At 40.0% G+C, this 288358-nt stretch overlaps 1 protein-coding gene across 10 annotated transcripts; it reads right to left on the bottom strand.

The window, feature by feature from the left end:
• Positions 1 to 92041: 92041 nt before the first annotated feature.
• LOC149286017 (transducin-like enhancer protein 4) lies at positions 92042 to 262512 on the bottom strand. Of its 10 annotated transcripts, none has more exons than XM_089494563.1 (22): positions 261510 to 262510; positions 260042 to 260139; positions 258737 to 258800; positions 257329 to 257373; positions 208334 to 208396; positions 195775 to 195861; positions 188929 to 189003; positions 168408 to 168612; positions 166786 to 166802; positions 114192 to 114311; positions 112478 to 112531; positions 111860 to 112012; positions 109206 to 109338; positions 108334 to 108527; positions 107538 to 107614; positions 105063 to 105312; positions 103252 to 103499; positions 100575 to 100722; positions 99802 to 99952; positions 98294 to 98370; positions 94321 to 94764; positions 92042 to 92821 (listed from the first exon to the last, which is right to left on the bottom strand). In XM_089494563.1, exons 1-21 carry the CDS (start codon positions 261552 to 261554, stop codon positions 94657 to 94659), a joined length of 2412 nt encoding a protein of 803 aa, XP_089350689.1. In that variant the 5' UTR covers positions 261555 to 262510; the 3' UTR covers positions 92042 to 92821; positions 94321 to 94656. The 10 variants fall into 10 exon arrangements, with proteins under 10 accessions (XP_089350689.1, XP_089350691.1, XP_089350692.1 ...); XM_089494565.1 differs by having other exon boundaries at positions 168408 to 168609; positions 261510 to 262509; XM_089494566.1 differs by lacking the exon at positions 195775 to 195861 and having other exon boundaries at positions 261510 to 262508.
• Positions 262513 to 288358: the final 25846 nt, after the last annotated feature.

Raw genomic sequence — 288358 nt, 5'->3', positions numbered from 1 at the left:
ATTTTCACCCCTGGCCTGCATGGAAAGCCTTTGTATATCCTTACTTTGTATAACAGGCCATCAATGACAACAGTCCCCAGATCTCAGGGCCTGAATCCTTTCCCCCATTCCTCTGGAAAAGGAGGAAGAATCTGAGGATGAAACCACTGCCTTTAAAAGTTGTGTGCATGCATCTGTGTGTGTGTGTGTATTCTCGTTACTTAAGTGTTTTTTTTTAATTAAACAGCATATTTAATGGCATCACCAAAGTCTGCCCTTCATTGACATCACTCTTGTAACATCACTAGGGCTCACTTCTCATGACATCACTAAATCTCAGGTTTTGGCCCAGAAATCTCAGAGCGTGGGATAGTGCTGACCCTAACAATGCCTGGAAGCAGTATATTTTCCTGTCAGCATATAATTCTTCCCCTCACAACATCCATCCCTGTAAAGAGCATAACAGTCTGTTTTGTGCCTCTCTACTGATAAGAATGTTGCAACAGTTGTAGAAAACTGAAAAGAATGAGGTGATTGATGAGACTAAGTAACAACATGACTTTGAACCCACATTCCAGGGTGAACATCTTCTCACACATCAACCTGCCTGTACACTAATAATCTAGTCTAAGATCTTCCCTGAGGTCTCTCTTTAAAGTACATGCAGATTGAAAGTGAGTCAGATGACAACCGAGGACACTTGTTTTGCCTGTCCTTTGTTGTGGTGCCCCAGTGCTTAGCTCTAATGTCTTTTTGAACACCAACCAATGAACTTGTTTGTTTTTCCAGGTTTCTCATCGCTAATCTATTTTTATTTCTCTTACAACTGGTTTTAGCAGTGGCAATTTGCTGTTGCCTATTATTTTATTGATTTCTGTTGGTTCACTCTGTAGGACTCTAAACCGACTTAAAAACTTTTAACTGAAAAGCTTTTTAATAAATCATCAGTTAATCTTTTTAATGGCAATGCAAAGTTGAGAGTTGGGCTGGGAAAGATGGACATTGCAACAACTTTCACCTCTCAGCTGCCCTCCTGACAAACTAAAGGTTGATGTACCTTGATAAACAGAGTAAATGAAAAGTGAGGGAAGCATACTCCTAAAATAGTCTCTACAATCATAAATGGAAGTAATTAAACAGATTTTAGGTTATCAATACGCTATAGATTATAGTATAAATTTTAATGTACTAATATGGTGCACATGAAACTGTCTTTTAGCTTTTTTTGTGTAAAATTAGCAAAGATTTATGAGATAGTCATTTGTGGCATAGATTAATGCTCCAAACCATGAGTAGATAACATTTTCATTTTGTTTTAAATTGTGTTTTTAATTAGCTCAGATGTCCTGTAGTATATGTATTTCCTTTCTTTTCAATTTATCTTTTAATTTTTGTAACTTAACCTATTTATTTACTTTTACTATGCTGGCTACGTGTCATAATAAATCAAATCAAATCAAAGTGAGGGATGCAGGAGTCCTCCCCATTTCAAAAAAAAAAAAAAATTGGGGCAAGGCACCTTCCATGAGCAGAGCCATTCTATCCTCTTAAAATAGATCCTCAGTGTATTCTGTAACAAAGATATGCTTTTCCCAGCTAAGGGAATCAGTATACCAAAAGTACCATCAGGATCATGATACCCCAGATTACTTAGCAATATTCATACTGTTTGGAAAGAGGAGCCATACCTACTGCATACCCTCTTGCTGTCCTTTTTTGGCAGAGACAGTCCTCTGTGATCCCATTGCTTCAACTGCTTTTAAAATGTCCCAGTTTTTCTCTCTCCTCCTCCTCCTCCTCCCACTTTCCCCCTTTGCTTTGCTTTACTTGCTTCACTAGCTGCAAACAGAGTTCAAAGTGTAAAACTAGTTTGCACTCAGTTGCTCTGGGGGTGGGGAATGGAAAGGCTTTAATCTTGCACTTCCCAATAGTCCTAGGCAAAAGCAATGCTGCAGCTTGTGTGTTTTTCCTACTAAGTACGTTTTGCCATCATAATCACATGTGACCCAGTTTTCATCTGTGAAATATTGGAGAGTATGCTACTAGTTATCCTCTTCCATCTTCTGGCCACATACCATGTCAACCACAAATCTATCTTACAGAAAGCTTTGTGCATCAATCACAGCAGAAAGCAGTGGTGCTTTCCCCTATTGCCTTACACATTTTGAATGCATGAAATCTCCTGCTATGACAAAGTGAGAAGGGTGTCTAGTCCATAGAAAAAATGTGGCACACTTTTTCTGCTGTTCTTTCTGGTCAAGGATTGGAGATAAAAGATAAGAAAGCATTTAAAGACCAGGAAGTTTTTATATAGAACTCAGCTATGATTTGCAGCTTGGGAAGATATATGGGTCCAATTAAAATATGTTTTGTGACCAAGGATGCTACTGTGTGAACATAAACTGAGCCTCTCAGCCTAGGATGTTGTTAAATGCAACTAAGCTTTGGCAGCACACACACACTTTTTCTGATGCATAGATTTGTAAAATTAATGTGGAAAAGGGCAAATGGCAAAAAATTACATTTCCCTCCATCCATGTTTACCCCCAACATACCCACTGCTAAAACCAGAGCCTCCCACTGAGATCCTAATAAATTCTCAAATATGTCATTCACTTATAAGAAAGCCACAGGATCTGACTGTCTGACTCTTTGTTCCTTTTGCATTATCATTTCTCCAGGAATACCAGTAGGATGTGATTTCACATTTTGAAGGGCCTAGTAGTATGTCCCAAGCCAGGTTTAGCAAAAGTTTGACCTCCGGGTGCACAGTGCCATCTAGTCATTCCTAAGACATTTGGTGTGCTGGACTCCCATTGCAATCTTCCATCTCATGCCCCCATACTTCTCCCACTTTTTTTATTTATTTATTTACTCTCTTGCAGAGGCAGGGAGACTAAGGGCTGCTGCCCTCAAGGGATTCAAGACTCTTTTTCTCCCCTATCCTATGATTCTTACTCTTATTGCTTGGCTACTGGGATTTTTCTGCCTCTGTCCTGAGCAAGATTGGTGCTTCTTCTGAAGGCATTTCAGCAGATTGCTGGTGCTGGAATGCCTTGGCAATCTAGTTGTGCTCATACAATAAAGGGATATAACAATCCTGAGTCACTTCTGGTGCCAAAGTTATCCCAGAAAATACTCTGCCTTTTCTTTGATGACTCATGGCATGTCCGTATGAGCCATTTGCATTGGTTTTCCCCCATCCTCACATCACCTTATCCACACAGGGCAGATGCAATGGTCCAGTTGATTGCTGACTGTCTTCAAGTGGGAAGGGCATTTCCATAGTGATTCTAGGCCATCCTCCCCTTACAGTGGATTAAAATGACTCATCATTTGCTCCAAATCTTTCCAGAAAACCTGGAGCCTTCAGGAATGACATTGGCAACTGTTCATATGCACATCCCACTGTGCTGCCTGGCGCTACCAGAATTGACACAAATTGCTCCTCTGAGGCCACAACGAGGTACCCAGCTATGCAATTGAAGCTGGGGACCTTGTTTTCAACCTCAGAGGGAACAACTCACACTGGTGTTAGCACTACCAGGTGGTACAGTGGGACACAGGTATAGGTATCTACCCAATATTGCTCCAGAATGCCCAGGTAATGAGGGAAGTTCAGGGCAGCTATGGAGCCAGAATACTCTGGGATACACTATCCTATGACTGCCTGGCTCCCGTTTCAGAGGTTGCCAATGCCATGGTAGTGCTGCCTCCTGCCAGCCTCTGATCTTCAAACTCAAACAGCGTTGTCAGGTAAAATAGAAGAGAGGACAGCTGTCCCTTTCATAGTTGGATAGATAGAGAATTTCAGCAGTTTTTGCTTGTTTCAAAAGAAGCACCTGCTGATATCCCCTCTTTTACACAGCCATGAAAGCATAGGGATGTATTTATTTGCTAATTTCATTCTCAAGGGAAGCAACAACTAATTTGAGCATATTCTTCTAGGTAAAAGTAAGGGGAAAACAGATGGGCAAAATGTGGTGTGTTCCCAGCAGTTTCCAAGATTCCAAGAGAGAACATGTTAATCAAAACCACAAATAATCAAATCTACAAAAATCAAAGCCGCAAATGTGGAGGGCCAATTGTAGTTTCTGAAGACTATTTACAGTTCAGGCTCTACACAAAATTTACATGTGGTGTTTTTGCACAGAAAATAGTGAGTTTTGCCCAGGAGACAGTATTTTCTCTTCAAACAATGTTGTTTCCTGTTTTCTGCACAAAATGTGAATTTTGTGCAGAATAAGTCCCAAACTTTGAAGATTCTTCTCAGCTCAAGATTCTTCTTGTCAGCATTTCCTGAAAGTTGAGAAATACATTTTTGACCATTTTCCCCAGTATCCTGTTCATCCCTGTCCCTTATTTCACTTGGAAACCCTAGGCCGAAATAGAGCTCACCTGAAAGTGGGGGTAGATTGGTTCATACCACCATCACCCTGGGATCTTAATGGAGTTCAAGCAAACTTAGGGGCAGTACAGACTGGCACTTTATGCCAGGTTGTATGCACGGTGAAAGTGGAGTATCCACATGCTCCAAGCCCTCATCGCGCCACCTGGCTGCCATCTTGGGGCGTGCCTGTACACACAGCGCACCATGATAATGTCCTCGGGCACAGCACCCAAACGGCATAGTGCACAAGGGATGTCATCATAGTGTGTGAGTGCACCTATGGCACCCCTTCCAGGATGGAAAAAGAACCCGCCCAGAAGTGGGTTCTTTTTCATCCCTCTGGAGGCCACGGCATGTTGTTTCCACAGCCTCCTTCTGGGGCAAAAACAGGCAGCATTGAGCTGCCCATCTGTAGGGGCCCTTACTCCTACTACCAGAAGTATTGAGCTTTATAAGTCTACCTAGACATGGAGCCCTGGTGGCACAGTGGTTAAATGCCAGTACTACAGCTACTCACAGCCACAAGGTTGTGAGTTCAGTCCCAAGCAGGGCTCCAGGATCCACTCAGCCTTCTATCTTTCTGTAGGTCAGTAAAATAAGTATCCAGTTTGATAAGGGCAATTGGCTTACACATTGTAAACTGCTTAAGGAGTGCTAATTCACTGATAAGCGGTATAGAAATGCACTTGCTATTGCTACTGCTACCTGGAAATGAAGGCAAACTGGTCTTGCTCCCCATGGTGTATTGTGACCTGTCAAGCATACATCTACACTGTAGAAATAATGCAATTTGATGCCATTCTAAGTGCTGTAGCTCCATCCAATGCAATCCTGGGATTTGTAGTTTTACAAGGTCTTTAGCTTTCTCTGCCAGAGAGTGCTTCTGCTACACAAAACCACAAATCGTAGGATTCTTTAGGGTACAACCATGGCTGTTAAAGTGGTATCAAACTGCATTATTTTAACAGTGTAGAGATAAACCCTAAGTTAAACTAATGATCAGGTACAATGGTGATAATAATAATTATTAAAACGGTACAGTAAATTATATAATGTGGAAATGTAACAGAAATTAAATTTAGTGGTTTGCTCAATCATTATGAAGTAAATGGGCAATAAAATAATAGAGCACTTCTGACTCTCGAGATGTATTAAAAGTGAAACAATACGTGTGGTTTGTGGGGAAAAAATATGTGCTTGTTAGTTTACCAGAAGAATGCAGTATCACATATGTTCATGCATGAAGGCACATGCACACAAAAACACACACACAAGAGTTCTGCAAACAACTAGAGGTTTTTTTAAAAGAAAGAAAGAAAGAAAGAAAGAAATCACTGAGCCTGCTGCCACACTTTAAAATTAATGCAGTTTGACACTGCTTTACTTGTCAGGGCTCCATCTTATGGAATCCTGGGATTTGTAATTTGTTATGACACCAGAGCTCTCTGATAGAGAAATAAATCAGTAAACTTCAAATCCCATAATTCCATAGCATTGAACCATGCAAGTTAAAGCGTTGTCAAACTGCATTAACTCTGCAGTATAGATTCAGCCTGAGACAGCAAATCAGGCACTTCACAACATTTACTTCCAAGTGAGGGAGGGTGAGAGAGAAGTAGGGGGGTAGAATTTACAATCTAAAACTCACAGAGATTCTCACATAATAAATAGATTACTACTCAAATTAACAAATTAACAAAAAAAGGCAGAGAGGTGTAATGCAGGCTGATCAAATTAATGGAACAAAAGGGGGGAATAAAGAGCCAAAGACAGTTTTCAACCACTAAAGCCGCATCTCTTTCAATTATCTACTAACAGCCACATCTAGCAAATAAACAAAGAGCTGCATGAAATAATTGGCTATATTATTTCAATTCACATTGCCCTCCCTGTAAGCACTGAAATTCAAGAGTACTAGTAAGACTCTTGCCATAGATTTCACATTAAAGCTATCAGTGAATAAAGACTGGGAATCTATTCACACTACTGAATTTGTGTTGATATCCACTGTCAAGCTGACTCTGACTTACAGCAAACCCATGAATGAGAGACCTCCAAGTTACGCTATCATTAACAGCCCTGCTCAGGTCTTGCATACTTGGGGCCATGGCTTTCTTGCTTCAATCCATCCATCTGGAATGCGATCTTCCAGGGGTATTACTAGGGGGATGTGGACCACACTTGATGACAACTCAGCATGGTGACCATCTGGTGGGGCAGTTGCTTGTTGTCTATCTCAGGTTTCACCTGCTGCCAACCAGGGTGTCAGAGGGTGGACAAAACAGTGGGAGGAAAAGGAAAGCAGGACAGGCCTATGTCTCCTTCACTGGCACACACAGCCAGCTGTCTTTCTAGGTCTGGCTGGGTGGGTGGACCAGGCAGCAAGAAGGAGGGGAGAGTAAGGCAATCTGCTGGTGCCACCGCCACCTTACACTGGGTGACACAAAAACCTAGAGAGACCACTGTGGTCTTCCTCTTTTCCTACTGCCTTTTAACTTACTAAGCATTGTTGTCCTTTCTAGTGAGTCCTTTCTCCTTAGAATATGTCCAAAGTAAAACAGCCTCAGTTTGGCTTTTAGAGAGATTTCAAGCCTGATTTGTTCTAGAGTCCATTTATTTGTCTATTTAACAGATATCCACAGAATTCTTCTCCAGCACCACATCTAAAATGAGTTGATTTTCTTTCTTCTTTCTTACTGTCTACTTTTCACAACCATACATAGAAACTTGAAATATGATAAATGGATAAGCCTGACTTTAGTATTCAATGACAAAACTTTAAACTTCAGGATCTTGTCTAGCTCTGCCAAAGCGGCCCTTCCAAGTCCTAGTCTTCTTTTGGTTTCTTGACTACAGTTTCCATTCTCATTCAGCCGCTCTGATTGTCTTTGACAGAGGGGCAGGTTATAAATACAGTGGCCCCTTGGCTTATATGGGGGATCCATTCTGGACCACCTCCCCCCCCCCCCCGCGTAAGCTGAATAACGCGTAAGTCCCATTTGATTGAATGGGGCTCGTGGTGCAGGAGAGCGCATGTGCCATGGGCATGCGCACCATTTATTCTCCCATCACACGGCTTCCATATAAGCAGGAAGCCACGTATGGGGTGCCCGCCTATACCGCGGGTGCACTGTAAAAGTTTTATTTTATTAATGACTGGGACAATTTTGAACTATTTCAGTATCTTAATTGTCTGCTTAAAATGTGAATTGCCTGTGGTCATTATTTTTGTTTTCTTAATATTCAACTGTAAATCTGCCTTTGAACTTTTTTCCTTAACTTTCTTCTGTAATCATTCCAAGTCTTTGCTCTTTTCTGCTAGTAAGATGGTGCCATTTGCATATTTTAAACTGTTGATTTTCCTTCCTCCCATTTTCACACCTCCTTCATCCAAATATAATCCTTCTTTACATATACATTCATCATACAAGTTCAATAGAAGTAAAGCACTGCCTTGTCTGACCTCCTTGCCAATTGGAAACCATTCCATTTCTCCATATTCTGTCCTAACAGTAATTTCTTGCCCTGAATACAGGTCATTCCACTTTAGCTGACATGGTTCTATGCTATAAAATCCTGGGACTTGCATTTTAAGGAGGTGTATTTAGAATTCTCATATTTCAATACTGCACCTAACAACAAAGCTTATGATTCCATAAGATGGACTCTAACAATGACTCTAACATTGTCACAATTTTTCTCCTGCATGATTTTTAACATCTTCACATGGTGAGAAACCAGTGAACCACTGAAAACTTGCAGAATTGAGTTTTATACTTTGGAGTTGGCCCAATAAAGGTATAGCTGTTTGTGGATTTTGGATTTTACTGTATTTTTCTGCATGGCCAATACCAATATTGAAGTCACTCCACTGGCTTCCTATTAGTTTCCAGGCACATTACAAGGTGTTGGTTATCACTTTTAAAGCCCTACATGGCTTGGGCCCAACCTATCTAAGGGATCGCCTGCTTCCATACAATCCGCCCCATACACTCAGGCCCTCTGGGAGGAATTTACTACAGCCCTTAAAGACCAGATTGACGTCAGCCTCCCAGAGGACATTTTCTGCAACCACTCCCAACTTATGGAATGGCCTGCTGGACGAGAGCCGTCAAATTACCAATCTAGAGAGCTTCAAAAAAGCCATTAAGACTGATCTCTTCCGGCAGGCCTTCCCAGAATAAAATACTCAGCCATGAATAAGACATCCCATCTATCGAATTCTGCCCATGGTTATTATTTGGATTATTTGGATTGTAGCATGTTGGTTTTAATTTTATACTGTTTAATCTTGTTTTAAGGGGGGGTACTATGTATATATGGATGTATTTTAGTTTATTGTACGCTGCTTTGATTGCCTGGCAAAAAGCGGGATAGAAATAAAAAATATTATTATTATTATTATTATTATTATTATTATTATCTTTTCCTGGATTTCAAAATACCAAATTTAGCTGCAAAAGACAAATATTAAACTGTGGTGGAAATATTCCTTGTTGAAATAAAAAAGCTATAGAAAGATGGAGTCACCTTTGTCAGCCAGAGAGATGGTTTTTGAAATAAAGGCTTGGAGTTTAGAAAAACTAGAGCAAAGGAATAAGGAGTGCGTCTTGACCTGGATGGAAGCTGGCACCAGTAAAAAGACATAACATAAACTACTGAGATAAGGACATTCAGAAGCAAGGTTAGGAGGAAAGCCACTGAATTCCTACAGGAGGGGGTAAGGAGTGATGATGCAGTTTTAATGTATGCATGTATTTCTGTTCTGATTGTAAGAATTCTGTATGTTTAAATTGTAATTAGCCAATCAGGTGTATAGAAGAAGCTTCTTTGTCTTGAATAATATAAAAAGAGCCATTTTGTCTTGTTCGGGGTCTCAGCTTTTGGAACTTGAATTCCACTGAGTTCATTGTTTTCCTTTGTCGACAATTGGAAATAAACTTATGGATTTTCAATTACTAGGTCCTCTTGCCAATCCTATTGCTCTGCCAATCCTAGAAATTTAAGTTTCCTGAAATTTCTGTTACAAAACAAGTGGGAACCAAAAGATTGGGACTTAACTCTTTGAGCATTTCTACTTTCAACAAAGTAGAAACCCTACCCTAAACTACAATTTGGGATTACAAATTGGCATGTTTGACATAGAGAGCACCTAAAAGTTTGTTCAGATGCAGCAGTACAGACACTCCTTGAGAAGTTCGGTTTTCTCTGCCTAGAAAGGAGATGCTGACCTCATACAGACAGGAACAGTTGGATCTCAAGAGTAGCTACTTTTCTGTTGCTAATGGAGATGAAATTTTATTACCTGTCTTTTATTTCTCTTTGTCTCTAGTCCTCATGTGGCCAATTATGGGAGTGCCCTCTGCCTGTACTGAAATCCCTCAATACCATCTTAACTGACAATATCCCAGGAAGAATATAGGCCTGTGTCTCTGACATCATCACCTCTTTCTCCGACCTGATTTTTAACATCTTTACCTGATGAAGAAGCCAGTGAAACATCAAAAGCTTGCATAATTTATATTTTACTTTGGAGTTGGCCCTAGAAATGTATTGCTGCTTCCCAATTTTATTTTATTTTGCTGCATGGCCAACACAGCTACCTTGAAATATTTTGTTCAGCTTCAGTGGGCAAGAATATCGTGAAAAATAAGCCAAATTTCTTATTATCTACTCTTTCAAAATCTTGTGCAATTTTATGCACTTGTATTACATTTTCCTTTACTTGCCCCTCAAGTTAAACAGCCTCAGATGGTGTGACCCTTCTCACAGGGGAATAGTTTCAATTCTTTTATCATTCTGGTTACCCTTTCCTACACGCTTTGCAACTCTACAATATCTGTACAGGTGTGTGTATATGTGTGCAATGATCAGAAATGATGAGGTGAGTGAAGATAGCATTGGAAAAAATGCAGGTGAGTTGGGGATAACAACCAGTGTTTTAACATATGGAAACACAAAGAATAAGTTGAAATAAAAACAGAACTGTAAACAATATGTCACAGGTGGCCACACCACGTATTTATTAAAGGTATCACAGTATCACAGTGGCAGTGTTATTTTCAGTTATTTCAGTTCTTTTCAGTTCTTTTTCTAATTATTCCCTACATGCATCTCATTAGGTCAAGATTTCCACTGAACTCTCTTTCACTGTCCCGTGATCCTTTCTTGGATCAGTTCCTGACAGCTAAAATCCCATCAGCATATATGTGTGGGGATATATATATATATATATATATATATTCCAAATATGCTTTAGAAGGCCCTCATCTATTGGTCCCACAGGCTGTATGTGAAGAAATAATCCATCAAGTACTGAGTCCCTGAATCCTGAATTCCATTTTGTTGTTTTTTAAATGATGGGATATACTACCTTAAAAATAATACAGAAAGATAACAAAATCAAAAGAAAAAAACCCCAGAAGATGCACAAATGAGGATATAGTGACTGTGAAATGATCTGATGCCTGCTGTTAGAAAATTCACCCAGTTCATTGCAGCACTGGGAGAGAAATCACTCAGATGAGAAACTGAAGGACAATGCTGCCCAGGATTAAAATTAATCCAATTTTTTTCATTCTGTTAAATCAGACAGAATGTAAGATATTATTGCCAAAATATCTGGTGCTACACCATATTCATAAAAGCATCAGGAGTAATGGTTTGTTCTAATCATTGCCTAGACTGCTTTGAGAGAAACACAGAAAGAGAGGAGAAAGAGAAAGGGAAAAGACTGACTGAAGTATGAAAATATCTAGGTGAGGCCACAGGTCTCTGTCGGGAGGCTGAAAAACAAATCTTGGGTTTTCTGTTTTAAGGTTTATATTGTTCTGTGGGGTAAGAGGAATATTTGCTGCGCCTGCAGGTGTTTCTCTACCTTAGCTCTTCTCAATCCTAAATAAAATAAAATAAAAAACATCAGTTTGCTCTGGTCCTTTTTCCCTTGTAAAAGCAAAGCAAAGAAAAAGAAAATTGTGCATCTTTAACAAGTCAATCCAATGCCTGCCCCAGCCTGGGGAGGGGCAGAGAGCCAGTTTGTTCTAGGGGCGCGCCGCATATATATATATATATATATATATATATATATATATATGGCACTGTGAAAAAAATAAGGCTGATGACGGTTCCAGCATTCTCAATCTGTCAGAGGCTGGAGAGCATGAAATTCATCACCCAGATAGTTTGAAATATGATAATAAAGAAATAAGTAGAAAAGGGATAAATTCATCAAAGTGCAAGAAATATTCGAGGGGAGAAAAAGGAATTTCCTGAGGTAACTGTCCTTGACCTGGCTCTTTAATCGAGTGAAATTTCATCACTTTATCTAATATCATGCTTCATGCTTCGGGCTCCTGGCAATTCTATTTTAGTGTGGTCTAATGGGCAGCTGACACATCCACTCAGCACCAGACTGCATAATATGTGCTGACACACTCTGTGGTGAGCACCCTATTGAGAGCTGTTTATTTGTGCCTGGCAAAGAAGGAAAAAAATTCATCCAGTAAAAGTCTCTTCATAACAATTTCAGTCTCAGCTTTCATGGCCTCCCTAGGCTTCACATTTCAAGGGTTTCAGAAAGGCTTGGCATGTGGGGAGGGGAAAGGAGGGTGTTGAGGAAGTGGGTGGAAGGGAGGCCACGCTTTATTTGGGTGGCTGTTCCATTATCTGACTTCAGGTGAGAGGTTGTGAAAGCACTGGTTATGGTTGTCTGGAACCTGTATCTCGATAGGGTAATGAAGAGTGTCATCCTAACTACTTTGCAGGCAGCTCTTCTCAGAACCTCTGATTCAATTTGATATTCTGAGGTTAACGCACTGCATTGGGACTGAAAATAGGAATGCACGTGAAACACTTTTATATTTATTCAGTTCAGTAAGCATGGCAAACTCATCAGCAGCTATTTGTACACTCTAGGCATGGTGGGACTTTGATGTACTGATTTATGCTTGCTATTTTCTTTCTGCAGTATTAATTTATCATAGAAATGCCCTGTTTTTTAAGTTAAAAAACCCCCACACACATCAGTGTTCGTAAGGCGGGGGCAAGGAAGAAGGAGAGAGAAAACACGGCTCTCAGTCTAATAGAAGACATTATCATAAACAAAGCAACCCAAGAACATAAAGGCATGAGACAATAAACGATAAATGATTCTGTCCTCCCAGCTTTAGGCAACAATCAATGTTTTCCCTAAAGGGAAATAAATTCTTTCATGCACATGTTAGCCTTCGGCACTTTACTAGCATATTTACAAACACATTCAAATGAAATAAATGTGCATATGATTAATATACACAATAAGCATTACAAACTTAATCTGTTCCAAATTTTGTAAACTACACATGCAATGTCTACAAAAAGATATGTCCCTATGTGTCTACCTTGTTCCTACAGTGCTGTCTCTTAGAATGCCAGAATAGCCTTAAAAAAAATCCTAAACTGAAAATATAATAAGCACGTTGAGAATGAAACTGAAAGAATGATATTGTATTGTATTAATTAATTTAAGTTGTATTAATTGAGTCCTATTGTATTAATTTAGAAGGAATGTGACAGTGCTGGATTGCTGGAGAATATTTGGGGCAAGAAGAGCCAGAGTCAATAAAGCAGGCATAACTTTTAGTGAATAAGGGAACCCTACTGTTGTCCAGCCAAATCAGAAATCAGGAAGAACCCTGTTGGATCAAACCAAAGCCTGTATAGTCCTACATCCTGATTGTACCCAAATGGCTAGAGGAAGTCTAAAATCAGGACATGAGCATAATATTTCCTGGAATAGTGGAAATAATATTTAACCAAAATGACAATTAACTAGCTACAGTTACTTTTTGAGTCATTATGGTATAGCAGTTTCACTTTTTGACTAGTAATCTGGGAAACCAGACCACTTATCCATGGACACCTGCTGGGTGACCATGGGCAAGTCAAATTCTCTCAGCCTGAGGCTGCAGCTGCACTGTCAAAATAATGCAGTTTGACACTGCTTTAACAGCCATGCTCAGTGCTATGAAATTCTGGGTTTTAAATAGAGCTTCAGTTTTACAGGACATCATGAACACACAAAGGACATTTGAGAGGGACAATATATAGGGTTCTAATTACTACCTATAAAAGGGCAATCTCTAAGCAAAAGCTTAATGTGGCTTACTGATATATTTAAGACACTGTGGGAGCAGAGGTATTAGCTGCTTAAAATAAATAAGTAGCTAAATACTAAATTTAGTGGACCAAAATACTGTGTACCTTGCAAGAATATAGATGGAGTGGGCTATCAAAAATCCATTGGAACATAGATATTGAGTAGCACCTTTAATGTGTCAATTGTGCAAAAGAGATTCTTGTATTATGGGACACTATGTTGCTGCCCTCATAACTGGTAATTACAAAACTGCCCACTTCTACTCTTCAGTGTCCACATGGGCACCTAATTCACAACCACAAGAAAGATTTTCACGTGGACGAGGATAGATCCAAACTGTCACAAAGTTCAAATTTTAATTCCCAAAGTTTGGAAATTAATAATTGTATGTGATGATGAAAATGATAGAAAATTCTGCTCATCTCCACTGTTAATTAGCAGCAGACCATATAAGACTTTTCCTAAGAACTTTCTCTTTAAAAAAACATTTATCATAGAAACTCACAGATGCATCACATCCATTTTTCTTTTGGGTCAGGTCCATACATCTTTTAATTATGCATTATTACTGAATAATGCACCCAGGTTCTTCAGTATAGAATTAATAACTGCCTTTTGTGTCGAGCTCTAAGGGTAAGGTCTCTGATTAAATAATTGATTTAGACTTTCAAAAAGGATTTGTTGACTGAATAAATACCAAGTGAACATTAAATACTTGTATGGTATAAGAGATTAACTGTGGTGCATGGAACATCTGGCAGTTTTAATTCTCTCTGCCTAATTAGAGTTATTGAATATAACATGTAATAGTTGTTGCTGCCCTAACTATTATGATTTTGTATCTGGTAGTTTCAATTTGTTATTTATTTATTAAATGAATATGGATTAGCTTTTATTTTTAAGATCTTTCCAGCCATCTGGTATATATGCTAAAAAGACAATCAGATTTAAGTAGACCTCGCAAGATCACAGAATAACATTCAACTTGGTATCTTATCTTCAGTGTAACCACTCTGGAATTGCCCTCCATCTGCCCATTTTCAATACTTGGAAATATTTATTGGCATGACTGGCTATAGATCATAGAATCATTTAGTGCCATGCAACTAACTCAAAATGGGGTCCATGGACCAAAGGTGGCCCACAAGCTGGTGCTGGATGAATTTCCAGGAAGGATAGAAACAATAGAGCCCAGTGGGTACAAGCATAGTACATTGGATGGAAAAATTGTGAATCCTCCACATCAGATCACTTGAAATGCACTAAACTCACATTCCCCCTGCCTTACTCTAAAAGGTTTTAGGGTAGAAGTCACCAACAAGTTAAATTCTACTACAATATTGAAACAAATGGTCTAGCATGAATGACATCTTTGATCTTAGAGAGCCCAGGAGCCTCTTTTCACTCTCTCCTGGTAGTGATCTAAAGGAAACCATACGAGGAAGTCCCTTTAATTCCTAACAGAAATCTCTCCTTCCTAATATTCCTTCATATAGCACTGCCCCAAACATTAAAGTCAGTTCCCACTCAGATGTGTGGGTTTCTGTTTATGTGGCAGCTAACATGTCATTTGTTGTCACATTGTCTTCGGGATAGGATTATGATCACTTATCTGGAGACTGTTGCTTTCAAACCCATTTTAATGTTATCATTATCATATTATTATATTACAGAACTATAGTATCAAAATATGAAAATGTAGTATAGTGCTATACCATGCTAATATGATAGCAATAGCTGAGCCTGATGCCTACAGCTGGAACTGAATTATGTTTGTGGAGGTGAAAGAAATTGTACTCACAGCAATTTGGCTAAAATTTCACCATAACACCTGGAGTCTGACCTTGTATGACCTTGAAAGCTAAGTACAGTTGAGCCTGGTTATGATTTTGATGGGAAGTTACCAGGAAATACTAGAGCTCTCCAGGAAGAACTAGAAAAGAACCCACCCTGAAAGTGTAAAAAGAAATTGTCAGACAGAGCTGATAATACTGGGCTAGATGGACCAAAGATCTGACCCCAGTATAAAAATAATGTCATATGCAATTTTGAGAAGGGAGTTCTGCAGGGGTATCACTAGGGGGTGCATAGGGTGCGAAACACATGAGATGATAGCTTAAGGCAGTGATCCTGAAACTGAGCCCTTTAAGGAATTTTGGACTTCAGCTCCCAGAAGCCTCAGGCATGTTGGCCAATATCCTGGGATCTGAAGTCCAAAATCCCTTAAAGGGCACAGTTTGGGGATCACTGCCCTAAGGTGACACCACTACTCTCCAAACATCAGCTTTTTGGCAGAAATGGGCTGTGATGTTCACCTGTATCCCTTTAAAACACTGAACACATCATGTGAGTGGGGTTATGCTCAGGAGGAGCAGAAAGGGGAGGCCCCAGGTTTTTAAAAATAATAAATTATTTAAATTAAATTTTAATTTCTTTTATTCTTTTAAAAAAAAATTCTTTAAATTTTAAAAAAAAATCACGTCTTACCGAATTTTCACGTTAACCACATGAAACTATGTACATGTAAATACATTTAGGCTGTGCATATGATATTGCAATGTAAAGGTGTCATTTTTATTTTGCTAGTTGCTTATGTCATAATTATTGCCATTACATTCAGTGATATATGGATATTACAATTGATGAGTAACATTAGTAAAAAAATATTACTAAGGATTATGAATAATGTGGTGCGGAAGGAGGTCAGTGGGGAGTGACAACATGAGTTACTGCATTGGGTGATGCCAACCCTAGTGACATCACTGGAGCTCTGTACTCTTGGGAAGAGTCTGTTACCCAAAATGCTGGGGTCCCAGCAGGGAACCCACAATTGCCTTCAGTGGGGAAACTGATTTTGTTTAATAGGAAGCAGCAAGAGGGCTTGGGTAACTCTTAAACTCTGGAATTCTAGTCTAGTCTAGTCTAGTCTAGTTCTTGGTTCCAACAGACAGCAAATTCCAAATTAGTTCAGTTTTATTTATGACAGCAAAATCAACTTTCAGTCAAAGACACTCACTCACATAAGCATACAAGAACTAATGATATAGAAAGTGGTAGCTGATAGTGATTTCAGAGGGTTTTACCAGCGGGAGATACTTTACTGGATTCAGGCACAGAGTTCTGATCAGGGGAAATGCAGTGGATGAGCCTGGCTCAGCACGCAGCTGGGACCTGAGTGCCCTGCATGTGCCAAGGAGTCAAGGCAGAAACAGACAGAGTGGTTATCTGTATTCCACTGAGACTAAATTGGGACTGCTCCAATCAGGCATATTTATAAGAAATGTGGCCTGAAGCAGTTTTTCAGGAGTTTGAAAGGATTATTCCAGGAGGAAGAATGGCCAGAGTTTTGGGGAAATGGCAGAGCAATTAATTCAGATGTCTCATATAAAGGAGTATCATCTCCAGAGAGAAGTGATTCCCAACCTTTTGATTCCCAACCTTTTGTCAAATACTCGGTACATTGCCCTTTATCACATACCTGTGTGAAGGAATTATGCAGATTCCAGCCACAAAGGACCTATCCTTTCTATGTGTACTAGTGTTCTCAAGCCAAGTTTGCCAGATATCCCTTATTTGGAAAGGCTATTGCCTCACATCAGGGTGCCTCTGGTGGCTACTTATTTTAATATCAAGTTGATATCAAAGGTGGACTAGGGGTGAAGTAGGACTATTCCTCTGTGCAGTTCAACTGGTGTGATCCAGCCATGGAGAGAGAGAGAGATGCAGGCCCAGCTCTATCGTGCCTGGCCTGAACAAAAAAGCAGAGCCCTCCCTCCAGTTCATCTGGTGCCATCCAGCCATGGAGGGAGAGATGCAGGCCCAGGTTCATCGGGCCTGGTCTGAACTAAGAAGAAGAGCCCTCCCTCCAGTTCATCTTCCTTGGTCCAGGCCTCAGAGGGAGAGAAGAACTGCTGGACCTGATCCTTTTCTCCACCACCATTTCCTTCTCCTTTTGTGTCGTGTCTTTTTAGATTGTAAGCCTGAGGACAAAGAACCGTCTAATTAAAAATAATAATAATTGTAAGCCGCTCTGAGAGCCTTTAGGGCTGAAGGGCGGGGTATAAATAACATAAATAAACAAAATAAATAAACATGGTAACAAGGCATCCTAGTAAGTGGCAACCTGGGATGTAGGCTGCATGTGTAATCAGAACTTTCAGATACAATATTCCTTGTTCTTTAGATTCTGTGCAAATAACTGGCCTTATCATACATGAAAGTGAATATCATTGTCAAAAATCAATATGGAGTGGGAATGCACACATGTGCGCGCACACACACACACACACACACACACCCCAATGGCAATTATCATATTTGAGGTTCAAGAGGGTATTCAGTATCCTGCAAGATCAGTCACGGTATTTGCAAAGAACAATTTAACAAAACAGCCAGGGAATTTTATTGGTTCATCAAACATACAACAAAATGAAACAAAAAGAGGCCAGGGCAGTTGTTACTTAATGCAGGATAACACCCTTCTTTCACTTCCTGAGAAGAAGAATAAGAAGAAATCTATTTAGCAGAGTTTTTGAGTAGCAGTTAGGAATGATGACATATTAATAGAATCAGGACGATGTAACTGATTTGGCAGCTACAAGAGCTGAGCAATTTTAAAATATGGAAAGTGGATTGATGAAGCAGCCCCTGGCTTTTCAAGCAGACAGACAAGTGCTTATGCATTTCAGACAACACACAGATGAAGCTGCCGATATCCAGGGCACATTTAGCTTTTGTCCTTTGCAAAATTGATTACCAAAGACATGGAAGCAATTTGAGTTGAATGAAAGCATTTGGACATGGGTCATGGAACTGACTGTCCTAGTCAAGTAGTTATTTCTTGAGTGTCCATGATGGGATTTCTCATCCTTCCTTGTTGAAAACTGGAGATAGTGAGTTATAGGCCTCTACAGGAAACTAGAAATATTAATCTTATGTAAGGAATCTTTCCTTCTTGCATCCGTTTCCATTCAAAAGATATTTCCATGTTTCCATTCCATTCAACCACTTGGTTCATACAATAAATGGACATAGGTGCGGTCATAGTCTTAAAGTAGAAACGAACCTAAGGAGTGATGCTAGTTTTTTGAGGCTCCCTAATGATGTTTCTGATGCCATTCCGTCCATCTCTTTATTTATATCCTTACCTTTTTCGATCTGTAAAGTGGCTTACAAAATAGGGAAAACTACAATAAAAACACATATAGTTAAAACATATTAAAAATTGAGCTGAAAACAGTAATAAACTGACCACAAAACTGAAACCATTTAAAATACTGTTTTAAAACAAACAATAAAAACAGTGCAGCACCATTAAAAGCCCTTCTCTTGCAAAACAATCAGTTCCCCAAAACTTGCTGGGATAAAGAGGTCTTCATTTGCTGCCCGAAAGACAGTAAGAAATGAGCCACCTGGGAGCAGCTACAGGGAAAGCCATCTCCCATATTCCTACCAAACTTGTCAGGGAAACTGGTGGGATTAAGAGATGTGCCTTCCGCAAAGATCTTTGAGCCTGGGCACACTCACATGGCAAGATACAGCTCTTGAGACAACCTTGATTTGAGCTGCATATGACTTTATAGGTCACAATCTATTTGAACTGTGCTTGGAAACAGACTGCAGGGACGTAGCTGGGGGGGTCCAGGGGGTCCGGACCCCCCCCCTTCCATTAGAAAAATGAATGGCATGCGCTACTGCGCCTCTGCGCTCAAGCCCCATTATAATGGTGGCACTTAGTGTGGAACCCTCCCCCTTCCTAAAATCCTGGCTACGTCCGTGCAGACTGGCAGCTGTTAAAGCTGGTGCAACAAGGAAACTGTGTACATAATTTTTAATTTCTGTATATTTTATGTTAATTTTATGCTGTTTTAACTAGATGGTTTTTAATTGCTTTTAATTTTTCAGTTTAAAGTTTTAAAAATATTTTGATATTGTGAGCCACCTTGGGTCCCTTTCTGGTAAAAAAAGGTGGCATAAAATGAAATAAATAATTATAAATAAATGCATACACCCTGTAGCTAGGCCCATTTAACAATCTGACTGCAGTTCTCTGAACCAGTTGAAGTTTCTGAACGGTTTTCAGTGACAGCCCCAGAGCATGCACTATAGTAATCCAAACAAGATGTTGTTGTTGCATGCCTTAGGACATTTCCATCTTATGGCAACCATAAGGTGATCCTTTCATGAGGTTTTCTTGGCATGATTCTTTCAGAGGGGATTTGCCTTGGCACAATTTATTCAGAGGAGATTTGTTGTTGAGTGTCACTTCCCACGGTCACCCTGTGAGTCTCCCCCGCTGATCAGGGATTTGAATTCTAGTCTCCAGAGTCATAGTCAAAATGCAAACATGATGTAAGGAAGGCATGTCTCACCATGGCCGAATCTGACTTTTCAAGGAACAGGTACAGCTGGCACACTAGCCATAACTGTGCAAAGGCCCTTCTGTCTACCACAAAAACTGGAGCATCCAGGTTCAGGGCTGAATCCAGGAGTACGCTAAAACTCTGAACATGTACCTTAAAGAGAAACACAATCCATCTAGCACAGGATGAGTCCTTAGTCCCTGGTCTATCTTTTGACTGACCAGGAACACCTCTGTCCTGTCTGGATTATATGTCATTTTGTTCACCCTCATCCAGACTGTTACTGCCAACAGGTACTGGTTTGAACTGAAGTAGCTTCCTTGCATTATTTTGGAAAAGTGGAGATTGAGCTAGGTAGCATTAGCCTACTGTTGGCAACAGACCCCCACAAACTGCAGACAAGATCTCCCAGCAGATTCATGTATATGATAAATAGTACAGGGGACAAAACTGAACCCTGCAGGATCCCACAGGCCAATGGCCAAAGTGTCAAAGAAAAGTCCTCCATGCTACCTTTTGGGTTCACCCTTTTGGGAAGGAAGGAAGTCACTATAAAAAGTAGTCTACCTTGTTTACAATATTCATTCATTTATTTATTTATTTAGATATTTATATCCCGCCCTTCAGAATATATATTCTTTTTTAAAAAAAAAATCTGGTTTTTAAGTTCCAGCCTATAACGGACATGTTATATTCAATATACCATTTATTTATTTATTTATTTATTTATTTATTTATTTATTACCTATATTTTGCCCCTTCTCTGCCTCTGCACCACTCAGGATGGTTAACAATAATTAAAACTACTAAAAAGAATAAAATCACCAAGGAACAGCAGTTCGAATACAGCATAAAAGTATGAAATAAAACTCATTAAATAAATGCCTGTCTGAACAACTGGATCTCCACAATCCAAAAGGGTATCAGCCAAGCCTCCCATAGCAATGAATTCTATAGTTAAGCTGGGCATGAGCAGCCATGGCAGATGTCATTTGGGCAATATCTTGACCCTTCTGTTTGCGTTTGACTGCTTTTCTAAAGTTTGCTGAGGTTCAGAAGGGTCTCCAAGAATGCTAATTTACCATTTGTGGAAGAAAAATGGTACACAGGTTTGTGGGTCTTTTTAAAAAGAGAGGGGTTTAAAAGCATTTGAGGGATCTGGAGAAAGCTTTGGAGCCACTAAAACCTCTAAGGGCCTAAGAAGGGCTACATTGTTTCCCTAAGAATGTTCATTTAATGCCTTCTTCCAGAGATTTCCTGTATAACAATGCATGCCTTGCCTCAAAAAGTCACTTATTTACAAGATTTCTGGCATAATTCAGAGAAATGACACATACACATTATTAAAGAAAACCCGAACTATTTTTTAAAATTGTGTGGCCCAAAAAAATATTCTGCCAACCTAGCAGTTCAAAAGCATATAAAAATGCAAGTAGATAAATATGTACCACTTTGATGGGAAGATAAAAGTGTTCCATGCAGTCACACTGGCCGCATGACCACAGAATCGTCTTTGACAATGCTGGCTCCCTCAGCTTAGTAATGGAGGGTATGACTAGACGATCATGTCAAAGGGGAAACCTTTATCTTTTACACTTAGTAACAGATATACAAATAAGATTCAATTTGGAAAAAGATTTACAAAAAGATTGACATTTGTTAAAATGGGTATGGGCAGTGCATTTTTCTGTAACAAAGGGAAGGATGGGATGTAAATCCAAATAGAATTCAGAGAAAAGCAACAAAATTGGAACTAATTTACACATCAAGGGTTTTGGTCATGATGGTCAGAGCGTTGAAGAGCCTTGGGTTGAAACTCACAGAATCTCCCAGCCAATATAGCTACCAGCAACTGTAATACAAATAAAAGAAGTAACTGATTCTGATACTGCAGGCATCTCCTAGGAAATTTATGTCCCTTCCCCTCCCCCCTCATATTTTTATGCTCCCTCTTTCAAGTACTTATTTCTCCTGCTAATATCTTTGTACTGTCTGGATCCACATGTTGCAACTACTTCAAACTTCATCGTTTTCCATCAACACCAGCTCTAGTGTTTCACTTGTATTATGCTGCATTAAGTAAGAGGAAGATAGAAGACAGCGCTTTTAATAAAGATATTCTACTTAACTATTTCTATTTCTACTGGAAACAAAATGTACTCTCCCTCCCCCTGCCACCATTAATAGTGGCTCCAGCTAGATGATTTGAACTATTCCTAGACATCCATCAAATCTGAATCAACCTCAGAATACTTCTGCTGTAATGTGAATCTTCTAGTGAATAAGGAAATGGCACTTATTGTTCCCTCAATGAAGCAGTGGTAAAATTCAATGTAAAATATGCACCAAAAGAATGAGGTTTTGAAAAGCTATGAAATAATTTAATGTATCTTTGATAGAAACTACATCCAATTAGATATGCTGAAAATCCTATCCTGCATACTGTATTGCTATACTGGCCTGTTAAAAGGATTATAGTAAACTTTGTCTCTTTCCTAGGGACGTCATGACTTAATTAATGGATGCTTACAAAGCACACCAAGAACCTTTAATAAAAATGCTAGAGGAGCGCAAAGAATTATTACTTCCCATTTGTATTTTAAATGAATACAAATGCTTTTGTAGAAGCTGACATTTTCCCTGATACCTACTGAATTGCTTTAAAAGTAGTCCTTTGCTGTATTAAATATTTAGCAGAGCTGAGCATTGTCCCCCTCCCCAGCCTCCACTATGTCTGAAAATGTCAGATATTGTGCCAGGGTTTTATTCTTTTGTGTCACACCTTTATCAAATGGCAGAAACACAGCCAGCAATTTGCAGAGCTGAGGTTTGCTAACCCCCCTTTTCTTTCTGATGTTGATCCTGTGGTCTACAATCACGGACTGATTCATGGGAAGGTTTCTCTATCTCCTTTTAACATGAGTCTTAAAAAGCCACAGAAAACTGACAAGACAGAAATCTCCTGGGAGTGGATTCTGGTTCCAACCAAGGGAGAAGAGGTGTTGTGAACAACTTTTTGAAACTTACAAAATCATGCCAGTCGGGAAGACTTGAGCATAGGAAGGTATTACCATGCATTGCAGTACTAAAGCAATTAAGAGAAAGGGGAACAGCTGAGTTTCCTAACTACTTCTAAAGTGTTCTTAATGTGTCAAGCTGCTACTAAGCCTTCAGACTTGTTGCGTTATACTGAAGCACTCAGATGATGAACAGAAATCCTTTGGAGATGGGTGAAATCCAAAGCGGAAATAATTCCTTCCTTTTCAAAAAGAAAAGAGATTGCTTTTGAGGCAGTTGCCCAATGAGGAAGGCTGAGCTAATTTAATATGTAAATGCAGGACTGAAAATGTTAACCAGATTCCTACAGCCAAGCGACCACTGACAGTGCCACCTTTTGAAGCTGAATTTTTGAAAATATACCATATATAAGATGAAGGCTTTCATGGTTTTTTGTGGGTTTTTCGGGCTATGTGGCAATGTTCTAGAAGAGTTTATTCCTGACATTTCACACCTGCATCTCTGGTTGGCATCTTGGGAGAATGTATGCATTCTCTGAAGATGCCAGCCACAGATGCAGGTGAAACATCAGGAATAAACTATTTTAGAACATGGCCACATAGCCCAAAAAAACCCACAAAAAACTATACCATATATACTCAACTATAAATCAATTTCATATATAAGTCAAGGGCAAGCTTTGAGGCCACAATTCTGGATTTTGATATGACCGGTTGTGATGCACTCCACACCACAATCCACTTCTATGATGGCCACTCTAGACTCTTAGGGTTTAGTAGTGTGTTTTGTGTTTCTCAGCTCTAGATCTTAAGCTGGTTATTAACTCAGTTTCCTTTATTTTTAGATCATGCATTTCTCTATCATGAGCCATCCCATTTTCCAGTTCCTTCATTTTCATTTCATGAATTTTTCTGTTATGAGCACTCTCACTTTCTAACTTGGCCATTTCTATTCTTTCTATTATTTTCATTTCTTTTTTCAATTCTGGCCATTTCTATTCTTTTTTTTTTTTTTTTTTTTTTTTTTTTTTTTTTTTGTTTCCTTTTTAATTCTGGCCATTTCTAGCTTAATTTTCCAAATCTCCATGATCTTTTGAGATTTAGACATTGAAGTATTGAGACTAGCGACCATTTCTTCTCCAACTATCTCCTCTTTCACCAATTCTGGTATTGTTGGAAGCTGGACTTTGTTATGTTGCATGTTAGAAGTATTTCCTTACCAATACCCACCACTTTTACCTCAGGAAATATTCAAATGTGACTGTGTTTTCACTTAATAACACAGAACCACTTGGATCTTATAGTTAGATCAGTGATTCCTTACTTTACCACAAACGTTTACCTCAGGAATCATTTTTATTTAACTGTGCCTCAACTATGCACAGAGACTCCACCTGAATCTCAAATCAGATTAGTGATTCTTTACATTTACCACAGACCTTTACCTCAGGAATCACAAAGTGTGTTTTTTTCTTGTTGTACTAGTCTCCTACCAATACCCAGCATGTTTACCTAAGAAACTAGTTAATTTCTGGCATGGTCAGCTTCCAAGTAATCTCCTACAAATTACCTTTCTGCTGTTACCTCAGAGATTACTTCTCTGACTCAAACGCCTAAACTTTAGCTGTTGTTTGTTTGTTTGTTTCTCTGTCAACTAGTCTCCTACAATTACCTCAGCAATTTACCTCATCGACTAGTCTTAAAATCACACTCTACAACGGTCAGTTTCCAAGCAATCTCCTACAAATACCCTTGTATGAATACCTCAGAGATCACTTTAATGACACCAATGCCTAGAGTTTAAAATACTAAACTTCTTATTTCAAAATTTAACTACCATATTGGGTATCTGGTAATTCGCACTCAGACCCCTACAACCAAAGCACACTTCTGAGCACACTTCCAGCCACTGGATTTTACATATCCCGATGCTGCCACCAAAATATGTGACACACTCCACACTACAATCCACCTATGATGGCCACTCTAGACTCTTAGGGTTTAGTAGCATGTTTTGTGTTTTACACGCAGGCCAAGCGGTTTTTTTAAAAAAAAAACAATAATAAAAGTTTATTATAAAACAAACGGAACAATGCGTTATAGATACGATGTTGCTGTTTTAGTTTTTCTTAGTTACTTGGTTACAGATGAAACTTTGTATTCTTATTGAAAACTCCACCACACAGGCTATTTATCCCTCAGGATCATATAGAACCACAACCCTCTGTCAGAATTTGGTTCCCACTGAATCTTTCACTTTCAAGACTCCTAATATTTGGCTGCCCCTCTCTGGACCTAAGAGATCCTTCTTGGTCTATAGCCAAACCTTAACTAACAGTTCCCTCTAAAACTCCCAGAACTCCCAGAACTGTCTACTCTTGGACCCCACAGATCCCTAACTGTCCTCTCAATTGTCAAAATTCCAACTGATCAAACCAACTGTGAGTAATAGGTGAGGATGCAATTCTAGTGGCAATGAGCTGAAACAAGATGGAGAAATGCAATGCATGATGGGGAAAGCTGCCTGGCAAGCAAGGCAAAGATTCTTGAAAACTGCTGATGTGGCGATAGATGGCATGTCCAAAATCTTGAATGCAGCTGCTTATCGGTAAAGAGGATAAACATCTTGAGGGAGAGAGAGGCAGGCTAGCTCCATCAGGCCTGCCTGGGAGAAGACAAGTCCTCCCTCCGGTCCATCTGCCTTGGTCCTGGCCTCAGAGGGAGAGAAGAATGCTGGACCTGATTCCCTCCCCCCCCCCCCCACCATTCCCTTCTCCTTTTGTGTCATGTCATTTAGATTGTAAGCCTGCAGGCAGGGAACCGTCTATTATCCCCTCTGTTGTAACTGCTTGGATTCCCAGTGATTGGGCGGTATATAAATAAATCCTATTATTATTATTATTATTATTATTATTATTATTATTATTAATGTCCAGGACTGTAAGAACAGCCTGGATAGATGACAGAATGCATAGGCAAAGACTGATAAAGAAGAGAATGCAAAGAACTGTTTGATCTAAAGTGTTGGTCAGCGTCAAAAGAAGAGGTCCTAACGTAAAGATAAAAGGATGGAGTATGTGGCAAAGCCTTAAAAGAGAGACTTTTCCAATCTAAAGGTGTGTCTCCTGCTGGGGCTCCCATGGTCTTTGTGAGGACGACTGATCACTGACTTCAGCAAAGGCCACTTGTGTGTGCGTGAGTATTTGTGTGTGAGTGTGTGTGTGTGTGTGTGTGTGTGAGAGAGAGAGAGAGAGAGAGCTCTCTTGATAATGTCTGTAATGCTTAAATGTCTTAATAAATGTTACATGCATGGTGTCTAAAACCAAATTTGGTGTCTCAAATTATCTGTACCAGCCTTGCTTTGAAAGAGTCCACAGAAGGAGAAATTTTCATTACACGCTCTCAGGTTAAACAGGTTGCCCTTACCAATTTGGGCATAACACAACTGCCTCATGGAAAGTTCAAATTCTCTCAGTCAGCCCCTGATTGGCTTATGGTCTCTGGCTAGTGATTGGCTGGTTTGTAAGTCTGTTCCCCACACCAGTGAATAAGTTGAGAGTAAAACTTAGGGACATGTAATGAAGGATGTAAAAGATGAAGTAAAGGAAAATAATGCCAAAGAACTTACAAAATTCCAATAGACATAGCTATTTGTGCACATTTATTATTAATATAATTATTACTATTATGCTTTATTTATATAACACTGTAGATTTGCACAGCGCTGTACATGCAAACAATGAAATAGATACAAGTAAACCTGCCCATGAGATTCCACCTCAGCGTCAGGAGGAACTTTCTGACAGTAACGTCTGTCTGACAGTGGAACACACTCCCTCGGAGCATGGTGGGGTCTCCTTCCTTGGTGGCCTTTAAACAAAGGCTGGATGGCTATCTGTTGGGGATGCTTTGGTTGTGATTTCCTGCATGGCAGGGGGTTGGACTGGATGGCCCTTGTCTCTTCCAACTCTGTGATTCCATGTGTGTGTGTGTGTGTGTATTGGTTACTTACATCAGGGCTAATGTATAAATAAGGGGGTGGGAACTATCTAGCTATGAATTGCATGTGGCCTATCCTGGCATTTCTTGTGATCCCAGCTAAGAGATCATACACACATACCGTTTCCAAAATATTCTTCACCCAAAAATGGAAAACCATGCTCATGTAAGTCTTGTGAGGATACACTTTCCTGTTTAGTGCTCTTTCACCCTTCCCCTCTGCCCACTTTTTCAAGGCCCTAAATTAGCATTTTTTTATTTCAAAAAAGGAATATGCCGTCCCCAGGATTTGGGGAGGAAGTAACATGAGAGAGGTGTGGTTCTCAAACCTCTGTAGTTGCTTAACCCTGATATAAGAGAAAGAGCCATGTAGATGCAAGCTGCTTTTGTGAGGTTGTTCCCTAAGGATGTGTTTCCTAGCAAGAATAACATCTAATTCTGTGATTGGCCTTAACCTACCTAGTTGGGTTGGCTCAAAAATTACTTCTTGCTTGCTTGGACCATTACAAGCTAGCCATAACTGCAAATGGACACAGTTTATGTGAACACAGGGAGACAGGGTATACTATTAAACCAACATACAAAATAAACATCTATCCATTTCCGGTTGAATTTTGCAGCAGTTGGAATGGGGAGCCTGAATCACACAGTTTTTTCTTCACTTCCTAACTGTTCATAAAGCAAACTCTGCCTCTCTCACCCTAGGGAAGGAATTATTACTGTAATCTGCCATCTGAGTGAGAACATCTTTCCCAAGCCAATTAACCTCAACTCAATTTCGTTATTAATTTCCAGGCCCACATACTTTCTTTCTTGCTGCTAGATTTAGATAAGACTCATGTCCAAGTCTTTGTGATCCCATCTGGGGCAAATATTCCCTTGAGGCCTTTACTACTTCAAACTACTTATGTTTTAATATTTTTTTTTCTGATTGTCACAAAGATAATCTTAATCCTGGTCAATTCATTAAAGATAATTTTGAACCACTTTGCCTGGTTTTATAACCTAATCATAGTCAAAAAGTAGAGCTGGATTTTGAAAATTGCTATGACGTGGACTACAGATAAAACAGAGTCTTTGTCTTACTTATCAGCAAGACAAAACACATTTAACAAGAGAATGACAGATTATGTTAAAGTGAATAAACCCTTGTGAAATTGAAGGGTGACTGTAAAAATAATAGTTTGACACCATTTAATTGCCATGGCTCCATCCTACAGAATCCTGGAATTTGTAGTTTTGTGAGATACTAGCACTCTTTGGCAGAGGAGGCCAAAGACTTTACAAAACTGCAAAACCCAGAATTTCATAGGATGGAGTTACAACACTTAAAGTGGTGTCAAACTGCATTATTTCTACAATGTAGATGCACCTGAAGTCCGCATTTGTGCATCGTTTGATTAGTGTTTAAAACAGGGATGGTAATCATGCAGTCCCCCAGATGTTGGACTGCAACATCCAGCATTCTTCCCCATTCTGTATGCTGCCTAGGGCTACTGGAACTTGCAGTCTAACAAGATCTCGAGAGTCACATAATTCCCACCTGTAGTCTGAGTTCAAGCATGAATACTTCTGCTTCTCTCTTTTCTTTTTCTTGCATGACCATTCAAAATTTGAAAATCTTCTGTTTCTTATTGCTGTGAACTTAATCAGTGCTTGATAAATCATCCCAATATGTAATATTTCCCAATTTGCAGTATTTCTATTTGCATTTCCATTTGTTGTGCCATTTAGGCCCAATAAACAGTGGTTAACACTATTTTGTTTCAAATTTTGTTTTAAATTTCATTACAAAACTGTTTAAAAAAACAACAACTAAGCATACTTAACACTAACCATTATAGATCTGAGTGTGAATATAACAAGAGGTAGTCAATCGAAAGTGAACAAGAATTCTAAAGTCTGTCAGAGAAACATAACAAGCCTGAAGTAGAGCAGGCTTATTTATATACCACCAAAGCATAGTTTAATGGAGGGGTGAGAATCATGAAGTCCTCCAGATGTTGTTGGACTGTAGCTTCTAGCGTTTCTCAACACTGGCAATGCTATCAAGAGCTGGCAGTGCTGCCAAGGGCTGCTGGGAGTAAGTAAGTCTCTCCAACAACATCTAAAGAGTCATACAATTCCCATCTCTGCTTTACTGCAACAGTTGTAGTGTCATTTTGTTTTGTTTTTTAATTTAGAGTATTTATAACCCACTTTTCAGCCATAAAGGCTTTTAGAAGCCTCAAACAGATGGGGTAAAAGGAGCAAGCAGAGGGTGCTCCTGCCCCGATCGCTGTGGGACTATGACAACTGCACATGCCTGGTCCCAATCCAGGCCGCCGCTGTGGTCTTTAGCCAGCCATCAAAAAGGAGCAGTTTTTGTCCACTCCTGTTTGGCCTGGCTCTTCCAGGATGGGCTGGGCTCAGACTGGCTTCTAGCTGCATTCAGGGCTTGTGCCATGTAAACACCATACCCCCAATATGGCCTGATGGTTGCTCTTTTAGCCCATCTGTTTTGGGCCAGAGTGAGTTACAGTTAGTGAATTTAACAGTTCCCTGCCCTCAGACTTAACTTTCTGCTACATGGCTAAGGACTCTATTTTTTTGTGGGGTGTGGGGAAAAGATCCACACATAAGGAAAGCTCTCCTATGCCGACTCATTTCCCTCTACCTGAGGAGAGAAATGAACCTAGAGGCAGAGGAGGGTGGGACTAAAATAGTTCTGTCTTCATATGTTGATTCAACATGTTTAAGTAATGTGTGACGAGGGCTTATTTTTTGTAATAATTTCCTCTTGGGCTGCTTGAATGGGCAGTGTAGCCTTTCTTTAAGTGCACATATGTGAATTAGGATAAAGGCAAAATGCCCTCCTGAATCAATCAGACACATTTTTCAAAATACGATAATTTATTTCTAACCGTTTATTTGTAATCTGCAGGAGGCTATACTAGTGTGACCTCAAAAATGATGCAATGTACATTTGCCATATCCAGATGTAGATTTTGTTTTCATCCTCTCTGGCACACAACAGTTCTGTAGTCACAAATACAGTGACTAACACTTTTGATCTCACTTTATCTCTGCTGAATCAACTTAGTTCTTCACAATCATTTTCAGAAGTGCTAAACAGGTCATTTCAACAGTTTGTTGATTTTGCAAAAAATGTCATGGTTGTATAAGCTTAAGATGGTATCTTGATCATGGGGATATCCTTGTCTGATTGGGAGCTCTCATGCAATTGGTTTACATAGGACCATAAAGCAGCAGAAGGAAGGGAAGTATCCTGATGAAACAGTAAGTGGGGTAAGGAGAGGAGAACAGATTTCACATAAAGTGTTAGATCCACCCTTGATATATACCACAGACCTTTAATTATTATCAGGACTTGAGGATGTCATCTGGCATTCAGTATTGTACTTATGAATTCATAGTCTGTTTAGCTGAACATCAGAGTGCAGGTAGGATGACATTTCCAACCCCTTCCTTACAGTGAGTAAGGATGCATCAATGAATTGTGAAACAGGGGTTTGGATACATGATCTTCCTTCTGCCCCAATCACTAGCTGAACAAATCTTCACCTGAACTGACTGCTGCCTGTTAAGGTGGACTTGGGGGAATTGGGTCTGGGTATATACTCGACTATAAGTCAACCTCATGTATAAGTCGAGGGCAGGTTTTGGAGCAAAAATTATGGATTTTGATATGACCCGTGGATAAGTCAAGGGTAAAATTTAGGGCCATGTAACAAAAGATGTAAAGGATGAAGCAAAGGAAAACAATACCAAGCAACTTGTAGAATTACAGGAGGCATAACAGTTTGTGCTCATATTAAAAACTGGATTGATGAGAGAATAGAGGGAAGTCAGTGCCTCCAGTACAGATTATTCTCTTGCTATTTACCAGGGGATGGTTCCTTTTCATATAATGAGTTAAAGTACAATATTTACATTGACCAATGGATAAGTCAACTCAGATTTTTGGGGTCACTTTTCTGACTAAATTTTCTAAACTTATACATGAGTATATACAGTCAGTAATTGATGTAGAATACTGACCATCATGACTAACTTAAGTCTCATTGATATTGATGAGTCCATATATATTTCTAGAAAAAATTCTGCTCCATGAAAATCACTTGAAATGGAGCATAGACCATATTTACACACTTCTTGTCCAACACCACAAGTTTCTGAGATGTATAATATACATACATGCACAGTATTTCAGTTCTTCTGTGCCTCTACTAGGGATGTAAAACTGCACGTTCTTCATCCTCACATGAAATGACAAGTAGTCCCCCTGGTTTTTCCCCCATATGTCATGGGGAAGGAGAGAAAAATGGATTTCTATGAAGTTTATAAGAGGCATTCACACTTTGCAGAGACTATTGGGGAACTATTCTGTGCAGAAATGCATGTGTTTTTTGAATGCCAAAACACTTTTTCCTGGAGAAAACACTCTTGTTTCCTATGTAAGAAACCCTTTTCTGTGCCTAATATTTTTAATAGAAAAACTACATGTATATCTGCACAAATAATTCCCCAAGAGCTTTTGCAAAGTTCAATAAAAAAAATCTCACCACTGCACTATTCTTCTGGTGAGTCTTTCACACAAATAAGGAAAGCCATTATTTGGTAGGGAAATGAAGAGTGATGAATGCTATTTCCAAGCCTTGTCTCTGCACAAAAGTCTCTACTTTTTATGAGTTGTTTTGTATATGCTGATAGTCACATGGCTTTTTAGTGGAAGAACCCTATGATAAGAGAAAAAATGATTTTGGAAACTGTTCTCACACAATATTCCAGAAAATAGTGATCACTTCCAGCTGGTGAAAAAATATTTTGGGAAATTCCAACTATGCAGATGTTTTCCCTAACCATCATAAGCTATTAACACCCATTGGCATTTCTGTTTTCCATGAATTTAGGCTTAAGTGTGCCTAATGTTATGCAGGGATTTTGGCCTGGAAGTACAAGTAACTTGCATTTCTTGCTCTTCCTGCACCAGACAATGTCAAAGCCAACCACACTCAATATGGTTTTTCTTTGTAAAGCAATTTAGGAAATTTTCCTTTACCAGCATTGGAATGCCCATAACCCAGTTTAAGAAATCCAAAAATATACCACAGCTGTTTTGAGGAAAGGACTAGCCCAGGGATATAGCTGTGGGAGAGTGAAGCAAAATGAGCAACCTTGCCTCGACAAATAAGAATTGCCCCCCTCCCCATGAAATTTTCTTTCAGTCCCCAAATTTTCAGCACTGCAGAGAGTGGCATATTGAAAATCATTCACACTTAGTACTCTTATATTTACTGTATTTTCATTGCCTTGGTAATTTGGCTGCCTGCTTTTCTTTGAACACTTGTACTGTATTTCTAAATACACAACTGAGGTTTTAAGTGACTGCAATGCTAGAAAATTTCAAGACTTTTTCCTAATTTTCATTAGGAGGCAGAATTCCTATTTGGGATGCAATGCCCTCAACACCCCCCCCCACCCCAAATAGCTACACCCCTTATATCAGGCAAAGTATACAGAATATAGCTTAGAACTATTTTTTTAAGTAGAAAAGCACACAAAGCTTCTTTATATCATGTTAGTCTTATTTGTCCAATTCAGTACTGCCTGCTCTTGCTGGCAGTGGATCTTTTGGGATTTCTGCAAAGGTCTTTCACATCACCTGTTACTTGATCCTTTTAAGCAGAGACAGGAGGCCTTGAACTTGACACCTTGCAGGAGAACCATGTGTGCTACACTGGGCTACAGCTCTTGCCTCTATGCGTAGGTAAGGGTAGGGAGCTTTGGCAGAGGGGGATTTCTGTGCTGCTGTTTAGCAAATTTCATTTCAAAATAAAAAGAAATTAGATGGAGAAAGGTTTAACTTGAGTCCAAGTTGTTTTTTTAAAGGACAAAGAACAGAAGAACAAAAATAGTATGGGGAAACAGTCTTAAAGAATGTTGGGTTCCCCCAGCTATCCATCTAAATACAGAGATGCATACACACACTACTCTCCCTCAGAGACATCTTAATTTTTTTCTCACACAGTGTACCAATACCTACTTCTCATATGGTGTTGTCACATGGATTGGTACAAAAGTTCAAAGATCTTCCATATGGACAGCAACCAAGCTACCCACCACTGGCATCTCTTTGTCTAGCCACATTCCATAGCAGCAAGTTTCAAAAAGCAACTAGGTACTGGTGTTAAATATAATATCATAAAATTTCCTGTTAATGTTCTAAAACCAAGCAAAGATACATGTTTGGGGAGCATAAGCAGCATTAAAAGTCTAAGAGCCTTCTTACTCTGATGGATTATTCCACCCAGTGTAAACACTCCAGCCTCATTTGAACCTTTTCCATGATAATATAATAACAATAAACACAAAGTGCAATCAGCAGCAGTGGCATTTCACACTACCCATTAGTTAAGAGGCTTGAGAGAGGAAGCACCATTTTCCAAATTGCAAATGTTTGGATGGGCTGTCAAAAAGCCTCTTGGTAAATGTGCTCCCATCCAACAAAAACAAACCCTGTGCAAACAAATCAAGTGGTGCAGAAATCCTTTGCACAAGATGATAGGCGAGGCCTCCATGCTGACACTGTATGCACGCCAAGTTTTCATGTACTTGGATGGCTGACCTCCAACTCCTGACATATTCATTATATTCCAGCATGTTGGGTGCAGATTGCATTGAAGTGATGACAGCTACAAGACAGCCAACGAGGAATATGGGCAGTCTGGCAACAGGTGGCCTTTCACTTGTACTGGGAAAGTTAATCTAGTTTATCATCAAAGTATATTACATTCAAGGAGTGTCATGTTTTCAAAATTTTAGTGACAGATCAAATGGAGGGAGCACATTTTCACAGACTGTGACTCTCCCCCCTCCACACACACACACACATATTCCAAACCTTTCAAAATGCTTTTGTTTTTATGCTTGGTTTAGGTCATTTTGAATGTTGTCCTGTTGTTTCAAGTTCTACACTAAGACTTCCAGATTTCTGTTTGCCTCTTTTGTCAGAAGCTGTGAGGAGGAGGTTTACAAAAAATTCCATAATGCAGAACGTCTGTCCAGCTGTACAATCAGAAGTGGTTTCTATGAGCTACAGGAATCACATCTCTTGCTGATGGTACAACAAATGCTTTGTATGGCTGAATCTTAAAGTCTATTCCACAGCATATCATGTTTTAGAGGATCTTGGGTAAGAGAGCTGGACAATCACTCATATTTTAGATATCGTCAGTCAGCTAAGCCTGACAGTACTGTGCTTTTTAAAAAGTAATACCATTTGTCACGTTTTGTCTCTTCTGCATTGCTGTTTTTCGTTTGGCACAATTACTGCAAACACATCTATGAAAATGTCACATAGGATGGGATCATTTGGCACACATTGCTGCAGGTGAGCCAGCTACCAAGAAATCCAAGCCAAGAACATCCAAAAGACTTGTTGATGAGCATCTAAAAATATACCATTACTGCAGAAGGCATTCTGTGGATGAGCTTGTGCAAATGGAGATGAAGAAATTAAGGATATGTCTCAAATTAGACTTTAAATTCCACTACAAAATAGTGGAAATATGTGGCTTTCTGGCCCTGATGACTAGAAGAGAAGCAACCAGAAAGGCTTTCAAAGAAAATTTCCAAGAAAGACATAAATGGAGTACAAAATAAATGGATATAAGGGGCTGAAAAAAACAACAAGTGCAGAACATGCATTAAAAAAGCACCCACTTATAAATTCAAATTACACTGTGGCCTCCTGTACACCCATCTAACCCAGACAATCCTGCTGGACCTACCATAGAGATTCCTACCAGTCTTGCAACTTGTCAATGCACTGTTTGGAATGCCTAGGGGGAATGAGAGTCCCTTACAAGTCTTGCATACCATCTGGCCAACCAGGAACAAAAAAAAAAAAAATGGGTTAATGTTAATAACAGATTGCTGGCATGCTAAAGAAGCTCTGTTTGGGTGGATCCCTTAGAACTCATGGTGGCAAGGCGGTTTTGTAAATCAAACATAATCTAAGCTGAACATCTGAAAAAGAAAAGCAACCTTTCTTCTAACCACATAAAAATTATAAGTTTAGAGTGGATTAGAAAATCATGCAATTGCAACCACCAATTCAGTAAAGCTCTTATTAGATAACATAACTGTATGCATTTATGTTCTCCACCCAGTTGACTACAATGGTAATAATGTTGTGCTTAGAATTAGAGAGATGTTTAAATAGCTTGCTGAACCTGTTCTCCTTTAAATATTCAAGTGTGTGCAGTGGGAGAGTGCAACTCATTACAAAGCACACATTAATGAAGAAACAGTAGGAAGCTTTTACTTGGCTTAGTTTCGGTGGCATTAATAGCAGTGCCTGCTATTTGAAAGATGCTGATGATGAATCACCGGAAGGAAAAGAAGCATTTACCACCAAGCTCCAAGCTTTCCAAGGAACAATTTTGCTGGCATACTTTTGAAGATAAAACGTATTAAGAGGAACTAATCTCTCAACTAACAATGCCTTTAAGACATTTTCAGAGAACTTGAAAGTCTATGGGGCACCTGAAATGGCTATTTCCTATGAAGAATAGGAAATTCACATGCCTTGATTTAAGAGGGTCTTTTCTTACCTTGGACATTTTTTTCTTGTTGGCATTCAGGGTTTAGTGCTCCAGCCAGAAAATGATTTTTAAAATAGCTTTATACTTCTATTATACTTTCTATTGAAAGAAAGGAAATATATATTTCAAAACCACAAATTAAAATATTTGGGCCTAATAAACAAAAGATACATTTCAGACTTCAGAAAGCCAAACAGCAATGAATATCATCAAAAGCAAAGCCAAGATATTTGCCAACATAAAAAGAATAGAAGGGGAGGGAGTGAAGGCAAAGAGAACTGCTGGCTGAAGAAAATGTCTTATTGGAATAAAATGAAGTTGAGGGTCATCTAAATGGAAACCAAGTCTTAGCCTGACCTCTTTGAAAGAACACTCACAGTGACCTGCAGACCTGATTAATGTAAATGCACTTCTAATTTGTGCAGTGAATTACAACTGTATGTTCTGGGTACTCAGCATTCCTAACAGAGGTCACTATTATTCTTGTCCAGATGGACAAGAGTCAGAGATTTTCAGGCTACCAATGAGAACTGGGGAGAGGAAGGAAAAGAGGAGTGTTAATCAAAATAAATGTGCTTGTCTGTGTTTTAAAATGGTATACTCTAATAGGATAACAACAAAAACACATTGCTTTAAGCATTAAGGAGTGTTTATTCCATGTTAACAATATAGCATCCATAAATTCCAGACATGGTAACCTTTGCAATTTGCAATCTATATTTTTGGAACTTCTGAGATCATGGAAATACATCCCAAAGAGACAATACCTTTGATTTAAAGCTGAGACTCTGTAATCTTCAAAGGCAGATTACTCTTTGGTGCCACTTGGCCCACAAGACCCTGAATCCTCCACAAAACAAGGCCTGTGCATTATAGGCATGGGAGTTTATTAGACAAGGTAAATTGGAAGTATAATCCAATGGCAATCCAAACGCAATCATGGGGTTTAATGTTATTGCATGATAGACTACCGCACGCAATTTCGGGCAATGGCAAGCTATTTTCAGGCAATGGGGAGTCAGTTCGAATTCACGTAAATTAACTGAACTAGCGAATTCATGTGAATGCGTTCTGGCCCCCTTTCTTTTCATTTGAAATTAAGAGAAATTCCTCCCGTGTGATAAACTCCATGGTCTCCCATCAGACAGCATCATTCTTCCTTTCCTTCACTCACCCACCTACCTGAAGAGTTTGGAAAGGTTGCAGAATTATACATTACAAAGCATGACCTATAGGCCCACTGGGAAAATGAACAGTTGAGGATTATTTAAATTAAATTAAATTAATTATATTACAGCAAAAAGATTCAATACTTGTGATTCATACCAGGTTCCATGGCCATTCCTCTTCTTCCTTGCTAGATGGGGATGAAGAGCAGAGATGGTCCCTTACCCATTAAGAATTTTTAGAACACTGTTTCTTTAAAAAAAAAGATGAAGAAGAAGAAGGCATGCCCATATAGTCTCACAGCATCCAGAGCCAAAACTAAGCAAAGACACTAAACATATCTGAATGATAATTGACCACACTTCTACAGTGTTATACAGCTTCACTCCTCCTTTTTTCGCTTGCTGGCTACTACAAGGACAAGAAAGAATCCAAGTGGATGGCTAAGCAGCCTCAAAAGACACCAACTAGTAATAAGGGATATTTTCTCTATTTGGAAAGATCTTACTTCTTTGCACTACCCTGGAAGAATCAACTGGTGACAATTGGCTAATTTATTTAATATGCATTTTAAAAGATAATCTTGAGATGCACACATCCCATACACTAAGGTTCAAAACACAGTGCAGAGATAATCCAGTTTGAGACCACATTAACTGCCCTGGCTCAATGCCAAAGAATCCTGGAAACTGTAGTTTATTGTGGCACTAGAGCTCTCTAACAGCAGGCTAAATGTCTCACAAAACTACAATTCCCAAAATTCCCTAGTATTGAGCCGGAACAGTTAAAGCAGTCTCAAACTGGATTATTTCTGCAGTGTGTTTTGGACCTAACTTTCCAATGTCTGGGTTGTTGCTGCTGCTGCTGTTGCTGCTGTTGTTGTTATTACTACCCTGCTTTTCCCCCACAAACGGGACACAAAGCAGCTTACAAATTTTTAAAAAACCAATGTAATTAAAAACATACAGAATGGGCCTTAAAACAGAATTAAACTAGTATAGGCGCGTTACAGACCGCCCCTTTGGGGCGGCCTGTAGGCGCACCTTTCCCCGCCGGATCGGGGCCTCAGCGTCCAGAGCGGCAGCCGCTGAGGCCCCGATCCGCCGCTTTCTGGGCTGCAGGGAAGCGGCACAAGGCCCCTTCCCCGCAGCCTGGAAAGGGGTGTCCTTGGGGCTTCAAGCCCCAAGGACACCCCGCAGCAGCAGGGAGAAGGAGAAAGGGGCCGTTTGGCCCCTTTCTCCTTTGGTCCGCTGGGCGCAGCAGTCTGAAGGCTGTGCCCAGCGGACCAAACCAGGAAGGAGCTCCGAAACGGAGCTTCTTCTGAGGTTGCGGAAAGGGTGCCCTAGGCGCCCTGCCGCGACCCCAATACGTCACAACCGCGCCACCTCGTTTGGAGGCGGCGCGGTCGTCACGTATCGATGGCGGCGGCCGTGTGGAACGGCCGCTGCCATTTTGTGCGTGCGCAGCGCGCACTAGGGTTAGGGCGGTGCAGAAGCACTGCCCCGTCTTAACCCTAGTACGCGCTCCGCGCATACTTTTAAGCCCGTCTGTAACGGGCCAAAGTTTTAAAAACACATAATCTATTAAAAATGAAAATGTAATTTAAAAGATAAAATGCTTACAAAGAGTATATATTTAAAAAGTTAAAAATACTAAAACATTAAAACAACAAAATAAAACCATATACAGACCCTTAAACCTTAAATTCAGCACCACACAGCATCAAGGGCCCAATCTCAACTGTTTGTGAGAAAGAATCTCTTTCTCTCTGATACTCAACCAGTGAAAATAGTCAATTTCACCTGAGTTCAAAACTTCTTCATTAATTTCCAGCCACCACCATCACCACTTTTTCTTTCTTACTGATCTCGTCTTCCTCCACTTCAGTAATCGCCACCAGGGTCTGTCCTGGATGTAGCCAGGATTGTCTAAGCCGCTTTTGCAGCCATTTTTAGAAGTCGGAAGTTTCCAACTTTTAAAAATAGCCACTGAAGCAGCTTAGACAACCCTGGCTGCATCCGGGACAGACCCTGGAGGTGATTCGGTGGTGATTTATGTGTGATAGGAACCAACTGCTCCGAATTAGCACTGAGTTTGGGAAAGGTAATCCACTCTTTTAACCCCATTGGTTAAGGTCCTTATTCTGAAAGGTGCTTCAGGATCTTTGGGCTGTTCGACAGTGGAACACACTCCTTCCTCGGAGCATGGCCGGGTCTCCTTCCTTGGAGGTCTTTAAATAGATGCTGGATGGCCATCTGTTGGGGGTGCTTTGATTGAGATTTCCTTCATGGCAGGGGGTTGGACTGGATGGCCTTTGCAGTCTCAGAGCTTCAGAGCTCTGAAGATGCCAGCCACAGATGCTGGCGAAACATCAGGAAGAAACTCTTCTAGAACATGACCACATAGCCCGAAAAACCCACAAAAAACTATGGATGCCGGCCATGAAAGCCTTCAACTTCACATAAGGAAAAGTAGTTTGTATGCTCTGGAACATTTTTAAAGGAACCAAATTCTGTCTTAAATAAGGTACTTGAGGACCCTTGAGGTACATGAGGTGGAGATGGCACCCTACTTTCTAGACAAAGTTACTTTACAAAAAGCTACCATCCTATAGCACATTCTTGCGATGTTTTCGCATTCATTGTTGCAAACTGTCACTTACAAGTTTAAACCTTTAATATTAATTCCATTTGTTATGGCTGAAGACAGTCTGTGCGTGCGTGCGTGCGTGCGTGCGTGTGTGCAGTAAAGTGGTCAAGGGATTACTTTACAGCCCCCAAATGTGGTATCAATCACAGCTTGGACTTCATATTAAGTAAACACCTTTTAGCAAGTTTATTTCTTGAAAAATAATTGGGCAGAATAGTGACTTCATATTTTGTCTTATATTTCAACTTCTACAAAAAGTAACTGCATTACATGGTTATCAGCTTCCTAACACTTTGTCATTGCTCCCTTCAAAGAAATCTTGTGATTTGTAATTGGACTACATATTTTGAAATACCCTCCCCTGAACTACAGTTCTCAAGATACACTGTCAGTCTTCACAAGAGATTTAATCCTTGATTCCCCTCTTCTCAGAGTAATTCAGTATGCTCTAAGTAGCACAACAAATTGAAGTCAGTCAAAAAGCACAGCATCCATTAATCTTTTCTTTTTGCTTAGGGAACATAACATTGAGATCTGTCATTGGCTGCAGTTTTGCAGTGGCTAGTGCCACAGAATAATAAGGGCAAATTTCAAAACAATGGCATTGCCTTTTTAAAAAATGGAAAAGGATGACTATACAGGTATCAAGGCAGGGCAACTAGTGTAGTATATATGGGAAAGTTCCACGTGAACACCTGTGTAGGCAACCCTAGAAAACATATTGTTTGGAGGACGTATGTGGCCTGTCACTGTTCTCTTCCATGCTTCCAGAATGGAGCCTCTTTTCATTTCTTTGAGCAAAACCTTGCTTCAATCCTGCTAGATCATCTATCTTGTATATTTGCCAGCCTAAATGTTTCTGAAAGATAACATGTAGCTGGGAAGGCACAGGGAGGAATCTAAATGTAGAAGAGATAGCAGCTCATCTAGACGGAAACATTACATGAAGCTGGAACAGTGTAAGGAGGAATTTAAAGGCAGCAGCTTAATTAATCTTTAATTAATCTTTAAAAAATTAATCTTAATATTGAAGTGGTGTTGGGCTCATGTCTAAAACCTGTGAAAATAACCCCCTGATTGGCCTTTGAGGAATATGGTCTAGGAGTGGCACAATCTTGGACAAATCTATGAAAACACCAAAGAAATTGGCACACATTTGGAGCTTCAGCACAGACCTTCAGACCTGAGGTGCTGTGTTCTTAGGTGGCTACAAAAGGGTCTACTATGCTCCTATCTCTCTGGGGCTCCCAGCTGCTGAATGGAAGGGTTTGCTTGGTATGATTTATGCATATTCTTCTGTATAGCTTACTGAGTGTATAATAAATCACAAGGCTTTTTCAGCCACAGTGGGTGTTTTGTATTGCTTCTGGATCAGAGAAAAGAATCACTTTGCCTTTGGCAAACACCTTTTTCCAATGGGCCACTACTCACACTGCACAATTTTTACCAATGAAGTAGCAAGCAGCACCAAAGATCTAAATGACAAATTTACCTTCCTTTCCCTTCAGGGATATTATGTGGATTCTCCCTCTTTTTCAAATGGGTTCTAAATCTTTTCTGGCCTGGAAAGAGTCAAAGGCTTCATCTGCATTGTAGACATAATGCAGTTTGATACTGCTTTAACTGCCATGGCTCAACACTATGGAATTCTGAGATTTTTAGTTTTACAGGATATTTAGCTTTCCCTGTCAGAGAGCTCTGGTGTCTCGCCAAACTACAAATCCTATTATTCCCTAGGATGATGCCATGATAGTTAATGCAATGTCAAACTGCATTAAATCTGCATTATGGAAGCAGCCGAAGTCTTTTCTATGGAAACCTGCCATCTATCATAATAATATAGTAAGCGGCGCAGTAAACAGTCAACTTGAATATAACTACATGAACTCATTGTAGAAAGCAGACCAGATTTTTTCAACTAATTCACCAGATCACCAAAGGAAGAACATCCCTTCACAAAGCAGGAGATATTGCTTATGCATTTGAAGCCTATTTCTTAAAGAAGCAGATCATCCATGTTCTAAATGAATTGTGCAAAACATTTTGATGGGATAGTCAAAGTTTTCTCCCTGGAAAATACAATCCAAAAGAGAAGAATACCACAATTTTGAATCTCTAATTGGCAGTCTTCATTGCCCATTCGAAGACCTATCTAATGCACAGTTAGATAGGTCAAGCATTCAGGAGGTTGCCAGGACTGAGAGAGAAAGCTCCAGTATCACTGAATAATAACTGCATTAGTAAGGTTTCTACAGGTGAAGGGGAGCACAACATCCCCCATTTTTTAATGGGTGGGATAACATAGAAAGCTATCATCAGCTATAACTATATGGTAGCTGGTGCCTGTAAATTCCCAGCTGGCTGAAAGCAATGAGTGAACCGGCACTAAGGTTGTTATACTCCCAACAAATCTCCTGGCACTTTGACCTTAGGCCTTATAAACTTTCTAAGCTCCATATTTGCCTTGTCCACTATTCTGTTTTAGATCACCTGCAGAGCTGTCTGGTCAGGATCAGTTATCAAACAGAGAGTCTCTGTTTCTACACATACGCTCTTAGCTCAATAGTAACTACCTTTGGAGGTCTCATAGCAGGACGTAGTCAACTACAAGCAGGGCAACAAGCTGTTTGCACTTAATAGAGTAGCAAACTCACCACAATAGAAGCCAAGAGAGATTGAGGACGGATAGCAAGTATACATCAGCACTTCAGAAATTGTAAGGTATGAACAAGGTTGCTTTTCCCCTCCTTTTAAACACAATCTTGCAACTGCCCAAGGAAAATACATTGGGCTGTGCAATAGTCTTTTTAAACATGCACAAATACATATATGTACACTGTATTTGTCTATCTAGATGCCAGATTCAGGGAGAAAGGAGATATATATATAAAGAGTCTCTCCCTTCTCTCTCTCTCTCTCTGTGTGTGTGTGTGTGTGTGTGTGTGTGTGTGTGTGTGTGTGTGTGTGAATAAGAACATATAAAATGGCTATAGTGGTATATAGTGTAACTACAGCTTCCCTGACATTGACAGAGAGTTGTCACAGAACAGCTGCAGTTAAACTAATACTGTTTGATATAGAAGAAGAAAAATAATATACAACTTTTGCAGATTGATGGTGTGTATTCCTCATCATCTTTAAGATATTGAATGACAATTTGTGCCCTTCCCCATTGTTGGACTGCAACTCCTATCAATCTTTACCCTCCTAGTTAATGGTGAAGGGTTATGGGATTGATGGTCCCACAACTTTAAAGGGGCTATAAGTTGTTCATCCCTTCTGTGATTTTGGGCAATCGATGTATAGTGTGTGTGTGTGTGTGTGTGTGTGTGTGTGTTGAATTGTAGTTCAGTAATTCCAGCATTCTCATACCTATTTGTGGAAGTGTATGAACTGCAGAACTTGTGCACAATAACTTATTAGATACAAACATGTCCCTGCTTAATTTACTTCATGCTGGTAATTATGCATCTAGTGAGATTTAAATGATGCCACATTTAATCATCTCTGTTGCTGTATGTAAAGACTCATTCACATCCAGATGGAAAGATGGTAATGTTTTGGGACACAAGTCAGTCTTGTAAACTGGAGTGTGTTTCTGCAATAAAATATTTTTGTAATAAGTAATATTGGAACAATTTATGAGGCTGCTTGCTATGGAATTTCCAATGAAAAGAAATAGAGAAAACCAGGCTGGCAGAACAAGAAGATATACAGTTAAGGAATGCTAGTTCACTTGTGGAAATGAGAGGCATACACATGTACACACACAGACAGTGGAACTCTAAGGCTGGTAGGCAAGTACTTATGTATAATTACAGACATTGTATTATATCATGCATGTGCTTTAACAGCAGCTTAATTGTGCTGATTTAAGAAAAGGTCAGCAAAGAATACCTGGGGTGCATCAGCACTTGTTGATCCAGCTGTCCGCATGCTGAAAGAACCCAAGGTCACTCTGGGGAACTTATCGCATGAACTTTAAAACCAGCTCAAGCCACCCAGGCTGGAGCCGGGATGTGGGATGGAGACAGGGATTGTTGCATGCTAAATCTCTGCCTACTCGCTGCCTACCATCAGCCCAGGTTCAAGCCAGGTCCCAGCCACACTCTGCCAGCACTTTTTAGAAGTTGGAAACCTTCCAACTTCTAAAAGGTGCTGGCAGAGCGTGGCTGGGACCTGGCTTGGACCCAGGCTGATGGCAGGCAGCAATTTAGCATGCGATAATCCCCACCTTCATCCTGCATCCTGGCTCCAGCCCAGGAGACTTGAGCCGGTTTTGCAATTCATGCGATAACTTCCTGGGTTTCTGGGAAATGCTGAGGTTTTTTCCCAACATTGGTTAGTTTGGAGCAAAGTCACATTATGGGCCAGGGTATCTCCCTGAGGAAGTAGCCATACATTGTGAGGACTTCTAGCAGTGGCTTTGGAGTCAGTTTGGCATTTTTCTCCAGTGTAGGAAAGCCCCTGGTCAGCAAAGCACACATAAACAAAGCAGGAATCACAATACAAAAATTGAAGCCTCTCTATCACCCCCATTTCAATCTGACTTCCCAAATGTATGGTATTAAAAGGAGTAAAAAAAACAACCTCTAATGGTCACATACAGAGGTGACCAGTGGTTCCATTAATGTGGGTATGGTGACTCTGCTCTCAGTTTTACACTTGCTGCTGCTATAGATTGTATGGAAGCCATCTAAGTGCTGAAACTCATTCATGATAAAGTTTTACTCTAGGAGAGCTCTTGAACAACTTGGAATAGCTGAGGGAGGAGTGGCCAGAATCATAGAGTTGGAAGAGACCTCAAGTGCCATCCAGTCGAAACCCCTGCCATGCAGAAATACACAAACAGATGGTCATCCAGTCTCTTTTTAAAAACCTCCAAAAAAGGAAACTCCACCACACTATGAGGGAATATGTTCCACTGTCAAACAGTTCTTACTGTCAGGAAGTTTTTCTTAATGTTAGGATGGGATCTCTTTTCCTGTAGTTTGAATCCCTTGCTCTGGGTTCTATTCTCTGGAGCTGCAGGAAACAAACTTGCTCCATCTTCAGTAAGATATCCTTTCAAATATTTAAACAGGGCAGTCATTATGTATATGCCAATGTTCCAAAATCATGGTCCCAAGCATTTCTGATAAGGGAAACACAATTAGTGTCTTGGACATAACTTAGAAAAACTAGACATAACTAGACAATTATGATCAGTAATCTTGCTGTTGACCACTCTAATTGATGTGGTCCATATTTTCTCAATCCTACCTCTTGGGCAGATTCCAGACTGTGTTGCTTGGGGACAGTTGTTCAACCAAGAGGGAGCTCAAGTCAGTCGTCCCTCAAGGCGCGATTCTGTCCCCAATGCTGTTCAACATTTACATGAAGCTGCTGGGTGAGATCATCTGGAGACATGGGGCAAGGTGTTATCAGTACGCTGATGACACCCAAATATATTTCTCTATGTCTCAGACTGTTGCAGTGACTAAGGATGGTGTCTCTCCTCTGAATGCCTGTCTTAATTGGCTAATGGACTTGATGAGGGAAAACCAACTCAAGTTGAATCCAGGTAAGACAGAGGTACTTGCAATAGGGACCCCTAATCCAGGAATGGATGGGGTCACACTTCCCCTGAAGGACTCTTTCTGCAGCTTGGGGGTGCTCCTGGACTTGTCGCTTCAACTGACAGCTCAGGTGGATGCAGTGGTCAGGAGCACTTGCTATCAGCTGCACCCTTTTCTGGAGCCGAGAGATCTTGAAAGAATAGTACATGCGCTGGTAACCTCTCAACTCGACTTCTGCAATGCACTCTACATGGGGCTACCCTTGTGCCAAGTTCGGAAACTTCACTGTTACAAAACATGGCAGCCAGGCTGGTCACGGGCACACCCAGACCTGCCTATATTACACCAGTTCTAAAATCATTCCACTGGCTGCCAATCAGCTTCCGGGCAAGGTACAAGGTGTTAGTTCTAACCTTTAAAGCCCTACATGGCTTGGGTCCTGACTACTTGTGGGAGTGCCTCTTTCCATACAATCCACACTGCACACTTCGGTCCTCTGGAAAGAATCTGCTACAACCTAAGAAGACCAGACTTTTAGCGGTGACCCAGAGGACCTTCTTATCAGCCGCTCCCAGGCTCTGGAACGACCGGCTGGATGAGATCCGCCATATTACCACCTTGGAAGCCTTTAAAAAGGCTATTAAGACAGATCTCTTCTGGAAGGCCTTCCCAGACTAGGTTTGATCCATTAGATCCATCAGACTTGCCTACCCGCTCTATTGATACCAACACCAAATTGATTGATACCATCACTCCCATCCCCCCTCCTCTAGAAGAAGATTCATTACTTGCGCTAATCTGCCCAAAATTTTAATGTATTCCTATTGGATAGTTTTAAATTTTTTGATGTTTAATCTTTTTTTATAGGTTGATCACTGTTTTTATCACTTGGGGGAAGGTTGGGGTTTGGGGGTTTTTAAATTGTAATTTTTAATTGTTTGATGTTTTATTTACGTATACTGTTGAAATCCGCTTTGATTCCTTTGTGAAAAAATGGAATACAAATAAATATTATTAATAAATAAATATTATTCTGGTCCTTCATTAAACAGGTTTTAGCAACAAACCTTTGAGAGTAACCACCATTGTTCTACATGTAATTTGTTGTCCACAGCTTTGTTCCAAGGTTTGAAATTCAATGTTACCTACTTTAGCATCACTTTAACGGGTTTTGTCAGTATATTTCCTGCTTGGTCCTTTGCATGCATGTAATAAAAGAAAGTTCTCTTGTGTGTTAATATTCACTATCAAAATTTACTCCAGCTACAAGGAAGCCACCTATATTCTGTTTCAATATTTTACTGGACAAACTCCTTTTGACAAAGAGTGTGTGAGGAGGAATTATGCAAACTTGAAAGCTAAGATGTAAATATGTTGCCTAAAAAATTTAACACCAGCAGACAAATTAATTGGTGTCTCTAGTAGGAGAGAACTGATTTTCAAGCTAATATTTCAACATTTATCTGCCTTAAGATTCCATTTAGTTCAGTGTTGGGTAGCAGAAAGCTGTAGGGGCCTCTGAACATTGGTCCTGTCTCACAAGTAGAACATTACCATCATAGATAAGCAGCTTCAGTTCTGGCACTGTGAACCAGCTCAGCAGAACAAATTGTTGCAGATGAATCAATCAATATGTGGATTACTCAGGAACAATTACTAAAAAGAGAGAGAAAGAAGTGTCAGGGTGCTGTGCTCACACTGTCATTAGAAGAACTCATACTCTATGGTCTGTGTAGCAGGGGGTTGAACTTGATGGCCGTTGAGGTCTCTTCCAACTCTATGATTCTTTAAACTGAAAACCTTTCAAAAATTCCACATACATTTCATTTATTAAGTTTATATTCCACTTTCCCCAACTTGAGTTCACATATGGTTCCAAAGTGGCTCAGGATTCCATAAATGATCACATGGCTGGACTCCCACTCCCACAGTGGAATTTTTTTTCCTTCTTGCTTTCCTAGTACTAGAATGTGTGTCTTTCAAATCTACTTTGGAGGGTGCCCCAACACCCTAAAACACTTGGGCTGCACACAGCAAGTTGTAGAAGTGAGGGTGGGGGTTCCATTCTACTAGTGGTGTCTATGCCAGTAACAGATAGCACTGAATGCAAGTCTCGCAAGCCAAAATCAAAATGAAATGCAAAGCATTAACATTTGGTTATAAATTCAGAAAGATTGACATACAGTAAGACAGCTCATTAACAACAACATATAATTCAAAGGAAAAAAATATATAACCTAGTATGTCTGGTGTTTAGGCATGCAGTTTGGTACTGAAGTATCATCCTGATTAAGTTCACATTCATCCACATGAACAAAATTTTACTTCTTTCAATAGTCTTGGAAGAGCTTTGATGTCTTTGAAAGAAATGACAGGATTCTACCAGATTATTTATATCAAATTCAAGAATTGCTTAGGTTGTAGAATCAGAATCTTATGTGACAGGTTCATGATAAAGATAAATATTTTCCCTTTAGATCTTGCACAGTAGGAAACAACCCACCTCTCTTTCATTCCACAGGAAATATCCCACACTGTCAACAGTCTGGAAGGACTGCAGAAAACATAACTACCAGAGTACAGGGGCCTAATTGGCACAGTCAAGAATCTGATTATGGTGGTGATGGTAGCGGTGGTGTTTTTCCTTGGTGGTAATAAGCGTGTCCGTGTGAAAAAGAGAGAGGAGGGGGGAGAATAGAAGAATATTTGTCACATGGCTTGCCATGTATTGTATTTGCACTATACAGTTAAAGAAGTTTGATTCCAGTTTGATGGCCGTCGCTCCATCCTTCAAAACCCTTAGGGGTTTGAAGTATGGTCAGGTACTTAGATTTCACCAGAATCTAGCAGGCTGCTTTTTCCGGAAAGACTGCTTTTCATGTGGCATGTATATGTGAGGAGCAGAAATTTCTGTTGCACTGATTGAGTTGGAACATAAAAATGTCTTGTTGTACAGGTGGTTAGAATTGATATGAAAATATGTTAATATAGAGAAGGTATGGTAGCAAGCTTCAGCCTTGAGTAAATTAATTTTTATTATGGACTTTCCTACTGTGAAGATCAGTAGTAAATACAAAGAGAACACTGCCAAAGCCTTAACTACATTGGAGTTAACATGCCTACAATATGTGCTTAAAGACTGTAGCAATTAGCCTTAGAGCAGAAAGATTAATACCAAGGCAAAGATCTTTCCCACCTTCACTGGATGTCAATTAGTTCCCTCATTGATCTGGTATAAGCATGGTAATGTGTGAGCTGTTAAAAAAATACTGCAGGGTATAAGGAATTTATTAGAGAGTGTCGGACTCAGAAATCATACAAAGTAAAGGATGTGATTTGTGTATGTTTTTCAAGTGAAACCTGTTTACAGATAACTTGTCCTTCCAGCCATTAAAAAAGAGTGCTACTAATAAAATTCTTATGCCTAGATATTAAAGAAGCGAAACCTTGCAATGGAAGAAAAATTACTTTTTTAAAATGGGAAGCCTGCAGGGAAATTGTAATACTTAACTGCTTCCAGATATCTTGGTTTAATCTTTTAACTACGTGCTGTGAATGGGCTAATAATTGGGCTTCTAGTATCTATCTATCTATCTATCTATCTATTGACCAAGATTCAACAGTGGTCAATATAGTTGTGCCTACTCTTGTGCTGTAGCTAGTTGCTTCCCTGTACCCTCCATAGAACCTGATGTAGAGGGCTGTGAAACTCTCAAATAGTTGTGAGGGAGATGGGGAGAAATATCCATCAAGGAAATGCAATAACAGATTTAGGCCACTTGAATGTAAATTAATTATCAGAATGCAGAGCAGCTTTACTGGTCTGAAAACTAGTGCAATCCACTGATATTGTATGCAGTGGAATGCAAAACCACACTGCAAATGACATATGTTGCAGAGATGAGGAAGTAGGCTCAAATCTACAAAAGGTAGGAGATTATTGCATTTATTTTTTTTGCCCAGTCCAGGCAAGGGACAGGATTAGGATGGAACGAGGGGAAATGGGTGTTATCGCACATGAAATTGCTGCTGCACTGCCAGCTGACCAACACCCTTCCCTAAGCTGGCCAATTTTGAAGGACGGAAAGCTTCTGTACTACCAAAATCGGTGGGATAAGCACAGCGCAGGGATGGATGGTGAGCGGCAGCAATTTCGTGTGTGATAACATCTGTTTCCCCCCGTTGCAGCCCGATCCTGTCCCGTGCCCAGATCAGGCAAAAAATGTGTGTGCAATAATCTCCTTAGTCTCAAAGATAATACAAGATCCCTTTGCATATTGTTCCAGAGATGGTTCACTACAGCTTATTTCTAGATTTGCATTAAACACATTTTAAAATACAGCAATGTTTTTTACCTATGTGGAAGTCTTGCTTGGTAGATCAGCATTATCATAAACAAATCTTTTATTGTCATAGTCAAAATTGTAAGCACCAGCTTTGTTTATGTGCTCCTGCATCTGTAGTCTTCTAAAAAAAAAAAAGGCATTATGTTCCTTTTTTTTTACAGCTGAATTCTAAGAAGAACAGCTGTGGAACACACACAAAAACCAGTGTTTCCTGGAACAGCACAACAAATGTTCAGATTTCCTGCTACCTGAGACAATTGCTCACCAGTTACATTTTGCCAAAGTAATGTGTGGCTATCTATTTTCTGATTACCTTATATTTATTCTCTTTTTTCTACTGTTGCCTCATACATTGTACTGCATACCTACCAGCATACCTCTGGAAGTACTGTAATTGGAATGAATGCACTTTAATCATGTAATGAAAGTGTATTGAAGGGCAAGGCTGGAATCTATGAGAGCTTGGGAAGAATGCTCAGTCCTCCGCATAAAGACACCTGTGGATGTATCATGGCCTACTTTAGCATACTGTTCCTGAAAACAAAAGGTCAAAGAAAGGTGTGTTCACTAGTTTTGAGAAGTAGCTTAAAAGTACACAAACAGAAGTATTTCTTTCTTCCCCTTCCTTCTCCTATTTCAGATCTTGCAACACTATTATTTTCATAGACCATCACACTCTTTAAACCTGACTACCAAGCCAGCATGGTGTAGTGGTTTGAACATTGGACTATGACTCCAGGACCCAGGGTTTGAATCCCAGCTCCGCCATGTAAACACACTATGGTGACCTTGGGCAAGACACACTATCTCAGCCACAGAAGATGGCAATGGCAAATCCCATCTGAAGAAACTTGCCAAGAAAACTCCACGATAAGTTCGCCTTAGAGTCGCCATAAGTCAGAAACAACAACAAAGTACATCAGCCATTTTTTTTTCAGAGAAAAGAGTGGAGTTAGGAAATTAGACTGAAGACAATGTTTTTGGTACTCTATGTGGAAAGTATTACAGGCTGCTAGAAAAAAATGATACCTATTAACTAAATACAAAAACAACTGGACCATTTAAAAAAAATAGCAGCCTGGCCTGTGACTCTGTAGCACTATTGAGCAAGGATTGTAATATTCATACTTGCAGGATCTAATAACACTAAAAGGATTATTAGCATTAGTGCTTATTTTTCTAGGCACACTGGAATTCTGACAGTTCACACCATGAAAAGTGCTTACACATAAACTGCGGACAGTTTTTAAAAAGAAAGGCTTATGCTAATAATATTTGTGATTTTTCCCCCAGAGCCTATTGCTGGTAGCAACCATTGAAAAATGACATCATTTTTGACCCCAGCAATATGGGTGACAAATATAAGAGGATTAGTAACTGTTTTCTACTGGGCTTTCATGCAAGTTCTTAGCTTGTCAGAAATGATTGCCTTAAAAGCAAAAAATGGTAAATATTAAAAAGTCTTAGTCACTGGCAATTTTAAGCTCTGCTGCTAATGTATACAGTGGCATGAGCGGAAGCCGATGTCACAGATGAAAATCCTAGGGACCACAATATAAATGGGGAAGAATCTGTCAGTTTTGCTTTCTCCCACATTTAGTTTTTTGAAATGTAAAATTCTTCCTCAAGTATGAAAAAATGTGTGGATTTTAGTAAATTCTTATAGAAATTGTACTAAAGACACTGGCCACATTCAGATGCTACAGCCTTCCCCAGCGTAAAGAGAACCATATTGTATGCACCTTCCATTTAGCTGCTAAACATGAAATGTATATTTTAAATGTAAAAGAGAGATGATAATTCTAATTCAGCCCCAACATGGCTTAACATTCAAGAATTCAAAGACATTTTTTGAAGAACTAAACCTCAATATACTGGGCATCCCTGGATTAATCTGTCAGTTTCAGTGTCTCCTACATTTGATGCTTTTCATTCTCAAATTCTTTCTGTGCCAAATTTGATTCCCCCCCCCCCAAAAAAAAAAATTGGATCAATTCCTATCAAAACAGAACTGAAATGAAATTGTAACACATCGCTAATGTATTTTAGAATATTTTAAGAAGTTGGCTAAAAATGCTGCCTTTTTCAAGTTCTTTCTCAAGGAATAAAAACATAATTTTCTGCTGACATGTTTGCTTGTATTTAAAAAAAAACTTTACAGCAGGGCTGCTGCCAAAATGGCATCTTTATGTCATGTTCTCTCGTCTTTTTCAATAACATGTGGTTTTTTGTGATGTGACATTATACATTACCCCATCTTCTCCAGCATCAGCCAGTTATGCCAGTTGTGTGAAACTGAGCCAAGGAAATGGCATGATATGAAAACAAAATAAAGATAAATATACATGACAATAGCAGAGATGAGCATGACATTTCCTTAAATTACTTAAAACATACTCTATACCCTGAACTATTTTCCCATAGATAAGAACATTAAGCATGTACAGCAGGCTCTTCGTATCTGATGGGGTTTGGTTCCAGGTCCCCTCATAGATACCAAAATATGTGGATGCTCAAGAACCATTAAATACAATGGTGTAGTAAAAGGGTGCCCCTTATATAAAATGACTACATCAAGGTTTTCTCCTTGGAATTTATATTTTAAAAAAATATTTTAAAACCATGGATGATTCAATCTGTGGATAAATAGTCTGATGATATGGAGAGTTGACTGTAAAAATATTAAGATGACCATGCAAGAGCACTTGGCTTTTTTTCTTTTCAAAAGTTGTTTACCCCACCCCACCACCACTTACACTTTCTTTTTCTTCATTAGCTAAAAGACAAATATAAATATAAATTCATGCTTTTTAGTCATGCTCAAAATAGAGGACATTTTGAAATTCCTCCTGGACAGAAGGTTGAAATGTAGGGAAAGAAGGATGTTTGGTCACACTGACCATGATGTTTTTAGAGACAGCCAGGTCAAATGTGTGGGCTACACAGTGCTATTGTTAGGTGGATTTGTAACTGGCTGAAGGATCTAATGCAAAGTGACCGCATGTGCGTGGGCTTCACAGTGCTGTGGTGGCATGGCATTTAGATGCCATGCTACTGCAGTGCTGCAGAACCCCAGTGGTGCAGGCAAAGCTAACACATAAAAGGAGTGGCAATCTGCCACTCCTTTTTTGCAGTGGCAAAACTCGGGAGTGGAGCTCTGGCATGCAGTTGCTGTGGCGTCCACCTGGCTCTTTCAGGGGCAGCATCATGCCACCCCTTTGGGCTGGTCTGTTTCAGCACCAAGATAGTAAGAGGTCCGGAATCCATGTCCTATGAGGAACTGCATAGGGAACTCGGAATGTTTATTTGAAGAGATGCCATGGTGAAGATGGATCAAAGTTGTTTTTAGCTACTCTGGAGACCAGAACACAAACCAGTAGATTCAAGTTGCCAGAAAGGAGATGCCACCTAGACCTTAGGAAAAACCTCATGACAGTAAGAACTGTTCCACAATGGAACAAACTATATTCAAAGGTGGCCGATTCTTCTTTTTTGGAGGCCTCTACACAGCAGCTGGATGACTATCTCTCAGAGGTACAGTCAGTCCACATATTACATGAGTTTGTATTATGTGGTTTCAGTTATACACAAGTTAGTCATGTTTGCACACTGTTCCAGTCAACTTCCAGCAGAATTATACTACAGAATCATGCTGAGGACCTAGAACATGCCTTGAGAGAACATTTCTCTAGGCATTTCTAGGTCCTCTAGCATGACTCTATGGTCAACATCCAGAGGAAGCAAACCACTGAATCATGCTGGAGGACCTAGAAAATGCATAGAGAGAACACTTTGTCATTCATTTCAGGTATGAAAAAATAGGGTTCCGGCTTATATGCAAAATGTATTATTTATGAAGAGTCCTGGAACAGATTTCTCACATAATACACGAACACTTTGATGCTGTGCTCCAGCCTGGCAGAGGTTAGACTAGGTGGCCCTTGTGCTTCCTTCTATCCTTAAGCTTATATGATTCTATATTATTGGGAGGGGGTGTTAAAAGAAAAGTAACAAAATTTTAATTCATTATTTTGCTTACCTTCCATGTTTATAGAGGGTGTCCTGCTTTTATCCTCAAACAACGTTCAGAGTTCTTGAGTCAGTAAGCCATAAAAGCAAGAGGTATCTGGTGTCAAATAGTCCAAGAAAGCTGTAAATCAGAGTCAGGATTCCAGGGAGTCACAGTAGCCAGAAGCCGAGTTGCTAAATATTCCAGGGGTTATACATCTGATAGACACACTTTCATAAGCCAAGCTGTCAAGAGGAAGACTGAAGTTGTAATTCAACAAGGTAGCTGATGGTTGCAAGGAACCTCAGCAAGGTAGCATGATTATCCAAAGCCCAGATTCCAGGCAGTATTTAGGGAATATGTTCCACAGCTTTGCTCATCCTGTCACTTTGTTTGCAGCCTCTCACTTTATCTGCAGGAAAAAGTTTGAGCCACCTCTTTTCTCTGGGACCAAGGGAGCACTCCTCCAGCCCTTCCTCCTGTTCTGAACTCAGCCTAATCTGCTGCATAGGCATCTTCTGCTGTGACTCCTGCAATTATAAATCTGGTTCATCTTCCAATAAAGACAAACTCTCAAGTGGAGAGGCATGACAGAGGGGGAAAGCAGTTGAATATTAGAATAAAACATGCCTGGAGAAAACAATGAGTCTCTTGCTGTGCTCAACATCACAAAGACTGCTAAGGCCTGATTTCTTAAGATATAGAGGGGCCATGGAGTAAGCCATCATTTTAAAACTAAAGCCAAAGTGCACTATTGGAAAAGCATCAGGTTACATATGTAAACATTTTTCAATTTTAAGGCCTGCTCTGTATCAACGTTGTTGTCCTAGCATATGTGTAATTCAATCAAACAAGCAGTTATGAATTTTATAGGAAGAGGGATGATTAAGTCTAGTTCCATTGCCTAAATTGCCCAGTCACACTACTAAAGCTTCATGAAATGAACATTCCTTGTGATTGTATCAGGCCATAAATGTTTGACTGTGCCAATTTGTAGTCCAGGCTTCCTAAATCTGGCACTTTCTAGTTGTGTTGGACTCCAAAAGCTGTCATTTTTGCTTGGCTGAATTGGCTTGGGATATGTGGATTCAAACATGTGAAGTATCATGTTGGGGGATAATGGGCCTGGAACTTGGTGGGTAGGATTTTGGACCTCTTTTAGAAATCTGCTAAATAATATCTTAAAACTTTATCAGATTTGGTGATTATCCTTATTGGCAATAAATTCCTCTTGGGGCAATTTAACTGGTCACAGTACTGTGTAAAACTTATGTATTCGTGTAGCACTCTTACATTAAAATTCATTTACTCCAAAATCATCCCTCTTAATTTATTAGGAGATTTCTAAATGAGTTGTGGGGAACATTCTTAACAAAAGATTGTATGTACAGCGCTGTGTAAATTTACAGCGCTTCATAAATAAAGGTTAATAATAATAATGGACAATGATTTTCACTTTGTCTATCTTGACACTTAAAAAAATAAAAACTGGCTGAATCCCAAAACCATATTTTATCAACAAAACATGTGCATGCCATAAAAAGGGATGCAGAGGAGGTAACTCCAAAATGTAAAGAGAGTAACCTCAAAAGCTTTTTTAAAAAAGAACAACAACAAAAAAAAGCTTTCATCGAGTCTCCCTGGATCCATCTAAAGAAAAGTTGGGGTATGTAGGGACTCCTAAAAGGCTGTAAAATGGAACCCTGGTATGGCCTTGGTCCTGGAATGCCAAAGTTTACAAAGACCACCATTTGAATGATTTCAGATCTGGATCCATATGAAAATTTTATACATTATAGATGTATATAATATATAGATGTATAGGAGCCCTGGTGGCGCAGTGGTTAAATGCCTGTACTGCAGGCACTCACTCAAAACCATAAGGTTGTGAGTTCAATACCAGCAAAAGGGCTCAAGCTTGACTCAGGCTTGTATCCTTCTGAGGTCGCTAAAATGAGTACCCAGATTGTTGGGGGCAATTAGCTTACAGTTGTAAACTGCTTAGACACTGTTAGTTCAGTGTGAAGCGGTATATAAATGAAGCTGTTTGTTTTTGTTTGTGTCTCCCTAGGCATGAAAACTGGAATGTTTTAGAATGATAAAAGTGCAGGGGTTGCATGAACATCATATGCCTGAAAACTCACTAAAAAGTATGATGTTTAAGTGTACCATGGGGACCGAAGGAAGAAGCACAATTCTTCCCGAACACACAACTGTGAGAACACTGTTAAAACATGCCCTAAGATCAAAATGTGACTCAGTCTTCCTCCCCCTTTCTTACTCTTCCTGTGTATTTCTGGTGACAGAGCATCTATCTTTCCTAAGTCCAAAATCAAGAGCCTGAATGATGATTTGAAAGGATCCAGATTTGCTGTGGAGAAAAATCTTCTTAATCTTGGGGACCACCCAAACCGATCCCAAGAGGCCTGATTCTGCATGGACTTCACATTTCAGCCAAATCCAATGTACATGCCTACTTAAAAGCCAGTTTCACACATTCATGACTGGATACCCTAATTCTAATTCTATATGGTAGTGTATAATACTCCTCAGAGCCACACAGTATCTTACCTTAAGTGAAGAAGAAATAGGAATTCCCTTTATGAAAAGAAAGAAAGCAACCCATGCTTTGCATGCTCAACTTCTGAGATCAAGCAGCCTTGTGGGGCCAGAACTTACAATCTCCAGCATCTCACAGTCAACATGCCCAATGGCCAAGTGTGTGTGTGTGTGTGTATTGGACTAGTGGTCCCCAAACTGTGCTCTTTAAGAGATTTTGGACTTCAGTTCCCAGAAGTCTCAGCCATGTTGGCCAATAGTTTGTGATTCTGGGAGCTGAAGTCCAAAATTCCTTAAAGAGCACAGTTTGGGGACCACTGATTATGATCCAATGACCTGACTCAATAATGGGCCAAGTTAAATGAATTGGCCCAGGGCATTTCAAAGACAGGAGGACAAATCCTGAAACGCCAGAAGCACACTTCATCAAGTCAGTGGTGATTAAAGGCTGAGGTTACAAAAGAAAATGAATACACAGAACAAAGAATAACTTCAATGTTGGTTAATTTTAAGTTGCAAATATACCCAATTTGACGTGATGACAGTTTCAAGCTAATTTTCTTCCAATTCTTGTTTGAAAAAAGATAAATTGCTGCAGTTTTTTTCTTAGTATTATTTTAAATAATTGATTATTGTTTACCAGTGTCAGATTTCTTTTTGATGTTTGTCACAATGTTTCTTTGTTTTTGTTTTGTTGCATCAGAAAGTGTTGGCGCTTTCATGGGAGGATTGTTTTGTCTTCCATAAAGTGACAATACACAGTTGTTACTTATACAAGGCAAAGCCTAATTTAATTACAGTTGATAGGGAAACGCATAATCATAATGCCTTGTTTATTCCTAGTGTAACAGCCCACTAGGAGCTCTTAGCTTCTGATCAGAGAGCTTTATTCCTATCTCCCCACAATTATATATGCTTCTCTACCCCTGCTGGGTTTAGATCCTCACTGAAAGTTCAGCTTATTGACCTCTCAAAGCCTTTTCCAATGACAGTGCTTAGGTTGTGGAATAGCCTGCCAGAGGCAGGAATCAGTAGGTTGTAAAGTAGATGTTAGGGAACCAGGTCACATCAGGGGGGTTTACAAGATCCACCTTTACATAAATCCCTTTGGACAAGAGTGCCACAACAATCTATTGTCACAGATCATACTGAATATGTTTTGTTCCCCTCTGTTTTCAGTATCATTAACCACCTTAAGTTCGAGAGATGTAGGAGGGGGGAAATCTTATGCAAATGCCATCATCTTATATCCAGTGGTATTTAAAGACATCCTGCTAAAACAGATGCCAGCTTAGTCCCTGTTTATTAATACAGTAAAATATATACCAACATATGAGCTTTTGTCTCACTTCACAACTTGATGCAGAATCAAATGACATCAGATCTAGAACCTCATGTTTATCTAACAACATGCACTTATGTAGAAAAATCATGTTGGAGTTTATTTGTTAACACACACATACATATTCTTAAACTTTGATTTCTTAGACACAAAATTAAGTCGTCCATTGTAATTGTAATAAAATTTATTCAGTCATTGACCAGTATGTGGAACACTTAAAACCACAAAGGTTTTTCTATATATCCAATAAACGAGGATCAAAACACAGGAATGCATGCATTTAAAATGGAGAGATAATACTATAGATATGAATGCACATAGTTTTCCAGAAGCATCTCTTTTCATCGGAATAAACTATAATCTGTTTATATTTGTAGATTCTCAGTATGAAAAGATTCTTCACTGGACTTTGGACAAGAACACCTGAAATAGCCAAAATCCTTTGGCAGAATCAACTGACCCACTTCTTATACTCTGAATTTCTGCTCCTTCCTATATAAAATGTCCAAACCTGTGACTATTCAGTTTCTACAATGATGCCATGCTTCTTTGTGATGAATCAGAAATATTTTCCCATTTATAGTGAATTTTCCTTTATAAATATTTTCCTGACCCTTATTCAGACTGGGTTTCATTTGAGAGCAGTTTGAGAAGGGATGGAAACTACCTGTAGATACATCCTGTGAACCTTCTAAATGTGAACTGTAGCTCTTTATGTCAATTACTTCTTTTTTAAATTTATGATGGATATGTTGCCTCCTCACTAGAGTTAGGCCTCAGGGCAGCTAGCAGGAAAACACAGTTAAAATAAAAGGATTAATTGTGAATTCAGATGAAATAAACCCATCACCAAAACATTCAAAAAGATCAGATAAAATCAAATCAGAGCTTGGAAGTGCTGATTTTCAAGGAGTATAACCGTAAAATGACTGTGGGATTCTGGGAGTTATATTCCTTAAAACAGCCACATTTCTAAGCTTTGTGCCTCATCCCATATAAATTAAAACACCCACCAGATTAAGGGTTATTTCATCAGTTTAGGCTGCTACCACACTGCAGAAATAAAGCAATTTGACACCATTTTAACTGTCATGGTTCAATGCTATGAAATTCTGGGATTTGTAGTTTTGTGAGATATTTAACCTTCTCTGTCAGACAGCTTTAGTACCCCCACCAAACTACAAATCCCAGAATTCCATAGCATTGAGCCATGGAAGTGAAAGTGGTGTCAAAACCTGCTTTTATTCTGCAATATGGCAGCAGCTCTAGACACCAAGAAGATTCAATAAAAATGTCTTTGTTTGCCAGCAGAAGCACAACAGAGAGTGAGCTAGTCTGGTCTCCCTTCCTAGCAACAGCCGTGGGGACATGTTCTTAACTCTGTGCCTACACTTCTGGCAATGGCCTTGCTCCATGAACAAACAACAAAATATATGCAAAAGAAGACATTGGAATATGAATGGAAATATATAGGGCAGATTCACAAATAGATCATGACCAATGACCACCTGTGTTTATTCTCATGCACTCAACTATATAAATTAGCCTCTATAACCAACTATATTAGTCTCTCTGAAATAATAAGCAACTTACAAGTGATCGGCATCTGAAAGGATGAAAGGAAAGCTGCTTGTACTCAATTTGTGTTAATGTCTGCCATCCACATCTACTGTTTGGTGTCTCCATTGATTAAGTGCTGTGAAGTGGAGAACTTGCAAAGTGCTTCAGAATCAACTGGAATGAAGTACAACAGTTAATGGATCTGAAGCTTGCATATGCCACATCTGGTGAAGAGCTATAGAGGTTATAAAATATGACAGATTGCAGAAAAGAAATAAAATACAGTGCAAGGGCAAAGGGCTTGAGAGAGAACACTGACAACTCAAGGCTAAAGAAAATGTACACTGACAAGTGCAGTTTTGTACATTGCCAGAATGAAGGGAGAAACCACAAGGCAGCAAAACAAAAGTTAGGGGACAAAGACCAATTTTTTAAAAACTGTATTTCAAAACATGTGGAAGACCAGGTGCTGACAGCATTAAAATGGAAACAGTAGTGTTCCTAGAATCTTGTGGCTTTCTCAAATATCCGGGTGACATTAGGACATTATTGACAGATGTACCCTGCCACTGCTCACACAGCCTATGGAAGAAAATGCACACAACAGTAAGATACTTTTGACCTTATGCAAAGAGAAGATCATAAGTGGCACAGCATGAAAAAGACCCACTGATAACCAATCAAGCTCTAAGAAAGCACCATATAAAATTCCTCTAGCTGAAAAAGTATGTGGAGGGATGGGGGGGAGACAAGACGTATTGGTCTTTGAAAGTTGCTAAGGCTAATGATTAAAGCCACAAGGACTTCCCTACTATGCAAGAAGAAGTGTACCTGATTACACCCAGAAAGACATAAACAGTCTCAGCAGTCTCTTAACCCAAATTAAACTGAGCTGAAATGCCTGATTAGAGGAGGAAGACTAAGAGACTGTTGAAATTGTTTGTAATTAGTGTCCACAATGTGTTGGAAATTGCATATAACGCAGTCACGCCAAGTTGTCAAGGGCACACTGAAGCATCAACAGCCTTCCCTAAATACAGATGTGGTGCAAAGGGAGGTGAAAAGCTAAAAACAGTAGGGATCAGAGATTCTGAAATGTTGGTTGGGCAAGGACAGAATGTCAAGCTACCAAATGCATTCCTGGTTTGCCCAGTGCTGATGCCTAGTATTATCAGCCTATCCAAAGCAATAACATTAGGAATCCCGGCTCCATGCTGGTTCTGTGACCTGAGCTCATGGAATCTATGAAGCTAGTCCTGCCCTCACTTCATCCCTCTAAAATATGGGGATGCTAAAAGTTCATCCCAGGTGCAAACCCATTCTACTTAGCATAATAGGTTGTGGTGGACTTGGCAGGTAAATGGGTAGCGATAACAGAAAAGACTTTCTTCACCTCTGAGGCATAGGTGTTGCATGGTCTTACCTCCAACCTATAAGTCTTAATGGCTATTACAAATCCTAGTGGGTGACCTTGGGAAAGTCACATGCTCTCAGTCTCAGGGGAAGGCAATGGCAACTCTCCTCTGAACAAATCTTCCCAAGAAAACCCCATAATAGGCTTGCCATAGGGTCACTAGAAGTCGGAAATGACATGAAAGCACGCAACACTGTCAGAGACACACACTACCCATGGTCCTCCTCTGTTGGGCTCAAGCAGTGCTGTCAGTACCTATAATTGACCAAGGTGCTAAATAACAACTCAGAATGTATAAGTTCTATGTACAGAACTTTACTACAGAGTATTTACAGCACTGTCCGGGAATGCTGCCAACACACATTCAAATGGCTGATAAGAGCCTGCTGGGCAAAAGGAAACCACGCTGAGCTGCCAAGAAGCAGTTCCTCAAACAACAATGCCAAACAGCGTCCAATAGAATAAGCCACAAGCCAGTCCAAAGTTCAGGATTACAGAGAGAAATATTACCAGTCCAGTCCAAGGTCAAGAGTGCCAGAGGATTGGTCAAGGTGTCCAGTCCAAGGTCAAGTATTCAAAGGCAGTCAAAGGTCTAGGAAGCCAGGAGTCAGATCCAGCAGCATCTACTAATGAGAAGACAATAGACTCTGACAAGAGAGCTCACCATCTGCCATGTGTCTTATATCTAGCTCCATTGTCACAGCTGCTGAGTGGCTAATGAGCGTTTCTCAGCAAGCCTCTTGGAATACCGGAGGCACGCCCTTTCTAATCACCTCTGGCTGAAGGTAGGAATCTCAATGCTCTGCTGCTCTATGTCTCCCAGGTCTGGAACTTCTACTGGGGCAAGACTGGGCTGCTGAGCCCCTGGCTCCACTGGAGGAGATTCCACAGAGCTAGGGTCTGGCTGAGCCAAATCCACTGGGGCTGGGAGAGCAGAGCTGGGACTTGGCAGGGCAGAACTGGGGCCTGGCACAGCCTCAGGTTCCTCCTGTACCTGAGGAGGTAAGTCCTCCTCCGAGTCCTCCTCGTGGCTGGCCATGACAAGCACTATATACAGACCAACAACTATCCAACCAACCATCCACTAACAACAGCAACCCATGCTGAACATAGGCCACGCTCATATTTATACATTTTGTCCATGGCATGATTTTCTCACCCAGGTATTTGCAATAGTCCTCTTGCATCATGTGTGCTGTGTCATCCTGGGCATATCCTATATGGTGTGATGATGATATTCCATGTCAGTCACCATTTTGCAACCTTTCCCATGTGTTGCATTGTCCAGCATCCAACATCTATATTTAGTGCAATGAAATTCAATTCCAGTTTCACATAAACTGACACACAATGAGCAAACTACAGTAGTTCCACAATCTATGTGCATGTCGTACTTTGTCCTTGAGTTCTGGATTTTTCTTTTAGAAATACCCAGTGCAGGAGCTGAGGAGTGGGGAGAGATGATCAAAATTAGGTAACCTAGTTTTGGGGCAGGAAGGGGGTATGTTAAGGTTTTTATCCTCTGCTGTTGTCATGAATAAATCCAGCCTGTCCACACCTATCCAATAGAATGAATGGGACTCCTTACCCCATGCAAACTGAAGGCAGGTCAGGACTTCTCTGGGACTAGCTGGGGAGGGGGGAATAAAACCTCCCCTGACTTAGTGTCTCACTTGGTATTGGCTTGCCACACTGCATTTCTGGAAGAAAAATCTTTCATTTATAGATTAACCTAATTATTTTTTATTCTTTTGTTAATATAAAATTATTTATATTATAATTATTTTATAATGTGCATTCTGTGCTTCCATACTTTGCCATGTGAGTTCCCATGGCAGTGCCACTGACTTGGAGTTACATATTATTCCCAAAAGTTAAGTAATTATTAAGTACAAAGTGACAGAGTTTGGTGACTAGCTAGCTTATTGCACATGAATTTCTAGCCCAATCCAGGTACGGGACATGATCAGGCCAGAAAGGGGGAGGAATAATTTCTGTACTAACAAAATCAACCAGTAGAGCACAGCTTGGGAATGGGTGATGGTCAGGGGGCAGTACAGCAGCAATTCTGTGTGAGATAAAACCTGTTTTCCCCCATTCCAGCCCAATCCCTTCCTGTGCCCAGATCGGGCTGAAAAGTGAATGCGATAAACTCCTAGGTCTGCTGTAGCATTCTTGGTGGCTTATAGTCTATCCTGGTGTGGGATGTTGGTGCATAGGGACTTCTTATCCATAGTGACTGAGATGATGTTCTCTGGGAAGTTGTGGATAAACTGTATTTTCTTCAGGAAATCAATAGAGAGTAGATTGGGCTGTTATTGAAGAGCAGTCTCCAGTCTACTTGTTGCCAGTGGCTGGGGCACCAGAAGGGACTATCCATGTTTCAGGTTGTTCTGGTCTATCTACCTTGTTTGCAAATCCCAAAGAGATCCAAGCACCATTTGTGAATGGGTGAGGCCTCCAGGAATTTGCTGTGGTATGATGACAGTGTCCCAACCAGCCACCTTGCTACTTGTGGGTGGTGGACCAGGTCCTTTCCAGAACCTTCAGTCTCCAGGAGTCCTGGTCTACCTATGGAGAGACATGGTGGTACACTGCACACTGGAAGGGGGACAGCCGGTGCAGTCCACACACCCCCACCCCTCACCCCCACACACATCCTAGTGATGCCCCTGGGTGCAGTGACCATTGTCGCTGAGGTGATGTAGACTGAGGTGATGTTTGTATAGCTGTTTTCCTGGATTTTGTACTTTCAGATGGCTGACAGCTCAAATGGTATGGCTCTATTGAGATGCAACAACAACAACAATAAAATTTTTATTTGTATGCCGCCCCTCTGAGAACAATTGGGGCGGATAACAAAGTTAAAAATGCAAAACATATAAAATCCCTGGTACCCTCCCCTCCTTAAAAAAGTATTAAATCCAATGCAATATTAAAAAAAAAACCAGAACAAAAATCAACAACAACCAAACAAACAAACATACAAGTTAAAAACTGACCAGAAGGTCAACAACAAAAAAGGTCACAAAATACTTCTGATCCAGAGACAAACTATTAGGTCAGATGGTAAATAGAAAAATAAAAGGCACTTTCAAAATAACATTAAAAGACCCAGGCCTTTCATGCAAAGTGCTAATTTTGCTACTTCCTTTGTGTGAACTTACTACCACCACATCTGTTTTAAAACTTCCATTAAGTGACATTTCCTGGCAGGCTGCAGAAGGAAAGTGTTTGCAAAGCTGCAAGATATTACTGAGCTAGGAATACAGATTTGTCTGTTTTGCTCAAGAAAATAAAATTCTGTCATTTCTGCAAATCCATACTGAAGTGACATTTTTATTTTGATTGAGTGACAAATAACTTCTTATGACTTTAAAGGAGAAAATTATGTGTATTCTCCTGGGTTATAAAATGCTCTCTGCAAGTATTCAAGAATAACAAATGTGCTGCACAGTTTCATGTAACATCTAAATCTATAGAAAACAAAGGAAAGAGAACAAGCAGAAAAGGGAACATTTCCAACCTTTGATAATTTAAGTGAATATGGACAATCTGACGTAAAAAGGACATACTGGTTTTTTTTCAATGTCAATTTGTGGATATTTAGAAGCAGAAGTTGTAATTTAACATGAATGAGTAAATATTTACATGAAATCTTAGGGTGGAATACAACCATGATAACCTGGAATAACTTCAGCATCCTGAAGAATGTTATTTTAAATACACTCTGGAGGTGGTTAGGCATAGAGACATGAAGCATATGCAAGCTCAGCAATACCTTGATCAGACACATTAAAATAAATAGGGCTTAAGTTAATCACAACTTAAGTGGGTCTACATCTAGATGACTACACCTAGATCAACTGGGTCAGAGGGTGCACATATCCATCATACACTGCTTGTAAAATGTCCCAGGGGCCACCATTGGCATTTCTAGTTAAAAGAATACAGCAGGAGGTACTGGTACAAACCTGTGCCTTGTTGACAGACAGCATATCAAACAGAGTAATTAGTATTTGCAAGCAGAAGGTGAGAAACAACCAGTCTCACACTGCCACCATAAACACATACACTTACACACACAGAGGGTCTAGAAGGCAAATAAAGTAGGCTAAGGTAAAACATATGAAGCAGGTTTACTTAAAGGTTTTATCTTAGGCAACTAAGGGAATGTGTATGAAGCAAATACAAGAGTTTATAGGTGTGGCTGGTACTAAAGGTCCCACTCTCTACAATGCTAGAAAGGAAGATTTCATTGGAGAAACAGAATTCTTATTTGGAGGGAAGATGCCCTCATTTCCCCACCCCACCCCACCCCCACATAACAGGATAACAGGATACAGACAGAACTGCAGACCAAAAACTCAGGCTAACTACAGACTAACTGATGGGAAGGGTCTGGGACCATCAAATAAGAAATAACATGAGTTCATGCTCTGCCTAAACTCTTAGAGACACGTTTAAACTAGCAACTAATAAATATAGCATACCCTCCAACATTTACAGATGAAAACTAGAACATGTGAAGCCAACAGATATCAGAGTGTGGTCAACATGCAAAAGTTGTTAATGAGATAGAACACACAAGCTACGAGAGGATGCAGCAGTCTACCTTTGCCTGAGCCTACTGGGAAGGGCACAATTCCATCTCCTCCTCTCATCTCCACTTGCTGAACTAATTCAGTACAATCTTCTTTTGTAATTGAACTTAGTCCCTAAGGAATGGCACAATGGTGCCCCTTTCCTAGCCGGATTGGGGCCATGACAACCTCACACTGTGGCCCCAATCTGGCTTTTCCAGAGTGCAAAAAGGAACCACAAAAAGTGGCTCCTTTTTGTGCCCTGGAAAAGGCACCATAGCCATGACGGTGCGGCTATATGGTCGTATGGACGGAGCACCATGACATGTGGAGCGGCATGCGGCATCATGGTGCCCTGGAGGCAGAGGCAGGACATGCGTCATGTGGACTGGCCTTAATGGCTGATCTAAACAGGGCCTTAGTCCGCAACAAATGAAGTAAGCTGAAGGCAAAGGGGAAAAGAGAGGAGGAGAGTGAAATGGATTCATTTTTAAAGCAGCAAAAAAATTGGAATAACAGAGGATTATCTGTGTCTGCCCTTGCCAAATCAAGACATTTGGAGAGTATAGTATAGGCACACTCAGGTTGCTATGTGTAACACACCTGTTTTGGAGAGCCACTGTCAAATCATAGTATACAATGTAGATGTATATGAACAAAATGCCTGACCTGCTACGAGTCAGCTTTTGTTGATGTTTGGCATTTAATATAATTGAAAAATGCCCACACTCTAGGTCCAACACTTTGCTCATTACCACCATTCTGACTTTCTAAAAGTTTTCAGCTCACCTGTCCACAGTCCTTATATGTGGACAGGTTGCAAATGAAGTGCCTCCCCCCCTTCCTGGCAGTCAAAAGCAAGCAGTGCTTGAAGCAGTATCAGTTTTGGAAGACTCCGCCTACTTCTTTTTTTGCTAGATCGCATGTGTGCATGCGTGTGAGAGACTGATTGTTGTTCAGCTTCTGCTTTGGCAACTGGACAGTACAGCCTCTCACATTTGCCAACATGAAGTATGACCCTGTGACCCCAGTGTTGTTCTTGTAGCAAATCTAGGTCTTTGCTGTTTGAGGATGCATTCCATATTCTTTTGATTCAGCATTATTGCTCTGTCTACAGGCGAAAGGCAGAGCATGCTAGATTGCACAACAAATGTTCAGTCTGTCAGGAGAAAATAACATCTGTTTCACATCTCTATTTTTCATTCTTATTTTAACAGTCATAAACACTTGCTAAAGCTGAAAAAGAACAGGGCTGCAATTCAGACAAGGTAAGACGTCTTTCAGAGTGCAAAGATACATATTCCTAATCAAAACAAAGCACCTTTTACATTGAATGTGAGTTGAATTTCCCCCACCTTGAGAGCCAGGAAAGGTGTTGATGCATTTGCTAATTTGCTGTGCTTTGACTGTTCTTGCCTTGGGAAATCTGGTGAGAAAGTTACTTCCAGTCTCTTTCTTTCTCTCTTCTAATAAGTGTAAACTACCTACGTACTTGAAAGGGGTCATTTCAGCAGGAATGCCTTAAGACAGATAATTATAACAAACAAATTTATGAAACTTTGCAATGAGCAACAACACCTAAACAGAAAGAGAGAGAGATTAGAAGATATGCATCCCATACCTTTAAATATGGTAGCTGAAAAGTTACGTCAAACAACAGCTGAAGGCAATGTTATCTGGAAAAAACCTACATTGCTTAAATATAAGCAAGATTAAAAGTGTTATGACAGGTGGAGTCCAGCAAAAGTTATCTTTTCAGTTCATTTCTAATTGATAGATTTATAAAGAGAAATGTTCATGAAAACAAAAATTACAGATAAGTACTGTATTGGGCACTTTTGAACCTTCCTTTTTAAAGAAAGGTGGTAGGTCAGAGATGGGGACTGCAAAAAACAAAAACAAAGATGAATCAGCTAAGAACAATCCAGTTTGATGTGTGTGTTCATGTACTGGGGCCCCAGGGTTCCCAAGAGTATCAAAAGCCACATGAAATGCCCCCCTCCCCGAGCTACATATTGCCAGCAGGCTACATGATTCCATCTATGCATAAGATCAAGTTGTAGCATCATGGCTTCAGGCTTTTTTGGGTGACACTGATGATCTTAATCCATTCCAGCATTGATTCAGGCTTGTTGGGGGCCAGGAACAGCTTTGATAACCTTGATGGATGACCTAAACTGGAAACAAGGCAGTCAGAATGTATCTCTGTTGATTCTTCTGGACCTTTTGGTAGTATTTGATGATACGCTGGATCATGACTATTTGGTTGGTATGGAACTTGAGGGCATTTTTTGTGGAAATTCCCATTCTATTTGGCTGAATGTTCACAAACCTCAAGCAAGGTAAGATATTTTTGTGGTAAAGATCAGGTTCATCAAGATCCACAACTTCCCTGCATTTCTGGCAATGCATGAAGGCTCATAAACTCTCACGGTATTCATCCATACATGCTGCAAAAATCATTTTGCAAATTCCAACATGCTGCCTTTTAACATCATTCCAATTCCACAAGTTCTGAAAAATCACAGGGAAATTTAAACCAAGAGTGTGGGTGCTATATGAGCAGCAGAACATATTACATGATCAAGGGGGAAAAAATGAAAAAGACAATGGAAACAATACACAAGAGATGAAAGGATGACAGATTCATCCAAAGAAGAATCATTTTAAAATCATTTTAAAATGACCTCAGATTTTTACAAATTGATGTGGAAGCTGTACTCAGAGCACTTCAGAGAAATAAATCATCAGGAATTGATCACATACCAATAAAGCAGTTTCAATCCACACAGACAGAGTCCACTCACATTCTAACTAAAAACTCCCAACAAAATGAAGAATAATAGCCTTGTGGGGGTGCGACAGTGCAGTCTACATCAAGTGCCACCCCAGAAAAGGAGTAACACCCAATCAGGCCATCCTCCACTGAAGGTGAAGGGCAAGTGCCTCCGGCCCTGCGTCCTCATGGTGGGGTGGTTCACCACCATGGGGAATGAGAAGGCCAAGGACACTCAGGAGAAAGGGTGAGCAAAGCCACACACACTGGCAACTCCCGCCCCCTTCACTGGGCCACACCGGGGGTGGCAATGGCACATCTATGGCCAACAGACTGGAAACATTAAGTATAATAAAATATTTATTTATATCCCGCCTTTCCCTTTTGAGGATCTAGACGGATATAATATACATTTCAGTCCCCAAGAAAGGGACACCAGGAAGTTCAGTAACTATTAAGCCATTGTTTTAATCTCCAATGCAATCAAAGTGATGCAGAAGAAGAAGAAGAAGAAGAAGAAGAAATAATATAACTGAAAAATGCCAGGTTCAGGAAAGGAAGGGGTACTGTGGATCATACTGGAAACATACATTGGATGTTGGATCATATCAAATAATTTCTAAAGGAAATTAGCCTGTACTTTATAGATTATAGGAAAGCCTTTGATTGTGTAGCTCATGAAAAAACTATGGATCCCTCTTAAAGAAATGGGCATATCACAATATATTTTATTGTTCAGATGTGTAGCTTATACTCAGGACAAGAGGTCACTGTCAAGGCAGGATATAGAGAAACAGAACAGTTTGCCATTGACAAGCGTCAGGCAAGGCTGCATCTATTTCTCTATCTAATTTATACGCTAAACATATCATATAGAAAGCTTGGATTAGACTTGGAGGAAGGAGACGTGAAAACTGGAGGAAGAAACATCAAGATATGTAGATGACATACTTCTCGCAAAAAATGGGAAAAAATGCAAAGGCAGGTTTGCCATTTATTTATTTGTACTGGCATTAGTATATATACAAAGTTCAATAACAAAACATTTTAATTCTCTGCATTTCATTTTTGGCCATCATTACTATTTGTTTCATTTTATGATTATTACTAAAAATCATTATGTTGTAGAGAGGTTGGGGACGTTAAAAAAATAATCCTCTCCATTCAAAGGTATGACAGTGTAAAGGGCAAATGAAAAGAACAAACAAGCTAGGGAGGATGCAGAAGTTTGCTTTTGACTGAGCCTACTGGAAAAGGAAAAAATCTGCCCTGTCCTCTCTTCTCCCTGTTAAAAAATTACTTGACTATACTCTTCTTTTGCACTTTGCAGCAGTTGAAATAAACTGGGGGGAAATGGGGAAAGTGGGAAGAAAGAGAAATTGGGACATCTTAAAAGCAGCTAGAAAAGTGATTTGACAGAGGAGAAATCAAGACTCTTCTTGCCAAATTGAGTCAGTTGGAGAGTATGCCAGGATTCAAGTTCTGCATAGTGAACTTTTGTCATGTGTCAGGGCAGACATTCAGATGATAGGCTCTAGCAAATAAAAGATTGGAACAGGGCCTATGAGGACTCTAGTGCTGCACAGACCATCTGTGGTCAAGGCAGGGAATTACTAACTCTTCCATGCATAACATTGAAACATTCAAATCAGCTGTAGCCTAAGGCTGTACCTGCACTGCAGAAATAATCCAGTTCAACAGCACTGTAATTGCCATGGCTCAAGGCTATGGAATCCTGGGAATTGTAGTTTGTTATGGCACCAGAGCTCTCTGACAGAGAAGGCTAAATGTCTCACAAAACTGCAATTCCCAGAATAGCACTGAGCCACGGCAGTCAAACTGGATTATTTCCGCAGTGCCGTTGTAGCCCAGATCTTTGTTGAGAAGTCATGCCATGATCTTCAATCCCTGTCTCCTAGTCCAGTCCATAGTTCCATAAGACACACCAAGTGACAAAGGAAGCCAAACAATGTAGACACCAATTCACAGGCCATGTTTCTTTTTTCAAATAAAGCTATTTCTGCACTTTTCCCTTAAAAATAATTTCATCTTGTCCAAAAAAATAAAAATAAAAATGAATCTGCCTCCTTTCATGCAATACCTCCATTTGCACTAAAACGCTAATAGCTGTTTGCCATGTCATTTAGCACTACTTTGATCTGTTTTGTGTAGGAGTTACAGTCCCTTTCTGTATCATTTCCCCCCTCAATTAACAGTCCTTATTACGATTGACACAATTATTGCTAGAATGGCATTGCTGCATCTCTCTTTGACCTTTACAACAGCATTTCTCTGCTCTTTAAGTATGACTTGGTTTAACCAGAGTTCAAAGGGGTTTGTTTTAGAATCGCTTTCACCTAAATTGTATACCAAGTTCCCAGTTAGTACAGTCTGACATCTTGTTGTAACTTAATACTTCACAGTGGTGTGGAGTTGATGGCTAATGGAAGTTTAAGAGTATCATTCCAAAGCATTAGCAAACCCATGTTATTTTTAAATTGCACAGGGCATCTCACTATGCCCAGCTCCGAATGTCATGATAACCAGCAACGTTTCCAAAGAGAAGTTGTAAGACAGACATGCCAGTAGTTTCTAGCCCTATTGCTGCTAAAACTTAAACTCAATCTCCTTGATAAACAAATTAGCTCACTTCAAAATATGAATTATAATTGATTGTGTTTACCCCACATTTTAATAGTATTTCTGACTATGTGGAAACTATGTGCAGTCTTCTGTACATTCAGTTCTTCCTGGTGCCTTTCACAGTACACAGTTATAGCACTTTGACTCCACATTAACTGTTATGTCTCCTTTCTATGGAATCCTGGAATTAATAGCATAGGGAGGGGGTATTTAGAAGTCTCTGCCAGAGAGCTCTAGTGCCTCTCCAAACTACAGATCCCAGGATTCCATAGGATGTAGTAATGATTGTCAAAGTCAGATTGTTGTAATTGCAATATAAAAGGGGCCTAAATAGGAGCTTTTTGTACCAGTACAACAAAGACACAAAGACAACAAAGATTAAGTACACACAGACCCAATGCACTGATCTCATCTTTGGACAATACCTCAAGTGCATACCCTCCAAATGTCCTGAGGGAGAGTCTCAGTTAATCTTCTGTACTCTCAGTGGTGTCACGAGGAGGTGCAGACCACACCAGGTGAAGTCCTAAAATGGGGTGACACCACTGCTCCTCAAACACCTACCTTTTGGCAGAAACAGGCCGTGGCATTCATCTGCTTTCATTTAAAGTGCTTTAAGAGATGGTGGGATGGAGTAAAGCTCAGTGGGAGAAGAAAGGAGAGGCCTCAGAATTTTTAAAATTCAAATTTCAAAATTTCAAAATTTGTATTTTTTAAATGAAATTTTAATTTTTTTAAATTCTTCTAAAATTTTCTTTAAAAACATCACATTTTAACCAAATCTTCACTATGTAAATACATTTAGGCTGTGCATATGATATTGTAATTTGAAGGTTTAATTTTAATTTTGCTAGTTGTTTATGTCACAACTATTAGCAGTACATTCAGTGAAATATGGAAATATTGATTTATGAGTAACATTCGTGCAAAAAAGCATTGCTAAGGATTCTGCATGGTGGGATATGGGAGGAAGTCGGGGGGGGGGGGGTGACACCGTGAGTTCCCACCAACTCTAGGGATGCCACTGTGTTCTCCCACTTTTCCAGCTGCTTTTAAAATGTTCCTTTCCTCCTCTCACATTCCTCCTTCATCCTCAGCTTACTTCAAGTGCTGAAAACTGAGTTCAGCCTGCAAAAAGATATCAAACTCAATTAACTCAACAGAAAGAGAGAAGAGGAGGGATGGAATCTCGTACTTCCCAGTCATTTTAGGGAAAAGGAAACTGCTGCAGCTCTCATACCTCGTGAGTTCATTTCATTAACAGCTTTCTCACTAATAACTACCATCTTGTCTATATACTGATGTTGCTTGGCCCCAGGTGTCCTGGTTTCCATCTATGAAATTGGAGGGTGTGGAAGAGAGGCTTGATACTGTCAGCATTGAATAGTGAAAACAGATCCATAAATTTGCCTTCTTTCTAGCCACCCTTAGCATTACTTTGTATTATTTCCGATTAACATGTTTGACTTCTGAGTATTAACCTATTCTTGATACAATGGAGATTATCAGATAGGGGATGGGAGCGAAGCATGTTTTTATCCATCCATGACAGAGATTGCACAAAAGACATTTATACATTTGCGCTGATCCTGTCATGAAACTGTCAGTTGTTCAGTTAATCTACAATGAAGGGCAAGGGCAGGAAATTCTACCTGGTGGGACAATGACAGGGTCAGCAATATGTCATTTGCATGATCACAGTCATTTGCGCTTCCCAGACAGGGCAATGTCCAGATCAATGCAACGTCGTCTAAAAGTTCTTCCTGCGATCATGCAAGAAGGACAGGACAGGAAGGACAAGACAAAGATGGGAAAAGGACAGGACAAGGATTTCCTGTCCCCCAGCTGATAATCTCCTATGCTCAATATTCATTAGAGAGTAGCCGGGCTTTAAACTTTATCCGTCGGAAAATTTTAATCCTCCAATAATTAGCAAGAGTCTTGCCTTGTGACAAATTCCCACAAAACTAGGCCTACAAGGAAGGCCCTTTAGGACATTACCACCTGAAGCCTTTGAAATACTGTCACCAATTTTCAGCCACCTGACTTGTATTGTTTTCCCCGCTCCAACTTTTTTTTTAAGTAGCCAGAATATGAAAATGTCCAAACTAAAACAACAAAAAATATTATCTTTTCCTGTAGGATCCCAATCAAAGTAATGTATGGTAACAAAAACAAAAACAAAACAAACAAAACAACAAAAATCTCATGTCAGGTTCTGGTCCAGACATGATGCACAGAAGCTAGTGTGAGTGCTTAGATCAAAAACAGAGACCAAACAGATGGAAACTGGAGAAACTGTAACTACAAAGCCCACCATCTGCATGAACAATCTATTGTTTACTATGAATGTGGTGTCTCCTGCCTGTGAATACAAAAACGTGCAGTGTCTTTGCTGGCAGGGCAATGTTAGGATTTCATGTGAGAGGGAGACTTCATTGTAGACTAAATTCATTGCTGCCCCACCATTTGTCCAATTTCCACATTATTTTATTATCACCTAAATGGGGAAGGTCAGGAAATATAATCCACATTACTTTTGTTTCATAATGGGGTGGATGGGAAAAGTCAGTTGCTACTGATAGATGCTAGGAATGGGAAAAGTAGAACTTATTCATAGTTGTTTTGCATTTTGTGTTTTGTGTTCTGAAAATGCAATGAAACAACATTGTCATACTTCAAAGGATGCTCTGACGCACCTTTCAGGGGGACTCTGAGTGATGGCCACACATCTGATAATGAAGGCACTGTGTTACCTGATGGAAGCTGCACAGAACCTGAAGACAATCTTCTCTCTAGGGGCTTGTCAACACTGGCAGGAAACCCCACACTCTCCTTGTAGCAGCTGTGATTTGGGCACATGATGTCCCTCTGGAGCTTTTGTCTGACGATCCAGAGAACTTCCTTTTACATCATATTCATCTGGAAAATCAGGACTGGTGACAAGGACATGACTGTGTGGCTGGAAAAATCCACATGATGGGACACATGATCATTGTAGGATTGCCTTTTGCTTCTGTGCTGTTTTGATCTTACCATGGTGAGTGTAGTGTTATAGGACTGGCTACAGACCAGGAAACTACGTTATGGCTACAGGGTGAGTACAGTGTTTCCCACCGGTGTAGACAACTCCAAAGACTGTAAATTGATCCATATCTAATTTAGGAACCAATTGAGTGATCTGGATTATGTGCCAGTCTGCTGTTCATTGATTTGGATCCTGTTCAATCCAAACTCCAGATCCAGCAAAGCAATGATCCCAAATGTCCCATGATTACTGAAAACTGCATATACTATTTCTCCTTAATCAGGTTTGGGGAAAATCCCCTGTTTTCCGACACTGAACTTTACCATACACCATTCCTCCCATTTCTTTCTTTTTGAGAAACTGAAATGGCTTGCAAACTCTACTTCTAAATGAACTAGAAAAGAAACAATTGAACAAATGTGTTTTGGTGTCTCTGTGTTCTGCTTTAACAAACAAACAATGCTCTGTCTGTGTCTTTCTCCACTGATTCATTAATCCAAAAGAACTGCCAGATTATTTACTGGCTAAATTACTAAATGGACAAATAGACCACAAACGAAACAAGGATGGGAGGTGGGAATAAAGAGAATGTAGAACAACGGATGGGAGGGTTAAAAATAAGTTGTACACTTATCAGTCATAGGAAAAGTTGAGGAAATTGGTGTTTCAAAGGCCCGGAATAGGCACGCCTTTGCGGCGCCCTCCTCACGTGCCAGGGTTGCCTGGTGAGTGGAGCGCCCACATGCCCAGCAACCCTTGCATGTCATGGACGCCCCACAACTGCAGTGCACGCACCAGATGGGGTGCATAACAGTGATGTCGCAGCTGCACCACTTCCAGAAAGGGCGGCGCAGCTGTGACATCACCGTGCCAGTTCTGGCACTTTGCGGCATTGCAGTGGAACCGCAAAAAGGAGCCGCTTCTGGGTGCTCCTTTTTTGCTCCGCAGCAGCACCGCACAACTTGGTTGCTGTGGCACTCCTGTGGAGCAAAGAGACGTGCTGGGGAGGCACCTCTTTTTGGTGCTCTGTACTGCGCCCTAGTCATTTTCCATATGAACTTACATGTGCTCATCCCCTCACCCTCTCCCATGCACACATGCTACTAGAAAGGCAAAGTGAGGGCATTGCCCTTTCTAATAAGAATTCTGGCTCTCAGGACAATTTTCTTCAGTCCCCAAATTTCTAGCATTGCAAGAGATTGTAAACACAAAATATAAAAGAGTTCTTGATGTGAATTATTTCCAATTTCTCTGCAATGCTAGAAATTTGGGGACTGAAGGAAAATTTCATTGGGGGGCAGATTTCTTATTTGGGGGCAATGCCCTCATTTTTTTTAAACTCAGCTGGATCCCCACCCACTTCTCTCTCACACATGCACACACTTTCCTCCTCTCCTTAAATTGTAATCCCTCCCAGTAAACAACAGGTAGCTAGTCAAACAAAATAGATCAATATATCTAAAACTAAGAAGAATGAGAAGAGAAAAATCTCTCTGCTAATAATGCACACATTCAGCTGTCCAGAACAGTTGGATAATATAATGCTATGAAAAATGGCCATGGTCATCCAAGACTTAGAAATTGGAGGGGACCAGGGACACCCTCACCTGATCATGGCCAGGAAGGACCAAGGGGACATACTGATGTTTTGAGAGACAAAGGATCAGAGGACTTGAAGCAGATATCCACAAAGAGGTCACCATAGAGAAACCAGAGACACTACCCAAATAATGCCCAGGGTCAAAGAAAGATGCCAGCAAAGAAATGATGCTAGAAATGTTTGAACTGGTTTACACACACACACACACACACACACACACACTTGTTATCAAATAATCTGCAAAACAAACAGGAGGTATGGCATGTATTCAGGACACAGAATAGGAAGAACCCTACCAAAGTCAAAGTATGAAATCTTTTTGACATCACTGAGCAGAAGGTACAAATTGGCTTACCGGTCCTGTTGGAGGATGTATTATGGACAATATTATGCCTTGGAGGAACTGTGGCATCAATTGCAGGGAACTGCCATTTTATAACAATAGTAAGTGGGAAGAGATTTTGTGAAACACCCTCCCCCCTCCCCCGGCACTTTAGGTTAGTCAGGGAAACAGGAGCAATGGACAGAGGCGATAGTAAACTGGCTGCCATTTGGAACATGATCCACCGGGGTTTGCTTCCAGGACTCCCTGTGGATATCAAGTCCCATTAAATAAAATGGTATTGTAAAATTGTGTCCCTTATATAAAATGGCAAAATACAGCTTTGGTTTTTGGAATTTATATATTTTGTAATTATTTTCAAGCCATGAATGCTTGAATCCATGGATGAAAAAAATCCATAGATATGGAGTGCTGACTGTAGTTTTGAAGACGCTTCCTAAGTGGTACACATGTGGATCCAATCATGGATATACAACTGCTCAATTTCAAAGGTAAATATCTACTCTTTCAATAAAAGTGAGGTTAACAAGGGAAAGACAGCATCAGTGTGGTGGTACTGCAGTGCTAAGCATCATATCTTCTGAAGCGAGACATTGGCCTTGATGGGCAGCTTGGCACACCATGGGAAGTCCAGCTTGGTTACAGTGTGATGACAAAACGAGTTGAATCATATTTCCACATGAGATGAAATGTGGCAGGACCTAATGTTGACACTATTTGAAAGAATAAACCATGCTCCCCTTCCCCAGATAGGACAGTGGATAAGAGAAACAACAGATAGTGCATTGTATCTGGAACATAAGTTTTCATGGACCATCTACTCTATCCAAGCAACTTGGGGATGCTTTGCTCATCAGAGACATTTTTTTTTGGTTGGGTAGAAAATTGTCCTATGATATCATTAACACAAGGTTGTCTTGCAAATAAACAACAGCTGTTTTCCTTTAGAGTTTATTTACCCTTTTCAGATTAAAACAAAGGTATTTGTTGTTGTTTTGGAGCCAGTGTAGTGTTGTGGTTTGAGTATTGGACTAGGACACTGGGAGACCATGGTTCGAATCCCCACTAGACCATGAAACCCACTGGGTGAACTTGAGCAAATCACACTCTCTTTCTCAGTGGATGGCAATGGCAAACCCACTCTGAAGAAAATAGCCAAGAAAACTGCATGATAGCGTCTCCTTAAGTTGGGAATAACTTGAAAACAGATGACAGCAACAGTAATTTTGTTGTTTTGCATTTGAAATAGCCATGGCTTTAAAAAAATATTTTTAATTTTTTTTATATAATTTTGAGTCAAAGAAGTTAAGATCAGAAGAAGACAAGAATCTATGAAGACAACATTACGAAATATTGTTTACATACTCATACTTGTCTTTTTTAAAAATTTTACTTTCTTATATCTTTGGAATGATACATTGTGATATGATTAAAATTAATAAAAATATTTTAAAAAAAGAAATAGCCATGGTTTTCATGATACATAAATAATATTCATTGCACTCTTTGGCCCATTACAAACGGGCCTTTAAGTATGGACTCAGTCCGTACTAGGGTTAGGAAGGGGGGGTGCTTCCGCACCCCCCCTAATCCTAGTACGGACTGAGTCTGTACAAAATGGCGGCGCCCCTTCCACATGGGGGCCGCCATGACGACGTCACAACCGTGCCGCCTCTATACGGGGCGGCGCGGACGTGATGTTGTCGCTCCGCGCAAGGGCGCTCAATGTGCCCTTTGCAAGGAGCAGGAAGGAGCTCCGTTTCGGAGCTCCTTCCTGGTTTGCGTCGCTGGGCACAACTTTCAGATGGTTGCGCCCAGCAACGCAAGGGAGAAAGGGGCCAAGTGGCCCCTTTCTCCTCCTCCCCGCTGCCACGGGGTGTCCTTGGGGCTTGAAGCCCCAAGGACACCCCTTTCCAGGCTGCGGGGAAGCGCCCTTTTGCTGCTTCCCCGCGGCCCGGAAAGCGGCGGATCGGGGCCTCAGTGGCTGCCGTTCTGGCCACTGAGGCCCCAATACACCGGGGAAAGGCGCGCCTACAGGCCGCCCCAAAGGGGCGATCTGTAACATGCCTTTGACAAAACTACAACAAAAAAGAAGGGTTCACAGTTACTTAAAACAAAATTCCACTTCACATGAATACATGTTTTCTGTTCCTATGTGTTTGACTGCACCTTGAGTGCACCTAAAAGCACTCATGTGGGCGTGGGACATGTTTATATTCCTCTCTACACTGGAATTCCCAAGGGGACAAAATACCCCATAAACTATTCTGTGCCTTCCTCCCTTGCTGTCTGAATAATGGTTCATATGTTCATAGGTTTAGGAAGTATGGTCATGCAAACATGTTGGTAGTCATAAAACTTTTCGTGTATAAAACTAGAAACAGATTACTTGATAAATGGTAGAGAAGAGACTAGTATGGAAACAGTAGCAGACCTGTATCGATTTGCTAAATGAGACTACAAGCTACGTCCCATCAGTTAATTGAATAAATGGCTTTGGTGTATCTTTACTATCTGTCACAGTTGGATACAAATAACCATCTGACAAACACTCAGGTGACTCCAGAAAGTAAAAGGAAAGCAGTTGGAATAGATAGCATGAAGTTCATGCCCTCAGGCCTGCAGGTATTATATGACTATGCAATTGAAGGAGAACAGATCAAAGCAGACATGCTGCCTCCTGATCACTTCCTCTCAGCATCAGTTTCAGGACTTCATTAAGTATCTGTTTCAAGATAACTGTGTTGGTATCTCATGGTTTCTTTGCTTCAGAACATGCAATGAAACATTCACTAGAATCGGGGTGGGGGCTTATAGTCTTCTCTCCCAGTTCCTCAGTTTATGTGCTAGCTCTTTCTCTCTCTCTGACTCTAACAACTCAGATAAAATTACTTCAACATTACTTTTTTCTCAGATTTTACATGTTCATGACACCAAGCTCACCAGTTTTAGTACAGGAAACAGTTCTTCTTCTATTTCTCCTAATCCTTCTTCTGCACACATTGAACACAAAGCTATTGTTTGCTAGCACAGCTGGATTTTCTTCATATCTCTTCTTGCCTATGGCCTTTCATGCCTCCCAGAGGCCCCGTCCCTCCAAACAATATGAAAGCACATCCAGTATTGTGCAGTGGTGACGAACCTATGGTACATGTGCCAAAGATGGCATGCGAAGCCATTTTTCAAGGCACGTGGAGGGTGGGGAAGGGGAGGAACAGGCATATGACTGTTCCTTCTCCTTCCCGGACATCCCAGGCCTTCAGCTGCCTTGGGAGAGACAGCTGAAGGCCCAGGAGTGCACAGGTGGTGGAGGAGGAACAGGCGCATGCCTGTTCCCTCTCCTTCCCAGCTGTCTCAGGCCTTCAGATGCCTCTGGAGACGCAGCTGAAGGACCAGGAGGGTGCCCCCCCTGAAGCCTTCAGCTGTCTCCAGGGAGGCAGGTGTATGCCCAGGCGGGTGGTGGGAAGAGGTCCTGCCCCACAGGGTGGAAGTCTCACCCCAGAAGTCCCATTCCCCCTGGAAGTCCCACCCCTGGCACTGGGTAACACCTGGTGATGGAAGGCCTTTTAGTTTGGGCACTCGTGAACCTATCTCATCCAAAAGTAAGAAATGGATATCTCTTAATAAATAGTTGGACTGCAGTTCCCATCAGCCCCATCCAGCATGATGAATGGTGAAGAATGAGGGCTATTAGCCAATATTTCAGAGGCAGGAACTGGCAAAACCACCTCTGAGAATTCCTTGCCTAAGAAAAACCTATGAAACTCATGGAGTCATAATAAGTTGACAGGTCACTTGGAAGGCACATATACACAATTGTGTATGCACATCCCACCCTATTAGGTCCCACCCAATGAAATGTTTAATTAGCACACACTCCTAACAGTCATAGAATATTGCAGCAGAAAGAAGTCACATCCACATCACCACAGATATAAGCTTGCAGCTGATCCAAACTGTAGATTACCCAAGCTGTCTCCTTGTCATGTCACATTTTGAATGAGAGTCTATACTTGTCTCGACTCTTCTGGAAGTAAGTAGTATAAACCTTCCACATCACTCATAAATGAAGAAAATTTAGTCAATTTCCTTGTTACATATTAGTACGTAAAAATCCTTTATTAAAAAGCCAACATTTCAGAGGCCTAAGATTTGTTTTGCATAGAAAAGTTGTAAGCTTATAAACCAGAGTCATTTCAAACATTTTCTATCTGTTCTCTCTCCCTCCCTCTTCTTTCTCTTCTTCTGTCATTGTCATAATCAATCATCATAATCACCATTGTCATTTATATCCCACCTTCTTCCCAAGACTGGGAGTGCATCTACACTGTAGAAATAATATAGTGTCTTGTCCAAGGTCACCCAGTGGATTTCATGGACAAACAGTGATTCAAACTTTGGTCTCCCAATGCTCCAGCAAAATGCATCTCATGAAAGCCTTCCAGGGGGAAGAGGCAGAGAAACAAACACGGAAGATGTGGGATTTCCTTCCCTAAATATGTAGAGTTTTTTTAAAAAAAATAACTAAAAATCTAATTAGGGGTTTGTAAAAAGAAATCAGTTCAAAAATTATGGAAAATAGGCATGGGATGCACCAGTGTTCATGTCCATTTGGCTGAGTAGAGAACTGTGACTGTCAGCAGCTAAGAGTGAGGTATAAAATCTTTCTCAGTTTGACATTCTATGATCAGGGATTCAAAGGACTGGACCAAAATGAAATGCATCTTCTTTTGAATTATAACTTTTCCTACAAATCATGTGACTGAAAAAATAAAATAATGCAGCGAGCAATGCATTTGCAACAAGCATATGTACTCATTTTATTTATTTATTTATTTGTTGATTTATTTTGCCCAGCATTTCTTCAACAGTCAGAGCTTTACAGTGATCTATGATAGAAGAGGATCAGTTCACCATGGCAATTTTTTTCTTGCTCTGCTTTACACTTGTTGCTAATGTAATTAATGGAAAAGAAAAGGGAGTAGGCAGGAACAGGGGAGGGAAGCAGACGGGATCTGTGATTGTGTTTAATTGGGTTTCCATACAGCAGGATTTATATTTCCCAAGGCTAGTGTTACGTGTCTTGCGGTAACAGACTTTCCTTTGTGGATCTCTTTTTCAGAGCTGCCAAGAAACGTTTGTCCCCTGGCAAGCAGCCAGCTGAGATATTAGGCCTATTGTAAGAGGTTGCTCTCTAATGCAGTTGCTTACTTAGGTGGAGAGGAAAATTGAAAGGTGTTCTCCCAGCACAGTTGGGGCAAATATTACTGTATGCTTCCCAGACCTTATTTCAAGTTTTCATAGCATGTTTTGCTTAGGGAGATGTTGTGTCCACGGTAAGCCTGAAAGCCAAAGATCTAATGCTTGGAGAATGATGCCATCCACAGGATCCCTAAAACAAGATGGAAGAATGGTTAAGAAATCTTGTTGTTATTGTTATGTTGCTTTATGTTGTCAGGTCAATTCCAGCTTAAGACCACTTTATCCTAGGGTTTTCTTGGAAGACAAGGTTTCCCATTGTCTTATTCAGAGGAGGTTTGCCATTGCCATTCTCTTAAGATGAGAGAATGTGACTTGTTCAAGATCACCAAGTGGGTTTCCATGGCTCAGTGAAGATTTGAAAGCCGGTCTCCTAAAGTCTTACTCTGACACTCAAACCTCTACACCATGTTAGCTCTTAAAGATTTTTCAAATCCATCACTGAAAAAAAAATGTGCCAAATTCTTAAACCCATTTAAAGGAATGCAGCTTAGCAAATACAAAACAAAGATGCAAACAATATAGGACAGGAAGGGGAAAAGATAGAAAGTCACATGTGATACCAGTATACATAAACAGGTATAAAGCAGAGGTATGAAAAAAAATAGGAACATATATTTAAACCAAGAGAGGAAACTGTACAGTCCTTGTTGCTGAATTGTAGTACCTAACAGTCCGAAACACCAAAGCTGATGGATGCTAGGAATAAACAACATATGGAGAGCCACCCAATTCCCACCCCAAGAAGTGGTATGATTCTTCATGTCAGAGGAATAAATCCAATTATAATTCCAAATGGAATAGACACATTGAACAATCAGGCATGCACAACTGTTGAGTATAATGACTCATTCCTTTGAATGGGCAATTTTAATCAGGACTAAAACTGGATTCAGTTTTAGAGTTACTTGTCTCGCATAAAGTGTCTTTGGATTAATGTATCTTCATTAAAGCTTATCTGGTTTATCCATTGAAGCACAATGTTAGTAAATCAAAATCACAATTTTTGGACTGGAGAAACAAACAGAACTCTCTTCTTCCACTTACCTGAAACTTTGCAATACAAGTTTAATTCTTAAGGCATATTATTATTGTTGTTATCCTCCCACCTTTTTCCCAGTTCAGGGATATAAGGTGGCTTATAAAAGATTTTTTTTAAAAAAACAATGGCCAGGGATTGATTCTGGGATCTTTTGCATGTAATACATAAACTCTAATGTGGAGTTGTAACTCCTTTCCAACAGTTAGTAAAGCAAACCTACCTTCTTTTCATAGGATGAAAATGACATCTATATACCATCTGATATTTCATAGATGAAAACCAGGACATACATAGCCCATCAGCATCAGAATGTGGTCAAGATGGCAAAAGTTATTAATAAGGAAGAATGCACAAGCTAGGAGAAGCTGCAACAGTTTCCTTTTGCTTAAGCTTACTGGGAAGGATAAGTTTCTGCTCTCTCCTTTCCTTCTCCCCTGCTGAATTAATTGACTGCAAACTACTTTTGCACTTTGAACTCAGTTTGAAGCAATGGAAGCTAGCAGAGGAGAAAGGGGGAAAGTGCGAGTAGAGAGAAAGTGAGACATTTTAAAAGCAGTTGTGAATGTTGGTTGACAGAAGATTAATTGGGACTGTCCCTGCCAGTTTGGAACAGCTGCTGTGTTTGCACCCAGAATGTTTACAGTGAAATGTAGGTGCACAGACTCCCTCAGATATGGAGGCACTTTCCCAGCACTATGAACTCATCATTGTTTGCACCAAGCCTTTAAGCAGAGTTGGTTATCTTTTGACCCTCCCCTCACATCTAGCCAGCATAGTCAATGGAGTCTGGATTCTGCAGTCCAACGTCTGGAGGGCCACATGCTGCCCACCCCTATTTTATGACATACATCTACATCTGCTATTAAAATGAAAACAGGAAGTGAAAGTAGTGCTTGTGAACTGGACCATAGCCTTCAAACAGGAACCATATTCTCCACAGTGCCCCTCTGTTAATCTTCTGATATAAAGATAAAATGAACCAACATGGTGCAGTGGTTTGAGCACTGGACTATGATTCTGGAGACCAGTGTTCACTTCCTTGCTCAGCCATGAACATCTACTGGGTGATCTTGGGAGAGTCACACACTCTCAGCCCCAGAATATCCCAGGATAGATTTGCCTTAGCGTCAACATAAGTCGGAAATGACATGAAGGCACACAACACCACTATATATATATATGTATGTGTGTGTATATATATATATATATATATATATATATATGACTTTAAGTTGTACACAAGGCCAATTCCAGGTTTGAGCCATTCTCCAACAGCTCATCATTTAGTGTTTTTTTTCCTGACAGGGATGAACATCTTCTTGACATGAGTACCACCTTAGCTGACTGGATACAAAATGGGAATAACATTTTGAGTTCCTTTATTGGCCTGGACTACAAAAACAAAATGGCTGTCCACTCTGAACATGCAGCCACTCAACATATAGTAGCTTCCAAAGGAGTTACATGCATCCGAATGCAGCTGCTAACTTCTGAATTGCAGGGAGTTCAAAACAGACTCATCTTCAAATATGACAACTGTAGTTATATGGGATTAGGTGTAATTTATTTCATTTTTCTTTCTTATTTGAACATATTCCATTAGAACAGGAAGATTATGAATGACATCCTGTTCAGACTGTAGAATAACCAGAGTAAGTAATTAAAAACCACAATTTTTCTAGCTCAAACAAGAATATTTTACATGAAGTATTAAATGTGATTGAATTATTTTTATAAATGCATTCATTATGGTAGAAGAGCCTACACCAATTTTGCAGGGATTATAACTTACTTGTTTCTTTATTGAAAAAGGACTAGCACAAGAAGAAGGTAGTGAACAAGGAACTGTCAGGGTGACTACTAACTTATTAGTCCAGTTTGGATGACTACTAACAGATTAAGTGGAAAAACACTAGCCAAAAAATTCACCAAAGATTTATATAACATTTGAACATACTAATGTATAGGGATAGATGCACATTTAGAAACAATGTCTATAATTAAAATTGACACATAATATTGATCAGCATTATGGGGAAGACTGTGATAAGTGACTTATGTTCCCTGTGAATCTACTATCCATGTGGGCATTCCTGATGAACAACTTCATGACCTTTACTATCTCTTCTTATGATTATCTTTAAACTGGACTCATACTGGACAGTGCTTTAAACCGAGGACATCTAAGCCATTGTCACTGGACATACGGACACCCCAGGAAATCCTGACACCTTGCATCATAAATTCTTGACTGATGATTATACTCTGCATTGAGAGATGGGAGGTCTGTTCGTTGCCTAGGAGGAAAGGTTCTAAAAGTCTGTGAAGACTTGAGTTTCATTCCCAGAATCAGGACACAATCCACTGGAGAGGCAAGGGAGCAAAATTCTGACGTTTATAAATGAGCTTACAAAACAACTCCTTTCTAGTCTCATCTAAATGTAACTGAAGAAACTGGGATGGGAAACAATTTAGTCAGGTGGAGAAAGGCAACAATGCATATTGATATACCAGCTGAGCTAAAGCTATCCGGGGCAGTGTCTATATGCATGTCCCAGCACCTTGTGAATTTAAGCTAGGATGTACATGTAATAGGACTTCCTTTGTAGCAACACTCCAACTGTGGAATTCCCTAGCCAAGGAATTTAGGTTGGCTCCATCTTTCTGAACTTCCAGTGGGCAGGTAAAACAGTGCTGCTCTGCCTGGTCTTTAAAGTTTGCAATTGATTTGTTTTAACTGTTTTAAAATTGTATTTTAGAATTCCTTTTAGTTTTTTTTAAAAAAATCTAGAGTAGTTTAGTGTGTTTAACAATGATTTGTCTTTATATTGTTTCAATTGTTTTATTTCTTCATCACCTTGGGAGCCCCTGTGCCCTGGGGAAGGCAATAGAGAAATATCACAAATAAATAAATAAATAAACAGTGAGATCCATCGCTGAAGAAAAATGGAATATGCATTTAATAAATACAAAACAGGAAGGAAGAGACAAGGAAGTAAGAGAGAAAGAGAGTGACAAGAGGGAGATCTTTTGAGGTGCCTACAACTACTACAAGCTATCAGAGTCTTTTGGATGGAAAAAGCTACATAAAGGTAAACCTGTGGATGTGCAACTAAAATGATAAACTTTCCTTTTATCTTGGCAAGAGTAAGTGATTTATGGTACTCTAATGTACTGATGTGCCACACACAATTTGTCACAGATGAAGAGCTTGAACCACTTTCATGTAAACAAATCATAGCTTTTCTTCCTCAACTTGCTAAAAGGCTGTTTGACACCCTTTGTAAGTGGCAGAGAATCATAGTGGATCCCTTTTCTAGTTATTCTCACAGCAGGCTTCCCACTGACAAACCTGATCCATTATACATTGGTTTCTACTTTGAAGTCAGTTTTCTCCTGTTCCCTTAATTGACACCATCTGAGACATGGCTCCTTATGTAAACAAAACCTACAATAAATCCTAATCTATTTTAACTAGCCGCATAAAAACAGGGGCTGGAGAATGGAGGCAGCCAAGGGCAACCATAGATTACAATAAAGCAAAGGTCTTCTTGCTCCCGACAGCTTTTATATCTGAACGAAAATGCTGGTCCTACATTAATAAACTGAGCTGGAATTTTAACGGACTGCAAAAGTCACATGGCCAACAGAAATCCAGAGCTAACAAACCTATTACTTTAAGTGATAGACGCAGACTATATTGAAGCAAAGACATGATTATACATTTGCTCTACACTCACTGTCCTTGTATTTGCAGCAAGTGTGAACTTCATGAACCAGAGCAGAAATACCTAAAGAGCAAATCCTTGTAATTCACAGTTCTAATGAAATTATCCAAGTGACAGCCCATCTGTGACTAAGGCTGCAATCCTATGCACAATTGCTTGGCAGTAAATTTTGTTGAACTCACTGGGACTGACTTAATAATGCTTTGCATTTCCACAGCCCTTCTGAGTTAAAGATAGGGACATTTGAAAAGTCTGTTTCCTGCTTTCCCCATCTCTTTATCTTCTAGTCCATGCTGTTTCCACATGGAGGGTGTTTTTGGTGGAGAGGGGTGGAAGCGGAAAAACATCATTTGTAATAATTGAATATGTGCACACTGGCATTCAGGTCAGTCATATTAGTTTGGCACCTGTGTACCATAGGTACCTCCTCTCTGCTCCCAGCAGTGAAAATAAAATAATAAAACTCATCAGCTAACAATCTGCTGCCTTTTCATGACATCCAAAATCAACAAATCTATTGGATTATTTTGTCTAACAGCTTTTCCCCCTGGAAGATCCTTTGTAAACATTGCTTCTTACTGTCTTGAAGTGTCATCTCCTCTCATTTTTGAAAGAGTGGATAGTTTTTATTGTTAATCTCAGTGCTGATTAAGAGCAAGAAAAGTAAAGACCCTGATTTTTTAAATAAAGTTTGTATTTGTATAAATACATTAATTTGTTCCTTTTAAATGTCTTTAGTCTATTTCTTGAGCTGTGGCTGAAATAAACAACAGTATTTTATCTGATGGCCTTCTGAGGGAGGTGTGTTCTAGTACATTGCTACTCATAGTAGTGGTCTGTGGGCTACTGGCAGCCCATGAGCCACTGGCTGCTGGTGTTTCCAGGAAAGAAATAAACCATTGTAGATGATGGCTGATTACAAATACAAATAATATCATACCTGTCCTGGGTAGTGGTGTCACTATTGGGTTGCAGGGGTACATCTACACCAGGTGACACTCATCAGAAGGGGTGACACCTCTGAAGAGGCTGTGGGAGTAGTTTTCCCGGTGCCTCGATGAAGCCTTTTCCTAGTCATTGGGAGTGGAGGCAGGGTGGTTGGGCTGGTGGTGAGTGCTGAGGTATATCTTTGCTGGCCTCTGCCTTTTGTCTCGCCAGCTCCCACCACAGCTGCTTTTGCTCAGGAGGAGGAGGAAGAGGATCCATCATACCTGCCCTTCTTGCTGTCACCAGGCCAACAATGTGGAAGGGAGTCTTGCAGGGTGAAGGTCTTCTCTGAGGTCCAGTGTGTGTCCAGAGAAGCCAAGCATTGGCGGGACATTGCATGTGTGCCCGTGAACAACCCAGTTTCCATGATGGCTGCCCTTCCAACCTCTGGTTGGTGAAGGTTGCAGCCATGGGGGTGGCACCATGAACCACACAAGGGTGACACAACTGCTTCTGGGAATATTGGTGGTGGTGGGAATTGCCAGTCCCCCACATCAGATAGCTGCAGCCCATACACTAATAAAAGTGGGTGAGTGGGAAGGGTATGACATTATGAATAGATTTCTATTGCTTCTGTTGCAGCATGTTTTTCTCCCAAATCTTAAGTGCACATTATTTTTACATGGGACATAGTACACTGCTTCAAGAGCCAAAATGTGGTAAAGTAGGGGGCATACCTGATCTTATGCAGCCCTTGGCTGAATTTCAAAAGCCCCATACAAATTATTGGTGTGGGCCTCTGCCCCTTCCTCAGCAACCTGCTAGGTGGGGATAACATGGAGAGAATGACGGGTGGGATACAGAATAAAATGAGCCAGAGCGAGAGACTGAAACTGACAACAGAAATAACATGAGACAAAATTTAGGCCTGTGACTCTACTATCATCACTTCCATCTTCTATAAACATCTTTGCTTGATGATGCCAGTGAAGCTTTGAAAGTTTGCACAATATATTGTGTACTTTTTAGTTGGCCCAATGAAGGCATACACCATCGTTGTGTGGTTTTTGGATTTTGTTGTATTTTGCTGCATGGCCAGCATGGCTACCACTGAATATATTTCAAGCAACACAGGGCAACACAAGGTGAGAGAGAGAGAGAGAGAGAGAGAGAGAGAGAGAGAGCAAGAGCTCAAATTAGGAGCAAGGAGTCAGCAACCCAACACCTATGAACTATTTATCACATGGGAAGTCCTTCACAGAGCAATCCTGTTGCCACCTCTGGGCAGCCATCCAAAAGGGATTAGGAAGGGGCAAAGGTCCCATTCTGTCAGTGGAAAAGAGCTCTGCCATGAGGCTTCTGCAGAAAGCTCTGTGGGAACAATTCTGCCACTGGAGGTAACTCTCCAAAATAGAATAGATCTTAAAGTTCTCATTCACTAGGATCAGCCTCCTTCTATGTTAGCCAGGATGTTGTGTAAATAATTCTTCCCCCGCTGACAGCAATGGAGATAAATTTTAAAAACAAAAACAGAAAAAGAACCTATGGGGATTGGGTGGGGGACTGGTAAATATTCTCCCTTTCTTCCCATGGCCAGAAGAACTTCAGATTGCCCTGTTAGAGCTTCAGCATAGCACCAGCCATGCTAGCTAGGGGATCCTGGAGCTATAGTACAAAAAAGAACCCCCCACAGTCCTGGGTCAGCTGTGTTAAAATCACAGATCATTCCATTGTTTCAGCTCATGGAACACAAAATGCCACTTTCTTCCTCTATTCATCACATTCTTTAACACTTTCAAATTAACCTTTTAGACCTGCTAGTTAAGCTAGTGATGGCTCCAACAGACACAGAGAAAAGAAAAGGTTTTCTCTATTGTTCCCTTTACTTCATCTGTCGCTGGACAGAAAGATGCTAGGGAGATGTCACTACTTATTGTTTCCAGTCCCTTGGGAGGAAACTGCTGTCACCTAACTAGGGAGTGTTTTACTCGCTACCTATCACAATTGTCATAGTGATATGGTTAGTGACCTCTTCTCACAAGTCAGGACAGCAAAGTGAGAGAGGAAAGGAGATTGCATTCCTTGCTCTGTCCAAATCCATCATGTTGGCTTGACCCTATCAAATGTTAAAGCATTGGAAGACCATTGACATGCGGGCAAGAATGTCTTCTGGAAAATATAGTCATTGCCTAATACAAGCTTACATTGTCTGTGAGCTCTTGTTTTAAGGCATATGCCATGCATTTCATAGGCAATACATATTAAGAACTATATTCCACTGAGTATAAAAAAAGCCTCCCATCCATTTTACCTGCCTCCACTTTCCTTCCACTTGTCCATCAGCTAGGCAAAAAACTTTCCACTTCAGTTCCAATCACCTAAATGCAACAGTAGCCTGCCCAGGAAGTCTATTTAGGATGGAGAATCATATGGCATGGCTTGATTTTAATTATACAAAATCCTGCTCTCCACAGGAAGAGAAGCTTGATTCTGAAGGAGTCTCTCTCAGCGCATTACCCATTAGTAGAATGGCTCTACATACTCCTGTTCTATTGTTCAATGTATTTATGAAGTTGAAAGTGCACTACATATCTAATTTTTCAAAAGCAACCCATGATTTTGGAAGCTCAATAGGAGAGGAACATTAAAAGGCAGTTTCCTAAAAATACAGGGATCCATCCTCGGGGGGGGGGGGGGGGGAAGCAAAACAAAGAACATTTTATCTTAGTAGCAGGGTTTAGATACTACCCAACTCCCACCCGCAAAGAGGCCAATACTAGGCAATCGAGCATACTTCAGAAGATTTATATTCTGTAAATTACATAGTTACATACTGCTCTTGAGAAGCTACATAGCTCTTTCAATATGCTTTTAGCAACTACTGAGTTTTAGCAGATATATATTATGCTTATTTTCCTTCCTCTTTCCCCTTTCAAAATGTTATTTCTGTTCTATGAAGGCCTTAATTTTGTTTTATCTTTCAATAGGGATTATTTATTTCCTTGATACATTCTTTAAAACCACATTTTCAGTTTAATTTCATTGATTTCCCCCCAAAAAAACCTTTTTGAAAAAACATGCACACCCACTGCTGTGAAGAAGTATGCTAGTTGAGTGTTGTCCCCCACAGCATATATTTGAGAAATATGTAAGTATTTCTAACGTCAATGTTCTAGTTCTACAAAGTCTTTCTTGCATCTGCTTAGCAATTAACAAACAAAAAAAAAGGTTACACTTAAATTTTGCTTCAGATTCTGAATATTACAATTCCATTTTACCAAAGCTCCATACTTGACATGCCTAGCAAGATAGTTTTTTTGGCCTCTGCACAAAACATCATTATTTTATAAGAAATGGAATATATATATATATATATATATATATATAACATTTTTGAGTGGATCCATAAGAAACCAAGTGACCGATAGACATGCTTCACTGCAGTCAACAGCAGTTTTATGGACATGTTGTAAATGTCAGACTACGCCTTTTTTAATAATAAAAAAGACACTATAATACTGTTTCCTTGTAACCAGGACAGAAAATCATTTGGTAAAAGTAAAAACATTTATTGGTTTTGACATTAAAAAAAATCCACACTGTGAAGTAGAGATGCTGTACTCCAAATACCGGAAGAAATGTGAAGTCTCGAGGGTTATGTTCAGTAACTCTTGGTTCAAAAGCAGATGCAGCAGGTGCATTATTTAAGAGCTTGTCAAAGATGATCTTCTACAGCACATTTCTCAAGCTTCATCTCCCCCAGCTAATGTGAAGGGGGCACACTGTGAAAAATGTGGGACTTACAGCTTAGTAACCACTCTGTCCTCACTGTTTCATTTCATTATGGTTTGGCTACAGTCCTAAACCCTATTACATAACCTGCAATAAATGGTCAAAACCCTAGAATCTTAGTGTGCAGGACCTTCTATCTCAAAGAACTCACAACTTCAAAGTGATGACTCTCATCATATTCAGCACATAGCAATTACTTACTTAATACACACCACATTACCATACTACACTCTTACAGTGCTGCTATTCCACTTTTACTGCTCTGGTTGCCTCCTGTCGCATTTTGTGGTTTGTAGTTCAGTGAGGCCTAAGAGCTCTCTGGCTGAGAATTCTAAATGACTCTCATTAAACTGCAAATCCCAGAATGCTTCAGGACACAGCCAGAGCAGTTAAACTGGAATAGCAGCACTATAAGACTATAGTGAGGTAATATAGCTTGTGTTCAAGTCACACCAACCCAAGTCAGTTTCTGCCAGTTACTGTGCTAGCAGAACTACACTCGTCCTTCCACATTTTCTGGGGTTAGGGGCACAGGATGCCTGTGAATGTGGAAAATCTGCAAATAACAAAAACACTATGTTTTTACTGAGAGAACACCTCTCTAGGAATCTCTAGGTCCTCCAGTGCAACTCTGTGGTCAACATCTGCCATAGAATTGCACTGGAGGAGTTACAAATGCCTAATGGAGTGTTCTCTTGAGGAATCTCTAACCTCTTCAGTGCAACTTTTGGTTCAGGTTGACCATAGAATTGCACTGGAGGAGCCAGATATTCCTAGAGAACAGATTAATAAAATTCATGAATAATCAAAACCGCAAATGTGGAGGGATGAATGTATATTTTTTACTTGCCCTGTTTGTCAAAGCACACAAAACACTTGCACAGAAGATGTACAGTGCACCTAAGATGAGGAAATATATTTGAGTAAAATGAGTGATCACCATATCTGATCTTTAAGTAGAAAGAAAAGAGCTATGGGATATTTATAAGCAAAGTCCACCCAGAAGAGCAGCAGCAAAAAGGTTTAGGACAAAGCAATTTGAAGGATGGTTTTATAGTCAAGGTTTTAATTTCAGCTGTCTTCAGCTGACAGAATTATTAGGACAAGATAAGGACAAGATTTCAAACATCATCTCACTGAGGACTTGCAAGTGCAATCCTGAAGTGTGCTATAGGCTGCCTTCTCACCATTCTGATTACAAACATGGGTTCAAGTGTCCAAGTGCATAGATATCACAAAGATCATGCTGCAACTGAACGTTTCACTTTAACAGGACTGAACAGTTGAATAATTTCTTCTTAACAATCCCACCCCCCCAACCATGTTTCAGTCTAGCTAGATGTGGATAATATGAGGTCCTCAAACCCACTCATTGCCATTTTTCTTCTTCTTTAAAACAAGGAAAATTATGTTTCTTCAAGCTTCCAAAAGTAATGACAATTTTGCCTCATGACAATATTTTTACTGCACAACTGTGTCTTCTTGATACCACTTTAACTGGCATGGTTACAGCCTATGGGATTTGTAGTTTAAGGAGGGGCTGCAAATGATCTGCTAGAGAGTTTGTTCTGTTGTTCTACCAGAGAATTGCCTTCTACCATAGAATTCCAAGTACAGTCCTCCCTCCGTTCTCGTGGTCTTCGGACTTGCGTCCCTTGCTTATGAGCGAGGGCTGAACAGAGGGAGAATGAATGGGGCACGGGCCCACGGCACACCCCCTCGCACCTATATTCAAGCCAATAGGGCTTGAATATAGGCGAAATTCCATTTTTGTGAGGGGGTCCGGAACGGGTCCCCCGGGAAAAAGGAGGGATGATTGTACTCACCAAACTACAAACCCAAGGATTCTATACTATTAAACTGCTATGACTGTTTAATTTTTATACTGTATGTTTGTGGTATAGATACCCTGTAAAAAGGATATGTATATGGGTCCTGATTGCTGAAATGGAAAATTTTAACTATTGGTGATGCCCATGGAGATTACTTAATGCCACCAATGTTTCTGTTAATGAACTAGCTGAAAAAACAGATACATATACGATGGGAAGTGCCTTTCAACATAAACAATATTTGTCGTGTACTTTCAAAAAAGCTTTTACTTCCATCAGCTTGTCTCATTTTGCAATACACAAAAGCAAGGACAAAATAATAATCATAAAAACACCACTTCTTACAAGTTACTTATGTTTAATGCTTAAAAGTTTGAATGCACAAACAATAATCTACCATTATAGAAGTACTTGTGGTCAATACAATGCATTAGAACTATGTACAATGACACAGTTTAGTATCAAAATCTTTCTACACTGTAGAGTATTACGAAACTGTTAATGACATCAAACACTGAGCACTTAACACAATTCTTTTTTTCTTTTTCTTTTTTGCTACCACATTTGGAACTTCAATGAACAGTCCATTTCAACTTGCAGCATTAACCCATTTCTAGTAAGAAATTAAGTAATTTTCTACTTACACAATAAAGGTTTATCTACACAGTTCTTTTGATTTGATCCATAGCAGCAAAGGCACTGTACATCAGCAGATCCACAGACTTAAAGATTTTTTTTAAAGCATTCAAAAAAAAATATGTCACAGGTCATAGTTTAACAGCAACAACAACAACATAAAAAGATAACACAATGTTTCTGGCACAATGGCTCAGCCTGCGTCCATTTCAGGGACATTCAACTAAGACTTGGACAGAACTGGCAGTAAATAAAGCAAGTCCTTCTCCCGAGTGAAAATCCTTTCTGTTCCGCACTTCAGAATGAGTGCTCTTCTAAATCCTACCTCTGAGGTCCTCGCTTTTATGTAGTTTGTACACTTGTAGGAATCCATTCCCTTCTTAGTGCCGTTTCCAATGAATGTATCAAATATTTTTCTGTAATCTTTGTAACTGCAAAATTGCCCAAAGACGCACATCTCCCTTTTCAAAGAAACGTGGCAAAAACGTCCGGGAGGGATGAAGGTGATTCTTTGAGACATGTTATTGTACTTCTCTCTGAAAGACACAAAACAGCAGTGCTATTTTAAAAAATCTTGAGCAATGCACTGTACGTAAACGCCTTGGAAAGCATAATACCACACACAGCAATGTTTATAAAACACTGTAAAATGGCAGATTAATATAGACAGAGCAATCTTATTGTTGGAATATATTTCACAACTTCTGATGTCAAAACAAACTTGACCCCAACAAATACAGAAGGATTGAACTTGCCTCAGTAGTTTCTATCAAAAATGGATCATTGCCGCTCAACAATAACTATTCGTTATTTACAAAATATAAACACCTAATGAAACATATATTTGAAATCAGATACTGTTGATAATATTACACAATAAGCTTAACTGATCACTAGATTTATATCTCCTAAAATTTCCATCCAGCATGTCTCTTCAGTTATAGGCTATTAAGATAAACCAAGAAAATTTGTATTGGCTGTCCTTGGAGTGAATATTACCTTTTTGGTGTTATGGAAGTGAGCCATGGACTTGGGAGACTGGACATGTTCACTTTGCTTTTTAACTAAAGAGTTAGCAATTTCACTGGAATTTAGAACTATAGTTAGGGTTGAGTTATGTTTTAGAACAGCCTGATTTCCTTCAGATGTTTTGGTCTGTAGCCTCTATAATTCAGCACCACTGACCTTGCTAACTAAGGCTGGTGGGAATTCTACTCCAAAGCATGGGATAAGACTAGAGGTTAGGGAAAACTGGTTTAGAGAAACAAGCCAGGATTGTAAATCATGATACAAACCTGGCTTGTTCCTCTAAACCACAATAATCCCTAACCACAGTTGGTGGCCTTGGGCATAACTGCAGCTTCTGATCTTTTAGAAGTTACAACAAAAGAGAGAGGAATGCAAACCCTTAAGCTAATGTATGGAATGCTAAACCACAATAATATGTGGTTTATTGTACGATGTGTGCACTATGCTATAGACTAGGAAATGGGAGTTAGGCCTACCACTGTTTGGCTTTAAATAAATAGGCCTTTCAAATACTGTGACTATCCATGGCTGTATGGCAAGCCCAAAGTTGGGACAGGCAGCGTGACCACACAGGTCACATCCTGCTCATTTGTTGTGTGCCTTCAAAAAGTTTATGATTTATGGCAACCCTGAGGTGAACCTATCACAGGGTTTTCGGGGGGGGGGGGGGGGTTGGGGCGGTTGGCAAGATTTAGTCAGAAGAGGTCTGCCATTGTCTTCCTCTGTGTGTTACTTGGCGACAGTCAACCAGTGGATTTCCAAAGCCAAGCAGCTGGCTCTCATCCTGCTCCTATACCATGTTTAGCTTCTAAATACTAAGGTGTTCATATGTACTAGGTCATTGCCTCTTTAACTTTATTAAATTTGTTAAACTGCAGAATATAAAGAATAATTCATTTAAGATTAAAATTTGTACAGGAGTATGTAGCTAATAATAAAATGTAATTTCCCTTCTCATCCAATACCCCTAAACCTGCATCAGAAATACATCAAGAATTCAACCTACCTTCCAATCCAAGGTAGAAGCAAACTACTTTATTTAGTCAGTTCCTTGTTAGAAAGATTTCTTTAAACAAAATAAATACATTACACTATGATACAGAATCAAAAGAGTCAGTTCCCTGTTAAGTATGCTTATTCCATCTTCTTCCCAGTAGATAGCTGGAGATTTGGTATGATAAGTTCTTAAAGACAGCTTGCTATTAAATAGCAAATTTAGCGGGGCAAATCCACAATTGTGATGAACATTTTCAGTCCGCAGTTTGAAAAGGAAAAAATTAAAAAAAAGTAATATACAACAAAGTGCTACACGGAGGAGTACAGTTTTCATTCAGATTCGTCTCTAATAAATAACTTCATAGACTGTAGCCTTCTTGTCCCCAGAGCCAGTGACAATGTATTTGTCATCCACAGAGATATCACAGCTAAGTACAGAGGACGACTCTTTGGACTAAAGGAAACAAACAAAAAAAGACAAATAGTTAACAGTTCTTTGCACAGACCAGATGAAACTCTTCTAGCAATACTAAAGTATACACAGTTTTATCCATATATTTTTGCTTCTTACTTACTCTGCATATCTTCATACTTAATGTCAACTAACCCTGAAGACTTGATCACGATCATATTACAAACACCTTGTTACAGAGATACCATTTACTTCCTTTCAGTTTCAGATTAATTCCTTTATTTATTTGTACACTAGCCCTTCAGCCAAAAAGGATCCCAGCTTACAATATTAACATAAGGTTTCTTGTCTGAACTGCTTTAGAAGTTCAGGCCAAACAAAATATGTTATCTAAAACTTTCTCATCACATGATAATTAACTGTTGAAAAGTACCCTTAAGGTAGGCAATTTGACTTGCTCAAATCCAATTCAAAGTTTACCCTCAAAATTCAAAAATTAGTCAAAAAAACAGTGACAGCGCTCAGGGTTTGCTGAACATGTCACTCTATCTCTAGTTTGCTGCCTGGTTTTGGAAGGGTAGAGGAAGGTTTTACTGAAAAGAGAGGCATTCCATGTCAAAAATGTACAAGATATAGGATGCATCTACACTGCAGAATTAATGCAGTTGGACCCTGCTCTATTAGCCACAGTTCAATGCTGTGGAATTCTGGGACTTGTAGTTTTCTGAGATATTCACCCTTCTCAATCAGGGAGCTCTACTGCCACAACAAACTACAGAGCCCAGGATTCCATAGGATGGCACTAGGACAATTAAAGTGGTGTCAAAATGCATTATCTTCCTCATCTTGTTATTATTTTAGATGTAATAATAACAACAACAGCAACGAAAGTAATAAGAGGAAGAGGTCAAGGAAGTAGTAGTATAACTAGTATTGTGTATTATGTTACAATCTCTGAATAGAATCTGTCTGTCATTTTGTCATTATTGTAGATGGAATAACAACAACAACAACAACAACAACAACAACAACAAATAATAATAATAATAATAATAATAATAATAATAGGAAGAGGTCAAGGAAGTAATACTATAACTAATATTGTGTATTTCTCCCAATAGAGTTTTTTGTCTAACTAAATGATTCCACCTGGGTTAGATTTAGTTGAACTAGAGTGGACCCAAGAGAAAGGCATAACAACATTATTGTGCTTGATTAATAGTTTCAATTTAGGTATGGAATTCTTCATTAAGTTTTTCTCAACGGATGCAACAAATAAATTTAGCAATTTTCTTCCCTTTCTGAGAAAGTCTTTGACAACTGGAGTTTTGAAGACTTCACAATTCAAGAAGTATTCCATGCTCTTGTTTTTGTTTGTATTTGTTATTGTTTTCTGCCTCTTTTTTGGTAAGAAATATTTTTTTAAAAAGAGAAGTATTTTATGCTATTTTCTATGCTAAATTCTGCATTTTCTATGCATAAAAGAAAATTATTTTCTATGTAGAAATATTAGAAGTAAATCTAAAATATTAAATAAATAATTGAAATATTATTTTTGATGCAGAAAATGCTATTATTGTGCCACCCCCCCCCAACCCACCATGTGTAAAATTTGCACAGAACAAGCTGAATGACAGCATTTTCTGCAAAGGAAACAACACTTTCTGTGCAGAAAATAAGATTTTTGTGCAGAAATGTTATTTTGTGTGCAGAAAATGATGTTTGCTGCATAAAAAACAATGTTTGTTTCCTGCAAAAACAAACAAACAAGAGAATTTTGCACCAAGTAAGTCACTAACTACAGGTTTCTTATTGTCAGGATTTCTTGACACCTGAAAAACATGCTTTTCAACATTTAAAAAAACATATTCTTTCTACCTCATTTCAATATTGCACTGGGGAATGGATCAAGTCTTAAAGCAACAGACCTCAGAAGCTAATGAAGTTTTTAAGATGTTTAATACAGGATGTTCAAAGGATATATAATGTAGTACTGTGTAGAGTAGATTAGGCCAAATGTTACTATCACCTGTCTTTATTGCATAAATTGGAACATCTTTAAGGCAAACTGCAGGTCATCTCAAACTCCTCATAGATCTCCCATCAGATTAGATTAGTAATCTGCTTCCTTCTTTTGTCACAACTCTGACACACTCACTTTTTACAACCTCAGTTTAATTCTATACTAAGTAAGGGCAAAGCCATGAAATATACATGTTTCACAATTGTGAAAGATGTCAGATAATGGTCTCCAATATGGTTTCCAATAACATAATTGCTTTTCTCAATGTCTCCTGGAATCAGCTTTTAGAGAAAATTGATTTTAGCCAAGCTTATAAAATATGTCTAATACGTATGTGGCACTAAAATGACTAAACTATCCTTTAAAAAATTGTGAGATCCTCCTCCAATCCTCCCCCCAATATAAAACCCCCAGAAAATATGACAACAAAAGCTATTTGGAAGGGGAAAATTGCATTATGCATTTGGAAAACACAAACCCCCACCCCAGAAGGCTGAAAGTATCTGGTCTAAGAACTATTAAAATTTCAATTCACTACACATTTGTGCATACAGACACTACCACAACCGAACATGGAAAAGTATGACAAATCCAAAATTTAACACAAATCTAAGAAAGAAAATCAAGACAAAAACATATCAAAAGGACCATTCGAAATTTTGTCTTCTATTTTCTATGGATGCACACAAAACTGTTTTATATGACAAAAAAAATAGTATATGCCTGAAGTATGGGTTTCTAGCTGAATAGTTACATGTACTGGAAACCAGGGATTGATTACAGTTACCATCCCTTTGCGCTAGATAACACCTGAAAAGATCCTCCTGACATAAACTGTAAGAAAGCTAAATTCAGAATAATGTGTTATTACATTCAAATGTTTAAAATTGTGAACTACCCTTTGATTTTTATGCTGATTTAGAAGTTATTTTTAGCTCATATCATGAAATGCTAAAGTCATTTAAAATATTTAACAAACAGAACAAAAAAAAATCAAAGGGTAGTTTGCAGTTTTAAAGATATAAATGCAATTACTTGAAATTTAAGCATATCGTAGATCAGGGACTCTTTCATACTTTCTAAAGTTCTATGATTCCACTTTAACTGCCATGGTTCCATCTGAAGGATTTGCAGTTTAGGAAGTGTTCCGATGCTTCCCCATACTAAAAACTGCAGGATTCTATGATACTCACCCATCACAGCTAAAGTGGAATGAAAATGCTATAACTGTGTAGTGTGTAAGGGCACAGCAAACAGTTAACACAATTGCTGCTCAGAACAGAAACTCAGACTACACTCAGAAAAGTTACTTTTTTGGATTACTGCTCCCAGACCTGTCTACCCTTCATGATCTCACTGTCTGGAGAATTCTGAAAGTTGGAGTTTAAAAATGACTTTTTCAAACTATAGTAGCTTCAGTGAAGAAAGAAGTGTTTTCTTCACTGCAGCTGTTTTATTAAATCTTGTCCATTAAACGATGGACAAGAATTTAGGTATAAACTGAAGAAGAGGATTAAATCCCCACCACCACACTTCTATGCATTTTACCTGAAATATACTGGCTCCATAAGGTGTTCTCCATGCATTCAGAAGATTATCCTTTCCAGTGCTTACAAACCATTTGCCTGAAAACAGAGTTATTACAAGTATTTCAACTAGAAGCAGCTAAAAACAGCTTGATTTTCACAAAAGCAAAATATATACCCCTTATCCTCCTCTATCCCCACTTCATCACTTTCCAAAACCACAATCTGCATTTGTAACTTCATCAATATATTAGTTACAAAAAAGTCAGCTATACATGTAAAAACAAACATCTGCTTCTTCTTGTCCCATATTTGTTAGAAATATGTTTATAGAATTGAAGAGAATGGTAGCATAGGCGGGATACAGATGGGTAAAAAGGGGTGTATTCATGACGTCATGAAGGTAGAGCCTTCAGACGGGCCTTACCTGAATGCCGCCATGAACACGCCCCCCGCACGCCCCAAGCGGGAAGAAGCGGCATTAAAAAGGTGCTGCTTTTCTCCGCTTCTTTTCCGTTTGATGCGCAGCTGCGCAGCTCCGTCTGTAAGCTGCTGCACCGGTACGCCAGAATTGCTACGCCGCTAATTTAAGTTGCCCATTTAAAAGCTCCGTGTCTGCTGCGTCGCATAATGAGTCGGGGTCCTGGAACATGCGCAGTTTGCAGTCAGGCTTTAATTGCAGCGTCAGCTGCCATGCAGGTGTGGAAGCTGCAGCACAGCTGCAGCGCATTTTAAGACTCGTAACCCTAACCCTAACCCTAACCCTAACCCTAACCCTAGAGCAACATGTACGCATGCGCTGCTAGAACTGGGGAAAGTTTGGACTTTAAAGTGAACCCCTACACACATTCCTGTGCCATTTTCACCTAACAATAAAAAACGCTAAAACTGTAAATATTTACATATATACAAGGGAGGTGATGGGGGATGGCAGGGGGACAGCGGTGGCAGCGGAGACAGCTGTTGCTGTGCATTGCAGATTCAGCAAGAGCGCGGGGACCAAAGGAGAAGAGGCATCTATGATGCTGGTGACACTGGCAAAGTGCAAGCGGACAAGGATGCCAACACCAGCTGATCACCAGCTGGCAGGAGACCACCATTGTTCTTGGGCAGAGCGGGGGGAAAAGTTTTAAAGGGGCTTGGGCACTTTAAATGTGCCCATAGGCTTTCTGCCGCCGCTGCTTAGTGCTGCAGCTGCGCAGCTGCGCACCCGCCAGCCGGCAAAAGAAAAAAAAAGCCCCGTTTTTGGCCGCCCGTGAGGAAGCTGCCTCTCTCTTTGCAGCGTCCTCCGAGGCGGCGGTTTGGAAACTGCGGGTCAGAAACGGCCCCAGGTGAGGCGTCCTCACTGCCCCCCATGTGGAAGCCCCATCTCCTGAGCCACGCCCCTGGGGCGGGCGGTCTGGAGGCTCCGTATTCAGCAGAATACACCTCCAAGACGTCTTCCCCTGCCCGTCTGTATCCCGCCATAGACTGACCACAGTGAGCAAATTTCAAATTTCATAGACTGAACACAGTGAGCAAATTACTCACCACAGTGAGCAAATTTCAGGGATAACACACAACTCTCGTGGAGATGGAGTTGGTATTTGTCTGGTTTTGTGACATGCAATACTTCAACATTGCTGTTCTCCATGCCTACTGCCAACCATTCTCCAGTAGGGCAATATCCAAGTGAGAAAATCTAGAAATCAAACATTAACACCGGATGACAGTTAATGGAATACTTTCTTTCTTTCTTTCTTTCAAAAACACCTTTCTTTGTGACACACTTACTGATATCTGGAAGAAAAAGACTTTGGTATACTTCAGAACTTCTTTTAAAAAGATGTTTACTGAATTAGTATAGTAGATCAAGACAAAGCAGCTCATACTAATCTTTAGTTATATAGTCTACTTTTCCCCTCCAAAATCAGACTTAAGCTGGCTTGATGCACAAGAAAACAACACCAATAAAATAAAATCCACAATGTTTTCTTGGAGGAGTTGAAATATATTGATAAAGAATATCTTAGAATAAACTCTACTGAAAGGACCACTGATCATCCTTCAATATAGTAACTATCCTTTGTTAATGTGACTTGGCTGCTTCATAGGTAAAGGGAGGACTTAGGTCAATCCAAGTGTATGTTTCTAAGAAAATCTACACCACCACCCCGTCATGAGCCACCCAATTAAAAGATGCAATACAATACAATCTCTTCAGTGGCTGTTCTTCAAGACTGCTTTAAAATCTTTGGTGGTTTTTTAATTAAATGAATAAGGGCTGTCTTCTTCAACTTGTCAAGGATTTTGTAGCAGTGTACCTGTGAAGTGAAGTCATGCTGCTGTAGCTGCCTTCCTTCCCTCAAGTCCCAAGATCTCACAGTATTGTCCAAGCCTCCTGTCCAGAGCTTAGTACCATCATTCGAAATGTCAATGCAGCTGGCTCCATCTGTGTGGCCCTGGAACTGCCTGAAGAAGAGAAGGTTAACAGGTGATATGATAGCCCTGTTTAAATTCTTGAAGGGATGTCACATTGAGGAGGGAGCTAGCTTGTTTTCTGCTGCTTCAGAGACTAGGACCTGGAGCAATGGATGCAAGCTACAGGAAAAGAGATTCCACCTCAACATAAGGAGGAACCTCCTGACAGTAAGGGCTGTTCAACAGTGAAACACACTCCCTCGGAGTGTAGTGGAGTCTCCTTCCTTGGAGGTCTTTCAACAGAGGCTGTAGATGGCCATCTGTTGGGGATGCTTTGATTGAGATTTCCTGCATGGCAGGGGGTTGGACTGGATGGCCCTTGCGGTCTCTTCCAACTCTATGATTCTATGAAATGTCAAGTTGGCATTAAAAACACACCCTAAGACACAAGTACCATCACTTGGGGGGGGGGGGTATTTTGAAAGGAATTTAAAAAGGCTTCAAACCTATTGTTTAGGTGTTGAATGTGCCATGGAGTCAAAACATACAGAAAAGGCATCGGGATGCTTTTAAGAGGATCAAATGATTTCCAAAGCCATACAAGTACGTTTCTGAATTAAAATAAACTCTTCTTCATGTATGTATGTATGTATGTATAACCAAAAAGATAAAATATTATCCTAGCAAGATGCACTAACTGATAAAATCCAGAAAGAGCTATTTTATTTTATTTAATCTGTTACCTTACTTTATTTTATCACATTTTAAAGAAATTAGTCTAAACAGCTATGTTTGAAGAATCCCTCTGAGTAATTTCAAAACTCACACTTTCAACAATTTCAACAGAATGAAGTATCATGTTTACTCTGATTTCTCTTCTGATGCTACCCACACATATAATTTTGAGTACGAACAAAAAATGATATTTAACAGATCATTATAAATGCCCTAATGCCATGACATACTTCCACTCATCCATGCATTTAGGACATTGTTCTCAACCAGTATTCCCCAACGTGGTGTTTTCCAGATGTTCTAAAGTACAACTCCCATAATCTTACCCAATACAACTGATGGCCATGCTAGTTTAGGATTACAGCTTGGTGTTTTCTAACAAATCTTCATTATTTATTTATTTATTTCATTTACGCCCCGCCTTCCTCCCCTGAATGTGTTGGCCTGCTACACCTATAATCCAATCAACCTACCAACCAGAATCTAGCATACATAAAATTTATATTACATCATCACTTATGTCTTTTAATTTTGTATATACTCATCAACACATTTTTTTCTTTTCATTTTCTTATACATTCCACAGAAAATTGATCTACTAGCTAGATCCCTGAGACATATTTCAAACTAATATCTGATGGTCTAAATACCCAAAAAGTACCAGATCCTGCTTGTTTATGGAAGCTAAGGAAGATCAGCCTTGGTTAGTATTTGATGGGCGATCATGAATAAATACCAGGTGCTGTAGGTTATATTCAAGAGGAAGGAACTGGCAAAGCCATTTCTGAGTACTCCTAGCCTAAGAAAACGTTATGAAATTCATGGGGTGGCCATAAGTCGACAGGCAACTTAAAGGTACACACACACATCTGATCATAACTATAGCATTTTAACATTTACATACAGTTTGCCCTTCCTTTACGTGGGGGATCCGTTCCAGACTCCCCCACGTAAAGGGAATTGCACCTATGCTCAAGCCCCATTTAAATGAATGAGGCTCATGCACACGGCAGCGTGGTGGTGTGGTGGCGCGACAGTGCACACGCGCCATGGGCACACAGCCCATTATTCCTTATGGGACACGCCGCCCCTTCTCCCAGCACGGCTTTCAGCGTATGCATATCCACATGTCTCCCCATCAGCCGCGTATGATGCGGGTGCACTGTACCGCTTAATAGTGAACTTGGCACTCTCTAAGCGATTTACTATCTGTTGTAAGCCAATTGCCCCCAACAAGCTGGGTACACAATTTATTGACCTACAAAAGGATGGAAGGCTGAGTCAACCTTGGAGCCCTGAGATCAAACTCACAACACTGTGGCATCACCAGAGCTCCTCTGTGCCCTGCTGTGGGTATCATTTTGATGGGATATCCTCTATGCACTCTTGCTATTCTTATTCAACAAATAATCCAGTTGAGAGACATAGATTTTCTTTCATGCACATCCCACAAATTTTAGCTCTCTTCACCATGCTACAAATCCAGGTGAATACTTGGGATCAGCCTGGGACTGGGTGAGTTCATATTGCTTCTTGTTTGACAGGTAGTGACTACTTAGGAACTTGTCTCTGTCAGAAGGAAATGCTCTGGGCTTGTAACACAGCCTTGGACTCTTCTCTCTCCAAAGGATGCTATGTATTTTCCTAAAGAAAAGGCTTCAAAAAACCCAATGTGCCAAGGATCATAGGAATGTTAAACCATAGGATTTAAAAAAACAAAACAAAAACACCAAGCTTTCCAGGCTGACAAATATTTCACATAACTCTCCAGTGCACTACTTAGACAAATGCCAGGTACTGTTAACTGAGGTATTTTTGCTTGGAATTCCAGCTTGGTTGACCTACCTGACCAGTGTTTGATTGTGCAGATCCCACACTGCTATGTTTCCATCACTACAGCAGGAGAAGCAGACCTTGGAATCTGGGCTGATTGCTAGAGCATAGCATGCAGGGGCAGATGATGTCAGTTCAGCTTTAATACGGGGAGTCGGGGCTGCCAGGTCCCAAATGGATAATGTGCTGGCTTCCCCACCAACGATCAGGGTGCGGCCGTCTGGGAGCAATCTGCAGGAACGGATGTAGTTATCTCTGTTCTGTGGAGACAGAAGCCATCAAGAGATTACTCATGAGGAAAGGAAAACAGCATTAACACGAGAGCAGAAATCCATAAAAGTATTGTATTCCCTCTTGGTTTTAATGAGCCATTTATACTTATGACAATGATAAAGTGGATTAATGCCAGAAAATTACACGACATTAGGGAAGTGCTTAAACTTGATCTACAAAATTCAGCAGTGAGAGATATTTAATCTTAATTAGCATCAATACACAGACCCATGCTCAGCCCCAAACAGTTCAAAGCTTGTGAGCCACTAAGTGCTTATGTGGATGGCTAAACTTTTTTTTTTTTAAGAAGCAGTGTTTTGGTTGCTATTTTAACCCCTTGAAATTCCCAGCAGGCAGCGCTTTTGCCACTACTGCCAGGAAGTTAGAAAGACTGAACACTCAAAAGAATCAGAGAGATCTGGCAAGTATCTTCAGTTTTCTATTGTTTTTCTACTTATTGAGGGAGTGCTAGATGCTTTCATTTAGCAGCAATACATCAGGAAACAACATTGCATTATGAACGGAGAAATGACAAAGGAAGAGCAAACAATAGTGATGCTAATGGTTAGCATGGAGAAATAATGAGTGTGCGCTCCTGCATAAATACTTGCAAGGGGATTTTTACAATGTCACATTAGGAAAAGAGTGAAACAATGCATGCTGTATGGGGCTCTAGGTGGGAGCAACTCAAAATAAATAAATAAATAAATAAATAAATAAATAATCAGACCATAATTTGATTACATTAATGTTAGATTCTTCTTGACTGAGCTTCCCAGGGCATTTTGATGGGTGAGTAGGATGATTAAACACTGATGATGCTGGCTAGCTAAAAACCAAAATGGCTCTGCACTGGAAGCCACCACAACAGTGGTTCCCAACCTTCCTAATGCCATGATCCTCTAATACAGTTCCTCATGTTGTGGTGACCCAAACCCATGAAATTATTTTCATTGCTACGTCATAACTGTAATTAAATTGGTGTTTTCCAATGGTCTTAGGCGACCCCCATGAAAGGGTCATTCGAACCGCAAAGGGGTCCCGACCCACAGGCTGGGAACCACTGCACTACAACTAAGCAGATCATGACTGTAGGCTGCTAGAAATGAGCACTGAAGACTTGATAATAAGAAATCCCTACATGTCCATTGGCAAGTTCTGTATAGATAAGCTAAAGATGAACAGGACATGCAAGTACTGTATTGCTAAACAAACTGTGTTTCAGTCCATTTACTGTTTCTGTCCATTTGAACCCCTAAAGATCCCCCTCTCAACACATTTGATTAATTCAGATACACAAACTATATTGTCAACATTGAAGCCACTATGAAAATGGGTAGGTCTCTTCAAAAGGTGATGTGATTAATGAATGAAGCGACCAATAAAATTTTAGAATAACCAGGTTTTATTTCTACAGAAACCACATAAAGGAATATCAAAATGGCTCCCTAATTTACAGCTACCATAATCATCACATAATGAGTATGCGCTCTGCAATAGTTATTATCTTGATGATCATGCTCTAAGAGCATCTTGCTACTCTTACTCACCAGACAGTCCAGCTGAGAGACAGGGCTCTTGTTCCCTGGATGACTGATATCCCAAACCTTGACGCATCCTTTCCCACCGGTGTACACATGCCTTGTGGGGTTGCTAATAGTAACTGCACACACCACTTCCCCATGGTTCAAGGTGTTAATCTGTCGAGCATGACGGGGGATTCCTGGCCCAATGAGGGCATCAGGAGGAAAAGGAACAGGTTGCATTTGACCATCAGCGCTTACATGAAATGAGTATGCTCTGTGAATAGAAGAGAGGAGGACAACATGTCTTGTGAGGCACACGTGGTATATGCTTAAGTGAACGGGGAAAGACAAGAGCTGGAATGTCCACATTGGCTCTCTTTTACTTAGCAACAAGGTCCATGCTAAAAGACAATTTGTGAAATATTGTTCTGGGATGAATACATTCCAGAACAATATCTGGAATTGTCATGCCAGATACCAGGTTTTTCTTGTTTTTGACCTGCTGCTGTGCTGAGGCACCAAGAAGCTATGCAAGTTTTTTTCTTTTATAACAATTGGCAAAATAGCAGACCAATAAATGCTGAAGAGACATGGCAACAGTATGTCTCACCAGGAACAACCTGCTTTATGACTACCAGTTATGCCACCTGTGAATAACCTATCAACAACTTCATTGCAAATGCTTTGCAGTAGAGAGCACTCTAGTGCTCAAAATTGTTTTGTTCTAAGATGTGACATTTTGGAGCGCTTCTGCCACTGACCACAACTTTATCAAAGACACAGCTGGAGCACATTACATGGAAATATATGGCTAACAGGGGGAGGGGGTAGGAGGTGCAGCTAGCAGATCCATATGAAATTCTCACACATAGCCGATAAATCTCTTTCTTGATGGAAAGATTTTGCTGCTTTATTTGTTGCACTGCAGCTGACAAGCAAATAGTAGACCTTAGCAAAAATATACTGGCATTTCAGGCAACATAAACCATTATATAGTGCGCCCTTGCCTTACACGGGGGATCCGTTCTGGACCCCCCCCCCCCGAGTAAGGTAAATAGCATGTATGCTCAAGTCCCATTGGATATAATGGGTCTTGTGCATGATGTGCAGCGCGGCACATGTGCGCCATTGTTAGTCCCATAGTGCGGGTTTCAGTTTAAGCTGAAAGCTGCATAAGAGGTGCCCGTGGATGTTGCAGGTGCACTGTATATCCCTTTTTGATCAATGCTTACATATATGTATGACTTTAAACATTCTAGAGAAGATAAATTGGCAAATTTCCACTGAATTATGCCGAATTATGGCAAGGAACAGCAAGGTGAGGTTCTAAGCCACGGAGTGTATCATGCAGTGGACCTCTTGCAGACAAGCTTGATTCATTTTCCATATGCCCCTTCAGGACCAAACAAGTTGTAAAATAAGAACTGGAAGAGGAAGTACTCTAGTAACATTGCAGTGAACACTGGTATACTTAGCTTCTCCCAGTTTTTCCTACACAACAAGAGTGGCGAAAACTACACCCCTCTCTGATATTTTGACCTACAGCTGGCATAATCCCCTACTATTGCATGTGCTGGCTAAGGCTTCTGGGAATGACAGATCAAAATCTTTGGATGATCCAAGTTCTTCTTCCACTGCTATACAGAACAGAAATGATCTGTCCTTTATTAAACATTTCAATGTAAATATCTCTCATACATGGTGTCATCAAGGATAGAAAAATAAAACTACATGCATATGTTGAGAAATCTTTCTATACAGTAAAGTTAAAAATACAGAGAGAAAACAACCTGGAGAGGGATCAAGTATCCTTAACCACTCTGCTATCTTACTCGATTTTTTTCCCTTTTTTGTTTTCACAAAGGAATTGTCATGCCACAAATATACACACAAATCAATGCCCCAGATCACTGTGCAATTTTCTCTTTGCTGAAGAGGACTGAAAGTGAAGTCTCCATATTAGTTATATAATTCTTTCTGCCTAGCTCCCTGTGAGCCAAGCTTGTTAGAGTAGGTCACCTTTTCCTGTCAGTTCCATCAAGGATGCACTTGTACATTACAATATCATAATTTTCAATCAAACAGAACATTTCAGTGTTTCTTTCTCTGTGCAACACTGTTATGGAACCCAGTAAGACTGCAATTGATTACAGGGCTTTTTTTTTTGTGCACAAAGGAATTATTTCTAAAATGGAGAGGCAGAACTCTGAAGACGCACACACCAGAGAGCCTTTTGCAATTTGCATTTCTGTGCCAAGCTAGGTTACCTTAGTCCAGCACGTCCCACTGCAGATGTATAACCCCTTCCCCATGCCCTCTTTTATCCACAGCATCTGATACCCTTGGCGCATATTCACCTATGGGAAAAACTGCCAAATAGGCTTTTAAGATTAAAAGGAGGATTAACCACCCTCTGCCACACATGGCATTCAGTATCACAGAGAAAGTACAAGGAACAAAAGTCTAATAATATGATTGAGTTGGACGTTTAACACTCACGGTTTTCCTCCTGGGATGCCTGTCAGATTTGGAGGGATTCCTGGGACTCGCATATGATGATGTGGATCAAAACCAACCTGAAGTTTTCCCACAAACAGAATAAAGAAAGTTGAAAGCATTAGTGGAAAATGCTAGAATTTCTATCCTTCCATTTTAAACCAGCAGGCCCTCAAACATTACTATAGATAGTCTTCCCAAAAGCTTAAGAACATAGGAAGAACCCTGCTGGTTTGGATCAGGCTGAAAGGGCCACAGGCCTACATCCTGTTTGCCCATAAGAAGCTCTCCTATATTATATGCGCTCAACAAGTGATATTTAGAAATATATTATCTTTGAACTTGGGGGTGGAAGGAAATGTTAGATGAAATCCAGTCTTTATTTATACAAATTTCTATATCACACTATACTTATCCCTCCAGTGCCACTAGTCCAGGGCAGGTGGAGAAAGCCAGAGACAGAAAGAGTTACTTTTTTGATTACAATTCATACAATTCCCTGGAAGGATTCTGGGAGGCAGAGTGCAATCCCCCCCCCCCCCCCCGCTCTGCTGGGAACATATTCAAAAAACGAATTATTCAAGATACATTACATACAAAAGCACAATAAGGCACAGTAATGTCAGTTACTCAAAGGGTTCAGGAGAAGATCTGACTTCCCTAGGCAACTCACTATACCTCTCTAGGGCAGCCAGCTTTGTTCTCTAATGAACTACTGTCTTTAAAGAAAATGAGCCTTTTCCATTCAGAGCATCATCAACATTCACTTTGATATAAACCACAGACCCAGGGAACTTACCACAGGAGACCTTCCATAAGCTGCTGCTGCTGCTGCTGCAGCAGCAGCAGCACTCATCTGAGGAGAGATGTTATGTAGACCTGCATACGCAGCTCCAGGACTAGTCAGTTCACCATTCATTCCAGCATGGGGTACTATTCCAAATGGGGTAGGGTAAGGACATGGTACTGCCATGGGTGTTCTTAAGCCTGAAGCTACAGGGGGGAAAAAAAGGGGGGGGGGAAGAAAAATTAGAGTGTTAAAAAAGCTTTGAGGAAAAGAAGGAGGAGGCGGCAAAAACTAATGAGATGATAATAAGTAATGTGCACCCAAATTGCTTTATGTTTTTACAACTCCTCTGAAAAGTTTGAAAGGTTCTTCAATGAGTCCCTCCCCCACTCAAAATTCTTGGAAGATTCCTAAGTATCAATTTGAAATGGCAGAAATGGGATATGGAGTACTCTTTACTGGACTGTACCACTTCAGGCTGCTAGTGAGAAATTCTGTATTTGAATGCTACCCCTTCCCTCAAATAAAAATAAAAAGCAAAATAACTGCCTACATGAACCCACACTGGAAATCTTTCTTTATACAGAGCATTTCAATATTCCCCCTACAATATGAAATTGATGATCCAGAATAAAGTGTTATTTCTGTGTACTTTCACAATTTTCAAGCTCAGTTATGATGACTGCAGATATGCAAAGTGCACTCTACCTTCATCACTTCATGGTGCAATAGCACATGCTTACACCTGCCTATAGTTCTGCAAACCCAAGGCAAGGAGAGGATTCTAACACAGATCTAAACCTATGAGAGTGTATAGTAGTAGAGTAACCTTAAGAAGCAGTGCTTCACCCTGCTTGTCTCAAATGTCCCAATGGTTTACTAACCTAATGGATCAACTCCTGGTGGTTTGCCAGGAACAGGCCTCAATCCGGGGGTAGAATTACTGCCTGGAGTTGGAGCATCAGTCCGTGGAGTGGGAGTACTTGATTTAGACACAGGAGTGGTGGATTTCTCATTCTAATAGGAAAAGAAATTGATTATTTTAGTTTCCAGAAGATAACTTGAGTACTTTCGGCCAATCTGTGTGTCTTTTCTTTATATTTTCTATTTGGTTGTACATATGGTTGTGAAAGTTGGAAGTAAAGACACCTGATGGGAAGGAGAATAAACTAATTTGAAATGTGATGCTGGATGAGAGTTCTACAGATACTGTGGACTGCTAAAAAGACCAATAAATGAGTCCCAGAATAAATCACCTCTGACATTTCCCTAGAAGTCAGCATGACTAAGCGCTGTCATAATTTGGACATATCATGAGAAGACATGACTCACTAGAGAAGATGCTAAAAGTTAGTAAGGTGGAAAGGAATAGGAAAAGAGGAAGACTGCATTACAGCTAGGTAGACTCAATCAAGGAAGCCATGATTCTGAGGCTGCAAGAGCAGAGCAGGATTGTTGATGACCAGGTTGCCCTCAGAGAGTTGCCATAAATTGAAGGCAGCCTGGCAGTATTTACAACAACAAATTTGCTTTCACTGGCAACTAACGGCACAGTTCTCCAGCTACAACTTGTGTCTACCCCATGGTGAATGGAACCTGCATGAGTTCACAAGAGATTCTACATCTAATAGTTCTAATTGTATTTTCCAGTAGACCATATTACAAGAAATGCACAAATGGTCCTTTCTTGGTGTAATTAGTATTAAAAGCTTTGGACCATTAAGGTGTTTCCAGGAAAGGTAAAGTCCAGACATGATGTGGTGGTATTTTAGCCACTATCACTTTTATAGTAATTTATTTTCTTACAGCACAAATAGCTCATAACAAGAACCCAGTCATTCTCACAGAGACAGAAATAGGAAGCTGGAGAACTTTGACCTACTAAAAAGGTCCCCAGTAATGGGATCAGAAAAGATTTCAACTCAGCTATCACATTTCCAGTCACCACATTTAGACAACTGCTTTTCCCTCCACACCCAAAAATGTTCAAAGTGGTATAAGACTTCCTAAAGAGATTTGGCAGACAATGGACTGCACAGTCCATGTTCATTTAAAAAGCTCGAAAAACCCTAAATTATTTAATGGCAAGAGTACCATGCAATAGATACCTTAAAATAATCAAGCTCAATTTTATTTCCAAAGTGCTCTGACACATACTGGTGAAAGTGAACCACTGGTTGCCTGAATCTAGCCTTGCACAGGATACTGGACATATCAGTTTGCTATTGAGCTATGAATATGATGTCTGCCATCATTTCAGTTTGCTTAATGGAGACATTCATGTTTAAGTGTTTATACATCACACTTCTCTGACATGCTCAAAGCATTGACACAATAATGTTTACATCACACTTCTCTGACATGCTCAAAGCATTGACATAATAATGTTTATAAATACTTTGTAAAAGAGATTATATTATAACCATATTGTACACCACAGAGTCAAGGATAAACCATGCTTAAAGTCCCTTCAGTTTTTCCACTACAGTGCAGTTCAGACCAGAGATGCAAATATGCACACCTCTTGTTTCAAGCCACTAGCCCCATGTAAGTTTATTGTTTGGTGAAAGTGTCTCAGGATCAAGCCTGGGCGTTTTGGATAAATTATTCATATAACAGACATTCTATAAAACAGAGGGCTAATCACTTTTTACATTCCTCTGTTTGTTTGTTTTTGGGTTTTGTTTTCTTTTTTTGCATTCTCCAGTTTTCTTCATCAGGAACGATATCATATAATGAACGGTGCTAAGGTGACCTTTCACCCCCAAAGGCATTTTCCATAATTTTTTCAGAGGAACAGTGATGCACTGTTGTCATGGTGTGGGGATAAATTGCAATCCCCTTTCTCACAAGCTACCAGTAAATTGTTCATCTGATTCTCCCTACACCCTAACAATGGTGCGAGAAGTTCAAGTGGCTATTTCTGCAAAAGACAGAGTGAGCAATACATTACTGTTTCTGTCTTGAAGGTAATTAACTACAGATCCACCCCCCACCCCCACTACTCTACTCTAGTAGGGAGCCATCACTACTCTACTCCAGTCCTGCAAGCAGCCCTTCTTTGAATTGTGACTTGTTATGAAAGTCAAGAAATGCATTTGTAAATGACAGATTACTTTTTAGATAGAAAATGATTGTAGCTGAACACAGACCAGTAATACATATAAAGCCAAAAACCAAATCACATCCAAGCAGGAAGCTGAATTTACTGTAAGCTGCCATACAAACCCCTCAATGTATTCAAAGAACCCCTGTGTACTCTTATTTATCCACTGAATGGCAAGCTTCCTGACATGGAAAAAATATTTCACAATAAAGGCATATGCATCATTTTCAGACACTGCTGGCTGAATAAACCTTCTCTATCACCCCAAAACATCCCAGGATTCAATTGACTTTTTTTGGTATAAATTTACTGAAAGCAGTTTTATTTCATGATGTACAGCTGGGACATGTCCCATTATTTTTGCTCTCTATTTAGACACTCAACAGTGCACATCGAGATGTGAACATGAACACTGATTGTATAGGCACTTACAAGGCTAAGTTCTTTGGATTTGGAGGAAGGAGTACTACTGGAAGATGCTATCGAGGCCGGGCTAATTGGTGCATCTTTCTTGAGCAGACGAGTCTTGTCCAAGCCGTTCTCCCTTGGAGAATGAGGTGGACTTCCTCGTGGAGATGATGGATCCTAAAAAGAAACTGTACTGAAACTGATGCGATTTCAAAATGCATTTCCTCTAATTTATGAATTTATAATTAGATTTTACTTAATATATGCATTTCCTCCAATTACGGAACTATATTTCTGCATTACAATTATGAGCATTTTACGTATTTGCATTTTAAAATATGCACAGTGTACTTTGCTCACTCTGTTCCGTGTAAATGCCCTGTAAGACTTACAAAGGCATGAATGCTCAAGGTGAGATGCAATACATTTCTTGCAATAAATTTCAGGAGGCATAAAAATGTTATTTTCATCAAGACCTCCTTCCATTCCTAGTTACCAGTCCCATTTTTCTGAAAAAAATTAGTAACTCCACAAGACAAACTTCCTGTTAAGAATAACAGAGCTAAAGCTACACAAATACCTCGAGTGGTATTTGATAAAATCTTTAAAATACTATTGTTCAGAAAGAAACATTGCACATACCTCATTGGAAACATCAACCACCAAGTTATCATCACTCTTTTCACCATCACTGTCCTGCATGGAAAAAGAAGAAGGAGGAGGAAGAGGAGGAAGAAAGAATGCATAAGTATTCCAAAAGTCTAGTCTAAGTGAAGATTACATTTAAAAAAGTGAAGTATATGCCTTAGAATAGTACTATGCCAAAATGGTTATTGCAAGAAAAACATTAGGGACTTTTTAAAATTTGTATTCTGTCTTTCACTTGGAAAGGGACACAAGGTAGCTTATAGATAAAAACTTTACAATAAAAATTTAAAAAACAAAGTCATCATGCTAAAATTTAGAGAAATCTAGGAATATAGGCTGCTACATTATACTTAGTAGCAAAACACATGGCCATCCAGGAGCGGCCAGAAGCCGCTCCTGGCCTGATTGCCCCGGGGCTGAGGGTGCCTCATGCCGTGGTCCCAAATGGACCGTGGCAAGGAGAGAAAAAGATCCGCTCCTTTTGTGGCCGGTTTTGAGCCACCTTAGGCAGCACCAGGGCAACATTTGGGTGTTCTGGAGGTGTGCATCATGTAAAGGCCACACACCCCAGAGTGCCCAGAAGCCATCCCCGTCTGTTTTGAGCCTGCATCAGACTACTGGTATTTCTAGCACAATACTGCAATGCATCAGTGGGTTTCTAGGGTTTCAGGCACGAATCTGTCTGGATGTGTTCTGGGTGATATAGTATCTTTTAAAAGCAAATAATAATAATAATAATAATAATAATAATAATAATAATAATAATAATAATATACCCCGCTCTTCAGCCAAAAGGCTATCAGAATGGCTTACAAATTGTTAATTAGACATTTCCCTGCCCTCAGGCTCTATATAGAACTGTAAACTGGTCATATTAGCAAAACTATTCTTTATAACTTTCAGGATACTGCTGTTGAAAGACTTTTTTCTTACTGTATCTATACAAATTAGAGATGCTGAATTCAAACGTGTGTGTGTGTGTTGTGTACCATCAAGTTGTTTTGACTTATGATGATCTTAGAAAAAAACCTACCATGGGGTTTTTGTGGCATGGTTTGTTCACAGACGTTTTGCCACTGCCTTCTTCTGAGACTGAGAGGTTGTGTCTCACCCAAGGTTACCCAGTGGGTTTCCATGGCTGAATGGAGATTCAAATCTTAGTCTCTAAGAGTCCTAAGTAAAACATTAAAGCCACTGAACCATGTTGACTCCTGAATTCAAATGGTGAGTAATCTCCAAAGGGAGCTTATAAAAGTAGGCTACCATTTATAACCTGTGACCTTGAGCCAGCAGGGACATGATCATAGGTTACTACAAAGCAGTGTTCCCCTTGAATCATGGCCCTCCCAGTTTACCCAGAACAGGAGAAGAAGTTAGACTTTGGTTGTGGAGACAATTCCAGCTTCTCAATGAAGACTATGTTCTTGTCAAAGGGTGTCACTGGAACTACACACCTTCATAGCATACTGAATTTATTTGCTTTTCTTTTAATTACCTAGCAGGATAGAGAGACCTATTAAAGACTCAAAAACTCTGCTCTAGTTGTAGATTAAGTTGGGAAGGGCCTTATGAATGTAGCATCTGTGAAGGCCTTCAAACATGGGCAAAACGATCAAGTCGCCATTGAGGGAAACACAGAAGTGACTGTACATCCTTTTATTCAATCTGAAATAAAAGAATAGGAAAATATAGGAAAGGTTTTGCTCACATAACGAGTTGCCATTTCTTTTTCTTCTGTCTTTTGCTTTTTGCTTTCAGAAGAATAGTCTGTTGAATTTCTGTGCTTCTCAGAGCCTCTGAAACTGGCTGATGGAGACACAGATGAGCTCTGAAATGAGAGGCAAAAAGATGAAAGGTAACAGATGAACAATTATCTCCAACTTCTGTTTGGCAGGTTTTTAAATGCTCAGGCGTCCTGCTTGAGAGGCAATCTATGAGCTAAAACTGTGTCAGTACCAACAGAATCTCCTATTTCCTTCTGAAACAAGTAACTGAAAACTCACCATGGGCTGCTCTGGTACAACTGAGCAGCACAAGTACTACTGGGGAATGCTCTAGCCTGTCACATCAAGCACCAGCTTACAGAATCTAGTTACAAATACATCTGCCTATCTTCAGGAGGCTGCTATCTTGCACAATCTATCAGTGAAAAAAGAACCAATGATATGGAACACCTCCAAGATCCCTTTTCCAACTGGCAGACCAGAAGCTTTCCCAGAGGATTTAACTGGTATTACATCCTTTAGCCTCCTGATACAAGTGACAGGCTGTGGTATTAAGTCTCAACTTAGCCGGATACGCATGTAGGTGGATGCACCTGCTTGCCACTTGCGAGAGAAGGCTGGGGTGCTACCTCTGCCTGGACAGATCTATTTACTCACACAGTTACGGAATAACAGGTGCTGTAAACTTGCAATGTTGAGAGAAAACCTTTTTTGCTATGTTTGTAATTGTACCATGTTTTAACATTGTTGTAAGCTGTCTTGGGTCCCCTATCAAGAGAAAATGGGATATAACTAAAAATAAATAGCCCAAATTATGAAGGAAAGTGAAAATGGAGATCTATTAAATAGAACAGACCCCACAGTCCAAATGCATCTCACTGTAGGGAGCGAGCACTCTAGTAAGCATTTTTGCAGTCATAAAAGATATAGTCAGAGAAAAACAAAACAAAAGGGATGTTGTATTATAATTAACAAGGACAACTACAATGCCGTTGTTTCTCGTAATTTAGGATGCATAAGAAGATGGGACAGTTCTACCCCTGAAACTGAAATGCAAAATGAACTTGACACCCTGATTCTACATAGTCTCAAAGTGGACTCCACAAAAATAAGTGGAACTTATTGGGGGGGGGGGGGACCTAAATTGAGTGGATGAAGGCAACTGATGCATGCATGAACCTCTTATCCCAGATGTTGTTTCTGTATCTCCTGCTCTTTTTCTGTTAAATAGGAAAAGGAATCCCTTTTGCCATTTCTGATTAGTGACTGGAGAGAAGAGTGAAGGATTCATAGCCCTGGTTTGCCTTCACCCTAGTTTTTCCTGCTATGGGAAACATGGGGAGAAAGCAAATCCAGCTCCTAACTACAGTATGTAGTAGTAACAACAACAACTGTAAAAACCTAAAAGGGTCCTAACTATCTGCATGTGTCGTTATTTCTCTGAGGTAAGAAGAATATTATTTACATGCAGACACCTATGTATTACACACACATACATGTACTGTATTGTATCATATAGTGAAAAGAGAACACTACTATTTTGCTCAAGGAAAAGAAGATACATACAGAAACAGCAGTATTAAGAGCACAAATTTTACAGCTGATGTCCTACTTTTAAGGTACCAGAGCAGCTTCCAAGTGGTCTATTCTCTTGCAGTACCATTAACATGTGGAAATAGGGGACACATGAGTTGTGCCACAGAGATAACTACAGAGATGCCTCCTGGCCTCACACCCTGAGACTTTCATCTTTAATAAAATACATATGTTGGAGACTGGGATTAAGACAAAATATTTATAATTGCCCCTCAACTGGAAATAGTTACAGTTCAGATTGGGCCCAGATCCTTTCCCCGCTGTCCCAATACTATTACAATCTGGGTCTTTTTACAAATCTTTATGTAAATAATGAACATGTTCAGCATGTCTTTAAAATACCCCTGTTCCATTTATATCCATTCCCTAAATCAAGAGAAAGCATATTACAATTTGAATTCAATTCACTTCGACTTCTCTCTCTCTCATACACACACACACACACAATTGGCTGCAATAAAGGGGAAAACTAATTACAGAATGACAATTTAGAATGATGGCTAAAGAGCCAAGAGTAAGCCACTGCTCTGATTTAAAGCAAAGTATTTATTTTCATAAATTTGTAACCACATGGATTCATTTTTCTCAATCTAGTTAGCCTCAGTGTTACAAATACCCTTTTAATCTTTGATTCTAGTGCTTAATAAAGTTATAATTCAGAGCACCCTACTAGCATGATAAAGTAGCTAATTACAACTAGCTCTTTAAAGGATGAGCTGCTTGCTGAGGCAACATACACTGCTTAGCAGCTAAACTGTGTGGGGCAAACCCAGGCAAACACACACATTTGTAATTATCATTGCTACTGAACCTGTGTTATAGAATTCCAAAGTATGAGCTTGATTTCAAAGCTTTATATGCACAAAATGATTTATTAGGGAAAAAAGAAAAGAAAAAAGGGAATCTACAGTATAGAATTAAAATGTTGCAGTAGCAATTCCTTCTTTCTAGGAAGGACTAGGAATGTCTGAAACAGAATTTTATGTAACTAAAGGAAATGATTAAGTCCCAGGGTAAGACTCATGGGGGAAAAATACATATTTCTAGGTATGCCATGAGGAAAGATATCCATAAATAAATGAACAAATTTCTTCATGCAATTGAGTACAAGAGTGTTTGGAGAAACGTCAGTGTGACCCATGGCTTCCACAGGGAATAGGTCTGTCACTAGGGCAGGCAGCAGTTTAATGACAGGTAGGTCTAATGCATTGTATAAAATATTGTTTTTACAGCTATATGTTGGACATTGCAAGAAGAAGTTATACACATGTAGTCATTTACAAATCATACAGAACATATACTACATGGAACAATTTAGTCCCATTGCAAGTGATGGGATTATTCACATTTGCTGGGATTATATTTTAACAATGAATGGGTCAAAGTCCAAAGGCTAGAAAAATTTCAACACGTATAGCATTCTTTCTGTATGCACTGTGGGCATCCTTATCAAAGCATAACCTATTGGTCAGTACAGGCTGTTGACAAAGTCCAGGGATGGTTGTGAGGATATTCCACCCCCGGCCCCCAACTGACGCGTTGATATTCGCATGCCCAATTCCAAGCTTCAGGAGATGATAATAAAAAGGCTTGATAAATTCTCATAACATAAAATCCATCAACTGTCTTACTCCTGATGTAGGCAACATGCAAACTTTATTATGCAACTTGTGAGTTGTGATCAATATCCAGTTTGCCCTAAATGCATTTCTCACTTTTGTTAAGTATTCCATACTAGAGGGCTTCATTAATTATAAATGGGTTAGGAGTTAGTCCACAGGCTCATGTCCTCTCGTTATTAAATGTTACAAAATCTGTTCATGGTCACATCCAAAAGCTTGATCTGAATACACAAACATCAGCTAAATTAGTCTGAAATAACAACTCCTTGCATTATCTAGGGTCTTTGTGAGGACAAGAGTTGGCTAAGAGGTTATGTTGACATTTGATGGGGATGACCAGAATTCCTACATAATGCCTGGGAAAACAATGTTTTGAGTGATAGGATTAATTCAGTTTATCGAGTAAAAATCCTTTCAGATAGCATACATGATGTAGAGTTCACTATTTTGCATACTTCTTTCTGCAGCTATCTTTTGGGTAAATGGATAACTGTTGTTGTTGTTGTTGTTGTTGTTGTGTGCCTTCAAGTAATTTACAACCTATGGTGACCCTATCATGAGGTTTCCTTGGCAAGGTTTGTTCAGAGGAGCTTTGCCATTGCTTTCCACTGAGGTTCAGAGCATGGGACTTATCCAAGTCACCCAGTGGGTTTCATGGTCAAGGTAGGAATCAAACCCTGGTCTCCAGAGTCTTAGTTCAACACACAAACCAAAATATCATACTGGCTCCACTACAGTTTCTCTATACAGGCATTATAATGAACCACTGGTAGCATGGAAAAAATAACTGAAGATTGATTATATAAACCAGTTCTTAAATCGATATTGAGTGGATATACACTTGCCCCTTGATATTTGTTAGGGTTAGGGGCACAAGACCCCCGTGAATATGGAAAAACCGCAAATAACAAAAACACCACATTTTTACCTGAGAGAACATCTTTCTAGGAATCTCTAGGTCCTCCAGTGCAACTCTATGGTCAATGTCCAACAGACACTGACCACAGAACTGCACTGGAGGAGCTACAAATGCCTAGTATTCTCTCTAGGAATCTCTTGGTCTTTCAGTGCAACTTTTAAAGTTGATCCATAGAGTTGCACTGGAGGACCTAGGTATTCCCAGAGAGAACATATTAATCAAATCCATGAATAATCAAATCCAAAAATATCAAAGCCGCAAATATGGAGGGATGAGTGTTATCAAGTAAACAGAGAAATGCTGGCTGCTTTTGGAAGTTGTTTGAATATCTCTGCTAAAATATAAAAGCATTATTAATTACAGGCAGAATTACAGGCCTTATCAAGTTTTAAGGGATACATTAAAAATTGCAAATAAGCTGCCAACCCCATCTTCTCTTATTCAGCCTATGAAGCCAATTCATTCAGCTCCCAGCTCCCTTTTCCATATAATGTTCTATTTCTTTGGTATGCCCAGGAAAAGGAAAAAAGAAAAAGAAATAAGGGATGTATGCAAATTTAAGAATAATATTTCTGCATAATGATCACGTAGTATGTTACAAGGAGCTGCACCTGCATCCCCTCCCCACAGATGGCTATCCAGCTTCTATTTAAAAGCCTGCTCAACCAATTTTCTCAGAAAAGGCATGGAACAGACTCCTGGATAAAACCCTGGTGAGCTGCTGACTTTAGGCAACATTCTGACTAAGTATGAAGCAGTGATCTATGTTTCTGTGATCAATGTATATGGGCATAAGACTATTAAAACTTTTAGGTTACAATGTATCTTCAACAGAAGTTTAGACGCTGATTTACAGATTATGAATGGGAAGATCTGTCAAGACCATTCTTGCTGAGGTTCTAGTTTTTATACCAAAAAGAACATTCTCCTCTGCCCTGCCATTTTTGAATTGCTTCCTAATCTCTGTGTGTGTATTTACATGTATTTTCCTAAACATGCATTTCTTTAAAAAAGAAGCAGCAGCAGCAGCACACATTTTGGACACATGCACCCATTGCCCAATATGGGCCTTTTCTTTGCAAATTTTCAAAATGCATATGCTCCAAGCACCTAATTTTCTGCCCCTGGCTCCCACGATATATTCTGTAACAAAATTGGAAGAGCCATGAAGTTGTTGTTGTTGTTGTGTACTGACAAACTTTATTGGATCCAATCAAATAAAAGACATCACTTTCTGTGTTTTATGCTTTCTATTATCTGGAATAAAAAGTAGTAATACAGAATACTATTTCTGAGAAAAAAGTACTAGCCGTTTTTTTAATGCATGTTTATTAAGGATTATCAAATATCCCGTACCACAGAAGGCATGGTCAGGTACTATAGATGGCATGCTCAATATCCTAAGGATGTTGGGTGTTTTAAGAATAAGTCTTTTAAAGAATTCAGTTGATATTTCTGCAAAAGCATGCATTTTCCATTTAAAACAAAAGGTTTTGAGAGATTATTCTAATTCAGGTTATAGCAATAGCAATAGCACTTACATATACCACTTTTAATGCTAGGCGCTCTCTAAGGGGTTTACAGTGTGTTAGCCAATAAGCTGGGTACTCATTTTACCAACCTACGAAAAGTAGGAAGGATGAGTCAACCTGGAGCCCTGCAGGATCAAACTCACAACTTTTGGGCTGCAGTACTGGCATTTAACAACTGCACCACCAGGGCTTCTGTGCCATCAGGTTATGACTACATATAACACAGTAGAACTTTTCAAGTGCCACATTATCATCATCTTCATGGACTAATTCTATATACTGTAAGGAGTTTTCAATTTTTCTTAACTGTCGAGATAATCAATGATCTTATAGCAATAACAATAGCAAGTACATTTCTATACCGCTTACCTGTGCATTTAAGCAACCCCTAAGCGGTTTACAAAGTGTAAGCCAATTGCCCCCAACAATCTGGATACTCATTTTAGCGAACTTGGAAAGATGCAAGCCTGAGTCGAGCCTGATCCCCTGGCTGGTATTGAACCCACAAGCTTATGGTTTGTGATTGAGTGGCTGCAGTACAGACATTTAACCCCTGCACCACCAGGGTGCTTGCACTAACTCTTATAGCTGAGTTAGGATTAGAAAGCAGGATTCCTAGAAGCCTACATTTATTTATATTATTTACAGTCAATATTTATACCTTGCTTTCTCTCCAAAGAGTTATAAGTGGCAATTTTTTAACTTCACTTTGTCCTCACAATTGCCCTGTAAGGTATGTCAGCTGAAAGAGAATTGCTGGCCCAAAGTAAGCTTCATGGCTCTTTCAGTTTTGTTATAGAATCTATGGTGGGACCCACAAAACACACCAGCTCCTGCTTTATATAGACTTCAAATGGCATGGGAGCCTAAGTAAAGTTGGGATAGAGGTAAATGGATTCCACAGAACATGAGTAACTACTTCAACATATGGCAGGGAATTGGTACAATGTCCTCAAATGTAATTTTAATATGTCAACAATTGACAAAAGCAGTGCCTGCCATGACCATGCTCAATTTTACTGATCATGGGGTAGATAACAGAAACCCTCTTAGAAAGCCATAAATATATCATCAGCAAGAGGGTAAGCATCAGTGTGCTGTCTACTTGCAATAATTACTACTTCAGATTACTTGAACACACGAAGAATTATTATTATCCTTGAACCTGCAATGTCCATTGAAGATTCCTTACATTAACATGTGTGGCTCAAAATGCAACAAAGGAGAGGAAGGGAACACTGAACAAAAGAGCCAACTACAGCCAGGTTGCCTTTGACAAGCAACACTATGCAACTATTAGATAAAGCATCTGACAGTTAACCTCAGATGAAAAAGAGAAAAAAAAAGTAATTCACCAAAATTAGCACAGGAAATAACAAGTAAAGGGGACCAAGATCCCTTCCAAGCAATAAGCCTGGTAACTCAAAGCCTTTACAAATTTTCCTCATTTCCCCATGAAGCTTTACTACACTGGGACAATGATGTATTTAGAATGCAATAATTAAAACAATAATTCCCAACAAAGTGGGGATTATGAGATAATTGACCATCCTGAGGTATTAAATAAACCCTTTTAAAAGTTAGGGACACTCAGCTCAATGGTCAATTATTGTATAATTATCTGAATGACATTACTGCTGTTATTAAGTCTGTTCAAAGTAGAAAAGAAACAGTATAAAAAAACCTGGATAAAGTATGCTTGGCAGGGAAATGACCTTCAAAGAAGGCTACATTGCTGACTCTGCACTTGTATTAAGGTTCTCCAATATGAAGTAACTGCTTTATTCCCTTCCAATTTCATACTAAATTACTGACCAGATTCCCAGCCACATGGGTACCTGTGCCCAGCTACATCCTACACTTATATAAAGGCTACCACTTTCTTAAGCCCCCCAATGCAAAGAAGTCCCATAAGCACTATGTAGTATCCTCCAGTGCAAAGAAGTCTCATAAGCACTATGTAGTATATGATGCTTTCTCCTGTTTTTGCAGCCAATACCCCAATTCTGACATGGAATGTGAGAAGTATGAAAAGCTAGACATAGGCCCATTACAGACGGGCCTTTGCTCTGTCCCCAGTACATACTAGGGGTTGGCCAAGGACGCAGCGTTCAATCAGGCCTCACCCCAGTATGTACTGGGGATGTCAAAATGGCAGTGCCCTATACACATGGGCGCCTCCATTTTGACGTGAAGGACGCTTAGCGTCCGCATGTTGCGGCATGGTTGTGACGCCGCAAGTGCGGCATGGGCACCTTGCGGCATCACAACTGTGCCGGAAGAAGAACCTGCTTTTTGCTGCACGGGGAAGCCAAGCGGTTTGTCCGCTGTGGCTTCCTCGCACAGCAAACACGGGTGCCGGAAGAGCGCTCTTTTTTGGTGCTCTGTAAAGCGCCATAGTAAAAACAAGAAATGGAATGCATAAACACTGCAGTACTTGGTGTGAGCGAGCTAAAGTGGACAGGACTGGAACATTTTGAGTCAGATAATTACAGTGTTTTACTCAGGAAATGAAAATCTAAGAAGAAATGTGCTGGTGCTAATACTGAGAAGTGTAGCAAACGCTGTCAAAGGATATACAGTCAAGCATCCACGGATTTTTGTATCAATGGGGGGAGGGAGATATACAGTTAAGCATCTACACATTTTTGTATCCATGGGGGGGCATCCTGGAAACTTGACTCCAATGTAATCGTGTCATGTCAATAAGACTACAGGAAACCCCATCAATATAACCTTAATCCAATTTTATGCTCTTACTACAGAGGCAAAAAAACTAAGAGACTGAGAGATTCTATGCTGGAGTTCAGAAGGAAATTAATCACACATCAAAATAGGACTTCTTGTTAATCATAGAAATTTAGAACGCAAAATAGGAAAAAGAGCAAAATAAAACTTGTAGGAAAATTTGGCCTTGGATAAAGGAATGAAGGAGGAGAGAGTATGACTGAATTTTGTGAGTCCAATCATTTGGCCTGAAATAGGTTCAGAACCCTGAATGAAACTGGTCAGCGACTTGTGCACAGACACCTACTATAATAATCCAGATAGAGAAATAGAAGTTGACACCGAAAAACAAGAACAAGAGACTTCTTCCACAAGGTCTGAGAAATCAAAGGAAAATGTAAATCAAGAGTGAGAAGGAGCTATGACTAGCAAGGAAACACATTATACAACCAAGTTGAAATAAATAAAGACAATGAAAATAGTAAGTGGAAAAGCTATATAAAAGTATGAAAAGATGACAGATTAAATCAAGGAAGAACCATTTGAAAACTAACCTCGTTTTACAAAGTGAAGTGGAAACTACATTTACAGCACTTGGAAGAAACAAATCACCAGGAACATATGGAATACCAATAGAACTGCTTCAGTCTACAGACACAGAATCTACACGAGTTCTAACTAAAATCTGTCAACAAATATGGGGAGAAAGGCCCACAGATTGGAAGCACACAATACATATTTCAATCCCCAAGTAAGGGGCAACCAGGGATTGCAGTCTGGTAAACGAAACCACAGAACCACGACATTAATTTCCCATGCAAACAAAGTGATGCTCAAAATTCCATAGCAAAGATTTTACCATGTATGGAGTGAGAAATGCCAGATGGCCAAGCATGGTTCAGGAAAGGAAGGGGCACTAGGGATCACACCGCAAGCCTATGTTGGATAAGGAAGTGCACCAATGAAATTCAAAAGAAATCAGCCTTTATCAATTATAGCATGACCTTTTATTGTATAGATCACGATAAACCATGGATCACAAGAAATGGTGTGCCACAACATTTGATTATCCTGATGTGTAACCTGTACGGAAGACAAGAGGCTACTTTCAGGATAGAATAGAAAGAAACTGAATGGTTTTTAAATGGCAAGGGGTCAGGAAAGGCTGCATTTTATCACCCAATTTGTTTAACCTGTACACTGAATGTATCAAATGTAAAGCAGCATTAGACTCTGGGGAAAGAAGTGTGAAAATAGGAGGAAGGAACATCAACAATTTAAGATACGCAGATGAAACCATACTATTAGCAGAAAATAGCAGACTTGGAATGATTACTGAAGAAAGTCAAAGAAGAGAATGCAAAGACAGGTTTATACTCTTAAATGCCCTTTCATGGGAGGCTGGCAGGCAAAGACATTTTTGTTCAAGCAAGATGTTAGTGTGTAATTGCTCACATGAAAGCTTCTTATTGTAGTGTGTGGTGTGTTTGTGCTTTTTAACTTTTGTATTTTTAATGTAATTTAATACTGTTTCAATGAACTGACTTAATTGTTTTTAAAGTTGTATTGCTAAGTTTTTCACCAATTTTATCTGTGAGCTACATTGGGTCTCACTCTGGGACAAAGGTAGCATATAAAGCAAAATAAATACATGAATGAATGAATGAATGAATGAATGAATGAATGAATAGCTGAACGTTAAGAAAACAAACAAACAAACGAAATGAACACAGATGTTTTACTAACTTTAAAGCAGAGGATGAAGATATTGAAAGAGTTCAAGATTTTTCATACCTTGGCTCAATCATTAATCAGAATGGAGACTACAATAAAGAAATCATTGGAGAAGATTAGGTAGGACATGGAATGAGCCGGCCCTGCAGTCTACCAGATATTATTGACTGGAGTTTTAGATCATCAGTGATTCAGGTTCTATCTGTACCCCACCACTGGCATTACTTTTGTATGACGGTGGGATTGTGTGTTTATGTGAGGTAAGAGGTTATGATGTTGCAACTTCATAGTCTCCCAAGTCAGACAGGATTTTGCTCAGGAGCCAGAAATAGCCCAATAAATATGGTTCAGAAAACAAAAACAAATCCCATAGCTGATCAACTGTAACATGGGTCAAACAAAGACCAACTCAGAAGTTTGGACTTCAGATGAAAAGTGGGTTACAGGACTCAGTACCTTTTGCTAGGCAACCTAAGCAAAATATTATGGAGCTACTGGAAAGTCAACCACAGTAGAAGAAATGTTCAGCAGCAAAAAACGGATTAATAATGGAATGTTATTATAAAAAAAAATCCACCAGCCTGAGGTCACTGAAAGAGAATGTATGTCATCTGCAAAGAAATGCTCCCAGACTCTAATCTAACAAAGCTGCAGTTATGTGGCTATTGGTATTGTTATTGTTGATTAATTAAGCCAGGGCAAGTATTTCATGAGTAGCAGATCAAGAAAGAATGTTCTATGTCTAGATTTAGCTCATATAATTGGAGTTATTTATTTAATTAATACATTTGTCCCACAACTTGTAGCATCTATCTATCTATCTATCTATCTATCTATCTATCTATCTAATAATGTACAAGTATATAATGTGTGAGAGCGTAACTCGTTAAATTATTAATTCAGTAATTAAGTTCTCTCACTATGAGCCTTTATTCACTATATATATTTTTAAATTAACCTGGACATTAATACCATACTTTAACATGCTAATAGACAGGACATAATAAGACAGGAAGACATAAGGAGAAGAAGATTTAGAATCAGAAGAAATACATCATATAACTGTGTTGCTTGACAGACTATTGCCTGCCCGATCATGGCTGTCATGATGAGATCGGAGAGAGATACAGAAAGTTCTGGAAACCCGGCAGAAAAAGAGTTGGGAAGGAGCTTAAGAGCTGGACTGGGGAATACTACTGAAATGGAGGCAGGAAGAAGAGCCCTGGTATAGAATCAAATGGCTTGGCACAAATTGGTTTGGTTAGCCCTTAAGCAGCCATGGCTCTTACAGAATGTCAGTCTGTTTAGACCTGAAAGGCTTTTATTCCTCTCAACTACCTATTTGCCTTTCTTGGGAAGGGCACAGTATGACTCTTTTCAATCATCTTCCTCTATTAATTTTAAGCTTTTTTCTATTGTATACCATTGTACAACATAGAAAATTGCATATTATTACTAGGAGTAAACTGTTATGAACACCTCTGTAATTGTTTAGTGCAGCAGTTCTTAACTGTAGATTGGGGGGGGGGGGGGCTGCTATGTCCTCACAGGGGGCAATACTCCTTTCCCCCCCCCCAAGGCCTATGGGACTCACACACACACACAACCCACACGCTGAGAAGTGGACAGTAAAAAAGCAAGAGTGAAGGAGGCAGAGTCAGCCATCCCTCCTGTCAGCCCAAGCAGTAACATCATGGCTCTGCCTCCCTGCTCTCCCTCTCCCTCTCTCATCTCCACCTTCCCAACTCTCCTGGCCTTGGTATCCCTGGATGAAGTTATCTGAATGAAATGTTATTTCCAGTTCCTCCAGAAATCCGCCCCCCCAAGGCAAGAAGATGCCATGCAGCAAAGACGCCTTGGCCAAACAAGTCCCAGAATTCCCGGCTGTCTCTTTGGCTCCTTTCCTTCCTTCCCACTTACATCCTTTTGCCAGAGCCAAGTGTTGTACAGAATGAGAAGCTTTGGGGCTGCATATGTGTACAAAATCAGAAGTAAAAGGAACAGTGAAAGGCAGGCAAGGCAGACTGGTCTAACCAGTGGTAGTGAGAGCAGCAGCAGTTCTAGAGCAGAAGGAGCCATGCTCTGATGTCTGTAAATGCCTTCAGGAGCCTACCCCTGTGCACATCAAAGCAATACATGGGGGCTGCGGATGAGAAGCAAGTTTGATCCCTCTGCATCTCATAAAAACACATATGCGCATCCAGGAAGCAAAAATATCATAACAAGAGTGTGTATATTTACTTATTTCTCCCTTCTGTCCAAATTTGAAGACCCATTATGAGAAACTTTAAATAAATACTTGATGCCTTTTGGGTTTTTTAAATCTTGAGTTAAGTCTTGGTGGTCTGTATCAAAAAAGGATATTTAAATGCGGGCCTGAGGTAAATAAACTGGTTTAGTGTGTTTATTGTAGAGTGCTCAGCATTTGGATAGTGAAATGGAATGTTTTCTTCAACCCCATTTCGTTTCCTCCTCTCTTGGCTTCTCCATCTCTCTCCCATTCCTGCTTTTTACTCATTCTCTGGTTTAGTGGGTTGCATGCTTTGAGAGTTTTGGTAAAATTGAAGTTATTAGCTTAAAGTAAAAAGATTCATTTAGCTAAACTCATACTGTCTCCATTTACTGAGAAATAAGTACAGCTGAAATATTCTGTAACCCTTTAGTGTATTTATTTCTTAGTAACCAATGTTAAGAACTTGGGCAACTAAACAGAGAGCTTTTTTCACCTCTCCCCATTCCTGTCTTTTTGACTTCTCTCTCTCTTCCTGCCCCCTCTAATTCTGGTTTTTACTTCCCCCGTCTTCATTGGATCACACACTTTGAAGGGTTTTGTCAATTATGTTCTCTTTTTAAAAAAATCTAGAATCATACAACCACAGAGTTGGAGAAACCACAAGGGCAATACCACCCAACCCCCTGCTATGCAAGAAGACACAATCAAATCACTTCTGACAGATGGCCATCCAGCTTCTGTTTAAAAACCTTCAAAGAAGGAGACTCCACCACACTCTGAGGCACCATATTCCACTGCTGAACAGTTCTTACTGCCAGGAAGTTTTTCCTAATGTTTAGGTGGATCTCTTTTCCTGTAATTTGCATCCACTGCTCCATGTCTTAGTCTCTGGAGCAGCAGAAAACAAGTTTGTTCCATCCTCAATATGATATCTCTTCAAATATTTAAATAGGGCTATCTTGTCACTCCTTAACCTTCTCTTTCCAGGCTAAATATGCCTAGCTCCCTAAGCTGCTTCTCATATGGCATGGTTTCCAGACCCTTGACCATTTTGTTTGTCCTCCTCTGGACATGTTCCAGCTTGTCCAGAACTGGACACAATATTCCAGATGAGGTCTGACAAAGCAAAACAGAGTGGCATTATTACTTCTCTTGATTTGGACCAATGGTCCCCAAACTGTGATTTTGGACTTCAGCTCCCAGAAGCCTCAGTCTTGTTGGCCAATAGTCTGGGATTCTGGGAGCTGAAGTCCAAATCCCTTAAAGAGCACATTTTGGGGACCATTGATCTAGACACTATACTCCTATTCATGCAGCCTAGAATTGCATGGGCTTTTAAAGGAGATTATTGCACCAGCAAATCAGCTGGCATGAGCCTGGATTGAGTGCATTTGCTAAGAATGGGTGTTATCGCACACTTCCATGCCCAGTTAGGAGGCATTGTGTCCCGATCTTAGCGATCCCAAACCCGATCTGTCCTTCTCCTGTCCTTTGCAAAGAATGGGAGTTAACTGTTCATTGTGGAGGACGGGAGAAGGGTGGATTGGGTTCAGGTTGGCTAAGATTGGGATGTGATGCCTCCTGTCATGGCCAGCCACGAGGAGGACTCGGAAGATGAGAAGGAGGAACCTGAGAGAGTGCCAGACCCCTGCCCTGCCTTGCCAGGTCCTAGTTCTGCCCTGCTAGATCCCAACTCTTCCCTGCCAGATCCTGGTGCTGTTGAGTCTCCTTCAGTGGGTGCTGTGGATCAGCAGATTAGCCTTGTTTCAGCAGAGGTGCAAGCCCTGGGAGGCGTAGAGCAACAGCCGGGCACTGAAGTTCCCAACTTCAGCCAAAGGAGGGCAGAAAGGGAGGGCCTGCGAAAGTCGAGAAGGATAGCTGAGAAGTGCTCGTTAATCACTCAACAGCTGCAATAAAGGAGCGGCTCTGTGATTTAAGACAGCTGGCAGACCCCGAGTTCCCTTGTCAGAGATCATTGTGCTTTCCATTTATTATTATTATTATTATTATTATTATTATTATTATTATTATTATTATTATTATCCTAAATGGAAAGCACAATAATCTCTTGCTGCTTGTTCTGGCTTTCCTAGACCTCGTCCCTGAATTCTTGGCTCCCTAGACCCTTGACTGCTCTTGAATCTGCGACCTCGGAACAGACTCATCAACCAACCCTCTGGCATCCTCGACCTTGGACTGAACTGGTATTTGTCACTTTTGGAATCCTGAATCTGGACTGGCTTGTGGGTCACTCTATTCGGACAGAGGACAGGTCTGTTGTTCATAATCTGCCTGTTGGCTGCTCGGCTTTGTTTCCTTTGCTGAGCTGCTCTTCTCAGCTGTGTGTGTGTGTGTGTGCTGGCAGCATTCCCGGACACCTCCAAACTGACTACGAAGGTGTGCGATAATGCCCAATCTTAGCAAATTTTTCAAAAATTTCAGCATGCACTCAGCCAGCCAATTTGCCAGTGTGATACTCTCCTTCGTTGCCACTTCTACTTAGAAGTCAGCCCTGTTGAATTGAATGAGCAACACATATGCTGTACCAGTGATTTTTTTCAAATCATTATTCTTAGTAGGGGGTGGGAGGCATACAGCAGATTGATTTGGCTTTCTAGAAAAATGTTCTACAGGTGATCAGAAGCACTCACACCATTTATGACTGAGACTCCTCTGATTTACTGATTTTTATAGCCTGCTACATCTATTTGCAATGGATAAGTATTGTTTACCTGAAATAGACAAATAATTCCTTAGAAACCTTTCATGTCATTCCTGACTAACCTTTTAAAAAACTAGGTATTTGAAGGTGTTAGGGATGATGGGAGTTGCAGCTCTTCTCCTGGCTTTCACTCTCACCCCCCTGGTCAGTGGAAGAACAACCAGTTTGACCAGTAGCTCTGAGAATTGGCTGAAGAAGTCTTCCAATCTTCTCTGGAGTCTGCTGGTTCTTGTGCAGCTCTCAAGACACCAGTCAACACAGTAGTCTTCTATAAAAGATCTACTTTTATTCTAATATATACACTATGCACAAAACAATTCCACTGCTCACAGAACTCACACTACTATACTCCTCAATACCCACAAAAAGTATTGCCATACATTATTGCTTATATAGACATTTGTCTCTCCATTCATTATACAGTTGCCACCTCCTGGGCGTGTACATACATTATGATTGACATATCATACTTGGCTCAATCTTTACCTCACATTGCATCATACATTACTGTCCACTCAATGACTTTCAGGTGATGCCATTTTGCACCTTTTCACTTTGTCCTTGCCACATGTGTCCTTGGCTTTTAGGACCTTCTAATTACATTATATGCAACACCTATGTGCCATTTCAATTGCTTTTGCTGTGTCATGTTACTTTCAAATACATTCATATACATATTATATTTCTTGTGACTATATATCCCATGTTGCTTTTTCCTGACAGAAGGAAGAGTGAATAGTGTACAAGTTGGTGAGTTTGGGAAGGGGTAGGAAAAAAGAGGAGAAGCAGTTCAGTGACAAAATTGAATTGAACTGAGCAATCTGTAAGATGAGATTTCATACTTTAGGATGGCCTTTTCTAATATGACTGTTTCCAAATGTGCTGATCTCTCAGCACCTCTAGGCAACAATGTAGTCTTTGTAATCCATCTGGGAAAATGTTGAAGTTTAGGGGGAGGCAAATTTAAAGGAACAAAAATAGCACTTTTTGAAGGAGGCTGCATCCTGAATAGTGACAACCTTCACGCCGTTTCCTGCAAATCTCACAGTCTGTTTCTAAAATTAATCTTAATGAAACTAATAAATTAACTAACAATTTAAACCAATTAAACAATTAAAACAGTGTTACTGGTAAAGAATGGATTTCTAAATTTCCAGCATTTAACATCAAATTAATTTTCAAACATAACATTCCAAGTTCTGGAGAACATATGGTTCCCTAAACAGAAAGAAAGTGGGAACAAGCTATATCACGCCAGAAGAACCTGAAGGCAAAGAAATCAGCTTTGCATGCCTTAAAAATTAATGGAAGTCATATCCATCCCCCACACTCATTCTCCTTGGAGAAGCAGAGCTCCAAGCTTCTTCTTAAAAAAAAGGAAATATATATATTTATTATCAGACACAAGGTAGTGAGGTGCCTAGGCCATTCTATTTACCCTTAAATGGTGAACTGAATCAATGTGACTTTCTTTTATTAATTTAAAATGAGTCATAATGCTATGAAAAAGAAAACTTCAAAGTGTAAATGTTTAATCATAGTTGTAATCATGGTGATATATAAACATTTACCTAATTTGGAAGGACCTGATAAGCTGTCTGCATATTTGTTTTGGTGTGTGGAGTTAACAAACACAAGCATCCATCATTTGAACAGCCAGATCAAGTTACAGAGTGGAAGACAAAATACCAGTCAATTTTTGAGGCATAATTCTATCAGCATGGGCTGCTGATTCTTTAGCCCTTCCTGGTATACAAGAGCACAAAGGCAAGCTGAACAGGTGTTTAAAAGAATGGCCGGGGCTGCTACCTTGGGTTGCCCAGGTGGATCTTTAAAATTAATCCTTCAATATACAGTTTCCTCTGCAATCATTGACTGAGTGGATATCACACAGCTGAGGCCTAGTTGCGGCTGAACCTGCAAGGGTCAATCAAGGGTGAAAGTAACCAGCCATGCTGAAGTATATAGCCAGTGAAGTAAAGTGAAGAACTCAGCAGCAAAGCTTAAGAGATTGGGCTGGAATGTCAACATGGGGGGAAGGAAGGCTACTATAAATAAAGGCATATGGCATGGTAACAGGAAAAGGAATAGGAGGAAATATAGTCTAGAAAAAAGAATATAATTTAAACAGGAATGCAAATAATATATGGCAATATTTTAAAATGGACAAAAAATACATTTCTCAAGTACCCAGGAAACCTTGACAAGGAAAATACTGGACTGACAAGAATTTTCAGTTTGGACTTATTTTGCTCAAACATTGCATGTGGCTGTTTGGCACAAAAATATGCTGTTTCCTGCACAGAACAACCATGCACAAATTTTGTGCAGAAGAACTACCACACTATGAACTTGAAAACTGCAAGAACTCCATGAAGATTTTCTTGCAGAGGAAAAATTTTTTGCTAAAATTACTTGTCACTTCCTTTGAGAATGAAATTAATGAAGAATGGAATCCCTAAATTTAATATCCCTCGTTGTTAGTGATGGAGGAAAAATTCACTCCATTGGGCTCAAACAAGCCCACTGAGCAATCATTATATGCTGTCACACCTGCTCTTACCTGTAACGGCAGGTAGCCATGGTCTAAGTACAGGGGCTTCACATTCTCCTCTATGAGACTATGGGCACTTAGTAATTAAAGATGAGCTGAAGATTACAAGCCATCCATTATAATTTCCTAAAGCTTCCAGAACTGTTGGAGCAAATTGTATAAGGATGGTATAAGGATGATTTCTGGAAGGAAATCATTCAGGCACAAAAGAGATTCCTGACACTCCTGAAAGTTTAAGCTAATCCACAAAGTTGAAATTTATGAATATATGGGCATATGTATTATCTCCTTAATGCATACTTTTTAAAAAAAATAGTTTTAATTCCTTAGATAATTTAATTGCACTTTAACAATAATCTTAATATGTTTTTCTTATAAGTTGCTGTTGTGTGCCGTCAAGTGATTTCTGACTTACAGAAAAGTCTATCTGACTTACCGTTTCCAACTTATGGAAAAGTCTGACTTAAGGAAAACCTATCACAGGGTTTTCTAAGAGCTGAGTATATCACTTGGCCAAGGTCACCCAGTGGATTTCCATGGCCGAGCCATCTGAACCATGATCTCCATTATAGTCCAACACTCATAGTTCAATACGTGCTTTTGTCTTTGTTTTGGCTGTGTTAATAGGTTGTAGCACTCCCTTCCCTGACCATATTAAAAATGGTGATTTCTTGTTTGTATTGACAAATTAAGGAAACCCAGTCAGGGAAACTGATATGAAAAGAGGAACCCACAAACCTGCTGTATTTGTTACATTGATTTCCCATATAACCTAGTATTGTCTTCCTTGATTGGCAGCAGCTGTCTAGTTTGACTTGTTCCTGTTAGTGTATATTTGTATTGAAAATGTTCAGATGTGACAAAAATTGGTAGGCCAAAAACATTAGGCTTCTGACAAAGTGCTCAAGGACAACGGATGAGACAAAATGTAAACAAAACATGTTTTCTGTTTGTAGTATGATTGGTTCCTATGTTGCATGGCAACTTGTGGGAAAGGGGCTGTCCTATGTGATCACGCCGTGGGAATGTTGTTTCTTTTGAGAGAACAAAGACTGATGTTATGTTCTAGTGCTTTTCTGAGAGTATGGACTCTAAGAGAGAAAGATGTGTTGTACAGTTGTAGCTTATTAGCTTGTGTAAATAGCAACAAAGACAATAAAAGCCCTCATTGAGTGAAGCCTGCTATAGTGTTTGTTTCTTTAATTAAGCAGCTGTTTCACTAGGCATTGTTCCAGCAAGCTGAAGCCTGTGTTGCAGTTTGCTTTGATCCTGAGTCCCAGAGAGAAGACTGCATCTACATCCAGTTCGGAACCACGGGACAAGAGACATCACCCAAAACAATTTTTTCTCACAGTTCCCTGCATCCTTTTAACTGCAGATGCAAGTGACTGAAAATGCAAAGCAAATAGTCTGATTAAAAGTTATGACTCCTTCTCCAAATCTGGGGCATGCTGTTGTAGCATACCACTATCATTGAGAAAAATTTCATCCATTGATAGCACTGAAATGAAAGTGAATTAACATAGACTTTGAACGGTCCACCATCCGCCATGTGACCAATCACTTCTATTTATGCTAGTGGCAGCATGCCACTGGCATGTAGTCAATTGCACACAGGAGAGGTTGAATAAGCAAGGCTGAGATCAATGGCGTCAGTGGTGACTGCACTAAGTGACACCCCAGAAGAGGGGTGACCCTTGGTGCAGTGAAAGAGGAGAAGAAAGAAGCCCAGCCTTGTTGGCTATGCCTCTTGTGGGTCCCTCCTCATGAGGAAGCAGCACAGAGGTGAAGAAGGGGTAAGCCTGGCCCTCTTTGCTTCGCTTCTGTGTGGCTTGTGAGAAGAGAGCCACAGATAGGCAAAGGAGGGGCAGGTCACTTGCCTGCTTCCCCGCGTACACACTGGGCTAGCTTTTGGTGCTCTTACTTATTTATTTATTGGAGTACTTATACCCCGCCCTTTAGCCCTAAAGGCTTTGAACTAGTTCTGGGAATCTTTTCTTTCTTTCTTTTTGGTGAATAATATCCCACAACTCCATCTGGCAGAAATTAATATTCTGACCCTGTAGATGATAGTAGTGAGGTTTAACAGTGACTTTATGGAAGATAAATGAGAGTGATCAAATAAAGCTTTATTTTTACATATGAATATAAAGACTCAGTAACTGAGTGACTTTGGGCAAGTCACTGTCTCTCAGCCTCAGGGAAATTCACTGGCAAACCTCCGCTAAAGAAATCTTGTCAAGAAAACCTAAAGATAGTTTCATTTTAGGGTTAAAATACATCAGAAATTACTTTAAGGCACACAACACATACAGCTGGGTAAAAACACTGGTTCAATTTTTAAAATTTATTTGGGGTGAGCATCGATTCAAATCTGAAGAGGAAGAACCAAGCAGAGCAGATAGTCTGTTTTAGTTATTCCAGAACTAAGGGAACATACTGTGTAGGCAATGCACATAATTCAGTTAGAAATGCTGAAAGAAGTGGAATGCCCCATCCTCAAGATATAATGGAAGAAATGTATGGCCAAAACTTCATTCAAATGAAGCTCTTTCAATATCACCCTGAACAACTGGAACCCCTTTCAATACAATGGAGGTTAGAAAACTTGCCTCAGGAGAGAAATGAGCAGGTAATTTGAATAGAAAGCAGCAGCAGCAGTCAGCGGCATGAGAAACAGAAGACACAATACAACAAAGGAGCCTGAGGGCATAGCTTGAGCAGCACAGGACTGTAAGCCATTACATAGGTCAAACATACAAAACTATACTAATGTAAAAAGAAAACACAAGTAGACTACAAATTCAAAGAAAGCTGGCATTTCTAGCATTCCAGTTTTCTGAATAAATTCATATCACACAACACCTGGTCTAAACATTATAATCCCCTGTCCTTTTGCAGAATTTTTAAGCAATATCCATCTTCATTTGCAATTGGTATTGTATGTAGTTGACTATGTTGAGACTCTGGTTTACATACTAAGAACTCACCTCAGGAACCCCATGGGGGCTTGGTATATTGTCCTACAGGCGTGGTGTGTAACGTTTAGATAGGGCTCACAGAAGAAATTACCCAGGATGAAGTATATTTTTTCTGTCTGCCCAAGAAAACTGCAGTGGCTAGAGGCTATCTTGAGACAGTCTACTGCAGGGGTAGGCAACCTTTCTGAGCCAGGGGCCGGGTTGCTGTCCCTCAGACAACTGGGGGGCCGAAGCCAAAAAATAAATAATTAAATAATTTTAAAAAAATTAAATAAGTAAATAAACCGGGACAAATGTAGGACAACATTTTCAAATGGTGGACACTTTTTTTTAAAAAAGTGGAGGACATGCGAAAAAATTTGCTGATTTTAAAAAAATGTTAATATAAATGCATGTTTCTGAGGCTTCTATAGACAATTGCCCCCGTGCGCGAGAGGCCAAAGGCCCCGGCAGCAATCAGCGGCAGGACTGGGCTGGGGCTAGTCCCAAGGCCTCACCGGGCCGCATCCGGCCCGCGGGCCGCAGGTTGCCTACCCCTGATCTACTGCATCCTTTTCTCTCTTGTTTTAGTCAAAATGTACTGGTACAGCGCGCCTGCGCCATACGCGGGCGCGCCATACGCGGCCTTGAGCAAACGCGCTCAAGCCGCGGGGCTCGCATGGGGCGGAAGGGGCGGCACGTCCCATTCAATTGAATGGGTGAGCGCGCCCGTTGCGCCCCACGCGCGCCCGCGCCGCCACGCACGAGCCCCATTGTTTCCAATGGGCTCGAACATAGGCGGAATTAGCCTTACGTGGAGGGATCCGGAACGGATACCCCGCGTAAGGCGAGGACGGACTGTATGTTTTTAAAGGCTGACATGGAAACAGAAAAGCTGACTTCCATTTAGCTGCTCACTAAGCTTCATAGGAAAAGCTTCCTTGGTACAAAAAGAGTCAGCCATGGTTGACAACATGGGAAATGTATAATTTACACTTGGCCCCTCACATAAATTCTTGCAAAAAGGTTTTAAGCCATACCAAGTACAGTGGAAACTCGCCTTACACGGGGGATCCATTCCAGACCCCCCCTGCGTAAGGCGAATTCCGCCTATGCTCGAGCCCCATTCATTTGAATGGGACGTGCTGCCCCCGCGCACTCCCCACGGCTTGAGCGTGTATGCTCAAGTCTGCATATAGCGCGGGTGCACTGTAGATTCTAGCAGCCTAATTCTATGCATGTTTACTTAGAAAGCAGATGAGTCCAATGGTCTTACTCTTTAGTTACTGCACTTTCGGGTTTCCAACCCATAAGTAGACAATAAAATGAGGAGATGTTAAAATCAAAAATGCCAAACAAAGGCAAATCATTGCAGCATATTTTACTCTCTCTCTAATAGGCCTGGCAGTGTGCTGCCTTGGGGGAAAAGAGACAACGTAGAAATTAAGAAAGAGTAATTTGTTTCAAATGAAAACATTCTCTAAAGCTGTAATTTTATCTCTTTGGTCCCAATAAACTTGGCAAAACTTGCTTTTTGAGACCCTGCATACAGGGCTAAATGTGTTTATTTGGAAGCAACTGTATTCAAGCAAAGGACAAAATGCACGGCCATTATCATCTTCCCTGTTTCTAATTTCAGCTAATGCGGCACAAGGTCAAGCCCTGTCTGAAGATCCCAGGAGCCTTGTGAATAGGTCATCAAGCCAGCAGCACTGGGGATAACCCAGCAAAATGAAGCCAAGGGTGTTTCAGGTCAAGAATTTGAAAGGACAGCCTCAATAATATGACTGACTGTGAACCCCGGAGGTCATGTAACAAGGGCTATCAACACATTCTACACCAGCACTACCTGATTAACCACACCTGTGTGTGGTTGGAACTGGCCTGTTATAGCTGTCCAATTGGCAACTGTAATCACAGAACTCTCCAGAGAGAGGGGGATAGAGGTTTACTCTCCATCCACATGAATGGCCATGTCATATCTAATGACCCTCAGAAACCCCTTGAAGTCTCCATAGCAACAACACAGACCTGCATATGGGAGGCCTTTAGTAACATTACTTGCATCAAAGCTATTAAATCCACATACACTGACAAAGGCTATGTAATACCTCATAAATATTCTGTGGAGGTTTTTTTTTGGGGGGGGGGGGGGGGCTGGGAAATAACCCTTTTCTCTCTAAGCAATGCAAGAGAAGGCCAGCAATTAACAAATGAAATTTTGCAACAGAAATCTTCTTCAATTTAAGAATAGGGCATAGTTAAGTTTAAATAGGCTTTAGTATCTGCCAACTGCATCTGAAGTATGAGTAGAACTTCTGCGTAATTGAAACTATTACATTCTACTAAACTCTGCCAAGCTTTTTTGATTGTTATTTGTTGTTGCGTGCCTTCAAGTTGTTCCTGACTTAGGGCGAGCCCATGGTGTTTTCTTGGCAGGATTTGTTCAGGGGAGGTTTGCCACTGCCTTCCCCTGAGGCTGAGAGTGTGCGACTTGCCCAAGATCACCCAGTGGATTTCATGGCCAAGCTGGGAATTGAACCAAGGTCTCCAGAGTCATAGTCCAGCACTCAAACCACTATGCCACCCTGGCTACTTAAAAAAAAGATACCAAATGACCATAATAGATAGTATGGAGAGTGCTGAAATATTGCCTCTAGGCCTCTTTTGCTGTGGGGCTACTGTTGAATGCTAATACTCCTCTCACCACATGCAGATACAACACTCTCTTTTTTTTCTGCAAGTAAAAACAAGAAGTGACTTACTCTGAAATAAACTGAATGAGGAATAACTGTGAATTTAACTCTCTCACAGATTTTACTAAACAAGAGAAGGAACACTGAGTGTAGCTCAACCCCATTCCAACACCAACTCTGCAAACTTGAGTAGGCCTACCCAAAGAAGGGAATTTACTCAGAAAGAAGCAACTCCACATCTTTCCATCTTTTGTCCCCATTTTGTTTATTAAATATAGAGAAGCATCTTCTCCTGGTTGTGCTGTTACACAATTTGTTGCTGTTGTTTTTGCATCCCCCCTCCCCTCAATGGGTTATATTATCAGTCTAACAGTGGAATGAACACCACTGATGGAACTAATAGTTCCTCCCCTGCATGTCCTCCAAATCTCTTCCAGAGCAGATTTTGGGGGTGGGGAGGAGGTTGGAGATGGGGAAGGGAAAAAGAAGTCCAGTTGCATGCCAGAAGTCCACTCATAGGATGCTGGATGGATCCCTTGGTTCTGCTGTTTATTACAACCATTTAATGAACTACATTATAACTACATTATAAATTGTAAAACTTTCTTTAATGATATATCATAAGTAATCTAACAGTGTATGCACAGACCAAGTTAATTTATAAAGTGTACATTTAACTCTCATAAAATCTGCTTCTGATGTACACTTATTTCATACAGTTCCACTGAATGTGCAAATAATTGACTTTTGGAACCTGATGTCTCCTAACAATTATATACTGAATTTATAAGCATTTTATTTGAGTTTGTGGGGAAATTACATGACACTGATTTTCTTTTTTAAATGGCTCTCTTGAGTTGATATCAATAGAAAACACAAGACTATACAAATATAATTCAATTGATGCTTGGAGACACTAATTTTTAATCCTTTTACAGAGACAGAAGTTTAATTTCTTCCACATACAATTCTAAAGACATATAATAATATTGAGATGCAGTCTATATAAGCTTGAAAATTTCAGACATCTATTTTTAAAGGGTACCTCTTATTATGTAATTCAGACTGTTTCGATTATTTCTAAGAGATGCTTCATCATGGATGAATATTGACATTTGATGCTTTTTAAAGAATGGCTGATCTGAAGATGGAAGGATACTTACCACATGCATTACATGTACCACTGGGTAGCAGAGATGAAAACTATGCGACTCATTATTCCATCTGAGATAAGCATAAACTAAGATATGAGTTGCACCTGTCAGTGAATGAGCTATTGAACTCAGAAGCTTCTGATTAACCAGAATTTCCTCTTTCATTTGAATCCAGAAACAGTGATTTTCAAGCCTCACAAAAATGAAGACATTAAACCAATTTCAAGCTGTGGTTTAATATCCTGGTTTGGTTTGAAGCTGAAAATCACATGTTCCTAGTTTAGCTAGTACAAAGGGCATATGTGGGCAAAAAGCTTGTTCAACAGCTCAACTTCTTATGCTTATAAAATGAAGATAACATTATAAAATACATATCCATGGCCAATAGGTTATTGGTACAATGGATTCAATAAGAGGTTGCATATCTGTAGGATATTTGTTAGCAAAGCATGCTTAGAGTGGCTGGCATGAATAACAAATTATCATATTGGTAATGTCTTGCAGCATTGTTATTAATCTCAGCAATGCTGTTTAAATTTAGCAGGGAATATTTGGAAGTACAACTCTTGAAAAGTTAGGTGGTGACAGAAATTATAATCCTGCCTTTTGCATATGCAAAATAAATGAATATGAGATCACTTTTGCCATATATATATAATATTTTATATATAAATAGATAAATATATATATAAATGAAAGTGGAATAAAGGGGATTGGGAAGAGGGTTGAAAAATGCATCTTTTTTTAAAAGCACTTACTTTTCTTTGCTGTATATATAGCAAAGAAAAGTAAGTGCTTTTTAAAAAGATGCATTTTTCACCCTCTTCCTAATCCCCTTTGTTCCACTTTCATATTTTTGGTAGGAGATAGGGTGCTCAGTTAAAAAATTTAGATGTTAAAAAGTATCACCAAGTCTGTCTGGCTGAAAATGTTTTAATGTCAGCAGTGAATGGCCAATAATTTTTTAATTCAAGCTACAGATGATGAATAACAGGTTTTGTTGTCTAGTGCTCTCCCACATCCTGCTAACACGTTAAGTGTGATAACTGATATTCAAACATATAACCTTCTGTTCTATTCAAATCTTTAGATACATCAAGAAGCCCTTTTTTGGTGAGTACTTGATAATGTAATACATATTTCTTTTGCTTTTGTTAAAGAGAGAGTACAGTAATCCTTCCAAAACAGTGTTCTGGCATACATTCCTAAATTATGCAATTCACCAGGGTCAACTCAGCTGTTACAATTACTTTCAAGGAAAGGGGGCATAATACATTATCGTTATAGCTATACAATCTAAGCCGAGCTTTTCTTGGCTTCACTCCTAACATTTTCATGCTGGAAATTATCTTTTTTTAAAAAAGAAAACACCAGCTGAAAAGTTTTTGAACACTATATATATATTCAAGCTCTTCATTTTAAATGGTTTAGAAATGAAATGGTATAAAGAGAAGGAGGAAAAATGCTTCTGTTCTCTAATCTAGCATTAAGTACCATTTTAAGGAACAACAGGAATGTTTCCAAACAAACTATTGCAGTGTACAAATTACCCAGCAGGGACAGAGATAACAATGTCTCTGGTGTAGGTTTAGCTCTTTGCAAAAGCTAACATTTCATCAAGGTTGTCTAGGAAACCATATCCTTAGATATCCATCTTCAAATATGAGTGGTATGCATCCTAGTTTGGGATGCTTCTTGAGGTACTACTACTTTACAATGACAATTTAAGGGTATTTACTATTTACAAAGCAAGGCCCACATCCCATCTTTTAATTAGCAATAGAGAAAAGGCTTTTATTGTGCACTTTTCTTTTTGATGGACTCCCCCTTAAGGCTGCCCTTGCATACTGTATATGTCAAGAAAGAAAGGTACCCTGGGCTCAAATCCAGATATAAGAGGGGATTTTCAAATGTCCATTCCACCTTGGAACAGTTTTTTCTAAAACAGAACAATAGCATCTATTGGGGGGGGGGGGCAACAACTCTTTTTTTTTTCTGTTGAAATTTGCCATTGATCAAATAGAAATCAACCAAGTAAATCTATTTCTTCATTGTTACCAGTAGAACAGGTAGGTTAGTTGCAGGCAGCCCACTAAAGTCTGCAACATTTTGGTTAACAACTACTGTATTTTGCACATATAGGACAATATCATTCTTTCTATTTCTGGCATGAATGAGGACTGCTGATGCAGCCCAAACTGGGCCACCCCTACACAAGTGGAATTTATTAGCAGATTCTACAAAACACAGTGGTTTGCAGAAGTAGCACAAATAAATAATATTAAAAATTAAAACAATCATAAAATGAAGAAACCCTAAAGGTGCTCAATCATGTTAAGCAGTAAGAAAATGCTAACTTAATGGTGAGAGTGGAAAGAATATAAAACTGGGTGTGCAGGGAAATGAAACCAAATAGAGAATGGTGGAGCAAGGAATGAGTGTGGTTGGAATAATGAGCAGGAACTCTATGCTGCATTGTTCTGTTACAGGTCCCATTTGTTTCAATCTAAGGTTGATTTAGACTTCCTTTGAATTAGGAGTTAGGAACTATAGTTGTAGTTATGGTGGAAACGGATGATATAAGAATATCAGAAGAGTGACAGGTATGCAGTACCTAGGTATAAAGCTTATAGATAAAAATAAGGGGGTGAGAAAGAGACAGACACATCCACGAGCAGAGAAGTAATACACAAGCAGGAAAGCTTTAGGACCTAACAACAGACAGCACATACCTGTGTTTTGCATACATAAAATCCCCTGCCTTCTAATCTGCATTTTGCAAGAACTTTTAAAAAAATATATAAAACTATTATTTAAAATAGTTAACTATAAGGGGGCTATTTGGAGCCAATATCCAATGGTAATCTAGTGGCTTTCATAAAGAACGTGCCACCCACTGATATTGGGCCAAGCTGCCAGCCAAAGCTCTTCTCTGCTATAATTTTGCAAACTGGTTTCACTGCTTTGGAGGCAGTTTCACACACCTCTCTTTATACCCTCCTCTCCTCTCTCTGCGGTTTGGCAGGAGTGCAACTAAAACCCTTTACATCTCAGGGGATGGACCTCTCATGCTGTGAATGTGTGTCTAAATGTGTTTGCCATGTCCCTTTCTTCTGCAGCACAATTTTCCCTGTTTGAAATCCACCAGGTCTGCTGATTTTCCCAGTAGACTACCACTCTGAGCTTTTCCCAGAGGTCCCGAGAGGAAACCTGACTAATCCTGTAGGGGTTTTGTTCTCGTCTCTTCTGACTCTGTGAAGTGTAGAAGGGTGGAATGGGAAGGAACAGAGGGAATTAATTTTTTCCCATTCCTTTTCAAAGACTAAATGAAATTGTCTTGCAGAAGGAGGACAGTCGCTTCCCCGTATTTAGTCATTCACAGTCACACTATGCTGTCCAGTAACCTGCATTGATAATTTCTCATGAATAAAAATGCCAGCATTATCATCCACAGCTATGTTGTTGACAAGCTTTTTTGCTATTTCACTAAAAATACTATTAATTTTCTGGCTTCACAACAGCTGAGCTACTCCCCATTTGAATATACAAAAGAGTATTTTGTTTAAACCAAATTAAAAGCGTTCCAGTAAATGACTTCAATTTTTCTGGCTATACCATTCCAGTGGATACCAGTCTAATCCTGCAACCACCATCCCAACTCCCCTCCCTTGTTCCAGTCCTCCATCTCCTCCTCTTTCCCAAATTCTCCTCTTTTTTAAATGCTTAACCCTTGCATGCCACCAACTGGATTCAACAAGAATGGTGGTTACTGACACAGCACAAACCACAACTTGGGGGAAAAACCTTCTAGATTCTGCTAGGCAGTATGACCAATAGACATACAGGCTGCAGGGATTCTGAGAACATTAGTTCAAACAGGTAACTTTTCTAAACTCTGATAGAAATGCCATGAAAAGTGAAACAAACACACAGGGCTAACAACCTGAAAAGCTTTATTACCACATCTGTTTGCAAACAGCAGCGGAAATTTGTGAGTGAGTGGGTGGAACAGTGCAAGAGAGGTAACACAAACATTCTAGGTACCTTCTAGGCACTTTCCCATCCAGATTAAGTGCCGACAGCCCTCATTTGAGTCAGCCTGTAAACTGCCATGTCTGCCAAGCCCTCCTGGCACCTCACCACTGTATTTGTTCCCATTTGTATCTAATGCTTTTGTCAACAGTTCAACACAAGGCAAAGCAAACAACCTACTACAAACACTGGGGGTAACAGCAAGGAGCAGCGAATCCTTCACAATTATCCAACCCCAGCTGCTCAAGGCCTGTCCAGGCCGCTTTCATTTACAACAATGTCAACAAAAGGCTGAAACCCAATAACTAGGGGTGGGTCAATACTACCACTGTAAAACCCTCTGGAGGAGGAAATGCTTTTCTCCCGCTTTACTGCTTCAGCAAACATGCAGAATAATTCAGCCAGATAGACAAGGGCTTGTCTAATCATTTGTCTTGCATGAATTATTCAACGCTAGTCACATAAACTGCTTAAAGGACGGCTCCTCAAATATTTCAGAGGAAGTACCAGCTGTCCAATTTGCTAAACGGAAGGAGCATTAGACAAATCTTGGCACAGAGGACAGTAGTGAACCTGGGCTTGTGTTTATTCTTTTTTCTCTTTCTTTTCTTAAAATTGACTAATGATATAATTTTTAATGGATTGATTCAGTTTCCCCAATCCAAAGCACAATTATAACAGGAAGGCTTCAAGTAAGTGTAACTGTAATAAATAAGTGTCTGTGCTGTTTGCACCTCTTTATGCCCCCACTTCCTTTTGCCTTGAGAAGGTGGGATTAGATAAAACAGCACAGGGTTTCCTGCATGCCTCTAACCCAGTGGTCCTCAAATTTTGAGGTACAATCTTCAGGGGAGCCGTGGTAGTTGCTGGATGTGCATGCAAGAAATTGCCAGGCCTTGCCATGGCTGCTGAAGAAAACTCCTTCAGTGTCAATCTCCTCTCAAGGCCAAGGAAGAGAAGGGCTGAGCTGGCCAGAAGCAGCTCATTCTCCTACTCCTCCCATTTTCTTTCCCACCAACAGGCCCAGCCCATACCTCCCTTTCTCGCCTTGGCACAACACCACCACTACCTTGCTCCCAGGCTGCCAACACATCACCATCTTGGGTCAAAAAGGAACAGGAGAAATGAGAGGAAAGATCTGCCCCAAAGTCTCCTAATGAGTTAGAAGCTCAGAAACCTAAATGCATGTTTAGAATGTATATTTAGATATAACAAGTAAAGTTTTCAGATACATAGGTTCAATGTCACTTGTTCACCTTTTATTGTGGAAAAGTCATTCTTAGTAGAGATTCAATACATTTTACTGAATAAACTCAGCTGAAGAAATCTACCTCTAACAAATTCCATCTCCGCCTTTCTCTAAAAGGGACTGATATCCCAGGATGCTACTCCTAACCAACAAGATGAATTCAAATATCCATTTAATAAATGATAAAGTACCATGGTACGTGTGAATGTAACATACACTAGAAATAATAATAATAATAATAATAATAATAATAATAATATTTAAGAAATATACAGTACATACATTTTCTCTCTCACACAGAAAGATACCCATAAAGCGGGGAAATAATATATACCACTTTGTACTCCTTTGAAGGGAGGACAAAAGACACAACAAAACAAAACCTCTATGAGATACTATTGTACTACCATCACCTTTATCATCCTTTACCCTGGAGAATTCATGGATTTTGGTGCAGAAAAATTTTAAAGCTTGATATGGTGTTGTATTGGTTTAAAGTATTTTTAAACATATTTATGTTTTTAAATTGTATTTCATTCTTTTAATAAGTAATTTGTTTTGTAATAATTTAATTCTATTTTAATGTACTAATTTTGTATGTTTTTAATTGTACTGTTCTTAAATATTATGAGCCACCCTGAGTCTCAGTTTTGGGAAAAGGGGGAGATAATAGAGCCCTGGTGGCACAATGGTTAAATGCCTGTACTGCAGCCACTCACTCACAAACCATAAGGTTGCGAGTTCAATACCAGCCAGGGGCTTAGGCTTGACTCAGGCTTGTATCCTTCTGAAGTCGCTAAAATGAGTACCCAGCTTGTTGGGGGCAATTAGCTTACACTTTGTAAACAGCTTAGAGACTGCTTAGGGCGTATGAAGCGGTATAAAAATGAAGCTGCTATTGCTATTGCAATAATAATAATAATAATATCCACGGGGGGCATGGGATACCAAGCGTCCACTGTAAAATGATCTTCATCACTCAGACATTGCAGATTAAAAATTTCCTATGTTGTCATGAAAACATGTTTAAAAGCAAACTCTTAGTAAAAGTTGGCTGTACCTTAATCTACTGACTGGTAGTTTGTGACAATGTTTGGGAAGTAGGTATTTGCATCTTCCGCCTATTGCTAATGAATAATTTTCTCGCTTTACTTTCCAGAATTCTGAATGGGTACAAAAGACGGGTAAAAAATTTCTGTACCATTTAGAAAGAACCTGAATTCCTGGACCTTTGTTTGTCATCTGTATTCTTTCTAGGAATCGATAAATGTGAGGTATGTTAATTCACATGCGTGAATTGTGATAATGCATAAAAGGTAACAATCAATTATTCATTCCACAGTTCTGAAGTTCTGACATATTCAAGGATATACTGGATGCTGTTTTTCACAGCAGTATGCAAAACTAGTTTGTATATCTCTTTTACCACCACCCCTCCTTTAACAGTTTCAAAAGAGTTTTGAACTACAGACAAGTGATGAGGAACTCCAAATATTAAAAAATGGCTCTAAAAATCTAATTATTCTAGTTAAATTTGTGAGAACCAGGAAATGTATAATTATATTTGCTGGACATATGTCAGTGTACTGGACCCAGTCTCTGACACCTTACAATCAATGACTCTTTTTTCTCTGTGATCAGGAATGAACACTAGTTTAATCATTAATCGTTAAAATGAAAACATGTACCTTTGTTTCACATAAGCAATTTATTGAGGGGAAAAGCAATAACTATGCATTAGAGTTTGCAATGTAACATACTTTGATGTTGGGCAGCATAGTTTGGGTGTGAACACAGGACTAAACATGCTTTTTTAATAGTTCATGTCATAAAATCTTCAACAGAACTCTATCATAGAAGGTTTGGCAATGGCAACAAAGGATAATTGGAATTATGGATAGATGCCATTTGTTTTATAGTTTTGCCACCTTAAAATGTTAATTATGACCAAAGACAGAATACTTGCACAGAAGATCCACTGATCTTCCCCCAGTAGAATTTGTATCATACATTTTAGTAATTGCTGTAGTGGCTACATACATCCTGCTCTACCCACACAGCTGTTTGCCTCCATTAAATCCAGGTACACTCTCAGAGAAGAGCTAAAGAAATCAATATATAAAAGTACTGGTTGGTGTGGATCTACTCTGAATAAATCAAGGAGCAGTTCACGATGTATGCTTCAGTTTGGGTGGTCCCTCTTGAAAATCACATGAAAAAATGGAGATGGGGGAATGATGCCTCCATCCCACCTCAGGATAGTCCTTTGCTATACACAGAAACTATCCTCATGCTGATGAACGTTCTTAGTAGAAATCTTATTTACAGGTATTATAGCCCATTTTGGGAAGGAAGTAGGGAAAGAAAGGGAGAAAACATGGAACCGGAGCATGGTAAATTATGTTGTGTCTAGTCAGACTCTTGGTTCACTTGGATCAGTATTGTTCTCTACAGTTCCAGGAAGGAATATTCTCTGGCTGTGTCTGAGATGCTAGAAAATGTGCATATATAGTATGTGCTCTGTCAAGAAGAATATGAGAAAGTGGGAATGATCAAACAAGTGGTTTATATTTGGATGTCCAAACAACCAAAGCAAAATTATTAGAGTTTCAAAAGCCAAATGTAAATGTTAACACAGTTCAGTGAAAGTATTTATTTCTACAGTTTAATCCTTAATCCTAGTGCAAAATTGCCATGGGATGATGTGGGTACCCTGTTAAAACAGTTAGAATGCACACAACATGACAAAAGGCCTTTCACACTACACAATTATAGTATTTTGAGTACTTTAACAGCTATGGGTACATGTTATGGAAGTCTATCATTTGTAGTACTGGGAAGCACTACAGCTCTCTGGTAGAGAATTATAAATAGCTAATAAAACTGCAAATCCCAGGATTCTACAAAATGGAACTATGGCAATTAAATTGGAATCGAAATGCTATAACTGTGTTGTTTGAAAAGGCCCCTGGGTTTTAATTATGCAAATGGATTATTTGGAAAATATGGCAGAAGGTGCATTAACTGTAGTTAATATCTTCTAGAACTATTATGAAACCCTGAAGTATGGCTATCCCTTTGTGTGTGTATATGTGCTTTCAAGTTGTATGTCAATTTATGGTGACCCCATGAATTTCCAAAAGCTTTTCTTAGGTAAAGAATACTCAGAGGTGGCTTTGCTAGTTCTTCCCTCTGCAATACCTACAGCACTTCATTTTTGGAGATAGTCTCCCACCCAAGTACTAACTAGAGCTGACCCTGCTTAACTTCAAAACGCACAGAGAATCTGGTGCCTTTGGGGTATTTAGGCAGACTTATGGCTAGTCCCTAGAATGTACCAATTAATATGCAAATCCTGGCTTACATACCCCAATATTCTCATATGGCCAAAATCTGTTGGAGGACTGATAACATCAAATAGCTCCGGGATAGATCTAACATCTTTAGTGTATTGCAAATAGCAAGAAGGTAAGTGAGTGATTAATGATTGTAACAGAAAAGATCTGGGAACAAATCTTACTGTTTCTCAGTCAGTAACAGTAATCTCACTGCTGCTTACAAAACAGCTTGGCCTGTTTTCAACAACATGGTAGGATTATGAAGACCTAAACTATAGTGGTTAAAAACTTTGTAGCAAAAGACATTAAAAAAAACTTACTGTATATGTTTCAAAAGGCACCTTTTAAGAGAAAAGTATGGATTTTCATCTTTTGTGGGCTTTCTGTGTATGCCACTAGAAATTGACTGTATCTGTGATGACATTTATTTATTTAAAATACAACAGTATTTGTATTCTGCATTTAAATGCTTCAAGGCAACTAAGAGTAAAATAGAAATAAATCAAAATTACTAAAAGTACAATAAAGCAAAACAAATAAAAAATCTGAGACTAGTCATTTAAAACAAAAGACACACTCCTCACTAAAATGATTCGGTGCAGCAAGTAAACATACAGGCTTGCCATTTGTGGCCCCAAAGCCCTTGTTAAACAAGACATATGAATCACAGGATCAATGTAGTTGTCTTATGTGTGTGTCACTGTGGTTAAAATATGGGAAACAAATATGAGTGGTGTTACTTTTGAAGCTGCAACCATACCAAGATGTGTTAGCTAACTCCTCCAAGTGTGGGAGAGCTACTCCCAACTGTATTGCTTCCCTGTCCAGATGCTGAGAACCTGTGGCCTCCAGGTGCAGTTACACTCCAGTTTCCATAATCCTTTCCAAAGCTTAATATTTTATAGGGTGTCAGAACCATTCAACAGCACGATACATCCTTGCAAGCCAATGCACATGGTATTATAAACTGCAGTGCAACTGCTATCTGTCTCCCTTTTTTTTTATGCAAATAGGAATATTTGCATGATCGTACTTCTCTCTCAAGAGAGATGCAGAAAAGCCAGGAAAGTATGATTGCAGTCAGATAATATTTGGATACAAATGGCGAAGGGCTGACTGGATGTAATATGCCTCACTTAAAAGCACCTCAGTATTCTTTGATAAGCTCATAGCTCAAAAGGAAGGGGAAATATGAAGCAATCTGTTGCCCTCTTAATGCAATTAGCAGATTAAAGCAGTATTTCACTTCATTAAGATACCGACTGCACACAGCATTAACTGATTATATGACGTACACAGTGTTCCCCCTACAGTCCTCTCAGAGACACAGTGGAAAACAACAAGGATAAGCCAAGCAGTTTACAAGTGAGCATCTGGTATTGACATTAGGAGCTGAACAGAAAATCTACGTTGGAGTGTGCCCAAGGGGTACAGTGGGGGAAAGCACTACATATCAACACTCAGACTCATCTGAGAAGTTATGTGCTGGCTGATGTTGATACGCTGCTTTGCAATTATTAAATGTCACAGTTCAGTTTCAACAAAACGAAACCAATACCCACCACAGCCTTTTGGGCTTCCGTATTTAAAGATCTCTGAAGATAAACCAAATTCTAATACAGCAGTGGTACAGGTCCCTCCTCCTTTAGTGTTTCCATTGGATTTGTTCTAAACCCTTTTCCCTTTCATCCAAACCCAATAAGAGCCAAGCAGAGGAGTGGTAAGGTCCAGTAAACTGTAGTATAAACACAAGCGATTATTTCAATTTTCTCCTCAGATTATTCTTTCGTGGCAGACCAATAAACCCAATAATGCCTAGATTTACTAGAAAATTTTTTATTCATTTCCCCAACGCAGCAGAAAGTAAGCTAATAACGTCCCACCGAGAGGGCTGTCAGACTAAATCCCTCAACTACTGAAAGCACTGCCTGGATAAATCTCACTTCACTTTCCATTCTGCCAACCACTTAGGGCAGGGCCCAGGGGAACTCTTCAGCTTATCCCTCCTCACGCAATGTCACAAGCGCAAGCCAGAGTGGCCCAATCAGTGCCAAGAAAAGAACAAACTAAAAAAGATTAATTCACAGATGTTCATGCATTTCACATACACTGTGCCCTATGGCCCGTTGCTAGGGCAACAGGAGACCACCAGTGTGCGCTTTATTGGCTTTATGAAGTGCGTCTCGGGGACTGTAGTCCGAGAAATGCTGCATGATAATAGCAAGGCTTTTTCAGAAGCCTTGTTTTGTGTTTATCCACATTTAACCCTCCGAGTATTATTAAGCACATTGCTATGCACAGCCATGGCACCCCTGCCCCGCCTGCTCCACCACACAAACAGGGTGGGAAAGATATTCAGCCACCAAATGCAAGATATGCAGGCACATTTCCTGAGGTTAGTTTTAGATAGGCTTGCGACAACATTCACATGCAAGCTAAAAAACAAAACAAAACACCCAACACTGCCATGTTTATTCAATCGAGCTACTCCATATTTTTTTCATCCTAAAAACACAGACACCTATCCTGATCCTATAAAAGGAAAAGAGGCCATGTAATCTAAGCAAGGTAGTAATTAATCCAAATCCAAGCTGACTTTTTCCTTCAAACTTTCAGTGGGGAGAAATGTTTAGTTCCTTAAATGCTGAACATTAACAATGTTTTGGAGCATATAATGTATATAAATCTTCACCAGAAGTCGACAGGTGACTTGAAGACACACACATACAAACAACCTGGGCTAGTGAATTTCCCCAGAACCTTTCTACTCCTACTTAATTTGTTTGTTCACACTCAATAGGCCAGCAAATGCTTAAGACTAATGAGGTTTTGTTTGGGCCTTTTTGCTTCTTGCTTGAGAAGGCTAGGGGTTAAAATCACAAATGTCAGGTCTCTTAGAGTAGCAGCACATATCAAGTGTTAATCCAAAACAAAAAAAAAAAAAAAATGGTGGGGGGACAGGACAGAGAAAGAAAAGAGAGGGCTAGCAGAATAGATCAATAGAAGAAACAGCTTACATTCAGATTCACAGGAGAAATAACATGCAGAGACAATCATTTCCTGGGAAAGCTAAAGCCTAATGAGAATTTACTCTGTCTCTTTTCTTCAGACAACCAGCCCTTTTGTGGCAGGGGCTTCCTGACTGACAGGAACTCAGGGCCCCTTAATAGGATTTCCATATTATTTCCAACACCTGCCTAGAAGTTATTTGTTTACATTGAAGAAGGCAAGATTCTCAAATCAGACATCTGCTTCTAGTTCAGGCATATCTTAGGAAGCCATCTAGAAAGGAGCTTTGTTACCATGGTGACATTTTTATTTTCTTCCCTTAGTTGGCTGGAAGAAAAAAAACATTAGCATTTCCAATTTTATTTTGTTTTTTCAAAAGGCCAAATGTTGCTTCAGAAAACAGAACTTCAAAAATTGCTATAAGCAATGGGTCACCCAAGATGTATGTGTTTGTTTAGCCTAATTAAAAGAATCAGACATAAAAAGCTGAAGATGGAGCAAGCTTAAATTTCTTGTCAGATTTTTCCAAGCGGAGATCTACCACTTGTCCCATTTTTCTCCTTTAAAAACAAAAATAACACAAGGATTTAACAATGGACATATCAGTTTTCCAAAACAGCACAAAGAACCTTCTGAAGTCTTAAAAGATTCCCTATTCCTGGGTTCTACCTGGAATGATGTTACCAAATAATAAAAAGTTAGTTACAGTGAGAGAATACAGAACTACCAATTTTCTTCTAAAAGCTCAAGAGCATTTGATATTTATAACATGGTATTTTATAATAGTGTTGTGAGATATGGTGCTGGAATGGAGTTCTGATAATACTGCTTTGCTAAAAAGAGCAATGCATGGGTCCTAGAGCAAATCAGGCCTGAACTCACCCTAGAAGCAAAAATAACTAAACTGAGGTTGTCATATTTTGGTCATATCATGAGAAGAAAGGACTGACTAGAAGATATTATAATGTTTGGTAAAGCTGGGGGCAATAGGAAAAGAGGAAGTTTGCATTCCATATGGACAGATTTAATCAAGAGAAGCCAAGGTGGCTGAGGATAGGATGACTTTGAGGTCTCTCATTTATAGGGTCACCATAGGTCAAGGTAGACTTGAAAGCAGTTAACAATAAAAAATACCTGGGTTCCACCTGGAATGATCTTAGCAGGTAATAAACAGTTAGTCGAAGGCTTTCATGGCCGGCATCCATAGTTTTTTGGGGGGGATTTCAGGCTATGTATTCAGGCTTTATAGAACACGGCCACATAGCCTGAAAAACCCACAAAAACAATAATAAACAGTTAGTCGCTGGAGAAGAGTGCTGAGGATTCAATGGACAGCCAAGAAGACAAACAAACGGGTCCTAGAGCAGATCAAGCCAGAAATCTCCTTGGAAGCCAAGATGACAAAACTGAAGTTGGTGTACTTTGGACACATCATGAGAAGACATGAATCATTGGAAAAAACAATGCTAGGAAAGGTGAAGGGAAGTAGAAAGAGAAAAAGGCCTCATTCTAGATGGATTGACTCCATTAAAGAGATCACAAGCATGAATTTGTAGGAGTTGGACAGAGCAGTAAAGGACAGGGAGTCTTGGAGATGTCTCATCAGCAGGGTAGCTATGGGTTGGGATCAAGGGCAGTTAACAACAACAAACACAGTGAAGGAATATAGATCTACAAATTATTTTTTCCTCTAAATTCTCAAGAGCATTTGATATTTATGGCATGATATTTTACAGTAGTGTTGCAAAAAGCCCCCTAGATTTATGGAATGTTTTAGTTTTCCAGAACTAGAAAAGATGAAAAGACCATCAAGACTCCACCTCTCACCTGTCTGACTTAGAAATGATTAAAACATCTACCCATCATCTGCTTCCAGTATTCCCACAACGTAGATCACAGCATATCAGGAATAGACAAAAGAGATCTTGTTGCTAAGTAGTACAGGACATGCTCTGAATGCAAAAGTACCAAGTTCAATCACTAGCACGTCCAGGAACAGTTGGTAAAGACTAGTACCTGATGCCTTGGAAACAGTACAGCTGGTGTAGACAACACCATGTTATAGCTGTCCTTTCTATAATCAGAAGTTAGGAAACCCAAGCAATTGAGATGTCATGTACTTAAGGGAATGCTCTGCCTCGAGCCCTCAATCCACACATTTTCAAGACAGTGGCAATTCCATCCTATTGAACAAGCCAAAAATATGGTTAAAAATTCAAAAAGCCTTTTGAAAGCTGACTTACATCGAGTAAAATTCCCTTAACCAATGTGTCCCCCAAAATGGATCAGTTTGTCATTTTTTAACTAAGGATGGAAGTAATAATTCTGCCACTATTTGTAGGACAACAAACCTTCCTTATGCCAATGGACCACAACTAAGAAATCATGAGAAAGGTTGTATTTACCTGAAAGACATACAACCTTGGCCTAATTCTGACTAAAATATGTAAATTTGAACCTTTACTATGCCTTTCAAAATGGAAGATGCTAGTCATAATGCATTTTTTTGCTTTTATAAGTAACCAGCAAGTGTTTATCTGTGGACATTTTTTTTTAAAAAAATGTTGGCTCCTCCTTATTCTTTGAACGACTACTTACAGTTTTAAATGGAACAACCCAGACATGGGTGTGAAAAGTACCTAGCTGCCTTAAGGGCAAGAGCAGTCTGCCAACTCCCACTCATACCTCCCACCATCTCTCAATTCATCAAAGCGGTTAAGAAAAAAAGGAACTCTAAGAGCTGCAAGCTAAATTTTCAACTACCCTCTACCCCATCAATCAAGTGCTCAGTTTGTTTTCCACTTATCTTCTCTTGGTCAAATTGAACAGCATGGAAGAGCTGTTTAGTATATAGCTTAACTATAGGTTTCAAATTAAGATGCTTCATTAAGATTAGCTATAATGGATGACGGAGAAAACATAAATATTATAAACTAGTTACTCTCTCTAAACAGGTACTATCCCCAAATACGTGTCTGATGACCAATTCTGATATGGAACCATCCCTATTTTGACCCCACAGAATTAGGAGAGGCAATGGATGTTAAAGCCTTATGTATCTTGCACAACTATGGCGCGTTCCAGATGTGCAAAAAGTACGTACTAGGTACGTACTAGGGTTAGGAAAGGGCGTCCTTTCTGGACGCCCTAACCTTAGTACATACCTAGTATGTACAAAATGGCGGTGCCCATTCTACATGGGCGCCGCCATTGTGACGTCACGACAGCACCGCCTCCAACTGGAGCGGCGCAGAAGTGACGTCCTGGCGCCGCGTGAGGGCGCCTGGAGTGCCCTTTCTGCGGCGCTCGAAGGAGCTCCGAAACGGAGCTCCTTCCAGGTTTCTGGCACTGGGCGCAGCCTTTACGCAGCTGTGCCAGCATCACAAAAGAGAAAGAGGCTGCTCAGGGCCGCTGTGGCAGCTGAGGCCCTGATCCGGCAGGGAAAGGGGCGGGAACAGGCCACCTCAAAAGGGCGGTCTGTAAACCGCCATAGAAGCCAAATTTTCGACATGTGTTGAAGACATGCACAGAGGAAGATGTACTACTGGCATCTTTCTACAACCCAGGAATAGGGAAAAGGTGAGAACTAAGAGAAAATACTACCTTGCTTCTGGATGACAGGACACATTAAGGAGGAATTTCTGCCTTTTGTCAAAGAATAATGTTTTCACATAAACATGTAAAATATAAAAAATTATTGAAATAATTTTTCTTTCTTGCAAATGATAACAAAATACGCAAATATTTAAACCACTAGTTTTTCCACATTGGATTTCACCTACATTGAGAAACAGCCTTCTGATGCTAGACTACCTGGGTTTTCTTTAGCTAGGGTTGCCATAAGTCTGGACCTCCAAACCGGGACAAATGTAGGACAAGTTTTACCTCAAATGTAGGACATTATTTTTAATGGAGGACACATGAAAAAATTTGATGATTTTTTAAAAAATGTTAATATAAATGCATGTTTCTTAGGCATGATCAAAATGGAGGACATTTTGGCATTATTCCTAGACAGATGGCAGAAATGTACTTCCCTTTCAGGCCAACCCCCCCTCCCCCCATTCCAAACAGCACATTTGGGCATTTAACATGGCTTTACTTAACATTGCCTCTTACATATTTCAGAGGCTTATTGCATAACCGAACTCTTTGGGTTTCACACTGAACATGGGTTCACGTGGCTATGCATATTGAACATGTCAAGGTGGTTTAACAAGAAGTGGATTTGCCCTCGGATTCAACTGTACTTCTCAGAAGTGTGTACTTGGTCAAGGGACTTTGGTTTTTCTTCACTGCGCATGAGTTTGTAAAAATCAGAGCAACTTACATTGGCCATGCCTCGGAAGCTGGCTGATATCATCATCATCATCACCACCACCACCACCACCACCACCACCACCACCACCACCACCATTATCATTGTTAAAACAAGGCAGACCTGTTAGCATTAAAAACACCAAAAATACACAGAAATGCACTTTGGAATGTCACACTGTCTCGCCTTCAGAAAAAGTGAGTGCATGCCTCAGAAGCTGGCTGATATCATCATCATCATCATCACCACCACTATCATTGTTAAAACAAAGCAGACCTGTACAAATGGAATGAAAATCCTCTTCCTCCTCCTCCTCCTCCTCCTCCTCCTCCCTCCCTCCTCGTCCTCCTCCTCCTCGTCGGACCCTGGCCGGCCCACGTGGGGAGCAAATAGAGGAGGAGCTCCTCCTCTTGAGGCTGGCCGGCCAATGGGGGCAGACTGGAGCTCCAACAGCCCCGCCCCATGCCAGCAGCCATTGGACAGCCAGCCCCAGGAGAAACTCCTCCTACTTAGCCCTGCACGCGACCCTGCAAGAGCGCGCAGGGCTAGGAAGGTGCATATGGGCGGCAAACGCCGCGTCGGTGGTGGCTGCAGCAACGGCAATGAGCAGCGTATGGCGCAGTGCAACGCCTGCTGGAGCGGCCGCACGCAACGGCCAGCGCAGCCACTGCCATAGGCGCCAGCCGTGGCAGCGGACCTGGGGCAAACCCAGGTCCAGGAACGAACCGGGACGGGGCACCCCCACCCGGTTCAAAAGTGGGATTGTCCCGCCTGGGGGAGGGACATGGCAACCCTATCTTTAGCCCCACAGTATTTCCAGGGACAGCATTTCAGAACTTTATGCCTCTAAATAAATCAGAGAATAATTCCAATTGCCAACCTCAATGGATCTATTAAATGCTAGTATGTTGCTCTTTTTGACACACTTTTAGTGTAAAACTTTTCTTGTCATTATTGTCTGGCATAGTGAGTAGGAGCAGGAGGAATGCACCACTTATACATACATCCAGGCATGAATCAAGCTGGTCTGCCTTGGACATGCCATCATCCCTCACCCAACCTGTCCCAAAGTATTATTGCAAGAATTTTATTAAAAGGCAAGAAAACCTTACACATACCACCCAGGGGTCCTCACAGGAAGTAATGGATTGAACATATTAGCATGAGATAGTGTTTTAATATCACATTCCTGAAATATTTTCTATGTAGAGTATTATAATTTATTAGCTTGATGTGGTTCCAGATTAAAAAAAAGTGCTGTAGCTTTTAAAAATATTGATAATTAACTTAAAGCTGATCAGTTTCAAAATTTGGCAGCAGAGAGGTGACCAAAATTCATCTTCAATAAAAAATTTAAATGGTTGCATTTGGTAGTTTCACTTTCCCCAACAGTCAAGTTATTCTCCTTAAATTTAGCGACCCTTTCACATTACACAAATACAGCATTATGATTCCACATTAACCTTCATGGTAGCATCCTATGGAATCCTAGCATTTGTAGAGGCATTTATTTATTTATGGTATTTATACCCCACTCTTTAGGCCTAAAGGCTCCCTGAATGGCTTACAGATAGTTATTCAGATGGTTCCCTGCCCTCAGGCTTACAATCTAAAAAGACATGATACAAAAGGAGAAGGGAATAGTGGTGGGGATGGGGATCAAGCCCAGTGTTTCTTCTCACCCTCTGAGGCCTGGACCATGGCAGATGGACTGGAGGAAGGATCTTTCTTCTTCCTCTGGCTAGCCCAGATGGAGTAGGGCCTGCCTTTTTCCCTCCCTCCCAGGCTGGATGATGTCGGATGGACTGGAAGGAGGGCTCTTCTTTGTCAGGCTAGCCTTGATGGTGTTGGACCTGCCTTTTCACTTCCTCCTAGGCCAGATGATGACAGATGGCCTGGAGGGAGGGCTCTCTTTCTTCAGGCTAGCCCTGATGGAGTTGGGCCTGCCTTTTCACTCCCTCCCATTAAATAATAATATTGGAGCTCTCTGACTAAGAATTCTAAATTGAAAATCCCAGTATTCCATAGAATGTTACCATGACAGTTAAAGAGGAATTACAGTGCTGCAACTACACTACAGTGTAGTGAGTAAGGGAACCAGAAGGAGGACAAGTTGCTTACCTGTACAACTATAGTGCTCACTCCATCATACGGTGATTGGGTCTCAAGCTGCAACCTGGCACCTCTTAATACCATCACATAAAAGCTAATTGTGATAGTAAAACGTATGACAGCTTAGAAAATCTCAAATCACCTTTGTTCAACAATTCCTCACTGCCTTTTCCTCCTCTGAAATATACTAGAGATCAATGGACTGGATTAGAAGATTGGGGAAATTGGAATTGGACCAAACCTTCGACATTTCAAACAACCACCAGCAGCCTATTTTATTCAACAATTCATATGCCTAGTTTTTACAAAGGTGATTCACTGTGGTTTGATCTGCATAACTTCAAACTGTAGATAGTAGCTCATTTGACTGACTGCCTCTCTCTACAAAATGTATTTCTTGCATATGGAAAGACAGCATATGAAGTAATAGATTATCCTAGATTTATGCTATCTGTCATCTTGCTTTACAGGGCTACTGAATGATGTGAGCCCACATGGTTTAAAGCAGGAGTGAGCAAACACTTGACTGCAATTCTTAACATCCCTGGTTAGGGATGATAGGAGTTGCAGTCCAACAACAGCAGAAGGGTCACTCTTTGCTCATCCTGGATTTAGAGTAAAACAGCTCAAACACAAATTCACTTTATACCTCAGTCCCTTGTGGCAAACATCACATTCTGTTCTCATTGAATACATCTGACAGGCCTGTTCAACATTGGAACTTATAACCATGTAAAAATTGTGCCTCCTGGGTAACTAGAACATCTGGAGAAAGAAGATTCAAGTTTCTCTAAATCATTAAACAGCCAAAGATCTCGTAAACTAAGCATATGAGGATAGGCAGAAGAATTTTTTCCCTCGAAACAAGAATGCATGCTGTTATTCTTAAATGAGTGTTCCACGATGAATTAAAATATACAAAATGGCTACATTAGAAAGGAAACATAGTAAGTGTAGACCAATTATAGAAAAATAAAGATCTGACTGAGGGTGTGAGCTGGAATGGGAGAGGAAAGTACATCAGAAGGCCTTTACTAGAATGCAAGGTTGATTTCACAATTTAAATATGCAAATGTATATGCATAAAATGTTCATGACCCAAGAAGAAGAAATGGTATTATAAAGAAAAAAAACAAAACAAAATCATCCACTTAAGACAAGAAGCATGGCCCTGTTAATTAATATTTGTTTCGCCTCAGCAGTTACTAGAAGTGATTGCAAACAAGCAAGTCTGTCTCATCAAGTCACATCAGTCTATTCATGTTCTACCACCTGAGGACCAACTCTGCCCCAAATATATTTATTCATCTGCTTCACAACCCATTATAACACATTTTCTCGAATTAGAGCACCTGTTACATTCCCCCACAGCTTCTAAGCCCACCAGCTGGTAACTATAAAGGTTCTTAATAAGCACTATAGTGAGTTCACCTTATTTCCTCTTTTCATTCTATCAAAAAAAAAATCAAAACAAAACATGGAACCCTGGGGAAATGTACTCATGTGAAACAAAAGGTAAGTGACACAGGCTCTTTCTAAAAAGTGACCCTGGGAAGGCTACTCTGAAGTCCTATCAACTTCCAAGTTGGGGTGGAAATAGCCACTTGCTACTTTTAGGTTCCATCAGTTGGAATTCTGGGAGGGTCAAAGTAGACATTACTTTAAAATACATATCTAAATTTTCCCTATGTTTTACTTTGGAGTGCATACAGGGTAAACTGCCTATAGCCCCATTTTTTGGGGGGGAAGGTGGGATATTAATGAATAAAATCATGAATAGATGAGATCATCTTGAGAGGCTCTTTCACAAGAACAGTTGGTGGGGACACGAGAGTGTGTCTTCTTGGTGACTGCCCCTAGACTTTAGCACTTCTTTCCTAGGGAAGCCAAAATTGCTCACTCTGTGCTGTCCTTCTATTGGCAGGCAAAACCCTTTATATCCTGACAGACTTTTAATGTGGAAAGTTTTTGAAGAACAGACTGGAGATGTATTGTTTCAAGCCAAACTGTTTTAAATAGCTTTTTAATTGCATTATATTCTTTTTACAAAAGATCTGAGATATTTTAATAATGTGATTAGTTTAACTGTATTTTAATTTTCACTTTTGCATGTTTTTAATAGTATTGCTCTTTTAGACTGTAAACTGACCTTGACTCCCAATTCTGGGAGGAAGGAAGGATACAAATAAATATGATGATGATGATAATTTATATTCCACTTAATCTCAAGGAATCCAAGCGGATTACAATGGTAAAAAACATACTGTTAAAAAGAAATGCATTAAAATTTCAAGATCCCCAATCCTCCCCTCAAACATAAAAACATGATCAAACTCTAAAAAAGGATTAAATCAAAGAAAGTTAAAAGCATTAATATGCCTACACTAAAATGAGATCAAAAATTCCAAGTGAAGTCCGGAATAGGGCAAAAATAAGGATGGAGGATAAGGGAGAGAGAGGGAGGCAGGTCAGCGGGGGTGTTCTAGTCTGGAAAGGCCTGCCAGAAGAGATCCGTCTTAATGGCCTTCTTAAAGATTTCCAAGGTGGTAATATGTCAGAACTTGTCCAGCAGGTCGTTCTCCATCTAGACTAGTTCTACTCAACTTATAATTTATATGCCAAAACACTGCACTGGTTGAGTGCTAGGGAATTCTGTGAATCGTAGTTTACTGAGGGCACCAGAGCTCTCTGACAGAGAAGGCTAAACATCTCACAAAACTACAGTTCCCAGAATTCCCAAGCATTGACCCAGGGCAGTAAAAGCAGTCTCAAATGGGATTATTTCTGCATTGTGTTTTGGACCACTGTTTCATTAAAGCAAGAGTTATTCTGTCTTTACTGCAGGATTTGCCATGGAGGCAAGAGGGGAAGTTTTACAAACAAAATTTCCCGTTTTAGCATCCCTACAACAAAAATTTGCCTGTATCCCTCTGCTAGCACAAACTTCAACACTCATTTCCACAGACACAATTTATACAATTGTCATTAAGGAACAGGGAACAACAGCATCAAAGTATTAAAGCAAAAGCTACTTGTGTCACAGAGAATGTCAAACTGCACCTTCGCCACAGATGTTGAAAGATATCTTATCTACATTGCGCTTAGAACATCTGAAGCCAAAGATCTGGAGTCTGAAGCCAAAATTTACAGGGAAATCAACAATTCACATACTTTCACCTGTAAGAATGTCTGCTTTAGTCTCATGCGTATGTCAGACATATACAGAGGGATCATCTGTGGAGGTCTTGTTGAAGTCACACATTCCATCCACATGTTGTCCAGTCTTGCGTAGAATTCCAGAATGTGTAAAGATCTATTGGTGTAGACTTCCTTACTGAAGATGTGGATGTTGAGAACACAGGAAGGAAGTTACACAGCCAGACTAGTAGTGAGACTGTGATTCTGTTGCTCATGTGATGTATCTTTATGTAACTGACCAATGTCGGGACAACTGTTAACATGTAATCATGCCTGGCTCTATTAAAGACAGTAAAGCCCACTGCTGTTTACTCTCTAAAAAGCGTGCTTACAATTGCAGCCTGAATTACCATTACCCCCTTTTATCAGATATCACCCGGAAAGAAACACATAATTTCAGCAAGCAACGCAGTACAGATTACACAAGGGCTATTCAAGTGCAAAAAAAGCTAACTCTTGAAGTCAGCCCATTTGAGGTTTCATAGATCCATCTTGATTTCTAAGGTGGGGGGAGGAGTTTAGATGCATTTTTTCCAATTACGTAAGGGAAATATTGCACCATTTTCTCACTGATGCTCACCACTTCAGGCCTACGGATGCATTTACCTGCACTGATCTAGCTCTCTAGGTCTAGTGAATTCTTTACATTGGGGAGAATTATGGGGCAGGGAGGTTGATAGTGATCCAGGACTACAGTAACTGTGAAAGAAGAATTCGAAAGTCTGAATGACAACTTCTATAACACAGAGAATGGTTGTAGTGAAGCTTTTCAAAAATATAGTAATGAAAATACAATCAGACACATTTCTTTCCTCCTCGTGCCACTAAAGGAGGTTACCTTAATTATCTCATTCTTACAGCAACACCTAAATTTACATTTTATGAGCTATTCTAAAATCTGCCCTGTTTAATAATCTGTATCGTCAAGAAAACACTTGAAAGCGTCTCTCACAATTAAACCCAGCCACAACCTTGTATAAATCAAACTTTTGCTACCATATCAAAACGTTACACTGGGGCTGCATAATGTTGCCCACATCCTCATTACATGCTACACTAATTACTACCAGCAGATTCAGAATTTTCTGCACATTAGAGGCTTTTAGAGGAGCTATAAAAAATTTCAGGCACCATTAATTTAAATTTGTATTGAAATTTCCTTTTGACAGATGGCCAAAAATTACTTATTATTTAGAGCACCAGAGCTGCCTGTTTGCACATTAGAAGAGGAAAGGGAAAAATTAAAAGCAAGGAGGAAATTTATGTCACGTTCATTACCTGTTAAATGTTAAGGAGCATTATCTTGCATGAATAAATTATTTCATACAAGCACACAATCTCCAGCTGCTGGCAACTGGCACATTGTGGCTGCTAAAAAACCATCTCAAGTCACACAGCAGACAATCATAAAAAGGCTTTCTTAACCAGGAGCCACTTAAGAGAGGGCAGATCAATAGAACAAGCAACTAACTGCTACTCTGGGCACCACAGATAACATTTAAGGAAATTAGCAAACTATTTCACCTTGCAAAGCTGGCAACAAGCCCTAGGTGCTGACACAATCCCACTTGCAACTTGGGGAGACTGGACAAGACAAACATTTATTTATAGCTATCACCATCTAATAAATCAGTACCAAAAAGTGTTTCCTCTTGCACGCTGTTGCTCCAGATGCCTACCTAATGACTCAGAAAAAAAAGATCAACCCAAAATAATTGCAGGTGAATTACTCCCCTCTGCTGAACAATGATACACCTCATTGGTTAATCTCTATTGCCCTTCCCGCCCCTCTCTCTCTCTTTCTCTCTCTCTCTCTGTGTTTTAAAGCAATGCTGGCCAGCAGACAAGATGGTTTATACACACAGTTCACCTGAGGTTTGTTAAGATGCCATTCTTAGGTTGATGAGGAGATTCCAAACCATGTCTAACCATAAATTGTCAGTGACTGGTCACTAAAAGAAGAAGCAATGATAGTAGTTTATTTTAACAAGCTGAGAGGTTTGGTATTTTACTAATGTACTCTGGTAGATATGCCTATGAAAAATCACACTGACAAAGGTAGGGTTATCTCCACTATAGCCCACACACTTCATGATTCACTTAAACCACAGCCAGGCATCCAGCCATGCATCTGGATCACCCATTGCTCAATAATTTTGCAGCTTGAAGCATGAGGAAAACGTAGGAGATTTATTAAGCTTCTGTACGGCCACCATATTTGGCTGAAGGCTGCAATTTTTGGGAAGTCCCAAATTGCCAGTATACTGATTCTCTCTCTCTCTCTCTCTCTCTCTCTCTCTATATATATATATATGGAGAAAATTAGCAACATTAACCCTGAGAACACAGTTCCAGTAAGGTATAAATGTGGCTACATCCATGGGAAGTTGAAAAGGAGTGCATATAATTTTTATTAGGTAATTTTGTTTTTCACAGAGACCAGAAAGAGGAAATATATTCCAAAAAGCAAACGTTGATTCTGCTATTTTATGTATGGGACACTATTTAATGGGACTTGAGTATCCATGGATTTTTGTATCCACATCATGTCCTGGAACCAAAGCCCAACAGATAACGAGGGCTCATTGTATATTAAAGCCTGTTTAATGCACAAGAAATGTAAATGATTTGCAACAGCCACATGGTAAGGGTAGAACAGGTTAATTCATTATCCCAAAGTTTCCTTCATTTTTTAAAATGCATTTTACAGATTCCTAAATTCTACAACAGAGGAAGCCTAGCAAGTTTCCCTGGAGGTCCTTAATAAGGGAATCACCACAGAAAAACTCCTGCTCTTTATTAACTTTAGACTCTGCTCAAAGTAGGGTCTCAGTAGCTAAGCTACTGAGCACATATGGGAAGAGACAAACATTAACATTCAAGATGTATTAAATGCAATATTTTGATACTAAAAATGAATGGAAAAAATAATAAACTGGCATTAATTTTCAGAGACTGAAAATTTAAAAATATGTTTGCCTTATTTCTGTTTTGTTTTTGTTGTTATTGCTATTTTTGACATAAACTTATTAGTTGATGTGAGTACCTTTGCACAGAAGGATGGAATTTTACCTCTGTAGAGTTGATTAGGCTTTCTTTCCTTCTTTCTGGCAGGATTCTAGACCTCAATATCTGAACCATGTGTACTGCCAATTTCTTTAATCTATAGAAGGGCACTTCTACTACCAACACTGTGCTCACTGACAATTACTGCATTTGGAAAACTGACAGCTCTTGTCAGTTTGCAGATACTAAGAATCTTGAAGGTAACTGCAAAACTGATGAGAACAAGGTCAACTGCACTCTTCTGCAGCATGACAAACCTGTGAACAGTACCAAAAGAGGGTTGGGATAAAGATTCACCTGGAGATTATTTCCTTTTTATGACAGAGTTGCAAAGGCAACAGTGACACTGATTGTCTGGCCACCAATATGGACTTGCTATTTCCCCTCACTACAGTAGGCAAAAACCCTGAATCTAGAATTCCAAAAATAACCAGAATTTTACAAATCAAAATACCTTGAGGCTATAGTTTTTACATTTATAGCTCATCCCAAGGAGATCAAGATATCTGTGGTTCCTCTTCACCCCACCACATTTTTTGTCTTCTCAACAACCCTGTGAGGTAGGTGATGCTGAGAGACAGTGATTAGTCCAAAGTTTAACCAGCAAGTTTCATAAATGAATGAGGATTTAAACCTGGACTTTCTTAGCTCTAATCTAGCATGTCAACCATTAAACTATAGTGAACCTCAAAGAGTTCAAGGCAGCTTCAAGCACTGTTCAACATGTTACTGTGTATAGACTTTCCTATTGTTCAGGCTCCTCACATCATTTATTTACAATTGGATTTGGCAAACATCATACACCATGTACAGCACAGTGTTCTCTGTGTGGAAGACTGTGCAGGGCCTACCAACACAAAATAATTAAGTTCCACAGTAATAGCAGTGGCCCTGTATTCAAACAACACTGATATTCTAGCAGCACTCTGAACACAATCCACATCAAATATGTAAGCCTTGCTTATGCATTTATTATTACAAGAATTTATAAGTTTCTATTCGTTCTTCAGGGCAGTGTACCATAAGTGTGACAAATACATTCAGGGCAGTGTACCGTAAGTGTGACAAATACATTTTTCACAATAGTTTAGGGAGAAAGGAAATATAATATCACAAAGAAGCTCTGTTAAAAGGGGGGGGGGACACATTTTCGGCTGGCATTGAAAGATTGCAACGCTGCTGCTAGATTTTAGGAGTGCTAAAGAGATGTACATATATATGACTCCCTGAGGGGCACATGTGAAGCTTGCCTGGGCATTTGGGGTCACATATGTATACCTATATGTTTGTGGTTGCAGTCTAAGTAAATATGACTAAGATGTAATCTGATCATGAAACTGGTTCATTTAAAAAAAAACTGTTCCTAATCTATTCCCTAATTTTCACTCAGTTGAGAACATCAGGTTAGGAGCAGCTATGAACTGGTTCTTTGAAGTGATGTTATGAAGGATGAATGCTAAAATTCTCCAGAACATTAAAAATGTTCAGCAGTGACATGTTCTACTCCAATCACTTGTGCTCCAGAATAACCATTTAGCTATTTTCCAAAATGATGCCAGAGCCTACTTAGTTACTGCACAAAGAGAATGGGATGGTCAGAACATCTATGAATCCCTACTCTGTTTCTAGCACAACAGAAGGTATGAACACTCAAACATAGCACCTGAGCCAACTGGTCTCTTTGTGAGAGAGATGGACTTCTTACAGATGGCTGCAATCCTCTCTCCCCAGCTTATGTTGCTATGGGATGGAGAAAATTGGCACAGATCCACCTCACCCAGAATGTCTACCTAGTTTCAAATCTAACACACCAGAACAGCCTCTCTGTTTGCAATTTAATGAATGAGAGGTGTTCTATCATAGAAGAGAGATGTTATATAATGGACTGGACTGGCAATAATGAATAGCAACCCAAAATCAGATGGCTGAATAGCACCCTAAATCCTGTTTGTTGGATCAGCAGAAGTGACAGCTCTTAGATATCATATTGCTCTTTTCCTGAATTGGTTGGTCCATCTGACAGTATCTTATCTCTATCTGTTTGTGGCATACTATCACATGCTCCATAGTAAACTGAAAATGATCCTTTAATAGTACACTCTATGCATGAAGTACATACAATAAGTGAACAGGCACTATAAATGGCTGCCCTCAGGTTCAGAATGATCTCCCGATGTCTAATAAAACCTGAGCATCTCCTGAAAGCAAAAAGATTTTGTAAGATGTGTTGTGTTGATGTTTCAGGATCAGGATTGCATTTTCCTTTGTTATTGCTAATCTCGTGGCAGATCCAACTATTATTTCTAGGTAAACCCACAGTCTTTCCTAGCTTAAGCACATTTGCCTGCAGCATGCTCCCTGGAATAAAGAGCTGATTGAAGCAGGGGAAATCCCATGATTGTTGTCTCCCCTAGAAAACAATGTCTTTTGAAGAGAGTTATGCATATCAATTCATCTCCATTTAAAAAATAAATAAATTCCTTCTAAATTTTGGGGGAGAACAACATGTTTACTGTCAAAAATCAGCCAACAAGAAAATGTACCTAAATATTACTCACTAGCAGAAAGATTATCCTGAAGCTGTTGATATTTTATTATTTTACGTGGTGTTGAGAGAGTACATTATTTATTAGTATCTTCCACTTTTCTTCCATTGTGATGCGTATGGCTCCCCTCCGTCATCACAACAATCTGTGGGCCATGCTGTGGGAAAGTGGTTGCACTAAGTCAATGAGCTTCATGGCTCAGTGGGAAATTCAACATGGATCATCCAAATTCCAGTAGGAATTCCACTAACACACTGGGAGCTGTGGGATCTGTATAAGCCACTCCTGCTCTCTGTTGTGGGAGCACCACATGGCCAAATTTCCTAATACCTTCCATGGAAATTACTCCGCACTTACTACAGTATCGGAAAGAGCTCCTCATGTTTCATGAAAACACACAGAATTGCTTCAAAGTATTCGAAGTTTTCCTCACCCTTGATAATGAAAAGGTATTTTTTCACACAGGAGACTATCACACGGGGTGGGTGGGTGGGTGTGGGAAGCCGGAAGTAAAAGGCATACTCCTGGCAAAGTTGAAATCTGTGAGGACTTATCCCGGGAAGAACCAGGAATGCTCTAGCAACAAACCATTCATGGAGAATGTTGCTGGAGCATTCCTAATTCTTTCCAGTATAAGTCATCTCTGATTGAGACGTCATCTGAAAATATTCACTGAGATAAAGCGATTTTGCCAGAAAAATCCCTTTTGAATCCCTAATTTCCCCCCATGTGCTAGTCTCCACACTCAGATGCTCCACTGGGGGGAAAATAATAATTGTGACTTATCACCCCTGACAGAAGAGGAAAGAACACACACACACACACACATTTTCATCCCCCCCCTTTTTTTTTGGTGCAGGAAATTGAGTTGGGTACAAAACACCTTCATGAAATTTCCAGAAAAGTTCCAATATATGAAAAATCAGCCTCTCACAACTTTGTTCACTCTTGAAATTTGTCAGCTCAGGAGAACAGAAGTAGTATTTACAGCATACAAGAACTCATGAGATCAAGAGAACAAAATATGTGAAGACTTACAAACTCCACACTCATTGAATGAAAATTCTTCCATCCTGGGAGAAGCTTTGTGTCTATCAGAACATATCTAAGAGCTTTTTCACATGCCACCTAACAGTGGAGAAGTGCTAATCAATACCATCTAGTTTTAAATGCAACATTTCAGTTCATTATAATATAATGCCCTATAATGCATTGCAATTATTTTAAAGCTACTTCTTCCTCCTGCAAAATGGAATCTTACCTTTATGGAGTCCCTGTCTTCATGCAGAACATTAGCAGCAACATGAGGGAAGCAGGAGAGGGAGAGAGAGAGAGAGAGAGAGAGAGAGAGAGAGAGAATATATTATTATACAAATTTAGAGCAGAGCTTCTCAGGCTATCTGATGTAGAGGACCAGCACTTTTTTCCCCCTAACGTGACAGATTGATACATTTCCACCTATTAATTTATAACTATTTATTTCTAGAAAACTCTGCACAGACCATCAAACAATGGGTCACAGACTGGACCTGTTTACGGTCCACCACTTTTTGCAGAACATGTGTAGAGTAACAACAATGGAGGAAAAAAATAGAGAGGGAGAGAGGGAAGACAAAGATAAGGATGGAAGAAGTGCTTCAAACTTGTTTACATTTAGGGAAATAAGACAGAAGCACATGGGCAAAGGAAAATGGCACATACGTCTAGGAAAGAAATAATTTAAAGAAAAAGAGGTGGTATAGAAATAGGGAATACAGTCTGTGTTGGATGGGGGTACACTTCCCCTAAAAAAAAGGTTTGCAGTTTGAGGGTACTCCTGGATTCAGCTCTGAGACTGGAGGTCTAGGTTTCAGCAGTAAACACAGTTTGCACAGTTAAAGCTAGTGCGGCAACTGCACCCATTCCTGGAGTAGTCAGATCTGGCCACCATGTCCATGCCTTGCTTACATTCCTTGGACTACTGTAATGCACTCTGCATTGGGCTGCCTTTGAAAAATGTTCAGAAACTTCAGTTGGCCCAAAGAGCTGCAGCCAGATTGTTAACTTGAGGTGGTTACAGGAAACACACAACTCTCTTGTTGCAAAAGCAGCACTGGCTGCCAGTCTGCTTCCAGGCACAATTCAAAGTGCTAGTTTTGACCTATAAAGCCCTATACAGCTTGGGTCTGGGTTATCTGAAGGACTGTATCTCTTTTATGAGTTCATTATAACACTAGGATCATCAGGAGAGGTCTTTCTCTCTTTCCCACCACCTTCACAGGCCTGTTTAGTGGGAACAAAGGAACAGGCTTTCTTGGTAGCTGCTCCCAGGCTCTGGAATTCCCTCCCTAGAGAGGCCAAGATGGCCCGATCCCTGCTCTGCCTCCCTAGAGATGTTAAGATGGCCTCATCCCTGCAGGTGAAAATGTTTTTGTGTTGTCAGGCTTTTTAAATTGATGAGGACTAACCTTTAAATGTTGTGCAAGTCAAAGTAAAGTCTCTATGCAGTTTTAAAATACATGTCAATATTTAATGTATTATTGTTTTAACTTTAATTGTTTTTTAAATTTTATACTGATACTTTTTAAATGCGTTTGTATTGTTTTTAAATTGTACTGTTTTAAATTTGTGGGTAGCTGCTTCAAGTCCCTATAGTGGGAGAAAGGCGTTACATACGTACATAAAAGTAGAAGAAGAAAAAATGAGTAGAAGCAGTAGTAGTAGTATGGCACAATATATTCAGGGAGGGAGATCCATATTGAGTGTGACCCATGAATTTGAAATTGCTAGTGGTGTCTCTTCAAAGCCCATAAAATTTACAGCTACCTGCCCCACCTGAATAGATAGGTCATGTACTTGCAAAGCAAGAGGAACTTGCTCTGAATCCAACAAACTATCTCCTACCTCTTTGGTGATCGTTATCGTGATGTTTCTTTTCATCTTTGATTGGAAGATGGGACTGTCCCCCGAGGGCACTCGACAAGGCTAAAAGGCCAGCGCTGCTGCCAATGGGTGGGATGGCTGGTGGCTGCAATCCTGAAGGATGTGGAGTGAGAGGCACTGGGAGACCATGTCCATGTGATAAATGCTGAGCCTGGAGTTGCTGCTGCTGTGAAAAATTAAGACACAGATATTGAATTTGTTCCAAGAAAGAGAGCTTCAAAGCGTGGTTAGCTGTGCGCTGCATTGTGTCTGTGTACTTTCAAGGGCTGTCAACCAATCAATGGCCCTACTTTGCTACAAATTAATCTCCCAGATTTTTGGTTTCATTTTAAAAAGTACAGTACCTCAGTAAAAGCAAGGAGAACATATGATGAATGCAAGGGTTTCTCATGGCTGAATAGCACAATCATTTATTGCTTGGAAAAAACATTTTAACAGACATTGCCAGAATCAAGACCTTTGTTTTGGGTAAAAACTGGCAGGGGGCTGCACCATTATTGAGCTTTATTAAACCATTTTTCAATAGCAATGTCCAAAAGACCCTGCCCCACACACACACCCCCCCGACACTGTACATGCAGGAGCAGTTACACAGTGATATGCATGTCTAAGCAAAACATGTAAGCAGTAATAAAGTTTTGTTTCTTTTCTTTTTCTTTAAGAAAAGCTGAAAATTGAGAAAATTAGCGTTAAACTGTTCTCCCAGAGCTGCCACACAGCATGTACTGAGAGTTAATTTGAAAGAGGAAAACCTGAATTAACAATCCAGAAAAGGAAACTGGTTGCAGCCACCGTTTTAAGTCCTTTAAGTGTCCTCAGCGGTACTTGAGCAAATTACTAAAGAAAATCTAATGTAGCAAAGCTTGGGTCCTCCTGTAGGCTTGCTCAATAATGCTGAAATAATTGGGCACTCTGTGCACGTTTAGTGATGCTCGAATGAAAAGCTAGAGGCCTGCCCTTGTACTCTTCTCTAGCTGCTGACTCTGTGTTGTGACAGGTTTATTTGAGTGGGACTGTGATGCATGCACCAGTAACTGCGCTGACAAGAGTTTAAAGTCATTTTTACCAGTACGCTGGCAACACATAGAGAAAAGCCCTTGAGAGGTTAGAATTGGAGTGCTTGACCTCAGCCAAGACTGCATCAAGCTCTCTACTATACTAACCATTGTGAGGCAGATAGCTTGTTGATGCTGTTGAATGAGAAGGTGTGCACGTGTATGTGTGTGTATATATGTGTGTTGGAGGATATAGTGGGAGAAGAAGGAAATGTGTCATGCTCAATCTATCCCAACTGGAAACTGTTTGACTTCACATTTGTTCCAGCCGCCCATTTTCCTCCTCACTTCCTCGCTCTCCATAAATATAATTCAGAGAATAATTTTGAAATCTGCTTTCACTTTCACAAATAATATTATTTAAGCAAACTGGATCTCATTTTACCACCTTCTGTCTCCTACATTTTAAGAATGTTTTCAAAGGGACAGGGACAAACAACTGCATTGCTAATTGTCAAAACACACTTCACACACTCTCCTAGACTTTCCCGTGCCTGTTATCTAAACTGCAACTCTGTAATACTGTACTTATGATTCCTGCATTTCAATCAAATTTTTGTTGTTGTTAACTGCCTTCAAATCGACTTTGACCCATTGCAACCCTATGAATGAGAGACCTCTAAGTCCATCTATCCTCAATCTCCCTGCTCAGCTCCTGCAGATTCATGGTCACTTTACCAAGCAGTATAGTATTTTCTAGTGAGTCCTTTCTTCTCACAATATGGCAAAAAATACAACAACCTCAGTTCAGTCATCTTTGCTCCCAGGAAGAGTTCAGGCCTGATCTGCTCTAGGACCCATCCATTGGTCTTTTTAGCAGTCCACAGTATTCTCAGAACTCTTCTCCTCTTCTCCAACACCTCATCTCAATGAGTGGATTTTCTTCCTATCAGCTTTCTTCACTGTCCAGCTCTCACCACAGTACATAGAAATGAGGAATATAATGGAATGGACAATCCCAACTTTGGTATTTAATGATATACTTGGTATATTGCTGTGTGTTGATAGACACTTTAAGTTTTGTGTCTAACTGCCTATATATTTATCAAACTTGGAATGTCCTAACAAACAAACACACATTGTGATCCAATAATTCAGCCCCATCCTATTGTCAGCTTGATAAAACAAGCATCCTCTATGGAATATAGTGTCCCTATCACAGTCAACAATGGGATCACCATACACATACACACACTTTAAGTTTTGTGAATACAGCCAAGGTTGCATCACAAACTAGCCTTCCTGGGGAGGTTCAAACAAATACCAAAGGTTAAGATATTCCTAATCTGCACTAGCTCCATATTTTCAGTATCGACTGACTAAGCCAGGTGTAGAATACACAACTATAACTTAGTCCTTGTAACTCCATGACTATTAGGAGGGGCAAGGCTGAGGGAGAAATCAACAACTTCATGTTGTTTTCGGGGATATCTTGATTATCTCACCAGTGACTTTCTCATCATAGCATCTGAAAGCATGACACAGCAAACTGCAGCCAAGGTATAAAGGCTTGAAGGCTCTTTTAGGGGATCATAGGCTTCATGTTGAAACTTCAATTTAAGAATAGATAAAAAGAGTCCAAGTGTCTCCCCATCAACACTGTAACTGTAATGTTACATTGAACTCATGCAGCTGTTCCCACCCTACCTTCCAGTGACTTTGTTCTTTTCCACAAACTATACAAATACAGCCAGCCCTCCATATTCACTGATTTTTTATTCATGGATTCAAGCATTCAGTTTGAAAATATTTTTAAAATATATACATTTCAAAGGGCAAACCTTGATTCTACCTTTTTATATAAGGAACACCATCTCACTTTGTTGTTGTGAATAATGGGACTTGAGAATCCACTGATTTTAGTGTCCACTGGGGTCCTGGAACAAACCCCAGCAGATAACAAGGGCCTACTGTAATGCCATCAAAAACAAAATGACTCTGTGCACTATAATAGGTTACAGTTCTGTGCACACCTCTGTTCCTCTACAGTACTACACCAACATCATGTTACTTTACAGGTGTACAAAAAAAACCCCAACAACATCCAGCTGATCAGTAGATGGACTCTACTACAAGAGCACACCATTTAAGGCAGTCATTTATTAAATAATTTTCTGCAATTCAATACTCTGATCAAGTTTTTCTAGTCTAATTTCTCAATTTACATTTTGTACTTTGATAAGGCTGGCCAAGCCTTGCTTCAAGAAGCACAAGCACAAGGAACCTGACATGTCTTAAAAAAAAAAAACAACCTTGGGAGGAGGGCCAAATGCTCTCGAATGGTTTAAAGGACTGACTCAATTTTTTTCACATGTACATCATTCACTCTTTACAAGAGTGTAATCTGCATTCATCCATAAATAGCTCAAATAGCTATGCAGTCAGTGTAATTTGTACCCATCCCTAGTACAAAATTCAAAGAGGAAGGGAAGGATGAAGGGTATCAATCTGACTGTTGCCATATTTTAAGGGGGGAAAGAGGGAAGAGATTTGAAAAAGTTTCAGCTTTAACACTGATTTCATGCCTTTTCCTAACAGTGAGATCTGAAATATTGATGGCAAGCTTAAATCCCTTCCCCACATATCTAAAAAGGATCAAATTAAAAGCACAATGTGCTTATAAACCATGAACAAATTAGCTTCTAATGTTCTCTCGTTAGAGTCAGCACATTCAGAAGCCTATTTTCCTGGAAAGGATTCAGGTTTCTATTGGATATCTTCCAAGCAGCGCCATGCCAGAGTAATCTAGTGCTTTCCCCCTTATAGACCCTGAAAGCTCATTGCTATTATCCAAACGGCCTGAACATCCTCCTCCAACCCAAAGACATTTCGAATGTTAACTGACAAATTAATCTCCCAAAGACTTCACTTTATATCTCAACCCACATAAAGGCTGTATGCACATCCTTTCCATGCTGCTTGGAAAATACAGGCAACATCCAATTAAAATAGCCTCATTATTATGTAAGTCACACTGCATTAAAAAAAAAGCTACCAGGTAAGGAAATAAAACTGAGGTAGGTGGAAGCAAAACAAGTAGACCTTGAACATTCTGTGAACAGCATTAGAAAAGAAAATTGGACTTTAATATTAAATCAAGACTAAATCAGCAGCTGAGGCTCATTTCATAAACCCAAACTTGCTTTTCTCCACCCTTCTCCACCATCTCTAATGGAGGGCAGGACATAAATACAACTTTGGACCATTCTTCACACCATTCTTGAACCTTAAAAATCTCAAACCTTAAAAATCACAAAAATCAGAAGACAAGACTATTAAGTAAACCAAATGTCTGGAACATAGAGACACAGAAAGTCAATATTATGTTTGTTATTGTATTGTAGGGAATGTGATGTATGTATTCATTGTATAGATGTATTGTGGAATGTGTGTATAATAGTTGAAATTTGTATATTTTTATTTTAAATCAATAAAAGTAAAGAATTTAAAATATTTTAAACCTTAAGATTTTGGTAGCCTTAATAAACAGCAAATATTTCTGTGGTAACTTCAGATGAAGCTGAGTTCATGAAAGCTTACACAAAATGAAACTCACTAGTCTTTAGGCGTGTAAATAATAGTTCTGTATGAGACAGGCTGTCTCAACAGGATGAGACAGACTGTGGAGAAATCACTGAACCCCCCTCCACTCCCCAGATTTCTAGCTTCCAGTGAGAGAATGATAAAAGGAGGGGATGTTGCTGTTATTTATTGCTGAGGTTTCTGCAATTTGTGCCAAAGATCACTGCTCAAAATTGGTATCTTTTCTATTTGTTAAGTAAACACAAACACACAGCAAGCTCAGAGGGATGGTTTGACTGATCAAAGAGATGCAAACCAACTATTCATTGCTCCCAAATGTTTTACTCAGTATGGCCATCTATTTGGTGCACTTAAGAACAAAAAGTATTCTAGCAAATACAAAAACTCTCATCAATATCATCAGGAAATAAGTTTGCTCTTTTTCAGAAGGAAAAAAAATGTGGTTTCTCATTCTTGTGACAATGATGCTTTACATATCTATAAGTCATTAGGGTGCTAGAAGACACTTTTTTTAGTTTTTAAAACACACCCAGCTGATGCCCTATCCATCCAAGCCTATACTCTCTTTGGGTAATGCCTCTGTAATTTCTCCAAGCCCTATTCAGACTTCCTTTTTCTGAGATTAAATTGATGAAGGAAGTGATGTATTTGCACCATCTCCTTCTGTTGCCTTTTTTGCTTGCCACATGAAAATGGAAATATACGTTTTCCTCTTCTACAAGTTGTCATATGAAGAGTGAAGAGAACAGAGTTAGGGTTGAACCAGGATACTCATAATCACTCCTCATCTCTTGAAGAATAATTAATCTCAAAAACATGACTAATGCTCTCTTTAGCTAGTGAACTGTTTAAGAGAAACTTAGTTGTACTTGTGCGTAGGAATGCTTTAACTCACATCTTTTATATCATGAAGCTCTGAGAGCCTACACTGGCCATCTGGTTACGTCATCTGATGGTAATTTCTTGCCCCGTTTCTTCTCCTACCTTGGCTAATACTGCACCGATATCTGAATTGTAGCTACCAGAGGTAGCTCAGACTTCTTATTTTTTTTCTTCCAGCCCCCTTAGCTACAATATTTAGAGGGTTATAGGGAAGGGACACATTTTTGGTAAAACTGAGTGGACTCCATGGACAACACTTCTGGAGTTTTATTAATGGTCTGCTTAAGAAATCAAATACAGTGGACCCTTGTTATACGCTGGGGTTTGGTTCCAGGACCCCCCGTGAATAACAAAATCCATGGATGCTCAAGTCCCATTAAATATAATGGCACAGCAAAATGGTGTCCCTTATATAGAACGGAAAATCAAGGTTTGCTATTTGAAATTTATACTTCTTTGGAACATTTTCACACCGTGTATGCTTGAATCTGTGTATAAAAAATCAGTGTATAAGAAGGGTCAACTGTACTGCATGGCATAACATGGTCAAAAATGCCTGTTTTCTACCAGGCAATACTAAACTTTAACACTCTTTATTACATAAGCTGGCACATTTGTTGTTGGTGTGTGGCTTAAGACTGTTTCTGACTTATGATGACCATAAGGCGAACCTATCATGGGGTTTTCTTGGCAAGATTTGTTCAGAGGAGGTTTGCCACTGCCTTCCCCTAAAGTTGAGAGTGTGATCTGGCCATGGCCACCCAACAGGTTTCATGGCTGAGCTGGGAATCAAACCCTGGACTCGATGCACATACCTTCCCTTGTTGCTGGTATAAATTCCTTGCTTATGTCCTCCGATTCAAGTTCTGGGATCTCATCCTCTACTAACACATTACTAGATCAAATCTAGAAAATATATTCACAGCAAAGGAAGACTCCTTACAAAGGAGAAATATGAGATACAGTCAGCCCTGGTACCCACAAGGACTCAAGCATCCATGGCTTGAAAATAGTCAGAAAATATATAAATTCCACCCACACCTCAACCCCACACAGATGTCATAATCTGTGGATGCCCCCGGGGGGCTGGGGTGGTCCTGGAACCAAACCCTAGTGGAAACCAAGAGCCCACTATATTTAGAAGTACACACAGCCAGAGGAATGGAGTGTTAGTAGCCCAACAGTTTTTATTTTCATTTTATTTTTTAATCAAAAGTGCAGTACAGGGCTGGGTGGAGGGCAATTCAGAAGGAAACTTTCCCCATTCAGCCAGTAAAACGAATGGTGAGCATAATATGTCATGGGCTTCATGTACTGCTCCTCATAACAACTTTCCCTTGCAGAGTCATCAGTCCCTATCAACTAATAAAAGCATTCAGTGCTCAAGTTAGGGACAGACTTGGAAAAAAGTGTACGTCTTCATCTCAATGCTAACGGTTGTTTAAGGTGTCAAGAATATGTGCAAGATGAACTCTCTGCTTTTCTCCCTAAAAGCCTAACCCTTTCAACCGGAGAGCTTGTGGTTGACTCAGGAAGGAAACCAATTTCTCTAATAGATGGTCCCTTTGCATGTAGCTGTCTTTCTTTAATCTCTTTTCTTGGTTTATGGTGATACATACCACTGGTGGTCTATCATTTTCTCCTTAAAGAGCTTTCCCCTCTCTCTTGTGACTTCCTTGTGTGAGGTAAAATAACCATGTGTTCATATTTTCTTTCAATGTGTATGGCTTTTAATACTTTTAATGATGTTTTTGAAGATCCTTCCATCTTACTAGTAGTATTTTAGCTTCACAAAACAACACAGACAGGTTTTACCTCAAAATGGCTCACTGAGGTAAAATACAAAATCCTGTTGCTGTCAGAAGACAGATTTTCAGCATTTTAAAATCTTCATTATCCATTCGGTAACAAGTTCTCCAGACCATTTTCAACAAAAATAAAGTGGAATACACACACACATTTTATATAAACGTTTTCTATAAACAGTAGCAAGCCTACGCGAAAGACATGGTGGAAAGGGCCGACAAAACAATATGGCATTTGCCTTGTGATGCAATGGCATCAGGGTAGGCATCATATTATTCTTTGGGCTACCCATCAAAGACAGAAATGGAAAGAAAAGTATTCATACTGTACAATTATAGCTCTTCGATGTGACTCTGACTATCATGGCTTCCTCTTACGCAGTCCTAGGACTGGTGGATGGGTAAAGTACTTCAAATTCCTGCCTAGTTCATTGCCTGAATTAAGACAACACAGCTTTCTAACAGATGTGACAAGTACTACAGCAAAATATAAACCCAGGATGTCTTAGCATGGAGATACAGCAGTTAAAACTAGTGTCCGCTTGTTGTTGTTGTGTGCCTTCAAGTCATTTCCGAGTTATGGTGAGCCTAAGGCTGTCTTTGTTGATTCTGAATATTATTGTTTTTTTCAGAACGGGTCACAGGGCTTTCTTGGCAAGATTTGTTCAGAGGTTTCCTGAGGCTAAGAGTGTGACTTTTCCAAGGTCATCCAGTGGGTTTCACGGCTGAGCTGGGAAACACACCCCTGTCTCCAGAGTCGTAGTCCAACACTCAAACTACTACGCCTTGCTGGCCCTCTGGTTCATCTACATGCTACAATTGTGCAGTGTGGAGACATTCTTGCACTACCTTACCTGTGAGCAAACTTTCTTCCACACATGATATCGCTACAACCATGCACAGAGCAGAATCACAAAACCACCTTCAAGAATGAAGCTGGGGGCAGGGAGGAGACCCACAACTATCTCAAAAGAAACACTGCAATGCAACAAGAATATATTAGTCCATTTAATTTAAACTCTCCAACCAGAAGTAATATCAAAGTGCAGACACAAGTTGAGGTGAGCCACTGCTCTGCCTGTTCCATGCACAAACAAATACTATGATTAAATAAGTCACAGCCTATCTCTTGTAATGTGGACACAAAGAAGCCATGAAACAGATCCACTATTAAGCCAGCCTCCTCTTCTGCCTTCCCACCATAACAATCTGTGTACAGTGTACAGCAGGTGGCCAATTTGTTTTACAGCCTTTAAGCCCGAAGCACAGCTTAATATAGGCAGAGCCTTTGATCAAACAATAAGAAGCCAGAAAATAAGTGATTGCTGCACAGAGGTCACAGTCTATTACTAATTTATACAACACCCTCCCTGCCTCTCAGAGGTTTGCAGCTCTGTACACACACACATTTGGTGGGAATGACTTTACTAAACAAGCTGAAATTGTTGCTATCTATAATGTACAGAGAAAACGTGACTCCCCCTGCACCCCATGCATTAGATTAAAAAAAAAAAACCGTTCAGAATCAACAAGAACAGCCAAATCCTCCTCTAGTACAGATTCAGAAGCAAACACTCTTGGCTGGCATAAATCAAGGTACGCCAACCAAAATCAGTGGAGCTGCACCAAACTATGCCAGGCAAAAGCCTAGCCCTTATTTCTTAACCTTTGTTTCAGATCAAAGACCCAAAGAGTAAACTCATTTGAAAGGCAAAAAGCAGCCCCTTCACACATAGAAGCAGAAACTCCCTCCCTGCGTTAAGCACCAGTGCAAAAATGCATTAGCATTTAGCAGCATGAGCCACGGACCAGTGGCGCCATGGGGATAATAGGATGCACTGATGCTAAGTTTTTATTAGAACTTGTATGCACTTATCTGTACCACATGGCTATCCAGAGATTTCCACCTCCTTTATAAACCCCAGTATGTCAAATACACACAGAGGGAGGGAGGGAGGACTGACATTCTAACATTATCTTACAAAAGGTTTTGGCCAATGAACAATTCATAGGGAGAAAAAAGACATTTCAAAACAGATTGGATGGGTGGGAGACAGGCACTTTAGTCTCTAATGCAAAATGGAAAGGTTTACAACCAGTATATTAATGAGTAAAAAATAAATAAAGCCAGATAATTATATGTTATATAGAGGGTCAATTATTCTGAAGTCTACCATTTGCTTTCAACTTTTTTTCATTTTCCAAAGCAGTAAGATAATCACATTAATAAAGCAAAACGCATACAAATATCCTAGCTTCTTTAAAAATTACATACCCCCTCTTTCTCAAATACTCTGCCCCTCCCTCTCTCTATATATATTCATAGTATATGAATGAGAAACAGTACAGGCAAAAATCATTTAAATCATTTCCTTAGTAATACAAGTAATATTTAAATAGATTTAATAGTACGGCTCCAAACCAGTGAATTATGAGTTTAAAACCTATTAAAATGTAATGTTTTTTTTCCTGAGCTGAGGGGAGAGAGATTTAAATCCACTGAATTTTAATATTTCAGCTTGAGCTGCAGGAGGTAGAGAAAGTCCAAATGAACTATTCCATCAGCACCATTCAAGCATGAACATTTTAATCAGTTTTACTTCCTTGGAGTTCTCTAACACAGTTTACGCTGTCATTCTGAAAGCACTTAACACAGAGAGTGTGAAAAACCACCAAGGCTTGTTATTGCCTTCACAATTGATAGCAAATAATTTTGCAGGCTTCCTATCATTAAAGTGTCACTGCTAAAAATTGAGGTTCAGCACTTCTTGTGCTAAATTGCATTTTTTGGAACATCATTGCATACCTGGTTCTTACATTTTTGCTACATTTCTCTCCGTGATAAACAGGAACACAAATACCAACCTCCATTTGGATGCTGCAGCATATACAGTACAGCGATATAAAGTAGTGGTGTACAGTGCATGCACATACATATGAATATGTACACCCGAAAGGGGGAGGGAGAACAGTCAAAATAGTGTGTGTGTGTATGTGCGGGCATACACACACACACACACATGTGAAGGACAACATTGCACATCTCACAAATATCTGTGAAAGTACAACTTCCTTTTTTTTTTAAATGCAATGAGGTCTGGTCCAAGACATGTTTATATATTATTCTGGTATTTTTGTTTTGTAACAACTTTATCTAGTAATTGCTACTTTCTGGACATTTTTTTTAAAGTTAAGATAGATGCACTTAAAACAAGATAAGGATTAATAAGCCTAAAACATATAAGATCATAACATGGCTACTGGAAAAGCTCACTGGGGAGGAGTCTCCAAGTAATAGGGTGCTGTGTGAAGTCGAAGGCTTTCATGGCCGGCATCCATAATTTTTTGTGGGTTTTTCAGTCTATGTGGCCATGTTCTAAAGTTTCTTCCTGATGTTTCAAAGCAATAGTGTGCTGCTGAAAAAGCCCTCTCCCTTATAGCCACCTTTAGGATCTCCTTTAACAGGGCCTTCCAGGTATACATGACAAGGAGTAAAAATGAAATCCCAACATTAAGGGAGTAATTATTTGTTAGAAAATATAGTATGTGTCCAAATTTGCTGGAAATTTTACTTCTATCTATATCATAGGTAGGAACCATCCTGCCCTTCAGATGTCTTTGAAGTGAAAGTGCTAGCATTCCTCAACATTGGCTATGCTGGCTAAAATTCCTGGGAGTTGTAATTCAATATTTGGAGAGCCACCTGATTCCCACTCTGGATCTACACTGATTTGTGGCAGGGGTGGATAACTTGCGCCCTGACATACATTTTTGGATTTGCAACTCTCAACATCCATCTGTTTTTGACAGGCTGGCTAAGTTTGATGGGAGCTGCAGGTTAGCAACACCTGAAGGGCCACAAGTATTCCACACCTGATTTGTGGAATCAGCATGACTACAACCTATTTTACATATGTTTCAGCATATGAATAAGTGCTGTTTACCTGCTGAACAATAACCTTTACATAGCTTGGAGGTAATTTATAAAAAATGATAGGGTTTTTTGCAAGGTAATAAGAAATAACTTCCCTAACTGTGCTATATAACTACAGATGTTTTTTTATTTATTGTTATATTAACAAAGTATGAGGTCACACAACATAAAATGTATGTTGTATCCCAGGTAGCATTCTAATATTATTCAAGAAAAAATTGTTAGTTTTGTATAATAATAATAAACAAGTGGAGTTACATTTTAAAAACTGCAACTCAAAGAAGATCATGTAACAGAGACAAATTACTTAAAAAAAATCTTTTCCAAGCTCTGATTCTGAAGGCAAACCAGAATAAGTCGCTTATGACTGGGGTCATCTATACTTACTCATAATCAAAGAAGCTGGATGCTATGTACATTTCTAAAATTCAGAATGTTGGCATATTTTTTTCTATATTTTCATAATAAGTTAGACAAAAATATATACAAGCATGCATTTCATATACAGTATAGGGTCATTCAAAAAGGTTGTTGCAAAAGTACATGCCTTTGTTTTGCAAAAGTACATGCCTTTGTTTTGCACCATTCTTTTTTAATCACCCTGTATAAGGAAGATAGACAGACACAAAATATGTGATTAAAAACATCAGAGAATTTAAATATTCATGATGGTAAAAACATTTCTAAATGCCGCCTGAGGGAGGTTTTGCTCGGTGTGTAAAAGACTGGAAGCCTGGTATCACATGCATTTTCCTGGGTGTCTCCTCACTTCTTCCTCAAATCTACTGCCGCTGGGATATCCTTGTTTCCTCTCCCCGGCTCCAATCTGAACATGCGGCCTATTTCAACCATCATTCCTTCTGCTCCCACCTCTTCGATCTCTCCTACAGAGGGAAGCTTCTATCCTCCCATGACTATGCCATTAGGCTGTTTCATGGGTGAATGTCCCCCCCTTCCCCCAGTCATATGTAATATCAGCAGTAGGTGCCAAGTATCACAGCCCCTAAGGTACAGTCATTGCAGCATCTGCTGAACCTCCTCAGTCCTTACAGAGTCTTGGTGCTATGTGGATATGCATACTTGTAAAGTTTGCCAAAGCACTATGGGCATGCTTGCTTTTCAAGCCTCCTTCATGCACTATCCCCTTCAACATCACCACCACCAGCTTGGTTTAAGGTGGAGTTGGAGTAGAAAGTATATATATTTGTGCTACTGCAATACACCTGATGTTACATGTTTTGTAACTTTGCTATATTTTGGTGCTGGCCATGCGCCGTAATAATAAATTCATTCATTCATTCATTCATAAAGATACTCCAAGTTTTTAAAACTGATTTTTTAATTTTTCTAAATAAAAAAAATAAAGTAAAAATCTGGCTATTATTATTTTCTTACTGGAACTACTTGAATGTAACTGAATGTAACTTAAATGTATATATGTAATCTGAACTGCTTGAACGTAACTTGAATGACTGCTTGAATGTGAAAAGTTTTAACTTTAACAGTTTATTGGCAGTTGTTCATTGTTGGAACAGTATTCATTGTCAGTTGGCTCTTTTTAATCACTTTATTTTATAGTGTAAGAAATGCCATCCAGGAACAAATCCTTCAGTTAACATAAGTTCAACCAAAACAACTTGCTTTAAAAGAGTACTTTTAAGAGAACAAAAGGAGTAAAAGAAAATCAATGAAACTGTTCTTTTGGATTTGTAGCAATAAAGCAAAACCAAAATATGCACTGTACATATGGTTTGCAATGGTGATGTAGTTTCACCTGAAGTACTCCATGTAATCAAGGAGACTCTACCCATATAATATCAACTAATAAGGTATTTCTTGAAACTGGACTGAGCTTGGAAAGTTTATTTTTGGTACCAGAACACTCACAATTCCTGCTAGGGAACTCTGATAGTTATAATACCAGAAATACATGTTTTGAGACTCTGAATGTAGATATGAAATATGACAGTGATTCCAAGTAAAACAAACAGTACTCGAGCCACTATGATTTCTTTAGAATTTGGTCTGAAAGTATTCTGGATTTTACTAATTTTTGACAGGTTGACAGTCGTTTTTAATCTTCTGTAAAAGAGCTACTGCATTTTTAAGACAGGGGCGGGGAATTTATGGCTCCCAGATGTTGCTGGACCCTTAACTTCCACCAACACAACCAATGATTAGTGAAGTTTTAACAGCAATTTTTCTATCTTTCACACAAGGAAAAGGTTTCACTTACTGGATTTCAACTTGTCACAACAGTTATTAAAGGAACAGGAATCCTCTTAGTGGGAAGGCTTAAAATCCATCTCTAAGTAATACAAGTGACTTTTTAAAGATGCCAACCATTACATGTATGCCAGTATAAAGTGTCAGGGATGATGGGAGTTGTTGCTCTTCACCTCAGGCTGTAACTCACCACCTTGTTAATGAAGCTGAGCTGACCAGCTTTGGTCAGTGGTTATTGCTTTCTCCCAAAGCAGCAGAGTTTTCTGAGAATAGGCTGAAGACCCTGACAATCTTCTCCAAGCCTTCTCACTCTTCTTCTTCAGATGTCTCCAAACACCGTCAGGATTCTGCTGGTTCTTGTATCTTCACTCAAGACACCAACACAACTCAGTAGTCTTAGATAAAAAATCTATTTTATTCTACTATATACAGTTACTATCTCTATATGCCCAACAATCCACAATATCTCTACACTCTACCAATACTCCACAACTACCCACAAGTTACATCAGCAAAATTGGCAATCATTATAGCAAATGTTTGTTACCACCCACTAGACAATTACCACCCAGTGGGTGTGTACATTCACAATGATTGGTTGACTTTTGTTCATCCCATACTCAAGTCCAACCCATGAACATCATCTGATCACCTTGTACATGTAACAAGTCTCAGGTGTTACCAATGTACATTCCATAATTTTGTCCTTGGCTCCCAAGACTTCTAAATTATATCATCCTTTACACCTGTGTGATTTCTTAATTGTTCATGCTTAGTCATTCTGACTCTCACATACATATTTTATTTTTATAACTGCATGTCCCATGTTGCATTTCCTTGACATAAAGTACCCTAACTACAAGAAGAATCTAAGAGGAAGTGCCAAGAACTGTGGTGGGAGGAACTGAAATTTTTGTTACAACAGTCTAGGTAAAAATAAAACATATGCAACTCCAGTCACAATACAGTGTGCGGAAGAAACAATGGGGTGCGCCAGGTGTGCACCGCGGGGACAAGCCCCATTGTTTCTAATGGGGCTTGAGTTTACATAGTATTTCCTTTACACAGTGGGGTTTGGAACGGATCCCTCGCGTAAGGGAAGGGACAACTGTGCAATGGGGTCTTCTCACAGTCAGTCTTGACTCTCTACTGAAATGTTTCCTCTTGACTCCATTTTTATTTCCAGCAATGCCATCCTTCTCAAAGCTGGTGACAAGTAAGACAGGGGGATAGATTAGCCAAAGAATCCAAAAAGGCCCCCTGCTCTTCGCTACCCTCATAATATCCTACTTGCACCTGTGCTATTTCAAAAGATAAAACCACCCCACATTTAGCCCTTGTATCCCTCGTTATACCAAGTCAGGACTAGTTCTGCTATTTTATCTCAAACACCCAAATATCTGGAAAAACCACTCCAACCAATCCTTATCCCCTCCCCCAGTTTTCTAGAAATTTTCAAAATTAAAAATTTTGGGGGGAAGAATCCAAGGAAATCTTCCACTGCCCCAAGAAAATATATTTCAAAATGTTTGACTTGCCTGGCTTGTATTTATGGAACAATAAATAAACAGTATAATATCCCAAAGCTAATTTGAGCTATATTTGTACTGCTTCAATAGTATTTGAACTGAACTATTTGATGAGAAATAAAATGAAGCACACTGGGTGGTTATCACTCAGGGAAGGCCTGCCGAAAGAGAAGGGTTTTTGTTGCTTTTTTAAAAGCCTCCAATGAGGATAATTGGCAAATCTCTTCTGGCAGGTCATTCCAAGCTTTTGGAGCCATAGCAGAAAAAGATCTCCGGGAGGTCACCGCCAATCTGGTCTTTTTTGGATGTAAAAGATTTTCCCCAGAGGAACAGAGTATACAGGAAAGATTATATGGCAGGAGGCGTTCCTTCAAGTAGACTGGACCCAGGCCATGTAGGGGTTTGTAGATAATAACCAACACCTTCTACTGAGCCCGGAAGCTAATGGGCAGCCAGCGTAATGACTTTAGAATAGGTGTAATTCGGTCAAAACTAGATTTTCCGGTGACCAGTCTGGCTGCCATGTTTTGTATCAGTTGAAGCTTCCGGACATGGTAGAAGGGTTGCCCCATGTAGAGCCCATTACAGAAATCAAGACGAGAGGTTACCAGGGCATGTACAACTGTTTCTAGGTCCCGCTGCTCCAGGTAGGGGCGCAAATGGCGTATCAGCCAAAGCTGATAACAGGCACTCCTGGTTGCTGCATCAATCTGAGAGGACAGATGAAGCAACGAATCCAGGAGCACCCCCAAGCTGCGAACGCAGTCCTTCAGGGGAAGTGTGACCCCATCTAGGACTGGCGAACATATCTCCAAACCCGGATTGGGGTTACCTATCACGAGTACCTTCGTTTTGTTTGGATTCAACTTAAGTCTATTTTCCCTCATCCAATCCATTACCGACCTCAGGCAGTCATTCAGAGCGGAGATGCCCTCCTTGGTCACTGAAACAGTCCAAGACATAGAGAAATAGATTTGGGTGTCATCAGCGTACTCATAACACCCCGCCCCATGTCTCTGGATGATCTCACCCAAATTTACACACAGAAAAGTAATGTAATGTAATGGGAAGGATCACTAACATTGTGCAGGGAAAATTCAGAGACTTAACCATGTTAGTCTGGAATATTAGTATGCAAAGGGATCTTGCAGCACCTTTGAGACCAACTTTGTGAAATAAGTTGTAGCATGACCTTTCATAGACTTGGTACATATGCAAAAGTAGACCAAGTCTATGAAAGCTCATGCTGCAACTTATTTTGCACAGTTTGTTTCAAAAGGTGCTGCAAGATCCCTTTGCATATTGTGAAGGAATAACTCTTCAAAGAATTCTTAAGTGAAGCAATATGAGTAGAATAGAACAAAGAAAAGTTTTGGCATATAAACAATGCCAAATTAGTCTTTTTGTGGGTTTTTCGGGCTATGTGGCCATGTTCTGGAAGAGTTTGTTCCTGATATTTCACCAGCATCTGTGGATGGTATCTTGAGAGAAATGTCAAATAATTTTAACCTCACATGGTCTTAGTTCTAATTGTAATAGTTAGGTTTTAGTTCTAGCAGTCCCCTCCTCACACCTTCCTTCCATCATGTTTCTTTTAAAAATCCCTTTTAAAAAAAGGTTAATATTTAACTTGTGTCAATCTGTCAGTAATTTTCAATGGAACATGACCTGTGAAAGAAGTCATTATAACTGTTTCATTCCATTAAACACAACTAGTTTACTGTCAAGAGAACAACCCGTCTCTCCATGTTTCAAGTTCACTTCAGCATTCCACATTTAAATGGCATGGATCAGTGGTTTGGTTCATTTACCAATGAAGGCAGAATATTGCAAAGTTAACAAGGTGTTTCATTAGGTTTCATGAAATCCTAGCATCAGGCTATGATCGCTAGGATCTACAGCATACTATAAAGACATGTTCACAGAGTAGAACCACACTGTAGAATTCCTTTCAATCAGCCGTCAATTACTCTCTTCCCTATATGCGTTATTGTACAAAGGACTGTAAACTTTCACCTACACTTGTGATTATTTATTGATGTCATTTGCAGCCCACCCTTCTACATTAAAAATATATTCAAGGCGGCATACCCCTTAACCAATCCTAGGTTGTGCATATAAATGAATGTCATTGTTTTGTTGACACAGATTTTTAAAGGTGATGAAAATGACTGGAAAGATCTACTCTGTGCTCTTACATTAAAATTTGGTGAAAACAGCCATCAACTGATAAGAAGCCCTCCTGCCTCCTTAAGAAAATAACTTGCCTCTTGTGAAATTATCTTATTTTTTCACATTTCTTCTACACACCACAGTAGGCATTTCAGTTACTCTGCAAAACTGAAACCCAAACATATCGAAATACATTCCTGAGCTACCAGCTAACATGGGTGTATTTATTTGCTGCAGTTCACAGCTTCTGCTAGCTAGTGAAGTTAAATGGAAATATTTTAGATGAAAACATCCTAGTTTAGATACAAAATTACACATTCTGGATCGAGAGGTGAAGTCCTTCTGTTTAAAATAATGAAGAGTGACTTTTTTAAAAAAAATCTCTAAAATCAGACTAAAAGCTAAGTTCACACTTTCATGACTTAATGAAAAAAAACTCTTAAGGGTGTTTTTTTTAAACTGACCTTTTGCAATTTATTTCATTCAAAGAATATTTAGATAGCAGTAGTTTTATTAGGTAATGAAAACTAATTGGGAAATTATTCATCTTCTAGTCTCCCCGCTGGAGCGTAAAAGACATACAACAAATGTTATTCATGATTCCTCACAAACCACTCTATCTGATTCATCCCCTTCTTTCTAAGGGGCACTTCAGAGGAAATAAAGGTTACTCTTTCCCATTTATATTTTTTAATTGACTGCTGGTATTTTCTTGTGGTCAGAAGGATAGGAAAGAGCGCTCAAAATAGCCTATTAAGAAAAACAAGTTACAATCAGACCTCCCTCTACAGTACTGTCAGCAATGATCAGAGTGCCCCTATTTCCTTGTTAAAAGACAGACGCATAAATGAAGGAATATCTTCACTACAGATTGATTATTCTGCAACCCTTATCCACATCTTCACTTGGCAATTTGAATTTTAATGAAAGTAAATGGAATAATTAGCATTTCAAAGCAGGTTTGATACACTGAATTCTTTTTTTTTTTAAAGGAGACTTTTATGTATATTCTCTACACAAAAGGAAAAGGAGCATTTGGGAGAGGGCAGAAAAGGGGAAGGCACATAGGATTTTCATTAGAATAACTTATACAATTGCTTCCACTAACTGAATAATTACAGATGTGAGGTATTAGTGATTTCTTTCACTTTTGTTTTATGTACCTCTTCTGAACAACTAGCTGTCTTCATCAATCTTGAGAAGTGAGTCACAATAAGTGTGTGTGTGTATAATTTTTAAAGGGAGATCATTATATGTTGCTACTCTATTTCTTAAGTACTGCTTTCATTGCTTGGCCAGGAAAACCCACTAGGTGACCATGGGCAAGTCACATTCTCTCAGCCCCAAAGGAAGGCCAAGTTAAACCCCTTCTGAACACATCTTACTAAGAAAATCCCATGATAGGATCACCATAAGTTTGAAATGGCTTGAAGGCACACAACAATGTTTCTTGAGTACTGCATCTACTGTCCAACATGAAGAAGACAGATTTTAAGTAAGATAATTAATATTTGTTTAGTATAAAATTAAATAATCTCATTTCAGTGGATGCCAGCACTGAATGAATCCACCCATTCTTCAGACAACTGAAATGTAATGACACATGAACAGCATGAGTCCTGCTGCCAGAAGTTCCCTTCCTTAAAAAATATTTACTTGGGAATAAGACTTGGGGGTTTCAGTTAAACATTTCCAGATTTGGACCTAGGACTGTAAGCTCAGGTGATCTTAAAAATAAAGCACTGTGTGCAATTGGAAAGTTTTTCTTGTATCCACTTCTGTCACACTCAGTACTGCTCCAAGAAGGGTAATCAAACAGGTTGGAAGAGATTTGGAGGATGGAAGCAATAAAAGTTGGAAACTACAAATCCCTTCTGGATCCCAGCAGCAGAGAATACAGCAAACTGCAAGTACGGTGACACTATGAGCCATAAGAGAAGACTAACAAAGCAGTAAACGTAAAGATAAGATACAAAATTCTATTATTTCAGTAATGGGTCTAAATCCAATGTGGTGCTTTTGTGGTTCAGTGCCAGTATGACAGAACTTTCTTCTCTTCTTCAATGTAACCATCTGCACTGCCAGAATGCCAAGTGTGAAGTGTTTGTAACCTCTGCAAAGCAGGCACTTGGGCATCATGGGAGGCTGCAGTGAGAAAGGAATTCTTCCTCTCCCACTGCTGCTAGATTCTGCAGTTCTGTTAGTGGAAGTCCAGTGTTGGATCTTGCCCAATTAACTAAATGTCCTCAAACTTTCCTAAGAATTTTCCATGGCAAGCCAACTCAGAGCAGCCCACTGGTGGCCCAAATACCTTGGATACATTCATATGGGGTGCTTCTAAGGTCGACATTCCACATCCTCTCCCCCCAGATGTTCATTAAATAGGCACATAAATGACAAAATATGCAACAAATTCACCTCGTGCATCGAGACATAAATGATGTACAGCGTACTGACCTCACGGCTCAGTACAAATGTTAAATTTGGTCCCCTCTTTCACTCAGAAAAAGTAGATTCTACTGTAAACAATAAGTGCATGCCAAAAAAAAACCAAACCACTATCAGATCTGAGAGCCAAGATGTAGAGATCAATTTGCTCCTGTTGACTGTTGTTTTTAAGATATAATTTTAAAAAAATAAAAAAATAAAATAAAATTATATTTTGAAATTAATTATTGACACCACCCCGAGGATTTGAGCTTGAGAGGTGGCTTAACATTTTTAAATATCAAACAGGTGCTAAACACAGGGCTTGCAATAGCAATGTCTGCAAATCTTGCATCACATGTATTGTCCCACCTGGTCTTCTGCTGCAATAACTCCCATATTCACAAATGTTCTGTTTCAGACTGTCAAAATGGCTATACTTGAAATCTTAGCTCACAGTTTGGATTACTCATGAAGATAACTAGCCTCTGTTATGGAAGCATTTGAATGTAATTTCTCTCTAAAAACTTAGATATGTGTTTAGCAAAGCTCCCCAAGGATGAGGTTCTTCTATCAAATTGGCATCTATTTTCTGAGCTCATGCTAATTTTTAGGAATGCAAAGTAGTAAGTGATAAATTATCAATGGCCATCATGTGTTTGACAGTTGATGTTTAGAAAGTTTCAACTCTATAACCTAGGTAAGAGACTAAAGCAGAGTGTCAATGTGACCAATCTGCAGCAGCCCAGGTGGATCTAACTGCCAGGTCTATTAGTATTTAATGCATTTCTAACCATCTAAGAAAGCTAAACTTAACAACAGCAAAAAACAATGTTTTGGAGGGGGGAAAGAAAGAAACGGAACTATTTTTTAAAAGACTATTAAAGCTAAAATGGAAAGACCACATACCCCAATGATTGCGTTCAGTTCTGCCATGGTCACTTGCTTGGCACGTTCCACAGCCTGCACCACTTGTTGCTGGTGCTATAAATGAAGATCAGAAACAGAGTAAAATTATTTGCTTTCTAGTGAATCAAGCATAGAATTTCCTTTTTCCCTCTCCTCTAAACATAAGCTAAAAAAAAAAAAAATTCCCCTCTCCAGATTGCATGCAGGCCTGAAATAATATGTGCCTTTAAGAGAGCAAGAATTCTCCATGGATTTTTAAAAGACACCTCAGAGTGAGGGTTAATTTAATCAAAACCTGAGTTAACTGGAATTCAACTTTCATTTCTTTTCCCAGAGGCATGGAAGAAAAGCAACAGCAGCATACCAATCTTTCAGTCAAGAGGACAGTGCTGTCCAGAACCAAAGAGCTATTCTCCAGGTGCAAGCCAACAGATTATTGTGAACAAATGTTGCACTTGGAAAAACAAGGTGTGCACCTGTGCACTCACTAACCACCAAATTTTGACCTCACTAAAGACACAAGTTAGTTCCCATCACAAGTCCATGATTTGTGGACTTGACTGCTTATTTTCAACATAAAAATCCCCAAACTAAATATCCTGCCTGATCTTTAAAAATGAATAGTCAGCCCTAGTTAGTACTTGGATGGGGACTGCCAAGGAATACCATGTGCTGTAGGCTATATCTTTGGAGCAAGGAAATGGAAAAACAACTTCTGAGTATTCCTTGGTTAAGAAAACCATGTAAAAATCAAGGTGTCACCATACATTGACAAGTGATACATATACATACAAACTTGCTCCAGCACTGAATTTGTCTATGTCAATAAACGGACAAATCCAATGCTGAAGCAATGAAATGGGAGGAAGACTGAGAAAAAGAAATGAAAGAGCAAGAGAGTGTGGCTTCAACACTCTGGGCCTTTGTCTACATCTAAACAAACCTAAGAAAAATGTGCTGCAATTCCAAATTCCTACACCTCTGGTTACAGAAGACATTTCAAAGAACTTCAGCTACACATGCAGAATCTCTGACCATCATTCAATCATAATATAAAAGTTTGTTTTGAAGCCATAGAGGACACATCATCTATTTTAAACATGCTTAACTGGGATGCTAACAAGAGGGGATTGACATGAAAATTTTTGGCTTAAGGTGGGCTTATCTGCACTACACATTATACTACTTTAATTGCCATGGTACTTCTCCTTAGCCCACTATTTCCAGATAAGCTTTATTTGGGGGGGGGGGGGGAAACGTTTGATTCCTCTGAAGAGATACACTAATCAGGGTTCCTTGCTTGGAAGCTATGACAGTTAAAGGAAATTTGTTCTATAATAATAGAGGTAAAATATTGTGAAGACGAAATAGTGATCATTTCAACAATATTGAAACTGGCTAATTTTTCACTCTACAGTTAAGCAGAGTTATGGACAAAAATGGAACCAAAGGATTCCTAGGGTGGAAAAACAAGACAAGGGTTTCTAATTCAGTAGAACTGATTCTCAAAGCAGCCTAGATCTCACTCTAGGAATGGGTGAGTACAGGATATTTCAAAGGAAAAATCTTGCAATTAATTGTCAAATGAGTGACTAGTAAATCCACACGAGAAACATACTTTTTATAATATTGGAGGATATCAACATCTCAATCCCCTTCTCACTTGCCAAAAAAACAAACAAAAAACCCATTAATGTGTTCAAAGAATACAGTACAGAAAGATGTCCCATTGTCTTAGCAAAAAAAAAACCCCAAAAACAAAACCTCCAATGGATGCAGGGAATTCTTACTAAAACTACAGAGCAAAGGGAGACGTGTTAACAAATGTTAAGAAATATAGAGGCTATAAAAGTGCAGGTAAATCATAGCTCCAAGAACTCAAAACAACCAGGCCTGGAAAGGGGCAGTATATAAGCTTCTCTTCACATGAATGCTGTTGAAGAACCTAGATCTTTTATCCACTAGCACTTATTTCATTGCTTTCTCAGACACTTCAATTTGTCCGTTTCTGCCCTTTCAAGCTAAGAGCCTCATGAATCATTTATTAATTTATTCAATTTTTAGCCACTCTTTAACAAATTGCTACTAGCAGAAGGGAGAGCACTTTGCTCTTGGAGTCTCTCATAATCCAGCTAAATATTGCATGGACCAAGACTTTAACCTCAAAGGTTTGCAGATAAGAGCACCAAGAACTGGAGACTATGGTCCCATTCAAATTATGAGATAACCTTGGTGTGGAACACAGGTTATTTCAGTGGAGTTCATATTGGCCCTGACTGCACTCGGTACAGTTTGCGGGGAACATCCATTTAACCCAGTGCATTTGGCAATGGGTCACATACCAGTTCTTTTTTGGCATCCCCCAACAATCTGGATCCTTGATAGTGAGAATGCACTAACAGATCAATCTGGATCAAGTAGACTGTTTCCTCCCTCCTTTTCCGCCTCCTTGCAGCTGCCACCATAGAATCATAGAGTTGGAAGAGACCACAAGGGCCATCCAGTCCAACCCCCTGCCATGCAGGAAATCCAAATCAAAGCATCCCTGACAGATGGCCATCCAGCCTCTGTTTAAAGACCTCCAAGGAAGGAGACTCTATCACCCTCCGAGGGAGTGCATTCCACTGTTGAACAGCCCTTACTGTCAGGAAGTTCCTTCTAATGTTCAGGTGGAATCTCTTTTCCTGTAGCTTGCATCCATTGTTCCGGGTCCTGTTCTCTGGAGCAGAAGAAAACAAGCTTGTTCCCTCTTCAATATGACATCCCTTCAAATATTTAAATAGCGCTATCATATCACCTCTTAACCTTCTTTTCTCCAGGCTAAACATCCCCAGCTCCCTAAGTCGTTCCTCATAGGACATGGTTTCCAGACCCTTCACCATTTTTGTCGCCCTCCTTTGGACACGCTCCAGTTTCTCAATGTCCTTTCTGAATTGTGGTGCCCAGAACTGGACACAATATTCCAGGTGGGGCCTGACCAAAGCAGAATACAGTGGCACTATTACTTCTCTTGATCTAGACACTATACTTTTATTGATGCAGCCTAAAATAGCATTGGCCTTTTTAGCTGCCGCATCGCACTGTTGACTCATGTTCAACTTGTGGTCTACTTGGACTCCTAGATCCCTTTCACACGTAGTTTCATTCAGCCAGGTGTCCCCCATCCTATACTTGTGCATTTTATTTTTCCGCCCTAAGTGCAATACCTTACATTTCTCCGTGTTGAATTTCATTTTGTTAGCTGTGGCCCAGCTTTCTAGTCTATTCAGGTCATTTTGAATCTTGGTCCTGTCCTCTGGGGTATTAGCTATTCCTCCTAATTTGGTGTCATCTGCAAATTTGATGAGTATGCTCCCAATTCTGTCATCCAGGTCATTGATAAAGATGTTGAATAACACTGGGCCCAGGACAGAGCCCTGTGGGACCCCACTGGTCACTTCTCTCCAGGCTGAAAAAGAGCCATTGTTGAGCACCCTTTGTTGTTGAGCACCACTGCTGCCATGTCCCTTCTCTACTCCTTCCTCCTCACCCCCTTTGCCACCATCACTGTATCCCTCCTCTTCCTCCTTGCCGCCACTGCTGCATTCCTCCTCTTCCTTACCACCACTGTGTCTTCCTCCTCACCCCATGCCACTGCCACATCCCTCCTCTCTCTCCTCCTCGCACACCCTCACTGCCGCCACTGCCTCATCCCTCCTCTTCCTCCCGCACACACCCCTTTTACTGACACCATTACTGCATCCCTCCTGTTCCTCCTTCCTCCTCTTCCTCACCCGTCCCTCGTTGCTGTGCCCTCCTCCTCCAGTGTGAATCGCAAAGAGCAATTTGATTGTGGTAAACATAGTAGGAACTATGAGTCTGATTGATTTGGTGTGGCATTACCAAAGAGAACCAGATCTCTGCAATACAAAAATGCAAGTGTGAATGGGCCCTATGATTCTGCCTCAGATGACAAATGATGGGTTCAGAGCTTGGAAATTAATGTGTTAGTGTGTTTTTTATTCAAATATTTTGTGAACTGTTTACATGTTTCACTTTTTAAATGTTAATTTTTTATTAATTTTTGAGACACTTAAAAATGGGGGGGGGGGGGGAAATAATGCCCCAAATGGTCAACAATACCCTTAAAGCCCTACACTTAGAAATGAAGTTACAATTTTATCATTCATTATACATGTTAGAGTCTCCCTTCTCTGAAATGCTTGGAATCAGAAGTGTTTGAGATTTTGGATTTCTTTTGGATTTTGGAATACCTGTATTTGCATATATGTATATAATGAAATATCTTGGAGGTGGCACCCAAGTCTAAACACAAAATTCATTTATGTTTCATATACACCTTATACATATAACCTGAAGGTAATTTTATACAATATTTTAAAAATAATTTTGTGTACGATACAAAATTTGTGCATTGGGCCATAGAAAGGAAAGGCATCACTATGGCCAGATTACACAGGTCAAAAGAAGCGGCTTCCAGCTGCTTTAGGGGCATAGAGTTTAGATGATGCACACCCCGAAAAGAGTCTGGAAACTGCACCGAGGCCACACTTCAGTCCAAAGGACTGGATCAAATAGGAGTCGGTTTAAACTGACTCATGGTGGTGCTGGCTTGGGACCAGAGGCGGTTGCCCACTTTGGGAACAGACCATGCGGTCACCACAGTCCCAGCCTGATTGCAGCCAGAGGCCACTCCTTTCTGGCCGTCAGCTACATGCCTCTCTCCATGCCTATTTCAACGTTTGGATTCTAGAATATTTTGGACTCCAGGTAGCGGAGACTCAACTTGCATTGTTTTGTTAAAATAATTCTGTTATACCCTCATTACCACCACCCCACCAAAAGTAAAGTGTTGCAGATAACGCTGTTACGTTTGATATATTAGTCCAAAGCTAATTATGTGATGGAAGTCTAAGCTGCTCTTATTCTGAGCCTTGTTCATTCCTTACCATTTCTTCATTTCATGTTTTGTCATGCTCTCTCACTGAGTTCACTGTCATCCTTTTGTAAACCTGGCACTGCACTTTTCTTCTTTAAAATTACTGTCCACCTCTAATTAGTCATACTTTACTTCATCTATTAATTCTACACTCCTTTTTCACATCCTTCTTAGACCCAAAGTTTCATCCTTAAACTCTGGTCAATTCTTTTTGGCTCTCGTCTTGTTAGACGCTAGTGAAAAGTCATAAAAAATCTCTACTTTCTCTTTAGATTTACAAACTGGAAGGAGATATATGAGATGTACAATACGATGAGTGATTTCAGAGCATCCACCAGGTGCAAGCTGGCTCACATCTATCACTCCTTCTGAGCTTTAGTGTAGACTATAGACTTGCTTTGCACTTCCCTGGTTTTCTCAGATAGGCATACTGGAGTGTGTGTGTGTGTGTGTGTGTCATGAGGCATTGGCCAAAAGGATGTGGAAATTAAGGAGAACCAAATCAATCACAGAAGTATCAAAGGAAATAAGTCACTCACAAAAGCAGCTGTACAATAGATGCAAACCCAGCAGGGTGTTTGATGCAAATGCCAAAACAGATGAAACAGAGGTAGTCCCAGTAACATACCTTTTGACTCACTCACACAAATAATTTTCACTCAAGTAGCATAGTCTTATAGAGCGTGAGGAAACAAAATATGCAGCAGTTATTTGCAGCAATAATCAGGAAGATGGACTTTCTAATCCAGCAGTGCTTTAGCGCCTGGAACTAACAACACACACATACACACACAGAGTGGGCAAATCAGAAACCTGGTATAAAATGAAAATCAGTTGGCATTACATTGTGTCTCAAAAAGGAGACATAGCTATCAAGATCCTACAAGATTTCTATGGTTGGAAAAGGGGGGGTTATCACCATATTATGCTAACTGATTAAAATTCTTATGTGATCTGGAAATAGGAGGATGACAGCAGAAAGTAGGAAAATGTAATCAATGTCTTCAGTGGCTCAGTCATTTTGAGGGTAAAATGTAATCTGAAATACAAAATTTCCAGATATACTAACTTATAAACCAATGAGCAGAATGATGGCTCTTGCTTTAATCATAAGTGATGCTGAGGTTATTTAAAAAAAAAAAACACCACTGCTGAGTTTTCTGAAAAACGATGTCTGTAACATATAAAATTAAATAAGTATACAGTATGTGGTGTATTCAAAAATCCAGCTAATTATGTATTTCTATATTTGTGTGTCTGTGCCTGTGTCCATGTATAAGAGACTTAAAAGAGGATGGTACAGAACATATTAAAAAAGAACAAGTCCAAATATACGCTAATGTGGGTTGAAATTTCAAATTAACTACAAAATGCAAAACAGGTTATTTAAGGGGGGAAAAAAGATTCCAGCAAACAGACAAGACAGATAGTGTGAAGAACAAATGGTTAAGACAACAAGTATCAAGGGAACACTGGAGAAGACAAGACAACCTAAAAATAATTCACAACTGTCTTTGCTGTGGAAGATGTTGATGAGATACCAATATCTATTTTCCTGCTCATTTTGCCTTTATCAATATTTCTCTGAAAAACTGGAAACTAAATTCATTGATGGATGAAGTTTTGGATTTCATAAAATATGAAACTGCCACTGCCACCTCCTCTTGTTGCTAACAGAGGATGGCAGTCAACATCTCTTTTTTTCAAGATGAAAACCTTAAAGGTTTGTAATTGCAACATGTTGACAACCCTAAAATAATATATTGTTGTATGTTAAGCATAAACACAACAAGTTTGCCAGATGAAGTTGAAGGTAGCCTATGCCCATGCACCCTAAAGCTGAGAATGAGGTCTAAAATAATAGAATTTTGTCCAACTGGACCTAGAAAACAGAAACACAAACTAACATTATGAGAGGAGATGCAGTTATCCACCATGCCATGTCTGATGTGTTCTGCTCCCAGCCTCATCTCCCTCTGCATATGGATGAACATCTGCAACAAGGAGATTGCTCAACATGTATTTGCTTCTTATGTAATTGAAAACTTTATTATACAAGGTTCAAGAGTCTATGTAGCAGCACTTTTCCCATGACTAGACAGAGTTGGAGAAAAGGGAGAACAAATGTATCCACATTCTCCTCACTATCCACCCAAACATTGTAAACATAAGCATAATTCTGGAACCCAGAACTGGGCTTCAAATAATTTTGTCGATCACTTTGATTATTAGACAATAGGAACTTCCATATAGTGCAATTTATGAATGTCATTCAGGTTAGTATTAATGTCAGTCAAGACCAAAGCATTACTTTTTGTGACTACAACTCCCAGAATTCTCAATCAGTACCAACTGTAGCCTTTAAAAGGAACTTTTCCAAGCTCTGGTTAAAACAAGCCATAAATGTAAAAACGTACTATAAAGGATTCATAATACCTTGTTTCCCAAGAATTTGCTTTCTTCATGCCACATTCTGAGAAGTTTAGAAAGGAACAGAGCATTTTAATACTTAACGTTTAATCCAACAGATTAAGAAATATTTTTGTCAGGGATACTTCTGGGTCTTCAAATATTCTTTTGCTCTTAAATGCAATCTGTCATTCATTTAATCTCCTTTAAGATGGGCACAGACTCTGCATTTGCAAATACTTTGGAGATAACACTTACTTTTAAAGATTTAGAAAAGTAGGTTTAACCAAAATGGAGAGAGAGTGAGAGAGAGTGAGAGTGTCAGTGCCACCCCACAGAGCGATAGCAGAGTATTAAAAACGAAAAACTCTTAGTAGTACACACTGACTGAAAAGAGATTTAAGAACAGGAGGATTTTCTTTATGCTGATGGGAAGTAGAGAAGTTGGGGTGGGTGGGAAAAAGCAGGTCTTAACTATGGTAAGAGGCTTTTCATCCATTATAAAGAACTGGACAAAGAGAAACTGAATACATTGTATTCATAACAGGGTGGATGCCATCATCTTCTTGAAGCACTTCTTTTCTCTACAGCAACACAGAATATCCACTCTTCAAGGGAATCAGTATTATAACATCTTAGCATCATTTCCTTGGGAAAAAGAAACTGTATACATACACACACATATACACACAGAGAGACTGCATTTATAATGGACCCTTGGTATAATTCCAGCACCTTCTGTGGATGTTCAAGTCCCGTTATAAACAATGGTGTAGTAAAATGGTGTCCCTTATATAACATGGCAAGATCAAGGTTTGCTTTTTGTTTTTTAAATGTTGTTATGTTGTGTATGGTTGAATCCATGGACACAGAATCTGTGGATACAGAAGGCCAACTGTATTCATTTATTTTATTTTATTTTTTAAAAAAAAGAAAGCAAGAAAGAAGTAGGATGTCAAAATTTAGTGGGAGAAAAGCCATACTTGCTTCAAAATTTCTACAGGCAGCAAAAAAAAGTTTTGAAAGGACTTAGGGAAAAGCAATTAAGTGAATGGCTAAAACAATTCTGTTTCAGGTAGCTGCGGAGAAAATATGATTAATGTCAGTGCAGACAACACCAAATTGTATTAAGGTTAAGGCACATGAGGATGAGCAGGGGAAACCTGTATGTGCGACTGGAGGGAAATTTGCAGGTGACACCAAATTAGGAGGAATAGCTAATACTCCAGAGGACAGGATCAAAATTCGAAATGATCTGAATAGACTAGAAAGCTGGGCCAAAGCTAACAAAGTGAAATTCAACATGTAAGGTACTGCACTTAGAGCGGAAAAATAAAATGCACAGATATCTTTTAGATTGTAAGCCTGAGGGCAGGGAACCGTCTGACTAAAAAAAATTATGTACAGCGCTGTGTAAACTTACAGCGCTTTATAAATAAAGGTTAATAATAATAATAATAATATAGGATGGGGGACACCTGGCTGAACGAGAAAACATGTGAAAGGGATCTAGGAGTCCAAGTAGGCCACAAGTTGAACATGAGTCAACAGTGTGATGCAGCAGCATCAATAAAAGTATAGTGTCTAGATCAAGAGAAGTAATAGTGCCACTTTATTCTGCTTTGGTCAGGCCCCACCTGGAATATTTTGTCCAGTTCTGGGCACCACAATTCAAAAGTGACATTGAGAAACTGGAGTGTGTCCAAAAGAGGGCGACTAAAATGGTGAAGGGTCTGGAAACCATGCCCTATGAGGAACGACTTATGGAGCTGGGGATGTTTAGCCTGGAAAAAAGAAGGTTAAGAGGTGATATGACAGTCCTGTTTAAATATTTGAAGGTATGTCATATTGAGGAGGGAACAAGCTTGTTTTCTGCTGCTCCAGACTAGGACCCGGAACAATGGATGCAAGCTACAGGAAAAGAGATTCCACCTCAACATTAGGAGGAACTTCCTGACAGTAAGGACTGTTCAATAGTGGAACACACTCACTCGGAGAGTGGTGGAGTCTCCTTCTTTGGAGGTCTTTAAACAGAGGCTGGATGGCCATCTGTCAGGGATGCTTTAATTGAGATTTCCTGCATGGCAGGGGGTTGGACTGGATGGCCCTTGTGGTCTCTTCCAACTCTATGATTCTATGAATCATGAATTTCATCAGCTGTTCTATTTGTATTATTAATCCACTTTATTATTGAACTTTATCTTTTATTTTTAATTACTGTAGACACCCTAAGTTATATGTGTACAATGGAAGGGTGGGATCTTCATTTTTGTATAAAGAAAAATAAAAATAACTTGCGGATTCAACCATGAATCTGGATTCTCGGGTCACAGCTGTGATGTGGCAATTAAAGCTGATGTGCTCACTGTGACTGTTCCCAGAGATGTGTAAACTGGCACATGGCAGCACATGCCTTAGTTACAACTTGTAACTAAGATTGTTACTAAGATTGTAACAATCTCCTCCAAACGCTGTATCAGTCACATGCCGTGGGGAGGAGGGAACTCCACGGATGGAGGGACGGACAATCGGAGGAGCTCATCCCACAAGCCTTGCGTGTCCGTTGGAGCTTGAAGACCTGGGAGAAAGGAAGGTCTGAGGGTGGTGTTCTGAAGTGCCGCTTCCTGGGGCCGGATGACCTCATGGTCCCTTTTGGCTCTAGCCCTACTGAGGCACCACCGCTCCAATTCCTGCCCCTCCAGGCCTCACCATGCCAGCTAGGTGACAGGAGGAGCACAATGAGTTGGAGGAGGAGAGGAAGGTTAGGTAAGCTTCAGGTGGGAGGAGAAGCCCCTTCTCCAGCTGCAATGTCCCGCAGGCAGCCTCCTCCTCCCCTACCGCTGCCGCCTCTTCCTTCCTCCTCCTCTGTCCCCGCATTGGCTTGCCATCCATGGATGCTGGAATCCATGGGTGGCAAGTCCATGGATATGGAGGGGGCATACTAAGTAAAAAGTAGCTAGTGTAGCACCACATGTGCATACATGGAATGTAGCATTTAATGGAGATGTCTGAGCATGAAAAAGTACTTTATAAATTAATTTGCTCATCAGGGTGCCTATGACACTTTGAGCATCTCAAACACAATAATGACCATTATATGCTAGAGAAGGAATTTGTCACAAGGAAATTGGTATCTATCACATTCAAAAGTTATGACTAGCAAAGGAACACAGCCCAAATGTTCTAAACTCAAGGACTCCAGGATTTCCATACTGTATGTCAGAAACTGCACTTCCTTATACCAAGAGGAAAGTGGATGGATCACATTTTGTTGTTCTTCTTCTGCTAAGAAGAACAAGAACAAAAACAAGGGGAATGGAAAATTAAGGCCAAAAAAAGGAGATGAAAGGAACTATGAAAAAAAATACAGAGATATAGGAGAATTTTCCAAAGATCAATTTACAGAGGAGTAGGGGTATTACTCCTTTTTTGTTACATGGGATGGAGTCTTTCTAGGGGATACAGCATTTTATCAAGATGCAAACTAAAGTGTTTTACTGTTGGGAAAACAGCTTTCCTTTTGTAGATATCTATGGCTATTTGTCAAGAGCTGTATGCTCCTGGATAAGCAGAGCCTTTGACACATCTCAAATGCGGAACATCACAAGTCTACTTCACACTAAATACTCATGCCACTTTATTTTAACATCTGCTAAAAGCTAGCCCTCATAGCCATGCATACAAACAAAGATAAAACTAAGCCTCCTAGCCAAAACACCTCTAATAGTACTGCCACACTTCTCTTAATCCCAATAAAGTTTTATCAGCAAAGCTATTTCTCCCATCCTTACATATAATAGACGACTGTGCCATTACTACTGGAAAGTAGAAAGACAATAAACAGGAAATGAGCCAAATAGTTTCCTAAGAAAATATTAAAGCTGTTAGTAGTTGGACCACTTTGCTCAAGGAGTAAAAGATGTTGTTGCTAGTCACAACTCCCTCACAGAATTACATAATATAACAAAAACATGTATTTTGTCATTCTCATACATTTATAGAGATAAACATAAAACAATTTAAATGCACACTTAACAACTTTAATGTGTTAAGTGACCACAGAAGGGAATAAGTGAAGGAGATAGTGAGAAATTAAGGGAAAGGGGTATGATCTGCACAGGACTTTGCATCTGAATAATTAAACTTGAATATCCCACATTTAACAGCAACATTTTAGGCTCTCAATTGCTGGGTTATAGTGCTCTGAGAGTGCCATCTTTCCCTTTCACTGTTATCAACTGTTTGTTCACCCATCCCTATAAGTGAAGAAGCTAACATGGTGAAGAGAGTGGTGAGAGAAGTAGTGAAGATAACATGATAGAGGAGCAATAGTTGCTACTACCCACTTCTTCATAGGTCCCTTTTCAGTCCAGGAAACAAACAGAAGCACAGCCAGTGTGAAATAGAAGTATCCACAAAGGAAGAGAGGTACCACACTCAGCCAAAGGAACTCAGAACTAGCACTGACCTGACTCTGTACTGAATCATTTCCATTAGCAGAGTTACATTTTCATCTTTTATGGAACATGCCCCTGAGTTATCAAAAGCAGCTAAAGTAGAACGTATGATATGACAGTATTTTATAACAAATGAGAAAGTTTTAGTTTTCTGTTTTTGTTTTTTGTTGTTGTTGTTTTGTTTGTTTTTTAAGAGCACTCATTTCAACAAAGTTTGGGAACCCTGCTCTAACCTTAAAAAAATGTTGCTACTACGAAAATTGCCAACTACAAGACATTTACAAACATGTGCGCATGCACACATTCACAATGACAGTATGTTTCAATCATATCTGAATCAAGACAGGTGCTAGCAGATAGCAAGAAGGTAAAGGTGAACTAATAAACAAGGTGATTGCCTTTTTTGATGAGTCACACTTTGTGTAACCAATAGTTTCACTCTCATTTGCACAATTGAAACTTGCTAGTCCAGCCTCATACTTGTAATTACGAGAAACATTTAATACAAGGTATTATGTAATACAAAATAACAACAATAATAAAAAGGACACAAACTGGCAGAACTGTCCACATACTTCAGCTTGTTTGCCTCTGAGATCATTTATATAGCAAGGTCAGAATGTTCTCCAGCATGCTGATTAAACTGCTCTGAAAGTAGTTTGTACATCGGTGCCAGTGATACACCATGACTGCCATCTATGCAAGAAATCCCTGGTGAATTTAACTATGATCTCTTGCATCAAACCGTGCTAGCACACACCATTGATTTCTTACAAAGTTAACAAGCAATAAGATGAGTTAACCTGGCACTATTATCAGGCACTAACACTGTCATCAGTGCATGCAGTCACTGTCTTTAGTTCATTTCCCCCACAGGCACAATAAAGAAATGACTAGTGACATTTCCCAGCCTCCTCTTCCTTTTTTAAAACAGTTATGTGACATACGCATACTGTATGTGAAATGAAACACACACAGAGACCATTTGCAACAAAATTTGATGCTTCATATGCTGTAATAAAAACCCCTACGTTTAAGGTAAGTTTGTTTCACATGCATAAATACAATAGCCAACCTAATGAGATTCATGCTCCACTGATGGGTATGTACACTGATTGCAAAGTTATGCTGCCAAAAAGAACCAAAAATACACATTAAACAAGTCTCCAGTTACAGCAGGGACTTCTGTTTTCAATGCTAACTTTTGTTTTCTCATCCCTGAGCCACATACCTGACCAATACAGTGGGCTCTTGGTATCCACTGGAGTTTGGTTCCTGTACCCCCCGTGGATACCAAAATCCATGGAATATAATGGCACAGTAAGATGATATCCCTTATATAAAATTGCAAAATCAAGGTTTCCTTTTTGAAATTTATATATATTAAAATATTTTCAAACTATGGATGCTTGAATCCATGAATAAAAAAAATCAATGAATACGGAGGGCTGACTGTACATACACATCAGGCATTCAAGGGATTCAGTACTGTACATACACACCAAGGATTCAGGGAGGGACAAACAAACAAGCTTCATTTATATACCGCTTCATACTGCCTAAGCAGTGTCTAAGCGGTTTACCACTGTAAGCTAATTTGCCCCCAACAATCTGGGTACTCATTTCAGTGACCTTGGAAGGATGCAAGCCTGAGTTGAGCTTGAGCCCTTTTGCTGGTCTTGAACTCGCAACCTTATGGTTTTGAGTGAGTGGCTGCAGTACAGGCATTTAAACACTGTGCCACCAGGGCTCTTTGTTGACCTGCTTGTTCTTCATATTTGTCCCTATGTGAGGGAGAAACTAAATACAGAGACATGAAGGAGGATGAGGACTAAGAATCGGTAGTGTCCCTAAGGGGGGTGTGGTGGTATGGCCCACACTGGCTGAGACCCCAAAAGAGGGTTGACACCTGGTTGGGCCCTTCCCTCATGCCATTCTGCGTGTGCTCCTCCTGTGCCATCCTGTCCTTCTCCTCCCCCAGAAGCCCCACCTCCAGAAGCCCCCTCCAGGTGACATCAGGTGCAGGGATGCTACAGCTAAGAATGAGAGAGACTCATTGACTGCCTGTGAAAGGAAGGAAAGCTTCAGAGGCAGGGGTCTTTAAAACATATCAACTTAAATTGTTTAATATTGAACAAATACAATCACTTTTGAGGGTTTTAATTTTTTTCCACAACATTTCTTTTCATGTAAACATTTCTGATTTTCTCTTTTAACATTTTTTTTTATAAACAGGTTATTATATCACAAACGTTTCAATATTATATTGGATCTATACTATTCACTATTTAGGTTTTGTTTACAGACTGAGCAATATAATAATTTGATGAACCAAATAATACTAAATACTATATAGTATTGACTTTTCTTCTGAAGTCTAGCTTTTCCACCATGTTTTCGTGCCTCGTCCGGAAACTTCAATTGGTACAGAATATGGCAGCCAGGTTGATTACAGGAACAACTAGGAGCAACCATATTAAACCAATACTGAAGCCACTCCACTGGCTGCCTATTAGTTTCTGGGCACAGTACAAGGTGTTGGTTATCACCTTTAAAGCCCTACATGGCTTGGGCCCAATCTATTTAAGGAATCGCCTGCTTCCATATAATCCGCCCCATGCACTCAGATCCTCTGGGAGGAATTTATTGCAACCTGTAAGGACTAAACTGAAAGCGACCTCCCAGAGGACCTTCTCTGTGGTTGTTCTCAACCTATGGAATGACCTGCCAGATGAGATCCACCAAATATCCAACTTAGATAGCTTTAAAAAAGAGGTCAAGATGGATCTCTTCTGGCAGGCCTTCCAAGAATACCCCCAGCTACATATCGATTCCCCACAGTGGACCCTTGCCTTATGCGGGGGATCCATTCCGGACCCCCCTGCGTAAGGCGAATTCCACCTATCCTTGAGCCCCATTCACTTGAATGGGACTCGTGCACGCCATGGGGGCACACCCCATTCATCTGAATGGGACGTGCCACCCCTTGCACCCTGCGGGCTCCCACACGGCTTGAACACACACTCAAATCCGTGTATAACGCGGGCGCACTGTATTTGTACAATCCCAGCCATGATGAGTTTACCCACTGCTTTTGCGCTATATCATGTGATTTTAATATAAATGTGTTGATTTTAATGTTTGAATTTTAATCTTAGAACGGTTTAATTCCTTTTTAAGGGGGGTTGTATATATTTGTATTATTGTTATCTCTGTACATCTGTATTATTTTAATTGTTGAAAGTTGCTTTGATTGTTTCTTACAAATAAGTGGGATATAAATAAGTTTATATTATTATTATTATTATTATTATTATTATTATTATTATTATTATATTGTTATATTATTATCCACCTCCCCACTGCAATACTGTTTTTACTAATGATAGTGAGGTCCAAGTTACTTAGCTCTGGGTGCTGGCCAGAATTTTAAGTGCTTGACAATAACTAGAAATGAAGGAGATTGTGGTAGAAATGCTAAGGCTCCCAATCACGCACCCTATTTGGCAAGGCACAAAAGTGTGACAGACCACTAAATGCTAAACAGAAGCATTTGTTTAGTGGTTGTATAAGTAACATCACGTCCTCAACCATTCCATTTTGTTCATGCTTGTGGCCCCATACCCTGTCCCAGAGCTTAAACAACTGTTAAGACACTTAGAGAAAAATAAGACATATTGGAAGAACAATAGTCTTTATGGTGTGATGCCTCTTCCAGCTGATCCTCAACCTTTACTATGCCATCCTACCACCACCTCACTGCCAATACTACATTTTCCATGTTTCTTCTGAAACTCTGGTGTTATTAAAGAGCCCTGGTGGTGCAATAGTTAAATGCCTGTACTGCAGCCACTCACTCACAAACCACAAGGTTGTGAGATCAATACCAGCCAGGGGCTCAGGGTCGACTCAGTCTTGCATCCTTCCGAGGTCGCTAAAATGAGTACCAGCTTGTTGGGGGCAATTGGCTTACATATTGTAAACTGTTTAGGGAGTGCTTTAGTGCACGGATAAGTGGTATAGAAATGTGCTTGCTATTGCTATTGCTATGTTATGCCACTGTCTGAACAAAGGGCTATGATCAGTGCATGCCCTCAGTCTCTTTAGCATTTAGCAATCACAAGCCCTTTGGGTCAGACTCTTGACAGGCAAGTTTGACCATTCTGTGAAGTAAATAAAATCTTACTTACCAGTGCTGAAGCAGCACATTTTTAATAAGAGGAAGAAACTACATAACATAACCTTTTGAAATTTAAACACATGGGAAATTCCTTCTGTTACCTCACATATTAATTATAAACTCTCCCTGAACTCCTCTCCCACCTTCTGTTAACCCACAGAACACCAGTGGGTAATGTGTCACCCTCAAGATACTGGTGACTTGCAATTTCCACTAATCCTAGCCAATAAGGCCAATTAGGAGGTAACAGAAGGGCTTAAGTTCAATAAAATATGGAGAACCACACATACCCCTGCCAAAGTTTTACACTACAGCAATGTACACACAGTAGTTTCATTCCAGGTGACTAACCCAAATGAAGTGGAATGAATGGCTACAACACAGTGACAGAATCCCATCTGCAGAATGTGATTACCCCAAAAATGTCATCTAGCAGCTATACTGCAGGGGTTTTCAGCATTAGGTGAAGACCTCTGTTGTTTCCTGCCAAATATTTCCATAACTGGTGTAAGCTATATTTCAGAGGAAGGAACTGGCAAAGCCACCTAAGTATTCCTTACCTAAGAAAACCCTATGGAATTAATGGGATTACCCTAAGTCAACAGGTGACTTAAAGGCATGTGCATGTACTCACTCATGTTGTATAAAGTTTACAGGGAAGCAGAGAGAAAAGAGAGAAATCACCATATTATCTGTGGAATGGATATGTGATACACTCGTTTAAAAATACCTAGCCAATTTTGTTTACCCCACCTTCTTCAACATTACTAAATGATTATTTTTTTGTTACATGCCTTCAAGTTGGTTCTGACTTATTGTGACCCTCTCTCTCATGGGGGTTTCTTGGCAAGCTTTGTTCAGAGGAGGTTTGCCACTGCCTTCCTCTGGGGCTGAGCACATATGACTCAGTTCAGTGTTACTCCATTTAACATTTTTCATGGTCTAAATAGTCATGTTTTTATTTGTCTACAAATAAATCTCAAAACATTCCCAGTCTGAGGGGTGAGAGTGTAGTAATATCTGACCTCGCAAAATTATAGCTTGCATCTGCACATTAACTTTCTAGGAAAAGCATGACTTCATTTTAAGAACATCCTATGTGTTGGGGAAACTAGTTTCCCTTCAAGTGTACATAAATGCACACGTATGTACATACATACATACATATGTATGTATACTTTAATTTTTATTAAAAGAGACATATAGAAAGCAGTCTTACTCCAAGTCAACGACTGAAAATACTTTCCTGCCATGTTTCCTCTATATTTATGAGTGTATGTTATTTGTTGACTTTGAGTTTTGTATACAATTGTGATATTTTGCTTTTGTACATTACTCCAATTGAAACACAGCTGAGGAAGTTTTGATTTTGAAACAGAGACAACATTTCCTGGGTTGTAATGTCCTGTCTGTTTCTACCATTGTGGTTCTCTATTCATGAATATCCAGCAGTATATGAAGTGGTCTGTAAATGTTCAGGCATAATACATCATTTTTCAGAAGAATCTCATGGACTCAGTCTTTGAATCTCAAGCTCGATGCTGCCTATAAGCATTTGTTGTGGCAAGTTTCAGTACTCTTAATACATACACTATATGTTTGTAAGCAAATGTAATTATGGCTTCTGTGATTATAGATTATGAATACCACAAAATGCCATGATAGAGATATTGATATGAAATAGCAGGCATGATTTCAATTTCATAAAATGTTAATTGTGTCATATACGTGTGCATATTTATACTTCTTTGTGTTAATTCTATGATGTTTCAGATGCATTATTGCTGTTGAAAATTCTGATCATTCACACATGTCCTATTGCCTCATTCCAAATCCATCAGTCCATATAGTTCACGAATGGGAAAGATCTTTGGAGACCAGAGTCCAATTTTGCTTTTCCACCCCACCCCACCCGCCATAGTCACACAACATCCTAAAATGCAGTATTTTTGTTCTGCCCAAAACAGGAAGTAAATGGAAGATACAGTAGATTGCTTCAAGGTGCCTCACTTTAGAGCAGGGCTAGTGCCTGGAATGCCACTTCCAACCACTGCTGGCTCCTAAAGTACTATTGTAGCCACCATTTTGATGACTGCAAGTGAAGCTGGAGGGCGTGTTCTTGCTAGTCCTGTGAGTCATGTGATCCCCACCATTTGCTTCAGATGTAAATTGCTGCCCCTGGAGGCAGCTACTGTTTTGTAACCCCCTTTTTGTTATTGTTCCCAGAGGGAGTATGGGAGGAACAAGGTCTTGTGATTCCCATGTCTAATCTCACTTGTTATTGTTCACACATTGACTGGCAAACTGTTCTCTGAGTTTTCAGACTGGATGTTCCAGAAGATGCAAGGCAAAGATGAGTCTTTTTTGTTGAAACCATGCACCCTACTACCAGTGGCTAAAAGAACAGGAAACTAGGATGGGAGCAAGAAAAGAGGCTGCATTAGGCTCTAGCATCAATAGTTGATGGTTCTTTGTATTTTCTGCTTAACACCAATGGTAAAAAATGCCACACAAATCATGCCTTTCCAGCAATTCTTTAATATATCCTATTAGATGCCAGCTTGACAGAGTTGTATTTATGATCACACTGACATGACAGACAAACATTTTAATATAGCTAGCAGATATATTGTAATGCATACCACAGTAAGACAAAAAAAAAAATCAGCAGTCAGTGCAGGTATGCTGGCTGCCAATGTGGAATATCACAGTTATGAAATTTCCCTTCCCAATGGTTACATCTACTAATTTAGACAGCTCACAAGTAAGGAAGAAAAAGGACATCCATGGGTCCTATCCATGGATGTTACTGAGGCAAGTTAAGTAGAGCATCCACATTCAGAAGCAATACGTCTATCATTCAGGGCATGGAAAAGTTAGTAGTCATACTAGTCAGGAAATGTGGAAAGCAGTTGGCTCAAAAAAGTAACTTCTTCATGCTCTGCTCTAAATGATATATGTGGAAGCAGGGAAGCAACAAGTTAGAATGACTATAATTTTCTTCTCTGCTTGTGTGTTTCCAGAGACATTCAGTTGGCTGGGTATTGTCAGCATCTGGATGAATCTCAGACTAATTCAGTGAAGACTCTTTTGATTTCATACCATCACTGAGGACAGAGATACTACCAAGACAAATAAGTTAAGGTGATAATTTTATGTGACATGCAGAAGATATCCAATTGGATATTACCACAATAAGGAGATTATGGTGGACTCGGAGGGGGGGAGGAAGCAAATCTGTTTATTTATATGATACTTTGTCAGGGTAAAATCATGCTCAAAGCAGTTTCCTGTAATACTGGCAGGGCAGGAGGGAACACTTGCAAGCACAAGCTATCAGAGAACCATCTTAGTTCTTAAGTTAAAAGTGAGTATTATGGAATTGTGAGAACAGTAAATGTAAACGCCACCACCCCTTACCTCCTGGGACAAGAAGGGAATGACCTGGGCACAGATGGCATTCAGTCTCTTGACAATTTCTGCCTGCAGATGAGAGAAAGAAAAGTTACTGAGCAGCATAGTTACAAATATCCCATGATGGTTACATTCAAAGAACAAACTCATTTTAAAGTACAGTTTTGATAGATGGGTAGTTAGACTCTTGATCAGTTTCAGATACTGGAGTAGTAGCACTACTTATTTCAGTCCGTGCCACAGCAGATACATGAAAGTCCACTCCTGGAAAATGGGAACCTCCACTGATTCAAAGACACAACTTTGCCCCATTTGCAATAAAATCCCTAAACAACAGGGCAGGGAACATTCAGCCCTCTAAACATTAATGAATTACTACCCCCCACAATGTCTCTCCAATGACCAGACTGGTTAGAACCAATGGCAACTGATATTCAGCAACATCTGGTGGGCCAGTTTCACCAGTTCTGCTGTAATAGAACATGACAGAAATGTGTCCTAATGCTATAGCTCTCAACCCAACAAATACATGGAGTGAAAGACAACTGTAGCTTTTCTCCTGAACATTTATAACTCCCTCAAAAGCACCACATAAGGGAAAGGGTCTAGAAAAATGGATTTCTTCTGCTGTAGTATTTACGGTTGGATCATCTTGTCAATCAAAACAAGCATTAACTGGCATCTCCCATGGTTTCCACTAACCTCTAATCTCCAAAATAATCATTCATATATGGTGTCATAAAAAAATTAAAGTGGTACTAGCTTGTCTCATAGGGCATTCCTTGTTATTTTGCTAAAATCTCAGTCATGATATAAATGTATGGTGTCTACATTTTTTCAGATTTGCCCTAGTACCTAAGAAATTATAGCCTTGATCCTGGAGAAAGGGGCTCACAGAATTTAGGAGAAAGGATCTTGAGAACAGTATGTTATGCTACTTATCATTACAGTACTATAATCAAGGTTCACCATCTGCATGTCTAACTGAAATGAAAAGCCGCCCACCTGCAGTATGGAACTCTAAATGGACTACTTTGATAAATAATCCTGAGACTCCATCTTTACCTTTTACAAAGGATCTCAGTCTAAAGTCTTAGCAGGAAACACAATCCAATCAATATGCCTCCTTACCTCAAGATGGATCACCAAAATACCACCTAGGCACCCAACTTGCAATCTCTCTCGGAGGTCCCACACTCCCAGGTCACACAGAATTTGATCAGAGAGAAAAATAAAACAAAAAGTAGGTCTTTTAGGACTCACAGCTAGATGGCCAATGACCTCTCCCACTTTGGGACATGCTGACATACAGGCTTCTTAGAACCTCAGGGGGTAATGCCTTGTAATAGAAGACAGAATTACTAATGTGTTGTTTCATTTTAGGAAACGATCTAGAAGTTGAGATTGTTGTGCTATCTTTCCTCATGTCCTGAACCAGGAACTTTCTCCATCTGACCTAAAAAACTGAGTAAATTTCTGTTGGTATGTCTTTCCATCTCTCTGCTCCCCAAATTCCATTGACTCTTTCCACTGCTATTATTTTCTTTGAGTGAGTCAGGGTCTAAGAAGAGATGTTTTATGCTCTTCATTCTAAATTCATTTCTGAATTGCATTTTGCAGGGTTGTGTCCCTAAGAACAGTTAAAACTGCTGCCCTTCATCACCTTTGTCCTCTAGCTTTAGCCATATCAGCATCTAAGGTGCTGGCAACACCCTTTTATGGTACTAAAGCCAAAGCCCATGTCCAAAGTCAGTTCAACACTTGGTAAGGATTCCTAATCCAATTTCCCCAATAATCAGGACTAACTTCAAAGTGTTCTCTGTTCCTGTCCTTGTGTGGCCCATCTCATATTACTGAACGTCAAGGTGCTTAGACCTCTTAATACCACCTTGCCATTTCCAAAACGCCTTCACCATTCTTTATAGTGAACCATAATATCCATCTGTGGTTCTTTTTCCTCCATCACTGCTTTCAGGGACAGCTGCTGTAAGCACTATTTTTAAAGGTAGGGTGTGATATACATTAAATTAATAAACAGTCTGCCGCTGCAGTGCTAAAGGGTGATGTATTAATCAATCTTTCCTCCCTCAGTAAATGTCTCTAATGAATTCAAACCTCTGTACCTCAAGTGACAGCGTTCTTTAGTTAATCTCCCTGTTTTTGTCAAAAAAAGACTCAGTACAACAAGTGTTTTTACACGCCCTAACTAAGGATCCCAGAATCCCAGATGGAATAGGAACACATGCACATATGATAGTTTGCATGCACCAAGGCATTCAGTAACAGGTATGGATAACAATGTCTCTAACATAAGTTGAAAACTATGCAAACCTTTGGATTTCTTAGAACTTACAACTCTACAATTGTATGCATCTGTTCAACAGGAAATAAAATGTAAAGACCAACAGTGACAGACCCCGTCCAGCAATTAGGGAGTGAATAATGGTCAACAATAACCACTTGCTGCTCTGAGAGTTCCTTGCAACAGCAAGTGCTCAAGCTTCAATGCAGGACAGAGAATTTAATTTCCATCACTAAATCGGGCTATCTCGAAAAGCTTCAGGAGCCTTTTGTGACACAATAATGAGCCACAGCTGAAAACACATATACACACTCAACTGAGACTGTCAAACACTTCCCCCAGTTTCTGAACAAAGTTCCCCCTCCCCTGAAAAAAAGAAGAAGAAAAAACAACTTTATCATCCACACAGATGGGACTGTGTGTGTTTGTAGTCTTCAAAATTTAAAAACAATGGGATAAAATCCAGTGTGAATTACAATGTAAGTACATCTACTGAAATCAACAAGGCTTGCATAAATTACAACAAAGAATTCCCAGTCATTTCATTGGTTTTTACTGTAGTTGGGATTAACACTGGATCATGCCTAATAAAATACCAAAGATGTTGCAATCACATTAAGGAGTTTCTATACACTTATTTGAAGAAAAAAAAGTTGGCCGATTAAAGGTTTCCATTTGATTAATCACTGAGCATCATCCATCAATACATATGTTTACACATATAAATCACCTACTCTTTCGTGTTCCAGTTAAATAATAGTACTTCTTCTCCCGAACTACTAAATTCCTGAATTTATTCTGGGGCTTTCTATATGTTCATATAAGGTCACAAGTGCTGAACACCCTATGATATGTATGATACATATAAAGTTATTAGAAGCAGAAAGGGAGAGTTATCTTCTGAATGCTGAAAAAACATTTCTGTGCTTCTACTTTACTCTGTAATACGTAACTGCACAAATAAAGTGGTAGCGGTAAGAACTTTGGCCAAAATGAACTGGGAATGCTCTAAACAAAGAAATGATGGGGTTAAGAACTGTATGGAACATATAACATATTCAGGGGTAGCCATGTTGACCATGTACCGAAATACAACAAAATCCACAAGGGCAATACCTTTATTGGCCAACCAAAATGCAGAAAATATTTCATGCAAGCTTTTGAAGCTCCACTGGCTCAGTGGCACTCCTAGGGTTGGTATCAACTGGTGAGCTAACTCATGGTATTAACCTCCTCCTGTTTCACACAATACAGAATCCCTAGCAATGCTTTTTTACATTAATGTTACTCAGAAATGGTAATTTCCATATAGCACTCAGGGTAATGCTAATACAGTCAGCCCTCCTTATCCATGGATTTTTTATCCACAGATTCAAGCATCCATGGCTTGAAATCATTCCAAAAAAGTATAAATTCCAAATAGCAAACCTTGATTTTCCGTTCTATATAAGGGACACTGTTTTGCTGTGCCATTATATTTAATGGGACTTGAGCATCCATGGATTTTGTTATTCACGGGGGTCCTAGAACCAAGCCCCAGGGGATAACAAGGGCCCATTGTAGTTGTGACATAAACAACTAGCAAAATTAAAATTATACTTCAAATTACAATAACATATACACAACCTAAATGTATTTACATATGCATAGTGAAGATATGGTTAAAATGTGATGTTTTTAAAGAAAATTTTAAAAGAATTAAAAAATTCAAACAATTTTTAAAAATTTAAAAAATTTTAAATTTTGAAATTTGAATTTTAAAAACTTCTGGGGCCTCTCCTTTCTGAGTTTTGCCCCATATTTTAAAGCATTTTAAATGAAAGCAGATGGATGCCACAGCCCATTCCTGCCAAAAAGTAGATGTTTGAGGAGCAGTGATGCCCCCCCCCCCTTTTAAGGTATCACCTGCTGAGGCCCGCACCCCCTAGTGATGCCACTGCACTGGCTTCTTCATCAGGAAAAACATGTCTTTCAAAAAATCATACAAGAGAGGAAAAGTGACAATGTCAGGAGAAGAAATCTGACAGAAGTCACAGGCCTGTATTTTGTATCAGATATTGTTTTTCTGTCATACTTCAGTTGTTCTTGAGGGATTACAATGACGGCAGAGGAAACTCCCCTTCTTGGTCACGTGGGGACCAAAGAAGAAGGGTATAAAAGACAGGAAATATAATTACAATCCCATTAGCAACAGAAAAGTAACTTCCCTTGAGATCCAGGTTGCGCCTGTCCCATGTGGACCTAACTATCCTTTTCTTAGGCCGAAAACACTGAACCCCTCAAGAACTGTTTACATCTGGACAAAAATTAGGTGCGTTATAGGTAAAACTTGCCAACCATAGTCCAAATAAGCGTTTTACTTTTGATGGAAGTTAAAATCTGAAAGAGTTAGGTCACGGTCCATTGCTCCCTCTTCTTAAAAGTTTCCCCTGATGCATCAAAATTCATTGTCTTCACATCCAGGAATCATATGAGTAGCAATGTTGGCCATATACAGCAAAATACAAAGTCCACAAAAGAGTAGCCAACCAAAATGCAGAAAATACTTCATGCAAGTTTTTGAAGTTTCATTGCCTTCTTCATCAGACAAAAGATGTTTAAAAATCATGCAGGAGAGGAAAAGTGATGTTAGTCATAGGCTTATAGTATATATTTTTGTTTCACCAGATCTTGTTTCTGTTATAATTCAGTTGTTCTGGAGCCATCTCAGTTGCCAATGGGGGTGAAATTTGAAGCTGAGTATGTACTACTGTTAGTGATCCAAAGCCACAATCCAGTAGAGTATTTCCACTGAATCCCACCACTCCTGCCAACAGTCCCCTTCTCTTCTGCAACCCAACCAATGCAACCTAAAAAAATTATCCGGAGGAATAGATTTGGGGGGGGGGGGGGTATAGAGTACTGAAATGGGAAGTAGAGGAGAAGAAAGCCCTGACGTTGGGAATTGACGTATACAATTGGATCATGACCCAATAATTCTCGATAGATGTACAATGTACATTCAGCCTCTTATTTTGTAATGTACCATGCATGTCTCACATGAATGGAAGGTACAAGACAAGCCATCTCTAAAAGGGACATTTTAAAATTACATTCTACTTTTGGTCACTTTGCCATTACATTCAGTGACAAAATGCTCTTTCATGCAAAGTCATTACTTGAATGACAGATACACTCATACTTGTGTAATTTAGACTTCCTTCTTTCATCAGTAACCCTTTTGACCTTCTCACTATACAATCTTTTAAAAGGCAAAGCCTTCAAACCCTATCTATCCCAAAAAAGACTACCAATAAGAAATGAGCATGCTCAATGAGATCCTCATTAATGAATAATTACATAGGCACAGAAAGATTGGTGAAAGACAAAAAAAAAAAAAAAGTCAAAGTTGTGTTTTTCATTAAACTGTAACTCCCCCATACATAGAGGGCTGCTTTATTTATCAGCCTATTTATCCATCTAGCCTAGGATCAGTCCATTTAGCCATCTAACTCAGTGTAGCCTCCTCTGCATGACACTGACACTCCAGGGATTTTAATAGAGACAGTTTCCCTTCACCAGCTCCCTGACCTTTTGACATGCTAGGCAATGAATGCTGTATCTTTTGCATGCAAATGATGCATTCTCCTCCCCTCAATATAGTTCCAGAGCTGGAAAAGTTTATTTTTTGGACTACTGGCCATACTACATGAGATATTTGGGGAACTTCCAAGTTTGGTACACAAGGCATTTTTCTAGAGGGATGCACCAAACACACATGCTCAGCTACTCTCACATGCACACATGCATGCAAGCCTGAAGCAGGCTTATAAAGAATGACTACAGATTTTCTGATCCACGATTCAAAAAGGGACCTAAGCAGGTTGAAAAATCCTGATGTGAGATTTTTACACAAAAGCAAAATCAACAGTAGTTTTTGATGAGCAAACTGATTAAATGTAGAATAGTAATTAGCTAGAACACTGTGCTGAAAGAATCATCATCAATGGCTGTGCTTCAAACTGGAAGAAGGCCTCCAGGGGAGTGTGAGGGTTATGTCATAGGGCCATTACCATTTAACATTTATATCAATGACTTAGATGACAGGATAGAGGGAATCCCTTGATCAAGTTTTCAGATAACACAGAACTGGGAGGGCTGTGGCAAGTAGATTGGAACATAGGAACAGAATTCAAAAGAAACCAGATAAACTAGAAAGTTGGTCAGAAATTAATAAAATGAAATACAATAGAGACAAATACAAAATTCTACATTTGGACTACAAAAACCAAATGCACAAATGTAAGATGAGGGATACATGGCTCAGCAGTACAACATGCAAAAAGGACCTTGGAATTATTGTTGATAATAAGTTGAACATGAGCCAGCAGCATGATGCTATTTTAGCCTAAATTAATAGAAGCACAGTTTCTAAGGCCTGATACAGACAGGCAAAAAACACCGTCCTGGGGCCAAAATTAGGGCTCGGGAGATCAAAGTATACGCACGCTCCATATTCTCCAGGCGCCATTATGACACGCGTGCACCAATGACGTGCCTTGTGTGCCGCATCCAAATGGGGTGGAGTACAAGAGAAGTCACTGCGCCGCTCCAGGGCACTAATGGTGCCTTGGCAGCAGCGCTAAGAGGAGTGAATCATTGCCACGCCCATGCTGTTTCCACGGCAACAATCTGGGGGGGAAAGGGGCAGCATCTCGGCACCCCTTCTTGCCCGTCTGCACAGGGCCTAAGTTGAGGGAATGCATGTGAGGAAGTAGACTGAGGTCTATGAAAGCTCATGCTTCCAACTTCTTTCTTTCAGTTAGTCCCCAAAGTGCTACAAGTTCTCTCTACATAGGTTAACAGCCCCACCTCATCTAGAGTAATGCATTCGGTTCTGGGTGTTTTGTTTTCAGAAGAATAGAGACAAGATGGAACAAGTCCAGAGAAGGGCAACAAGGATGAGAAGAGGTATGGAGAATAAAACATATAAGGAAAAGTGGAGGGGGCTGGGCATGTTCATCCTGCACTCTATAACTACAGTACTTCAAGGACTGTCAGAGAGCAAAGGAGGCAGGCCTGTACTCTGCTGTCCCAGAGGGTAGGACCAGATCTAATGGTTTTAAGTTACAGGACAGTAGATTTTGATTGAACATTATTTTGCATGCACTATTTTGCATACATTGGCTTTGAAGACTTCATATCTGATGCCTTGATATGTGCTCCCATAAGATGGCTGAATAACATAGATGCCAACTATAGAAATCACCTTTATGCACACATAGCTGTGTGAGTCCAGCTTCTCATTCTAGCTAGATATAGGCTCATTAGCATGGTTGCAACAGGGTACATAGCTTGTTGTTATGAGGCTTCAAGACAGCTCCAACTTATGGTAACCCTATCATAAGGTTTCCTTGGCAAGATTTATTCAGGTTTGCCACTGCCTTCCCCTAAGCCTGAGAGAGTGTGAGTAGTCCAGGGTCACATAGCAGGTTTCCATAGAAGAGCAGGTATTTGACCCTGAGTCCTAGTCCAACACTCAAACCACTACATCATACTGGCTCTCATTCAAACCAAGACTATTTTGGACACTTACCCAGACAGTGACATGGGTCATGTTAGCACTGGCATTTGACAAGTGAACATAACTAAACAATCTGGACACTTCAGGAGTGAAAACTAGTTAATTATCTTTCAGAGGAGTGGAAGGAGATCAGATGCATTCTAGATGGCTCTAGTGCCTCACAAGTTCTTATTTTACCTTCACAACTACTCTGTGAAGTATCTTAGGCTGAGGGGATTTCAAATGGGTCTCTCCAGTCTTAAAGCAAGCACCATAACATACTTAAAGAACCAGCTTTTAAAACAAAAACTACTTGTTAACAGTAGAAAGAGACTAAAAACAAAAACAAGCTGATATTATATGATGCTTTTTGTCATCATGGTGTACTATGTGTGCGCTGATATGGTACATTTTTGATTGCTTTTCCTTATTTTGTTCCAGCCATTCATATCAGCAGGTGATGTTCCTTAAACAGATCCTCTGTCTAATTTGAGCTCTGTTTCCTAGTCAGTTTAGGGCAAGAAAAGAAAAGAGATGGAGTGTCATTCAGCTGCAAATGAGCTTACTGTGCTTCATAGCATTTCTTTCATCTCTTGTTCATGTTTTGTTCTGACCAAGATTTGCATCTTGGCATCAGCAACTACTTTTGTGTCTCTTAGCTGTGTGTTCTGTGTCCTCTGACTCACCTTAACAGACTGGGTGGAGTTCCCTTTTATCGTCCCATTGCTTCCTGCCTCTTCTCAGTTTTTTATTGTATTCTTCTCTTATTTTTGAGTGTGTTAGTCACTATTTTGACCCCCAAATCTTCTTTTGCTTTGAGTTACAACCTCCCTACTCCCTTTTCTTTCTCTCTCTCTATCTTAAGCAACACTAAATTTCAGCTTTCCTTCCTGCTTCACTCTTCCTCTGAGTAATCATAATATCCACATTGCTCAGTCTGATAATCAGGAATTTTAATATTTTCTTGCAGCTCTGTATCTTGTATTTTGCCTTTTCTACATCTGCTACCTATACTTCTTGGTCATGATTTGGACCGGGTAGTGATTTTTTCTTTCTTGCTTGCCTCTTCATTGAACTAATTGCCTTATTCCATTGACTGATAATCACTTGCTTTTCTTCCCATTTTTCTTAGACTCTACTTAATTTTACCCTCTAAATCAAGGGAAGGCAAAGTATGTCCCACCCAGGGTGTTTGTACAGCCCTTGACTCCCCTAGACCCCCTGGATTACATTTTTTCCCCTGGCCAAAGGGGGGAGAGACAAATGGATTCTTCGGGTAACCCTAAAATGTGGCAATTCATGTTTAAATAGATTATAATTCCCACCTTGGACTAGAAATGATCCTGAGGAACAAGACAAGATCCTAAAGTATAAAGATATACAACAGAGCACTAAAGAAAACTTTTCTTCAAAGTATTGCATCGCCCCATCACTTTTGGATTCTTTGCTCCTTCTTTTCTACCTCTAGGGGCAATTATAAACTTCAGCCTTCTGCTCATTTTTTTCATGATGAATCAGTTTCTCTTTATTTTTCTACTTCTTTTAGTGAAACTTGCTTGCTTTGCCCCTTCTTTACAAATCTTCTCAACAACCTTTCTCCTCTCTCTTCTGTTACCTGTTATAACCAGTATTCTTTCACCTCTATCTAAAAGATCTCGCTGCTGTTGAATGTATCCCTAACCTACCTACTCCTTCTAAAATATCTTCACTCTTCTCCATCTTGAGTTGTTAACCTCCCATTGGTTACTGTTAATTCATTTAAACTTTAAATCTGTTTTAATTCTGCAAAGTATTTTAAAACTACTGTTAATTTTTTCCTAATTATGGTTCACTTTCTCTGCCTTTGTTCTAAATTGATTAAACATGTTTTCTCTCAAAATTTGGATTTTTCGTTTATATGTAACTCTCTTTTCTCTTTACCACAGTAGCCTCATGACTATTATTCAACAGAAATGCTTTCCTTTCCTTAACTAATGTTCTTTAAACTAAAACAGCAGCAAGAGTATGCTGTTCTCAGTTCATTATTATTATTTTTTTTTTTTTGACATAGTTGATCATTTCTATGTGTGTCCCTGTTTGGGGTTTTCTTGGCAAGTTTTTTCACAAGGGGGTTGCCATTAAAATCTTCTGAGCCTGAGAGAGTGTGGCTTGCCCAGGGTCACCCAGTGGATTTCATGGCTGAGCAGGGATTCAAACCCTGGTGTCCAAAGTCATAATCCACTATGCAACCCTGGCTCATCTTACCGGTATTTTATGTACTGGATCCAGATTTAGTCGACTTACAGTAAATCCACTGAAATCTAGGAGATTTCAGTTAGTGTGAGGAGGGACTGCTGTTGTCGTTGTGTGCCTTCAAGTAATTTTCAATTTAAGCACCCCTATCATGGGGTTTTCTGGGCAAGATTTGTTTAGAAGAATGTTGCCATTTCCTTTCCTTGAGTCTGAGAGCATATGACTTGCCCAAGGTCACCCAGAGGGTTTAATGGCTGAGCTGAGAATCAAAACCTAGTATCCAGAGTTGTAGTCCAACACTCAAACCACTGCGCCTTTTGCAAGGTCTCCAAGAATGAGTTTAGATATTCTTGTTATTCTTTGCTATGTCTATTCCTTCTATTCATTTGGTGGCATTATTGTCTTTTCTTTTTCTTATTATTTGGAGCCTTTTAAAAATCTCTAGAATCACAGAATCACAGAGCTGGAAGAGGCCATCTTGTTCCCACCATATACTTCTATTCTGTTTTACATTAAGTCACCTGCTTCATTTTTCATTCATTTATGTTTCTCCATGGGGAAACTGTTTAAGGTATTTCATTTAATGTAAAAATCAATATAAGGTTTAATGTAAAATTCAATACATCACACTAAGGCTGCAATCCTGTATCCACTGACCAAAGAATATTCACAATCAGTATTTTTTGCTGAACTCAGCAGGATCTTCTTTTGAGAATTTATGTATTAAGTTTTGCTGTTAATGGGAAAGCAATGTTATATTGTTATATCAAAGCAAAGCTGAAGCATGACTTGGTAATTATTTATTTTCCTGGCATACTTCCAAAGAGAGGTTTCGAATTCTTCGAAATTCAAAAAATAAATTAATTCCTGCTTTGTTTGGCAAAACAAGATGGTTTATTTAGAATCTGAAACCATCCTGTCAGAGCACTAGCCTCAGAACTAGCATCTTGAAAAATGGAAAGTTCCATAAGGAGAAGAAAACAGGCAGAGAAAGCTCTTTAGGCTGAATCCAACTGGACAGTCCTTGCTCTTCACTGAGACATCTACCAGCAGCTGTTGTGTGTGATGGATCCTCATCACTTGTTATATTGATGACCTTTGTAGCTTTCTCTTTTAAAAGGTGTGTTTTGATGTTATTCCTAAGCCATCTTAAAAGGATTTGTGTACTGAGAAGGAGGATATAAATAATGGTAACAAACAAAATCCTGCTTGATGACAACCAGTGCAATGAAAATATTTACACAGTTTTAATTACAGCAATCAGTGCCACTCCCAAACAATTATGATTCCAGGCTGGAAAATCAGGTTTTATGCACTTGTTAAAAGAGCGCATTCTGCAAAGATAAAAAGCCTGATGGAAATATACCAAAGAAAAAAATAAGAAATTATGGTCATCTTCCTGGAAAGCATTGAGATATGGTTTCCCTTGAGCTAGAAGGAAATTTCACAAAAAGGACAAAAGTTGGATGAGGTCAAAAAGAAAATATTTGAGAAAGCAAGCAAAGCATGTTGAGATAATGATATGTTTATCACTATTATCTCAACAGGTTCTCCTTGTCTTCTTACAACTTTTCTTCTTGATGAAATGAATGTTTTTAATTTCTGCTGTAACTACACAAAAATCCTTTCAAATATGCAGGTAGCCAGCACAATGCCTCATATAATGCTGAACACTAACTTTAAAGCTTTGGATCACTGGGGAGAAGATAACTAGAACCTTAAATGTAGTTAAGAGTTCTATGATGGCCAGACTGCTTTATTGACCTTTCAAAAAACTTTTCATGAGTGTTTCAAAAGGCCAGCCAAGTACTCTAGTATTAACTGTAAACAATAATCAGTTGTAGTTTCTTTATAGAGGAACTACTGAAATTTTATCTGCACTAAAATACACAGTTGAATTGAAGTTTCTTCTTCATACTACATACAATTTAAATTTACTAAGATGTCAAACAATGGAAAATGAGATAGTTCATTCTTTGAAGATAAACATGTTACAGCCTGGCAAGAAGTAGTGTGAGAAATCACCTGAGAATATAATCTGTACATCACTCTGAACCATTTTCAGGTCCAGATATTAAGAAATGAAAAGGAAATGCACAAATGAGGCAACATGGCAGGTTAAGGCTAGAATGAGCCATATGCTTCAAGATGCTGACCACAACAACCAGGTATGCACAGCCATACAAAAAGCTATTGTATATATTTGTGTATAAGTCAATGTCATGTATAAGTCAAGGGTAAGTTTGGAGGCCAAAATTCTGGATATTTATATGACCCATGGATAGGTCGAGGGAAAAACTTAAGGGCATGTAGCCATGGATATAAAGTATGTTCTGCTCCCTTATCCTGAATTTTCCCATTCGGACTGCCCCCTGCAGAGGCAACCGGGCAGGAAAGAGGCTTGGGGAGGGAGCATTCACTCTTCTTACATCTTCCCAGACCTGCTGCCCCCTCCAGAGACAACTTCAACTGCCTATTTCAAACCAACTATTTCTATCTGGGGTGGGAGAGTCAAGAAATATGACAGTTTGGGATGGGTAACTTGGACAATCATCTCTCTGTGTCACAGAATAGGTGACTGTCCAAGATGGTCCACCACCCCTCCTACCGCCAAAACCAAAACCAATTCAAGAAATTGGCAACTTAGAATCAGCAGATTCTTTTTCCCCACCAGATGTCTCAGAAATAGTTTTTTTCTTTTCCTTCTTTTTGGTTGCGGCAACTTTTTCCTTTCCACACTGGAGCCATCACCTTCACCTCTGCTGTAACTATGACAGCAGAACCAGTAGTATTCTGGCCAAAGTCTAATTTGCGACACAATAAGCTTCACTGCTCCTCGCTAGTAAAGTAGCACACTATCGTAAAAGTTTAAGTTATAAACATTAGACGATTACATATAAACATGAAAACCTATATATTCAAAATAAACAATCATGCAAATCTTAGATATGAGGTGTGGACAGTTAAATGTAGACAGAAGCCCGACAATGCTGAATGTTAGAAAACGAAACAGCAGCCAAGGTTTATTTTATTTTGAAATTCTTGTGATTATACAGGGCGGCTGACTCATTGTTTTTACAATACTTGAGGTTGGCCACCCAGAAGCTTGTCTAAATCCTTCCCTCAAAGCCAAAGATTTATCTTAACCATCAAATAAAAGTTTACTGCAAATAAGAGGGTTGTTCTATACGCTCACCAAAACTTGCTGTAACCTGCCACCTGCTAAGCCAGATAATTATAAGAGGAGGAGATCTGTACAAAAGGAAAATTCTCCCCTTCCTTTAAAAAAAAAAAAAAAAGGAGCCTCACCCGAAGGCAAAAGAAAAGTACAGCCCTGAAACTGAAGTGTTGAGATACTCTGGTAAATATCTTCCATAAAAAAGTGCACCAAGAAGAATTGTTTCTCTGGGCATTGGAGACACTGTCATTCTTTTCTGCATGTACAATCTTCACAAAGGTATTATTAGTGGTATACAAATTATTCCTAGTTACAGGCCTGTTGAAACAATTCTTCAATCATTTCCCCGTTCACATCCCATTTAAGAGGATGACAGAATCACAACACATCTACAGTTATGTGGTGGGAATGTTTGGCTGTACAGTAATTACATGTAAGAGTAATTTGAGTTGCAACACGTCTTGGACTCTCAGGCTAAAATCACAAATAAGTCTCTCTCTTTTTTAAATGCCAAAGGTATCCTGCGTGGTTACCCACTGCAGTCAGTGGCAAAACTCCAACAACTTTTACTGGCTCAGAACAAAGGTCTTAGATCTATTTGTATGTCAAGACAGGAAGGGCAAACTTATCCAGATAAGAAGAGGAATAAAAGGAGGAAAGCAACGTACAGTGATGTTCCAAAATGTTATGGGATTTTATTAACAGTATTTATTAAAATACCGATATGAAAGAACAGAGTCATCTAGGACAGATAGCAGGCCCAGTGGCATAACCATAGGGCAGGAAACAAAGTGGGTTTAAGGATAGAATACCAGTAGCTGTTGGCAGTACAAGTCATATATCCATTGTTGATGCACACAGAGACAAAAGTGGGCAGGCCAAGAGGTCCTTTTCCCTTAATTTTCTGGTAAATGGTCTACAAGAAAAAAAATCACTATGGTTGGCATTTCTGAGTTGGCTGGCAGCCTCTACTAGGCAGTGGCAACTGTTGGCTTTCACGTTAATGGGGCAACAAATCTGTTCTGTGTTTTAGTCCAAATTTTCAAATAGCCATCCAAGTTCCTGAACGTATTGTGAGGATACATTTTAGCATCTTGGATGGCACTTTTAAAATTTAGGCTAAAATCCAGAGCAGATTCACTACCCCACTTATAAGAAATCAGTTTAACTTTTGAAACCCCACCCACCTCTAGCAGCAATCTCCTTACTCTCTAGGGTGTTTATGTACTGAAGTCAAAACAAACTTTCAAACCACCAAATAGGACACAAATGAGACACCAATAAATTGAATATGTGTAAGAAAGCTGTATGTATTCCTGCCTATGGTAATTTTTAGTTTACCTCCCTAACTAGATGGAGGATTTGTCAGAGCCTCATTTCTATTTTATTTATTTTTAAAAAAGTTATCTATTCCAACTACTTTAGGTTAGAAATTAAAACTCTGTCAGAGTTGGCCATTTTTTATTTTTTTTTAGAAGTAATTACTTTTTGTTCCTGAAGATGGAAGATGGTGGAAGTGATTCTCCCCTTAGTAACCTCTCTATTTGCTCTAGAGGTTTAGGAGATGTCTAGAGTAAAGTTGTGGGTGAAACAGAAGAGTGAAGTGGGGAAAGAGAAAAGGAACCCAACTTGCTAGTGGTGTCTGGGTGCTCCATGGAGAGGGAAATATCCCACTACTGGAACCAATAACAGCTTCTTCCAAGACTGTTACATATCCAAACTGAAACTTGGGCACAATTGCAAACCTCCCTCCACAAAGAAAAAATCAGCCACTGTTAATAGTTATTTTACATTAAAAAGCACTCTTATTTATTTAATCCATTAATTAATATCCTGCCCTTCTCCCTACATGGGGCCCAAGGACTTTAAAAAAACAACTAAGGGCTGGAACAGACTAGAAAAAAGACTGGCTTCCCGGTGGCTTGAAGCATGGCGCATGCACAACACACATCCCCAAACTGGCAGGAAGCCACTGTGAAGCTGTCCAACCATTTATGCGATGGCAGCTTTTCAGCAGTCTGGCAGCTGGCGTTTAGACACTGCACAACACAGGAGCGCCAAAGAGCCATGGTGGCAGCAGAAAAGGCACCCATTTTCAGCGCAAAAAGAAGTGGCATTTTGCCCAGAAAAAGCTGGGTCAGGGCTGCAGTGAGATTGCCACAGCCCTGATCCGGCACTCAAGGGTGCGGCATCAAGCCACCCATCTACAGCCCTCTGTTTTGGCCCTAAATAAACTACCACGTTAATAAAATCAGTACTTTAAAATGATGTAAAATCATTTCAAAACATGGCAGTAATAATAAAAATGAAACACACACATTCCTTTAAAAGAGCTTTCTGCATGGCCATTCAGTCCCCAAAAGTCTATTCAAACAAAAATAAAGATCTTTTGCCTGAGCATAGAAGGACAATAGGAATGAGGGGCTCAAGCAGATTGGAAGTTTGGAGGGGCCTCTGGCCTCTCCAGCCCCAGTCGTTCCCAGTTCGGCATGGTCCCAAAGTGACCAGACACTACGGTCCCAAGGCCAGCCACTGCTGCAATCCACAATGAACTGCTGGCAAGGGGCCTTTTTTTGTTTTGTGTGTTCCTTTAGTGGCTGGGTTTGGGTTGCCTTAGGCAGCCATGATGCAGCTTAAGCCTGATCCAAGGGCATCCATTATCTAAATACCATGCCCCCAGATCCCCCGAAGGTGGCACATTTGGCCTTGTTTCCCATGGCAAAGAATACTAAAATCTGGGAACAGTCACTAAGAAGGCTCACTGCCATGTCTTCACCAAACATACCTGTAAGGGTGGTGAGATAGGAGAGAAAGCCTTCCTCGATCTTAAAATGTCAAGTAAGCTCATATTTTTAATATATGGTATTTTAAAAAGCCTGGGTCTAAGCCATGCAAGTCGTTGACTTATAAGTCTCTCCAAAATAAGTACAGTAGTTGTTTTTAGTTACCTTATACAAGTACACAGAGAGACACACACAAATGGTACAAGCTGTTGGCCTATGGCACAAAGCACTTTCTCTTCCCTTCCACACTGTAATTGCCTCAATACTCACAGCAAAGTACAAGATTGCAGCACAAGGCACAACACAAGCCAGCACTTGAACCATGCAATATTTTTCATTAGCCATTTGATGAAGCCACCCCCTTGTAACTATAAAAACAACAAAAGTATTGCATTACTGCTGGATGGTAGTATTCATTATTAAATTGCTATCATAATGCAACTTTGTTAAGCCTTAGTTATTGCAAAGACTTATTCACCAGTAACTAGCTTGTTGTAACTGCTTATTTCCAAGCTTTGACATCCCTGTTCATTAACAGTTGCTAAAAAGTTTACCATATCAACTGATTAATTCCCCCACTGCCCCTAAACAACAAAAAATTCAATTGTGCAGGAAAAGGGTGGGGAAACTCTTTCAGATTTAATTTCAGAGACACTCTTTCAAGCTGCACTCCTTGCTTTTGGCAGGGCCAAAGGCAAAATAGTCACATAAAAATACCAGCATATTTTAGCTTCAAGCTTTTACTGCCGGGAACTAAGCCTCAGGAGAGGTGTTTCAATCTTTTAGAACAGGCAAAGACGTAAGCTGGGGAAAAACCCAAAAACTGTTATCCAGGAGGAAGGAGATGAGGCTGCCTGGGGATTGGATTGCCACCCAAGGAAGGACAGATTTGACCTGAGGGCCTGAAGTTCCTGGTCACGGATGTAGAGATTTAAGACATGGTAGAAGGTAATGTGGGCTTATTGTAGAAAAAGGTGTTCTATTGTGTGCAAGGATAAGTTGTGATCTTTCACAGAATAAAGCACTAAACTCAATTTCCCTGGAACTCTTTAAAAAGGATGGTTCTTCTTAACTGAAAGTAAACAGTTTTAAGAAGTGTCCAGCATAATTTCACCTAATTTATTCCAAAACTCATATTGGAGAGTATTTCTCTATCACAAGATTAGTATGCATGAAATTAAAAAAAAAAAGTGGGAGAGAACCACAACTCCTTACACAAACTAACTTGCAAACCTGTCCTTTTAGAAACAACTTTTCATCCTGCCAAACTGAGATACTTTTGCTCAAGTTGCTCTTTTTCTTCATTCAGCTGCTTTGCCCATCGAGTTTTTATAATCTTCCTAATTGGCAGCAGGAAGCAGAGAAAGAGGCGGAGGGAGGGGAAGGAGAGAGAGGCAGGATTTCACAAAATTAAGTAGCCAATTCTTCACTTTGAAAGCTAAAGTTGCCTCGGAAACAGGGCTGCTTCCACGGTCATCTAATTTTGCTTCTTTTGTCCCATGGGGCCATGCTTTAGAGAGGCATTTATTTACAGGGCTTTCCAGTGGGCTTCAGTTATCGACCAATAATACTGTGGACACACACTTCTAATGGCCTCTGTTTTTGAAACCGAGTCTAATCTAATGGCACAGAGCCCAAACTCCTTTTTCCAGCATAGCCATTAAAGGATGTAGGTTATTGCTGTTGTCACCATTGATATTTGTCATTGTAATGTAATTAGGCCCCTAAAATGATGCATTACAGCCCTTGGCACAGCTTCTATTAAAATCTTTTCTTCTGCTCACTGAACTGCGACCTGCTTTCTGATGAACAACAGACAGACAGCTTTAGGGTGAGGAGCAGATTCATCAAAGAAGTATTTTCAGCACTGAGGGGAAAAAAGGAAAGGGGGGGGGGGGGGAAGAGAAGGCAACCTATGAAGAAAAGCACAAGGAAGGGGGGAAGAGAGTCATACAGCACATTTGAATTTCATCTGACCACTTGAAATTCTGATTGCATCTGATGAATCTTGCTTAGACAATATATTCCCAGCCTGCGAATCACATGGTTAATCAGGGTTCTAATCTGCTATCCATCAGCCTATGCCAGCAATGTAACTTCCAATCAAATTTATAGGTTATGTGGGTCATGCATCCCTGAGCAACTACATTCACAGATCTCCCATTTAAAAAACAGGCCTGGCTTCTGAAATGCTGATGTTGGGTGTCTGGATGTTAGAAGACTATTCAGAGCTTTATGAAAGCTTCTGATAAACAGCTGCTAAATTATTGCCTGTGGATGCGGCACAATGTTCCGAAAGAGCATTAACAACCCAATAAAAGGGTGATTGTTCATGCCAAACCCTAAAAAGGATAGCCTGTTCTCCCTTACTTTGTCAAAAACATTAACAAACACTGACATGCTTCCTGCTTTTTCCCTTAACTCTTAACAAGACATTTTCCTTACCATTTAAAACAAAACAAAGCAAAACAGCGATGACCCAGAAAAGACAGGCTGTTTCAGATGCAGAACCATGCAATTATGGTTCATAAGCAGTTTAAGTAAAGTTCAATTTTTAAAAGTAATTCAAAACACAGTCCACATTTACTATATTACTCTTTATAGAAAGGAAATAAACTAAGACACATGCATTCACCAACTACACAATATTGTTCTCTAGTTTTAGTAAAAATATTTAAGTATATATAACTATTTATGTACAATATTTATGTATTTAATTTCAATTTCTTTCCCTCATCCCGGATGGCTAGAAGCCATCAGGTTTTAATCATCATCCAAAAATTTTATTCACAAATTTTAAGTCACTGTAGGTTTTCAATGGCAACAGCATGAACCAGATACTTTTTTATTCCTGTACTTTCTATCCATTGAGGGATTTTACTTGAGCAAGATTTCGTTGGCAATACAAGTTTTTGGGAGGTCAGCTAGTGGAAATCAACCTCTTCACCTAGGAACAGTTTGATAAATAAGCTAAACACCCTAATAGATCATGACAGGTAAAACTGGTATCAGTTTTCTTTGTGCATCTTTAATTCATTCTTTCTCTCTAATATCTTTTCTAATGCTTTTCAATATAATTCATGATTGGTTTATAAGTAGAATTAGAGGTGAGTCGTGGTTAATTTTTTAATTTTCTAACTGCCAATTTATTTATTACTACAGAACTTTAATTAAAATACTGAATTTCCTTTGAAAAATAGTTAAGATCAAAGGTATAAAAGCAGCCTTTGCAAATTTGGTTCTCTCAAAATTTACTAAACTACAACTCCCACAACTGCCCAGAGAGCTGGCTGAAAGCTATAAGAATTGTTGTCCAAACATACTTGCAGGGTATCAGATTAAAAAAGGCTGCCATACAGTAAGCTATCCTGGCCAAAACAATTTAGAACTCATGCTGAAAATAATTTAATATTTAGACCTCAAATAATTAATTTGATGAAAATAGTTATCAATTATACCTAGAAATCTGAAGTGATAAAAGATGGCAACCTTTAAGTGGAAATAGTGCCTTGGTGTTTTTAAAGTGCAATTCAATAATTGCAAGTCCGTTATCTGGAATACAGAAGGCTGTCCATAATAAAGCAATGTTTATTAAGCATTTCTTTATAGTTGGGATTCCAACTCAGAAGCCTTTGCATGCTACACACTTCTTCTGGTGTAGCAATTTGCTCTTCAGTGTCTAGGCCTTTATATATGATTTGAATTTCAATCCACCACCAGCATCATGTACAATTCAAATGTCAGTGTAGACAAGATCCACGCAAAAGACTTGCAAGGGATTTTATATGGCAATCTCTGTAGGACACTGTAAGAAAAGTATCATTTTCGGTTGCAATTCAATAGCAATAACAGCTTCATTTATATACCGCTTCATACCACCTAAGCAGTCTCTAAGCAATTTACAACCGTATTCTAATTGCCCCCAACAAGCTGGGTACTCATTTCAGCTACCTCAGAAGGATGCAAGCCTGAGTCAAGCTCAACAAAAACATAATGGCACACTTGGTAGCCATAATATCTTTTCACATACTTATGAGTTAGAGAGTCAACAAGTCTTTATATTCATTGGGACTCATCCCTCATCTCTAACCTGTTCATATGCTAAAATATACAGTCATCCCTCCATATTTGCAGCTTTGATATTTGTGGATTTGATTATTCATGGATTTCATTAATACTGTATGTTCTCTCTAGGACTGTCTAGGTCCTCCAGTGCAACTCTGTGGTCAACTTTAACTAAAAGTTGCACTGAAAGACCATTTGTAGCTACTCCAGTGCCATTCTATGGTCAGTGTATGTTGGACATTGACCAGAGTTGCACTGGAGGACCTAGAGATTCCTAGAGAGGTGTCCTCTCAGGTAAAAACAGTGTTTTTGTTATTTGCGGTTTTTCCATATTCACAGGGGTTTTGTTCCCCTAACCCTAGCGAATATGGAGGGACAACTGTACATACAGAAACACCGCAGAATCATTTCATACTCTGGTCTAGGGGTATTCTCTAAATGCCTCTCAGAAAGAAGACATAATCTTGTTTCAATTATGAAGGAAGGGATACCTTTGAAAAATCAGAATAGTCTCACATGCAATTCTTCCTTCACCTATTCTATTTGGTTTTGTAAAGGAAATATGCAGGAAATATAAATTGGAAAAATGAAAGAAAATATTGCAGACTAAATTGTGAAAATATATCTTTGTAGGACACCATTCATGTAAAGTGAAAATTAGTTTGAAAGCTATTCTAATTTTTTTCTTTTTTACAAGAGGCATTGACAAAGGAGGCATATATACTTGAAACTATACTTATCTCTGTGAACTCAGGTCTACAGCATACAATCAAGGGTAACCATTCTGTTATCCTGAACCAAACAACAGAGCTAGCAGGAGTCTCTAATCTCTCCATGGCTTCTCCCTGTTCAGTTTCAAAAACAGCCAAGGCAAATTAATCCCTTAATTGTTAACAACAGGATGGTTCATATGATACCCCACTCCCCAATGTGGTCAAGAAACATGTGAGACAGGCTCCACAGGCCATGCCTGCCCCTGCCCCACCCAATAGCCACACATTCTGCTGTCAAAGGATTCAATAAACATACGAATGAGATCTGCATACATACAGATATATATACAAACAGATCATCTGCATGAGGGCAAATTATGTCCCCATGACTCTCCCCTTCTTGAATCAGTAGGGGTGCAAAGCCCATTCTCCTATGCATTTATAAAAATGGACAGGAGGCAGATTACTGGGTACAGCAGTAACAGACCTATGGGCCCCCCTGCCCTCACCCTCCCCTCACATTCTCAGAAAACTGTAGTTACAATGTGATCAGGGAGAGACAACAGATAATTCAAAGATAACATGCCCTAGTTCAGTGGTGCCCAAACTGTGCTCTTTAAAGGATTTTGAACTTCAACTCCCAGAATCCTAGACTACTGGCCAACATGGCTGAGGCTTCCGGAAGCTGAAGTCCAAAATCTCTTAAAGGGCACAGTTTGGGAAACACTGCCCTAGTCTCTGGAGCAACAGAAAACAAGCTTGCTCCATCCTCATATGTAATCCTTTCAAATATTTAAACATGGCTATCATGTCACATCTTCTCCAGGCTAAACATACCTAGCTCCCTAAGCTGCTTCTCACAGGGCGCGGTTTCCAGATCTTTCACTATTTTGGTCACCCTCCTCTGGACACGCTCCAGCTTGTCAACATCTTTCTTGAATTGTGGTGCCCAGAACTGTACACAGTATTCCAGGCAAGAGTCATCTCTCTCTCTCTCTCTCTCTCTCTCTCTCTCCCTCTCAAAAACACACACATACACACACACCAATTTGCAACTTCCTGCATTATTTGCCATTGGTTATGCTGGCTAGGACAGCCAGTTTTAACATCTGGATGACCATTCAAATCCCACCACTTTCTTGGGTAATGGACTATACTGGTGTAAAATGAGCAAATGCAGTGGTACCCCCATCTCTATTTATTCTGCAGGCCGGCTGTGATGGGGGCAGGAATGACACAAAAGTCAATACCTAAACATAATAATGTGTATGTGCTTATACAAAGCGAGCACACAAAATATACAGGCAACATTGAAAATAACAGATTTAAAATAAAATATTTCCTGTTTACAAATGTGCTTGTAAAATGGCAGGCTGTCCAACAGACATGAGATGCAAGAGCATATAATCAAAAAGCAAAAAATATTATTGATGAAGCATCCAATTACTACTGTCTTCCACCAATAGTCTTTATTTTTATGTGGAAAATCTGTTGTTCCTTCTCATTTAAGGCAAGGTTAAGGAACATGTGGTTCTCTAGATCTTTTTGGACAGCAACTACCATTCCTCATCATCGGCTAGGGCTAATGGAAGTTGTGTTTCAATAATATCAGGAGGAAAGCGCATCTTCCAGCTCTGTGTTATTCATTATCTCTAACAAAACCAGGTGCCTGTGAGGCAAAGAAAAAAATGAAAATGAATGCATACACTCCTAAAAATCTGCATACAAAAATACAGGGATGAGAAATTAGCTCAATATTAAAGTTCACAGAAGAATATGTAACAGGACAGAGGCAGAGAGAATAATTTACGTAATTAATTTGCTTGTGATTAGTATGCGTTACACAACAAGAACAGCCACAATCTATACTTAATAGGGTATATATATTACTGGTAATAAAAACCACTTGCACTGATTCTATGATTGGCTAAGCTACTCTGATGTCACAGAGGAGTGGAAGCAGGATGTTGCTTATCTGACTTTTTCTTAACCATCCTAAGCCTCTGAACTCTCACTCTCATTTGTTTTCCAGCTCTGATCCTAAAGATGTTGTTGCTGTTGTTGTGTGCCTTCAAGTCATTTTGACTTATAGCAAACCTAAAGTGAACCTATCATGGGGCTTTCTTGGCAAGATTTGTTCAGAGGAGGTTTGCCATTGCCTTCTCCTGATGCTGAGAGAGTGTGACTTGCCTGAGTCACCCAGTGGGTTTCATGGATGATTGGAGAACTGAACCCTGGTCTCCAAAGTCATAGTCCAACTCTCAAACCACTACACCACACTGGCTCTCAACACTCAAACCACTATACTGTGCTGGAAATATTTAAAAAGGGAAAAGAGACAGAAGCAGATACCTATCCACCCCCCTCAATGTAACAAGCCTCAAAGGAAGCAGTAGGCATAAGAAACTGAGGAACAGAAGAAATATGGAGAAGTACAAATGAAGTCCAAACTATTCATAACCTTAACTATGTAGGTCGCCTTGACTGTATTTGGAGTCTAGCAAATGTTGGGGAGGGGTCAACAATTTTGCCCCCTCCTTCATTTTAATCCTGATTCAGACTGGTACCCCATTAATAAAATATGCTTCACTAGCAAAGGGTCTATTGAAATAAATTATCCTTTTTCTGTTTTGGCAGTACAGTTGCAGATGTACTCACTAAAACTGGATTAAAGGCTAGGGTCCCAATCTAGATCATGGCCCTGCATTGGCAAATTGTGAAAACAAAATGCTGGGATCAAAGCCAGAAAGAAAAGCAGGTAAGATGACACTTAGCTTCTCTTGAAGATAAATACTGAAGGTGGATGTTGTGTGCTTTCAAGTCATTTCTGACTTATGGCCACTCAAAGGCAAACCTATCACAGAGTTTTCTTGGTGAGATTTGTTCAAAAAAGGTTTGCCCTTCCTCTGATAATGTATGACTTGCCCAAAGTTTCCATGGCTGAGTAAGGGATTTGAACCCTGGTATCCAGAATCCTAGTTCAAGACTCAAACCACTCTGGTTAAAGTTAATCTATTAATTTGCAATAACCAATTAAATAGTTTCTTAAGGGCCTAGATTATGCAATAACACCTTTACCAACTTACCATGCCACTCCTGAGGTCCACCCGCAGCCCTTTCACGCTACACAACTACAGCACTATGATTTAATTTAACTGCCATAGCAGAATTCAAAGTGTGGCTGTAACCTTTAAAGCCCTACAGAGCTGGGGCTCCAGACTATCTGAAAGACATAGGCCCGTTACAGACGGGCTCTTCCGGCGCCCCGGTCACGTGCTAGGGGTTGGCCGAGGACCTAGCATCCACACCGGCCTCACCCCTAGCATGTGACTAGGGCGTAAAGATAGTGGCGCCCTATACACATGGGCGCCACCATCTTTACGTGCTGGATGCATAGCATCTGCACGTCGCGCACTGGATGTGACGCCGCGAGTGCGCGAGTAGTGCCTCGCGGCGTCTCATCAGGGGCGGAAGAAGAAGTGCCATTTCGGCGCTTCTTCTTTGCTGCGTCCGGGAACCGCACCGTTTGGATGCTGCGGTTCCCGGACGCAGCAACCAGCAGCGGCGTGAGACTGCCCCTTCTGGGCAGTCTGTAACGCGCCATTATCTCCCTATATAGGTCTGTATGAGCTTTAAGATATTTGGAGGAGGGCACTCTTCGTCTCGCCACCATTACAGGCACGTTTGGTGTGGACACAGGAGAGAGCTTTCTCAGTGGCTGCTTCCAGTCTATGGAACTCCCTCCCACAGATAGTTCAGTTGCCCCCCTCTCTGCTCTCCTTACCACAGCAGGCAAAGACTTTTTTTATTTAGGCAGGTCTTTGGCTTTTAAACTCATGTGGCAGAAGGGTGTTTTCAGTGTAATGTACTTTGTTCTTATCTTTTTAATTATGTTTAAAATACCCCTTAAAGTGTTTTAACAATGTGCTTTTTTAAATAGAGTTCTTTTATTGCTTTTTAATTTTTGTATTGCAATATTATAGCTCAATTTTGTCTAAAATGTTGTAAGCCAACTAACATCCCATATCAGGATATAAATTAAATACATAAATCTGGATTCCTGAGATATGTAGTTTGGTGATACACTATTGCTGAGCATTCTATCGCTCCCTAAACCAGAAATCCCAGGATTACATAGGATACTGCCATGGTACATGTTGGGAAATCATAGCACAGTAATTACCATATATACTCGACATATAAATTGACATCATGTATAAGTTGAGGGCAGGTTTTGGGGCCAAAATTATGGATTTTGATGTGACCCATGGATAAATCAAGGGTAAAACCTAAGGGCATGTAACAAAAATTCTAAAGGGTGAAGCAAAAGAAAACGATGCCAAAGAACTTACAAAATTCCAGGAGGCATAACTATTCGTATTCACACTAAAGGCTGGCTGGATGAGAGAGTAGAGAGGACATACTATATTCTCGCCTTTCACTACAGGATGGTTCCCTTATTATAATTAGGATTAAAGTACAGTACTTAAATTGACTCTTGGATAGGTCAATTCTGATTTTGGGGGGGCAATTTTTTTTACTAAAATTTCTGGACTTATACATGAGTATATACAGTATATAGTGAGAAGGGGCCCCATGTTTAATGTTTTACCTTTTTCAGACTGATGGGGGAGTGAAAATATTTGACGGACAAGAGGGGTCCTCAGAACAAAATAAAAGTGGTTTTGACACTGCATGTAGTCCATGGACCAGACTTCCCCTACCCACCCCACTCCGCAAAATGATGCAAAGGAGTTGGTGTGTGTCATGAAACCTGTATAAACAGCTTTGTAGAGTTTATTGGTTCAAGTAATATTGTCTTTCTTCAACAAGTTCTCTGAGCAGCTTACACATCCACTTTCTAATCCCTTCCCCTCTGCAAACCTGAGGGATTTGGAATTCCCACGTTCAAATACAGCCCCCAAATTAGTAGCCTACCTATCTCTTCCTTAAAAAAATTAAAAGGAGGTGAGGAAGGAATTAAAACTAGCAACCAGGTTACCTTCAGATTTTTCAGACTCCACCTCACCTCAGCCCTGGCCATCTAAAGGTCACCAGGTTGGGATAGGTTATATCAGATCAGACTACTTCCCTTTTGTAGTTGATGACAGATACATTATTTGCTCAAGGCAAGGGCACATGTGATGAAGAATGTTCACATCCACTAATTTTTTTCAGCTCAGCATGGGAAGGAATAAACACATATTCTCACAACAGTGACCCGCAAAAGGGATTTGTGAATCTTCACTAGTTATATGTCTTCACTATAACTATATAACTTCACTAGTTATATGTACTTTCACTAGTTATATGTCAGTCACAACTCCTCCGCCATTGACTTTTAAAACAAATTATGCCCATTCGAAGAGTGGAGAACACTTCCTTCCTTTCCTGACCGCTGCAGCCTTAAAAACACTGATGTCTATCACACCAACCCCCTTTTGCACATCAGTGAGGCACAAATTGTTTCTGATTAGGTTCACAATTTTCTTTCTGCTATTCCTCCAACATCTATAACCATTCAGTCTAAGATGTAAAAACAGATAGGATGTGTGGAGGGGGGAGCATTTAAGTTGCAGATGGGTGGCAGGATGCAAGAAAGAAATAAGAATGCATTGGTCAGACTTGTGAAACCTAGCCACGAAGCATCAGGTGACAAAAAAGGAAGAAGAAATCTAATACAGTCTGACAAAACCACATCTTTGCTTGATGTTTTTAACTACTGCTGTGGTTTCTTGCCACTGCAAAAATGATGAAGATAGCAGGGTGTATGAGGCCTGTTATCTTCATATTTATTTTGTATGGTGTATAACACTGTCATTTTCAGAACTTGCTTCCATGTCACCTTGTGGTAGTATCTGATAATCTGTTAAGTGAACTGAACAGCAGCCTTATGGACATTTTGTTTAGTCTTAGTCTCTTTGCATTTTAACTGTTTAATTATTTGATTTAAAAATTGTTTTAGTGTTTTAAGATGTAGTACATCAGCTTGATTGTTTTATTAAAAGGTTGCACATGAAATATAAACACTGAAGGACAACTATCATACTTTAAAGACATTTTTATTTTATTTTACTGAAATATTTAGATCACATTCTACCTTATAAAACCTGAAGGCAGTACACAATATAACCCGTTTAACCCAATGAAAACAGTAAAAAATATACTAAAATATATGAGCAATGTGACAAGTTAAAACAAGACAATTTAAAACCAGTTAAACACAGTTTCAAAACAAAATGGCTCATGTCTTCAACTGTTTTGACACCAAGGACAAGACAGGTAGATGTCCAATGCACCAGTTTATCCTGAAATCAGTTCCTGATGACATGAGCAAGATGGTAGCAGCAGCAACCAACCATGTAAGTTACAGCCTGATTTACCTTGTTAGAACCAGATCTGGGAAATTTTACTTTTTTAGATTACCAGATTACCCCAGAGAGAATTCTTAGTGAATTCTCCTGTCACATACCCAATTTGGCAGGGACTCTTCTGATTAATTCTCTGCCATCTCATTTTTTTCAGCTATTTTAAAATGTTTTCAAAAAATCATAAACTAATTTTAAAATGTCCCAGTTTCTCTCTCCCACTTTCCTCCTTTATCCTCATCTTACTTCCCATTGCTGCAAACTGAGTTCAAAGTGCAAAGGTAGCTTGTTCTCAATTAACTCAGCAGAAAGGAGAGGGAAAGAGGGTGTGTAATCTTGCCCTTCCCTGCAGGCTCAGGCAAAAGCAAACTGCTGCAGCCTCTGTAAGCATGTGTGTTCGCCCTCATTATTTTTGCCATCAAACCTTTGATGTTGCTTGTTCACATGCGTCCCAATTTTCATCTGTGAAATGGCAGCAGGTATGCTATGACGCACATAACTCCTATCCTGAACATACTGCACAACTATGGTTGACAGTTGGCTATGGGAGCCATGTTGAAAGTGTTACGCATGCCTTATAAAACAGCATGTTACCGTTTTCCAGAGAGCCAGCACGGTTTGAATGTTGGACTATGACTTTGGAGACCAGGGTTCAATTCCCAACTCGGCCAACAAACCTATTGAGTGACCTTGGGCAAGTCACATGCTCTCAGGGAATGCAATGGCAAATCTCTTCTGAACAAATCTTGCAAAGAAATCCCCGCCTTAGCGTCACCATAAGTTGGAAGTGGTACAACACAGACACACACACACAACACACACACAGGATGTTCAGAGAACTTGTTGAAGAAGCAGAATATTACTTGAACAAATGAGCTCTACCAAGCTGTTTATGTCATTTACATGATGACATCCACCCACTCATTTGCATAGTTTAAGGGTAGGGGAAGTGTCACCTTAAGTCAGAAATTACTTGAAAACACACAACACACACACACGCAGGTTTCCTAGCATTTCACTATTCTGACAATTGCTTGTGTTGCATTTTGTTGGTTAATTTCTATTACACACTGCTTTGACATTCTGCTTAGACATCCCCTATTTAATTCCCTCCTTCTGGAATGCTGAAACATGAAAGATGTACAATCAGCTTCATAGCTAAAGAGTGATTTAAATTGGAACTTCCCACTTCCAAACACAACACTAGAATCACTGAACTATCCTGACCCAACCTGGGGCTTGTCTACACTGGCCAGAATTCTCTGGAGCTGAACCAGAGGCCCCTTGTTACTTCTGCACTCCATAGTGACGCCAGGCAACTGTCTACATGAGAATCCCGCTCTGTCACCTGCCACTTGCTTGAGTCACTCCCTCCAAGGTCAAATATGAGGCTGGGTGCATTGGGGTGACCTCAGAGAGAGTGGCTCATGCCCATGGTGCTGGGCAACATAGTGGGACAAGTAAACAGCAACCCTGCATTACTACAGAGTGATCCAGATTTTACTACAAAATTTGGAATAAAATGTCATTTTAAACCAGTTTAAAGAAGGATTAGGCAAGGAACTGGCCTTGTATCATGAAGTCCAAACCCAAATTGGGGCTTTGTCCTTGAATCATGTAGACAGGTCACCCTAATCAAGGGAGAAACACCTTCATTTGGCCCAGGGTCCCTGATCACGTTCAGATGCATTGGCCTATAGCTGCCCTCTAAACATTTTAAAATAAATATGCCTCACAGAACTCAAGGTAACATACATCCAGGAAATTGTGGGCAAAAAGGCCAGAATCTGTTGGCATGCTATACTAGGAGTTGCACTTTTTGAAGGATCATGCAACAGTGGCAAGGAAAGGCAGTCAAAATCCACCCACTCTTTCCATGACTTTAATTCTTTCTATGGCATCTGCAGCCTTTTTCTTGCTGCCGCCAGCCTGTGTAGATACACAGTCACAGTGCACCAACAATTCGGTCTCAATCTGTAGTTTCTCCCTTGATGTCTACCTGTGAATGATGATGTTACTGGACCTGATCCCCTCCCCCCCCAACATTCCCTTCTCCTTTTGTGTCATGTCTTTTTAGATTGTAAGCCTGAGGGCAGGGAACCATCTATTATCCCCTCTGTTGTAAGCCACCCGGATTCCCAGTGATTGGGCAGCATATAAATAAATCCTATTATTATTGTTGTTGTTGTTGTTATTATTATTATTATTATTATTAAGCACTGGGCTTTATATCTTGTCTTCCCTCACTGCATCCAATGTGGCAAGTCACTACCAACTGGATTATTTGTCTGAAAAGGAAATAACTTGTAGAAAGCCACCTACATTGTCAAGATGGAACTACAATTACAACCCAATTTGCATACAACTAAATCTAATATCTCCAACAAGGCTAGTGAACACCATGAATTAACTTTCTGGATATAAACCTATTTATTTTAAAGTCATAGGAGTAAGCCCACAAATCTGGACATCAACCACTCTATTATAAATGTCCATCTAAATATGACATCTCTCTTTAAAAATGTGATTACTATGTGAAACTAATTATCAGAAAAAATGTAATTTCTTAAGCACTGTATATGAAAGATGTATTTCTTGCATTGTCCAGATCTGAGCTGTTCTCTTAAGAGTAGAAGTCTTATTTTGTGCTTTGTCACATGGTCACTTTTACAAAAAGAACTCTCCTCTTTGGTTTAAAAAAATGCAGACAGTGGCATTGTTGTGGTGGACTCTCTCCCCCTTACATTCAGTTGTCTCACATGCTAATATACTGCCATCTTTCAAAGAAAGTACTGTGAAATGGGAAGGCTGTCATACAGAGTGAATGGTACTGCAGGGAAATCGGAGACGTGTAGAGAAAACTAATTAAGTAATTTCTCCCCATTGTTCCTTGTTCTCTGCAAGCGTCCCTCAGACCAAGACTCCAGTGTAGACTTTGATTGACTTAAGCCTGATGTGTGCTGCCTTTTGTGCCTGGATAACTACATTGGCTTGTTTGCCAAACGTGCTTATCCCAGCACAAGAAGAGAACAGACACACATAGATTTCTCACCTGTGTTTCCTTTTTGAAGACCCTCACTCACATACTGTTAGTGTAAGATCCATGAAATTTATGGAGGCTGGAAGTGGGGGGCAGGGAGAATTGAACCCAAAATGTCCTTCTTAATGATTCAAAATATTAATGCTGGGTGGAAAGGCTGCCTTCCCTCAAAATCACTCTCATGTTTAGCCTATATATCCTCTACTGCCTTGTTTCTCTTTCTTACCACACCTCTCCATCTTCCCATTGCTCTCCCACCCTCACCCTTGCACCCCAAACCCTTCTCTCTCTTCCCTGTCACTCCATTGCCATGGGTGGGAATCATGCAGCCTTCCAGATGTTGTTGGACTACAAATCCCAACAGCCCAAACCAAAGTTTTTTATGGGTTTTTTGGGCTATATGGCCATGTTCTAGAAGTTTTTTTCTGACATTTCACCAGCATCTGGGGCTGGCATCTTCAGAGAATGCTTGTCTGGAAAAAGTGGGTATATATATACTGTGTGAGCCTGGGAATGCAGGAATGATTTCCATGTACAGTGGTCCCCCGGGTTACGAAATTAATTCGTTCCGCTGCCCTTTTCGTAACCCGGAAGACTTTCGCAAGCCGAATTGCCATAGGCGCTAATGGGGAAAAGCCGCGATTTGGTGTGAAATCGCGCCGAAAAGCACCAAAAGTTTTTTCGTAACCCGAAAAAACTTTCGTAACGCGGAACAGTTTTTTTAAATTATTTTTTTTCGTAACCCGGGAATTTCGTAAGGCGGTGCTTTCGTATCCCGGGGTACCACTGTATATTGTTCTGTTGCTGATGGCAGGCCTCAGGCTGGGAGCCTAATGCAAAAGAGGATTAGTGACTGCTAATTGGTGATCATTATCTGCTGGGAAAGCCCGACTCTGAGTGGTTTCCCATTTGCATTTGCTGAGTCCTCATTTTGCTATTCTTCAGGAATGGTAGCCAAATTTTGTTTCACTTTAAGGGTTTCCTCTTTCCGGCTGAAATTATCAGGAAGAAATTATCAGGAAGAAACTCTTCTAGAACATAGCCACTTAGCCCGAAAAACCCACAAAAAACTATGAATGCTGGCCATGAAAGCCTTCGACTTCACAACCCAAACCAACATATCTAATCGTGATGCATTTAGGGAGCTGTAGTCCAGCATCATTTGGAGGGCTATATGGCCTGTTACAGACTGCCAAAATAAAGCTGCTTCGGGTCTCTTTGGAGGTATGCTGTTTAAATGATGCATGCATCCTAAGAATCCGGAAGCTGCACCAAAGCTGCACTCCAGTGCTTAGGAATGGAGTGTGGTTTTGGCCCGACCTCCGGACTCTTAGGACCCATGCATCATTTAAATAGCATACCTCCAAAGAGACCCAAAGCAGCTTTATTTTGGCAGTCTGTAACAGGCCTAAGATTCCAAACGCTGCACCCTCATGCTATCTGTGGCCACAATGACAGCCTCTCCTATTGGTGGTAGCAGGAGAAAAAAATAAAATGTCATGTCTGGAATAGGTGCCCTCTGGCAATTCCTGACAATCAGTGCCCATTGACATCCAAATTCCACATTTAGTTTTGTATTTCATACCTTAAAAATGACATGGCAGCAAAAATTCTAAAGGGCTTGGTTACACACGAAACTGCTTCAAGAGTTTTTCTTCAAGTGAGTAGCAATCACTCTCCAATGCCATTCACACAAATACATCCCCTACTGGCCTTGCCCTCTTACTGCCCATGTCTACAACGGGTGATCCCTCTTCTGTTCATGCTCAAGCTCTCTCTGTGACTGTTTATCATCTGAGATGGAATGCCTGAAAGAACTGATGGTACAAAGACCAAACATGAAGGAACAAGACAAAAAAATTACATTGTTTTAATGTTAGAACAAATCTTGTCTTTCATCATGAATAATTAGGCACAGTCATGACATTGTGGTTAAACATAAAATACTTACATACTAACATGCAATGATGCAGCACAGCTAAAGTACTTGGGAACACTTTGTTCTGTATAGACTTGCTCACTGTCGAGTAGTTCTACACATGCTATTTTAATTTTAAAGATAAAGCAAACAGCGCTTTTCACTCATGAGAGTCATAATATTCATTTACTTGAATAAAAACTCTAATTTATCAAAGGTCTCTGCCAATATTTGTTTCAAATCTTGTTTTAAGCTTGAATGGTATCACTTACCACTCCTACTCCTCACAGCAGCTGAGACTCCTCCATCCTTGTTATTTCAAATGATGAGTTATTTTTATCTTTTCATTCACAACCGTCAAACTACAGTATTCTTCCCTGATCACATTTTCCATCCTTACTAAACCATTCCCTCAAGTGTTTTTCTCCACACTTTCTAAATCCAGCCACAATTTCAGTGTCTTCCGAACCATAACACAGTCAAAACAATCATCCTCCATGGCTGCATTCTCATGTGTTTTGCTGACCTACAGTAGTAGTTCCTCAAAGGATCAATGCATTCAGTGGGGACAATCACCAGGAGCTAGAATCCAGTGATGCATACTAAAAACTTTTTACTACTGTTAGCTAGAAGCTGCCAAAAAAGACAACAGGTGCCTTCCAAAATTGCATAAAGAAACAACTTCTGGTACAACAAGACATTATCATCTCTCTGCATACAGATCCCCAAAATTTATTCTGGCAAATCACTCAATCCTCCAGTGAAAATCGGGGGAACAGGGGAAAGGAAAATCCAGTATGATGGATGTAATTTTATCAGTGAGCAAACACATCTGATTTCTATTCATGTCAGATTTATTTATGACACAGCATAATCTTAGGCACTTCTACTCCAAAGTATTGCACACGCTCATACATGAAATTTTAGTTAAAAAAAAACAGCCCAAAAACTCTGGGCCAATTTATCCGTGAGTCAGTGTAACTACTGTATCTTAACTCTTATCAAAATAGGAACCATCCTCTTCTCTGAGTAGAGTGCTGAAAGGCAAGAGCTTAGTCCAGCCCAGAAGAACCTAAAGGAAGCACTGACACCCTATACTCTCTCCACTGCAGACTCGCTTCTGGCCTTTCTGAATGCCTGGGTGAGAAAACAGCATCATTTTTGGCATTGTTTTCCTTTACTTCGTCCTTCATATCTTTGGTTACACACCCCTAAGTTTTACCTTCAATTTACTCATGAGTTATATGAAAATCTGTAATTTTGGTGCCAAAAACTCTTGACATATACATGAGATCGACTTATAATCAAGTATATATGTAGTTGCCACTCAATTCACTGCGACTTACTGTGAGGTAAGTACATACAGAATTACAGCCTTAGTATACCCAGTTCATTTCAACAGAGATGCTTGTAGAAGCATGAATTCATAAATTGATACTTGCATGTTCCTTTTGCCTAGGGCTTGGATTACAATGTCCTGAATTCCCCTTCCTTACAACTGTATTACTGAATCCCCCTTCCAGGGATCTGTACTCCAAATAGTAGTTTCCAAGCTCTTGCTTTGCCTGCAGTCGCAGCATCTTTTCTTTTGGACTGAACCAAATAGGGAAATCTCTAATTAACAATAGCTTCTATTTTCCTCAAAGCTAATAGAATGTGTGGCTCAAGTGGTTAAAACACTGACTGTTGACTGCAAGATTGGTAGGTTGACAGTTCGAGGCCCAAGTACTGTGTGATGGGGTGAGCCTCCACCACTTGTCCCAGCTTCTGCCAACCTAGCAGTTCAAAAGCATGCAAATGTAAGTATTTGTACTTTGGTGGGAAGGTAAACAACATTCTGTGCAATCATGCTGGCCACATGATCACAGAGTAGTCTGTGACAATGCTGGCTCTTCAATTTAGTAATTGAGATCACCACCGCCTCCTATGGATGGACACGACTTATCAACCTTGTCAATGGGGAATACCTTTACCTTAATAGAACTATAACTACTCCCTTGACAACCTAGTCATTTAAGATCCTGATTAGAAACTTCCATATTTCATTCACTTCGGTTCTACATGGGGAATAGGAGGCATGCATAGGGGGAAAAACTCACCTGTATTTTGGATTCTGAGGTTTGGTTGTCTAAATACAAAGATGGCAAAAAAAAAAAAAAAGAATTGCTCTTTATTCTGCTTGATTTAACCCTGAACACAGCATGTCTCTGTGGACTTGTCTATACTTGCCAGAATACTCTGGCCTGCCACATGAGTATTCTGGCCTCAAATTTACCCCATATCTTCCTCTTTCCCCAGCAACAGTGGGCATCTGGCTTCCTACATGGCCCCTGTTCATTGCCTACTATTGTTGCCAAGGTCAGAATAGGGTGCCCAACCACACTATCGACTCTGGGTGCCTTGCCCAAGTGACTCACAGCTTCAGCAGTGGTACCGAACAACAAAAGGTGATTATGAGTAAAAAGGAAGCTGCCATTGTTGGTGGAAACCCTCCGAAAATCCAAAGCAAAAGATGAATTTTTAAAATGAGGGTTGGGAGGGGAAGCCCTGAATTAGGTTTGGGTGTCCTTGAAGACAGCCCGAATCCGATTTGGGGTTTTGGCCTTGTGTCCTGTAAGCAGGATGCAGGGAGCCTGGGGGGAACTCAGAGTAGAACACTCGTGTAGAGAAGACCTGTGTGAACTACTGGAGCTTGCAACTGGCACAGGATAATATATGGATTTTTGTCCCTAGGGACTCTATGTTGAAACATTCATGGGTTCACTATAAATCGACAGAATCACACACACACACACACACAAATGGGTTCAAGACGAAATCAAACCTAAACTCTCCCTAGAGGCCAAAATGATTAAACTGAGACTATCTTACTTAGGAAATACTATGAGAAGACATGACTCATCAGAAAAAGCAATAATACTTAGATCGGTGGAAGGCAGGAGGAAAAGAGGAAGACCACATTACAGATAGATACTCAAAATCAAGGAAACCACAGCCCTGAGTCTGCAGGATATGAAAAAGGCTGTTAATAACAGGAGACTTGGGGGAAGGGGGTCCTCATTCATAGGGTCTCCATAAGTCAAATGCAATTTGATGCCAATTAGCAACAACAAACATTAAATATTAGAAGCAAATCTCACTTTTGATGACAACTTGTTCAGCTGTCTCAGAGCAGATGGTTCTTTCTGACCTTTCAGTGCTACCCTTCTCTGCGTTTGGTGGGTTGTTGGGTTTTTTCAGCTGGAAACAATGCATGATGCCTCTTTTCTATATTTCACCCAACCTCTCCACTTCTGACAATCTCTCTTCTTACTAAACTGAATTTTAAAAGCAGAGAGAAGGTTTGACAGTGTTGGTTTACATCTCACAGGAGTTGTAACTCGAGAGGAAAGGTCACATCTTGACACAAAAGGGCAGAGCCTGGCCAAGTTACTTTTTTGCTAGCTGGGGCATTATGGGTGTTGTCATCAAAAAAGCTAATGCTTCCATGGTCTCCACGAGTGGCAGCGAGAGGTTCAAGAAGTGCACCACTTATTCCATATTCACTGTCTGCTTTTCAGCTAACATCATGGCCCAAGATTTCTCAGAATAATGCAATGATGGGAGAAACTGCATTTGCTGAATATCCCTGCATTGTATGTCTAATAAAAGCAGTACTGAAGCACAGCTGAAGGCCAGGAGTCATCAACTTGAGTGGCTCAGACTTTCTCAATGGTGACATTAATCTTCTGGAGCCCATTTTATCAGAGCAACATGGGTGGAAAATCAGGCTCGTGGCAAGACCTAGTGGCCTTTAGTTCAGTCTCTCCTCCCCACAGCAGGCAATGATTACAATGCAAAACATACTCCCCTACCACATTTCTGTGTTCTGTACACAGCCCAAAGCTATAGCTGGCAGTTATCTATATACAGTACACACACACACACACACACACACACACTTTTAAAAATTTGATTTCACCATCCCTCTGCACTATTAAATTTCCAAACAGCTTTTTCTGTCACCGCATACAAGTATCAAAATATTTTATTAAGTCTTTGCAGAGAGCTTACACTGGTCTTGTTGTATTTTGATTTGTTGATTCGAGGTTCAAACTCTGAAAAGCCAAGGAGAAAAGAGTCCCTTTGCTTTCAGAAGTACTTTTCTAAGACAGTAAATCTGCATCCCCAGCATAAGGATGCAATTGAAACAGGTGATGGATTAACCACAGCATTACTGCAGGCCTTATTTACCATTTCTTTACTGGTGATGCAAGAAGCCTACGGCTGGTTAGTGGCTAATCATCACTCTACCTGGCTTTTAAATACACACACACACACACACGTTGTTTGATGCCTATGCCCAAATAAGGGGGGAGAAAATTTGAAAATTGAAGATGCAGGTGAGATCTGAAAACTGAAAGGGGCCTGAATTCTGTCTACTTTAACAGTGCTTGGGCTCCACTTACAACACAGAGGGATGAATTATTCAGACTGGTCTGTGAATGGCTGGTGCATACAGGCCTCAGAAAGAACAGGATACAAGTCTACCTTAAAACATTTGTGCTGCCCAAGGCAAAAGACGGGATGTCAGTTTCTCCCATTCATGTCCCAAAATCAAATGAAATAGCACTGAAACTTACATCAACATTGGCAACAGGACAGGTTCCTCCAACACACCAGGGACAGCAGCAACGTTTTTTGGGGTGCAGTACAAGTAGTGTGGCACTCACAGTTCTATGTTCCAGAAAAAGACAAGGGGCTTGAGAGGAACAGTTGCAGGGATGTGTCTGCTCTCTCCCAGCATTATCTACCAGAGACAGACGCCTAACTTTGGAATCAGAGCTCCCTTTCTGGCATCTTTATGCTTGAAACTGCATTAGCATTTGTTTCTCACAAAATAAGGTGCAATTTTTAGCTGTATGCAAACATGGCATCTTTCTATACATAGCACATTGCCACAGAGAAGACTTTGCTCTAATAAATTACAGGAACCACTCCTATATGTTTTACCGGATAAGGCATGTGGAAAAATTTATGTACTCAGAGCAGAAGCTACTACAGTCAGCCCACCATATGGAGGGTCCTGGGACCAAACCCCAGCAGATACGAAGGGCCCACCATACAATATTCTTATTGGCAGTATTCCTCAATATAACATTTGAACTAGGTGACAGGGAAATAGAACTCCTAGTCAGATCTTTAAATCTCTTAGGTCTACTGCAAGGAACCTATGAACCCTGATATCTGTGTGTTTGTACCCCTTCAAATCGCCTGTTATGTTATGGTGGCCCTATGAATTTCACAGAGTTTTCTCAGGCAAGGAATACTCAGAGGTGGTTTTGCCAGTTCCTTCCTCTAAAACAGTGGTGCACAAATGGTGCCTTTAAGAGATTTTGGACTTCAGCTTCCAGAAGCCTCAGCCATGTTGGTCAGGGGTTCTGGGAGCTGAAGTTCAAAATCCCTTTAAGAGCAGAGTTTCGGGACCGCTGCTCTAAAATATAGCCTACAGCATCTGGTTTTCCTTGGCGGTCTCCCATACAGGAGAGCAGGACAGATCTTACTTAGTTTCCAAGACAGATGGGATCTGTTGCCTTTAGGGTATTAATCCTTTGGGCCAAAGCATGTGGTCTCAGCTACAGTTGGGTCTGTGGAAGCAATTTTTATTTCAACCAAGTTTCAATAGATCTGGTTTTGGTGATAAAATATTGTAGATCCCAGGGCCTCTGGTTAAAAGCTTATTATCCTCTCCCCCTTTGGTCTCAATCAGGAATGGCTCCCCTATGTTTACTTTAGAGCAGGGATATAAATCTTAGGGCCTGAGGGCTGCACAGGACCCTGGGGCCTCTCAACTCCACCTCCACAACAAATAAATAAATAAATTCAAGTGAAAAATGAATTGTTTTCACTCCTGGGAGCCTGAAAACCAATCATTTTGTCCTTTTAAAGGACACAGTCCTCGTCATACACCCCCACCTCCAAAATAAATATATAAATACAAAATTATTAGGGAACTTCTGACCAGTTCTGGTTTTGTGTTTCAGGACTGGTATGATGCAGGATGGGCCCTGTGGAAAAAAAATCTGGACCCTGGGCTTTGGAAACTTTCCCACCCCTTGTCTAAAGATTGGAGAGAAGTTATATTTGTTGCTGTTTTTATTTATTTATATAGCACCATCAATATACATGATGTTTTACATGAGGATTTTACAACTGTTCTTTTGACAATTCCTTGCCCTTAGGCCTGTAATCTAAAAAGACAGGACACACAAAGAAAAGGAGATGGCAGTGGGGATTAAATCCAGCAGATTCTGGCTGCTGATTTCTTCCACAGAGTAGTGGAAGCTGGGATGGAGGGAGAATCTTTCATCAGCTGCTCATCCTAGGCACAATGGAGTTAGTAACTAACTCTTTAATTGAATGAATAGATGTATAATGAATCCAGTATTTCCAAGCAGATAAGGAATTCACTGGCTATTTTAAAACAGCATGGAAAAGACTGTAGAGGTGTTGGGGGGGGGGGTGGGGGGACCAGCCAGAAAATGGCTAGAAAACAGGTGACTTTGGACCACCACAGCAATAAAAAAAAACCTGGGAACATATCTGGCTAACCTGCCCAGATTTCATCTCCCATAACTACATTTCAGATAATATCTGGTGATTTGCACAATATCAAGATGAGCTTTAGTGATAATTTCTACTAGCTTCCTTAAATGTCTCTCTCAAGATGCAAACAGAGAAATGTAACTAAAGGAAAAAAGTCACTTTAAGGAAACATTTTTCATGGGGACAAAAATCCTGAAATCAGTCCACACTATAAATATACTTAATTTTTCAAATCAGTACAAAATAGAAGAAACTACTTCCATTGCTAACTACTGTAACACTCTTGTTTTTCAGCACTACATCACATTTAACACAAATGTCTATGATTAGAAAGAGACCAATTCCTGGGAGCCATGCTTTTAATATAGCATCAAATGTGAAACTTCATTAGATGTCAGGAGGGAATTAAATATCATTTGTATTCATCCAACTGTTCCTTTAGTCTTGGTAATATTTATATCTCAGTGGAGATTTTGAATTTGGGATGCATCATTTTGGGATCCATTATGTTCATCATAGGTATGTATGGTGATAGTGTGACTGGCACAACGTACCTTAAACAGCTGCAATTCACTTGTAGCTCCCAAACCTTCATCTGAAGACCAATTCTTTATGCTACTTTCACAAATCTCTAAAACCAATATCTGGGCCTCAGATTTTAAATTGGACCTTCCAACTATAGCACAAGAGAAACATTGTAATGAAATACTGCATAGGTGATCCTTTAATTGAGTTTGAAAGTTGCAGACTTTGAGCTGGGATTACAACTTTTGTAACCACAAAGACTCTCTCTTCATATAGCAAATACCAGATTTGTTACAAAATCTGACTGCTTCAGTGTGGTCACTTTCCAGACAACTCCTGGAGGCATAGGCTTCCCAGTTACTGAAGCGCACAGTCTCAAACATGGTGAAATAACTGTATTTTTTTTAAAAGGGTGGCTCTAATTATGTTATATCACTCTCTCTCACACACACACACACATACACACTTTCAAAAACAAAACATCACTTGCTGAGTTAAATATAAGATTTCCACACCACAGCATAATTTCACAGGACCATTGAGGGGTAGATAAAATTGCAATGCAACCCACAAATGACTAGTTGGCCTTTGTGTTTTGGATTTACTCCAATGGCTTTGATGAAACCATCCCAGAGAGTGAATGAGAGGACTTTGCCTGATGTGGAAATGAAAGCTGGAAAAAAGGATAAACTACCTGTTAGAAAACAATTATGCAAATTGCTTTAAACTGAATTATGCAGAGAAAGTGGTTTTCCCTCCCCAGTTAAAGAGCACAATATGTAGGAATCCTGCCAAATCAAAAACAAAGCTCTCACTAACACTAGTTTTCTAGCTACATATTATAAAGGTTCTGTTCAAATTCAAAGAGCCACAGCCCTGTGCAATATGTGTTTAGAACAGACCTCACTTATCATGGCACCAGCACAATATTGTTAATATGATGTTATATCAGTCTCATGGGGTGTTACTCTCACATTGCTGGCTGAGATGTGAGCACAAATATTTAGGTCTATGCTTCAGTGTACTGACAATTGGTCCAGTGTTTACACTCTTCAATTAAGAAGAATATTACAGGCTTTCTTTATTAGAGGCTTGCCATTACAAGTTGATGTACATTTGCCAATTAGTATTAGACCTGCTGAGATCAGTTCTGCACTGTAGAGTAAAGAAAGCAGGGAAGCGGTGGCATGCTCTAAACATCACAAATGCATTATTTTTGAAAGACAATAGCAAAACCTTGTCCAAAAGGATACAAACAGGTGATTTCTGAAACAAATGGTACAAATGATAGGTTTTGTAAGTGAAATAGACTATCTGTAACCCTTTCATTCACACATACACAGCCATACTCCAAATCTGAATGCAGAGTCTACTTGCTTGCAAAAGAAGCAAGTAGAATAATTAGAAGAAATGAAACCAAAGTAATCCTACCATTTCCTTTTAGGTAACCTCAGTAAATATGAGTTTTGACAAACATATGGAAAACTCTGTTATGTCATCAGGAAGACCTACACTATACACTACAAAAATATCTGACATTATGTCTTCTGGTATGTGTTATGTTGATACCTCTATTTATATTTTCTGCATTTACAAAAGAAACTGCCCCTATGAAATGGAGCAACACATACTATGGAGTGACTTTTCAAGTGACTTCCCATTTTCATTGGCAGACATCAGAGACATATAGTCTCCACATCCAGAAATATGAATATTACACAGAGGTGAAGAAAGTGCAGCCCATGTGCTGCCCCCCAGATCCCATTTCAGCAGATCTCTAAGAATATCACCAGTTTCCTGAAGCTCCACAACACCCTGCATTTTAAAAAAAAAATGGGTATGATTTTCAGGCAAACATTTGCACTATGGATGTTTAAAACTTAGAGGATTTGTGCTTTCTGTCTTTGCTCTGAGGAACAAAAATGTATTAGAAATACCTATGTCTACCACGAAACGTGAAAAGTTCCAACATGTTCTGGAAACTAAAACTCCATAGTGGAAAGAACATTCTTCTTATATAAACAATATAAATGTATGCAATAGCACCCTTCTGCAATTATACAAAATAAGTATCCTGTGTTACTATGCAACCTTATACACACAGTCCTCCAGTTATAAGAAAGCCTAACTATTCAAATGATTCTATTTTCTTTCCACCAGTGTAGGTAAATGAGGCTTACGTAAACTAGAATGGTGTAGCGCCAAAATTAGAGCCTTAACATACTGGAGAATAAGTGTATATGTTCGTAATGCATAAATATACGTACACACACAAAAATCACTCTGCCAACTAAGTACTAGAAATCATAGAATCATAGAGTTGGAAGAGACGACAAGGGCCATCCAGTCCAACCCCCTGCCATAAATATATACATTCACCACCAAATAAAATGACCTCAATTCACAATTTATCTGAAACATAACTTGTTCATTATAAGGTCATCAAAACTTTTTTATTCAGACAGGCTTTTAGCCACAAACATGGATCTTTTAGTGGAAAGGTATGCTACTTCCCCACTTTTTAATATTATGTTTTAAACCATTTTAACTGTTTGGCTTTAATGTGATATATGTTTGTGTGTGAGAGAAAAATATAACATTATACATTATGGTTTCACACACTATATATCTTTTAATGTTGCAAACCACCTTGGGTTGTGCACTGGAAAATGTCAAGATATAAAATAAATAAATAATAATCCTGTTGAAGACAACCATGTTCAAGGTTTGTTAGATTATAACACCACATGCAACACTAAGCATTTCACAGTCAGAAACAAAGCCAATTGTACTGAGTGGGGCTTGGCAGGGGGTTGGACTGGATGGTCCTTGTGGTCTCTTCCAACTTTATGATTCTATGATTGGTAAGAGTGGCATAGTACTACAGCCTTAAACATTTGAGGTTAAGGAGCAACATTCATCACACTCTTCCATCTTACCAAAATGTTCCAAAACAATGCCTTTCTTAAAAAGAATTTGTAACTTGTTCCTTTAGCAAATAGATGTCAATCTACAGTACAATTTCCCACAGATTAAAGAATTAAACACTGGCTCTGAAAATGTTAACTTTATTTTACATTTAGAATTATATAGCTCCACAACTTCTCAGTCAACAAACTAGATGACTCGGTTCCCCAGAGTTCTCCCTTCTGATTCCAAACCCACTGCTCTATACTTCTGCCAACAACTCCCCTCATGCACACATTTGCTCCTGTTACTAATCCTTCCACATCCCAAGAGCTATGCAAGCCAAATGGCAGCCTCAGAGGGAGGGTGTGGACTGGGCCCCTAAATGAGCTATTTGACTGAGTCAGTTTCACAGTATAGACCAAATCATTTTAAACTAGGACAGATAAGGTTTGGCTGCCGCATTGATTTGTCAAGCCACTTTTTATATTTTGAAATTTGATAGAAAACCTCCAGGTAGTGCTGCCATCCCGCTTTCTTTAACCCTGCTGAGACATCACCGCCCTTACATTTTCACTTTGAATCTATCCTATTTTGAAGCTTCCCAGTCCTTCTCCTGACTATTACTCCCTCGCTGCTTGTATCTCGATTAAATCTTTCCTACTGTTTATAAATGGTGAGAAAATTCAAGCAGTGTAATGCTTGTTGGTTTGCCAGTTTCCCTTCAAATAGAGGGCAATACATTGGCAGCCACAGATCAATATATCACATATATACTTTGTAATTCTACTCACATGCCCAAGCTCATTTGCAATCCAAAACACAGGATAGTCCCGAGGTCAAACAAACAAGGATGCCATTTAAGACTTGACACAATTTTTTTTGGAATGTCTACCAATTAACAAGGTGTGGGCCTAAGTACCCTTAAGGCAACAAATCCTGCCTGATCTTTGGAACTAAGCAGGGTCAGCCCTGGTTAGTACTTGGATGGGGAACCAACAATGAATATGAGGTGCTGCAGGCTACATTTCAGAGGAAGGAACTGGGAAAACCACCTCTGAATATTCCTTGCCTAAGAAAACCCTATGAAGTCCATGGGGTTGCCATAAATCAACAGTTGCTTTGAAGGCAATAAACACACAATGAGAATGTAGAGAGATACAGAAATCTTCCAATACAGAGGCTACCTGAGAGTACAGTGGTTTATGGGGGTAAATATGTTCACCTGGAACTCTTTTACACAACAGAGTTTCTGTGTATTTCAGTATCTGTATATTTCTGTGTATTTCTGTATGGGATACAGTGTCTATCTGAAGGGCATGTGAATTCTCTCACCCACACACATATATCATAAATGTCCTATTGCTCATTATGTCATTCCCTACTCTTCTGGCTTTAGCATGAAATTTAGAAGAACTGTCCAATGTACTAAACTCTATCCCAGAAATAGGTTAAGCCCCTTGGATAGCTCCTTTAGCATTCAGACTAAAATCCAGCATAGATCCTCTGTTCCCATGACATCAGAACCACCAGCTGCCACAGGGTTATCAATTTGGAGTGCCACACAACTGCCATATCTGCACTTCCTCCCTCTGCAGTCTTTATAGCACCAGCAACAGTGGCTGATACTAGCAACCACTGCCATCTTCAAGAAGACACTTCAGGATGGGGAGCAGTGACAACAGCTGTCCTTGCCCCTTGCTCCATCCTCAACAGAGGATGCCATTGCTAGTCTCAAAATAAAAGGAGCAGAAACAGGGACTGTCAGCAGCTAGGGTTGCTTCTCTGCTTTCTTTCTTCTTATTCTTTGTCACAAGCAATGGCTCTTAACTTATTCATGCCCACCAGGAGTGGGAGAGCCTTCAGTTTCTCCACTGGAGGAAGAGTGGAAGAGGAGTGGGCATAGTTGTGGATCAAGCAGTGGGCAGGCCAAATCTTGAACAATGCTACTGGACATCCACCAGTGACTACTGCTACAGGCGGATTATGGTTATTGTGCCCCTTTCAAAAGAAGGTCTGATGCTAAGGAGGGCAACCGCAACCGTCAAGAGCAATAATATCTGGGAACATCAGGTACGTCCAAGCCAACTACCCCTGTTCTAAGCTTTCAGCAAACACCCTTGACCAGCTCCATGTTATATACACAGAATAGCACACCAGCAGTTCCCAATAACACAAACATCCTGGGGCCGTGGAAATAAATTACAGCCCAAACTTTGCTCTGGATTAAACAAATGAATCCCTCCTCTTTAGCCTTTTAGCAAAAAAAAAAAAAAAAAAAAAAAAAAAAAAAAAAAAAATTACTGAAGCCCATGCAGTACAGGAGAGGTGAGGCTAGGATGTCATACAAACCATATATTAACCCAGTCAGCGATAAATTGCCCTCCCTCCCAGCTCTATGCGCCTTTCTTAAATAGCTCCCTATAAAGCCCCCAACCTAATTAAAAACAGCTTCCTCTGCAACAGCGGCCTTGATTTCACTTATTTACACATTAACTGCAGCCTCTGTTTGGCCAATCCAGTCTATTCCCAGTACTACGCCAGGCCTTTTATCTGCCCTGGACAGCATTTTCTCCAGCAGATGAAGTAGATGCCGATTGATTTGCTGTCGAGCATGGTAAATTAATAGCAACAAATTGCTGAGGGCCCCATCTCACTGCACCACCATGCTTCGGCAGTTTTGCTTTATTTGCTCCATGATGGGCAGCAGTCAGGCCTCTTCAAGTCAATTTCTTCTTAACAACCTGCAATACTTTTCAATGGTGAAAATAGAGCTGTTCCTTGTAAGTCAGAAATCAATATCCTATTGCCCTTAGAAAATGCTAAACAAGCAGTATTGGCAATCCACTTGGTACCAGAGGGTATCAGATATAATGCAAATCCATACCACTTCCCTCCTTGTAGTTATTACAGTTTGCTAAAAGGTTCCTAATGCCATTTATCATCATTTACCATCGACTGCTGCAGCTACGATTATGATATCCTATCAGCTGGCCAGAGCCCTTTCATTTCTACTCAATTAATATTTTAGCAGCACTCAAATGGTTGTTGTCCAAGACTAGTAATAAAATTTACATGGATTGGAAAGAAACAGAAGAAAAGGGAGGAGGGGATCTCTGTCCTGAAATTTAACACACATACAGACACACACACACACACATCATTCTTTTTTTACTTTTTTGGCCAACTTCAAGGTCTGGTCTTCCTTTTAAAAAGAATACATAGGAAACAGAGATCCGTTTGAGAATTTTTTCGACTACACAGTAAGCTTTGCTAAAGAACAAAGCAGTACTGTGCTGTCAAAGTCAGAAAAAAGAAACTAGAATGATATTTCCCTCCAATTTAACTTCCCACTAGTCCTATTCATAAGTGTCTTATCTGCAGCCAAATGCTGATTCATATGTTATGTGATAAAGCACCAATATCTGAGTAAAAGACCTTCAGTACTTGATGAAATTATTATACAGTGAAATAATCAACTAAGTGAATTATTGACAGAAGTCTAATCCAAACATGTAAAAAAACATAAATCAGCATACCCACTTTACTGATTTTTTCCCCTAACGCTATGGGATTTAGGTAAGATGGAAAACATATACACACCAAAACATAAACATTTGTTCATTTTTCAGTACACTTGCTGTTTAATATTACTACAAGCCAAATGTGACCAAAGTTTATTGAGAATAAACCTTGCAGGGGTTCAAGACACTTGCTTCTCCATAAAACTATTCCAGATTAAGACCCTGACCATGAGGAGGAATGGTAGTATTACAGTTTTCACATTTCTCAGGCATCTCCTAATATATTCATCTCAATATATGGATCTTAACAATAAGTGCCAAAAACAAATTAAAAATTTAAGATTTTATGCCACACATCAGGGTTGTTGGGGTTTAAAAAAACAACAACACCAAAATAATTCAGTGAACTAATTCTATCAGTCTAATGCTATTTACTCAGTTACCAAAATCTAAATTAATTATGTTCTCAAACATAATTGTTAAAAATTGGCAACATTATGCAGGCTTAATTAAGATTAAATCCAATTTACTAAATGTACTTTAATTGGTACTAATTACATTAGCTTTCCTTTCAGAATGACAAATTCCCCATAGGTTTCACTTTAATAGTCTTCTATCAAAATCAACACAGGATGACTGATGATCAGCCTTGCAAAAGACGAGGGGATAGAAAAGAAACCTCATCACATTTCCTTCAGCTCCCCACCCCACCTCAGGGCATGCACACACATGCACACATACACACCCTCTGCATATTTATCCTTTTATCAGTTTGCTAAATCACAGAGTCACAACTCCATCTCAACAACCATTTTTCTGTCCCAATCTAAAATTGCTCTAAAAATAAATATTCCACGGGTGGAAGCAGCCATGAAGAACAGACAGATGCTGTAACAGAAAAATACACAAAGGTTTCCGATATCAGGGCCACCAATTACTAGGGTACTTTCGGGGACTCCGGGGAGCCCTACTTTTGAATCCTCTGAGACGCAAATCTAATAAGCGAATAAGCCTAACCTGATCTTGAGAACTAGGCCCAATTACGCCGGAGGGCAGCTTCGCTGCATTATTGCCTGCTTTCCATTACAAGGGCATCCAGCGTCTACATCTGGAAAAGGAGCTAAGAGGAACCAAGGCTGTCTGCCTAGGAAAACAAATAAAGATAGATAGGCCTCTGTGCTTTGGGGGGAGGCGAGGAGAGGGAAAGACAGAAGGGGAGGCAGAGGGAAAGAAAATATAATAAGTAGGCGGTTTGCAGAGCTGTAAGTATCCCATAATGTGATAAAACTGCCCTCAGGATTTTTATGATTGAATATAAGAACAAAGCCCACAAATAATCCCCAAAGCAGATCACTCAGGCCCAAGCGGGTGGAATGGAGTTGGGGAAGGATGAGAAAGAGAGAAGGATTTGAAAAGATGGGAAGTCTGGATGTTTTGTCCCCTTAGAAGTGGGTCTGCACACCTCTGAAGGTGCATCTTTCAATATTTCCATAACATCAGATGGGAAACATTCTGAACAGGCTGTTGCAGACTTTGAGCCAGAGGGCGGGTGAATATGTACTAACATCCTCATTACCAAGCCCACATATTGCACAGCAGAGAGAGATGAAGAGATAAGATTTTTTAAAATGATAAGCTCTATGAACCACTCTCTTTGTTGTATTTCATTAGAGTCAAGAGCAGGCGATAAAAGGTATGAAGGAGTGTGTTGTGAGAGGGTGGAGTGTTTACATTAGTAATATGAATAGACATGACAGTAACAGAAAAAAATGATATCCTAATTAAACTCAATCCTTCAAAATCAGCACATTTATAAAACTGAATAAATGCCCTACTGCTTGTATTTTCACCAAACTCAAATATCTGATTTTACTTTTAATCTTTTACTATTTTCCTCTATGGTGCACTCGCCTATTCTACATCTAGGTGTATCTCCTCCTCCTCCTAAAACATGTTTTAAAGTCTAGATACTTTTATTCAATTATTCTAGATGTGTTGTGGAACAAACCGATGTTTTGGAACTCTTATGGAAATGATATGGCAAGTTGATCCAGCCAACTTTTGGCAACCAATTTGGTTTATAGGTGCTACATTATAATACTATATTTTTAAAATAAAAATAAAAACCTTGAATGTCTGGCACTGAATTTACAACAAATATATTTTCAGATTTAAATCTTAAAGATCTTTATCAAGAAAAACAACATAATTTCTTTCAATGGAGTTTTCCAATTGTTCAAAATTATTTGCAGAACACACTGTCATATTAACCACCAATATTGTGATTGTCTGCCTATTTCCCCAACATCTGAATTGGTGCAATCTGCATATGTAGTATATGCTGGCATACATTTGTATAGTTCATCAGGTTATTTTAGCTACAAAACACCAGGGAGTGTGCTGGAATTCTGCCCACTTGAGAGGTCTCCAACTGAGCTGAGTCCCTAAAGGTCTAAATACCAGAACAAACTATGACACACTGATACCCAAGTCAATTTTCCTCAAGTACACATTTCAATACTAAATTCAAATATAATTCAGTTCTGCTATTGCCATCATCCCATTTCTTTCCAGACTATGCAGTTCTGAGAAACTTAAATTAACACTTTCTGAAACAACTTCACAAGACAAAGTAAACTGAAGCAAAAAAAGCCCTCTCAATGGAAAACAGGGCAAAAAATCCTCAGTTCTCTACCAAGCAACATTAAGTAAATTATCAAGAAAGAAAATCAGATTTGCTGCACTTCCATGTAAACTACTAATATTGGCCTAATTGCAAGTCTACAACATAGGAGGTATAGACTCATCTGGTAGGTCCACCTAAATATCCCAGAGAACTACTGATTCATTTTGCAAACATTTTCTTTTATCAATGTACAAACCCCTAAAAGCTCAGTCATTTATCATTTAACTAAATATAAGCAACCATCCCTTTGCCACAGACTGACCTCAGGGCCATTTTATCTGTATTTGTCTACCTTTGTTCTACAAGGCAGCAGATTACAACTTGAAGAGCTTTAATCCACAATCTGATTTTGTAATCAGTTGACACATCCAAGGGGGAAAAACAGGTAACTACGTATTATAGACTACAGCAAGTTTTTCTAAGGAATTTGCATGAGTGGGGTCTGTGTCGCAAAAAAATCAGGACCAACAATGCCAATCTGCATACGTTCTTATATCACGTGCAAAGAATCTCATTTTATCACACTGAACAAAAACATCATAACCATACTATATATAACCAAAATAAGGTGAAAGAGGTGTAGTGTAGTTTAAAATGAAATGTAGTTTTTAAGAAAAGGAATTCTTTGCCTACCTGTTTATGCATCTCTATATTCAACCCATACGACATTTCATAATACTAAGGGGAAAAAAAGGAAAATGGATTTATTTCAGACCTTGTAATCACATAAATACAGCCAGTTTGTAGTCCTTTGAAGGCTTTTGCTGGCTTTCTATCTTCTCAAAATATCAAACATTTCTAATTCTTGATAGTTTGCTTTTAATCCTACATTGTTTAAACAACCACCTCAAAGTGTTGGGAAATGGGGAAAACAAGTAATGTATACGCATAAAGAAAACGGCAAATGCATTATGGGAGAAGCTGACAAATGCATTAAAGATAAATCCAAATATACATTTTGTTCCACAGTATCCATTTAAGATTCGAAAATGCTGAAAATGCTAGAAAGCAGATAGGATCATAAATCAGAAATAGAAACAAGACTTCTCCTTCAATATTTTAAATTACAGGCATAGAGTGACTACAGTTTATAACGGGTAAAGAAACAACACAGCAGAGCATTTCATATTGAAAGCATATATGGCATTGTGTGTGTGTGTGTGTATAAATATAATTCTCCTGTACTGTAGGGCTGATCAGTTCTGCCAGTTAGCACTATATGCGCTAGCCACATTAGACAGATGAAGGCCAGACTATAAGGCTTTGATGGATCATTTGTGCTTTGGCTAGGAGGCGGACTATCTCTCAAGGTTATGGTCCTCCTTAAAACCAAGTCACTCCATCACATAAAGAAAGCAATTATATCCTCATATAAGTTCAGAGAATCGATAGAAAACAGCTCTTTGAGTGTCATCACAATCTATCAGAAAATTAGATGTTTAGAGACTTCATCATATTCTGATCACTGCTGAACCAGAGTCTACAGATATTGAGGGTTGAGGAGGAAATTCTTCTATAACTCTCATCAACAGCATCCTCAATTAAACACGAAGCCTTTTGCAAATAGTTGAAAAGCAACAGGTTTAAGAAGACTCCAGTAAGAGCCAGTCTCGTCCTTACGATGGATCGTGTCAATCTCCCACTTTGAAACACAGTGAGAGAGGCAGAACATCACCTCAGAGCCAATAAGGAAATGTAGATGTGCCTCTGGGCACATCTTCATCAATATGTGAAAGAGATAAGGGATTCTACAGAATTCCCTATACATAGCAGAAGCGTCAAGGATAATCTGTCCTCGAGGACATCTATGCCTTGGCCCAAATGGACTGTGTCACAAAGGAACATGTCAAATCAGAGATACTAATGTTTAACAGACGAAAAATCTTTAGATCCAAGATTTTCACAAGGGAATCTTCAACATAACAGCCACTCTGTCATAAACTAGCTACCTGCCTCCAGCAAGCTGAGTTGAGCATTGCCCTCTGCTCACAGACCACACTCATACAAGAGACATTTTGAGTTTGTTATGCCACTCGCTTACCATGACATAATGTCGCTGCATCTCTGTCTTTTCACTGGCGAGCTTTTCACACTCTAGCTTTAGACTGTTCAAGAAGAAAAAACACACACATATCTGTGAGTATTTTATAATGTCAGTTTTGGTATTCTCTCAACATATAATCTCTGCAGGCCACTGTAAAATTAATAGAAAATCAAAACAAGGAGTTCAAACATCACTATCATTTTCCTTGTCAACAGCTAACACTTGTCTTCTGCTCAAACAAGATGTGAGGAAATTCTGAGACAAATGAATCTGACTTGGACATGGAATGAAGAAAAACCACAAACCGGCTTAAGGAAAAGATTTGTTATCGACTATTGGCCAAAGCATAAAATTGCCTGCTGTTGTAAAATTCACTTTCAAAAAGGCCACTACATAAACCGTTTTTACATGTGATCTCAACTGCCCTAAAACTTTGAGGAACCACTCAAAAGGGTTGAAAAGGTTTCAGGGTTTCAAAGAAAGGAACACAACAGCATCGACAAGCGACATCTTGTGAGCAATAAAGTCTTCCTTGCGCTCTCCCGCCTGCCCGCTTTTAAAAGCCGACGCAACAATCTTGGGAGACCTTGTTTGTCAAGGAGACTAAGAAGCACTTCTGCCCTGAGGATAATGAGAGAACACTCCAGCTCCAGTTCCAATTTATCAACACCTGACACTGCACACTGCCACGCAAGGTATGAAGGAGATGGCTCATAAGAGATGCACCTCCCAAACAATATATGAGCTGCGATGCTCAAAAGAAAAATATCATTTCCCCATTGCACCCCTAAAGTTAGGGTGGGGGAAAACCTTACCCACAACAGCTTCCAAAACTCCTGTTTCTTACAAGTGTTTCTTTTATTATGCTCCCAGCTATCCAAGAGTTCTTTCATTTGTGTTTTGGCATCAGATCTGCCAAGACTAACCTCTTATGGGAGGAAGCCTTCCATCAGGATCAATTCAGGGGTTGCTGCTGCTGTTGTTTTAAAGTACTGGTGATAAAGTGTTTCTAAGCATATTGAGTGAAATGTTTAAAAGCACACTCATGATATCTTGAAAGCTCTGTCTGCCAAGTTCAAACCGGCCTTCAAGACAAGACAAAGGCATGAATTGGCACAGCTGTATCAGGGTGAAGACCTGGGAGTAGGGTGGGGGGGGGCAGATCTTTTCTTATTGAAGCCAAGTGTATGATTTTAAAGTGGGGGAGAGAAAAGGCGAGGGTGCCTACCTATGCCTCTGCCTTTGTAGGGGAGCGACAAGAGATAAGCAAACACAAGGATCAGGGAAAGTAAACATCATTACCTGTGGTACTGAGCCTGCAAAAACTGAAACTCCTCCTTAATCCGATCACAGGATTCCGAAATGGTGAATTTGAAGGGTTGAGCAGGCTGATGCGGTGCCTAGAAGCGGTCATCAGAATGAAATGTTTTAATTACTCCTCTGCTCAGCCAGCAGCCCATCGGTGCCCAGCGTAACACATACAAACCTGCCTGGCGAGGTCAGCCATACATCATTAATGGAAAGAGCTATTAAAAAACTCACTCGGTGAGCGCAGGCAGGCGCACTCACATATGCACACACACACAAACTCAGAGTGTTTTTGCCTCTTTGACACAGGGGTCCTTCTTCTTGCCTCACACACACACACATATATATACACACTTGGCACACCAAGGAGGGCATTGCCCATCATCCCACCAGGAGCTTCTACAAACTATGGGGAGGCTTTTGCTGGGGAAGGCGCCTCTTTCTCCTCCAGCCAAACCATCTGCAATTGTTAAGGAAAGGAAATGCTGGGTGTTATGGCTAAGGATCAAAGGGATTGGGGGGAGCAAAGGGGCATTGTAACCCCAGGTGCCTCCTCTCCCACATCTCTCAATTTGGGGGAGGGAGGGAGGGGGACCCCCACGCTTCCCTGACACGGCCAAGCCCCGCAAAGCCAAAGACAACAATAAGAAAATGGCTACAACTCAATTGTTTCACCCAACTCTCCCTCCCTCAGCCTCATTTGCCTCTCTCAAATGAGCAGAGGAAGAGAAAGAGAGGGAGAAAGGAAGAAAGAAAGAGAGAGAGAGAGAGAAATCAGTCTTTTTTTCTTCTTGGGCATCGTCTCTTTTTTCCTCTCCTCTTCCACAAAAACCCCAACATCCTCCCCTCACAAGACTTGGAGGGAGGAGGAGGAGGAGGAGGCAGATGACACCCCCCAAAACCCCCAAACCTCAGCTTCCGTTCTCTTCCCTTCCACAGAAACCCACAGAACAAGACAAGAACTTGGGGGGCAAATGACCCCCCCAATAAGACCCCCAACCCCCCTTCCCCAGAACCCCTCATAAGACTTGGGGGTGAGGCAGATGACACCCCCCCAAAAAAAACTATCATCTTCCCTTTCAAAAAACCCCGCCATCATCTTCTGACAAGAAAGGGGGGGGGGAGGTAAAAGACACCCTCCCAAAAATAAGACCCCAAACCTCAGCTTCCCCCCCTCTTCCCTTCCTGATCCCTTCACAAGTGGGGGGGGGGAGAAGACAAATGATCCCCCCAAAATAAGACCCCCAAACCTCAGTTTCCCTCCTCTTTCCTCCCACAGACCCCCAAATAAGCCCCATGCCTTCTCTGCTCTGCTCTGCTCTCCCCCGGATCCCCTGGCAAGACGGAGAGGAAAGGCAGACGACCCACCCACCCACCCACCCCGAAAGCTCATCTCCCCTGCTCTGCTTTCCCCAGCTCCCCTCCCAAGGCTTGGGGCTGCGTGGGGGAGGCGCCTGCTCACCGGGTGCCTGGTCTGGGGGTACATCTTGCTGAGGTCTCGAATCATCCACGCCGCCGGGGTGGGAGCTCTGGGCCGCCGGCAGAAGGGGGCCGACCAGAGGCTCAGCTCATGGGCCGGGCGCCGAGGGTCCCGCAGCCAGCCGAGGGGGGGGCTCTTCTCGCCCTCCTCGCCCAGACCGAGACAGAGAGAAGGAGCAGGCGGCGGCGGCGGCGGAGAGCAGCAGCAGCAGCAGGAGGACGAGGAGGAGCAGGAGGCGACGCTCTCCTCGGCTACATCCCCCGGGGGCTCTCTCTCTCTCACACACACACACACGACGCCTCCAAACCCGCCTCGCTCGACACGTGTCGGAGCGTCCCCACGATCGCCAAGCGCTCCCAAGCGAGGACTCAGGCAAACTCCGAAGGTGGCGGCGGCGGCGGCGGCAACGAGGCTCCCTTGTTTCTCTGCCTTTCCTCTCTCTCTCTCTCTCTCTCTCTCTCTTCCTCCGCCGCGTCCTCCCTTTGAAAACTTTTATTGATCTTTAGTGGAAGAGAAGCGAACCGTGGCTCCTTTGGAGAGGAGGAGGAGGAGGAGGACGAGGAGCCGCCTTCGCTTCGTCCCTCCGCAATTATCCGAGGCGCCTTCTTCCTTTTGTTGTGGCTTCTCCACACACACACACCATTAGGCACAAACACGGCCCCGATGCGATTGGCGTGACGGGCTTATTGCCCCCTTTCCCCCGTCCTTCTCTCTTCCCTTCCAAACTCTTGCCGGCAGCGACGCAAAACAACCCCTGAAGAAACAACTACTGCAGCAGCGGCAGCTACAGCGGCAGCCTCCGCTCGCCTCTTCCGACACTCTCTCTCTGGCGAGGTGACTCCTTTGACCAAATTTAGCAGCAGCGAATCATTAACATTCTGATACATATTCACAACCAGTCCGGAGACGGGGCCGCCGCCGAGCATCGCGGGAGTCGTAGTCTTTTCGTGGAGCTCGCCCCTTCACTTCCCGTGTTCCATCCTCACACAAACAAACTACCGATCCCATCATGCAGCGCGCGGGGCCTCCTTCAGCCTCCTTGTCTCCGCTCCTCCCACCGAGGGCGTCGCCGGCGACCAATCAGCGGCCGCCTCTCATTAATCGCCGTTCTGTATTAATGCCCATCATTTCGCCGCTGACAAATGAGCTTACGGCTCTGCGGCGAAAGGAAGGACGGGGGAGGGGGGAGGAGGGGTAAAGGCGGCTCTGTTCTTGTTTTCCCCCACGTGGGGACCCGACGTCGCTCCGAGCTGCTAGCCAATCACAGCGCGGCGTTCGAAAAAGCCCCTCCCAGAACCCTCCCCTGCTTTAGCTCGGCCCGAGGTGGAGCTTTGAGATCGCTGACGTTCGATTGCGCCGGCGTCGGAACAGGGGAAACATTTGTTCAGCTGTCAATCAAAGTAACGTGGGGTACCGCCGCCGCCGCCGGCTCTTGTAAGGCTGGGTGGTGGCCCAACAAGGGAGGCGCGCGGCTGGAGAGAGAGAGAGAGAGAGAGAGAACGAGGGAGGGGGGAGGAGGAGGAGGAGGAGGGTGCGCGAGGCGGACCGCTGGAATCGCTGCCCCCTCCCCCTCCCCCCCGCGCGCTCTCTCGCTCTCTCTCTCTCTCTCTCTCTCGCGCCCGGCTGCCACTCACCGGATGGGGACTAATTAGGGGCCAATGTCTCCTTAAAGAGACAGGCGCGGCCTTGTGTAACGCGCCGAAACCCCTGTTGAGACAAGGAGAGGGGAAAGAGACCGCGCTTCTTCCAGTTCACATCAATTTTACGCGCCAATGGCGCTGGCATAATTTCCCCTCAGAAGGCGGCGGAGGAAGGGAGAAGGAAGGGGAGAGGGGGGCCGCCTCTGCCTCCGCCGCCTTCCATTTTCTTCCACTGAGGGAGAGAGAGGTCAGGATTTCTCCCTCAGAGGAAGAAGGCAAAGGCTGCAAACTGTAAAACAAAACACACACACACACAATAACGATAACCCTCAGAAACCCCACCATCACTTCGTCTGACTTCTTGTGGCGGTGCCTTCCGACGTCTTAGAGCTACGCTGCGACGGGGTTTTCTTGCCCAGATTCCTCAGAGGCGGAGAGAGTGTGATCCACACGGGGAAATAACCCGGTTTGGTATCGCTTTAACTCTGGCTGAAGGCTATGGAATTCTGGGAGTTGGAGTTTCTTGTGGGGCCCTTGGGCCCTACAACAAACTCCAACTCCCAGAATTCCATAGCCTTCAGCCAAGACACACTTAAAGCGGGGCCAAACCGGGTTATTATTTCCCCAGTGTGCATACAGCCCTGAAAACATCTCATGGTAAAATGACTTCAAGGCACACAACAACAACAACAAAAGGATTTCCCTCTCTTGTCAACGACGGTCGGTTTATTGGGCACCGAGATGATGCCTGGCAGATGAGGGAGGAAATGCAGGCTCTTGTAGAAAGACGTTGTGGCCCCTTTGAGACTGACTGAAAGAAAGAAGTTGGCAGCAGGAGCTTTCATAGACTTCAGTCTACTTCCTCAGATGCATTTGGTCATATGACCAATATACAATATATATTGTATACAATATAAAATAAAGATAAAATTCAAAGATATAGCTGTGTTAATCTGAAGAATCCGTCTGTAGAGAGATCTTGTAGCCCCTTTGAGAATGACTGAAAGAAAGAAGTTGGCAGCAGGAGCTTTCATAGACTTCAGTCTGCTTCCTCAGATGCAATTAGACTGAAGTCTAGGGAAGCTCATGCTGCCAAGGTCTTGCTTTCAATGAGTCTCAAGATCTCTCTGGAGACCAGGGTTTGAATCCCTGCTGGGCAGTGACAATCCACTGAGTGTCCATGGGCCACTCACACTCTCTCTTCCTCAAAGGGAGACAAAAGCAGACCCCCTCTGAACGAATCTTACCAGGAAAACCCCCTGATAGATTTGCCTTAGACTCACAAGAACAACAGCGACCATCCTGAGGTGAAAGAAGGCAGGAGGTGGGAAGGGCAGGAGAGAGAGAGAAAGCTCCCCTGCTGCCCTGGGTGGCACTCAGCAAGGGCTACACTCTTTGCACCAGGTTAATGGGGAAAGCTGTCCAATGCACATTGAAATCCTTGGCCTCCGCTCTTTCACACTGACCCAAAAACACTCTCTCTGTGTGTGTCATAATCGAGAGAGGGGCCATCCTTTGCATGGCCTTTCTGACAAAGAAGGAATAAGGTTCAAAACACACTGCAGAAATAATTCAGTTTGAGACCACTTTAACTACCCTATTATTTCTGCAGTGTGTTTTGGACCTGAGGGTTTGAATTATAAAACTGTTTTAATTTTGGTGCCTTATGTATCACACATAGAGAGCCGGTGTGGTGGTTAGAGCATTGGACTATGACTCTGGAGACCAGGGTTTGAATCCTGGCTCAGCCATGCAAAACCCACTGGGTGACCTTGGGTAGATCACACTCTCTCAGCCTCAGAGGATGGCAATGGCAAAAACCTTCTGAAGAAACTTGCTAAGAAAATCCTATGATAGTTAGGGTCACCATAAATTGGAAAAACCTTAAGGCACACAGCAACAACCACCACCACCACAAATTGGAGGGGGCTGCCTTGTGTCTTCCTATCCACGGTGGGGGGGGGGGGACAACTGAAGGAGACCACAAATGTATCCACACTTCTGAAACAAAGCAGTTTGACATCACACTCACTGTCATGATTCTGCCCTACAGAATCCTGGGATTTGCAGTTTGGTGACAGACCTCACCGAATGCCTCACCAAACTACAAATTCTAGGATTCCACAGGATGGAGCCTTGACCGTCAAACTGCTTTATTCCTGCAGTGTGGAAGAGCCTCACATTGTGCACACAGGCTTGAAAAGGAAGCCTTTGGAGTCTCAGCTGTGTTGGAAGGTATCAAGAAGAAAGAAGCAGTAGCCCTGTGCCAAGATGCTGGAAAAGACTCCAGAGGTGTATCCGCAGGCCACAGTTGCTGCATTTGATCACACTTTAACTCCTCTATCTCTATCCTGTGGGACTCTGTACAGCGCTGTGTAAATTTACAGCGCTTTATAAATAAAGGTTAATAATAGTAATTTGTAATTTGGCCAGGTGCTTATCATTGTGTCCTGGAGCAGCGGTAGGCCAAATGGTGGTCCCTGAACCAGTGCCCATCCCTGAACCATTGGCTGCTAGTCCCTAGCAAATTTCTAGGACAGGTAGAAACCATTGTAGCCAATAAGCACAAATTTAGTGCAGCTCCCTAGTGCATTGGGGGGGGGAGGGGGGATAATTGTCAGTCACCCACATCAGATAACCTAAGAAGCACTATGCTAGAAAGCAGTAATTCACTTCCCTGGACTACACCAGTCCAATAATATCATGAGGTGTGTATGGTTCCCACCCGTGGCTCAGGGAGTACTGGGCAGGCTGAATGGTTCACATCTCTTTCTTTCAATACATTGTTGTCACCGGCCAGGTTTTGCTTCCCAAGGCAACTGTTTCAGTCTGTTGTGGTGGTGATGACCCTAAAGGGAACTTATCATGGGGTCTTCTGAGGCTGAGAGGGTGTGACTCACCCAAGGCCACCTGGTATGTTTCCATGGCCAAACAGGGAATCAACGGTGATCTCCAGTCATAGTCCAACACCCAAATCACTACACCATGCTGGCTCTCATTTAAGCATTTCTAGTTTTTTCAGACAAATGTTTGTTATTCATAACCAGCATTCAGTGTTCAAAATAACCTCACAGTTACAGGACTGCTTTAAACTAGGCTGTTGCTGTTGATTTCCCCATTAGTGTTGATGATGTTGAGGGGGCCAGGACGTCCCCATAAAATCTATAACAGCCTATGTCCTGTGACCCAAGACTGTACAGCAAGCACTGCTACTAAAGTACATATCTTGAATAGTGGCTAAAAATCAATAACATCATAACCTCCCCCAACTCCCCAAAAAGTGACTCCTGTTCATTGTGTCAGTATTCTTGTTGTTTCTATCTGTGTCAGTGGACACACAACAGAGTATGAACAAAGGGAACATTGTCACACTGCACAGCTCACGTGGAGCAGATACAAGCCGGCACCAGTACCACAAAGTATGGGTAGAAAAGAAGAAGCAAGGACTGTATTATTACTGCACAGGGAGCATATACACAATTAAACAGCTCCGTCGATATATTTTTTGCACCAACTAAACACTCCCAGGTAGTTATTTCTTCTTTATATGGGTCCCAATAAACACTCTTGAATGATTCGGGTGGGGTGGGAGAGATATTACTAGCAGAAGAGTATCAATGATAATTAAGATGCCAGTAGAGCCTTTTTGTTTTTGTTTTTGCCACTAGAAGCATCTGGGCATTTTTATCAGGGCAGTGCTGTCACACGAATATGATAGAGCTTCTTACCATTATTTCTAGTTGTGAAATTGGCTATGAAGATACACTCAACAGAAGTAAATGGCATATACCTTAATAAGAAGTAACAGTTGATTTTACATGGAATGACAATACACACCCAAATCTTACTTTCACTTTTGAAGAACCAAAGATTTATACCAATCCCTCTCAATCTACATTCATCTTGCTGGATACCCAGGAGGCAAAATTTAACTAAATGGCAGTTTATCTTATTGTTTTAACTTGAGTTTGTTCCTTTTATGTATAAAGTTAGTGATAGACTGTCCAGGTCTTTTGGAATAAAGGGACCATCTGGTCAATGGCCATGCTGGCTGCCATATTCTGGGTGGTGTAGATCAAACAATAGCTTTCCCAATCTCTTCCCATGGCCAAACCATCTTTATGCTACCACATAACTTCTCCTGCCCAAGTTCTTTTCCTCCAGTTGAATTTACAACTAGTATAGAATCTGGGCTGAGGAGAAAAACACTCAGAGCAAGGAAAAAGAATTATAAGAAAGATAAGCTTGGTAAAGTAGACTTTACCATCCCCACTTATCATCTCTTTACTTCTAAGAATGAGATTGTATTCACTCTTTATCGTAAGATTGGAACTGATTTAGGGTTAAGCTGGGCCTGGAAAATGAATGGCCTTCCAGATGTTTTTGGACTAGCTCCAGTTCACCCAGCCTACATAGCAAGTGGTAGGGACAATGAGAGTTGAAGTCAGCAATTAAAGGGCTATGCTTTTCCGGTTTACAGCCTTGGTTGTTGAATTAAAGAGTCTTCCATTATCAAGTCTAGTTTGGCCCTTCTATAGAAAATAAATATGGATTATATCATGCTGCCTTTACTATTTAAACAGCTGTTTAAAGACTGATGACTGAAAAGAGTGGGGGAGCACTGTACTAATTTAGCTGTGTAAACTTTTCAGAATGTATTGCTTTTGCTGGACTACCATGGAAGTTCCTTTATGCCAAAGAGATAATGGGACTATGAGTATAAACAGAGCTTTAAAAAATCTGGTAACAGGAAAGGATTTCTTGTTCTCTCAAAATGAAGTAGACATAGTGACAGATATAGAGATCAATTGATAGTATTGGTGGGGGGGAGGAGTTGTTGAAACCCAGGCAGACTAATCCAGGACTTTTCTCTACTATGGGCAAAGTATAGTTTAAGTCACTTGCTTTAATGTGTCCTTTGCCTTTATCTTGATTTATATGGAAATGAATCACTGGACAGAGCCAACACTGCTAGCTCTTCAACTCTTGTTGAATCTAAAGGGTGGCACCTGTTCAAAAATAGTAGCCATCTAGGGTCTTATGGCAACAAGAGTGTTGCATTGGGAAGAGAGGTGTGGTTTGAATTCCCTTCTAATATCTGCAAATTGACTATAAATGACACATGTTGAAGTATACGAAAGCTGTGGGCAAGATGGATTAAGGTGGTCCTGGAACAGTTTCAGTATTGCCCCCACCATGTGCATGTGTGGATCACTCCTTGGTAACATACATAAACAAATTAAATACGTGACATAATAGAGAAAATCTTTATCTGTGAACTCATTTTCTCCCAAGCAACTTTCATGAGTTTAATACCCTGATTCCAGGCATTTTAACCAATTACACAATAACAAAATGCACGCCTTTCAACATTTCACAGATAAAACCTTGGGGATAGTCTACACATACGTTTATTACATAAAATTCTGCAGATTTTTGTACATTTACATCGACACTTAATTTTCTTCACTTTCCTGTACAAATTTGCATCTATTTGCACTCTCTACCAAAAATGTGCAGCCATGCAAGTCCATGGGAAGGGGATGGATGGCCTCATGTGCAATAATGTGCATCCTTGTGGATACTTTGGTAAAAACCCGTGAGTCCTTTCTCAGCAGAGTTTATGGAATCCTACTCCACTCCCTGGCACAAAACCTCAATTCCTCCAAATTGCATGTGGCTAGATTGCTATTAGATTCAAATGAGGAGTATTTTAATCATGTAGACATACACTAGGATACACGTGGCTGAGCAGCATTAGAGTATGATCAAAAAGGTGTGGTGAGAGTGCCAGAGGGCTAATGTTATTAATAATGACTATACAAAACTATTTGAAGCAGAGAAACCCTAGAATATGAGTTTGGGAAAGAAAGGTGGTAGGACCCAAATGAGTCTACTGGAAAGGACAAGACTCTGTCCTGCTTCCTGCTTCCTCCTCCCAATGCAACTCCTGGAGTAATTGAATCAAACTACTTTTATATTTTGTACTCAGTTTGAAGAAATTGAAATAACCCCAGGACAAAAGGGGAAAGTGGAGGGAGGAGGGATCAGGATATTTTAAAAGCAAAGTGGAACAGCAGAGGATTCATTCAGGTTATCCCTACTAAACCAGGACAGGTAGAGGTCATGAAAATGTTGGTGATAGCAAAAGTATTGGGAGATTCAGGAAGTGATTAGGCGAGAAGAAGATGCAAGTTATACTTTTCTCTCTCTCTCTCTCTCTTCTTTCAGCACTTCACTGTAGCCACTGAGGGCCCTGAAACAATTTGAGCAATTGAAGAATTGTTGTTGTTGTTATTCTGCTTTTTTCACAAAATTGGGATACAAAATGGCTTACAACTTTTTTAAAAAATTCAAGTAAAACATACAAAATTGGGCATTAAAATAGAATTAAGCAGGTATAGTATTAGAACACATAGATAATAATTGATATTAAAACACCATTAGTAATCTGGCTCTAGGTGCAGCCCTTGTGCAACTCTCATTCATTTCAGAGTGAAATTCTGTGCCTGAGATTTGGACTGGGCACATCAAGCTGCTCCTTTTTATTACCATTTTGAAGCTTTAACTAGGCCCAGCTGGCTTACTGTAGTCTAGGAAAGGTATTGCACGTGACATTTTGAAAGTGAGGCATAATGCACATTAGAGCTTAAATGTGAGCTGATGTGGGAATCTTGGCCCCTCACTGTAGCAATATAAAATTAGACTTCTGTTTCTTTAGTACCGAACTGGCGCCCTCATGGAGGACCTCTCTGGTGCCAAAGCCTCATTTTCAGCCAACCATCATATACTTTTAATGTAAGTCATTAACCCGAGAAAGGTTGCCAAGCCATGAAACTGAGCTTATCAAGCAAGTACGAAGAAAGCAATCCCACACCTGTGTTGTTATGTGCCGACAGATCCTAATTACAGTGTCCCACAACTGGGCTTTGGCAGGTTGAGACATATAAAGTAAGCAGTTACTTCATGCTCTATAATAATTGAGGGTGTGTATTCTTAAGTCTTGTATATGTGAGTAATTAGTACTTTTGGCAGCAGTAATACTCCCACAGTAAAGGCCTCTTTGCATTAATACAAACACTACAACCTTCCAAATGATGCCTGTAAGGAGGCAACTCCCTTCATCACCTGAACATTGGAGGAGTGTTCCCCTTTAGGTATTTCATTAGAAATTCCAGTGGAAGAAGATCCCCACAGAGGCATCGCAACAGGCAGAGAAGAGTCTAAGGAGCACATTCTGCCCTTTGTGTGTGTTGCAAAACATGCTAACTTCTTCCCACAGAATTGTTTTGGCTTACATGCTAGCCACAAATCTCTTTCTTAAATAATCTTTGGCCAGTGCTGGAGGTTCACCTTTGTAGAACAGAAATTCAGTTACAGAGAGTTCAGTGGCACAGCAAGGAGTGTCTTGGAAACAGGAAAAAATGTTCAGGGTCACCCTTGGTCTAAAGGACACAAGTTGTCCACCTCTGTCCTGTGTAGTGATCCCTTAGCTACTGTTTTTAAAGTGCAGTGGGCGATGCCTGTGGATCACATCAGGAGGACCCACTAATTGTGGAGGATCTGTCATTTGAACAGTCAGAGGAGACCTTACAAACATTTCCATGTGTATTATTTAATTATTTACATTAATGGGGAAATTCAGCAGGATGAAATGGGAGGCAGAATAATTGCAAACCACATAAGCTTGCCAAGGTAATTGTTGGGTGGTCCTCAGAATGTGTGGATAGAACAGCCCTAAACAACACATTTATTAATGCTGCCCAGATGGATTGCTCAATATGTTTGCTGTACATGAATAATCGTGGTAAATCCCTACTTCTTTTTGAGATGGTCGCCGTTTTGTCTCGTTGAGCACACCCCAAGGAAACATGGTAGCCAGGACGCAGAGTACTGCCAGCAATCATTAAATAATTTAGTTGACATTTTGTAGTTCATGACCAGTTATTTATCACATATTAAATAGCAATTTCTTTCACTCTTTCAAATCCACACAGTAAAGGTTAATTTGCTAAATAATAAACCCTCGCATCACAATTTTTGAAGTACAAATTATGAAATCAAGAACTGCAAACTGAGAAGCCACAAATTAATTAATTGGGAATTAAAAGACTGTAAAGTGAGAACTCAGAAATTGCCATTACAAATAACAAGCAAACTATTCCAGATGCTACTTAACACTAATTCATTCTAAGAGTAAATCTACATGGAGAGGGGGAGCTGAATATAGATTTGATTCACATTCTTGTCCAAGTTCTGTCTGTACTCAAACTTCTCTTTTCCCTTTTTCACTATACTATATTCTTTAACAGAACAAAAGTTGCACTTTCATTTTCTCTCCAATGCTATATTATTTATTCCTTGACAGTAGGGTGGAGAAAATCCAGCCCATGTCCCAAATGTGGGTCCCAAGGGTCCCCATGCCCCCACCCACAAAAGTAGGAGTCAAATTTTGCCAATTTCATTGCATTTTGGCCCCTTTATACACCTGGCAGGGGTGCTTTTCAAAACTAGAAGTGACTTTCCAATCACTTCCTCTTTGGAAACAGAGGCTTTTCAGGCTTGGAACAAGTGAAGTGGGGTGTAAAAAGCCCCCTGACACAGAAAAATATCCACATATGACACATCTGAGGATTTCATGATATATTATTTGCATTAATTTACACTTTTATGGTATTGTTTTAACTTTGTTATAGTAATATTTTATTAATTTTATAATCTTGTTTGTGGTTTTAGATTTTGCACCATAGACAGGCATTTGTTTCCATTTTGGATTGTTGTTTTCTCCCCTCTGTGAAGCGCTATGTAAAGCCTATGGTGCTAAACAAATAAATGTAATAATACTAAGAATACTTTTTATGGTTTAGTTTAACAATTTTGGGAGCAGAACATTTTTGACACCCCATGTTTTTGAGGAAGGGGAATGAAAATATTGAGGTGTAGACCTTGAATGCTCTTGGGCAAGTCACACTCTCTCAGCCTCAGAGGATGACAATGGTAAATCCTATCTGAAGAAACTTACCAACAAGCCCCCATGACTACATCTTAGGGTTACCCATAAGTTGGAAACAAGTTTAAGGCATGGAACCACAACAACAAAGGTCCTGAGGTTATTGTGGACATTGATATAGGACTCTAGCTCCTGCCAGCATACCTTCCCAGATTTCACAAATAAAATCTGGAACACATGACCAAGCAACATGAGAGTGTAATAAGGATGGCCAAAGTAATTAATGAGGAAAACATACAAACTAGGTGTTGGTATAGCACTTTGCTTTTACTTGTGCTGCCTGGGAAGGGCAGGATTCTGCCCTCCCCTCCCTCTCTGCTGAGTTGACAGTTGAACTCAGTTTGCAGCGATAGAGGTAAGCTGAGGACAATGAGGGAAAGTAGGAGGAAGAGAGAGAAACTATGGCATTTGAAAAGCAGCCAAAAAAGTTGGATGACAGGACTAATTGGAGCTGTCCCTGCCAAACTGTGTGTGTGTGTGGGGGGGGAGGGAGTTATCCCCCCTTGGTCTACAAGCACCATTATTTCCTGCATTGCTATGATCTTATTTTCTAGAAGGGAGCTATGTCAGTGAAATGACCTGTCAATCTTCAGACAGCATCAGGACTGTTGTTGTGTTCCTTCAAGTCCTTTCTGACTTATGGTGATTCTAAGGCAAACCTATCATGGAGTTTTCTTGGCACGATTTGTTTGGAGGAAGGTTGGCCATTTCCTTCTCCTGAGGCTGCGAGCATGTGACTTGACCAAGATCTTGCCCACTTGCCCAAGTGGGTTTCCATGGCTGAGCTGGGATTCGAACCCCAGTCTCCAGAGTCATAGTCCAGCACTCAAACCATTACACCACACTGGCTTTCATCAATAAGAGATACATACAGGTTTATTCTATTTCAGCCTTTATTATCCATTGTAGAAGGAAGAGCATTTTATGTCAGTAGTTAAATATTTGTTGTTCTTGATTGATTTTAAAGGTACTGTATTTGTATATAACAATACAATGGCTGCTGTGGGGATTAGGTTCCCCCCACCCCCTGCCAAGGGAGCAATTTTAATATGTACTTTGAATGTGTATTATGCAATGTACTTTGGGGGAAAAATCTATAGACAATTGATACACACTTGCTAAAATCAATTACTCTGAAGTTCCATTTATATCCATATGGAAAAGTTTGAAAGCATTTTCCTTTAGTAACTTTTGGGAACTAGAAGTGCTTAACATTGGCTGCATGGTGCCTATTGATTTAGGTATCTTTATCAATATGGTGAGATTTCTTTCTTTCACTAGATTTTATAGCCAAGTTATAAACTTCTTAACAGCAGGAATATATCAGTGTCTCTCACATTAATTTAAAATATGGGAGATAAAATCTTTCCAGCTGGAGTTCACTGATTCATATTTTTAAAGTATTTGAGCATATGAGAATATTTGCTGTCATGCAGAGAAATAAAGCTGTCATTCCTGCCATTGGACTGGGAACTAGAGCCACAGACTTAATCCAGTATTTTTGGTGCTGCTATTCAGAAAGAGTGAAGTTGACTGCGGCCTTTTCCACTTCCACACAATGTCCATCCCCTGCCTAAATCTTCTGTGGCTCCTGCCACACTGCAGAATTAATCTAGTTTGACCCTGCTTTAACTGTCATAGCTCTATCCTATGGGTTCCTGGAATTTGTAGTGTGTTGTGGCACCAGAGCTCTCTGACAGAGAAGGCTAAATATCTCACAAAACTACAAATCCCAGGATTCTGTAACACTGAGTCATTGCAGTAAAAGTGGTGTGTGTCAAATTGCATCAATTTTGCACTGTAAAATGGTAAGCCATTCAAACATACCTATCAGAGACAGAGTAGGGATCATACAGTCCTCTAGATGGTGTGGGATTACAATTCCCAGCATTCCTTACCATTGTTTATGCTGGTTTCCTGGGACTAGCAGCTCCATCATCTATAGGGCCACATGATACCCATCCCTGTACAAGAGTCTTCTATTTCTTCCTTTCTCATTGAGAAACGTATGGAGTGTATCCATTTGCACACCTTTGGAGAGACAAATGCCTAGCTTGGGAGTTTTCCTGGATCCCTCTCTGTCACAGGATGCCTAGATGGTCTCTTTGTCTCAATTCCTGGACCCAACTTTAACCAGTTGTGCCATTTCCATACTAACCTGACCAAAGACCAGCTTTCCAGTTAGACTGCTGCACTGAACACTATATATGGCAGTCCTTGAAGATAGTCAGAAGCTGCAACTAGTTTAATACACATCAGTGAGATGTCTGGTTAGAACTCTTTTTTATCTTTATTTTTACACACACACACACACACACACACACACACACACACGAAAAAGTTCTAAAACAGATGCTTCTACATACACTCATAAAAATAGGATTATGTTCTAAATTTCATGTCATACCTTATATCACAGTCATTCTATATACATCTCCTTTACATCCAAAAAACCCCATACATTTTATTTATATGAATATCATAATCCTAATATACTACTCTTATTTTACTTCCTAAAGTCATCTCAATAGTTAGTCCTATAAATTGTTAGCTCCTTGCCTTATTCTCCATCCTTATCAAAGTATAATACAAAATCATCTATAAATTATGCAGCAATTTTTTCATAAGAGAGAGTCAAGGTGTCTAGGAACTTTATTACTTGTTTCAGTCTCTGCTTTTTTTATCTTTCAACCCATTTCTGGGTACAAGCTTTAGTTACAGGGGACCACTGTTCCTCTGTTTAACATCTTTATTGTTCAAAAGAGCTGTCAACTTATCCATATTTTTCATCTCTAGTTCCTTCAATAACCAGTCATCTAAACTCGGTATATCCTTCTTCTTCCATTTTTGTGCTAGTGTCAGTCTCGCAGCTGTGATCAGATTCAGCAATATACACCAATATTTCCTTGCAATTTGTGATGGCAGTTTATTTAACATGTTTAAGAGATAAATTTCTGGGCTAAGTCCAAATTTTAGTCTGGTTAGAACTTTTAATAGAGACTGGATGGCAATGATTGGAATTGTGCTAGCTGTCCATATACTCCTGGCCAGATTGCAAGGTTCTGTTGGTGATAATTTAAATCCAAGAAGACCTTGGTACTTGAAGGGATGCATCTTCTCATACATACCTGCATGAGGAAACAGAGCTTCTCTGGATCCCACTGGTGGGAGCAATACACATTATGAAGACATCAACGATGGCATTCTCTTTCCCATAGAGGCTCAATAAGTGCCAATGCAGGCTTCATTTCAGCACCAAGTTAAAACATGGATTTTTATCAAACACTTCATTTAGCTCAAAAGTGTATGCCATTTTAAAGTTTAGACTTTAACAGTATATAAGTATTTATTTATTTATTCGATTTATATCTCACCTATCTCCCTAAATGGGATTTAAGTCAGCTTGTTGTTGTTGTGTGCCTTGAAGTCATTTCCAACTTACGGCAACCTGAGGTGAACCTAGCATGAGGTTTTCTTGGCAGGGTTGCTTCAGAAGAGGTTTGCCATTGCCTTCCCCTGAAGCTGAGAGCATGTGACCTGCCCAAGGCCAGCCAGTGGGTTTTGTGGCTGAGCTGGGAATTGAACCCTGATCTCCAGAGTTGTAGTACAATGCTCAAACCATTATGCCACACTGGCTCTCTCAAGGCAGCTTACAAAATTTTTAAAATATCTTAAAACCATTTTAAAACATTAAAGCATTAAAAACAACACACCAATTACACACACATCCTATATAAATAAAATTCATATACCAAAAGCCTGTCTAAATAATAATGTCTTCAGCTGCTGACAAAAAGAGAGCAGTGGGGGACATGTGGCCACATATGTCCCACCAGTTTTCATCTGTAAAATGTTGGAGAGGATGGCATGACTGGCTATTTTGAGCCATCTGTGACCAGAGGGTTCAGCCTATTTTAGGACTTATTTGAAATCCATCAAATAATATCTGAGTACTGCCAGTTTTGACAAAAGTTCTCTTAAAAGGCCTAAAATAGGATTAATTATTCTCGTGTGCCTTCACCATCTTATGGTGATCTTAAGACAAAGCTCACAGCATTTTCTTGACAGACAAAATTTCTTCAAGGGAGGTTTGCCATTGTTTCCCTGTAAGCCTGAGAGAATGTGATTTGTCCAAGGCCACCATGGCTGAACATATATTCAGACTCAGATCCCCTAGAGCCCTACGGTTTATCTACACTGTTGAAATAATGCAGTTTGGCACCACTTTAACTGCCATGGATTCTTAGGGTTTGTAGTTTCGTGAAGCACCCACATTCTTTGGCAGAGAAGGCTAAAGACCCTGTAAAACTACAAATCTCAGGATTCCACAGGATGGAGGTACAGCATTTATAGTGGTATCAAACTGCATTATTTCATGAGTGTAGATGCACCCCTAGTCAGACACTCAAACACTACACCATGTTGGCTCATCTAAAACAGGATGCCCCCAAGAATATATTCTGAAATGACATGAGAAATAAGCTATGACTCAAATACAGTAGTTGTCTGTTGCTTTTGTATGGGGATTCTGCACACAAAGGACTCTTTTGGAGAACTGTAAAAGCACCAAGTTTATGAATGAGGATCAGAATGTATCCAAAAACCACAACTCAAAATGGTAATTTTCCTCTGTTTTTCTTTCCCTTTGGTCCTTTCATCCTGGAACAAGGAGAGGACAAAACAAAAATGTACATGTGCATGCACACACCAAACTAGGACAAATATTCTTTGCAACAACAATAAAAGATATGCTAATTATTTGTAGAATATAAATAACATTTTCAACTTCTTTTACTCATGCTGCTTGCTGCAGATTTCTTGGTTTCTCTTAGCAATGTAAAGATGCCATTTCTTTTTTAATCTTCAATTACATATTGAAGTTGACTCATATTTTATTATGAGTTTGCAGACTCAGCAAGAAAACTAGTTAAAGAAATAGAAAAAAGTTTAACTCCTATAGATAGCTGCATCAGGGAAGAGTTTGATTGTCTGTATTCCTTCCTTTTGAGGAGATGATGCATAAGGAGGAAAAAATTGCATGCCTCACATGGAAACCTTACTCATAGAAGGAGCTAGGTTATGAAGAAGTGATTTAAAAAGTGACGGCTGAACCCTTATTTATTGCTAAGTGCAGAAGTGGGCAAGAATTCCAAACCACCACTTTAGTTGCATTTTCCTTTCAACAACCAAATGCTTCTTTTCCCCACCAGCACCACATTTTTATTCCCCAATGAATGAATAATCCTCCTTTTTTCTGTTTAGGATAAGAGTGAAGTATGCATACATACAAGGTGAAAGGAGCAAATTTGTTGATGGATCTCCATTGGCTAGCTAGCCCATCCAGAAAGGCCTTGTGGTTAAACCAGAAACATTTCAGAGTGCCTATTCCCATTCACAGGACACAATTGTAGGACTATGATTCTACTTTAAGCACCATAGTTACATCCTTTGGAATCTTGGGGTTTCTAGTTTTGTTGTCATCACATGCTTCCAAATCATTTCTGTGTTGTTGTTTTTTTAAACAGATGCTGAATGGTCATCTATCCGGAGTGCTTTCATTGTGTTTTCCTGCATGGCGGGATCGGAAATGACCCTTGGGATCTCTTCCAGCTCTATGATTCTATGTTCAGAGGGAGTCTGTCATTGCCTTCTTTGGTGGCTGAGAGAGTGTGATATAACCAAGATCACCCAGTGGTTTTCCATGGCCAAGTCGGGTTTTGAACTCTAGTCTCCCAGAATCCTAGTCCAACACTTATAGCACTACCCCAGCTATCTGTTAGCAATTTAGGGAGAGGCAACTGGCAAAACCATCTCTGAGTATTCCTCACCTAAGAAAACCCTATAAAATTCAGGGGGTCAACATAAATTGACAGATGACTTGAGTGTTTAGAATTCTCAAACATAGGCCTGTAGTCTTGGCCAGGGCCAAGCTATCTGAAAGAACAAAGTCTCCCATATATGCCTGCCCAAAATCTAAGATCATAAGCACGAGGCTAGTTGCTAGTGGGTACATATGATAAAGCTTTCTCTGAAGCAGCATCCTGACTCCCTCAGGGCCCATCCCTTCTGAGGTTCAGGCAGGCCATATTTATGCTTTGTAGTCATGTGCTTTGTAGGGTCAGTGTTATCAGTTGGTCCATGGATCTTAAAAATAGGAGTATCTGCTCTGTTTAATTTTAAAAAATCCAACCCTTTTTTAAAAGAACTAATTCTTTTTTAAAAATGTTATAAAACTCTTCCTAAAGTTATTTGTTAAAGAGAAGCCTTGAGTGTTTTAACTGTTGTTTAGGTGTTTATTGAATGATTTAAAAGTGCTGTACCTGTTGTGTATCACATCAGGGACCCTGGGGGGATAGGCCAAGTGGTAACTAATAGCCTTCTCAAATAAATAAATTAGAGATATTTGGAAGAACATAATGATTCAGAGAAACACTGATAATATAATTAGATGGGAAATTGTTATAAGCAACATTTCATAGATTTTTTTAACAGTAGGATATATTTAGTGTTGTTAACTAGGTTGTTTATATAGTTATTTTTATTTAATCTAAATTTGTTTTAGACATGTATTTTATTAAGTTAAATTTACAATAGATAGTGTTTGTGTTAATAAAATGAATAAATAAATAAATAAATAAATAAATAAATAAATAAATAGTGCCACACCAGTCCAAGAAGTCCATACAACACAGCCATGACAATAAAAGTGAGACCATGCTGTTGTATCTGTGTAGTGTGAAAAGACCCCAAGATTATTCACTGGACAATTTTTTTTTATCATCCTTGTTTTTTTATGTTTAGGGGCAGGAGCTTATATTTGGTATGTGACTGATGTTTGCCTACTGGGAAATGTATTGATTTTTAAAATTAAATTTTAAAATTACAGTTCTTGTTAATTTAAAAATATAGGTTTTAATATCACTGTTTCCCAGGAAGCCCAAAGAAGTGTATATAAAGCAGTGAGAGAATCATGTAGCCTTCCAGTTGTTATTGGACTGCAACCTCCAGTAGCCCTAGCCAGCAAAGCCAGTGGTGAGGTATTTGTTTATTTATTATTTATTTCATTTGTATGCCCCCTTTCTCCCAGAGTGGGACCCAAGGCACGTTACAGGAATAGAAAGTCAAAAACATTTAAAGTAAAATTTAAAAACACCTCATTAAACAGCAACCTAAAACTTAAAAGATATTTTTTTTTAAATCCTAATAAAAAGCCCCCTTATACAGTACATTAAAAGCCTCCCAGGAACCTGATGCCGGAATGCTCTGAGCTGGCAGTAGACCCACTCCATGTCCACAAATCTGTCCACAGAGTGGTCAGTCAGTTGCCAGTGGGAAACCTATCAGCAGAATATCAGTGCAGCTGATGATGCAGTGCAATTGCTTCCTCCATCTCATGCTCCTTGGCATGCAACTGCCATCTCATGCTCCACCTCAGGTTCCTTGAGATAGAGATAGTTCTCTGTTACTACACAGAAATATCATGTGCAAATTCTGCTGTTTTTAAAAGCAGCATTGCTAAAGGTAACATGCTCCCTCCACAAACCTGTGGAGCACATACAAATACCTACTCAGCTGTGGGTCCACTGAAAAGTGGCAAAAGAAATTGGTGTTCTCAAAATCTTGGACAAGATTATTGGATGGGATAAGAGGTTGCTGAAAACCCAACCAAGCAGTTTTGCAAACTGGCTTCTTTCTAAGAAGCAAAGCGGCTGCCATCACCTCTTAGCATCCTTATCCGACTGGAGAAGAGGGAAAGGGGACCGCTTAAGCACCTCAATGAAACAGTATCCTTTAGCAACCGCCAGTCACTTCCTGCAATCAAAACCACACTAGCATGTGGCTTTTCCAAATAAAAATTACTGGACTCAAGCCAAGCAAACAAGTAATTGATGTGCCTCTGTGTGTGTGTGTGTGTGTGTGTGTGTTTTGTCTGTTTGTTTGTTTTAGGGACATGCATATCCATCAAATGTGTCACTCTTCTGTAACATTTTACCTCTGCCAAGATCTTTACCTTTTAAGTGTGCACAACTGACAACAATAAAAAGCAGCTTTTGCACCTGGTTCTTGATGCTCTGTTTGGATTTGTTATTTTATCACATTTCCGTCTATTTTGCTTTGCATTTCTTTCTTTCTTCCTTTTTTTAATTCCTCAGACAGTTGCTGGAACTTTCTACTATTTCTAAACAAAGTATCTCTGTTGCTGTTTTGGGTTATATTTTCCTTGGTTCGTGGTGTGCTAGTGATCTTTTCACTGATCTCCGTACTGGTATATTGTAGCCAGAGCATCCGCTAAGTAGATTGTAACAAACAGATTCATTGGGCCTTTCTCTGGGCTGCATCTTATTAACTGATCTGTGGGAAATGCTCTTTAGGCTGCTGAAGTACATGAGCTATTGCAACAATAAATTAAAGTTAACTGGAGGCAGCTCTGTGGCTTCTAACACAATAACCCATTACAAGTGGCCATTGCAGAGGGGGAAAATGTTCTCTAACTTACAGAGGCATCTTGCTTTCAGATGGCATTTTGACTTTTGTTATAGTTCATCTCCTTTATCTCTGACATGGGCCTAACAGTTATGTGTCTCTTAAACTCCAGATGCAAGGAATAATATATGTTCCCCTGATATCATCTAAAAGATCTTGTAGAAAAATACCAGGGACCATTTTCTAGCATTCTCTCTCTCTCTTTCTTGGGAAGATGACAATCCATGTATTAGGGTAACAATACTTTCTGTAAAACAAACAAACAAGGTGGGGAATGTGTGTTCCTTGATATGTTGTTGGACTTCACCTCCTATCATCCTTCCCCACAGCAGTGCTAGTAACAGCTTGTGTACTTCAGCAGACTTAAGAGCATTTCTCACACATAAGACGTGGCTGGTGGCTCCCATGTCAGGAAAGCTGTGAGTTTGCTCTGGGTTTCAATCTGAAATTTAAAGGACCTATCCAAGAGGGTAAACCTATTTTGGAAGCAGGATTCCTTTCATAAGTTGCTGTTTTGTAAGCTCCTTGGATAACTTAATTTTGGATAAAACCCAGAGCAGATTCACCATCCTGCTGCCATGGACACCACCAGCCACCACTGGGACTGAACATTGTACAGCCCTGCAGCTTCTAGAATCCACAGATACTATGTTGGTAGGTCTATAAACACAATATGTTTATATGGTACATGTTATGTAGAATCAAATGTCTTTGTGTAAATGTATCGAGTTGCCTGTCAACTTAAGACGAACCATGCATTTCATAGGGTTTTCTTAAGCAAGGAATACTCAGGCGGGATACAAACCGCCATATAGTACGTATAGGATACGTACTAGGGTTAGGAAGGGGCGGTGCTTCCGCACCCCCCTAACCCTAGTACGTATCCTATACGTACAAGATGGCGGCGCCCCTTCCACATGGGCGCCGCCATCTTTACGTACTGGACACATAGCGTCCAGACGTGTCGCGGCGCCTATGACGTCGCGAATGCGCCAGCGGCGCTTCGTGACGTCATCAGTGCGCCACAAGAAGAAGCTCCGAAATGGAGCTTCTTTTTTGCTCCACGCGGGAGCCGCGCGGTTTGGCTGCTGCAGCTCCTGCGCGGAGCAAGCGGCGGCGGCGGGGAAGCGCCGCAAAGCGGCGGTTTGTATCCCGCCTCAGAGGTGGGGTTTACAGGAGGTAAAATGACAGAAGGAACATGAGGATTTTCACTTAACAGCTCCACTTTCTGTCTTGAATATAGATTGAAGCTTCAAAAGTCCAACACACACTGCAGAAATAATTCACTTTGAGACCACTGCCCTGGCTCAATGCTAGGGCATTTTGGGAACTGACGTTTTGTGCAACATTTACCATTCTCTGTCAGAGAACTTTGGTGCCAAAATAAACTACAGTTCTAAAATATTCCCAACATTGAAGCAGGGCAGTTAAAATGGTCTCAGACTGGATTATTTCTGCAGTGTGTTTTGGACCTCAGGTCTGTCCCAGATATTTTCTCCAAAATCATCATCATCATCATCATCATCATCATCATCATCATCATCATTATCATCATCACCAGTACCATCATTTGCATGCCACCTTTCTCCCAGAAGGGACCCAAGGTGGCTCACAGATTAAAAAAAATTTAAAAACATTACGATAAAAATGCAAAACAGTTAAAACAATTTAAAAACAGTATAAAACCACATAAAATATACAAAAGCAAAAGTCATAACCAAAGTGCAGACACCTCACAAAAGCCACCCTGGCATGATTATATATTAAATACTTGCTTAAATAAAAACATCTTAATTTGCTGACAAGAGACAAGTAGGAAGGGGGCCAGCCTGGACTCCTATGAGATCGAGGTCCAGAGGGTGGGAGTAGCCACTGAGAAGGCTCTCTCTCTTGTCCTTACCAAGCGAGCCTGTGATGGTGGTGGGACCAAGAGAAAGCCTTGCCCTGAAGATTTTAGAGTTCTGGCAGGTTTGAATGTGGAGATACAGTTCTTCAAATAATCTGGACTTAAACCATATAGGACTTTATAGGTCATATAAGCACTTTGAATTTTGCCCAGAAACAAACTGGTAGCCAGTGAAGCTGCTTCCACAAAGGAGTTATATGCTCCTTATAACTGGCCCTAGTCAGTATTCTGGTGGCAGCATTCTTGACACACTGAAGTTGCTGAACAGCTTCCAAAGGCAGTCCCATGTAGAGTGCCTTACAGCACATCCCACCATAGACAGATCTGATGTCTCAAGGAAGGGGCACAGCTGGCACACTAATTTTAACTGTGCAAATGCACTCCTGACCACTGCTGAGACCTGGGCATTCAGGCTCAGAGATGAGTCCAAGAGAACACTCAAGCTGTGAGCCTGAGATTTCTACCCAGCCCAGGCAAAGTCCCTATTCCCTGATTTGCTAAAAGAATACTACTTTGGGGGAGAAAATTTGGACTCATTCAGCATTTATTATGTGAAATTACAGAACTCCTGACACAGAGGGGGGAAAAAGAAAGTCTCAAACTCTGGCATTACTACAGGAATGGGCAACCATATGGGGAGATGGGGGCAATTTTACCCCTGCATACCCCCTCCCCATGCTTTGCAGGACACCAGTAGTGATACCATGTCATTTACAATCTCCATTTAGACCAGGGGTAGGCAACCTTTTTGAGCCAGGGGCCAGGTTGCTGTCCCTCAGACAACTGGGGGGCCGAAGCCAAAAAATAAATAATTAAACAATATTTTTTAAAAATAAATAAATAAATAAACCGGGACAAATGTGGGACAAAATTTTCAAATGGAGGACACTTTTTTTAAAAAAAAATTGGAGGACACGCAAAAAAAATTGCTGATTTTTAAAAAAATGTTAATATAAATGCACGTTTCGGAGGCTTCTATAGACAATTGCCCCCCTTGGCTGCCGCTTGCTCCCCCTTGCCCGCCTCCTACTGATAGGCCAAAGGCCCCATGCCCTCACGTGAGAAGCCAAAGGCTCCAGCGGCAATCGGCGGAGGACCGGGCTGGGGCCGGTCCCAAGGCCTTGCTGGGCCGCATCCGGCCCGTGGGCCGCAGGTTGCCTACCCCTGATTTAGACTGTGGGGGGAGGCATTGGAGAGAACTGCAGGTTCTGGAGCATGGAATAGCCAGCTATTGCATCTGTGAGTGGTTTCTTGTGTTTGGGAACATTTTCAGGAAAAGATCACCTGAAAAATTAGCCCTCCAATTTAAAAATGTTCAGGGGGCTTTTTGATATCTTCTAAAGGGGGGGGGGGGCATTAAAATGGAGCTTGAGATTGATTGCGGCCTATACGCCACACTTTCTCCACCCCTGAGTAAATAGAAAAACCATGCAATGTAAAGTAATGGGTGGTGGCAGTGGTATCACTAGGGTTGGTGTCACCCCAATGCAGTAGGGACCTCTTGCTGTCATCCTCTGGCTGGGAGTCACCAGGCTAGTGGTCCCTCAGGAGTAGACAGGGCTACTATGGAAGAGAAAGGCTCTAGTGTACTTGCCACTGGTGGATGGCACCCAAAGGAACTGTCCACATCCTGGGCTATTCCAGGTCCAAAACACACTGCAGAAATAATCCAGTTTGAGACCACTTTAACTGCCCTGGGTCAGTGCTAGGGAATTCTTGGAATTGTAGTTTATTGTGGCACCAGAGCTCTCTGACAGAGAAGGCTAAATGTCTCATACATCTACAGTTCCCAAAATTCTCTAGCACTGAGCCAGGGCAATTAAATCAGCATCAAACTGGATTATTTCTCCAGTGTATTTTGGACCCCAGTCTATCTGCCTTGTTCATAAGTCCTGAACTGGTCCAGGCACCATTTGGCTATAGGCTTTCTGGAATTTGCCATGGCATGCTGACACTGTATCAGCCTGCCTCCTCCCCTCTGGGGAGTAGAACAGGTCCTTCACATGACCTTAGGTCTGGGAGCCTTACTATATTGACAGAGAGGCATGGCTATACATTCCACACTGGAAGGGACACACACACACACCAAAGTGTCACCCAGGGCAGTCCACACACACACTCACTCAGCATCCCACTAGAAACACCCCAGAGTAGTAGCCCTGGTATAATAGCACCGCCAATAAACATGAAACTATTTCCAATGATAGGACCAGGAGAATTCAGTAAGAAATGGTTCTAGTTTCTTTGGCAGGATATATCTCAACCAGTCTTGTTGCTGGAGAGGGCAATGATACTGCCTCTCCTTGACTCACCCTATCTGGATCACGTGGACTTGAGAGACATAATAATCATTGTCAAATATTATGATTTCAGATTGCTCAAAATGATGTTTTCTGATTAGCTTTAAGTACCAATGCTTTTATTTTATGTCAATTCAATAGTCTGTGATTAGTTTTAAGTAATGTTATTTACATGTTTATGTCAATTTAGGTTTTTAGAAAGTATGCATATCATAGGGAATGATGAGCATCAAATTTAGCGTATCCTTTTGGGAGAGCCATTTTTATTACAATTACTTCTAAAACTGAATCCTATTTTACATACAAAAATAGACTTTCTTCCCCAATAACAAGCTCATTCAACTGTTTTGATTTATCTGAGCATTTTGTGTGTACTTAAAAAACACATTTTCTAGTCCCTGGAGAAGTTCATAATGTGCTCAGTGAAAACTGAGTGTCAGCAAATGATGTGATCAACATATAGAATAAAAATTCAAGAGAAGCAGCCTAAAGCTTTCTTTCTAATGATATTTATGATGCTTTACATCAGTAATAGAAAGGTAGGCCCAGATATGTAACAGAAGAGGAAAAAGCCACAACTTTATTTGGCAAAGTAATATGCAGAAGCTAAAAGATTATACAAAACTTTACAATCCTTTCAGGAGATTACCTGAATATTCCGTTTTCATTTTAGCTCACTCCTCAAAACATATCTTAATAATAATAATAATAATAATAATAATAATAATAATAATAAAATTTATTTATATACAGCCTTTCCAAAAAGATCAAAGTGGTTTACAAAATTACATAAAAACACATAAAATGCATAAACGATTTACACAAGCAAATAAATAAAATACCTAAACAGTATATAACGTATACAAACTAAAATTCCATCCCTCATCCCTTAACTAAAATACAACCATCATTAAACATTAAACAAAATTACATAAACAATTACATAAAATACACAAATAATTTGCATAAGCAAATAAATAAAATATCTAAACAAAAGATAATATATACAACTAACATTCCATCCCTCACCCCTTAACTAAAATACAATCATCATTAAACATTAAACACCAAGAATAAAACACCAAAATTAAAAAAAAAAACAGAGGTGGTTTCCTCTCTCTTGCTTCCTTACAGTCTCTTCTGCCTGCAAGGTTTTTAAAGCAGAGCAGAAGGGCAGGGCTGACGGATGCTGGTCTCTAGGAGCCTTCAGGCCTCTGCTTCCCTTGCCTCTTCACTTTAATGGGTGGGACAGTTAATGATAGGAACGGATATGGTATTACACAAATGTGTATATGTGCCTTCAAGTTGCATGTCGACTTCTGGCAACCCCATGAATTTCATAGGATTTTCTTATGCAAGGACTACTCAGAGGTGGTTTTGCCAGTTTCTTCCTCTAAAACAGAACCTAAGGCGCTGTACAGACGTCCGGTGCCTTTGTGATGCTGCAAGTGCACATTGGTGCACAAAGGCACCACAAGAAGAACCCACTTTTTGCAGCTTCTTTTTGCTCCGTGACAGAGCTGCGCGGTTTGTCCGCTGCGGGCCGTCTCCCTCGCAGAGCAAACCAGGGCGGCGGGATACCACCCTTTTTGGGCAGTCTGTATCCCACCTATAGCACTAGTATTCATTGGCTGATTCTCATCCAAGTACTTACCAGGGCTGGCCCTGCTTAACTTCTATGATCAGACAAGATCTGGTGCTTTTAGTGTATTTAGGTAAGATACAAAATTTTTGGATTGTAACATTTCTGCTTACTTTATAATGGAGGTGGGAGTCATATGGTCTATGGCTTCTAGGGAGTCTGGCATGACCCTTTGGAGCCCCTTAACCCCTCCCTAAAAATACAAAAGAGAAAACACTTCAATGCCTTTGCAGAAAATCATGTCAAGTAATACTATGGGGGATAACAAAACCAGTAAAAATTAAAAATAGCATGACAAAAAACCATCAAAAATTTCCCAATGCTTGGGTCACTCAAAATGGTGCCTTTGACAGGGTATCATGGCCCTTCAAAATTCACAAGGAGTCTTAAATGGAGTGGTGTAGCATTCTGGTCTCCAGAGTTTGCCCAGACCTGATCGATAGGATATTTGGGGAATATCCTGGTGATGCAGTGGTTAAATGCCTGTACTGCAGCCATTCACTCAAAACCACAAGGTTGCGAGTTCAAGACCAGCAAAAGGGCCCAAGCTCGACTCAGGCTTGCATCCTTCCGAGGTCGCTAAAATGAGTACCCAGACTGTTGGGGGCAAATTAGCTTACTTGCTAATTAGCTTACTTGTTGTTCACCGCTATGATCTTTGGAATAGCGGTATATAAATAAAACAAATTATTATTATTATTATTATTATTATTATTATTATTATTATTCCAATACTTTAAAGGCACCAGATCCCATCTGATCTTGGAAACAGGGTTAGCCCTGATTTGTACTTAGATGGAAGATTGCCAATGAATATCAAGTGTTCCTGAATTTCAGAAGAAGGAACTGGCAAGGCTACCTGTGAGGATTCCTTGCCTAAGAAAACTCTATGAAATTGATGGGATCACCATAAGTCAACAGCCACCTTCAAAAGCATACCTTGAAATATGAACAATCCAGAATTCAATGATTTTGCATGTCACTTCATTGTGTATAAAATAAAGATCACTTCCAAACACACTTTCTTTTATTACCTTCCACATTTTCTGCAAGACACAGGAGCTTCTACAATCCAGCTCTTACCCATACAGCTGGCCCTCTGTGTCCATGATTTCTCTATCCATGGATTCAATCATCCATGGCTTGAGAATTTTTTTAAAAAAATATAAATTCCAAAAGCACACCTTGATTTTGCCATTTTATATTTGGGACCCCATTTTACTACACCATTATATAGTGGGACTTGCACATCCATATATTTTGGTGTCCATGCGTGGTTGTAGAACCAAACCCCAGTGGATACCAAGGGCTCACTGAACTAATATCACTTCTAAAGCTAGAGCAATGTTGGTTTTAAGAAGGAGCCACATCACAGACTTTCCCCATGGCACTTTGGATCTCTTACGTTGCAGAAAAGGAAGGACCCATGACACAGACAACGGTTGTGCGCTTCTTCTTCTTCTTCTTCTTCTTCTTCTTCTTCTTCTTCTTCTTTTGGCATTTTTTGCATTTTTGAGTCCCAGTATTACAACCTGATTTGGGGTTTTATGATCCAAAAGAGCAACTTTTCCAAATTCTAGAGCAGGGGCATGAAACACTGCTAACACAATATGCCTTCATTTCCCTTCCTTTATTGATGATGATGGTGCTACAAAGCATCAATTGCTCATGGTCTTTGACTAGCCTTTTACCTGCTTGCCCTCTAGGTAAACAACCTGAAAAGCAAACAACCGTGGCACTGTTGCTATAGCATCGTATCCACTTCCACTAACACCTCATACCAACAAAGAAAGATTGTGTAAGAAAGAACCTTCTTTTTGTATTCCAGTTCCAAATGATAGCAAGTGAT

Source organism: Sceloporus occidentalis, unplaced genomic scaffold (genome assembly GCF_023333645.1).
Source record: "Sceloporus occidentalis isolate IW3139 unplaced genomic scaffold, rSceOcc1.0.p SCAF_73, whole genome shotgun sequence".
Classification (NCBI taxonomy): domain Eukaryota; kingdom Metazoa; phylum Chordata; class Lepidosauria; order Squamata; family Phrynosomatidae; genus Sceloporus; species Sceloporus occidentalis.
Note: the sequence above shows the minus strand (reverse complement) of the source record. Positions and strands in the feature narration are given on the sequence as shown.

Excerpts from the sequence above, each read along its gene's own strand:
- LOC149286017 (XM_089494563.1), bottom strand. The coding sequence starts at position 261,554 with ATGATTCGAGACCTCAGCAAGATGTACCCCCAGACCAGGCACCCG. Across the intron at positions 112,013-112,477 it reads TGGTTGATGTTTCCAATGAG|GATCCATCATCTCCACGAGG; the intron begins GTATGTGCAATG and ends GTTTCTTTTTAG. Across the intron at positions 105,313-107,537 it reads GGCATCCCAGGAGGAAAACC|AGCATACTCATTTCATGTAA; the intron begins GTGAGTGTTAAA and ends TTCTATTCACAG.